Here is a 221,151-nt window from a genome sequence, read left to right as displayed (position 1 = left end):
GGGTTCCCCCGTTCCCCGCAGGGTTTCCCCATTTTCTGCAGGGTTTCCCCGTTCCCCTCAGGGTTCCCCAATTCCCCTCAGGGTTCCCCCATTTTCCTCAGGGTTCCCCCATTCCAGGCAGGGTTCCCCCATTTTCCTCAGGGTTCCCCCATTTTTCTCAGGGTTCCCCCGTTCCCCTCAGGGTTCCCCCATTTTCCTCAGGGTTCCCCAATTCCCCTCAGGGTTCCCCCGTTCCCCTCAGGGTTCCCCGTCCCCCTCGCTGCCCGTGGACGGTCGTTGTCGCGGGCCCCGCGGAGGGGAGGACGCGTCGCCCCTCCAGGCGGTTCGGCCTCCCCGCGGCCTCCTCCTCCTCTCGGCTCCCTCGAGCCTCCCCGCGGAGGCTGCACCCCCGGGCGCCCCTCGCTCGGCTCCCCGCGACGCTCCCAGCCCGGCCGGGCCCTTCCCACGGGTCACGAGCAGCCGAACGGCCTCCCCGGGGCCGGGGGCTCCGGTTCCTCCTTCCGGTCCTGCCCGGCCTCCGCTGGCACCAAGTGTCGCACCAGGCCGGGCCGCAAGGGAGAATGGGGCAAACGGGGCTGCTGCAGAGCGGACGCGGCGCCGCGGCCCCAGAATGAGGCCATTTCAGAGGGTTTTGGTCACAAACGCGGCCGGGCTCTGGAGCTGACCCAAGACCAGCTGCTCTCGGCTCTCTCCGGTCCTGAAATCCAGACGAGGCCACTTAGCCGGCCAGGAATCCCTCGTGGCGGGATGGATCCGCAGCGATCCCGGTGCACGTGAGTCACAACCTTTATTCCCAGCTTTTCCCTCCCCCCGGAATCAGCCCGTTGGGTCGGTGGGGGCTATGTACAGAGCGGGGGGCAGCGCCGGTGCGGAGCGGCGCCGCGCTCCTCACAGCACCAGCGACGTGTAGCCCACGGGCACCAGCCCCGTGGCGCCCGCGCGGCCGCAGCGGATCCAGTCCTCGTCCACGGTGCAGAGCAGCTGCAGGACGTCGCCCTTGCGGAAGCTCAGCTGGCCGGCGCCGGCGCCCACGTGGTCGCACAGCGCCCGCACGGCCCTGCGGCACCCGGTGAGCGGCCGCGGCCCCGCGAGGAGCCGCCGGGACCCCCGGCCGCGTTTCCCGCCCCCGAGCGGCACCTGGGCGCCCGCAGCGGCTCCCCCGACGGCTCCTGGGGCGCGCGGCTCCTCTCCGGCGCCTTCGCGACGGCAGCCAGGACGGCCACGCGCGGGGACAGCCAGCTCGAGGGCCTCCTGCCACACGGGGGGACGCGGGATACCCCCTGTGCGCCAACGCGGGACGCAGCGCGCGCCGGGCGGCCGCGACGAGGCCGCGGCCCCGGGGACGGAGCCCTCACTGAGGGGCAGGGTCCCCTGGGGCAGCCCCCTCACCTGGACCTGGAGTCGGGGCTGAGCGCGAAGCCTCTGGCCGCGGGGCAGGAGGCTCCGAAGAGCCGGCCCAGCCAGGGGCCCTTCTCGGGGCCGGCGGCAGAGCCGGGCAGAGCCGGGGCCGCCTCCGCGCGAGGCTCCGGGGAGGCCGGCGGCGGCCGCTCGCCCTGGGCCTCGATGGCGGCGGCGGCCGCGGCCGGCGGGTCGGGGCTGCCGGGACGGGGGGCTGCGCTCGGCAGCGGCCGCAGCTCCGTCCCCGCCGGGTCCCGCTGGGGGATCCCGGCCCCGCTCGGGGCGGCCCCGCGCCGGGAGCCCCCGCTCAGCTGCTGCCACCAGGCGCCGAGGCCTCCTCCCGGTGTCGTCCCCGCGGCCTCGGCGGGGGCCTCCGCGCCCAGCAAGGAGCGGCCCAGCCGGTCCCCCCAGCGCCGCACGTGCTGCAGCGTCTGCTGCAGGGCCGGCACCGCCGGGGCGCCCTCCGCGGCGGCCGCCACCGTCCCCTCGGGGGGACCGGGACGGGCGTCAGGCCCCGGCGGGACCCCCGGCCCTCCGTGGCGGGGCCGGGCAGGGGGCAGCGCGGCGCCCGGCGGCGGTTGCGGGGCCGCGGGCCGCACGTCCACGGAGAGGTGGTGGTGCTCGAAGAGCAGGTCCAGGCGGAAGGTGAGCACCGAGAGCGGCTGCAGCAGCAGCAGCAGCTCCTCCGCCAGCTGCGGCTGCGGGCCCTGGCTCAGCGCGAAGAAGGCCGAGGGGAAGTAGAGCGCCGAGACCACCCCTGGGAGACGGGACGCGACGTGACGCCCGGGGCGGCCTCGGGGGCTGCTACCGGCATCACCGCAGAGCCGGGGGCACCTCCTCGTCCCGCTCCATGGGGACGAAACCACCCTCGGCTCTGCGCGAGGAGAGGCCGAGCAGCCCCGGGGCCTCACCTGGGCTCTTGTGCAGGTGGGAGAGCCACAGCTCCAGCTGCTTGGTGCTGCAGGAGGCAGAGGGAGCCCCGTTGGAGCGGGCAGGCTCCATCCCCGCTTCCCGCCGCGGCGCCGGCGCGACACTCACTTGAGCAGCCCCAGGACGAAGGCGTGGAAGCGCTGCCGGGCGCTGCAGAGCGGCGCCAGCCGCGCCACGCGGCAGCACAGCGCGTGCAGCGCGCGCGAGCCGGGGCCTGCGGGACACGGGGCCGTCAGGGCCCCCGCGTGGCCCCGCGGCCGCCGCCGCCACAACACCCACCTGGCTTCACCGAGGCCTCCACCACGCTCCAGGGCGACGTCCTGCGCTGGCCCGTGATGACGTCCTTCTGGAAGGGCTTGAGCCCGTCCTCCACCAAGGCGCAGAGCGCGGGGCACAGCGTGTGCAGCAGCAGGTAGCCCACGTCCGGGCTGAGCCAGCTGTCCCCAAGCTGCGTCTGGGACACGGGAGGGAGAGGGCGGGCAGCACCCAGGGCCATGTGGGCCGGGGGCCGCGGCGGCTCCACGGAGCGGGAGGAGGCTCCGGAGGCTGCCAGCACTGCCGGGAAGCGGAACTATACTGCGTCCAATGCCTGCTGCACCCGCCCTGTGCCCGCTGCATCCACTGCAACGACCCTGCACCCACTGCAGCTGCTGCACCCCTGTGCCCACTGCACCTACTGCATCTGCTGCACCCACCCTTGTGCCTGCTGCATCTGCTGCACCCACTGCAATGACTCTGCACCCACTGCAGCTGCTGCACCCACCCTGTACCCACTGCAGCTGCTGTACCCCTGTGCCCATTGCACCTACTGCATCTGCTGCGCCCACGGCACCGACCTTGTGCCCGCTGCATCTGTTGCACCCACTGCAATGAGCCTGCACCCACTGCAGCTGCTGCACCCCTGTGCCCACTGCACCTACTGCATCTGCTGCACCCACCTTGTGCCCATGGCACCCACCTTGAGCCCGCTGCAATGACCTTGCACCCAGTGCAGCTGCTGCACCCGTGTGCCCATTGCACCTGCTGTACCCACCCTGCGCCCATGGCACCCACGGTGCCTCCTGCACCCAGCGCGCTCCCTGCACCCGCCGTGCGCTCACCTTCTGCACCAGGTTGCGGGCGGCGCTGAAATGGGCCACGACGCGGTCCACGGAGACGCTGACGGCCACGAGCAGGGCTGGGGGGAGCGCGGGGTCAGCCCCGTCCCCGCACACGGGGCCACCCCGACCGCTGCACCCGGGGGGACGTTTTGGGGCGGAACGGGCGGACTTGCCTCTCTTGCGCCCCGCATCGAGGCCCGACGGCTCCGCCGCGGCCGCGGGCAGCCCCGAGGCGCCGGTGAGGGGCGGCGCCGGAAGCCGCGGCGGGAGCGCGGAGGGGGCGGCGGGTCCCGGGCCCGGGCCGAGGCCCGGGGCCTCGCGGGCCTCGCCCATGGGGACGCGGGGGCGAAGGGCGGCGCGGGGCGGGCGGAGCCGCCGCCCTCGGGCCCGCCCCGGGGGAGGGGGGAGCAAAACGGGAAAAACGAAGCGAGAAGAAAAAGCGAAACCCGGCGAACGGGGCGGCGGCCCGGGAGCCCCGTCCGGGATGTCCCGTCCCCGCGGTCCCGGGGCGACCGGGCCCGGCGGCTCCCGCGGCCGCCGCGGCCCAGAGCCCGGCCCGCCCGGTGCGGCCCTCACCCTCCTTGCAGGTCCCGTCGCCTCTCGCCACCTTCCCTGGCGCCGGGGGGGCCCTTCCCGGGTCCCCCGTCTTGTCGCAGAGGGGCCCGGGCGCCTCGGGGACCCCCTCGCCGTCCCCCGGCTCCCCCTCGGCGATGGGCTGCAGCCCCGGCCGCGATTTCCGTCTCTTGGGCGGGTGGTTTTCCACGGGCGCCGGCGGCGCGGGCGGCATCCGGACGGCCCCTTCCAAGGGGGCAGGCGGCTGCGGGGGCTCCCTGGGCTCCGGCGGCGGCGGTGGCGGCTCGGTGGCCGCCTGGCCGCGGTGCTTGGCCCCGCCGGCGCTGCGGGAGCGCAGCTCCTTGAACGTGGTCACCTCGCGCGGCCCGCGGGCCGGCGGCCTCGCCGGCGCCTGGGGCCCCTCGGGGCTCCCGGTGCCCGGCACGAAGCGCCCGGGCGGTGGCAGCTCCGTGTCGGGCGAGAAGACGATGAGCCAGTCGCTGCGGTCGCAGCGGGCCGGCACCGGGGCCGCCGGGCGCTTGCGCTTCTGGGCCAGCTCGTGGAAGGAGGTGATGGTCTTGGCCGCGTCGCCGCGCGGCTCCAGCAGCGCCCGCCGCGGCCGCGGGGGCACCGGCGGGGGCGCGTTGCGGTTGTGGTCCCAGCGCGCGGGCAGCGTGTTGCAGTTGGGGTCCGCGGCGGCGCCGCGCGGAGGCTCCGGTGCCACGAGGGGCTTCTCGGAGCAGGAGTCAAGGGAGCTGCTGCCGACGCTGCTGCTGCTGCTGCTGCAGAGGCTGTCGGGGGGCGGCGTGGCCGGTCTGGGGGCCTCCAAGGCCTCCAGGCCAGCGTCCCCCCCGCCGCAGGGGTCCCCCTGCTCCGCCAGCAGCAGGGCCTCCTCGGCGGGCGCCGCTCCGGGATGGCTCCCCGGGAAGCCGGGCTCTTCCACCGGCGGCGCCTTGCAGTACACGGAGACCGGGGACTCATCCAGGCTGAAGTCGGAGCAGCTGCTCACGGAGGAGGAGGTGGACGGCGGGTCGCAGGGCGAAGCCGCGTCCCCCGCGGCCGGCGGGCAGGGAAGAGGCTCCTGCGGCGGCCGGTTGCGCAGCCCGTGGGCCTCGCAGCAGCGGCACTTGGTGCAGGGGCTGTTGGAGTTGGCGTCGAGGCGGCCGCCGCTGTCCCCACAGGCGCTGCAGCCCGCGGGGCTGCCCGGGCTCTCCTGCAGCTCGGGGTGCCGCGAGAGGTGCAGCCCCAGCGAGATGTGCTGCAGGTGGATGTGGTTGAGGTTGCAGAGCAGCCCCTTCGTGGGGGCCAGCATGGTGATGCTCGCCGCGAGCCCCCGCGCTCGGCACCCGCAGCGAGACGAGACAGGGCCCCGGCCTGGAGAGGACGGAGAGGAGAGGCTGAGGATGCTGCTGCTCACGGTGCAGCTGGATGCGCCAAACCCAGCCCTTCCCAGAGCTCCCGGATTCCCGCACCGCGCTCCGCTCTGCGCTGCGGGACGGGAGCAGCCGGGAGCGGCTCAAGGAGAAAACGCCCTTGAATCCTCCGCCGGGGAGGCTCCGGCCTCCAGCCGCGGCGGCAGCGCGGGCGGCTCCGGATGCGCCGCAGCCGCGGGAGCCGGGATGTCGCGGCCGGGATGTCGCGGCCGACGGCGCCGCAGCGAGAGCGGCCCCCCCCTGCCCCCCACCGCGGCCTCGGGGATCCCGGGGGCTCTGCGGCTGCCGCCCCATGGAGGGGGCTCGGCCGCCCCGCGGGGGCTCCGGGAGGGATGCAGCAACCCCCCCCTTCCTCCTCCTCCTCCTCCTCCTCCTCCCTGGCTGCACCCAGCACCCGCGGTGGCCGCCGGGGGCCAGATGTGCACCCCGTCTGCTTCGGGGGGGCTGCTGGCAGCCAGATGTGCAGGCGGCCGCCATCCCGGGGGTGCCCGCGCCCAGATGTGCCACCCGCCCCCCTCACGGGCCCGCCCGGGCCCAGATGTGCGGCCCCGCTCCAGGGGAGGGGGCTGCTCGTGGCCCGATGCGCCCCCCCCCCCCGCCCCGCTCCCCGTTCACCTCCGTGCGCGGCGGCGGCGGCGGCGGCTGCGGCGACTGCGGCTGCCGGGGGGGCGGAGCCTCGTCCCGCCCCGCCCGTGCCCCCCCCCGCCGCTCCGCACCGGCCCCCGCCCATCACGGTCCCTTGTCCCCCCCAACCCCCCCCGCGACCCGGTCCTCCCCCCCCTAAAAAACATCCTCCCCCGTCCGCCCCAAACAGCACCAAATCCTCTCCAATAAATCAATAAATTATCTTTATTGAGACACACCCCAACCAGGGCACCTGCCACCCCCAGCCCTTTGTCACCGTCCCCAGGAGGCAGAGCCGAGGGTGGCACCACCACGGGCCCCGGAGCCTCCGCTGTCCCCGCGGCCACCACAGTCCAAGCGCGGGAGCCCAGCCCCGCTGTCACTTCTGGCGCTTGTAGATCTTGCGCGCGAGGCCCAGGAAGATGTCGGCGGGGAGGCTGCGCGCGTGCTGCGCCACCAGCGCCTGCAGCCGCGCGTAGCTCCGCTCCTCGTACTCCTGGAAGGCGGCCCGCATGCCCACGGCCTCGTAGAGCTCCTTCACCTTGGCCACCTTCTCCGGCTCCTTGCGCCCGTAGTTCTCCTGAGGGGAGGCCCAAGGCAGGAAGGGTGAAGAGCAGCGCCCAGGGGCGCCCCCGGCCCCGCTCGCTGCTGCTCCGGGAGCGGTGACGTTACCTCCAGGATCCGCCTCTGCTCCGGCGTCACGCGCCGCAGACACTCCACCACCAGCCAGCTGCACTTGTTGTCCTGGATGTCGGTGCCGACCTTCCCCGTCACCTCGGGGTCCCCAAAGCAGTCCAGGTAATCGTCCTGGGCGGGAGCAGAGCGGCTTCAGGCCCAGGAAGGAGCTGGGGCACCGAGGGGACAGGGCGGCAGCTCCTACCTGCACCTGGAAGAACTCGCCCATCTCCAGCAGGATGGCTTTGGCGTTGGCGTGTTCCTCCTCGCTGTCAATACCAGCCTGGAGGAGGAGGGAAGGAACCAAACCCTCCTGGGGCGTTTGTCACCCCCGCCGCAGTGTCCCCAGCTGCCGCCGCTGTCCGCACGACTCACCATGTACATGGCAGCGGCCACCGGCAGGTAGAAGGAGTAGAAGGCCGTCTTGTACTTCACGATGGCCTTGTACCTGTGGCAGAGGCACCCGGCCCGTCACGGAGCCCTGGCCACCCTCCCCGCGGTGACACGGAGGGAGATGAGGACAAGGAGCCACCCCCAAAGCAGCTCCCGGCTGCGCGGGGAGAACAGCCCTCCTGGAAGCCTCTCCCGGAGGCCACGGGAGCCCAAACGGGGCCGGAGCCCCCCGGCTCTCACCTCTGCTCGCTGAAGCGGCTCAGATCCACCCGGTTGACGGGAGCCGTGATGAGGTCCAGGGCCTGCCCGAGCTCCGTCTGGTAGGCGGTCTGGGGAGGAAAGACTTACGGATTTATCCTCGCCCTTGCGTCCCCTGGAAAAAGAAACCCCAAGAGCCTCCTGGAAACGCCAAGCCAGGCTCCGCTCCAAGGAGCATTTTTTGGCAGGCTGCCCCCAAAGTTAAGGGCAGAGCGGGGATTCGGTGACCAGGAGGGGAGCGGCACCAGGCGCAGACACGTGTGCGGGGAGGGGGCACAGAGGGGCTGCCCACCTGCAAGAAGAGCTCCAGCAGGTGCAGGTAGTAGGGCTGCTGCCCGCAGTACTTCTTGAGCAGCCGGTAGACGGTCGACTCGAGCAGGAAGGCGTCGTTGACGGCGTCCAGCCCGATGCCGTCCTGCACGGCGCGGAGGGAGCCGCGTGGGCACCGCGCGCCCGGCACGGCGGCGCCCGCCCGCCCCGGCGCCCCCCGCTCACCTTCTTGTACCAGCAGGGCTGGCCCCGGCGCGTCAGGGACGAGTCCATGATGTCATCGGCCACCAGGAAAAAGGCCTGGAGCTGCAGGAAGGGCCGTCAGGGGGGAGAGGGGGCCTTCCCGCCCCACAAACGACCCTCACACCCCCCTAGAGCCCCCCCATCTCCTCCCAGACCCCCCATCTTACCCCTAGATCCCCCCACAGACCCCCCATCTCCCCCCAGGACCCTCCACCCCCCAGACACCCCCCACATCTCCCCTCAGGGCCCCCATCTGCCCCCAGGGCAGATCTCATCTGCCTCATCTGCCTCATCTCCCCCCGACACCCCCATTCCCCCCCAGACCCCCCATCTTCCCCCAGGACCCTCCCACCCCCCCAGACACCCCCGTTCCCCCCAGACCCCCCATCTTCCCCCAGGACCCCCCCACCCCCCAGACACCCCCCGCTCCCCCCCTCGGGGTCCCCCTCTCCCCTCAAGACCCCCCCTCTCCCCGCGGGTCCCTCCCTCCCTCCCTCCCGCCGCGGGCTCTCACCAGCTCCACGCACCAGCCCACGGCCATGGCGCAGCGCAGGCTCTCGTCGTCGCGGCCCCGCGGCCCCGCCAGCTCCCGGAACGCGGCGAGCAGGGCCAGGCCGCGGTTGTTCTTGCCGCCCGGCGCGTTGTAGCGCAGCACCTGCCGGCGCGAGGCGCGCTTAGCGCGGCCCCACGCGCGCCGCCGCCGCCCCACGCGCGCCGCGCTCACCTCCTCCAGCCGCTCCACGGCATCGCCCACCTCCGCGTGGCCGCGCTCGCCCGTCAGGTCGCGCACGACCTGCGGGAAGAAGCCCACGAAGGCCGCGCGCTCCGCGTCCCCGGCCGCGCTCATGGCCGCGCCCACGGCGCCGCGGCGGCGCGGCCCTTTTGAGGCGGCCCCGCGGGAGGCGGCGGCGCGGGGCATGCTGGGACACGTAGTTCGCGGACGCCGCGCGGCCCCCGCGAGCCGCCGCGCGCGGACTACAAGTCCCGGCGTGCTCCGCGCGGGAGGGCGGTGGGAGGGAGGGGCGGGGCGGGGCCGCCGCCGGCCTGCGCTCATTGGCCCGCTCCATCGTATGAGGATGGGCCCAAGGGGGGCGGGCCAGTGAGAGGGCGAGGGGGGCGGGGCTCGGCTTTGCGATTGGTGGAGAGGGAGGCTGGGGCGAGCGCGCGCGCGTGGGCGGCCCGGGGAAGGGCGCGCGTGGAGGACGCGCGCGTGGGTTGCAGCGCGCGGCGAAGGGTGCAGGCGTGGGGTGTGCAGCGGTGCAGCGCACGGTGCTCGCGTGCGGTGCAGGGTGCAATGCAGGGTGCAGGGTGCATGCGTGGGGTGCAGGGTGCAATGTAGAGTGCATGCGTGGGATGCCGGAATGCAGTGCACGGTGCATGCGTGGGGTGCAGCGTGCATGCGTGGGGTGCAGCTGCAGGCATGCAGCGCAGCTGTGGGCCGCGGAATGCGGGTCGGAGCTCGGCCGCGCTGGATGTTGCCTGCTCCAAGCGCTCCGGCGCGGAGGTGTCGGGAGCCGGGCGCTCCCAGCGCTGCCCCTCTCCTGGGCGCTGCCCCGCTGATTGGCAATCTGCGCCTGAGCCGCCCTAAGCCCTTAATCGCCGCTAACCCCGGTTTAATCAATCCCAGCCTCGCTGCCGCCCAATCCCCCGGCAGCCGGCGCTGCAGGACGGCGCTTTCCCACAGGATGCTCCGGGCCGGGTGACTTTCCCACCCTGTGGATGGGCCAGCTCAACATCCAGCTCCGTCACGGCCTCCCGGCTGCTGCGCCGGCTGCTCCGGGACAGCATTCCCGCTGTTCTGGATGTGTTCGGTGTTCCCACTGCTGCTCCCACGCAGCATTCCAGCTTCCCTGGGCACGGTGCTGCTGCTGCCAGTGCTGGGCGTTAATTCCCGCTGCTCGGCCCACGCGGATCAGTGGGGTCGGATCACGTCTCCGGCCAGTCGCAAGACCCGTGCAGTGGAACCAGATTCCCAAGGAAAAGCTCTTCCCGCCTCGGCAGCCTCGGAGCGGCTGGTGCCGCAGCTGGGCCCGGAGCCGCCAGCACGGCAGGATGCCGGGGGGCACCTGCTCCGGGCGGTGTAATCTGGAATAATCAAATTAGAGAGAAAGCGCTAATGAGCTCCCATCGCATCATGTGTCATGGAGCCTAATTCCCGCTGGAGCCGCATTCCCATGGGCAGTGGGGCAGCCCCAGGCCCTGGTGTCTGCGGTGCCGAGGGCCAACCAAGGCCTGGAGCGGGACGGGACCCCGGAGCGGGACCGGGATCCTGCCACCCGCCCGGGCACGGTGGCCTGAGCGCCCCGGCCCGCCCTGCGCGTCATGACCTTCCCTTTAATCTATTTAATGCCTAAAGTCCCCTGCAATCAAGCCACATCCGAGGCTCCCTCCATCCCCCCAAGTTAATGAAGCGAAGGGGAAAACGATGGAGATTAAACATTAATCTCCCCGAGGGCCCAAGGCAGGAGGGGGGGTTTGGGACAGGGACCTGTCACCAGCAGCGCTGGGAAGGGAGAGAAGCAAGCACCCCAGCCCAGCTCCGGATCGCTCTTTATTATTGAAACCCATTATGTACAACGACCAAAAAAATAATAATCATCATAATAATAATTAATAAATAAATTAAAAAACGCTTTTAAACTCTCTGCAATATGAAAACTACAAGCTCTGTACATCAAGTGCAAGAGTAGGGGGGATCGTGGTCCTTGCGGAGCGGCGCCGGAGCCGGGATGCGGCCGAGGAGCCGCCGGGCCCCGGCGGGACGGGGCCGCGTTGGCGTCGGCGCCAGGAGGCAGCGCCGGCCGCTCGCTCGCGGTGCCGCCGGGAGCGGGGAAGCTTGCGCAGCGCGGCGGGACGGGGAGGGGGGCACGGACGGACACGCTACTCTAACCGGGAACGCGGTGGGGCCCAAAGCGACACCGTAAGCGGAGCTCGGCTGAGCCACGACGCACACACACGCGGCGGCGAACTACTGGCTCCGGCAGCGCCGGGAGCAGCTCCCGGCTCGGCGCCCTCCGGCTCCATCCCGGCCGCAGCCGGGGCTTTTCCCGGGCGGCCCCCGGCGGCCGCTCACATGTTGGCCGGGAGCTTGGGCTTCCCGGGCTCCGGCTCGGGGCTGAAGGCGACGGAGCCCTTGCGGGAGGCCGGCTGGCGGGGGGCGGCCGGGCCGCCCGCGCGGCTCCCCGGGCCCGGAGGCAGCTGGGGCGGGCGGGAGGCCCCCGCGCCCGGCTTGGCCACGAGTCCGGCCACCGACGGGGAGGAGCGGCGCGCCAGGTTGCCGGCCGAGCGGCGGCCGCGCTGCAGGGAGCCGCCGTCCGCCGGCGGCGCCGCCTTATGGGGCAGCAAGGAGGGCTGCGAGGCCGAGAGCAGGCGGCCGTCGTGGCTGAGCCGCCCGCCCGGCAGCCCCGGGACGCTGCGGTGCTTGGCCAGCCCCTGCGGGTGCAGCAGCAGGGACACGTGGGAGCCGCTGGCCCGGGACAGGCTGTAGTGGAGCGTTCTCCCCGGCGGCAGCGCCGGCTCCGAGCCGGGCGACGGGGCCGCCGGCGGCTGCGGCAGCGGCGAGGCGGAGAGGGAGGCGCCGCGGGAGCCGGCGAGCGGCGCCTGGGAGCCGGGCGCAGGGTCCCCCCGGGGCGCCGCGCGCGGCGGCTGCGCCCGGGCCGCGCCGGGCTCCGCGGGCAGCAGCGGGGAGGACGGCGACGCCGCCGCCGGCGTCTGCAGGTGGGACTGCGGCCCCGAGACGGAGCCCACGGACGGGGGCCGGGACGAGCCGGCCAGGCTGGGCTGGGAGCGGCGCGAGGGCCGCGGCAGCAGCGCGGCCTCGGGCGAGAGCGGGCTGCCCACGGAGGAGGGCGGCAGGAAGATGTGGGCCTGCAGGCTGTGCTGGTGCGTCAGCGCGATGGCCACGTTGGTGGTGGCGGCGGCCGTCTGCAGGGGCGCGTGCACCAGCGGCTCCCAGATGACCGGCTTGCCGCTCAGCTCCCGGCCCACGGCCACGTGCTGCAGGTCCTGGATGCTGTGGGCCACGTCCTGGTCGTGCTTCACGATCTGCTGGATCATCTCGGTGTTGATGGAGCCCGTGCTGTGCTCGGCGCGCTTGCGCAGCAGGATGGAGTTCTTCTTCCCTGGGGGAGAGGCCATGGGGCAGGGTGAGCACGGGCCACCAAACGCCCCATCGGTTTAGCCAAGGAGCATCCCAGCTCCTTGTCCTGCCCATCCCGTCCCCGATCCCGCAGGGCCAGCCAAGCCGGGGCGCCCCTCACCTATGCGGTCCAGGCGGTCCATGGCGACGGTCTCGAAGGCGCGCCGCATCATGGGGTACTCCTCGAGCACCTCGTTGAAGTTGTCCACCGAGAGCGAGTACAGGCGGCAGTAGGTGTCCGCCCGCACGCTGGCCGTGCGCCGGCCCCGCGTCAGCAGGCAGATTTCTGGGGGACACCAAGGCGGGCGTCAGCGTCGCGGGGCCCCCCGGGAGGGCCGTCCCCTTCCAGCCGCTCTCCGCACCCCCGGCCTCACCCCCGAAGTAGGAGCCGTCGGACAGCTTGGTCTCCTTGTTGCCCTTGGTGAGGATGCTGACCACGCCGTGCTGGATGAAGTACATCTTCTTGCCCACGGTGCCCTCGCGGATGATGAAGTCGCCGGGCTGGAAGACCTCGAAGCGCAGCTTGGTCAGCATGGCCGTCACGAAGTTGGGGTCTGCATTGGCGAACAGGGGCATGTTGGCCACCAGGTTGCGGCAGTTGAAGTTGATGATCTCCTGCGGGACGAGGCGGCGGTGAGCGGAGACGCAGCCGCAGCGCCGCGGCGAGCGCGGCCCCCCGGCGCCGCCGCTACCTCCTTGAGCGGCTCGCTGAGCTCGCCCAGGATGTTCTCCTCGTCGAACATCTTGCCCTGGTAGCGGTGCTCGTAGTACTCGTGGATGCGCTGGCGCGTGTCCCCGGGCAGCTTGTGGAAGGACATGTACTGCTCCACCTGCTTGTACTGCGGGAGGACACGGAGCGGCGCGGGGCCGGTCGGAGCGCGCCCGGGACAACCCCAGCGCCCGCGGGGCACCGGCCCCTCCGGCCCCGCTGACCTTCTCCTGGTACTGGCGCCGCGACGAGTCCAGCGACTGGATGAGGGCGGTGGCGTGGCCGATGAACATGGCGTAGCAGGTGGCGCCCACGATCATGCTGAGCATGGTGAGCCACACGTCGGTCATGCCCTCGGGCGCCTGCTGCCCGTAGCCGATGCACAGCATGTGGCTCATGGCCTTGAACAGCGCGTGCGAGTACTGCCTGCCCCACGAGTCGTTCTGCAGAGGAGGCAACCGAGACCCTGCCCAGCCGCCCCGGGCGGCCCGGGGGGGACGGCGCGTCCGCCGCGGGGGACGCCCGCAGCCCGGCCCCGCGGGACGCAGCGGCCGCGGCGCCGCCGGGACTCACCACCATGCGGTTGATGGAGACCCAGCAGTCGTCGGGGAAGTCCTGCAGCATGGGCACCAGGAACTGCAGGCAGCCGTCCCAGTGGCACAGCAGCAGCATCATGCCGATGAGGTTGAAGATGCGCACCACGGCGCTCGCCAGGTCGTACGTCATGTGGAAGATCTGCGGGAGCGGAGCTGCAGCGAGCGGCTCCGCGGGGGTCCACAGGGATCCCCAGGGATCCCCGCGGCTCTGTGGGCTCCCCACGGCTCAGCAGGGATCCACACGGTTCCATGGGCTCCCCACGGCTCCGCAGGGATCCCTGTGGCTCCGTGGGCTCCCCACGCTCCGCAGGGAACCCCACGGCTCAATGGGCTCCCCATGCTCCGCAGGGGTCCGCGCGGCTCCGCAGGGATCCCTGCAGTTCTGTGGGCTCCCCACACTCCACATGAATCCCCGCGGCTCCGTGGGCTCCCCATGCTCTGCAGGGCTCCCCCCGGCTCCATGGGCTCCCCCCGGCTCCATGGGCTCCCCCCGGCTCCATGGGCTCCCCACGCTCCACAGGGATCCCTGCAGTTCCAAGGGCTCCCCGCAGTTCCGTGGGCTCCCCAAGCTCCGCAGGGCTCCCCGTGGCTCCATGGGCTCCCCGCAGCTCCATGGGCTCCCCGCGCTCCGCAGGGCTCCCCACGGCTCCATGGGCTCCCCACGCTCCGCAGGGCTCCCCGTGGCTCCATGGGCTCCCCGCGGCTCCATGGGCTCCCTGTGGCTCCATGGGCTCCCCACGCTCCGCAGGGCTCCCCGCGGCTCCATGGGCTCCCTGTGGCTCCATGGGCTCCCCACGCTCCGCAGGGCTCCCCGCGGCTCCGTGGGCTCCCCGCAGCTCCATGGGCTCCCCACGCTCCGCAGGGCTCCCCGTGGCTCCATGGGCTCCCCACGCTCCGCAGAGCTCCCTGTGGCTCCATGGGCTCCCCGTGGCTCCATGGGCTCCCCGCAGCTCCATGGGCTCCCCGCGCTCCGCAGGGCTCCCCGCGGCTCCATGGGCTCCCCGCGCTCCGCAGGGCTCCCCGCGGCTCCGCGCGCTCCGCGGCTCCTCACCTCCTCCCACTGGTGGATGTAGCGGATGAGGCGCGAGAGGCGCAGCAGGCGCAGCAGGCTGAGGATCTTGGTGAAGCGCACGATGCGCAGCGCCCGCGCCGTCTTGTACACGTCCGAGTCCACCTGCGTCTCCAGGTCGACGATGAGGAAGATGTAGTCCACGGGGATGGAGGAGATGAAGTCCACCAGGAACCAGCTCTTCAGGTACTTCATCTTGATGGTGTGAGGGTCCAGGATGATTTCCGTGTTGTCCTCCACCACGATGCCGGTCCGGAAGTTCAGCACCAGGTCGGCCAGGAAGAAAGTGTCGGAGAGGACGTTGAAGACGATCCAGGGCGGCGTGTTCTCGTCCTTGAAGAAGGTGATGCCCACGGGCAGGATGATGAGGTTGCCCACCATGAGCAGCAGCATGATGAGGTCCCAGTAGAACCTGCAGGGCGAGAAGGGCCCGGAGCGTCGGGACGCGCCGACGCCGCCGGGATGGGGCCGCGGAGCCGCTCCGGAGCGCCGGGAGCCGCGGGATGCCGGGGCCCTGCTCCACGCCGCACCCCCCGGCCGGGCTTAGCGGGATTGGGGATTTAGCCGCGGGCGGTTACGCAAGCCGAGGGACCGGGGAGGAGGGGAACCGGGACAACCGGGCACGGTGGGGAACGGGGAACCGGGAACCGGGACCGGGGCGGGGGGGACCGCAGGGGCTCCCGGACGGCGCGGGCGGGCGGCGCTCAGCACCGGGGACAGCGGCGGGGGCCGCCGGGGGGCGCTGCGCCGCGGGGCCGCCGGTGCCGCCGGTGCCGCCGGTGCCACCTGAAGTCGCTGTAGGGATGGATGATCCAGAACCCGGCCGACTGCACGCGCCGCTGCTCGATCTCCACCGCCTTGTGGCTGCCGAACATGCGCAGCGAGAACTTGTTCACGGCGGGCTGCAGCAGCGCGCCCAGCTGCCGCCGCACGAACGCGCCGGCCGCCGCCGCCGCCTCGTCGCCCTCCGCCGCGATCGCCTCGGCCGCGCCGTCCGCCAGCCCCGGCGCCTCCCGCCGCGCCTCGGCCGCCATCGCGCTGCCCCCGCGCGCCCTCGCGCCCGCCTGTTGCGGCGGCGGCGGCGGCCCCGGGGCGGCACCGGCGGCGCCCGGCGGCACCGCGCCCCCGGGAGCCCCGCCCACCGCCGCCCGGGGGGCGGGGCCCCGCGCGGGCGGGGCGGGGCGGGGCCGCCGCGCGCGCGCATGCGCCGCGCGTGACGCACTGCGTGCGTGGTGCGTGCGTGCGCGGCGCCGCGGCGGGGGCGGGCGGGCGCGCGCGCGCGGGGCCTGGCCGGGACCCGGATCGGCGGCGCGGGGCGCGGCGGAGCGGCGCGGGGCAGAGCGGGGCCGCCGGGGCCCCCGGCCGCCATCACGGACTTCCTGTGGGACAAGCGCACCGGGCTGGCGGCGAGGACGGTGCGGCGCGCGGCGGCGCGGGGCGGGGCGGGGTAGGCCGCGGCCTCCGCGCCACCGGCCATGGCGGGGGGGGGGAGCGCGGCGCCGCCGCCGCCGCCCCGGCGGGCCCCCGCCCCGGGGGGGCCCCGCACGCGGCTCCCGGGGCCTCGGTTCCCCTCGGCGGCCCCGAGCGGGCCTCGCTCCGCGGCCGCCCTCCCCGTTACCGGCGGCGGTTTTGCCGCCTCCCGGTGCAGCGCGTCCCCGCGAGCCGAGCCCGGGCCCTCCCGCCGCCTCCTCCCCCCTCTCCCGGGCGCCCGGAGGGAGGGAGCCGGGCGCGCCCGCGGCGCCGGTGGCGGCCGGTGACGGGCGCCGCTCCCGCAGATGCCCCACTCGCGGCGGTACCGCTCGTCGGAGCGCAGCAGCCGCGGCAGCTACCACGAGCGCTACAGGGGCCGCAAGCACAAGCGGCGGCGGACGCGCTCCCGGTCGAGCAGCAGCGAGCGCGACCGCCGGCACCGGCGCGAGGACAGTTACCACGTCCGCTCGCGGAGGTGAGTGCCCGGGGGGCCCCGCGCGCCGCGGCCCGCGGCTCCCCGGCCCCGTCCGTGAGCGGCCGCCGCCGCCTGCCGCCCTCCCGCAGCTACGACGACCACTCGGCCGACAGGAGGGCCTACGACCGGCGCTACTGTGACAGCTACCGGCGCAACGAGTACAGCCGCGAGCGCGGGGACGCCTACTACGAGCCCGAGTACCGCCACTCGTACGAGTACCGCCGCTCCCGGGACCGCGAGGGCAGCTACCGCAGCTGCAAGAGCAGCCGGCGTAAGCACAGGCGGAGACGGCGCCGCAGCCGGTCCTTTAGCCGCTCCTCGTCGGTGAGTACCCGTGTGCTGGGCCGCCCCGTAACCTTTCTCTCGCAGGGGGCAGCTGGTGAGTAGAAACCTCCCTTCCTATGGCGCGCGCGGCGCCGGGAGCGGTTCCCGGCGGTCGTCCCGGCACCGCCGGAGGGCAGGCGGCCCCGGGCCCGGTGCGTGTCCGCGCGGCGACGGGAGGGCCCGCGTGCCCCCCGGGGCAGGACGCCCCGCGCGGTCCGTGTCTGCGTCAGGGCCGGCTCCTCCCGGCCGGGCCGCGGTGCAGCCGCCGCCACCTTCCTCTTCGCGCTCGCGTGCGGTTCCGGCCCCGCGCGGTCCTGGGCTCTGCGCGGAGCGCTCCGTGTCGTCCGCTCCGTCCGGAGCGGGGCCGGGATGGGGGATGAGGTCCCGAGGCCGCTGCCCGCTGCCTCGTGGGGCGCTGAGGTGGCAGCGAAGGCAGGAGTTTGCTCTTCTCTGGCATAAATCTCTTACCTGACTCATCTCACGCTGTTCCCTGTTGGGCCTCTGCTTCTCTCCTGGAAGTCGCCCTTCCAGGAGCAGCTTCTTTGGGGGAGGGCTGAGAAAGGAAGGTCGCGGCTGCCCCCGGGCAGCCCCCTGCCAGCTCTCTCTGCTTCTGGATGGATCCTTGTGCCAAGAGTCGCTTCCGAAATCTCTCAGTCCGTCTCTTCCCGCGAGCGCTGGGGCTGGGGAAGCCGGAGCAGGCGGCTGCGGGAGCGGGGGGAGCCCGGCCCTCGGGAAGGGCTCCCCGCTCCGGAGCGGAGCCCGGCGGGCGCCCGCGCGGCCGCCCTTCCTCCCCGAGCCCCGTTAGGAGCAGAGCAGCTCGGCCCCGTTCCGGCCCTGTTCTGGCCATCTCGCTCACACTGGTTCGGGTGGGGCTGTTTGTAGGTTTTTATTTTTCTTTTATTTTTCTTTTTTTTGTTTCTTTTTTTTTTCTTTTTTTGCTACAACGAAAAGCAAACTGTTTTTTTTCTTTCCTGAGCTAGTGTGTTGTATCTTGACATGTTCCCTTGCAATATCCCTATCGTTATATATTCCTCTGTGCCGTATGAATTGGCTGGGAATCTCCTCCTGCAACCCCTCCTCAAACAACCATGTGAATTTCCAAACCACCCCATGCGTGACGCTGGCTGCTGCGCTGGTTTGAAAATGTGATTGGTGAATGCTGAATTCCCGGGCTGCCTGGGCCAGCAGCGGAGTCGACAGAGCAGCAGAAGGGCCAAGAGTGTGGAGGACGACGACGAGGGGCATCTGATCTATCGCGTCGGCGACTGGCTACAAGAAAGATGTACAGCCAAATCGTAACATAATTTAGCTCTCTAGTTAAGCTCCCATCGCAGTCGCAGATCTGTCTTATCTTTCTGTTCCATTTTATTTTCATTGTTTATTAAAGAGAAGCCCTCTCCTTTTCCTGCCCCTTTTGTTAAAGCTCCGTTTATATTTTGCATTGTTACGGAGGCGGCAGGGACGTAGGGCAGCTGCCTTGCGCAGCCGGTGTCGGCGCCCGCTGCCCCGCTCTCCCGAGCCGGGCGCGGGGCGGGCGCTGCCCCCGCTGCATCCGCCTCGTGCTCGCGCTGCGCCCAGGTCGCGCGCGGCCGCTCACGGGCCTCTCTCTTGCTCTCTTCCCTCCCAGACGAGATAATTAGCACCTTAGGGGAAGGCACGTTCGGCAGAGTGGTGCAGTGCGTCGACCACCGCAGGTACCCGCTCGCGCGGAGGAGAAGGAACGGCGCGGCGCGAAGCCCCATTTTCTTGTTTAACGGGGAACGTGGGTGGAAGCGACTCTGCTGCCCGCCCCGCCTGCTCATCCTGTGCTCCCTTCTGCGTCTGCGCAGGGGTGGTGCGCGCGTTGCCCTGAAAATCATCAAAAACGTGGAGAAGTACAAAGAGGCTGCGCGCCTGGAGATCAACGTGCTGGAGAAGATCAACGAGAAGGATCCCGAGAACAAGAAGTGAGTCCGTCTGGGGACGGCGCGGGGAGGAAGGGGCTCCCGGGACGGTGCTGCGTCCTGCGTGGTCGGGCTGGCCCGTGCTCGCTCCGGAGGTTGCCCCGTGGCTGGGAGCGAAGCGGGGAAGCCCAGGCCTGGCGCGGGGCGGACGGCGCCCGGCGTGCGGCTCTGCCCCTCACGGGAGTTTCTCTCTCAGCCTCTGCGTGCGGATGTTTGACTGGTTTGACTACCACGGCCACATGTGCATCTCCTTCGAGCTGCTGGGGCTCAGCACCTTCGATTTCCTCAAGGACAACAACTACCTGCCTTACCCCATCCACCAAGTGCGGCACATGGCCTTCCAGGTGTGCCAGGCTGTGAAGTGTAAGTGTCCTCCGCTCCTCCGTGACCTCCGCGCGGCTCCCGGAGCGAGCCCTCGTCCCGGACCCGATGGCCCCGTTCCTGATGCTCCTGTCCGAGCCTGTGGGGCTGCAGGGTGCCAGCGGGAGCCGAGGGAGCGGGGCCGGGTGTGCGGGCCGTGACGCTGCCTCCTCCTGCCTCCTCAGTTCTGCATGACAACAAACTCACGCACACTGACCTCAAGCCGGAGAACATCCTCTTTGTGAACTCGGACTACGAGCTCACCTACAACCTGGAGAAGGTAACGAAACCTCCTGCTTTTCGGAGCCTTGGGTTGCCTGGGGCCCTGAGCTCGGCGCGGGTGGAGGTGGGAGGTGGCCCTTGGCGCCGCGGGTTGGAACAGTGACATCCCGGCTGGTTTGGCGTCTCCCCGTGCCAGCTGAGCTCTGGAGACCTCAGGGTGACAGTGCGGGTGGCGCTGGGGAGCAGCTGCCAGCCCCAAAGGTGCCCTCCAAAGCAGAGCCCTCCTGTGTCCCCTTGGCTAAGCCCGCCCGGTGACAGTCCCCAGTAACTGATACCCCTTCCCTCTCCAAGAAGCGGGACGAGCGGAGCGTGAAGAGCACGGCCATCCGAGTGGTGGACTTTGGCAGTGCCACGTTTGATCACGAGCATCACAGCACGATCGTCTCTACCAGGCATTACCGGGCCCCCGAAGTCATACTGGGTAGGTGCCGCGGGCTGCTGTTTGCCCCGAGGCGTCGGGCACGGCCTGGGGGTTGGGAGCATTTGCCCCGTGTCACTCGGTGTCCTGGGCACACGCTGGGGTGGGAAGGGCCTTACGGGAAGGGGCTCCCCAGTGGCGTTTTGTGGGAGTGCCAACGACCTGTAAGTGGGAGCCTTGGCCTGGCTGGGCTGTGCGCTGCCCCAGCAGGAGGGGAGAGCTTCCCTTAGCTGCTCGTTTGCTTTGTGCAAGGGGGAGGACGCGGGGCTCCGGGGCGGTAACTGATCTGTCCTTTCAAACGCCCTTGTCTTGCAGAGCTTGGCTGGAGCCAGCCCTGCGACGTGTGGAGCATCGGCTGCATCATCTTTGAGTATTATGTGGGTTTCACCCTGTTCCAGGTGAGAACCGGGGGCTGCGTGGCCACCTCACAGCTGCTGGAAGAGGAATCCCGGCTGTCTCCAGCCAGGAGCCCCGGAGATCCCTCCATCACTGCAGTTTGGTAGTGATGCCCCAGCTGGCCAGGAAGGGATCCCGAAACGGGGGAGAACCCGGGGCTGCAGAGGAAAACTACGGAAACCTGTTCCATGCCCCTCCTCTACCTTTATTTCCCTCAGACACATGACAACCGGGAGCACTTGGCCATGATGGAGAGGATCTTGGGGCCAATTCCTTCTCGGATGATCCGGAAGACGAGGTGAGCAAGGCCAGGGGCGCACTGCAGGCTCCACGGCTCTTTCCAGCTTTTCCCACTGGAAACAGTGGTTCTCTTTGGAGGGCTCAAGCTTGGAAGCAGCCTCTAGAGTCACCCAGGCTACCACGGAGCGGGGCTGTCGCCCCAGGCTGCTCCGTGCTCCTTTCTGCTGTAACCTGTTGCCACCTCTCCCTTCCGCTGGCAGGAAACAGAAGTATTTCTACCACGGCCGCCTGGACTGGGACGAGAACACGTCTGCGGGCCGCTACGTCAGGGAGAACTGCAAGCCGCTGCGGGTACGCGGGGCAGGCCGGGGCGCTGCGGCTTTCGGCACCAGCCCCGGTTTTCAGCTTCGCGTGGGCTGTGGAGGTTCAGAGCGGGGTTTCCAGGGCTCTGGTGTGAAGTGGGAAGGTGGCAGCAGCCTGAGCTCAGTGCGAAGGGCGGGAGGAGGTTTGGGAAGGGGGGCAGTGTGTGAAAAGGGGTTCAGTGCTCCTTGCAGTGCCCCCCGGTCCAGGTTTAGGACCAGCAGGGCCCAGGGAGCACACGGTGGCCTTCACCCTGAGCTGTCCCTCCGTGTCCCGCAGAGATACCTCACCTCGGAGGCCGAGGACCATCACCGCCTCTTCGACCTCATCGAGTGCATGCTGGAGTACGAGCCGTCCAAGCGCATCCCCCTGGCCGAGGCCCTCAAGCACCCCTTCTTCGACATGCTGGAGATGGAACCAAGCACAAAAATGTGGGACTCTAGCCGAGACATCAGCCGGTGACGCCACAGGTGCCAGCCTGCCCTCAGATTCTAGCCCCCGTGGAGGCCTGTGTGATTTCTATTCAGACACTTGGTGCTTTTTTTTTTCTTTTTTTTTTTTTTTCCTTTTTTCTTTTTTTATATATATATATATACACACACACACATAAAAGAACTCCCTGGACATGTTTGTAAAGCTGTTAATATGTGAGATACTGTAAATAGCCCATATTCTATATCGGCCTGTGAGCACCAAAGGCCCAAGCTCTGCTGTTGCTGCTGCCCTGCTCCCCGGCGCGTGGCCGTGCTGTAAATACCTCTGTTCACGTGTTGCTTTGTCTCTGGTTCGCTCCTGCCGCCGCCGCCTCGGTGTAAATACTCCAGGACTCGGCTCTCTGTAGCTTCTCTGTTTCCTTGTAAGTTATGAAACTGGTGGGACTGCATGGGAATTATTTTTTGGATCAATGTCATAGCCCATCCCCACACCAGAGTTTTATAAGAATTTTGTACAGTCTTTGTGAAAAATAAATATGAAGTGAATAAACCTTTGGTGTGCGGCTGGCCTGGCAGGAGGCTGTTTCAGCCTCCTCGCTGGGCTCCTTGCCCAAGGCCCTCAGCGTGACGGAGCGCTGCACCCGGCTGCTCCAGGTCCCTTGGGAAGGGGAGGCCGCGCGGTGCTTTCCTTGGCCACGCACGGGGAGGTGCAGGAAGCTGCTGCTTCCCGGCCCCTCGCTAGCACGACCTGCTCTGTCCGCCTGTGCCCGTCCTGCTGTGCCTTCTCAGAGCTGCTCCTGGCTCCCAGCGCTGCAGCTGGCTCTGGGATGAAGCCGGGGCAAGCAGGTTTTGCTGTAGGCAGAGGTGGGAAGATGCTGAACGGGCAGCGTGTCCAGCTGGTGGCAAAGGAAGAGCAGGGGGCCGTGTCGCTGCCCGCAGGACGAGGGCGGCTCTGGGAAGCCGAGGGCCGGGCGTCTGCATCAGCTCCGAGGAACGTCTGGAGTCAGCGGCCAAACAGGCTCTTCCAGCGCCCCGGAACGGCCGCCTGCAGCTTTGAGCTCCTGCCAGGCGCGATGCCGCGGCCACGGCCCTGCTGCGGACGCTGTTCCCGGCGGATCGGCCCAGGAACGGGCCGCGTTCCTGGGAGCGTCGCGCTGCGGCCGGCGGGAAGTCTCCTTGGGGCCGGGACGTGCGCGGAGCAGCTTAGCGCCTCGCGCCCGCACCATCTGCTCGCCGCTGTCCTCGTCCCTGGGGATGAAGGACAGGAGCAGCTTCACCTGGGCGGGGGTGAGACCCCGAGGGGTGACATTGAGTCATTTTCATGTGCTTATGATCCATAAAGAGCTTAGGCTGGGAGCTTTAATCCGCCCGATTGCTCGGGCGGGCAGCGCCGGCCGCGTGGCTCCGAGGAAGGCGCCGCGGCCCCATGAGCGGGAGCAGAGGGAAGAGCAGCTGCCATCAGCCCCCGGGTGAGTAGGTTGAGCAAATAACTCGCCTGCGGCCACCCCTTGGGCTTTACAAGGCAAAACAGAAAGCTGGTATCCAAAATCTGCAATAACAGCTTTGGAGCACCCGGCCGCGAGCGCCGCTCGAGGTGCCAGCTGGCTCCGCTGCAGCGGAAGGGAGTAAACTCGGGTGTGCGACATCGTAAGTCTCTATTCAGGGCTAAGGAAGGATTTTCTCTGAGAGAAGCAGGGAGAGAGAAACCTGCCGTGTGGTTCTGGGGATGCTGAGGAATTGCCTCTCGGGGTGGGGGCAGCGAGTGTCCACGTGCAGCTGGGAGCAGGCGGAATCAGCTAAATCTGGGATTCCTGTAAATAACGGGGCAGGAGACGCAAAAAAAAAAAAAAACACCTCCCCGGGCTGCTTCTTGGGCCGTGAATTCCCCCCCGAGCAGAGGCACAGCAATCCCTGCAGCGCCCCAGGGGTAGCAGGGGCAGCATTTGACTCCCACGGCTGCTTCTGTGGCCGCCTTGTCTGCGTCAGGGCCTCTGCGAGCCCAACGTGCCCGTTCCCAGGTCCATGGAGTCGGTGCTGAAGCCGTTCCGGGAGGTCCCGCTGCAGCAGCTGCTCTGCTGCGGCTTCGCGGCCTCCCTCGAGGACACGGCCTGTCCCGAGCGGGGCGCGGGGCAGCAGCCGCAGGGGCAGAGGAGCCTGGAGGAGCAGTAAGAGCCGCTGCAGCCGCCGCGAGAGCCAGGGGAGCCCGGAGCCCCGCTCCGAGCGCCCGCCGCCCTGTCCAGGCAGCGACGGGACGAGCTCTACGCCGCGAGGAAAGCCGAGCGCGCCGAGCTGCGGAGCCGCCTGCGGGAGAAGTACCGGCTGCCGGCGGTGAGGGCCGGCGGCGGCGGGAGGCTTCTCCCGGCAAGGACGGGGCTGCGGTGCTCATCCGCCCACGGTTCCCTCCACAGAACCAAGTCGACCGGCAGCAGCTGGCGGCCTTCAAGGGCAGGGCGGGAGCAGCCTCGCGCTCCGCGCGGTGACGCGGCCGCTGCGGCCCCGGTACCGCGCGGCGCTCGCAGGGGGCGGCGGCGGGGCCTAGGCCGCACCGGGCCGCGTTGCCATGGGAACGAGCTCCCGGCTTGCACCGCGCGCTCGGGGTGGGGAGGGAGGGCGGGGCGGGAGAGGCGGGGCCTGTACGTGACGTCAGCCCGGGCCACGTGCGCGCGTCACGTGCCCGCCCTCCCCGCGCGCGCGTGCGCACAGCACCCCCTGCGGCGGGGGGCTTCCCTTGCGCCGGGGGGTCCGCCCGTGACGTCGGGGCGGCGACCAATCGGCGGCGACGCGGCGCCGGCGCCGGCCAATCGGCGGCGACGCGGCGCCAGCGGCGACCAATCGGCGACGGCGCGGCAGCAGCGGCGACCAATTGGCGGCGGCGCGGCGGCGGCGGCGGAGCGGCGCCGCCATGGCCGAGCCCGGTAACCCGTTCCAGGTGCGCGGCGGCGGCGCAGCCTAGTCTGGCCCGGTCGGTCCTGGTCTGCTCCGTGTCCCGGTTCCTGTTCCTGTCCCTGTCTCGGTCCCTGTCTCGTTTTGTTCCCGGTTTCGGTTCTGTCCCCGTTCCCGCTTCAGCTCCCGCCGTCTCCCCCGCAGGACCCGGCCGTGGCGCAGCACCGGGCCGGCCCCGAGTATGCGACGCTGGATGTGTACAACCCCTTCGAGAGCCCCGGGGTAAGGCGGCGGCGGCACCGGGCAGCGGCACCGGGCAGCGGGTGCCGGCGCAGCCCCTCAGCGCCGCTTCCCCCCGCAGCCGGACCCGCCGCCGTACCAGCCGCCCGCGGCCGCCGCGCCACCCGCGTGGAGGCCGAGCCCCAGCGAGCCCAAGAACTACGGCTCCTACGGCACGCAGGTACCGGGGGCGGCGGGCGGGCGCGCGGCGCCGCGGCGGGCCCCGGCTCACGGCACCGCGCCGCAGGCCTCGGCGGCGGCCGCCACGGCCGAGCTGCTGCGGCGCCAGGAGGAGCTGAACCGCAAGGCCGAGGAGCTGGAGCGGCGCGAGCGGGAGCTGCAGAACGCCGCGCTCGGCAGCGGCGCCGGTGAGCGCCGGGGCGCGGGGACGGTGCGGCGGGGGCGGCCGCGGATCCGGCTCCCGCTCAGCGCGCTCTGCTCCGCAGCGAGGCCCAACAACTGGCCGCCGCTGCCGTCCTTCTGCCCCGTGAAGCCCTGCTTCTACCAGGACATCCCCGTGGAGATCCCGCCCGACTTCCAGCGCACCGTGACCACCATGTACTACCTGTGGATGGGTGAGCGCCGGCGCGGGCGCCGCGGCGGGCCCCGGTGCGCCCGGCACGGCGCCTGATGCCGCCGCCCGCAGCCAGCACCATCGCCCTCATCCTCAACTTCCTCGCCTCGCTGGCCTGGTTCTGCGTGGAGCCCTCGTCCGGCTCCGGCTTCGGCCTCTCCATCCTCTGGGCTCTGCTCTACACCCCCTGCTCCTTCGTGTGCTGGTACCGGCCCATGTACAAAGCCTTCAGGTGGGCGCCGGGGGGACCTGGGAGCCCCCTCTGTGGCCGGGGCTGCACAAGCCCCTGTGCCGGGGCGCCAGGAGGGCTCTGGCACCGTCGTCTCCGGCAGAGCTGGCCTGACCGTCCCTCCTCTTCCTCCCAGGAGCGACAGTTCCTTCAACTTCTTTGTCTTCTTCTTCGTCTTCTTTGCCCAGAACGTCGTGTACGTGCTGGAGGCCATCGGCATCCCCAACTGGGGCTTCAGGTAGGAGCCGGCCCCGGGCCCGCGGGCGCCGCGGGGGGACGGGAGGCGGCTCCGGGCGTCACCGCCTCTCGTGCCGCAGCGGGTGGATAGTGACCCTCATCGCGCTGCGCAAGAACACGGCCGTGGCCATCCTCATGATCCTCGTGTCCCTGTTCTTCACGGCCGTGGCCGTGCTGGGCGTCATCATGCTGAAAAAGGTGAGGGCGGCGGCGGCAGCGCCGGCAGGACGGGGCCGCGGCGGAGCCCTGACCGCCGCTCCCGCAGATCCACTCCCTGTACCGCCGCACGGGCGCCAGCTTCCAGAAGGCGCAGGAGGAGTTCGCGGCCGGCGTCTTCTCCAACCAGGCGGTGCGCACGGCGGCGGCCAACGCGGCCGCGGGCGCCGCCACCGGCGCCTTCCGCGCGCCCTAGGCCGGGGCGGCCCCGCGTCGCACTTCGCCCGCGGCCCCGGCGGCCCCTCGGCCTCGTCCCGGACGCGGCCGCTGCTCCCGGCCCTGCCCGGGGGTCCCGGAGCCGGCGGGAAGGGGCTCGGAGCGGCCGAGCTCCGGCACGGAGCAGCGGGAGCCTCCTCGGGTCTGTTACAGGGGCGGGAGCAGCGGCTGCTCTTCCCCATGGATCCCGCGTGCCCCCGGCGCTGCCCTGTGTCCCGCTCACTCCCGCGGCGCCCAGGGCTCGCGCGTCTCCTGGAAGCTTTCGCTCTCGTGTCCCTTGCGGCAGGGCCGGCTCCTCCGCCGGGACGTTGTTCCTGTCCCCCGCGGGGCTTGCTCCGGAGGGGCCGGGATGCACCCGCTCCGGCTCTCCTGCTGCTCCCGCTGCAGCGCTGGGACCGGGTGCTCCCGTGTCCCCCGGGCGCTGCAGCCCTGTCCTGCACTGGGTCCCCCTTGTCCCCCCACCCCCTGCTGTGCCAACCGCGACGGCGGCTTCACTTTTTATTTAAGGAATAAAGGAAACTGTGTCCGGCTACACGGCTGCTGCTGGGCCGGGGGGGTGGCGCTGGTTCCGATGGGGCGGTTGGTGCTGGTTCCGGTGGGGATGGCGGTGCCGGCGCCGGGGGTTGGTGCTGGCATGGGGGGGTCGGTGCTGGTTCCAGTGCTGGTGCGGAGGTTGGTGCCGGTTCAGGGATGTTGGTGCCGGTTCTGGTGTGGAAGTTGGTGCCGGTTCAGGGATGTTGGTGCCGGTTCTGGTGCGGGGCTTGGGGCAGGTTCGGGGATGTCGGTGCCGGTGCAGAGGGTCGGTGCTGGTTGGGGGTTGTTGATGCCGGTTCCGGTGCTGGTGTAGGGAGGTCGGTGTCGGTTCCAGTGGGGACATTGGTGCCGGTTCATGGGTCGGTGCTGGTGTGGGGAACTCGTTGCCGGTGGGGGGGAGTTGGTGTCGGTTCGGGGATGTTGGTGCCGGTGCAGAGGGTTGGTGGCGGTTGGGGGTTGTTGATGCCGGTTGTGGTGCTGGTGTAGGGAGGTCGGTGTCGGTTCCAGTGGGGATGTCGGTGCTGGGGAAGGGGTCGGTGCCGGTTCGGGGATGTCGGTGCCAGTTTGGGGATGTCGGTGCCGGGGAAGGGGTCGGTGCCGGTTCGCGGATGCCGGTGCCGGTTCCGGTGCCGGCCGGACTACAGCTCCCGTCGTGCCGCGCAGGGGCGGGCGCGGCCCGCGGCTCCCGCGGGGCTGCGGGCGGCCCGGCCCCCCCGGTCCCCCCCCCGGCCCTGCCCTGCGCTGCCGCAGCCGCCGCCGCCTCCCGCTGGGCTCCCCCGCGGCGGGGGGGCGCGATGCGGCGCGAGGCGCCGGTGAGGGGCGGCGGGCGCCGGCGGGCGATGCCGGCGGCTCCCGCGGAGCGGCCGCTCTCGCCTCCTCCCCGCGCCGCCCCGGTGCCGCCGGCGGGGATGGCCGGGGCGCTGCGGGCTCCGCTGCCGCCGCCGCCTCCCGCCTCGGCGGGCTGAGGTCCCCGCGGGGAGCGGGGCCGGGGGCGGCGGCGCGATGCCCCCCCCGGCCGGCGCCCTCAGCCGCCCGCGCCGCCGGGGCGACCGGCGGCGGCTGCTGCTGGCGCTCGGCTTCGCGCAAGCCGCCCTGGGCGTCCTCGTGGTCACCTTCAGCCTGGTGGCCGCCGCCGCGACGCCCGCCGCCACCATCCGCCGCTCGTGCCCGTCCTGGGCCGGCTTCTCGGTGAGCGGGGCCGGGGGGGGCTCCGCGGCGGCGGGAGGGGGGCGCGCGCAGGGCGGGGGCGGCCCCGGGGGAGCCGCCGGGCGCGGGGCCCGCGGCCCCTGAATCAGCAGTTTCCCGCGCGCTGGCGCCGTCGGGGCCCGGGCACCGGGCGGGCAGCGGCGCCGCGGGGGTCCCCGGTCCCGCGCACCGGGCGGGCGGCAGCTCCAGCCGTTCCCGCGTCCGTCCCCGCAGCTGGCGCTCTCGGGCATCGTGGGCATCGTCTCGTGCAAGCGGCCCTTCACGCTCGTGGTACGTACGCGGGGGGCGGCGGGCGGCGCCGCGCGGCCCGGGGGCTCCCGGCCCTGCCGAGCTGGCGGCCGCCCTCCCGCCTGGCCCAGGTCGCCTTCTTCGCGCTGCTGTCGGCGCTGGGCGTCGCGCTGAGCCTGGCGGGCGCCGTCCTGTCGTGCCGCAGCGCCCGGCTCGTGGCGTCGCTGGAGGCCTGCGAGAGGGTGAGCGCAGGGGACGGCGGCACCGGGGGGGTCCCCGCGGGCGCCGCCGACGCCGCCGCTCGCCCGCAGGAGCACGACGCCTGCGTGTGCTGCCGGGCCCGGCCCGCGGCCGCCTCCTGCGGCGGCCAGAGCGAGACGCTGGCCCTGTTCGCGCAGCCCGACTGCCGCGGCCTCCGCGCGGCGCTCAAGGTGGGCGCCGCGTCCCCCCGCCGCGTCCCCGCGTCCGCCCGGCGCCGCTCACGGCTCCGCTCCCCAGGACCTGCTGTTCAGCGTCTGCGGCTTGACCGTCTGCTCCAGCGTGGCCTGCGCGCTCTCCGCCGCCGTCTGCTGCCTGCACGTCTTCGCCCCGCGCGGCGCCCACGGGGTGGGGGACGGCGCCCGCGGGGGCGGCGGGGGGGACGCGGCGCGCGGGGCCGCTGCTGAGCTCGCCGCGTCCCGCAGCCGCTGCCGCAGCGCTCGGGCTCGTCCGAGTGCGCCTGGCCGCCCGGCGCGCCGCTGCCCGCCGAGGAGCCCGACGAGTTCGTGCCGCCCGTGCCGCCGCCGCCCTACTACCCGCCCGAGTACACGTGCAGCTCCGAGACCGACGCGCAGAGGTACCGGCCGGGCCGGCAGGGGGACGGCGCCGCCGCTGCGGGCCCTGACGCTGCCGTCCCCGCTTGCAGCATCACCTACGACGGCTCCATGGACAGCCCCGGGCTGCTCTACCCCAGCGACTTCCCCCCGTCCTACGAGACCGTCATGGGGCTGCGGGGTGACAGCCAGGTAGGACGCAGCGGGGACGCCTGCCGGGGCGAGCGGTGACAGCGCCGCCGTCCCCCCTGCGCCGTCACCGTCCCCGCGGCGCCCCGCAGGCCACGCTGTTCGAGCTGCAGCCGTCGGCCGCGTGGCGGGCGGCCGCCCTGCGCGACAGCGGCTCCCTGGGCCCGGGCGACAGCAGCCCCTCGGAGGACTCGTGCCTGCTGGAGCCGCCGGGCGCGCTGGACTACGTGCTGTACCGCTCCATCCAGCGCAGCCGGGCCGACTACTGCCTGAGCGTGGACTGCGTGCGCTGCAGCCACCACCCGCGCAGCCCCCCGCTGGCCGCGCGCGGCCCCTTCGAGGAGGCGCCGGCGGCGCGGGCGCGCGGCGAGCGCTCCTACTCCTGCTCCACGGCCGAGCCCGGCGGCGACGGGCGCCCCCCGGCAGCCCCGGCGCCCGGCGCCCACAGCTGCAACCGGCTGGAGGGGCTGGCGCGCGCCGCCGGGCCCTGCTTCCCCGAGGTGCGGCTCAAGGCGCCGCGCGGCCGCCCCGGCGCCCGCCCGCGCCGCAGCAGCGACTCCTCGTGCCCCTCGTCCCCGGGCTGGCGGCCGCTCGCCCGCTGGCACAGCGATCCCGGCGCGCTGGCGGCGGCGGCGGACAGGGATGCCGGTGGGTTTAGCGGCATCGGTGCATCCGCAGCATTCGAGCGGTGCCACGCGGAGGTGCCGCCGCCTGAGCCGGCCTTTTCCCGGGCAGATTTCAGGGAAGTTCTTTATACCAAAGCACTGGAGGACACCGTGTCCGACTCCTCCACAGACACAGGTCAGGAGGAGCCCGTCGGGGCTAGCACGGTGCCGGGCTTGCCGCGGTGCCCGGTGTCCCACGGGGCGGCTCCCACAGGGCCGTGCTCGGAGAGCTGGCTGCTCCGGCGGCCACCGCAGCTCCTGCGGGCCGGCTCGGCCGGGAAGAGCAAGGAAGCGGCGGGCGGGAAGGCGGCGCCGCTGCGGCTCTCCAAGACGGCAGCCCGCTCCCTGGGCGACCTCAAGGGCTGCCGCGGCACCCGCGGGCTCGTAGCCAGGTTCCTGCAGCGGCCCAAGCGCCTCGAGGCGCCCGCGCACAAGCAGGTGGGTTCCCCCTTCCCAGAGCGTCCCCTCCGTCCCCGTGTTCCCCGCGGCACCTCCGTGCTGCACTGGCCACGGTCACGGCTCGGGCACTGGAGGTGGATGCCGGGATCCTCCCTGCAAGATCCTGGAGCTGACGCTTCCACCGGGATGGGGAAAGCCGCCCTGTCGCAACGGCTTCGCCTTCGCTGTGACTCATGTTGCCGTGTGCGGGAAGGGCTCGGGCCGGGCACCGTAATGACCCTTTTCCTGCCTTCGGGGAGGGCCCCGACCCGGCTCGCGATGTCGAGATGGGGCAGCTCCATCCTCCCCTTGCAGGTGCCGCGGAGCGGGCGGCCGGGCGCCGAGGGCATCCACCTGCAGAGCTGCGGCGACCTGAGCTCCTCGTCGTCCCTGCGCCGCCTCCTGTCCGCGCGGCGCCTGGAGCACGGCCGTCCGCGCAGCCTCGGCGGCGGCGCCAAGGACAGCGCGCCCTGACCGCGCCGCGGGGCTGGTCCCCGCCGGGCCGCCCGCCCCGTCGGGCACGGTCCCCGTCTCCCCCCTCGCTATGCAACCCCTCCGGGATGGGGCGCCGTCACGGCGCCGTCGGGCCGCACCGGGACCCGGTGGCGGGCGCCTCCGCTGCTCCGACACTCGCTAGAGAACCAAATAAAGGTGTAAGCCTGCCCGCCGCGCCGTCGGGGCTGCGACCGGGGCGGGCACCGGGGCGGGCCGGGGGTGGAGCGGGGCGGGCCGGGCCGGCGGCGACGCGGGCCCCGTGGGGCCCCGCAGCGCGGATCAGCTGAGAGGTCACGTGAAGCGACGGGGCGGACCGGTGCCGGACGCCTGGGCCCCTCCCGGACGCGCGGGTCCCTCCCGCTGCCGCTGCCCGGGAAGCGCCGGCGGCGGCGGCGGGGCGCGACGCGGCGACACCCGCGCGGTGACACCAGCTACCGGCCCCGGCGCCGTGGGGCCCCGGCGGGGGCGGTGCCCGGGGGCCACCGTGGGAGGGGAGGCCGCGCGGGGCCTTAAAAGCGGCGACAGCGGCCGCGACGGCGGCGACGGCGGCGACAGCGACGGGGACGGAAGCGGGAAGTGCCTCGATCGGAGTCGCTGGGGCTGCACTGCGCGGGTCGCGGGCGACCCGAGCTGCATGAAGATGAAGATGAAGGTGAAGATGAAGGTGAAGATGCTGCTGATGCTGCTGCTGCTGCTGCCGGCCCTCGGCGCTGCAGGTGAGCGCAAGGCCGGGCCGAGGGCGCTGCCACGGGGCCATCCGTGGCCAGCGGCCGCCCGCGTCCCCCCGGCGTCGCCGCCGTCCCCCGGCGCCCGTCCCTGCAGCCCCAAGTTCTTTGGGCGCGACGCCATGGTGTGCGTGTGCAACGTGACGTACTGCGACGCGCCGGAGCCGCTGGCGCTGCCGGCACCCGGCGCCTACGTCAAGTACGAGAGCAGCAAGGCCGGGAAGCGGCTGGAGCGCAGCCAGGGCGGCTTCACCCCCCGCCTGCCCCGCGCGCCAGGTACTGCCCCGCTGTCCCCGCGCTGTCCCCTCCCGTGTCCCTCCTTGACGCTGCCTGTCCCCCCCAGAGCTGGTGCTCACGCTGGACCCAACACAGCAGTATCAGACGGTGAAGGGCTTTGGTGGCTCCGTCACCGACGCGGCCGCCATCAACATCCTCTCGCTGCCCGAGCGGGCGCAGGAGCATCTGCTCCGCTCCTACTTCTCCGAGGAAGGTGGGTGCCGGGCGCCGCGGGGGGCCGGGCCGGGCTGCCCGGGCACCGCCGGGGTGCGGAGCCTCCCCGGTGCCTCCCGTGTGCCCGGCAGGGCTGGAGTACAACCTCATCCGCGTCCCCATGGCCAGCTGCGACTTCTCCCTGCACGCCTACACCTACGACGACGTGCCCTTCGACTACGAGCTGGCCCACTTCAGCCTGCGGGACGAGGACACGAAGCTCAAGGCGAGCGGCGGAGGCGATGGGGTGGGGGACGGCAGCGGGGGGACCGCAGGGGCTCAGCCCCACGGCTGCTCCCGCCCCTCTCTCACCCAGATCCCCATCCTGCGCCGAGCCATGGCCATGGCCAAGCGGCCTCTGTCGCTCTACGCCAGCCCCTGGAGCTCCCCGACTTGGATGAAGACCAGTGAGTCCTTCGTGGGCAAGGGCACGCTCAAGGGGCAGGCGGGGGACAAGTACCACAAGACCTGGGCCAACTACTTTGTTCGGTGAGGAGTGGCTGGGGGGACGGTGCATCCCAGGGCTCTGCGGTGGTGCCGGGTGCCCGTGGCCAAGCATGGAGCAGCCAGGTGGGTCCGGAGGCGCTCAGGACTCCCTCCTCCTGCTCGCAGGTTTCTGGATGAATACGCCAAGCACAACGTGACCTTCTGGGCCGTGACAGCGGAGAACGAGCCCTCGGCTGGGCTCATCAACAACTACCCCTTCCAGTGCCTGGGCTTCACGGCCGAGCAGCAGCGGGACTTCATCGCCCGCGACCTGGGCCCCGCGTTGGCCAACAGCTCCCACCGCGACATCCGCCTCATCATCCTGGACGACAACCGGCTGCATCTGCCGCACTGGGCCAAAGTGGTGAGGGGGCGATGACGCCGGGGGGGACGTAGGCGCGTGCCTGGTGTCCGACCCTCGCGCCGCGCAGGTGCTGGAGGACGAGCAGGCGGCTCGCTACGTGCACGGCATCGGCATCCACTGGTACCTGGACTTCATCGGGCCCATCCAGGACACGGTGGTGCCCACGCACGAGCTCTTCCCCGACTACTTCATCCTGGCCACGGAGGCGTGCATCGGCTCCCACTTCTGGGAGCCCGATGTGGTGCTGGGCTCCTGGGAGCGGGGCAATCAGTACAGCCACAGCATCCTCACGGTGAGCCCACGGGCCAGGGAGCCTGCGCGGCCTTCCTCCATCACCCTGGCATCTGGGCGGACGTCTGTGCTGTCCCCTCGCAGAACCTGAACCACTTTGTGGCCGGCTGGACCGACTGGAACCTGGCGCTGGACCTGGAGGGCGGCCCCAACTGGGTCAAGAACTACGTGGACAGCCCCGTCATCGTGGACCGCGACGAGGGCATCTTCTACAAGCAGCCCATGTTCTACCACATGGGGCACTTCAGGTGGGCCGGGGGGCTCGTGCTGGGTGTCCCCAACGTGGGACGCTGCCGCCAGCTCCTGCTCCTCCCCTTGCAGCAAGTTCATCCCCGAGGGCTCGCGGCGCGTGGGGCTCGTCGCCTCCACGGAGCCCAAGGGCTGCGACCTGGAGCGCGTGGCCTTCGTGCGCCCCGACGGCGCCGCCGTCGTCGTGGTCCTCAACAGGTGAGACGTGGCGAGGCGCGGGGACGACCATGGGGATGTCGAGTGGCCACGATAGGAGAGATGGGAGCAAGAAGGGACATCGCATGGACTTCCCTGCGGTGCTGGTGGCCAAGCGGGGACGAGGGCTCCCCCGGGCTCTGCTGCGAGATCCCAGCGGGGCTGCAGGTGCCGCTGACGCGGCCCCATCGCTGCGCAGGAGCCTGCAGGACGTGAGCTTCGCGCTGGCCGACACCGCCGGCCTCATCCGCACCGTGGTGCCGGCCAACTCCATCCAGACCTACCTGTGGCGCCGGCAGTGAGGGCTCCGCGGAGGCCGGGATAGGACTGGGAGCTCCGGCGGGCGCCGCGGAGGAGCCGGCGGCGCAGCCGGCACCGCGCGCAACCCGGATGGACTCTGCTGCGCCGGGAAGGTGCCGGGGCCGCCAGGGACGGCCTGCACCCGCGGCGCCCGCAAGCTGTGAACATTTCTGCTGCGCCAATATTAAACGCTGCTTCCGACTCCATCCGCGGCTGTAAGCGAAACCCACCCCGGCTCTGTGCCTGAGCATCCCAGGGTCCGAGCATCCCCCTTCCCACTGCAGCGGGGCTCTTCCCGGGAAGCTCCCGATCCCGGCTGCTCCGGCCGCCTCCGCACCCAAGTCCCGCGTGGGCAGGAGAAAAGCCGGGGCCGCTCTGCACCGGCGTCGGCTGCCACTCAGGATCTGCCTCGAGGAGCAGGAACGACGCGTCCCGGGGCCTCCTGCGGTGCTGCCGGGCCGGGCCGAGCCGGAGCCACATCCAGGCTCTCGGTACATGCACAGTGCAGCCGGTGGGTGCAGACTTTGCTCCATATCCTCCCCGTTTTGCACTGGGATAAATGCATTGGTGGCAGGAGTGTCGCAGCAGGATCAAGCCAGGCTGGGAGCCAGCCCTGCACGTGAGCAGGGAACCTGCTGGCAGCGCTCGTGCTGATCGCGGAGCCCGGTGCCTCCTGGGCTTGCCCTGACCTCGGAACCTCCTCTGGGAGCAGGGCCAAGTTGAGCAAGAGGGCACAGGGTGCGAGTGGGCGCCGAGCGCGGCGCGCCCAGGAAGGGGGCGGCTGGCCCGGGGCCGTGGGGCGGCGATTGCAGCCGCCGTCGCAATCCCCAGCAACGGGGGCAATTCCCAGCACCGGGGCTGCAATCGCCGGCAGCGCCGGAGCCTCCCGGCCTCCGCCCCGAGGCCGCTGCCGTCCGTCCCTCCGCAAGAGGGAAGCGTTTCTCCGGGATAGCGGCCACGCTCCTGCTGTCTCCTCCTCCTGCTCTTCCCTGGCTCCACGCAGTGGCCAGGGGTGAGACCGTCCCTGTGGCCTCACGCCTGTGCACTCCTCATTCTCCGAAATCCCGGGATAAAAACCCATCCTGGGGGTGGAATTTGGTGGCACGTCCCAAGCTGGGTGGCACCTGGCCCCCGGGTCTCACTTATCCGGCTGAGCGAGAAGCTCCGCTCCCAGCCGCCCCCACGGGGATCACAGCACCGGGAGCTGGGGAAGGGACACGCGGGGCCACCGGGCGTCATCCAGAGGGGATGAAGGCGTCGAGGACCCGGTGGCCCCGGAGGGAGGAGGCGGGCAGGCGAGGAGGAGCCGTGGGGCGGCCGGCAGGAGCCTGGGCACCCCTTAAAGGCAGCCGGGAGGCGGCGGTGACGGGCACGGGCAGCCGGGGCGGTGCCACCGCGGAAGCGCCATGCGGGTCTGGATGCTGCTGCTGCTGCTGCTGCTGCTGCTGCTGCCGGTGCCGGCCCTCGGTGCCACAGGTGAGTGGGGCCGGGGGGGCCACCGCGCGGGCCCACGTGCCCGGTGCCCACCCACGTCCCTGCCACCTGTGTCCTTGTCACCCACAGGTGCCTGTCCCTGCAGCCCCAGGTACTTCGGGCGCGACGCCATGGTGTGCGTGTGCAACGCGACGTACTGCGACGCGCCGGAGCCGCCGGCGCTGCCGGCACCCGGCGCCTACGTCAAGTACGAGAGCAGCAAGGCCGGGAAGCGGCTGGAGCGCAGCCAGGGCGGCTTCACCCCCCGCCTGCCCCGCGCGCCAGGTACTGCCCCGCTGTCCCCGCGCTGTCCCCAGCGCCCCGTGCGCTCACGGTGCCCGGCGCTCGCAGGGCTCCTGCTCACGCTCAACACCTCCGAGCGCTACCAGCGCATCAAGGGCTTCGGCGGCTCCCTGTCCGACGCCGCTGCCATCAACATCCTGGCACTGTCGGCGCCGGCGCGGGAGCATCTGCTCCGCTCCTACTTCTCGGAGGAAGGTGGGTGACGGGCACGGGGACGGGGACGCCGCGGCGGACGCGCCGCTGCAGGCTCTGCCGCGCCGCAGGCATCGAGTACACCCTGCTCCGGATGCCCTTGGGCTGCAGCGACTTCTCCGAGCGCCCCTACAGCTACGCCGACGTCCCCAATGACTACGAGCTGCGGCACTTCCAGCTGGCCGAGGAGGACACAAGGATGAAGGTGAGCGTGGCCGAAGGCCCCCGCGGTGGCACTGGGTCCCGTGGTGGCTTCGCTGCCCGTGGGGCTGGTGCTGAGCGTGTCCCTGGCTGTCCCCCCCAGATCCCGCTCGTGCAGCGGGCCCTGGCCCTGAGCAAGCGGCCACTGTCGCTCTATGCCAGCCCCTGGACGGCGCCCGGCTGGCTCAAGAGCAACGGCGACGTGCGCGGCAAGGGCGCGCTCAAGGGCCAGGCGGGCGACAAGCACCACAAGACCTGGGCCAACTACTTTGTCAGGTCGGGACGGGACGCGGGGGACCCCGCGGCGGTCGGGGGTGCCCGCGCGGCGCCGCTGATGCCCACGCACTGCCCAGGTTCCTGGACGAATACGCCAAGCGCAACGTGACCTTCTGGGCGGTGACGGCGCAGAACGAGCCGCGGGGGGCGCTGCTGGCGCCCGGCCCCTTCCCCACCGTGGCCTTCACGGCCGCGCAGCAGCGCGACTTCATCGCGCGCGACCTGGGCCCGGCGCTGGCGCGCAGCGCGCACGCCACGCGCATCCTCATCCTGGACGACCAGCGCAGCCACCTGCCCGCCTGGGCCCAAGTGGTGAGCGGCGGCCAGGGCGCACGCGGGGCCGGCAGCGGCGCCGGCGCCAGCGGCCCCCTCTGCTCCCGGCAGGTCCTGGGCAACAGCAGCGCCGCGCGGCACGTGCTCGGTGTCGGCGTGCACTGGTACATGGACGCGCTGGTGCCGGCGCGCTGCACGCTCGAGGCCACGCACCGGCTCTTCCCGCGGCACTCGCTGCTCTACACCGAGGCGTGCAGCGGCTTCATCAAAGTGCACTTCCCCGTGGCGCTGGGCTGCTGGCGGCGCGGCGAGAGCTACAGCCACAGCATCCTCACGGTGCGGCCCGGCCCGGCCCGGCGCGGTGCCGCCCGCCCGCCCCGCTCAGCCCCCCGCCTGCTCCGCCGCCAGGTCCTGAACCACTTTGTGGCCGGCTGGACCGACTGGAACCTGGCGCTGGACCTGCAGGGCGGCCCCAACTGGGTCAAGAACTACGTGGACAGCCCCGTCATCGTGGACCGTGACAAGGACGTCTTCTACAAGCAGCCCATGTTCTACCACATGGGGCACTTCAGGTGAGCCGGGGGGCTCGTGCCAGGTGTCCCCAACGTGGGACGCTGCCGCCAGCTCCTGCAGCGCCTGCACCTCCCCTTGCAGCAAGTTCATCCCCGAGGGCTCGCGGCGCGTGGGGCTGGCCAGCAGCCGCCGGTGCCTGCTCTGCCACCTGGAGCACGTGGCCCTGCTGCGTCCCGACGGCACCGCCATCCTCGTGGTCCTCAACAGGCGAGCAGGGGGTTGCACAGGGCTGGGCAGGGGGGATGCACAGGATGCATGGGAGCCATGGGGCCAGGAATTGCAAGGGGTGCATGGGTCCAGGGGAGGCGGGATGCATGGGATGCATGGGGCGGAGGGGAAGCACAGATCCAGGGCGTGCATGGGTTGGATGGGATGTATAAGTCCGGGTGATGCATGGGATGCATAGGTAGGAGATGCATGGTTCCAGGGGATGTATAGAATATATAGAAGCAGGGAGTGCAGGAGATGCACAGGTCTGGAGGTGCATGGATGTGTGAGTGCACAGGATGGCAGGGGACACGCAGGGCACCCTCGGCTGGCCCGGCCTCGCCAGTCCCCTCTCGCCCCCCAGGTCTCCCCGGGACGTTCCCTTCGCCATCTCGGACCCGGCCGTGGGCTTCATCGACACCGCGGCGCCCGCTCACTCCATCCAGACCTACCTGTGGCGGCGGCAGTGAGGCTGCTGGCCGGGGCGCACTCCGTGCATGCTCCATGCGTGCTCCGTGCGCGCTCCGTGCATGCTCCATGCGTGCTCCATGCGTGCTCCGTGCGCGCTCTGTGCATGCTCCGTGCACATTCTGTGCACGCTCCGTGCATGCTCCGTTCGCGTTCCGTGCGCGCTCGCACCTGCAGCGCCAGCCCTGAATTCACTCGTCCTGTGCCCCACTGCTTCGCTGTCCTCGAGTTTTCCTTTGCTATTCGGGACCGGCATCTCGTGCCACGGCTCCTGCGGAGCCCGGCCTGGCGCTGCCTGAGCGCAGCCTTCGGAGCGGCTGCGGCACCGGGCGCTGTGGAGCCTCAGCAGTGCCAGCAGCTCCAGGGCTGTGCAAGCCAGGACTGCGGCTTGCAGGAGTGGGATGGAGAGAGGCGCAGCAGCTGCGTTGGTGGAGCCTGCGCCGGGCCAGGAGTGCGTTCAAGTGGGATTCCCACTCCGTGCTCCTCCGGACACGGCTACGCAGCCGCCTCAACCCCTGCGGCCACGTGTGGGCCTGTGGCTCATCCCCAATGGGCCCAAACCGGAGCGGGGGACGGGTGGCACAGGCACGTCCCGTGGTGCCGCGTGGAGGCGTCCGGCCGGGGGCGGTGCGGGGGTCCCGTCTGCGCCCCCGTCCCCGCGGGTGGGCTCGGGACGCACGGGCGGGCTGGGGACGCACGGGCGCGCGGCGGCCGCCCATTGGCGCGGGCGAAGCCTCCCCGGGGCGCTGGGTGCGCGGGCGGCGCCGGCCCCCGCCCCGCGCTCGACTTTCCTGCTCGGCGAGCGCCGCCGCCACCGCCCAGAGCCGGAGCCGGAGCCGTCGCACGCAGGTAGGAGCCGGCGTCGCAGCCTCCGCGCGGGGCCCCGGCTGCGCGAGGGTCCCCGGTGCCGCCATTGGGGCCATCCCGGTGGATCGGCCATCCCGGTGCAGCGCTGGGAGGGCCGGGAATCGCGGCGCTGCGGGTGCAGGTGCAGGCGGAGCGGTGGGAAGGGCAGGCGGGAGGGCGCGGGGCTGATGTGCCGCATCCCGCGCAGGGCGGCACCCCCGTTGCTCCGCACCGTCGCCGTTCCTGGCTCCCGCGGCCCGTCCCGGCGCCCCGCGCGGCTCCGGCGCCATGCGCTCCCACGGCACCATGCGATCCCGGTGTGCCGGCGTGCTGGGCTGGCTCCTGCTGCTGCAGGCGGTGCCGGCGGCAGCAGGTGAGGCCCCAGCCCGTCCTACCTACCCCATCCTGCCTGATCCATCCAACCCATCCTACCTCACCCCATCCATCCAACCCAGCCAATCCCATCCTATCCCACCCCCTCCATCACATCCTTCCCACCCCATTCATTTAGTCTCCTCCTTCCTACCCAACCACATCCACCCCATCCTATCACATCCCATCTCATCCAACTCCATCCTTTCCCATCTACCCCACCCTACCCTGTCCCATCCACCCAACCACATCCCATGCCATGGTCGCCCACCCCATCGTGCCATCCCAACCCATCCACGTCCCTCCATCCCACCCCAACTCATCCCATCCCACCCCAGCCCCTCAATACAACCCCATTGGCCTGTGGGCCCCCACGGTGCCCCCGTGTCCCCTGCTGCAGGCGGCCGCCCCTGCGACGCCCGCGACTTCGGGCACGGCTCCCCGGTGTGCGCCTGCAACGCGACGTACTGCGACGCGCCGGAGCCGCCGGCGCTGCCGGCCCCGGGCGCCTACGTCAAGTACGAGAGCACCAAGGCCGGGAAGCGGCTGGAGCGCAGCCAGGGCGGCTTCCAGCGCGACGGCCGCGTGCCAGGTACGGCCCGGGCAGCGCCGCGCGGGTCCCGGTGCCGCCGCGGCCCCGCCGCCACGGCGCTCGTGTTCCCCCCTGCAGATTTCCACCTCATCCTGGACACGGCGCGGCGCTACCAGACCGTGAAGGGGTTCGGCGGCTCCGTCACCGACTCGGCCGCCATCAACATCCTCTCGCTGTCGCGGGGCGCCCAGGAGCAGCTGCTCCGCTCCTACTTCTCCGAGGAAGGTGGGAGCCGGGACCGGTACACGGACGGGTGCCGGCGCCTGCCGCAGCGGCCCCGTCAACCCTGCGTCCTCCCCAGGCATCGAGTACAACCTGGTGCGGGTGCCCATGGCCAGCACAGACTTCTCAGTGCGACTCTACACCTACGCCGACACCGAGGGCGACTTCGAGCTCAAGAGCTTCAACCTGAGCGAGGAGGACACGCGGATGAAGGCGAGCGGGGCCGCGGGACGCGGGGGGACGGCGGCGCACGCGGCGCCCGGTGCCAGCGGCTTCTCCGCAGATCCCCATCCTGCGGGCGGCCCAGGCGGTGGCCGCGCGGCCGCTCTCGCTCTACGCCAGCCCCTGGACCTCGCCGGTGTGGATGAAGACCAACGGGGCCATGACGGGCCGCGGCACGCTCAAGGGCAGCCCCGGCGACAAGTACCACCGCACCTGGGCCAACTACTTCATCCGGTGAGGGACGGCCACGAGGGGGGACACCGGGCACGGGGTCATGCCCGGTGGCCCCGCATCCCTCATCCTCCTGTCCCATCCAGCTTCTTGGATGAATACGCCAAGCACAACGTGACCTTCTGGGCCGTGACGGCGGGCAACGAGCCCACGGCGGGCGAGATCGTCTTCTACCCCTTCCAGTGCCTGGGCTTCTCTCCCGAGCACCAGCGGGACTTCATCGCCCGCGACCTGGGCCCCGCGTTGGCCAACAGCTCCCACCGCGGCGTCCGCCTCATCATCCTGGACGACCAGCGCGTCATGCTGCCCTACTGGGCGCAGGTGGTGAGTGCTGGTGGCCCGGGTGGCCCTGCCCGGCGCCGGGGTGGCCCGTGACGCCCCTTCTCCTCGCCCAGGTGCTCCGCGACCCCGTGGCCGCCAGCTACGTGAGCGGCATTGGCATCCACTGGTACCTGGACTTCTTGGCCCCCATCGACCTCACGCTCTCCATCACCCACCACCTCTTCCCCGACTACTTCTTGCTCTCCACCGAGGCCTCCACGGGCTCCTACTTCTGGGAGCCCCGGGTGGTGCTGGGCGGCTGGGAGCGCGGCAGCAAGTACAGCCACAGCATCCTCACGGTAGGGCTCGGCGGGCCGGGGCGGCGCGGCGCCGCCGGCCACGCTCAGCGCCGCCACCGGCCCCGCAGAACCTCAACAACTACGTGACGGGCTGGACCGACTGGAACCTGGCGCTGGACCTGGAGGGCGGCCCCAACTGGAGCAAGAACTACGTGGACAGCCCCGTCATCGTGGACCGCGACAAGGACGTCTTCTACAAGCAGCCCATGTTCTACCACATGGGGCACTTCAGGTGGGTCCCCTGGTGATGGGGGGCGGCTGGGGCCAGCGGGGGGGTGACATCCCGCGTGTCCCTGCAGCAAGTTCATCCCCGAGGGCTCGCAGCGCGTGGGGCTGAGCGTGAGCAAGCGCTGCCGCGGCTGCGCCCTGGAGCACGCGGCCTTCGTGCGCCCCGACGGCGCCGTGGTCCTCGTGGTCCTCAACAGGTGGGTGCCACCGCCGCGGGGTCCTGCCGCCGCCGCGGGGTCCCCATGCCACCCCGGTGTCCCTCACCCCTTCCCCATCCCGTCCCTGCTGCAGGTCCCCCGCCGCGGTGCCCTTCGGCATCTCCGATCCCCGCGCTGGCTTCATCGAGGCGCTGGCGCCGGGAGACTCCATCCAGACCTACCTGTGGAAGCAGCGGGCGTAAAGGGGGACAGATGGGGACGCCGGGGGACAACCCCCCCCAGCACTGCCACGGGGGGACCCGCGTGAGCCGCAGGCTGAGCCGGCCGCTGCTTGTGGGGCCGTTTCCTAAAATAAACGGGTTTTCTCCAGCCCCGCCTGCGCCTCCGCCGCCTCCCCGGACGCCTGGGCCCCGCGCCTCGCGCGGGGGGGAGAGGGCGCATACCTCCGGGCTGACGTGACGCCGCGGGCGCCCGCGGGGAGGGGGGTCGGCGGGAGCGCGGCCGAACAAGCGAGCGCTGTGCGCGCCCGGCGCGCCAGCCGCCCTGGCCAGACACCGCATTTTCCACCCGGCAGCTCGTAAAAGCGGTCGGGAAACCGCAGCGCGCGGCCACCCCTTCCCCGGGGGCGACGGGACGGGGAGGGGACGCGCAGGGGACGGGCGGCCGCAGCAGGCGCCGAGCGCGGTGCAAAGCAACCGGGTTTATTGGCACGTGGCGGCGGCGGCTCCCGGGGGGCCTGCGGGGCCGCGGCGCCGCCCTTCCTCACTCGTCGTCGTCGTCGTCGTCGTCCTCGGGCAGCGCCGCGGGCCGGCGCGCCGGGGGGCCCGGGGCGCCCCGCTGCACCGAGACGATGCCGCTGAGGAACGCGTAGACCACCATGGCCCCCAGCCCCAGCAGCACCGACAGCACCTGGTTGCGCCGCTTGTGCGGGTCGTCTTCTGCGTCGCCGCCACCGCCACCGTCCGTCCTGGGGACACCGGCCGGCGGGTCGCCTGGCGGGGACAGAGCGCCGTGAGCGGGGCCGGGGGGCCGGTCCCCGCCGGGGGGGCAGCCGCTCACCTCCGTCCCAGGGGAAGTAGAGGCTGAGGATGGCGGCGCAGTGGTTGCACAGGTTCTGCAGGGACTTGAGGTGCTGCTGCAGCTTCCCGTTGGGCAGCTTGGCCTTCAGCAGCGGCGCCAGGCGGCTGAAGACGAGGGCGTCCAGCGAGGCCGGCCTGGGCGGCGAGGCGGAGGCCGTGGGCCGTGGGCCTCCACCCTCAGCCCCCCCGGCCCCAGCGCGTCCCCGACAGGGTGACATACGAGTCGCCAAAGAAGAACTTCTGGGAGCCGAGGCGCTGGGACAGGAGCGTCAGGCACTCGCGAGCATCGCGGTACAACTGCACAAGGAGGGGACAGCGCTGTCACCTACACCGAGCCCCTGACACCTCCCCATGGTTGAAGGCCGTGGTGGTGGCCAACAAGATTGTGGAGGACCTAGGCAAGAGAGCTCCGTCTGGGAGCCCACCTGGGGCTCTGGCCTCGCACGGTCCCTCCAACTCCTGGGGTGACCAGGACCCGCAGTGTCCCCCCCCTCCTGCGCCTGCTGTCACCTCCTTCTCCAGCTTCTCCTCGTCCTCCATGTAGCCGTCGCCCCAGAGGAGCTGCAGCCGCTCCAGGTGCCGCTTGTGCATGCAGTTGGGCAGGAAGAAGTTGAGTGGGAAGGGGATGGTCTCCGCGTACCATTTCCGCGTGTGCTCCACGTAGTTCTTGGCGTCCACCCAGAACGTGTGGATCTGCAGAGGGGACGAGCTGTGACGAGGCTGGCGGGGACACCGAGGACAGCGAGGAGGTGCCGGCGGGACTCACCAGCACGGGCAGCAGCTTCTCCTCCAGCAGCGACACGAAGGCCAGCGTGTCGGCGCCCTGCTGAGCTGAGAGGTCGTAGTCGGCGTTATACTTCTGCGGAGCGAAGGGCAACGGGGCACGATGGGGAACAGACCCCGGCCCTGTGCGCCGACCGCAGCCTCCCGGCGCCTTCGGAAAACCGCCGCCGGAGCCAGGTGGCGACCGCCCCGGGTCCCCGGGGAGCCGAGGGCAGGCGCGCTGGCCACGGGCCGGCGGCCGCACAAGGGAGCGGCTGTGCCCCGGCCGCCCGCGGGGCTCCTCTTTTCCCGCGGAAAGCTGGCGCCGGCGCAGCCGCTTTCCCCTGGAGCCTCCGCAGCTCGGAAGAGCCGTCTGCGGCCTCCGGGAAGCTCTGGAGATGGAGCGGGACCTGCGGCTTCCCACGGAGAAGGTGGGCTCTGCATCTCTCTGGAGGCGGCACCCCCAGGACCGCGGGCCTGCAGGGAGCCCCGGGGTGCCCTGTGGACCGCCGGGGTCCCCTCCCCTCCGCGGTGGCTTCCTGGCCCCGCAGGGCTCCCAGCCCAGCCCTACCTGCTTCCTGAGGTGGGTGATGATCTGCTGGGCTTTGGAGATGACGCCTTCGTCTCGCGTCTTCAGGGCGGGCAGGCTGCCTGCGGAGAGAGCGGGGACGAGGTCCCTCACAGCCCCTCATGCCAGTGGCCGCGGTGGGCCTGGCCCAGGAGGGATGTCACAGCCCCCAGGGCGGTAACGGTGAGGGGAGCAGGGTGGCCAATGGGACCAAGGTGCGTGTGACAGGACCAAGGTGTCCTGGGATGCAGGTGAGATGGGACAAGGGGGGCACCCCCGGGTGAGAAGGACATGCAATAGGATGAAGATGTCCACGACAGAATGAGGGACCCATGCAATGGGACGAAGGTGTCTATGACAATCCGGGGGTGCGGGCAATGGGAAGAAGGGGTCCGTGCCAGGATGGGGGACGATGTGCACAACGGCATCTGTCATGGCACAAGGACGCGCTCCAGGGTGAGGGCACGTATGGCAGGACGAAGGTGCGGGGGGGTGCATACAACAGTAGGGAGGTGTCCATGACAGGATGGAGGGGACCTACAAAGGGACAAGCACCTCTAGAGCAGGTCGGGGGCAGCTGGGGCGGGCGGGCGCGGGTCCTTACCCGACGGGCTCCTCCAGGGGTTGGCGAGGCGGTGAACCTTGAGCGGCGCCCCGGTGAAGCGCGCGTAGGTCTGCAAGAGAGGAGAGCGCTGGACGGGGCGGGACGGGGCGGGACAGCCCGGGACGGGGCGGGATGGGACGGGACGGGACACGCTGGGACACGGCGCGGGGCTGAGGACGGGCCGGGCCGGCCCCGCTGCCGCCGCCGCGCTCACCAGCACGGCCAGGCAGTCGGGATCCACCGACGGCAGCCCCCAACCGCCGGCCCAGCAGAACAGCTCCATGGGCGCCGCCATCTTCCGCCCGACCCGGAACCACACGGCGGGGCGGGACCGGCACCGGCACCGCCCCCCGAGGGAGGCGGGATCGGCGCCCGCGCGGCTCCGCTACCGGCGGCGGCAGTCGCGCCCGCCCGCTCGTCGGGGCGGCACCGGGATCCCCCCCTGCTCCTGCGGCACCTCGGCCGTGGGGGCGGCACTGGAGCCCCCCGGCCGTCGGGGCGGCACCGGCACCGTCCTGGGCGGCACCGGGATCCCCCTCTTGTCCCGCGGCGCTTCGGCCGTCGAGGCAGCGCCGGGCCCCCCTGGCCGTCGGGGCGACACCGGCACCGGGATCTCCCCGCAGCCCTCGGGGCTGCAGCGGCCGCAGCGTCCCCCGGGACCCCGTGGGCGCCTCGTCCTGTCCGTCCCGTCCCGTCCCGTCCCGTCTGCCCCCGTCGGGGCCCCGCGGCCGCCAGCGGGGATTAACGCGGCGGCCTCGCCCGGCCGCAGATGCTGCCGACGCGGCGCCGGGAGCGCGTTGCCATGGCGAGAAAAACAGGGGCGGGAGCGCGGGCTGGAAAAAATCCCCCCTCTCCGCGAGCCGGGAGAGCTCCGCGAGGAATCCTCCCCGCCGAGCCTGGCGCCGCGCCGGGGCTGCGGGAGCCGGGCCCGGCGGGCCCCGCCGCTGGAGCAGCGCGCAGCTGGAGCGGCGCGCAGCTGGAGCCGGGCCGCCGGGGTCCGGCTCGCCCCGTTGTTATGGAGCCGATGGAAACAGAGCGTCAACAGGGCTCGGCAGCCCGCGGGCCTTGGCCGCCGTTCAGCGCCGACCTGCCCCGCCGGCCGCCGGCCTTTCCCGGGCCCCTCTGGCCGCCCGGGAGCCCCGAGCCCCGTCGCCGGCACCGCCCGGCTCCCTCTCCCCGGGCGCGGATGAGCCGCGGTTTTGCTCGCGGTTGGGACCCCCTTCCCCAGAGCCCGTTCCTGCCCCGGCTCCCGTTGGCTCGGTCCCACCGAGCGCTCCGCAACGAGGCCCGCGCGGGGGCTCCGCTTGCGGCGGCAGCGGCGCATCCCGGACGCCCCGGGCAGAGCATCCCGCGCCGGGCGGCGCGTCCGGGGGACCCCCGCGCTGCCGCTGGATGCCGCAGCGCGCCCGGGGCTGCTCCAGACGGCCTGACCCCGCCGTGAACCGGCTGCTGCCAGAGCCAATTTCGGTGAGCCGGAGCCGCGCAGCGCCGGGGGGGCCCCGCGGCGGGCGCGGGGCCGGGGGGGGGGGGCCGCCGCCGTGCCCGGGATGCGCCGCCGTGATTGACGGCTCTTTGTTTCCTCCTCGGCGGCAGCGCCGGCCCCTCCCCGGCAGCGCCACCCCGCCCCGCCGCGCTCCGCTCCGCACCGGCGGCACCGGCGGCATGGGGGCACCGGGGGGCCCGGCGCTGCTGCTGCTGCTGCCGCTGCTGCTGCTGCCGGGCGCCGTCGGCGCGGCCCGCCCCGGCCTGCAAGGTAAGACGGCCCCGCGCCGCCCCGACGGGGCGCAGCGGGACGCGGCGCCAGCTCCGCTCCCGGAGGAGGCGGCGGCGCAGGGACCCCCCGCCCCGCGCTGCCCCGTGCCCGCGGGGAGCCCTGGCAGCCGCCCGGCGAACACGCGCGTTCGTGCGCGGAGCCCCCGCGGCCGCCGGCCTCGTGCGCTGCGGGGCGCCGGGGCGGGGGGCTCGGGCGGGCAGCGCGCCCGGGGCTCGGAGGCTCCCGGCGGGGCGCCCGGGCCGGGACGCTGCCCCCGGGCCCCCCCGCGACCTTCGCCGCGGGAGTTCGGGCTGGTTTTGCCGCCGGCCGCCCCGTCAGCGGCCGCGGAGCGGAGCGCGGGGCGCCGGTGCCGCCGCTGGCGGAGGCTCCGCGGCTCCCGGCCCGGCGGGGCGGCCGCTCCGCTGCCGGTCCTGGAGCGCCACCGCGCGGGAGCGGAACCGGGAGTCCGCGGGCCCCCCCGCCGGGGCTGCGGCCCTCGTGGGGTGTCCGCGGGTCAGGACGGGACCCCCGTGCTCTGCCCCGGCAGTCATTGACCTGCTCATGGTGAGCGAGGCCCGGCAGATGGGCAGCGTCGCGCACAAGCTCCGCATGGAGCTGCTGTCGGTCAACGACGTCTTCCTGCTCTCCACCTTCCGCCTGCCCCCCAAGCAAGGCGGCACGCTCTTCGGCCTCTACTCCAAGAAGGACAACACGAGGTGGCTGGAGGTGTCGGTGGTGGGCAAAATCAACAAAGGTGGGTGCCAAGCACCGTCCCGGCCGTGCTGCGCCACCCGTCCCGTGGAGGAGCCTTCACCGCCCCATCCTCCTCCTCCTTATCCGCAGTGCTGGTGCGGTACCTGCGGGAAGACAACAAGCTGCACGCGGTCAACCTGCAGCACGCGCACGTGGCCGACGGGCAGAGCCACACGGTGCTGGTGCGCCTGAGCGGGCTGCGCGGGGACATGCTCAGCATGGAGCTCTACGTGGACTGCAAGCAGATGGACTCCAGCGTGGGGCTGCCCGAGCTGTCCGAGATCCCGCTGGCCGAGGTGGAGTCCCTCGAGGTGCGCACGGGGCAGAAGGCCTTCCAGAGGATGCAGGTGAGCGTCGTGATGGAGCGGCACCGGCGGGGACGCGTGAAACCACCCACCCAGCCCCAACAGCATCTCCCGCCGCGCTGCAGGGCTTTGTGGAGTCCATGAAGCTGATCCTGGGGGGGTCCCTGAGCCGAGTCGGGGCGCTAAGCGAGTGTCCCTTCCAAGGGGACGAGTCCCTCCACAGCGCAGGTAAGGGCGCCTTGGTGCCGAGTGCGCTCCCAATGCGCTGCGTGGGGCAGCGGCGGTGACGGCTCCCTCGGGCTCTCTCCTTGCAGTGACGAGCGTGCTGGCCTCCGTGCTGGGTGAGTCCCTGCTCCCCCCAGTTGTGGCTGGGCTTGGGGACCCGCGGAGCTGGGCACCCTTTGTGGCCCGTCCCCATGGGCACCGACGTTCTGCTTCGTGCCCACGGCAGGCGAGCAGACCAAGGCGCTGGTCACTCAGCTGACGCTCTTCAACCGGGTCCTGACTGAGCTACGGGAGGACATTAGAGACCAGGTGGGAGCATCGCGTGGAGCTCGCGGCGCCGGGCAGGGCTCTGCACCGCCTCCTGCGCCCATGCGGAGGAGGGTGGTGGGACCCACACCGTGGCGTCGTGCCCGCTCTCCCGCAGGTCAAGGAGATGTCGCTGATCCGCAACACCATCATGGAGTGCCAGGTCTGCGGTGAGTGCCGGACGCGGCCGCGCGGCGCCGGCTCCTGCAGCCGCCCCGTGACCGGCCCCGCCGCCCGCAGGCTTCCACGAGCAGCGCTCGCGCTGCAACCCCAACCCCTGCTTCAGCGGCGTGGACTGCATGGAGACCTACGAGTACCCCGGGTACCGCTGCGGGCCCTGCCCTCCGGGGCTGGAGGGCAACGGGACGCACTGCGCCGACACCGACGAGGTGAGCGGGGCCGCGCGCCCGCCGCGCGCCCGCCGGCTCCGCGCGGCCTCGCTGCAGCTCTCGCCCCTCGCAGTGCGCCCACGCCGACCCCTGCTTCCCCGGCTCCAAGTGCATCAACACGGCGCCCGGCTTCCGCTGCGAGCCCTGTCCCCGCGGCTACCGCGGCAACACCGTGTCCGGCGTGGGGGCCGACTACGCGCGGGCCAGCAAGCAGGTGGGCGCCGCGCGGCCGGCGCGCGGTCCCCGCGGGCGCCGGTGGCACCGCGGCGGTGACGCTCGCTGCCCGCAGGTTTGCACCGACGTCGACGAGTGCAACGACGGGAACAACGGCGGCTGCGACCCCAACTCCATCTGCACCAACACGCTGGTGGGTAGAACTGCCCCGGCTACAGGGCAGCCTCGTTGTGGGACCCCCCCAGCCCCACGAGTGTCCCCCTGTCCCGCAGGGCTCCTACAAGTGCGGCCCCTGCAAGTCGGGCTTCGTGGGCAACCAGACGGCCGGCTGCGTCCTGCAGCGCTCCTGCAGCAGCCCCTCCGCCAGCCCCTGCGACGTCAACGGCTTCTGCGCCTTCGAGAGGAACGGGGAGATCTCCTGCGCGGTGAGCGGCGACGCCGGCAGGGCCCAGCCGCGGGGCCACCACCGTGTCCCCCCTCACCGCCCTCCGCGTCCCCATCGCACAGTGCAACGTGGGCTGGGCCGGCAACGGCAACGTGTGCGGGCGAGACACGGACCTGGACGGCTACCCCGACGAGCCGCTGCCCTGCATCGACAACAACAAGCACTGCAAGCAGGTGGGACGCGGCGGCGCGCGGGCGCCCGGCCCTGCTCCGCGCTTGTCCCCACCTGCAACGGCCTCTGCGTCCCCAGGACAACTGCCGCCTGACGCCCAACTCGGGCCAGGAGGACGCTGACAACGACGGCATCGGGGACCAGTGCGATGACGACGCTGACGGCGATGGCATCAAGAACGTGGAGGTGACGCATTGGGATGTGCCCAGGCCAGGGGACCAGTCTCTGGTGACCGCTGGGGACAGTGGTGGCTTTGGGACCTGTGTGCGGTGAGGACATGCGCCTGTCCCTGTGCAGGACAACTGCCGGCTCTTCCCCAACAAAGACCAGCAGAACTCAGACACCGACTCCTTTGGGGACGCCTGTGACAACTGCCCCAACGTGCCCAACAACGACCAGCGGGACACGGACAGCAACGGCGAGGGGGACGCCTGTGACAACGACATCGACGGGGACGGTGAGCGGCACCCGCGTGTCCCCCCGGGCCGGTGAGGCGCTGAGGTGCCCGCTGACCCTCGGTGCCGCTCGCAGGGATCCCCAACACGCTGGATAACTGCCCCAAGGTGCCCAACCCGCTGCAGACGGACCGTGACGAGGACAGCGTGGGGGACGCCTGCGACAGCTGCCCCGAGACCAGCAACCCCACGCAGGTACGGCCGTGGGGCTGCCCCCCACGGGCGCTCGCGGCGCCCGGCCCCACGCAGGGACCCCCGTGGGCAGGGTCCCCTCCCTCCACCCGCTGGCCCCGGATGCCACCGGCCTCGCTGGTCCCCTTGCTGGCTCCTGGTCACCTCCTTGTCCACCGGGACCCCCAGGTGCTTCTCCGCAGGGGAGGTGACCTCGGGCCCCGGTGTCTTCCAGACAGATGTGGACAGTGACCTGGTGGGAGACACCTGTGACACCAACGAGGACAGGTGGGAGCTGCCGCGTCTTGCTGTGATGGGGACAGACGTGGGGTCCCTTGGGGGCTCCTACCAGACGCTCAGGAGAGTGTCGTGGGGGAGACAGGCTCTTCGGGAGGTCCCCGCTCGGTGGTGGCCATCCTCACCATGTCCTCACTGCCCACAGCGACGGGGACGGGCACCAGGACACCAAGGACAACTGTGCCGAGATCCCCAACAGCTCCCAGCTGGACTCGGACAACGACGGGCTGGGGGACGAGTGCGACAACGACGACGACAACGACGGTGTCCCCGATTACACGGCGCCCGGCCCCGACAACTGCCGCCTCATCCCCAACCCCAACCAGAAGGACTCGGACGGTGAGGGCCGGGCGGGCAGGACCTCCCAGCCGTGTGACACCCGCGGCGGGTCCCCGGGTGACCGTGCGGCATCCGCCCGTGCAGGGAACGGCGTGGGTGACGTCTGCGAGGAGGACTTCGACAACGACACCGTGGCCGACCCGCTGGACGCCTGTCCCGAGAGCGCCGAGGTGACGCTCACCGACTTCCGCGCCTACCAGACGGTGATCCTGGACCCCGAGGGCGACGCGCAGATCGACCCCAACTGGGTGGTGCTCAACCAGGTGGGGGCTGCGGTGACGGGCGGCTGGGGCCACCACTGCCAGCACCGCCCGCCCTGATGTCTCCCCACCGCGCAGGGCATGGAGATTGTGCAGACCATGAACAGCGACCCGGGCCTGGCTGTGGGTAAGGGGGCTCTGTGGGGTGGTGGTGACGATGGTGATGGTGGTCATGGTGGTGAAGGTGATGGTGGTGGTGGCGACAATGTTGATAGTGTTGATGATAGTATTGGTAGTGATGAAGCTGGTGGTGATGATGATGGTGGTGGTATTGATGGTGATGATGGTGATGATGATAAAGGTGGTGGTGATGGAGATGATAATAGTGCTGATGGCATTGATGATTGGTGATAATGGTATTGATGGTGATGGTGGTGATACTGGTGCTGGTGGTATTGATGGTGACGATGATGATGGTGATGCTGATAGTGATAATGGTGGCAGCAGCACACCGAGCTCACCCTCCCGCCCCCCCTAGGCTACACGGCCTTCAACGGCGTGGACTTCGAGGGCACCTTCCACGTCAACACGGTCACCGACGACGACTACGCCGGCTTCATCTTCAGCTACCAGGACAGCGCCAGCTTCTACGTGGTCATGTGGAAGCAGACGGAGCAGACCTACTGGCAGGCCACCCCGTTCCGCGCCGTGGCCCAGCCGGGGCTGCAGCTCAAGGTGAGCGGCCACGGGGGGCCCGGGGGTGGCCCGTAGCCCTGCGGCCAACGGCAGCGCCCTCCCCGCTTCACCCCGGTGCCGCAGGCGGTGAAGTCGTCCACGGGCCCCGGCGAGCACCTGCGCAACGCGCTGTGGCACACGGGCCACACGCCGGGCCACGTGCGGCTGCTCTGGAAGGACCCGCGCAACGTGGGCTGGCGGGACAAGACGTCCTACCGCTGGCAGCTGGCGCACCGGCCCCAGGTGGGCTACATCAGGTGAGCGCGGCGTGGATGACGCCACCGTGACGCGCGTGGGGCCGCGGCGCGTTGCCCCTTTAAGGCGGCGGCGCGCCATTGTCCCCGTCGCCCCGGCAACGCGGCCCGGCGCCGTTCGCGCCATTCACATGCAAACGTGGCGCGAAGGGCGCGGGGGCCCCGTGGAGGGGGCCGAGACCGGACCCCCCCCCCGCCGCCGGGACGGCGGCGGGGGGGGGGTCCGGTCTCGGGCCCCCTCCACGGGGCCCCCCCACCCCGCCGCTCACGGGCCCCGCCGCAGGGTCCGTCTCTACGAGGGCCCGCGGCTGGTGGCCGACTCGGGCGTCATCATCGACACGACGATGCGCGGGGGCCGCCTGGGCGTCTTCTGCTTCTCGCAGGAGAACATCATCTGGTCCAACCTGCAGTACCGCTGCAACGGTGAGCGCGGGGGCCGCCGCCGCGCGGCGCGGCCGCCACCGGCCCCGGCCTCACGCCCGCTGCCCTCCCGCAGACACGGTGCCCGCCGACTTCGAGCCCTTCCGCCGGCTGCTGCTCGAAGGCCGCGAGTGAAGCGGGACCCGGCGCCGGGACCCCCCCGGCCCGGGCTGGGCGCTCGGTGCCGGAGGGCAGGACATGGTGCACCGGGCGCCGCCGCAGCCGCTCGCCTCAACTCCGGCCATAAAGTTTTGATTGTTTTCTACGCCTGCGCGCCCCATTCCTGGGCAAAAGGAGGGGAAAAAAAAAAAAAAAAGTGGGAGAAATAAGCAGGGGGTGCCCCCGCTCTGCTCCCTCCGGGCGCTCCGCGGGGCAGCCCGGTGCGGCGGGAGGCCGGGACGAGTGCAATATTGGTGGGGGTAGCGCACAACACTGCACCGCATCCCGTCCCTCCCGCCGCCCCGGAGGACGCGCGCGGGCCGCTCGCTCGGCGGGAAGTGCGGGGCGCGCGCCGGGCCCCGCGCACCACTAGCCCGTCGCCATGGCGACCGGCGCCCCGGCAACGCGGCGGAGGGCGGCCCCGCCCCGCCCGCGCGCGGCGCGGCCCCCCCCCTCTTAAAAGGGCAACGCGCGCCGACACCGCCCCCCCCATTCCCCATCCTCCGCCACACGCAGACACCGCCAGGGGGCGCCGCGGAAAGGCGGGGCGGGCGGGGGGGCTGCGGGAAGAGCGGGGGGGGGCTACGATTCGTGCCCCCCTCCCGGTCACCCCGTTGCACCGCGCAATTGCAACGCGCGGGTTTGGGGCTGCAGGTGGGGGGTGCATGGAAACGGGGGGGTGCATGGAGTTGGGGGGGCCCCCCCCGTATGCACGTGCCCCTCGGCGGCACGTGCGGGGGGGCCCGGGGCGGCGGCACCGGCTGCCGCGGGGGTGGGGCGGCCGCATCCGGGTTGGCACCGGGCGCGGGGGCCCGGCGGGGGCCCGGCGGGGCGCTGTGATTGCGGAGCGGAGCGGGGGCCCCACGTGCGTGGGCAGCGCGGGGCGGGGGGGGGGGGGACGGCCGGAGTTTATCGGAGCGCTGGGCGGCGGCGGCCGCTAATGATTAACCCGGGCCGGACCCGCCGAGCCCCTCGCGGGGCCGGGACCCCCCCCCGTGGCAGCCCGTGTTGTGGGGGGGTGGGAACAGGGTGTTCCCGTCCCGCTGGGACCATCGCTGGGCCCGGGGGGGGCTATGGACGAGCAAGAGGGGCGGGAAACGGGACGGGCAACCCCGGCCACGGGGCCCCCCGCGCGCAGCAGCGGCGGCCCCCCCGCGCCGGGCGCTGCCGCCCGGGCCGTCCCCACCTGCCCAGGTGCGCTATAAAGAGCCCGCGCGGCCGCCGCCGCCTCCTGCGCCCGTCCCCGCCGCCGCCGCCCGAGCCCCGGCCCCGCCATGCGCCTCGCGGCCCCCCCGCCGCTGCCGCTGCTGCTGCTGCTGCTGCTGGCCGGGCCCCCGGGTGAGCGGGGGGTCTGCGGGGGGCGGGGTGGCCCTGCGCCCCCCCATCCCGTCCCTGGTGCTCCGGTTCGGCCCCCCTGTGTGACACTGGCTGCTCCGTCCCCCGCAGCTGCTCGAGTCGTGGGGACGGCCCTGCTCGAGACGGAGAGCACCACGGAGACGGCGGAGACCACGACGGAGACCACGGCGGAGACCACGACGGAGAGCACGACAGAGAGCACCACCGAGAGCACCACCGAGAGCACCACCGAGAGCACCACCCCGCGCGCCAACAGCACCGCAGGGGCCCCCACGCTGCCGCCCAGCAGGTCCCCCCAGCCGCTGACACCGTCGCCGCCCTCCGGCAACGGCACCACCAACGGCACGGCCAAGAGCACCGCGGTGCCCGTCTCCGTGGGCATCTCGCTGCCCCGCGGCAACGGCACCGGCGCCAACGGCCCGGGGCCCGCGGCCCCCGGCAGCACCACGACGGCCACCAGCAGCGAGACGGCCCCGGCGCCCGCTGGCCCAACGGCACCGCGGCGGGCGCGGCGCCCACGGGCAAGGGCTCGGCGGGCGGCGCCAAGGCCACCACGGCGGTGCTGGCGGGCGGCGGCACCCCCAAGCCCAGCAAGGCGGCCGTGCCGGCCCCCGGCGCGCTGCGCCTGCTGCTCCGCGTGCCGCTCTCCTTCCGCGTCCTCAACCGCGACTTCAGCGAGCGCCTGCTCGACCCCGCGTCCCCGAGTACGGCAGCCTCAGCCAAAATGTCCTGGACATGGTGAGGCCCGGGGGGACGGCGCTACCCGCCTCTCCGCCGCTCCCTGGGCTCACTCCTTCTCTCTTGTGTCACCCCCCTGCTCTCTCGGCTACCCCCTACTGTCTTATCTTACCCTCTGCTCCCTTCTTGCCCCCCGGCTCCCGTCTCACCCCATGACTCTTGGTTCCCCCCGCTCTCTTGCCACCCCTGCTCTCTTATTCCGCCCTGCTCTCTCCTCCCTGCTCTCGTGCAGCTCAACAGCGTCTTCGCCTGCGCGGGCTGCGCCAGCCGCCAGGCCTACAGGGGCTGCAGCAGCCTGCGGTTCAGGTAGGGCTGCGGGACGGGGGCGGCGGGATGGGGGCCGCGGGGGTCCCGGGCCCGCGCTCAGCGTCCCGCCCGCAGCCAGGGCTCGGTGCTGGTGCACTCGGAGCTCATCTTCGGGCACAACAACGGCTCCATGAGCGGCGCCGGCGCCGAGAAGCAGCTGCGCGACCGCCTGGACCCCAGCGGCTTCATCATGGGGCTGCAGCTGAGCGACATCCAGAGTGAGTGGAGGGAACCGGGAGGAGTGTCACGGAGCTGGGGCGGGGGGGGGTCGCTGATGCCGATGCGGCTCCGTCGGTGCTGCAGGTGCCGACAGCTGGAGCGGGACGGAGCCGGCGGTGCCGCCTTGGGCCATCGCGCTGCTGGTGCTCGTCAGTGTCCTCGTGCTGTTCAGCATCCTTATCTTCTGCCTGCTGGTGAGCGCCGTCCCCAGCCCTGTCCACCGTCCCCGCGGCTGCTGCGCCGCGGCGCCTTCGCGCTCACCCTCCCCGTCCTCCCGCAGACAACCTGCTCCTGCCGCCGCAAGAGCCGCGGCAAACTCGACCTGTTCAGCACCAAGGACTCCTACCACCCCGCGGCCGAGTACCCCCCGTACCAGAGCCACGGGCGCTACGCGGCGCCGGGCGGCAAGCACAGCCCCTACGGCCAGGTGAGCGCCCCCCGCTCCTCCTCCTCCTCGCGGCTGCCTTCCCCATTCCCAGCCCGTTAATGGCTAACGGAGCCGCCGCTGCCCGGCCGTGTCTTTCACGCCTGGCCGGCGGTGGCAGCGCGGGCCGGGGCGGGGGCCGGGGCGGCCGCCGGGTTCCCGGCGCTGTCCAAACACCGCGGGGCCCCGGGTCAATATTGACTCGGACTTATCGCGCCGGAGGGAAGCAGGGCGGCCCTGCCCGCGCCGGGGGGCCCCGCGGCCGCTGCCGGGGCCGCTCCCCGACGCGCGGGCTCCCCGGTTTGTCCCCGCAGGTCGCGGGCAGCGCCGGCACCGGCACCTTCACCTACACCAACCCGGCCGCCGGCCCCGACAAGCCCTGAGCCCCGGGCGAGTCCGGCCCGAGCGACCCCACGGGGCTGCTGTGCCGCCCCCGCTTGTTGTTTCTTCGGTGGTGTTTTATATAAATAAATATAAATATTAATACAGAGCCGGGGCTGCAAGCGCGTTTCTCAGTAAAAGCAGCGGCGCTGGCGGCACCGGCACCTCGTGTCCCTGTCCCCCCCCCGGTTTTATGGGATTTGGGGGAAAACTCCTTTTCCGCCTCCCCCATTCGCACAGGTGGCAGCTTCGGGTGACGTCATGTCCATGAAAAAACGGGGGGAAAACCCACCAAAGGGCCCCGCACGCCCGGCCGCGGGGGCCACGTGGTGAAGCTGGGGGTGGCACCGGGTCCCCCCGCGTGGGGCCGCGCGCGGCGGGGGAGGCGCTGCCCGGGCACCCGGCCGCGCGGGGAGGACTTTTTGGCAGCTCCCTGGAGGCAGAAAACGAGGAGGAAACGAAACTTCCATAAAGAGGCGCCTGGGAGCAGCGGGCGCGGGGCCAGCGCCGCCCGCCTCCCCTCGCCCGCGGAGCCGGGGGCAAAGGCGGCCCCGCGCGCAGCCCCCCGGTGCCGGGGGGGCTTCTCCGGTGGCGGCTCCGCTGCCGACGTCGCAGGGGACAGCGGTGGCCGCGGGCCGGGCACGGCCACGTCAGCGCGGCCCCCGCGGCCCCGGGCGGCCGCTGCTCCCTCCCGCCCCGAGGCGGCCGCGCGGGCTCCGGCATCGCAGTTTATTGTAGGAAACGCCGCGAGCAGCGCGGACCCGGCCCCGACCCGCCGCTTTTCCACCCCTCGACCCTCTCTCCGGCCCGGCCCCCCCCCCCCCCGGTGCCGCCGCCCCCTCCCCGGCCGCTCCCCCCGCCCCGCGCCGCCCTCGCGCCCCCTCCCCGCACAGAGCGACCCTCACCGGGACCCCCCCGCGTCCGGCCCCGGTTCCGAGCAGAGCCCGGGACGGGGAGCGGGGGGCGCCCAGCAGCCTTCCCCCCTCCCCATCCCCAATCCAAGCCCTGGGCCGGCTCGGAGCCGGCGGCAGGGCCGGCTCAGCCACGTCCCCCGTCCCCCCTTCAGCCCCCTGGGCAAGAGCAGGGGCCGGTGCGGGGGCTGCGCGCGGCTCAGTCCAGCTTGGCCAGGCCCCCGATGGTCACTTTGCGCTCCTGCTTGTTGGCCACGAGCTCCTGCAGGTGCAGGGCCCCCCCGCCGATGAAGCAGAAGGCCGGGCACACGGGCCCGGAGCAGTCCACGCCGCACTCCCAGAGCCCGCGGAAGGACACGGCGTCGTAGAAGCTCACACGGCCCTGCTCGTAGTCCAGGCAGATGCCGATGCGCGGGCGGCAGCGGCACGGTGCAGCCGTTGGGGTCGCGGGCCGTGAGCGCCGCGCCGTGCGACAGCAGGATCTTGCCCATGCCGATGGTGAGGAAGGCGTAGGGCGGCGGCGCCTCCACCGTCGTGTCCTCCGCACCGCTGTCGTGGCCGCTGTCGGGGTCGTACCTGCGGTGGAGGACGGCGTCAGCCCCGGCGCGGACGCGGTGCCCGGGGCTCCCCGGCGCAGACACGGTGCCCAGGGCTCCCCGGCGCCGCGCCGCCCCAAACCCGCTCACCTGGGGCTCACCACGTCCTGCGGCACCTGGAACCACTCCTGCAGCTTGCTCTCCAGCCCGACGCCCACCTTGACCAGGTAGGAGCTGGGGTCCACGCAGCAGGCCCAGTAGTTCTTGCCCTGCGTGACGGCCACGTCGCCGATGACCAGGTCGACGGAGAGGTGGCAGCTGGTCATGAGGCGCTCGGCCGCGAAGAGCATGGGGACGCCGGGCACGCTGCGCACGGCGCGCTGGTCCTTGCTGATGGCCAGCCGGTCCCGGTTGAAGCCCCAGCGGTTGTCAAGGAAGAAGTTGAGGACTGCGGAGAGGAAGGGGATGGTGAGAAGGGGGAGGCGCCGGCGCGGGCGCGCGGGAGGCCGCGGCCGCTCACCTGGCGCGGGCGGCGTGTGCAGGTAGATGTCCTCGCTGTACTCGCCGAAGCCGGCCTTGTTGCAGCCCTTCACGCGCAGCACGTAGACGCTGTCGGTGTCCAGGTACTCGACGAGCGCGCTGGTGCCGCGCACCTCCTCGCGCCGCTGCCACAGCTTGAGCCCCTTGGCCTTGGCGTCCGTCTTGCGGTACTCGACCGTGTAGTGCCAGGCGGGCGGCGAGTGCTGCGGCAGCCGCCAGCACAGGAAGATCTGGTCGTAGGCGTAGGTGCGCTGCGTGTCGATGACCGGGGCCTCGGGCGCTGCGGGGAGAGCAAGGGGCGGCCGTGAGGCTGCGTCCGCGCCGGCGGGCGGGGAGGCGGCCACACGCACGGAGGGGGGACATTCCGGACGGACGCACAACCGGCAGGAGTCTAGGGGGATCTGGCTGCGGAGACTGTGTGGAGGCGCCGGAGGAGAGAGTCGGGGGGACAGCGGAGCCGGCTGCGGCGGAGCTCCGGGGACCAGACAGGCTGAGTGCAAGTCGAGGGGAGGAGAGAGAGAAAGAGAGAAGGATGGAGACAGCCGGAGAGGAGGAGGGGAGGAGGATGAGCATGGAGCGGCGCGAAGACGTCGCTGCGAACTGGAGCAGAGAGGCCGAGGTGGCAAAGGGAGAGAGAGGCTGCGAGATGAGCGCATGGGAGGACAGAAATGGGGTGAGGAGGGGACAGGAGGGAGGAGCGGCAGCAGATGGAGGGACGGGGGCGGCGGATGGGGACGGAGAAGGGGCCAGAGCCCCCAGCAGCGCGGGATGGAAGAGGATGGCGGCAGAGCGGGGATGGTGGGATGGGGCGGGAATGGGGATGGCGGGATGGGGCGGGAATGGGGATGGTGGGATGGGGCGGGAATGGGAATGGCGGGATGGGGCGGGAATGGGGATGGTGGGATGGGGCGGGAATGGGGATGGCGGGATGGGGCGGGAATGGGGATGGTGGAATGGGGCGGGAATGGAAATGGCGGGATCGGGTGGGAATGGGGATGGCGGGATGGGGCGGGAATGGGGATGGCGGGATGGGGCGGGAATGGGGATGGCGGGATCGGGTGGGAATGGGGATGGTGGAATGGGGCGGGAATGGGGATGGCGGAATGGGACAGAGAGAGCGGGGGTGGCTCTGGGGCAGGGGAGTGACTTGCCTCAGTTACTTCAGTGACGACTCAGCAGCGGCCGCAGCCTATAAACAAAGAGAGGTAGAAGCAGGTCTGAAAAGTGTCGCCAGCCGGTCCTGGCAGGGCCCACGTGGCACCTGCCCTGGGGGAAGAGCCTGCCCTGCTGGGGCGGAGGACCTGGGGCCGCCTCCGTGCGGCGCTCGCCCTGGTGGCTCCCTGCTCCCCGGCACCGGCGAGGGCCGGGCCCGGCGCACGGGTCTGCTGGGCTCTGCTGGGGCCGTCCCTGGCGGAGAGGGGAGCGGGCAGCCCCACGGGGGACACGGGCCGGGGCTGGGGGCGCGGAGCCGCTCTGCCCGCGGCGCAGGCGGTGCCAGCGCGTGCCGGCCTCCTGCTGCGTTTACCTTTGATGAAGGCCAGGTCCGTGAGCAGCTTCAGCTCCCGGCTCACGTCCAGCTGGAAGTGGCTGAAGGAGGCCGAGGCCGCGGGGCGGAAGCTCTGCAGCGAGTCCGTGGCCCGGAGCATCCTGGAGCAGAGGAGAGCAGGGGTGTGGGCAGGGGGGCACACGGGGGCCTCCCCGGACCCCCAACAACCCCATGGGCAAACGCCTCCAGCGCGGGCGCCCGTGCGGTACCTGTTGTGCAGCTGCTTGGCGGCCTGCACGAAGCAGGGCTGGTCGGTCTCCTTGAGCACCTCCTGCGCGTAGCCGACCATGCCCGAGTTCTCCAGCATGGCCTGGTGCTCCTGGATCTGGTAGTGCAGGCTGGCCAGGCGCTCCTGCTGGCACTCCTCGACGGCCTGCAGCAGGGCCGCGCGCTTCTCCTCCAGCGCGGCGCCCAGCCCGGCCATGAGCCGCGTCACCTCCTCCTTGGCCTGCGCGCCGTTGGCCTGCGGGTGCAGCGCGGTCAGCGCGGGCTCACCGCGGCGCCCGGGCCCCGCGCGCCCCGCGCCCCCCACGCACCTCCGTGCGCTTCACCGTGTCCTCCAGCTCGGCGATCTGCGCCTGCACCGCGTCCTGGCTGCTCAGGATGTACGCCAGGCTCTTGGTCAGCTTCTCCTGCGGGAGAGGACGGAGGGATGAGGCCGGCAGCTCCGTACGTGTCCCCCCGGCACGGCCACACGACCCCGTTGATGTCCCCGCGCGGCGCCTCCGGTCCCCGCGGTGTTCCCAGGGCACGTCCTTACCCTGAGGGCCTGGTAGGCGCTGAGCACCGGGGTGATCTTGTGGCTGGTATGAGTGCGGCGCACGCGGCACAGCTGGCACACCAGGCGCTGGCACGTCTTGCAGTAGTGAGTCACCTCCTCCTTGTGCTCCGGGCACGTCAGCCCCTGCGCGGACACGGGGGAGCTCAGCGGGCGAGCGGGGGGTCTCCTCCCCACATTGTCCGGAAAAAAAAAAATCCCGGAAAAGCCCCCACAAAGGAAAGAGCCAGAGGGAGAGGGCGTGCGGGCGGCTCCGTCCTCCCTACCTTGGGGCGGAAGGTGAGCGTGGGCGGCGTGGGCTCGTGCTGGGCCTTCTGCGTGCCCCAGGGGTGGTAGAGCTTGAAGCACTCGTTGCAGAAGCTCGACTTGCACTCGGTGCAGCCCTTGGTGGCCTCGAGGACGGGCGGCTTGCAGAACTGGCACATGATGGCGGCGCCCATGTCGATGCTCTGGCGGTAGCGCTCCACCACGCGCTCCAGCGTCAGGTTGCGGAAGAGGCCGCCCAGGCCGCGCTCGCCCAGCTCCACGTCGCGCTGGCACGCCGGGCACGGGAAGCTGAAGCTCTGCGGGTGCGCGGCGCCCCGCTTGCGCCCGGGGTAGGTGCCGAAGCCTGCGGGGAGCACGGGGCTCAGGCACCGCCGGTGGGGGACACACACACACAGGGGTGTCCCCCCGGCAAGCACCGCCGCGGTGGCACCGCTGTCACCCACCTGACTTGAGGAGGCGGTCGAGGCGGTCGGGCTTGGGGCCGGGGGCGGCGCGGCGGGGCAGGCGGGGGCTGCGCGTGGCGGGCGTCGAGGCGGGCGACGAGGGCTCGGAGGCGGCGTCGGCGGCCGGGTGGCCGTGGGGCGCCAGGGCCTCGGCCGCGCACACGTGGCACACGTTGTGCTGGCAGGGCAGCGCCAGCGGCTGCTTGTAGGTCTCCTTGCAGGCCGGGCACAGCAGCTCCCGCTCCATGTTCTTCATGCTGGTCTGCGCGTGGGGGCAGCGGGTGTCACTGTGGGGTGTCCCCCCCCGCCTCCCGTGTCCCCTGCCCGTCCCGGGACCCTGCGGCTCCCGCGGGGCCCTTGGAGGCCCCCGGGGCCGAGGTCGGTGTCGACCGCCCCCCCAAGGGCTGGGGGTTGCCATGGCGACAACCCCCCATCAGGCCCTGCACCCCCCTCCCCGAGGTCCTGGTGTTGCCACGGCGACAACCCTCCCCCCGGGCTCGTGCCCACCACGTTGCCATGGTGACGACCCCCTCAGGCCCAGTACCCCAACGGGGCGGGGGTTGCCCAAAGTGTTACCATGGCAACAACCCCATCAGGCCCTGTCAGCCCTGGGGGGGGCAGTGTTGCCATGGCGACCCTCCCCCCCGCAGGGTCACGGTGTTGCCCTGGCAACGCCCTTTCCCCAAACCCGGTGCCCCCCCCCCTCCCACCCCCGGCTGGGGCCGCGGCGTTGCCATGGCGACGCCGCCCCGGTGCGGCCCCCCCCCCCCCCCCCCCCCCGGTCCGGTCCGTCCCGTCCCGGCGCTCACGCTGATGCGGACGAGCGCGTCCATGATGGACGTGAAGGTCTGCAGGTCCTCGCCCTCGGCCATGGCTCCCGGCCGCGCGCCCGTGCCCGCGGCGGCGGCGCTAGCAGTGGCGGACGCCCCGGTGCGGCGCAGGGAGCGGCGGAGCCGGGGGAGGGCGGGCGGCGCCGCCGCGCATGCTCGGCGCCGCGCAGGGGCGGGGGGGAGCGGGGCGGGCGCTGCCGCCGCCCTGCGCCGCGGCTGCCCCCGGGAGCGAGGGGCGCACGGGTCCCGGTGGCGCCGGGAGCGGTAGCCGCGGCGGGAGCGGGGGGAGCACGCGGCGGAGCGGGGCCCGGCGCTGCGCCCCGCCCGGCCGCCGGGGGGCGCGCCGCGCTCGGCGGGGCTGCGGCGCCGCGGGCGGCCGCCAGGGGGACTCGGTGCTCGCGGGAGCGGCGCTGCCCGCGGGGCGGGGCGCTGCCCGCGCGCATGCGTGCTGCCGCCCGCCCGCGCCGCCGTGTCCTTGCCGGAGCGGGCCGCGCCGCGCGCATGCGCGCCCGGGACCCCCTGCGGCGGGGGGCGGGGCCTGTGCGGAGAGCGGCGCGGCCGGACGGGCTCGGCCGGGGGGACCGCGCGGGGCATCATGGGTAACGGGGGGTCCCGGTTGGGGCGCAGAGGGGAGAGGAACCGGGGGGGCGGAAACCGGGAGGGTACCATGGTAACGGGAGGCCCGCGGGACATCATGGAACGGGGTCTGGCACGGGTGTCGTGGCCATGGGCGCCGCCATTGTCATGGGGGCCACCATAGGGTACCCTAATCATGGGGGCCGCCATTGTCAAGGGAGCCCCCATGTGGTGCCTTGGTCATGGGGGCCGCCATTGTCATGAGAGCCACCATAAGGTGTTTTGGTCACAGAGGCCACCATTGTAAAGGGAGCCTCCCTAGAGTGCCCTAATTATGGGGGCCGCCATTGTCATGGGGGCTGCCATAGGGTGCCCTAATTATGGGGGCCGCCATTGTCATGGGGGCCGCCACAGGGTGCCTTGGTCATGGGGGCCGTGATCGCGGAGGCCGCCATGAGGCGCCGCGTTCCCGGGGGCGGCCGCGCTGACGGGCCGCTCTGCCGCCAGCCGTGGGCACGGGCACGTCGCTGGCGCTGTCCTCGCTGCTGTCGCTGCTGCTCTTCGCCGGCATGCAGATGTACAGCCGGCAGCTCGCCTCCACCGAGTGGCTCACCATCCAGGGCGGCCTGCTGGGCTCCGCGCTCTTCATCTTCTCCCTCACCGTATCCTTTGGGCCGGGGCCGCCGGGGAGCCCCGTGTCACCCTGGTTTCGTTGTTGCCCTTAACGCGCTCTCCAGGCCTTCAACAACCTGGAGAACTTGGTCTTCGGGAAAGGATTCCAGGCTAAGATATTCCCTGAGAGTAAGTCTGGCTGTGCTACGGGGGTGGGCAGAGAAGCTTCTCCCCTCAAAGCTCTTCGGGGTACGGAGCCGAGTCAGGGCTGCCACTCGCAGGAGTCGAGGGCCGGCTGGGTTTGTGGAGGATCCGCTTTGCGCTCCTGCGGCTGCCTCAGCACCACTCTGCAGGGTCTGAGTCCTAATCCAGGGAAACACTCTGCTGTGATGGTGCCCCCGGAGCGTTATCCCTGCTGTCAGTCACCTCTCCTGTTGCCTCCCCTGCTCCAACCCTGCTCCCGCCAGGCTCACGCTGAGGATTTGTGGCTGTCTTTGATCTCTGCTGCTTTTCCCTGCAGTTCTCACCTGCCTCTTACTGGCTCTCTTTGCCTCTGGCCTCATTCACCGAGTCTGCGTGACCACCTGGTGAGTCCGGAGCCTGCGTGCAGGGAGAGGTGACAAAGCGGCCTGGCCAGTCCCATTGTGCGGCCAGGGCTGCTGCCAGGCCAACCAGCCTCTTCATTTCCTTCCTCCCAGCCTCATCTTCTCCATGGTTGGTCTCTACTACATCAACAAGATCTCCTCCACGCTCTACCAGTCTGCAGCCCCTGTTGCTGTTCCCACCAAGGCTGTCGGGAAAGGCAGGAAGAGGAATTGATGCCCCGTGGCCCCTCTCCGGGGCAGCCCGGGCTCTGTGCCGGTCAATAAAGTGATCCCTTTGTAGCTCCCGGTCTGCGGCCCCTTCAGGTTGGGCTCGGGGTGGTCGCTCAGGGCCTGGCTCTCTGGGTGTTTTGCATCCGTGCGGTGCTGCAGAGCTGTCCCAGCTGCTCCCTGGTGCGAGCCCGGCCGCGGGGCAGCCCCGGGGCCTTTTCCCACCCTGCCGGTGCCCGAGGCGGAGGCGCCACGAGGGCTCTGGGCCGCCTGGGGACGGGGGAGCCGTCCCGGACGGGCTCCTTGGAGCTCCCTCTGCCCAAGCGGGGACAGGGGGCGCGCGCGGCAGCCCAGACAGCCCGTGATTCAGCGCCAAGGCGGGACGAGACGCGGCCGGGCTCTTCCCGGGCCCGCAAACCCCCTCTCGCGCGGCTCCGGCGGGGGAATGTGCTGACGCCGTCTGTCCGGACCTGCCGGGCCAGGAAAATCCCAGCGGGGCCGGGCACGTAGGAGCAGGCTCTGGCTGCGGGATCGGCCTGGCGAGATGCACGGGAGCTGCTCCCGCCTGGGGGGTCCCGGCGCTCCCAGCCCCCCCGCACCCGCCCCGGTGGTGACAAAACGCCCCGGTGGCCCCCGCCACACACGGGGGGGGCGGGCCTGGAGTGAGGGGGCGCGGGGGCCGGCTGGGCCATTTGGCTGCGGGACCGTGGGAGCGGGCGGGTGCCAGCCGGACGCGGAGGAAGCCGGGTGCTTCCGGCCGAGCGCGGCGCCTTCCGGCGGCACCGGGGCGGCCGTCCCGCCCGCCGGGGGGAAGGGAACGGGGCGGGGGGAGCGGGGGGAGGAGGGCGCCTCGGCGCATGCGCGTTGCCACGTGGCGCGGCGCCGCTGCGCACTACAGCTCCCGGCGGCCCCCGCGCGGCGCGGCGCGCGCTCTGACGTCACCGCGCGACGGGAGGGGGCGCACGGGCTGCGCTGCACCGAGACAGGTTGGGGGCGGGGGGGGGTCTGAGCGCCGGGGGGGCGGGACCGGGTTGGGATGTGGAGCGGAGGAGGGTCGGTACCGGGTCCCGACCCGGTCGTGCGGGGTCTAGAGCAGGGTCGGTACCGGGATCTGCTCGGGAGGGCCCGGAGGAGGGTCGGTACCGGGTTCCGACCCGGTTGTGCGGGGTCTAGAGCGGGGTCGGTACCGGGATCTGCTCGGGAGGGCCCGGAGGAGGGTTGGTACCGGGTCCCGACCCGGTCGTGCGGGGTCTAGAGGGGGGGTCGGTACCGGGATCTGCTCGGGAGGGCCCGGAGGAGGGTCGGTACCGGGTCCCGACCCGGTCGTGCGGGATCTAGAGCGGGGTCGGTACCGGGATCTGCTCGGGAGGGCCCGGAGGAGGGTCGGTACCAGGTCCCGACCCAGTCCCATGGGACCCGCAGGCGGTCGGTGGCAGCTCCCAGCCCGGTCCCGGTCCCGGGTGCCCGCACGGCCGGCGCTGCCCGTCCCCGCTGTCCCCGCAGGCCGCCATGACCAAGCTGGCGCAGTGGCTGTGGGCGCTGGCGCTGCTGGGCTCGGCCTGGGCCGCGCTGGCGCTGGCGCCGCTGCCGCCGCGGTGCCGCCTGGTGCTGCTGCCGCTGCCGCTCTACCTGCTCGTGGCCTTCGGCTGCTTCTCCCTGGCCACCGTGGGCTACCGCGTGGCCACCTTCAACGACTGCGAGGAGGCGGCCGCCGAGCTGCGGCGCCACATCGGGGCGGCCCGCGACGACCTGCGGCGCCGGGGCCTGCGCCTGTGAGGGGGACACCGGGACACGGGGACACCGGGACATGGAGCATGGGGACACCGGGACACCGGGACACCAGGACACCAGGCACAGCCCACGGCCTCCGCATACCAGCCCAGGGACCGGCTGGTTTTTAATTAGCGGCTGCGCATCCCTCTGCGAGAAGAAAGAGAGGCGGAAAGGAAAAAAACAACCGAGGAGCAGTCGGCATCGTAGGGGAGGACGGGGGTAATTAGGAGGAGCGGCTAATGAGCGGCTTCCTGGGCAACAAGCGCTGGGAACGGGGCAGGGGGCAGCTCCCGCCGCAGCCCCGTCCCGGCCGCGGTGACGCCCGCGGGGCCGTTCCCTGCGCAGGATTCCCGGGAGCCGCTTCCTTCATCCCGCATCCTCTGGGCTGCACCCGCAGCTCCCGTTTTGGCCCAGGTTGGGCATCCACCGCCTGGCTCCGTCATCTCGAGCTGCTCTTGACTGGCCACTGATGCTGCTGCCCGATAACCTCGTTAGGGATCATCGTTAATTGAGTTTGATCCGTCCCTGCTCCTCGCTACGTGCGCTCGGGGATGTTCATTGATTAGGAATTAGCCACGCGGGCGGCTTTTCCTTCCGCCTGGCAGCGGCTCCCGCAACCCCCGGCGCATCCCGCATCCCGGGACGCAGCAGCCTGGGAAGAGTCTCCGATTTATTCCAAGGCACTTGAAATCCGAACAAAGGGGGCGCAGGGGGTCCCGTGTCCCCCCCGGCTTCGGCGTCACGTGGGCAGCGGCCGGAGGGGCTTGTCCTGCCCCGGCGGGAAGCGCCAGAAGAGCCAGAAGCGCAGGAGGCTGGTGACGATGCCCGGCACGTTGGGGACCTGCGCGAGGACGGGGAGGGGGGACACGGCTGCATCCGTCTCGCTGCCTCCCCCCTTCCCGCCGCCCGCGTTGCCGGGGGAGATTTATTGGCCCGGCACCATCTCGTTAATTAAAATCAATCCCCGTCACCGCGAGCGGCGTCACGTCCCCGCGCGCGGCGCACCGTGATGTAGGGGTCGCGGAGCTGTGCGCCGTACAGCGTCCAGCTCGCCGACGCCAGGAACGTGGTCACCGTCAGCGGGAAGGACAGGCAGCGCGTGGAGCGGCTCCGCAGCACCCGGGCCTGCGGGGCGGCCGGAGCTGCAGCCCGGGCGTCCCCCCCGCCGCCGCCGCCGCGTCCCCGTCCCCGAGCCCCACGCACCAGGTCGGCCAGCGGCGACACGTACATGGCCACGGTGAAGGCGCTGCAGAAGAGGCCGAGCCGCGCGAGCCGCGCGCCCGCGTCCGCCGCCAGCAGCACCAGCGCGCCGTAGCCGGCGGCCAGCAGCGCCAGCAGCGCCAGGCTCCGCAGCAGCACCCCGCGCTGGGACACGGCGGGGGGACACGATGAGACCCCCCGAACAGCCCCCGCCGCGGCCGCCCCCGCCGCCGGCACCCACCTTGTTGGGGCTGTAGCGCAGGTAGACGAGGATGTAGAGGGTCTGCAGCGCGGCGCCCACCGCGTTCACCGCCACCAGCGTGCCGTCCCGCTTGAGGCAGCCGTAGCCCAGCCAGCTGAGGTTGCTGCGGGCACGGCGGGCGCTGGCACCGCGCCGGGGACGGACCGCGGCCCCGTTCCCCCCCTACCCCGGACCCTCCGCCCCGTACTTGGCATCGGTGGCCAGGAAGGGCAGGAACTGGATGTTCTCCACGCTCTGCGTCGCCAGCATCTGCCGCAGGTCGGAGCTGGGGGCAGCGGGGCTGCTGGGGGTCCCAGAGACCCCCCGGCCACCCACAGGGCGCAGGGCCCCCAACCTGCTCCCTGCCCCGAGCCTGATCCGCACGTTCCTCCTCTGCCGCAGGCCCCATCGCAGCCTCCACTCACCCTGCCCCTTCATTGCCCCCCACCTCAGCCTGCCCCAATGGGCTCCCCGCTGTCCCCGTAATGTCCCCCAGGCCTGCCCCATTGCACTCCCCACAGATCTGCCCCATTGCACCTACCCTGGGCCTGCCCCATTGCAGCCCCCCAGATCTGCCCCATTGCACCCCCCTCCCAGGCCTGCCCCATTGCACCCCCGGCACCTCCAGTGCCCCCCGGGCCCCCCGATGCCCTCCCCATTGCACCCCCGTCCACGATATCCCCCCTAGCTGCCCTCCCTGCCCCCAGGGCAGCCCCAGCGCCCTCCTCATTGCACCCCCCGCTGCCCCCTGCCCCATTGCAGCCCCTGCCCCCCGCTGCCCCCTCGGGCCTGCCCAACTGCACCCGCCCTCCCCCCGTACTCCCGGTTGCACCGGGGCTCCCCGGCCGCTCCCTCCCCCCGCGCCGCCGGTGCCGGCGCCGCTCCCGGAAGCGGTTCCGGGTGGGGGCGGTGCCGGTGCCGGTGCTCACAGGCCGGTGCCGAACATGGCGAGGGTGCAGACGAGGCAGGCGGCGGCGAGCAGCGGCGCCGGGGCCATCGCGCCCGGGCCCGTCCCGCGCGGGGCCCGCAGCGCGGCGGGCGGGCGGGGGCTCGGGGCGGCCGCGCCGCCGGGGGAGGGACCCGCGGCCCCGACACCGCCCCGACGGGCGGCACCGCCGCCGCGGGCAGCGCCCGGCCCGGCCCGGGGCCCGGCCCCGTCGGTGCCGGCCCCGATCGCTCCTCCCGGGATCTCCCGGCCCGGGGCCCGGCCCCGTCGGTGCCGGCCCCGATCGCTCCTCCCGGGATCTCCCGGCCCGGGGCCCGGCCCCGTCGGCGCCGGCCCGGACCGCTCCTCCCGGGATCTCCCGGCCCGGCCCTGTCGGTGCCGGCCCCGATCGCTCCTCCCGGGATCTCCCGGCCCCGCCATCCCCGGCGGGCTCCCTGGCCCCTCCATTCCCGGGCTTTCCCCCGCTCCCCCTGGAGCCCGGACCGCCCCCCAGCAGCCCCCTGCCCCCTCGTGCATCTCCCAGGTCCCGCATGGCCCCTCTCCCACATTCCTGCACTCCCAGATCCCTGTGATCCCGCAGGCCCTGGGAACCCGCCTCCCCCAGCTCCCACATGGCCCTTCCTGCAATCCCTGGGATCCCCCAGCCCTGAGGATCCCCTTTCCCCAGCATCCTCCCCCCTCCCACCATCTCCTGGCCCCAAACTCCTGCATCCCTGTGATCCCCCCACCTTAGGGCCCCCTTCCCCTGTCTGCCCTCTCTGGGCTCCCCCTCCCCACGGCGTCAGCCCTGTGTCCCCTCCCACGTCCAGGGCCCTCCCCAGCAATGAGTGCACCAGGGCTCAGCACAGGGGCGACACTCAGCCGCTGGGTTAGCCAGGGCCCTTGGGGCACCTTCCCATCCCGCTGCCCATTCCCCTTCCGCAAAGGCAGCACCCCCAGATGGGGCTTTGCTCCCCCCGTCCAGACCAAGCCCTCAGCATCAGCTCTGTTATTTATTCAAGACCATCGTATAAAAAACTCCAGTGTCAGAAAGCTGTACAAAGTGCCAGGGGGGCAAAAGGCCCCACACTGGGGGGCAAAAACAGCCCCATGCTGGGGGGGGGAACCCCCCCCCCCCAGAGCTGCCGCACAGGGGCAGCTCCCGCTGCCCCGGCCCCTCCCGGCCCGCGGCTCCGTCCTGCGCCGTGTCCCTTCCGGCGGGACACGATGCCCCACGGGGGGTGCCAGCCCCCCCGCCGCTGCCATCCAGTCCAGCTCGGGCAGCCGCGGTGCTCCCGGCGCGTCCTTAGCTGCCCAGAGTCCCCTTCCCACGGGGGGCGGCCAACACGGGCCCCGCGCCGCGCCGGGGGCTCCCGAATCCCGACGAGTCCTTGGCTTCCCAGGCCACGGGCAGCGCTCAGAGCCCCGGCGGCACCAGGAGCGGCAGCAGGAGGCTGAGCAGGGCCAGGGGGCTGGTGGCCCTCAGGGCCGCGTTGTGGCCCACGCTGCGCAGCACGTGGGCGGCCGCGTCATCTGCGGAGACGGGGAGGGAGACGGGCCTTGAGTATCGCTTCTCACCAGAAAACAGCAACAAAAACAGGATGTCCCCTCCCCTTCCCCCCCACAAGCCACCAACCTACCTGCCTGGATCCGGCCTTTCCGGGTGGCAGCCGGGAATGGCGGTGCTGGAGCTGGGGAACGAGAGCAGGGCGATGGAGCTGGATCCCGACCGGAGCACCCACACCCCGGCTGTGACTCAGCCCCGGGAAAGGCAGCGCCAAGCGCCGCTCCGGAGCCGGGAGCCGACGGATACTCACTGCCTTTGCCGGCCACCGTCACCCGGAGCTTGAGGCAGCTCTCGCCGTGGTGCCGAATGGGTTTGGCTGCAGCGGCGGGAGGACAACAGGGGGTTAGGCCAGGCAGGGGGAGCAGCCGGGGCAGGGGGACAGGGGGACACGCTCACAGATGTAGTAGTAGCTCTGGCCCTCCTCGAACTCCTTGCCCAGCGGTAACGGCGTGAAGCGCTGGAACTTCTCGGAGAACTTCTCGGGGCCGTGGGGCGCGTGGGGCTTGTCGCACTGCCAGCGCAGCTGCGCGGCGGAGCGGGGCGCGCAGGCCGCGAACTCCTCCTGCCCCACCAGGTAGAGCGCGTAGCGCTCGCCCGCCGCCCCCCCGGCCCCCTCGTAGTGGGGACAGATGATGTCCAGGTGGTCGTTGAGGTGCACGGTCACCGTGTAGTCGTCCCGTAGCAGCCTGTGGGTGAAGGGGGTTGGATACCAGCCGCGCTGCGAGTCCCCTTTGATTAGGTGGGAGGGAGGAGGCGCCCGCCTGTCTGCCCCAACCCCCTCGTGGGGGGTGCAAGAGGCCCGGGGGGTCCCAGGTTGGGGCCACCAGGACGAGCCCCCGCCGCGCTGGAGGTGCCGGAGGCGGCGGGGCCGGGTGTCCCCGTCCCTCCCCCGCCGCGGGAGGCGGCTCCCCCCCCGCGCCGGGCCAGGTCCGTGTTTGTCAACACGCTCCCCGTGCCCCGGCGCCGGGGCTGGCGCGGCGCCCGCGCCGTCGGGGAAGGAAGAGGCCCCTGGGCAGCAGCGCTGGGAAAGGAAAGGCAGGGGAAGGAAAGGAAGGGCCCCCCCGTACCGCACCTGGGCCCGGTCGCGCTCCCCCCGCAGCCCGGGCTCCGCCGCGGACTCGGCCCCGGCGCCCCGCAGCCCCGTCCCGAACAAAGGCGGCGGCGGCGGCGGCGCCGCGCTCCCCTCCCCGATGGCGCGGGCCCGGCGGGGGGGTCCCCGTGCTCACCTGGGGTTGGAGCTGTTCCAAAACACCGTGTGCCGCTCGGCGGCCGCGGCGCAGCACAGCGCGAGCAGCGGCACCGCCAGCGCCGGTACCGGCACCGCCAGCGGGCGCAGCCCCCGCGGGGGCGGCCCCGGGCCCCGCCGCCGCTCCATGCGCTCCGCGGTGCGAGCGCCGCGCTGGGCAGCGCGCCCGGGCCCGGCCTTAAGTAGCGCCGCGCCGCCCCCCCGCCGGCCCCGCCCGCCGCCCGGGCCACAACAACAGCGGGGCGGCCCCGGCGGCGGCCCCGGCGCGGGGGGGTCGGGGGTCGGTGGCACCGGGACCCGGGGCGGGCCGGGGAGCAGCGGGACCCACCGCGGGGTACAAGACGGGGGCGGAACCGGCGGCACCGGCGGCACCGGGACCCGCGGGGTGCAGCACCGGGAGCTGCACGGGGCCCTGCACTGGGCTCTACGGCAGCGAGCACCCGCTTGCCGGGCACACCGAGACCCGCGCTGGGCCGCCCTGCCCAGTGCTTGATCCGAGGTGTCCGGGGACATCCAAGGCACTGGATAAACCGGAGCTGCAAAGGTGGCGGGGCAGGGAGAGGCCGGTGGGGCCAGCACTCCCGCTGCCTCCTCCTCCTCCTCCTCCTCCTCCTGCTGCAGTTATCCATGGGCTCTGCTCCAGCCCCTGCAACCCCCCTGCTCTCGGGCTGTTCGATATTGTGAAATCGCTCCCTTCACCCCCTCCGAAGGCCGGAGCGGAGCCGGGCGCTGCCGGCTCCCGGCCTGGTTGAACGGCACGCAGTCAGCACCGCCTCGGCCGTGCTTGCACAACAACTTTCCCCTTGTTTAGCCTGTAACGATCCATCGATCGTGGGTAATGTTGCACGGGCGGATGGCGGGAGGGACACAGCGGCCCTGCACAGTGAGCGGTGCTGGTCCTGGTGCACCGAAACTGCTAGGGGGATGATGACGCTCGGCTGGGGACAGATGCAGCAGCCCCAGGCGGGTGCTGCACCGTGCACAGGGGTGACTGTGCACGGTGCCATGCTGCAAGGTGGCCCTGCACAACGCGATGCTGCCGGGTGTCCCTGTGCCGTGCAGTGCCACTAGGCATCTGTGCGCGGTGCCACGGCCGAGCTACGTGGCACCAGCTCACGCACGGGTGACATGGCCGGCCGGGGTGGGTGCTGGCTGCTGTCACCCGCTGGCAGGACAAAGGTTGGGCTGTAGCCGTGCCGTAAACACGGGCAGCCGAGCGGCAGGCGGAGGCCGGGCTCGTGACCGGCTATTTATGGCTTGTTGGCTCAGGACGCGGGGCGCAATCCAGCCCGGCCTGACGTCACCGGCCCCGGTCGCTCCGCGGCGGGAGCGAAGGCCGCGGCCGACGTGCGGCGCCGCAGGTAGCCGGGTTGGCCTGTGAGCCAGGGGTAATGGGGGGCAACCACCGGCCACCCGCTCACGCGATGCCAGGGTGCCAAGGCAGCACCGGGCAGCTCGCACCGCACGGCACGGCCTTGGCATGGCACAGGCACGGGATCGGCGCGGCAAACCCCGCATCCCGCTGCCAGCACCGGCTGCACCCCGACTCGGGATCCCGCCTGCCGGCGGCGCGGGGCTCGGCTGGAGCAGGGCCGGGAGGCGGCGGCGCGGAGGCTGCCGGGACGCGGCGCCGACCCGTCCGACGGGTTCCCCGGCTCTTCCCGCGCCCCAGACAAGCCCGGGCCGGCCGAGCCGCTCGGCGCAGCCACCGCCCCGCGCCGCAGCGGGGCCCGGCTGCCAGCGCCCGCCCGGCCATTCCCACGGCGCGTCCCGCATCCCCGGCACAGCCGGACCGCGCGCGGCCCCCGCGCAGCCCCTACCTGCAGCGCTGCCGGCCACTCGGCCCCGCAGCACCCGCTCCGGTGCGTTGGCATAGGGAGGAAGGGCACCCGGCGGCTCCATTTTTTTCCGAATCCTTTTATTTTTTATTAGAGACTAAGAGCAGAATATGAAAATCACCAGCCAAAGCACTTGGAAAAAACAAATAAAATAAAGAAAGAAAAAGATCGAGATTGTTTTGTTTTTCTTTTTTTTTTTTTTTCCCAAAAAAGTGTCTGTGCGTTTGCATAGGTCAGGTCTTCACAGAAGACGAGGAGAATCCAACACGTCCGACTATGTACAAGCCGGCCCGGGGCCGGCACCGCTGCCTATGGTACAGTATGGATATATCGATAGTCGCTCTCTGTACAGTATGTATAGATCTCTATATAGGTTATGTACAGGCGGCCCGGGCGCGGGTCGGCGCTGCAGCCGGGAGGGAGCACGGGGCCGGCGCGGGCCGAGCTAGGAGGCCAGCAGCGTCATGAGGAGGAGCGCGGCGGCCACGGCCAGCGGCAGGTGCTCCCGCTTGGGGCTGGTGCCGCTGATGCTCTTCTCCAGCTTGGGAATCTCGGGGTTGAAGTTTTCTGTGCAGGGGGAGAGGCAGGCGGTGAGGGCGGCGCGGCGGGACACGGTGCAGCGGGATGCGGTGGCACGGCGCAATGGGACTCAGTGCAGGAAGATGGGATGCAGCAGGATGCAGTGCAACGGGACGCGGTGCAGCAGGACAGGATGCAGTGGGACATGGTGCAGCGCAATGCGGTGGCGCAGTGCAAAGGGACACAGTGAAGCGGGACAGGACGCAGCGGGATGCAGCAGGACATGGTGCAATGGTCGGGCCGCGTCGGGCTGCAGCGACACTCACCCAAATCCTCGATCTTCACCTCGGGCCGCAGCGTGAGCTGGGGCAGGGTGGGCGCCAGCTTCTCCCCGGTGTGAGCTGCTGCAAAGGGAGAGAGGGGCCGGGCTGAGGCTGGCGGCAGCCCGCGGTGCAGCGCGGCGCGGCGCAGCCCCCGCCGCGGTACTCACTGGACGCGCAGCACACGAACACCTTCATCTTCAGGCAGGCCCGGCGGTGGTTGTGCGTCGGCGTGGCTGCAAGGACAGCGGCGTGGGCACCGGCACCCCCATCCCGCATTCCCATCCCGCATCGGAGCCTCCACCCGCATCCCCGTCCTGCAGAAGCACTTTCACCTGCATCCCGCATCTCCATCCTGCATAGGCGACTTCACCAGCATTCTGCATCCCCATCCCGTGTCCCTATCCCATGTAGATGCCTCCACCACCCTCCTGCATTCCCATCCTGCCTCGCCATCCCTGAAAGGTGCCTCCACCACCATCCCGCATCCCTCTCCCACACAGGTGCCTCCAGCAGCATCCTGCATGCCCATCCCGTGTCCCTATCCCACATCCCCATCCTGCATAGATGCCTCCAGCGCCACCCTATATCCCCATCACGTGTCACCATCCTGCAAAGGTAACTCTATCAGCATCCCCATCGCGCATCCCAACCCCACCCAGCTGCCCCCAGCAGCATCCCCGTCCCGCACCCACGTCCACGCACAGATGTAGTAGTACTCCTGCCCCGCGTGGAACTCGTAGCCCAGCGAGAAGGCGCTGTAGCGCTGGAACTTCTCTGAGAACTTGATGGGGCTGTGGGGCGCATGGGGCCGGTTGCACTCCCAGCGCTTGAAGCCCTGGCTGGTGTTGCAGGTGCGGTAGCCCTCCGCGTTCACCATGTAGAGCACGTACTGCTCCAGCCGGTGCTCGGCCACCGTCGCGTTGTAGTGCGGGCAGTAGATGTCCAGGTAGTCGTTGACGTTGACCTGCACGGTGTAGCCCTCCCGGCGCAGGCTGCGAGCAGAGCGGGGACGTCAGGGTCCCGGCGGGCGACAGCCGGGCATCCCCGGGGACCGCACGGGCTCTCCGGGAGGGACGCGGAGGGTATCGGAGCAATGGGCTGCGGCGAGCGCGGCCCTGCCACACGCCGCGGCTCAGTGCAGATTTCGCGCCCCGTCCTGCTAATCCCCTTAGTGCCTTAATGCTGTAAAGGGCCGCCCAGGGGGAGCCTCATTTGCATCGATTAGGAACCGCAATCCCCTCAGATCCGCTTGGGAACAGCTCCGGCGCCTTCTAATCCGCCCCCGACGGAAAGCCCAGCCGCGGGAATCCCAGCGGCCACACGCTGATTCCCGGGATGCCGCCACCGTGGGCGCTCGCTCCAGCAGCGGGGAGGCTGCGGGGAGCCGCGGCCTCCGGCGAGGCCGGGCCTCGCGCCGCGCCCCGGCCCTGCGCGCCGGCGAGGTGCCGAGGCAGCCGCCCTTGGCGCGCGCCGCGCCGCGACCTTTCATGTTGCGCCTTTGATGTGGTGGGAAAAGGAGGCGGCGCGAGCGGGGGGAAGCCAGGGATGAAACGGCCCTGAGCGTGCACGAGCGAGCGGCAACGGCGCTGCGGGACGCGGGCGCCGGGGAACGCCGCGATGCCCCGTGGGCTCCGGGCGGCAAGGCGGCGTCCCGGTGCACTGAGCCCCCTGGGATCCGGCTGCTGGACTCGCTAACGAGCCTCACTAACGAGCCCGCTCCACCGGGATGGCCCCGCGGATGCTCCGGTGCAGCAGGGCGGCCCCAGCCGGGCGTGGAGCTGTGGGATTCCCTGGTCGGGAAGAGGCCGGCGGAGGGCACAGGCCGGCGGCGCGGATGGCGGGGCCGGCGGCGCGGGCAGCGCCCCAAGGGTTAAGCGCGGCGGCGCGGGGCTGCATCGCTTCTGCACGGCTGCGTTTGTGGAGCAAACGCTGCGCCGAGGCGGCAGCGCCCGCCAGCACCCTGGCGCTGCCGGGAGGATGCTCCGCCAGATCCTGGCTCCCAGCGATCCGGCGCTCCTGGCAGCTGCACTGCTCCCGGCTGCGGCACCGCTAACGCCCGGCCCCAGAGCGCCTGGTGCACTGCAGCTGCGGGAAGGGCTGGCATGGGGCTACAGAGAGGGGATGCCCGGGGGCTCCTGGCTGTGGCAGCTTGGCAAACCCAGGCCCCATCCTGTAGCGGGTACAGAGGAAAGTGTCGCCGCTTCCCTCTTTCCATCGGCCCGGTCGCTGGCATGGCCAAGCCCCAGCCCAGCAGCACCCGGTCCACACGGCCGGCTGGGCCACCCTGCTCCTCTCCATGCCTGCCCACCCTGCTTTGCTAATGAGATCAATGAGGGTTTTGGGTTGTTTTTAATTAAACCATCAATCTGCAACCAGTGACTCCATCACTGGCTTGGATGGGAGTGGACACCAGCTCACACGGGCCGCACAGCAGCCAGGCAACTCCCACCTGGAAAGGCGTCAGCACCACCTTCGGACCCGCAGCCGGGAGCATCCCGCAGACCCAGCGACATCCCACCTGGCTCAGAGGGTCCCGGCATGTGGCATCACCATCCTGACAGAAGGACGTGGTGCCTGCTGGGCACACGGGCATCCTGGCTCCTCCGGATCCAAGGCGCCTCCAGCCCAAGACCAGTGGTGAGCGGCACGCGGCCTCCTGCACCTCCACCCCAATCCATGGATAAGGATGGGCCCTGGCACGGAGAGCAAGCACCAACCCGCTCCCCTTGCACCAGGAGCCCTGGAGGCACCAGGATGCGGTGCAATAAATCTTGGGGTCCCTGCGGCAGACAATGTCCCTGGGGACGCGGCGCGTGGCCCGGCTCTGCGGCGGGCACCCGCTCCCCGGAGAGCCGCGCACCGGGCTTGTTTATCACTCCGACTGCGCCGGGGCAGCTGGGATTTGCAGGCTGCGGCCCAGGGAGCCGAATTCTCCCCCATAATTTATCTCCTCCAGACGCTTCGCCGCGCGCCTATAATTGCGGCCGAGCTGCCGCACTGCCTAGCAATAAATATCGAAGCGCCTGGGACACGGCTCTGCCGCAGCCGCCCCCACCGCGGCGCCCGGGCCCTGAGCCGGACGCGTGCGCGGCTGCAACGCCGGTGGCCGGGCACGCGCAGGGACGACGCCGTCCCCGCTCCCCGCGAGGGTGGGATGCCCGCAGCATCCCATGGGAAACACAGCTGGCGCGGGGGTGCATCGCAATCGCCCACTCGCCTGCCGAGACCTTCGGCAATGGTGCGCGTCAGGCAGAGCCGGTGCCGGCAGCGTTGGGACATCCCAGCACGGCGAGCCGGCTGCGGCGCCTCGCCACGGCACGTCTCGCGCCCCGGGCGATTTATGGGGCCCGCGCTTCCGCCTGGAGGCACAAGCTCAATAGGGAAGGGAGGGGAGCTGCCGGGGAGCGCTGTCGCCCGCACAAAGGGGAGCGGAGCGGGGGGAGCCCGGATGCACGGATGCGGGGAGCTCCTGCACGGACGCGTGGCCGGAGATGCTCCGGCCGGGGCGCGCGTCCCCACCACACCCCAGCGAGGGGACACGATGCAGGAACATCCCGACCTCTCCGTGTCCATCCCCGTGCCCAAGGCACGTGGATCCCTGGAGCACGGTGCTGCCAGGCCCGGTGCCCGCGCTTCCCTTGCAGAGCCGCCCGTGGCGCAGGGGGCGTCGAGGGCGTCGCGGCCACGTCCTCGCCGGTGACCACCGATCGCGGGGCTCCGCGCGGCTCCGCTCGCGACGGTGTTTTGCCCGTGTCGGCTGGCACGTCGCGGCGGCGGCGCGGGCACGACGGGCCGGGCGGGGGGGCGGCGCCCGCCCCCGCACCCCCCGGCAGCGCCGCGGGGCAGGTCAGCGCCGGCCGCGCCGTCGGGGCGGGTCGCCGCGGCGCTTGCCCCGAGCCGGGGGCCACCAACGGACCGGGAAACGGGGGAGCTTTGGCGGGGGGAGAAAGGGGGACGCCACCCGCCCCGAGCTGCGCCGCCGCCGCCGCCGCCTCCACGCGAAGGGCGAGGAGCGGCGGGGCCGGGAGGCAGCGCAGCGGCACCGGGCGCGGCGGCAGCCGAGCCCCCCGCCATCCGCCCCCGCCGCCCCGGTGCGCGCACCCCGCCGCCCCCGGCGCGTCCCCCCCGCCGCCCGCGGCACTCACTGCGGGTTGGAGCTGTTCCAGTGCACGGCGTGCCGGTTGCCCAGGGCCCCCGGCGGCCCCCGGCCCAGCGGCTGCAGCGGCTGCAGCAGCAGCAGCAGCGGCAGCAGGGGCAGGAGCGCCGCGAGCCGAGCCGCCATCCCGCCACCGGCGCCGCCGCCGCCCGCCGCGCCGCCGCTCAATGGAGAAGCGGCGCCGCCGCCGCCCGCGCCCCGCGCCCCCGGCTCCGCCCCGCGCGCGCCCGCCGCCGCCCCGGCGCGCCCCCGCCGCGCGCGCGCCCGCCCCGCCGCCAGCCTCGGCGCGGGGGGAGCCGCGGGGGGCAGCGACGGGGACCCGGTGCCGGTGTCGGGTGGGAGCCCGCGGGCGGGGGGCAGCGTCCCTGCAGGTGGGAGCACCGGGATCCCAATTCTGGGCATCCTGGTGGAGGGGAGCGCTGGGGTCCTGGTGCATCCCGGCGTGTGGAAGCCCAGGGTTGGGATGCAGTGTCCCTATGGGTGGGAGCACTGGGTCATCGGTACCAGTGCAACCTCGTGGGTGGCAGTTGGGATCAGGGTGCAGCGTTCCTGCGGGCGGGAGCACCGGGATCACGGTTCCAGTGTGTTCCTGCAGGTGGGAATGCTGGGGTCCCAGTCCTGCTGCATCCCCACAGGTGGGAGCCAAGGACTGGAATGCAGCATTCCATGGGTGAGAGCACCAAGGTCCCAATCCTAGTGCAGTCCCACGGGTGGGAGCCTTGGGCTCCCAGTCCTGGTTTATCCACACAGGTGGGAGCCCAGAGCACAGTGTTCCTGTGGGTGGGAGCCCTGCGATCCCAGTCCTGGTGCATTCCGGGAGCTCTGGGATCCCCGTTCCTCCCCATGCACGGGGTCCCGCCAGGCACGTGGCTGGGGTGGGTGCTGGTGCTGCCAGCAGTTCCCAGCTCCCTATTCCAGCACTTCCTGAGCCCCTGCTGCCGGCACCGCCCCGAGGTCCCCGCGCGCTCCGTGCACGTGTGAGCTCGCGGGCAGGCGGGCACGTGCACGGCCCCCCCGCCCGTCCGGCCGCGGGGCCCAGGCGTCCGGAGCAGCAAGTCTGGCCGGCTCTCGGCCCGTCCCCGCGGACAGAGCGAGGGGGAAGGGGCTGGCAAAACCACCAGAAGCCCAAAAAAGCCGCTCTTAATTATTAACACAGGGTAGTGAAGTGAAGCAAACGCGGCATGCGGGGACGGGCCCCGGCGCCCGCGGCCTTCCCGCCGCTCCGGCCGGCCGCGCTCCCTCTGCAAGGGACGGAAAAGGCGGCTGCCGCCATGGAAACGCCTGCGCTCGGCAAGCCCATGGCAACAGCACCCACCTGCGCGAGGGGCCCCCCCGGCGCGCGGCGTTCCCGGACGGACCCCCCGGAGCGCCCCGGAGCATCCCGCGGTGCCGAGGGGGATGCCCGCGGGGGCGGTGCCTGGGCTCGTGCCCTGGAGGAGGCCGGGGGCCCCTCCAGCCTGGCCACCCCTCCCCAGTGCAGGATGTGCCCCCCCGATTTGGTCATTGCGCCCTCCCGCCCTGCTCTAATATTGAGCGGCGGCTCCTGCGACAGCCCCTCGCAACCGCAGCGCGGAGGCAGCGCTCGATAAATCATCGCGCCGGGCCGGGAAAGGGCAGCGGCGGGGACGGCAGCGGAGCAGCCACCACGCGGGGGCATGGCGGGGGGGGGGGGGGGGCGGCGATAAATAATTCATTAAATAAATAAACATGGCGGGAGAGTAAGGAGGAGGACATGAAATATTCCCCGGGCGCCGCTCCCTGCCGCCGCACGGCCGGGGAGGAGCCGGGCGGTGAGAGCACCGGGCGAGCAGGAGGGCGGGCGCCGCCGCTCGCCGCCCCCTCCCCGCCTGGCGGTCTTTAAATTTGAATGAAGGCCTCACGGATGGTCGCGTCGCGTCAGCGTCTCCAGCAGCTCCCGCTGCCAGGGAGGACCCAGCCCCGAACCCGCTTGGCACCCGGAGGGGGGTTGCGAGCGGGTTGCAACCGTGGGGTTAACGGTGGAGGAGGCTGCGGGCGGCCGCGCCGCGCGGGGCTGTCGGAGGAAATCAGCCTCCCTGAGCCGTCGCTGGCGTTGAGTCATGCGGCCCTTCCTGGCTCCGCAGTGTGCCGGCCCCGAGCTTCCCATGGGGTGCCCAGACCTGGCCGCCGGCTCGCAGGAAACCCGGCTCCTGCCCGAGGAGGTCGCACGGTGCTCACGTGCATCCGCACAGTGCCCATGGGCAACCGTGGGGTATCAGCACGCACCCAGACTGCGCTCGCTGGCATCCACGCGGTGCCCATGAGCACCCACATGGTGCCAGCTTGCACCCACATCTGGTTGGTTTGCACCCCCACTGGTACCGCCACGCACCCACATTGGTATCGCCATGTGCTCGTATTGGTACGAGCTTGCACCCACATTGCTATGAGCTTGCACCTGCATTGGTACGGCCGTGCACCCCACCGGTACCGCTGCATGGAGCCGTCGTGCACCCAGAGCCTTGCGCCAGGCAGCGCGGCGCCGCCTGAGCCCCCGCCGCTCATCCATGAGCTGCCCATTACTGGTGCCTAAGTGACGTTAATCCGATAGAGGGGTGACAGGCGGCATCAATATCCCGCTGCCGCCGTCCATAGATCACAGCACAATTAGCATCCGCTGCCGCCAGCGCCCGGCCCGGGCGGCCCCCGCTCCCTCCCCATGCAGGGATTCACAGGACGGATTCGGAGGGTGGCGGCAGGTGCCCGGGAGCAGAACCAGGGGCGTGGGGAGATTTCAGGGCCTGAAATATTTATCAGACTAGCTGCAGCGCCCGTGCTGCGCACGGTGCTTTTAATAATGCATCACCGGTAAAAGGCTCTGCAGAGCGGGGGCCTGGGCCCCGGTGCAGGTGCCCGGGCACAGCGGCACCTTGGGGTGCATGGCACGGCGCAGCGCACCGGGGGTTAACGCCGTATCGTTTGCACCGAGCCGTTATTTTTCCTAATCTTTCTCCGTGTGCGTTGCTGAGCACCGGGGGCCGAGCTGCGGCTCTGCTGCGCTGCCAGCTGGGCACGTGCCAGCCTGAGATTCCCAGGATGGACTCGGCTCCATTTAAAACCAATTAGTGTGTGTGGGGGGTGAGGATGGGGATGCTTAGAAGCAGGCAAGGGCCGCAGGTGTGAGACTTGCCCCCTGCCTGTGCCCTGCGCATCACGCTCCATGACCCTTGTCCGCAGCCTGTGCCCGTGTCCCTTGTCCCAAGCCTGTGCCCCATGCCCCATGCTCGTGCATCGTGCCCCATCCCCTTGCTCTGTGCCCCATACCTGCACCCCTGAGCCTGTGCCAGGTGCCCCATGCATGTGTCCTGTGTCCCCTTCCCTTTGCCCCATGCCTGTGGCAGCCCTGCCAGCCCTGAGCACGCAGCAGGCACCGCAGGAGCCACCAGCGGAGCCGCGGCCGCACACATGGTGCTGCTCGTCCCTGCGTGCACAACAGGACGAGTGTCCGTCAGGATTAGCGCTGCTGCACGCGCAGCGCTGGCGCCGGGCACGCCGGGGCCGCGCGTGTTGGGCGCCGCGGTGCCCGTCCCGCTGTGCAGCCTCATTGCTGTGACAGGCGCGGGCCGGGTGCGTGCGAGAGGCGGCGGGGCTGGCGCCTGCCGCGGCGCCCACTGAGCACTGGGCTCGTTTATAACCTTGGCAGAGCGTGGTGGCAGTGGGGACAAGCGCCATCACGTTGGTGACCTGCATGGGAGCCAGCACAGGGTGTCCTGGGTGCCAAGGCGTGGGATATCCGAGGTGCTGCAGCATGGTGCATCCCTGATTCCACAGCATGGAGCATCCCGGGTGCTGCTGCGTGGTGCATCCCGGGTGCGACGTCCTGGAGCACCCCGGGTTCCGCAGCAGGGTGCAAAGGCGGCTCCGGCTTCGGCAGGGCGGGAACAGCGGGAGGCCAAGGCTGGGCTCGGCTCACGCTTCTCCCCCTCTGCGGAGCCGGATCCGGCGGCCCCGTTTCCATAGTGACACGGAGCCATTTTCCCATCTCGTCTCCCGGCGGATGCTCCAGTGAAGCTCTGCCTCCCCCTCGGCTCCGGGTGGCATCGCCCGCTCCCGGCCCCACTGCTCCGTGCACGGGGGAGCACGAGCGTCTCTGGCGGGGGAACCCGCTGACTCAGCGCCACTGCATCCCCCTCCCGCTGTCCTCTGTAGGTCAGCGCAGAGCCGGACAGCAGGAGCGGCCATGGAGCGTGTGCTGCTCCATGCAGCGCCACGGCCACCGCGTCCCCCAGCTCAGTGGCACCCGGCTGGGGGGCTGCGGAGGGCTGGTGAGACAGCCAGCCGGGCTGACGGAGCCTCTTCCTCCAGGACACGGGATTTGCGCCGTGGGGCACGGAGCCGGCAATGCGATTGCGGGGCCGGGCAATGTGATTTGCAGCAGCCGCACCATCAATTAGTGGTTATGGATGGCAGAGCGCCGGGAGGCGCCGGGATCCGGCTGCCGCATGAGCCGGGTCCCCAGCCTGCCCCGCGCCGCGGTGGGGGCTGCGGGCGCCGTGGCGCTCGGCCCCTCGCTGAGCGGTTGCCCCGGCAAAGCCATAAACGGCGGCTGCGGCGCCGAGCACTGCAGCGGGTGACGGGGACGCCTGCGCCGCAGCCCTGAGCATCCTCCATCCCGGCAGCTCGGGGGCAGCGAAACCCCCCGGGCTCCACGGTCCCCTCCCCACGTGCGCGCGGGGGTGCGGGTCCCGAGGACGAGGCCATCTTGCAAACTCTCTATTGCTCGGCTCAGTCGCTACCAGGGATCAACCCCAACCCGTGCAGGGCGGGAAACGGCACGAGGAGGGGGCAGAAGGGAAGGGGGGGGCGTCTTCGCGGAAGACAGATCCGTGTCCTGGCTGGAGGACGAGGCGAGGGCCCGCTGGACGCGCTCTGTCTGCGGCAGGGCCGGCGCTCCAAGCAAGGTCCCTGCGGGAAAGGGACGGCTCAAGGGGATGTCAGATGTGGGATGGGGACATCGGCATAGGGACGGGGATGCCATGTGGGGCCACCGGCTTTGCTCACCTCCCTGCCAGCGGCTCCCGGCCCCGGCTGGGCTCCGCAGGGGTCCGGCGGGCGACTCATGGTCCCTTTGGGCAGGCAGCGGCCAGGAACATTCGCGAGCGTCCGGTATCGCGGCGGAGGAGCCGGGCGGCCGCTGGCGCCGGGCAGTCACATCCAGAGCAGGGTGAGGAGCGCCGGGGCCAGGCACGGGGCGCGGGGCCGCAGCGAGGCCGGGGCGGCCGCGCGCCCAGGGGACACCGCGTCTGCTGCCGAGATGAACCGAGGTTACAGGGGGGGCATTTCCTCCCCCAATTCAACCCCCAGCCCCATACTCACCCTCCGGCCCCCCGCGCGGCTGTGAGTTGGGAAGCTCCGTCGCCGGCTTCGGCGCTGCAAGGAAAGCCAGGGGTGTCCGTGAGAGCTGCGGAGCTGCCGCCCAGGGACCCCCTCCCGGGGCCCCCCCGCACTCACTCGTGCCCTTGCAGCAGACGGAGACCCGCAGCTTCAGGCAGCGCCCGGCGCTCTCGGGGCCGGGCACAGCTGGGCCGAGGCGGCGCGTCAGGGCGGGCCGCGCCGCGGGTGCGCTGAGCCGCCCAGGCCTCTGCGCGCCCGCCCGGGACGGCCCCGCCGGCACCGGGCACCGGCCCAGGCCTGGGCGGGCGGCGCCCCCTCCTGGCTGCCCGGCGCGTTGCACCGGGACCCCGGGGGGCGGGACGGGGCCCCCACCCCCGGGCGCGCGCACCCTCGACGCGGCCAGAGCTCCTCACACCCAGATCCCCGCTTCATCCAGAGCCCGAGGTTCCAGGATCCCGGTTCACCCCGATTCTAGGGTGCCCGGATCCTGGCGGCACCTGGGTCCTGGGTCACCCAGACCCACTAGTGCATCCTTGACCCCGTATGGCCAGAGCTCCCCATGCATCCACAGCCCAGCTGCATCCAGCTCCCAGGGCACCCAACTCCCGGGTGCACCAGACCCCAGCTCCCAGGTGCACCCAGACCCTGAGGCACCCGGATCCCGGTTCACTCAGCCTCCCAGAGCACCCCCCAGAGAACCCAGGCACCTGTATGGCCAGAGCCCCCCATGCATCCACATCCCAGGTGCACCCAAACCCTGGGGCACACAACTCCCAGGTACACCCAGACCCTGGGGCACCCAGATCCCAGGTGCACCCAGACCTCAGTGCATCCAGGCCCCAGCATGCCCAGACTCCCGGTTCCTCCAGCTCTCCGGCATGCCCGGCCTGGCCCCCGCGGCGCCCGCAGCCCCTGTTGCCCACGGCCCCTCCGGCACCAGGCACTCACAGATGTAGTAGTAGGTCTCCCCCGGCTGGAACTCAAAGCCGAGCGGGAAGGGCGAGAAGCGCTGGATCTTCTCAGAGAAGCGCACGGGCCCAAAGGGCGCGTGGGGCCGGTTGCACTCCCAGCGCTTGAAGGCGCTGGGTGTCGCGTAGCAGCCGCGATAGCCCTCGCGGTCCACCATGAAGAGCGTGAAGGTCTCAGGGCGCCCACCGGGCGCCGCTCCCTCGTAATGGGGACAGTAGATGTCCAGGTGGTCATTGATGGACACCTGCACGGCGTAGTCGTCCCGCAGGAACCTGCCGGGCGGCGGGGAGCTGGGCGCTGCTGGCCCCACGCGCTCGTGATCGCTCCGGGTCGGCAGTGCCGACAGCGGCCATGGCTGAGCAAACCCATCACACACATGGGACAGGGCTCCTGGCATTGCCCAGGCTGCTCCTGGGTTGGTTCAGGCAGGGCAAAGGGTCCCAGGGCCTTGGGACCATGCACAGGAATGTAGTGGCATCGGCACCCTCCACCCAGCCGGGTACACGGTCACCTGCTGCACTTTGGGGTGCTGTAGATAGGACCCCTGGCCCTGGGGGCACCACCATGGTTGGTGGCTAGATGCCACCAGCTTGATGCCACCCACGAGTGACTGCAAGCTGGGTGCCCATGAGGCCCCAGGTCACCCAGGGGGTCCCATTGCTTCGGTGCCACTCAGCGCTGCCCACAGGTCCCTGGTCATTGGCACCCAGGGATGCTCAGTGCCTTGATGCCCCCCAGGGGCTTGGAGACTCCCCTTTGTGGTCACCCTGGGCTGCCCAGATGCCCAGATCCCCCCAGTCAGTGTCCCTGGTTGGTGCCCTGTGGCTCATAGCCTCCGGTTGGGGCCACCCAATGCTGCCCAGTGCCCTCTGCTCTTTATCCCGGGTTGATGCCCCCCGCAGGAGCCCCCGGTCGGTGCCGGCTCGGTCCCCGTCTCACCCTGGCTGCGCCCGGCTCCGAGCCGCGCAGCTCGGCGCCCCGGACCCCCCCACCGGCCCGGCCCGGCCTCGCGGGCCCGGCGGGGACCCCGGCAGCGGGCGGCCCATGCCCAGGTCCCGAGCGGCGGCGGCGGCGGCAGCGGCGCCTCCCAGAGCTCCCGGCGGAGCGCGGCCCGGGGCGGCCGGGGGCCCCGGCGGGGCGGCCGGGGGCGGCTACCGAGGGCGGCCCCGGTGCGGCGGGCGCTACCTGGGGTTGCTGCCGTTCCAGTGGACGTCGTGGTGGCGGCCGCGCACCGGCGGCGGCGGCGGCGCCCACAGCAGCGGCGCCCAGAGCAGGAGCCCGAGCAGCGGCGCGGGGCGCATGGCTCCGCCGGCAGCGGGGCGGGGGGCGGCGGCCGGGGGCGGGGGGCCCAGCCCGGCCCGGCCCGGCCCGGCCGCGCTCCGCCCCGCCAACTTCGGGCCAATCCCCGGCGCGCCACCGCCCGGCAACTTCCCCGAGTGCCATTAACCCTTCGCGGGGCACCGGGAGAGGTACCCCCCGCAACCTGCACCGGCGCCCCCGGACCGAGTGGGCACCGGCGCCCCGGAACCGGCACCGCCGGGACCCACCCGGCACCGGCAGCCCCGAACTGACTCCCCCCCGCCACCATTGGTCATCCGGCACCCACCGAGCACTGACCCGGCACCACCGGGCAGCCACTACCTGTACCCACCGCCCTCACTAGCACTCGGTGCCGGCACCATCGCCGCCGGGGACCGGCACCGGGGACCGGCACCGGGGACCGGCACCGCCTGCCCCCCCGCCCCGTGCAGCCCGCACCAGCCCCTCCCTGGAGCTGTTTGCAAGCGGGAGCCCCCCCGCGCCCCCTCCCTCCCTTGTTCTGCCCCCGGGGGCCGTCGCCGCCGCCCCCTCCCCGCGCCCCGCCGCCCCCCGGGCCGCCCCGTCCGGGCGCTGCCGCAGCCGGGGCGCGGCGCAAGGTGCAGGCGGCTGCACAAAGGCGCTTTGTTCTCGGGCTGGGTGGGGGCACCCCAGGGTGCTGCGGCGGGCGGGCCCCCCCACGGGGCAGGGCAGCGCGGTGCGGCCAGACGGCGCCCGCCGGGACGCCTGGGCCCGCTCCCCGCCTCGCGGCGAGGTGCACGCGGGAGGGGCCCGGACGCCTGGGTCCTTTTCTCCTCCCCCCGCAGACGTGGTGAGAAACTGGGGGCGGAGGGGGGGGGGGACATACACACGACACGCGGGCTGCCCCACGCCGGGCGCTCCGTGGACTTCCCCCGCCTCGGGTGGGTCTGCGCGCGCAGTCCGTAGCTGGCGGCGGGGGGGGGGGGCGCGAGTGCTGCTGGGAGTTGTAGTTCCCCCGGGGGGGGTCGCCTCCCGGACACCTGGGCCCCGCCCGCCCCCAGGAGGCAGCGGGAGGCAGTTCAGAGACGCTTTATTAGCGCCCTGCCGCGACCCCCCCCGGCCCGGCCCTGGCTCTGACGGGGGCCCCGGCGGCTCCGTGCGGTCCCGATCCCGGTGCCCCCGCGCTAGGGCGCAGCGGGGGGGCCGGCGGGCGGCGGCGGGGCCGGCCTGGCGGAGGAGAGAGGCAGGCAGTGATGGGGGGGTGGAACAGATACCCCCAGAGCCCCCCAGCCTCGACCCTTTGCAGATCTCCCCAGCCATCCTGCTCCCAAAGACCCCCCACCCACCCGGAGCCCTGCAGACCCTACCATGGCCCCCTATGGCTGCACCCCCCGCGCCCCCCCTTAGCATCCATCTCTGCCCTCACCCCGCTGCGCCCCCCTGCAGCTGCCTGCACCCACCTGGAAGGAACCACCGCGCCGGGGGCTTGGGCAGGGGGCAGCGGGTCCGAGGGCAGCGGCCGGCGTGGCGGGGGAGGCTTTTCTGGCCCGGGAGGCTGCAGGGAAGCAGAGGCGTCAAGGGCTCCCTGGCAGGGCGCGGGGGGCTCGAGGGCCCCCTCGGCGTGGCCGTTACCTGGGTGCCGCGCAGCACCGGGTCCGCGGGCAGCGGGCGCGAGGGGGGGGGCGGCCGGGCCGCGGGGGGCGCCTGGGCGGAGAGAGTGGAGGGGGGACAGTGAGGGCGCCCCAGCAATGGGGGCGCGGATGGCCATGCAGCAGCGGGGGGGTGCGGACAGGAGCTGCCCCCCTCCTCCTCCATCCCGGGCTTTACCTGGGAGCTCCCGGGAAGAGGGTCCGGCGGGAGAGGCCGGGAAGGCGGATGGGGCCTGGAGGAGGCCAGGGCGGGTGGCTGCAGAGAGAGGGAGACGGGGACAGAGAGGGGGGCGCATGCAGCAGCCGGTGGGGCTCGTGCAAGCCATGCAGCATGCGGAGACCCCCCAAGCAGAGACCCCCCTCAGCAGCCACTGCCAGACCCCACTCAGAGAGGCACGGCCAGCAGCAGTCACAACATGCAGGGACACGGGGGTGCTACGGAGGGGGACACTAAGCCCCCTGGGCCAGGCAGGCACGGCTGAGCTGCCACGGTCCAGGCTGGCACCCGTGCTCCATGCCTGGGAAACGCAGTGCCGGAGCATCCAGAGGGATGCGGGGCGCAGGAAGGATGCTCGGAGCAGGTCCCTGGGGGCGTCTCCTCAGCAACAACATCCCTGGCACCAAACGCTGGTACCCACGGCAACGATGCCGTAACCGCAGCAACAGCACCGCCACCGGCAGCATCTCCCTGCTGGGTACCCCGGAGGGGGGACATGGCCCCCCCAAAACCCGGCGTCACCGGCCCCTCACCTTGCTGCTGTGCATGACCTGGAGCTCGGTGCCCGGAGGCCACCGTGGCGGCCGGGGCCGCTCGGGGGGGGCCCGTAGGGCTGGCGGCGGCTCCGTCTGTGTGATCCTGCAAGGAGGAGGAGGAGGAGGGATGAGGCGGCGGGCGCCACGGGGGGGGCCCACGCCAAGCCAAGCCCTGGCCCCCGTGGAAGCCCAAGAGAGAACGAACCCGGCGGCAGCGGTGAGGCCCTGCGCCCCGCGCGCGCCCGCGCTCGGCCTGCCCGCCAGGCGCTGCCCGGGGGGCGCGCGGCGCCGGGGGCTGGCGAAGCGGCACGGCTCAGGCGCAGCCCCGCGCGCGGGCTCCGGCGCTGACGTTACCGCTCCGGCCGCCTGCGCCTTCCGCACCCAGGAAGCGCACGCGGGACTCAGCACTGTGGGGAGAAGAGAGTCAGCGGCGCAGGGCGGGATGGGGGGAACCGGAGAGCGCCGGGGGCGCAGGGGGGAGCACTGGGCACAGGGACACATGCGCGCACCCGGGGTCACACGCGCACAAGCAGACGCGGGGTGCGATAGCCGCCGCAAACGCTGCCCGCGCGCTCGGGGTGCCCGCGCGCTCCTGCCACGCACGCGCTCACCTGTACTGGCACGAGGTGCCCTTGCCGAGCTGGCAGAGGCGCTTGTGGAGCCCCGCGCGGCGCAGGCAGCACAGGGCGAGCAGCAGCGCGAGCAGCAGCAGGGCGCCGAGCAGCAGGCCGGCGGGCAGCGCGCTGCCCCCTGCAAGAGAGCGGCGCGTCAGCGCCCGCCACCGCTGCCACCCGCGCACACAAAGCGCCATTGAGCCGGCGCGCTCGTCACCTGGCTCCGGCGCCGCGGGGCCACTGTCCTCGCTGCCGCCGGCGCCGGGGCTGGCGCAGCTCGGGGGGGCCCAGCCGCGCTCGCAGTGGCAGTGCCCAAGGTTGTTGCAGACCTGTTGGGGAGGGGGAACACAGAGTTCAGAGCCACCCGTTCATGGCCACCCGTCCCCGCACTGTCGCCCCGGCTCACCCCGTGCCCGTGGCACTTGCTGCGGCACTGCTCCGTGTCCAGCGCCGACGCGTCCTGGCACCGGTGCTGCAGGCACACCTTGTGGGGGGAGCTGCATCAGGACCCCGCTGCGGCGGCACCCGCAGCACCGGGTCCCCGTCCAGGCTGCACTCACCTTGCCGGGGCCGCATGCGGTGCCGGACAGCACCATGGCCGTGGCGGTGCTCACGTCATTGCCAGCGAGTGGATGGGTCCCCAAGCAGGTGCCAGGCGCCCGGTCGCTGCCACCGCGCTGACACTGTAGCCGCCCACAGCCAGCGTCCCTGCAGGGTGGCAGGGTCAGGGGCGCCATGGGGTGGCAGGGCACCCCGTGTCCCGATGCTGCCCGCTCACCCCTGGGCGCAGGCGATGTAGGAGCCATTGGGGAGCTGCCCGCAGTGCCCACGCTCGTCGCCGCGGCTGTTCAGGGTGGCCATGCAGGAGCTGGAGACGGGGCCAGCGCCTGCGGCGGGGAGCCGTGAGCCACAGAGCCACCCGCTGTGCCACCTCCCGCCCCCCGCGCGCCCCTACCTGCGCCCAGCAGCTGCTGGCACTGTCCCTCGAGCGTGGCGCAGGCCCCGGCCGCGCAGCGCGCCCGCCCGCCGCCGCAGGGCTGCCCGTCCTGCAGGAAGGTGTCGGGCGGGCAGTGCGCCGAGCGCCCGTCGCAGAACTCGGGCAGGTCGCACTCGCCCCGCGCCGCGCGGCACAGGTGCCCGGCACCGCGCAGCTGCAAGGTTGGGGGGACAGCGTCAGAACAGGTGCCACCTCGGTGCCGCCAGCGCTGGGGACAACCCGCCGTTCCCCCCGCACACCTGGCAGTCGTGGCAGCAGACGTCCCCCGTGGCGCACTGGGCTCCGGGTAGCAGCTGGCAGGAGCTGCTGTTGCAGCAGGGGTCGGCGCACTCCTGCGGGCAGGAGCTGCCGTGAGCGGCGCGCGGGCACCGGGACGGGCACCGCAGGCGCCCGGGCACGCACCAGGCGGAGGCCGCAGTCGCAGGCCTCGCTGGGCTCCACCACGCCGTTGCCGCAGAGCGGGGTCCACACCAGGCGCTGGGGCTCGGGCACGTTGGAGAGGCACCAGCCGCGGCCCTGGCGCAGGCTGCGCTCCAGGTCCTGCTGGCTGCAGTTGCTGAAGCTCAAGCCGGGCAGGAACCTGGGCAGGGGGCAGGGAGGTGACGCCAGGCTGGAGGATCCCCCCGTCCCTCTCCATCCCCGGCGCCCGCCGCGCTCACCCCGTGGGCGAGTCCATGATGCAGTTGCGGTCCTGGTAGACGCTGTGGCACTGGCAGCGGCGCCCGGCGCTGTCATGGCTCATGCCCAGGTTGTGGCCCAGCTGATGGGCCACTGTGGAGGCCACCACCAGCACGCTGACCGAGTGGTCCTGGGGACAGCGGGGGGTCAGTGCTGGGGGCTGGGGGTGGCACAGGGAAGGGAGGGTGGCACCCACCATGCTGACCCCTCCGGAGCGCTCCGGCGAGCACATGGAGGCCTGTGCCGACATGCCCACGGCCACGTCCTCGAAGCGGGAGCCCCTGCGGAGAGCGGCACCTTGGGCACCGGTGCCACACGGGGGGGACAAGGGGACACACGGGGCTGGGGGGGTGGCACACGCACGTGAGCAGCTGCGCGTTGTCGTGGGGCAGCCGGGGCAGCAGGTCCTGGTGGCGCCAGCGCAGGAAGCGCTCGAGGGCTGCGCGCCCGCTGGCGCCCACGCGCACCAGGTCCCCCTGGCTCCACACCTCCACGGCCAGCAGCGCCACGCGCACCCCCAGCGGCTGGAAGAACTGCAGGGGGTGACGTGGAGGGGGGTCAGGGACCCTCGTGTGTCACCGTGGGGTGGCAGCGGGGCGGGGGGCGCGCAGTGCCAGCTCACCGCGTCCACCTGGTTGGCGATCTCCATCGTGCGGGTGCGGACGCGCTCCAGGTTGGGGTAGTTCTGCGACTGCGGCGGGGGGCAGAACAGGGCGTCACGGCAGGGATGGAGCCCAGGGGGACAGATGGGGAGAAGGGGGGTGGCAGCAACCCTCACCGCAGCGTGGTCCACCACCATGACCAGCTCCACAAAGCGCTGCTCCTCCACTGCCCGCTTGTCCTGGAGGGGTGACCGAGCGGGTCAGGGGGTGCCGAGCGCAGGGACACAGCAGAGGGGACACGGGGACACCCACCCGCTGCTGCCGCGGCGGCTCCGTCTCCAGCTCCGCGCTGGCCGTGGGCGCCGGGCCGCAGGCGCGCGGTGCCAGCCGGCCGTGCCGGGGCAGCCGGTGTGCGACGTGCTGCCCGGGGGGGCCGCCGAGGGCCGGCTCCAGCCCGTAGCTCCTGTTCTCCGACAGCCGGAGGTGGCCGCTGTGGGAGGGTCCCCAGGGATGAGCGGGACGGCGGCGGGGGGGACACCGGGGCTGCCTGGGGGTGGCGGGGGCCGGCGCTCACCTGAGCCCAGCGCAGGCGCAGAGGGCGGCGTGCGAGCCGGGGAAGCCCCGCGCGCTCCCGCGGTAGCAGCAACGATCCTGCAGCAGGGAATGGGGTGAGGGGGGGCTCGGGCACCGCGCCGGGCACCGCGACCCCCCGCCGCGCAGCCCCTACCTGCTCGCCGGCCTCCCGTGCCACCCGCGCGCCGTCCGGCCGGTAGTAGAGCAGCGCCGCAGCGCCCAGCTCCCTGCCAGGGAGACGAGCGGCCCCCCCGCGGCTCAGCGCCCCCCACGCAGCGGCACCGGCACCGGGCTGCGCCGGGGCCACCCCCCATCCCAGCTCACCAGTTTTGTTCCAGTTCCAGCACCAGCCGCGACGCCTCCAGCTCCAGGGCCAGCAGCAGCTGGGGGGGGAACCCCCCCTGCAAAAGGCAGCCGGTCCCGTCGGAACCCCCCACCCTGGCACACACCGGAGGGGACGGGAGGGGACGCCCTGCTCCCGCCACATGGGACCTGTCCCTTCTTGCCAGCGCATTGTGCAGGGGGAAGGGGTGGGGGGGGCGTTGCGCGGAGCTGTTCCCCCCCCCGCCGTGCTTCCTGCCCGGTGCAACATGGCCGGAAACCCTGGAGAGGCTCCCAACGGCCGCGGGCCGGGCCCTTCCGCCCCGGCCACGAGGGTGCCGGGTGCCAGCTCGGCCCGCGCAGGGTGGGGACCCGGCCGGGGTGCCAGGGAAAGCGGGAGCTGTGGGGGGGCTCCGGCTGCTCCTGCCCCTTCCCACCCAGGCTGGAGGCAAATGGAGGTTCCCGATGTTCTGGGGCTGGGGTGAGCAGGGCTGAGGACGCGGTTCCAGGGGACCCACACGGCCGGGGTCTCACCTGCACAGCCTCTGCCAGGCTCAGGTTCCGGGCACCCTGAAGGACCCACGGCGTCACGTGCCAGGAAGGTCCCCGCTCCGCGTGGTGCCACGAGCTGCTGTCACCTGCACAGGGACACAGCCACTGAGTCACCAACACTGCTCCCCTCGCACTGGGGCTGCATCCAGCGAGGAGCCGGCATCTTCCTTGCTGCCTGGTCCCTCATCCTGGCAGGGGCTCCCGGCACAGGGCAAGAATGGACCTCGAGCTGGAGAGGGGAGTGGGATGCAGCAGGGAGCAGGATTCCCGCACTGCTTCCCAGCAGCTCCCAGGCTGCCCCCGGAGCATCATCCAAGCCCCGGCTGTGGAGAGGGAAGGGGGTCTGGACACAGCGCGGATGCAGCCCGGGATGCACCCGCAGCTCCGTCCCATGCGGCACCAGCTCCGGGCGCGACACCGCCTGGTCCGGCGCAACCAGCCCGGCCCAGGGCAGCGCCGCCAGGTCCGGCCCAGTTGACTCACCCCCCCCCGCCGCTCCTTCCTCCCGGCCCCGGACGCCGCCGCAGGCGCCACCAAGGGCCGGGGCGAGGCCGGAGCCGCCGGGCCTTGGCCCGCGGCGCCGACGTCCCCGGGAGAGCCGGGGCAGAGCCGCCCTCGCCGCTCCTCGCAGCCCGGGCAGCGCCGCGGCCGGACAGCGACACCGTCCCGAGCGCCGCCGCAGCCCCCGGGACCCGGGGACCCGCTGGCACCGACCGGCCCCGAGCGATGCTGCGGCCCCGTCGGGGCGGACGGACCCTGACCGGTTTGGACCGCGACTCTGCGGGAACCGGGCGGGATATTCTCCCCGGTGCTGCCGCCCCGCCCGCCCGGCCCGAGGGACCCAGGCGTCCCGGTGCCGCGCGCTCACCTGCGTCGCGTCCGCGCGTCCCGGTGCCGGCGGTGAGGAGCAGCGCCAGGGCGCAGAGCAGCGGCCGCGCCATCGCCCTCCCGCAGCCGGTACCGGGCTCGGGACCCGGCCCGCGGGCGGTGCGGGGCGCCGCGGCCCCGCGCAGGCGGCTGCCGCCGAGCTGAGCCGCCGCCGCCGCCACCGGCGCGCATCGCCCCGCCGCCGCCGCCAGCACCCGCCTCGACCCGGCCCGGCCCGGCCCGGCCCGGCCCGGGAGGAGGAACTTCCTGCCCGCCCGCCGCCGGCTCCGCCCGCCGCCGCCGCCGCTCCGCCCGCCGGGGCCGGGCCCGGGGCTGCGGCGGCGCCGGGAACCCGCAAAGAGCGGCCGGGGCCGCGGGAGCTGCCGCTGCCCCCGGGGCCGCAGGACCCCTGGTTTGGCCTCTAGGGCCATCCCCGGGGTCCCCCCAGCGCAGACACGCGGGGAGCCCCGGGCCCCACTTTGCTGCCTGCTGCAGCCCCTTGCCCGTCTTTGCCTCCCAGTGCTCCACAACCCCCCAGTTTTTGCTGTCCAGTGTCCCTGGGAGCCCCTCATCCTCACCTGACAGTGCAGCTGAGACGCCCGTGCATCCCCCCACAGTGTGTCCCCCACCGATGCACCTCACACCCCCTCGCCTGGGCCACCTCGGTCACCCTCGGTCTTTATTGGGGTGGGCGGCGCGCTCAGGCCGCGTAGGTCGCGCGCTCCTCGCTGCTCTCCTCAGAGAGGCCGCTGTCCCCGGGGCGGCAGGCCAGGCACGCGCGCCCCACGTCCCTCCAGCACGGCCCACAGTACACGGCAGCGCAGGCGGGCGCCGCGCAGAAGCGGCTCTGCGGCGTCTCGGGCTCATCGCACACCACGCAGCGCCGGCGCACGTAGCGCCGCAGCGCTGGCCAGCGCCGGCAGCACCGCTCCAGCAGCGACGTCCCCTGCAAGGGCATGGGCGCCCCGCAGCGGGAACATGTCCCCAGCCTGGCCAGGCTGCTTCCCTCTTCTCCAGGGCCCCCCAGCCCCGTGCAGTGGCTCACCAGGCCCTGGCGCTGCCGGGAACGCCGGGCCACGCGGCGCCGCTGCAGCTGGACGAAGCACTGGCGCTGGCGCAGCAGCTGGTTGTAGAGGAAGAGCACGCGCCGCTTCTCCCGCTGCGCCTGCCGTCAGCACTGGTGGCCCCGGCCAGGCACCCCCGCAGTGGGGGGACATGGGGACCGCTCACCTTGGGGAAGAAGAAGGCGGCGAGGACGCGGCGCAGGCGGTACGTGTAGACCTGCGCCACGCACAGCAGTGCCAGCAGCGCCAGGGGCAGGCAGCTGGCCAGGTAGCCCCGGGTCGTCATGGCCCGCGGCTGCGGCAGGCAGGCTGGGCACACGGGCAGAGGTGCTGAGCGCCGGGGCCACCGCACGCCGCGGCGCCCCGTGCCCGCGGCGCCCGCGCTGGCGCCTACCCTGGTTGGAGGATTGGACGTGCTGGTGGGAGGAGGTGTTGAGGGCGCCCACGGTGCTGCGCAGCAGGCGCGCCAGCAGCGACGCTCCCGTCACCCGCAGCTCCAGGTGGTGGCTGCCTGCGGGACGGGCAGCGCGCTGGGCCGGGCGCGGGGCCGGGCGCTGGGGCCGGCGCCGCCGCGGGGCCGCGCTCACTGCGGAAGGAGTACTGCACGAAGGAGTGCTCCCGCACCGCGACGAGCACCGCGACGAGCACCCAGTCCAGCCCCCAGGCCAGCAGCAGCAGCAGCAGCGGCGGGATGCAGTTCAGCAGCTCCACCACCTGCGGGGGCCGTGCTGGTGGCTGTCCCCCCGCTCCGGCTGTGTTCCACGTCCCCTTGGTGTCCCCCCTCCTCACCATGCTCTGCAGCTCCGGCGGCTGCACGGTCAGGCGGATGGGGAAGATCACGGCGGGCGCCTCTGCCCGGCGCAGCGGCAGCAGCGTCCGCTTGTCCTGCCCGGGGTGAGCGGGGTGGTCCAGCACGGTCATTGTCACCCCACCGAGACCCTCCGTGCGCCCCTTCCCACTTCACCTGCTTCCGGCGGCGGGCGTCGATCTGTCGGAAGTAGGTGGTGATGTAGACGTTGTCGAACGAGAGGTCGTGGTTGTAGCGCTTGGTGTAGGAGAAGGCCCTTTGAGGAGAGGGTGGCCAGGGTGACGAGAGGTGGGATGCAACTCCCTTTCCCAGGAACCCCGTGCCACCAATCCTGCCCGGCCCCCGCTCACGAGAGGAAGACGAGGAGGAAGGTTCCGGAGAGCAGCAGGCGGAAGAAGGAGACGGCGCGGCCCAGCTGGGCGCTATGGTGCTCCACATGGGACGTCACCGTCTCCACCAGCTCCTCCCGCGAGACATTGGCGCCCAGCAGCATGTCACGGTGAACCTCCTGGGACGGCCGGGCAGGGGTGCCGCGGGATGTGGTGGGATGTGGTGGGAGGGATGGGGTGGGTTGGGATGGGCGCCCACCTGGAAGACCAGCTGGGCGCTGAAGTCCTGGCTGAGGTTGTTGACGGACCCGTTCACCATGTCGTACATCTTCCCAAAGTTGCCCTCCACGGGGATCCTATCCCGGCACCAGCCGTGCATGACTGGGCGCAACAGAGAGGAGCTCTGAGGACCCCAGGCTGGACGGAGCCGCGGCCTCTCCAGGGCCCTGAATGCCACCCACCCTTGACGACGTGGCAGAGGAACGTGAACTTCATGGGCAGGCAGAGGAGGTGGCTGATGAAGGGCACCACAATCTGCTCCATGCACTCGTCGTGCTTCTCGTCAAACCAGTCCTGGCAGCGCTGCATGGCTGTGTCGATCACCTCTGGGAGCAGACAGGCCCTGAGCGGGAGCGCACGGCGCAAGGGCATGCACCAGCCCTCCCATGCGCTGCCCACTGCATGCACCAAGCCCCCGGCACGGCCCATCGCATGCAGCACCAACACCCTCGCTGCATGCACCATGCGTTGGCCGTTGCATGCACCCTGCAGCCCCCGCGCCGCTGCCCGCTCTCACGCTGGCAGCGCAGCTTGGTCTTGGTCTCGTAGAGCTTCTGGGTGCTCATGGCCTGTGGGGCGGCAGCGCGTGGGCGCTGCCGGAGGTCGTAGCCGGCCTCGCTGGCCACCTCCTCGTTGAGCCCCACGAAGGCCCGCGAGATGTTCTGCATCTCAGCGTTGAGCGTGCGCCCGCTTTGCTGCAGTGGCCAGGAGCAGGAGGAGGAAGGAGGAGGAAGGAGGAGGAGGAAGGGGGCCCCGGCTCAGCGCAGCCCTGTGGCGCCCCGCGGCCGCCCGCGCTGCCCCCCGGCCACCTCACCACCATGTCCTGCAGCACGGAGCGCAGCGGCGCCGTCGACACCTGCCACAGCTGCCGGCTGTGGTTGAGCTGCAGCTCCGCGGCGCAGCCCACCGCGCGCGTCACCTCCTCCAGGTTGTGCCGCACGTTGGCCACCGGCCCTGGCACGCGGCAGCGCCCGTCTCAGAGCCCCGGTCGCCCGCCGGGGCCGTGTCCGGGGCAGTACCCGTGGGGAGTCCGTACCGTTGTAGATGGCGGCGAGCGCGTAGGAGAGCACGTAGACCCGGCCCTCCTTGCCCGCCAGCTTGGGTGCCAGCAGGAGGGTGGCACAGCGGAACCGCGGGGACGTCGCCCAGCCAAGGGCGCTGGCACCTGCCGGGGCGCAGGGAGCCGCCGGTAGCACCACAGCCCCCACCAACCCCAATGTTGTCCCCCTCTGTCCCTAGCCTCACCTGCCAGCCCACAGGCCAGCGGCACCTTGTGCCGCTCTGCGATGGCCATCGGTGCCAGCAGCAGCTGGCAGAGCCCTGAAACGGCACCGTGAGCATCGCGGTGCCAGCAGCGCCCCGCGGCACCTGGCACAGGCAGCGCTCACCGATGCCCACGAGGATGCCGATGCCAGCGCCCAGCAGCATCTTGGTGCGGCGGTGCCGCTCCGGAGGGCTCCAGAGGAAGCGGCTGCAGGCGCCGGGCAGCAGCCGCCCCGCCAGGCGCTGCAGGGCTGCGGGGGCAGGTGCCGGTTGGTGACGGGGATGCAGCGCCAGGCACCGCGCTGGGCTGGGGGGGGCACAACTCACTGTTGTTGGGGGGTTTCTGTCGCTTGGGGACCTCACCAAGGGACGAGGGCTCCTGCGCGGTGCCCGTCGTTGGCTCCATGGCTGCGGTGGTGCCAGGACAGAACGGCTCATTGTGAGCCGCCCACGGCCATTCCGCACGGAGCATCCGGAGCCGTCCGGGCTGGGAGGCCTCAGGAGCCCGTCCCTCCAGCCATGGGGCCGCTGGCAGCACTGGGTCCTGCGCTGCGGGGCTGGTGGCGGCAGTTGGTGGCGCAGCCCTGTCACAGCGCGGCGCTGCGGGAGGAGCGCGCGGTGCCGGAGCTGGCGCGCAGCGTCGTCGGCTTCGCCCTGGGCATGGCCCTGGGCAGCATCTACGGTGCCCTGGTGCTGCTGGCGCAGAGCCACAACATCTGGTACTGCCTGGTGACCACGGTGAGCCTGGGCGCCGCGCTGGCGCTGGGCATGGCCTTCTCCGTCAAGGTGCGCGTCACCGTGCTGCTCACGTTGCCGCACATCTTCACCAGTAAGCACCCCCTTCCTCATCCTCATCCTCATCCTCTATGATCCCCCGACTGCCCCGGCGCCCGCTGTGCCCGCAGAGGAGGGCAAGATGCTGTTGCTGCTGCTGGCGCTGGGCATGGCGACGCAGGGGCCGTGCGCCAACGTGCTGCACAACGTGTCGCGCGTCGCCGAGGCCCTGGCGTGCGGCGCCGAGCTGGCCCTCAACCAGACGGCCGAGCGGCTGCAGCGCGCCCGCCAGCCGCTGCTCGGTGAGCGGGGGACACAGGAGGGGACCGAGGGGGTGGCTGGACCCGCCGCCACACGGTGACGGCCCCCTCGGTGACGCCCAGACGTGCTGGCGAAGATCAAGGACATCGGGCGCAAGGCCAAGGTGGTGGGCGACCGCGTGCGCAGGTTCTTCCGCTCCATCATGGACTCCGTGAGCCACGTGGGTGAGTGGGGACGGCCGAGGCCATCCCCAGCACCCGTCCTTGTCACCAGCACCCTGCCCTTGTCCCCAGCACTCTGCCCGCGTTCCCAGTCCCTTGCCCATGTCCTCATGGCCCTGCCTTTGTCCTCATCACCCGTGTCTTGTCCCCTCACCTTCTCTCAGCTCCCAAAGCCTTGTCCTCACGCCCAATGCCGTGTCTCATCCCCAAGAACCCGTCTCCTTATCCCCATGGTCCTGTCCCAGCTCTCAAACTCCAATCCATGTCCCCATAGCTCTATTCATGTCCCAATGGCCCTGTCCTTGGCCCCCAGGCCCCCTCCACAACCTCATGGTCCCCTCCACATCCCCATGGCCCTGTCCTTGTCCCCATGGCCCTGCCCTCATCCTCATGGCCCTGCCCACCTCCCCAAAACCCCATCCTCATCCCCATACCCCTGCCCACGTCCCCAAGGCCGTGCCCACGTCCCCATGTCCCCGCGGCGTCCCCAACGCGCCTGCCCACAGCGCGTGCCCTGCGCAACGTGTGGCACTGGCTGGCGAGGCTGGGCCAGCTCTGCAACCGGGAGATGGGCACCCCGCGGCGCCGCTGCCTGCGCCTCTTCGCCGAGGCGCAGGACAAGTGCGAGCGCGCCATCCCCTTCCTCTACTTCCTCTGCTACGTCATCACCGCCTTCAAGCCACTCTGCGGCCTGGCCAACGGTGCGCGGCCCCGGGGCGGCGGGACGGGCGCCGGGGGGGACGCGCTGGCGCTGACCGCGCGTTCCCTCGCAGTCGTGCTGCTCTTCTGCATCATCCCCCAGTACGTGCAGTCCTTCCTCAAGAGGCAAATCGCTGCCCGTGAGTGCCCGGGAGGGTGGCCGCGGTGCCGGCGTCGGTGGCGGTGCCGGTGACGCCGTTGGCGCCCGCCGCAGCGCTGGGCCGGGCGCTGGAGTGCGTGCGGCGCGAGTTCGAGTTCAACATGACGGCCACGCACCACTTCGCCGTGAGCCTGGAGGCCAGCAGGAGCCTGGCCGAGGTGGCCGCGGACATCATGGAGGGCGTGCGGCGGCGCCTGGAGCCCGCGCGCGAGGTGCTCGGCCTCTTCGCCCACTTCTCCACCTGCGCCACCCTCTACATGTACCTCCAGTGAGCGGCACGCGCCACGGGCAGCCCCGGTGCCACCCTGCGGCCTGTCACCCACCGTCCCCATCCCCTGCCAGGGCCCTGCGGTACCGGCACCGCTACCTGCGCGACGACACCTTCGACAACGTGTACATCACGGGGCGCTTCGCCGAGCTGGACGCGCGGCGGGCGGCGCGGGGGCAGCCCACGGCGCTGCCGCTGCGGCGCCGCGAGGCCACGCGCTACGTGCGCCCGCGCGCGCTCTGGCTCTCGCGGCAGGAGCGCCAGCGCTACGGGCTGGAGCTGGCGGCCGTGCTGCGGCACGTGCTGCTGGGGCTCGGCATCATCCTCGCCGACTACAGCGTCTTCTGGCTCCTCGACCTGCTGCAGCACGAGCTACGCGGGGAGCTGGTGGCGCAGGGTGAGGCAGCGGCGGCACCGCCGAGGGACAGGGACAGGGACGGGGATGGGGATGGGGACGGGGATGGGGATGTCCCGCTTCGATGTTGGTGCTGACCGCAGCTGCCTGCAGCGCCGTCGGTGCTGAGCATCTCCGTCAACGGCAGCGGCTACACGAGCGAGATCTTCCGTGACCTGGTCGGGGCATTCGACGCACTGCAGCAGGGCAACGTCTCGGTGCTGTCGCAGCGCTGCCGCCTGCAGCCTGTGGAGCCTGACTACCGCACCTATGTGTCCATGGGTGCGCACGGGGACGTGGGGACATGGGAACATGTGGATGGGGGTGCCCACGCCAACCCACCGCTTCCCACAGGCATCATCTACGGCGTCTGCCTCTCCATTGCGCTCGTGGGCAGCTACGTGGGGCGACTGCGGCGCACGATCTGCGCCGCCTACTACCCGCAGCGCGAGCAGGTGAGCGGCGGTGGCGGCAGTGCCGGAGCGGGGCGCTGGCCGCCAGTGCCGATGCCACGTGCGCCCGCCCAGGAGCGCATCTGCTTCCTCTACAACAGCATCCTGGCGCGGCGCGCGGGGCTGGCGGGCGCGCTGCACCGCGCGGCACGGCGGCACGCGGCCGACGGCGCCCACGCCGACCCGCTCCTGCTGCTCACCGCGCGGTAAGGCGGGCACCGGCGCAGCGCCGGGGGGTGCCCCGCGGCTGCCGCCCGCCCCGGCACGGCCCCACGGTGCGCGCAGGTTCCCGGCGCTCGGCCGGCTGGCGCAGCGGCTGGGGCTGCGCTGGAGGTGCTGTCTGGTGTGCGGCGCAGCTGGCGAGCGGGACTGCGTGGCCTGCATCACACCGGGATGCAAGGGTACCAGCAGCGCGCAAGGAATGAGCAGGGAGCGCAGGGAGCGCGCAGGAAGGGAGCGCCCTGGGAGCACGTGCGGAGCACACGGGGATGGAGCATGCGGGAAGTGCACAGAGAGCACGCAGGGAACACGCAGGGAACGTGGGAGGACGCGGGAAGTGTGCAGGGAGCACACAGGGATAGAGAATGTTGGGAGCACATGCGGAGTGCACAGGGATGGAGCATGCGGGAAGCGCACAGAGAGCACGCAGGGAACACGCAGGGAACGTGGGAGGACGCGGGAAGTGTGCAGGGAGCACACAGAGACAGAGAATGCAGGAAATGTGCAGGGAGCGTGTGGGTAGAGCGCACGGAGCGTGCGAGAAGGGCGCAGGGAGCACGCGGGGAGGTCGCTCACCGCCCCTGCGCCCCGGCAGGGCTCTACTGCAGCGAGTGCTACCGGGAGCTGGGCAGCGCCTGCTCCATCTGCATGGCCCCGCTGAGCCGGGCGCAGGCGGGCGACGAGGAGCTGTGAGCGGGCGGGCGGGCGGGCGGCGGGGCCGGTGCCGCGCGCGGTGCTGCAAGGCCGCCCTGTGCCCGCAGCGACTCGAGCGACGAGGAGGCGGCGGGGCTGTGGCTGGGCGCCGTGCGGGCGCTGCAGCGGCAGCCCCAGGCCCCGCGGCGGCTGCAGGGCCGGCAGCTGCGGCGGCAGCTGCGGGAGCTGCTGCGTGGCCGTGGCGGGGGCCGCCGGCCGCCCCCGGCGCTTGCGGCCCGGCTGCGGCGCGGGCTGCGCGAGGAGGCCAGCGCCGAGAGCGACGGCAGCAGCGGCGGCAGCCGCGAGGCCGAGGACGGCTCGAGCTCCAGGTGAGCCGCAAGCGCCGGCGGCTCTGCGGGGGGTCTGGCGGGATGTGACCCCGCTCTGTGCCGCCAGCCTGGATTTTGGCTACCAGGAGCGCGCGGAGGGCAGCGAGAGCGAGCTGGAGGAGGTGGCCGTGGAGGAGGCGCCGCGGGGGACGCCGGGGACACCGCCGCGCCGGGAGCGGGCAGAGGGCGGCCCATGAGGGTCCCCGCCGCATCCCGCTCCATGGAGCATCCCAGAGGAGCCCGCCCGTCTCCCGGTCCCCGGACGCAGCGGGCGCAGGGGGAGTCCCTGCTTCTCCGTTTATTGTCAAGCAGCCTTCTTTTAAAAAAACAAACAAACAAAATGAGACAAAATAAAACAAAACAACAAAAAATAAAACAACCAGAAATACATAAACCACCCCGAAACTGCCGGGCGGGGGCGCGGCCGCCCGCGGCCCCCGCTGGGTTTCACACCCCGCGGAGGTTCAAGTACCGAGGTCGGAGGTTTCAAGTTCACCCTAAGGCACTTTAAAAGCCACGACGGGAGCCCCCCGTCCCCGTCTTCCCCCCCAGGTCCCCATCACCCTCCCGTCACCCCGCGGCAAGGGACAGACGCGCAGAGGCCGGGCAGCAGCGGGGCGAGGGGTGGCGGAGAGTGGGGCGGGGGAATATATTACATCATCTGTCTCTTTAAATATAGATAAAACTCTTACTTTAGGCAAAATAGTGCCGTTCCCCCGGGCGGGCCGGGGGGGCGCATGTGCAAAGGGCAAAGAGGGGGCGACCGCCGGGGCCCGGGCACCCCGGGGGGGGTGGGGGGAAGCCCGCTGGAGGGGGGGTCCCGGGGGGGACTCACCCGAAATAGTGCAACCAGAGAAAGCAGCCGGGAGTGCAGGGGCGAGGGGGGGCTCGCCGGGGAAGGGGCTGCTCGCGGGGGGGGGGAAGGGGGCGGGCGCGGACCCCCCGCCCACCGCCGGGGGGGCCACGGGGACAAGCTATGTACAGCCCCCCCCCCCGCCTCCCCGACGGGGCGGCCGCGGGGCCGGAGCGGGGCGGGGGTGGGGGGGAAGCGGCGGGGCCCCCCCCGCCCCCCTTTTGTGCAAATCCGCCGCGGGGAGGAGCGGGAGTTGGAGGGGGGTAAGTTCCCCCCCCTTTGCATAATTCAGAACTGAACCGTGACGGGAAAAACAGGAACAGAAACGCCGTCGGGGAGGCGCGGCGGCGGCGCGGCCCGCCCCGGGGGGCCCAGGCGTCCTGCGGCCGCGCCCCCGGCGGGGCGGCCCCTCTACGCCGTCTCCACGGGCACGGCGCCGTCGGGCTGCGGCGGCCCGTCCTCGCCTTCGGCCTCGGCCTCGTCGTCGTCGTCGTCGGGCCGCGGCTGGGCCCAGTAGCGCACGAGCGAGAGGCGCAGCTCGTCGAGGCGCCCGTTGGGCAGCTCGAGGCCGGGCGGGCCGGCGGGCGGCGGCGGCGGCTCGTCGCGGCGGCGCCGGCGCGTCCGCACCTCCAGGCAGTTCTGGCCCTTGAGGTGCCGCTGCAGGTGGTCGTCCTTGGCGAAGGCCTTGTGGCACAGGTTGCACTCGTAGGGCCGCGCGCCCGTGTGCAGGTGCATGTGGTTCTTCAGGTCGTAGCTGTGCAGGAAGCGCGCGCTGCAGTGCTGGCACGAGTAGGGCCGCTCGCCCGTGTGCTTGCGCATGTGGATCTTCAGCTTGTCGTTCCTGCGGGGGACGCGTGTCAGTGATGCCAGCATGGGGGGGGTCTCGGTACCCTCTGGCACCAGGAGATGAGGGTGCACCGGGGGTGGCAGCACCAGGGGAATATCCCCAGGAGCACCAGGACAAGGAGACAAGGGTGCCCTGGGGGGCTGCACTAGTAGAACATCCCCAGGACCCCCAACACCAGGAGAGGAGGGTGCACTGGGTGGGGGGAGTCCCCTAGCAGCAGGACACGAGGGTGACCTGGGGGAGGCAGCACCGGGGGAGCACCCCCAGAGCAAGGAGACAAGGGTGCATCGGGTTGGAGAGCACCAAGGAAGCACCCCCAGGACAGGGGAGGAGGAGGCACCAGGTAGGGCTGCATGTGGGGAGCACCCAGCACCCCCAGGACGAGGAGATGAGATTGCACTGGGGGTGGCAACTGGGGCAGCAACCCTAGAGCTCCAGCATCAGAAGATGAGGGTGCACTGGAGGATCCTACTGGAGCACCCCAGGACCAGGAGCCACGGGTGTCCTGGGCAGGGTGGTAACCTCCTACCCAGATGGGGTGCACAGGGGATGGCTGGGGTGCACGAGCCGGGGCCACATCCCTGGGGACCGGGACAAGGACACACACACACACACTCACCGCGTGAAGCGCACGCCGCAGACCTGGCAGGCGAAGGGCTTCTCGCCGGTGTGCGTGCGCATGTGCCGCGGCAGCTTGCCGGCGCCGTGGATCACCTTGTGGCACACGGGGCACTCCTGCGGCATCTGCGAGCGGCGCTTGCGCACCAGCTTGTCGGGGCTCTCCAGTCCCGGCGCCAGCGCCTCGGGGGGCAGCGAGCCCAGGTAGGCCATGAAGTGGGGGTCAATGGGGTCCTCGTCGGAGGCTGCCTCCTCGGGCGACAGCGGCGGCTGATAGGGGAAGGCGAAGGCGTGTGGGGGCAGCTCCTCCTCTTCCTCGGGCACCTCGTAGCCCTCGCAGGCGGGCGGCAGCCCCTCGGGCACCGGCGGGGAGGACGGTGGGGGGCTGCCGCCCGCCTCGGTGACAGCGGCGACATCGGGGGGCAGCTCCTCGGTGCAGTGGTTGAGGCGCGCGCCACGAGCTTGCAGGAACTTGCGGGTCTTCTTGCTGCGGCGGGCGACGGGGCGATGCGGCGGCGGCAGCGGCACCAGGGTGCTGGCGACGTCCCCCTCGGGCAAAGCGGCGAAGGCCTCGAGGTAGCGGCGCGCGCGCTCACGGTCGCCCGCGTCGGGGCCGGGCGCCTCGCGCCCGCTGCCCTGCAGGATGTCCACGCAGGCGGCGATGACGCAGGGGATCTCGAGCAGCCGCGCGGCCTGCAGCACCTCGCCCATGTTGGCGCTGCTGATGGTGAGCGTGGCCGTGTAGGCGAAGTCCAGCAGCGCGCCCAGCGCCTCGGGCCCCACGAAGTCCAGCTCGCAGACCTCCTGCCCGGGGCCCGGCCCCGCAAAGAGCTTCTGGAAGTAGCGGCTGCAGGCGGCCAGCACGGCGCGGTGCGTGCGGTACTCGAGGCCCTGCGAGCGGATGGTGACGTCGCAGAGCAGCCCCAGGTGCCGCTGCTCGTTGAGGCTGCTCAGGAGCTCGCTGCTGTGCTCGGGGAAGGGGATGCCGATGAGGTCGTCCTCGGGGCTCGCCATGGTGCTCACCTGTGGGATGCTCATGGTGAGCGCGAGCTCGGGCCACGCGTGCGCGCGGGGTGCGCCCTGCAAGCTTGGGCCACGCGAATGCAGGGAGAACATCCCGTGAGCTCGGGCTGCGCACATGCACAGCAAGCACCCTGCGAGCTTGGGTCTGTGCGTGCATGGTGCGCGCTTTGTGAGCTTGGGCCACGAATGTGCGTGGTGAGCGCCCCGCAAGCTTGGGCTGCCCACGTGCACGGTGAGCACCTTGCGCGCTGGGGCCGCGCGGTGCCGGGGCCCTGCACGGCCCCGCTGCCTCCCCCGGCTCCCGCGCCGAGATTTGCGGCAGCCCCGGTGCAGCGGGCGCTTCCTGCGCCGGCCCCCGCGCGCCGCCAGCGCCGCCGCAGCAAAGGGGGAAATCTCGGCGCGGGAGCGCTCGGAGGCGCCGCGGTGCCGGGAAGGGGCCGCGGGGGCCGGGGGCGCGCGGGGCCCGGGCGGGCCGCGCTTCCTGCCGCCGCAGATTAGGATCAGCGCGAGCGAGCGGCTCCTGCCCCCGCTCCCGGGGGGGGCGGCCCCCTCCCTCCCTCTCTCCATCCTTCTCTCCATCCTTCCCCCCGCTGTGCCCGTGCCCGGGGCCGCTCCGCGCCCAGCCCAGCCCCGGCGGCGCGCGGGTCGTTCCCACGCTGCGGCTGGCAGCGCCCTGCGTCACCGGAGCCGCCAAGCCGCGCCGAGGCCTCCGCGCGCCCGGCTCTCCCGGCGCCCCGGGGGCCCCTCGCCCAGACGCCCGGCCGGCGCAGGGGGGGCGGGCAGGCCCAGGCGCTCTCCGGAGCTGGCGGCCCATGGGAAAGGGGAGCCGGCCCCTCCCGAGCCGCGGGCGCCCAGCCTGGCCGGGGACCCAGGCGTCCGGCGTTCGCCAGGCTGCATCGTGCAGGGAGGCTGGTGGAGGAGCAGTGCAGGAGCGTGCAGGGGGCAAGTGTGCAGGGCTGCATTAAGGGCTGGGGGCTGCAGCGAGCCGTGCTGTGCCATGCAGTGAGCCGTGCCACGCAGCGAGCTGTGCCTAGTGCTGCACCGAGCTTTGCTGTGGCCGGTGCTGCATCGAGCCATGCCCGGCACTGCACTGTGCTGGGAGCTGCATGGAGCCGTGTCACACCATGCCTGGCACTGCATGGAGCTGTGCCAGGCCCTGCGCGGGTTGCACCGAGCTGTCCTGCGCCATGCCCACCGCTGCACAGAGCTGTGCCACAACATGCTCGGCGTTGCACTGAACTGCACCATGCCACGCTCGGAGCTGCACCGCGCTCGGCACTGCAGCGCGCGGTGCCACGTCGTGCCAAGCAGCAACGCGCCGGGTCGCGCAGGAGCGACAGCGGCCACGGGCGCCGGGCCGGCTCCGCGCGGTCACTGCCGGCCATGCCAAGCCGCGGGGCGCCAGCGGCCGGGGGGGCGGGGGCCGACGTGCCCCCTCTTGCCCGGCGAGGGGCGGCGCGGCCGGCGGCCCCCGGCGCAGGGGCCCATCCCCGCGCGGCCGCTCCCTGCGCTTGGGCGCCCGCCAGCTGGGGCTGCCTCGGCAGGCGGCTGGGAAGGAGCCGCCGGCTGCGGAGCCGCCCCAGCCGCCGCCGAGCAGGCCCGACCGGCAGGGCAGGCGGCAGCCGCCCCCGAAACCGGGAGACGGGCAGCGCTGCCCCCCCCCCGGGCCACCCACCACTGTGCCCGGGTGCCTGGGTCCCTCGCGGCCCGCGGGGGCGAGCGGCTTAGGGCCGATTAAGGCATCAGGCCCCCGGGAGCCAACAGGCAGTGACAGCCCCCGATGGGATTAGGCAGGATTAGCGGCGCTGGGGGGGGATTAGGGGACCCGGGGCTGCGGGGGCACCGTGCGCCCTGCTCCAAGCGGCCCCCGCCCCGTGGCGCATCTGGGCTCGGCCCCTCTTCCTGCACCGCGATGCTGCACCCAAGGATGCTCCAGGCCCCGGTGCCATCACTGGTGTCACGGCCGGCTCGGCCACCTGCTCCTGGGGCCACGGACAAGGCGGGGGGGACGTGGGACCCCGGACGGGCGCGGGGGCCGGATGCCGGCGGAGGGCGGGAGCGAGGAGGCGGCGGCGAGGGGGGATTTTCCATCGCACCCAACCGCTGCCGTCCCCCCCGCGCATCCTCCCCGCTGGAGCGAAGTCACATGCTGAGCGGGTGCTGCCATCGAGGCGATCGCAGCGGCGATAAGGAAGCGGGGGGGCAGGTGTGAAGGTGCTGGGACCCCCGTCCCCCCGGCTCCGCGGGGCGCATGGACAAGGCCCTGTGCAGCCCCAGAGGGGCCATGGGTCCCTGCGCACGGGGGGGACTCACGCTCCAAAGTCAGCGGGTGCTTGGGGTGCAGGGCCCCCCGGATGGGGGTGGCGGGGAGAGAAGAGCCCCACAAAGGAAATGGGTTGAAAAGGGGGAAAGAGAGAAGAGCAGATAAACAGCCCCCCCCCCCCCCGCCCGCCCTGCTGCCACCCCTGGGGCTGCCACCCAGCTGCTCCAGGGCCATGGTGGCACCTGGGGACAGCGGCAGGCATGGGAGCCGTCCTGGGGATGGGTGTCCGGGTGTCCCCAGTGTCACACGCAGCCTCCAGAGCAGCCCCTGCTCTCCCCACGGCACCTCCCGCCTCCCCGGGACGCAGGTACCACCGCGGCGGCCGATGCCCCGTCCCATCCCGGCCCGGCCGCGCTCACCTGGCGCCTGTGCCCGCGTGGCCGGCGCGGGGCCCCGGGGCGTGCGGCGGTGGCGGCTCCCCCGGCTCGGCGCTGCCGCCCACGGCGCGGGTCGCACCTCCCAGCCCCACTCGCGGGACGCAGGCGCCCTGCGCACCCGGAACCGGCCCCGGGTCCCCGCCTGGGCGGGAAACTCCCGGCCCCGCACGGCGGCCCCCCCGGCGCAGGGCCCGGCTGCAGCACCCGCAGCAGCACCCGCGCAGCTCCAAGGCCCTGTTAGCCCCTCTCCTGGGTAATTGCCCCCAGCAATTAACAACTCTGTGAGCACCCAGGGCTCATGGGTGGCACCGGCACCCGCCCATGACAGGGCACAAAGGGACAAGAGCAGGGGGCCCGGTTGTCCCAACAGGGACATGGTGGGGACACGAGCCACCGTTGCCGCTGCAGAAAGGGCACGGGCGCCTCGTGCAAAGGCCGGAGCGCAGCGCGGGCACACGGCGGCTGCACCACGGGCACCGCGCGGCCGTGCCCGGCACCCCGGCAGGGGCATCCGGAGCGAGCGTGGCACCTGCCTGCCAACCCCCCCGCTTCCCGGCCTGCCCTTTGCTCCCCATAAAGGAGGGGCCCGGCGCCAGCCCCCCAGCCCAGGTGTGCCAGGTGCTAAGGGCGCAGATAAGGCGGGCGAGGCGGGCAGGGAGGGGCGGGCGCGGGCACGCAGCCCTGACTCAGGGCTCCCGCCGGTGGCCGGGCCCCGCCGGGGTGACTCACGCGCTCCCCCCACCCCGGGGCTGTTGCAACCGCCCCGCTGCCCGGCTCCCGAGCCGCGGGCATCCCGGCCGCGGTGCCCCCCGGCCCTGGCATCCCGCATCCCAGTGCGGATGCGGCCCGGCGCGAGCCCGGCCGTCACCGTGTGCCCGGCCGTGCCAAGCAGCTGCTCCATGCCAGGGGGGCACGGGCGGCTGCAGGGAGGAAGGAAGGGGTTGCCGAAACAGAGCCTGGTGGGGGAAAAGGGAAGGAAACGGGCGAGGGCAAAGCTGACATCCCCCCAGCGCTGCCGGCGCCGGGCTGCGGAGCAGGGCATGTCCCGTGCATGTCCCAGCGCCCCTGGCTGCCCCCATCCATGGGAATTGCAGGAGGCCAAATCCTGGTGGCTGTCCAGCCCTGGAGCATCCCGGGAACGGAGCCAGCGCAGCACAGGGTCAGCCCCTTCAGGGGGTCACCGGGCAAGGACAGCCCGTCCCCCCCCGCCACCCACCGAAATAGCCCGGCTTCCGCCCCCACGGCAGCTGCCCGCTGCCCACGGATGATCCCGGCGAGGCCGGGAGGGGCGGGCAGCTCTAATCCCCCCAGAGCCCCCGCCCGCGGGAAGGGCGCCCAGTCCCTCTCCGTGCAGCCACCCCTCGCCCGGCTCCAGCCCGCGGGAACCCCTGAACCGGGATGCCGGGACACGGGATGCCCCGCACTGTGCCATGTTCAAGGAGCCCCCTCTTCTCCCCATCTCCCCCACAAACATCGGAGCATCCGGCACCCGCGGAGCCGCCCCGGGGAGCCCCTACTCACCGCGCGCTGCCCATGGGCCCAGCGCGGCGCCGCGGGGAGCGCGCGGCAGCCGAGCCTGCCGGGAGAGGCCAGCGCTCGCCTGACCTACTTCTCCTTCCGCATCACCTGCTTTCATTTTCCCTCGCGCCGCTCCGGCCCCCCCAGCGCCGGCCGGGCCCCCGCCGAAGGTCACGGGCCACGGCGAGGGCCGGGGTGGCGGGTGTGTAATGAGCGGCCCGGGGCTCAGCTCTGGGGCGAATGCAGCCTGCGGGGAGCAGCCCGGCCGCTGGCCTGGCAGCCACGTTACTATGGGGAGGCATCGGCACAGGGGGAGCGGGGGCTCCTGGGGGCTCCCGTCAACAGCCCCAGTGCCGCCGGGAGAGATTTCACGGCAGTTTCATCATCTGCCGCCTGCCCCCGAAGGAGAAGCCGCAGGCGTCGGCGTGGGGGCAGCGGGCGCCCCCGAGGACCACGGTGCCAGTTCTACCCCAGAGGGCCGGGGGCCCCGGTGCCAGTGCCACGTGTGCAGCGAGGGTGCAGAGCAGCAGCTGGCAGGGCTGCACTTGCCCGGCATCACGGCGCTGCCAGCGGGCATGGCAGGGGGGGGGGCACCAGGCAGAACTCCCTGGCACCCCCCACCCATCACCCCCAGGCCAGGAGCGTCACCCGCTCACACCCACGTGTTCCCATCGGGAACCCACGGTCCGGGTGAGTCCCGCGATGCCATGGCCCCCCACCCCCCGCCTAGCCCTGCACCCTCCCCACAGCTTCCCCTTCTCCCTGCACCAAGCTCAAGTTCCCAAGCGCTCCGGCCTGGCACCCGCCAGCCCCAGCGAGCACCCGCTGCCGCCCTGCGCAGGGCTCCTGCCGCGCCGAGCCGGGAGACCGAGGCGCCAGAGACTCACGCCCGGGGGACACGGCAGCACCGGCACCGCCGGCCTCGCCGCGCTGCCCAGGGTCCGGGGTGCCAGTGCCGGGTCAAGGGCAACGCGAGCCCAACGCGGCGGCGGCGCCGCGCGGGGCGGGGGCACCCCGCCCCCTGCACAAACAGCCGTTCGGGGGCAGCCGGCTCGGGGGGAGCGGTGCCGCCAGGGCTGGGTGCGCGGGGCAGAGTCCAGCGGGACGTGGGTGCCGGCCCTCCGCGCGCCCGGGCAGCTCCCCGGCTCCGTGCCAGGGCCGCACCCGCCGCGGCCCGGCCCGCCCCCCCACCCCACCCCGGGAGGCTCCGCGGGGGCCCCGGGGCGGCCCGGGCGCCGCACAGCGCCCTCCCCGCTGCCGCGCGCTGCGGACGTGGCCCAGCGCCGCTCCCGCCGCGGCTGCCCGGCCACCGGCCCGGCCCTCCCGAGCCCCGGCGCCTCGCGGTCGCCGCGGTCCGGAGCGGCCCCCGTGCGCCCGGCCCTGAGCCGCCCCCCCTCGCCGCCGCTGCTGCCGCCGCCTGGCACCGGGCCCGCCGACGTGTCCACGTCCGCCGGGAGCGGGCGGCGAGCAGGCAACCGAGCGCCGCACCGGGGCCAGCGGCGCCGCCGCCGCTCCGGACGCACCTGCCCGCGCACCTGCGCGGAGCCGGCGCCGCCCGCGCCACTCACCGGGGCCGCGCTGCGGGCGGGCGCTGCGCCGGGGCCGCTGCCGCTCGGTGCCTCGGGGCGCCCCGTCGGGGTTGGGGGGAGGGAGCGGGGGCCGGCCGGTCGGTCCGGGTGCCGGTCGCTCGGTCGGTCGGTCGGTGCGCTCCGTCCGCCGCCGCCGCCGCTCACCTGCGCGCCGCGCTCACCTGCGCGCCCCGCCCCGCGCCGCCGCCGCCGCGCCCAGCGCGGGCCGGTCCCGGGCGCGCCCCGCCCCCCCCCGCCTTCACCTGCCGCCGCCGCCCCGCCCGCCGCCGCCCCCCCCCGCCGCCGCCGCCAGGAAGCGCCCGCCCCCCCGGCGCGCTCATTGGGCTGCACGCAGCAAGCCCGGCCTCCCATTGGTGGGGGGACCGCCCTTCACCCTGCCCCCCCCCGCCGGGCACACCCCGGGGGCGGGCAGCGGGTCCCCCCCCCCCCACGCCGCCGTTCCCTCCCCTCCGCCGGGGCGCGGGGGGCGCGCGGGGCCGGGGCCGCGCGGGGGGAGGAAGAGCTGAGTCAGCGGCGCAGGAAGGAGGTGCCGCTGGGCGGGGGGAAGAACGCGCCCCCCCCCCCCCCCCCGCGCACCGGCCCCGGGGCCGCAGGAGGAGGGACCGGGAGGGGTGGGGGAAGGGGGGGGCGGCGTCGAGCCGGCCCCGGCGGGGCGGGCGAAGGGGGAAGCGCGGCCGGGGCGGGCGGCCAGGACGCCGGGGCCCCGCGCGGCCCCGCCCGCCGCTCCCTCCCGCCCCCCCGGGGCCCGGGCTCCCCCCCCGCGGCGCGGCCCGTGCGCAGGTGCCTGGGCGGGGGCCCCGCACAACCTGTTGGGCCGGCGGCGGCTCCGGCCCGGCGCTCACCTCGCCTCACCCCGGCCCCCCCGCGCCGCCCTCCTGACTCAGAGCGGCGGCCGCTGCCCGGCGCGGCTGGAAAGTGTGAGCAGCCGCCGGGGGTGCCAGGACAAACAGCCCCGCGCAGACGTTATGTCAGCGGGCGGCGGGGGGGGCGCCCCCTCCCGGCCCCCGCCGCCCCCCGCCTCGAGGGGCCTGGCCCGGCCGCCGCCTCCCACCCGCCCAGCACTTTCGCTCCCCGTCCTTCTGTCCGTCCGTCCGCCGCTTGGCCAAGCCCTCCATCCCGCAGCTGTGCTGCTGCTTCCACCTCCACCTCACCTGCCCATCGCCTCCTTCATCCTCATCCATCTTCTTCATCCCCAGGCACTGTCCAGCTAACCCATCTACCCACCTTCATCTCCATCCACCTCCTCTCTATCCATTCATGCACTTTCCTCCACTCCATCCACCTCTTCTCCATCCCTTCATGCACCTTCCTCCGCTCCATCCACCTCCCCTCCACTTTCCTCCGCTCCATCCATGCACCCCAGCATCCTGCCAGACTCCTCACCTCCATCCTCTCAACTCTGCCATCTCCTTCCATCCATCCGCCCACCCCTCCGTGCTCCCGCTGCAGGGACTGGCGGCCGTGGGGACAGGGCCGCCATGGGGACAGGGCCCCAGGGCTCAGTGCTGGTGCGGGGGCGAAGGGGGAAACCCGCAGAAATCCCCCTGCAAGGCTCCGCCGCTGCAGCCGCTTCCCAGGCCGCCCACAACCTTCCGCTTCCCGCCTCTCCCGGACGGAACCGGGGCCGGCACCCCCGCATGCACCCTGAGGGGGAACCGGTGTCGGGAAGGGAGCGGTTGGGGGGGAAGGACCCGTCTGCCCGCACCCCTCCTAGGGCGCTCGGGGGGTCCCGGCCCCGCCGGGGCGGCCCCGCCGGCGCGGCCCGCACTCACCTCGCACCGGAGCCGGGAAGCCGCCGGGCCCGTCCAAGCCGGGCCGGCAGCGTGGCAGGAAGGCCCGGGCGGTCAGCGGCGGCCCGGCCGCCTGCAGAGGGCACTGCCGGGCCCGGCCGGGAGCCCCGGGGCGCCGCGCCGCCCCCGCCGCCGCGCCAGGGGGTCCCGCCGCACCGGGAGGCAGCGGCAGCCTTGGCGCCAAGAGGCGCCGTTTATTGGAGATACAAATAAATACCGCAGGCACGTCCCTCCCGGCGCCCCGATCCCGGAGGAGGGAGGTTGTCACGTCGGGCCCCTTTGCCGTCCCTCGGCCCCGCGGGCTGGACCTGCACGAGCCCTGCAGCGTCCCGGGCAGCCCAGCTGCTCCCACCGGCTCCGCTCTCCTGCTCCCAGGCGCATCCCAGCTGTGCTCACCTACTCCAGTGCTCATCCCGCTTGCACTATCCTGCTCTGATGCTCATCCCAGCTGCACCAACCTGCTCCAGCACTCACCCCGGCTGCTCTAACCTGCTCCCAGGCTCACCCTAGCTGCACTATCCTGCCTGGAGACTCGTCCCAGCTGCACTAATTTGTTCCCAACACTCATCCCAGCTGCACTTCCCTGCTCTGATGCTCATCCCAGCTGTGCTCACCTGCTCCACTGCTTATCCCAGTTGTGCTATCCTGCTCTGGTACTCATCCCTGCTGAACCAGCCTGCTCCAAGGCTCATCCCGCTTGCACTAACTTTTTCCCCATGCTCATCCCAGCTGTGCTCAGCTGCTCCAGTGCTGATCCTGGCTGTGTTCACCTATTCCACTGCTCATCCCAGGTGCATTATCCTGCTCAAAAGCTCATCCCAGCTGCACTATCCTGCTCCAAGGCTCATCCCAGCTGCACTATCCTGCTCCAAGGCTCACACTGGCTGCTCTAGCTTGTTCCCAGTGCTCATCCTGGCTGCTCTAACCTTCTCCAAGGCTCATTCCCAGCTGAGCTCACCTACCCCGACGCTCATCCCTGCCCTCCCTGCAGTGCCAAGGTGGGCGTCCTGCCCCTACAGGGGCCCTACCCTGCTTTTGCCTTGTTGTTTTTTTTAACCAAAATAAGATAAATTATAATAAATTTAACCATAAAAAAAGATTACATGTTGGTGCTGCAGCAGCGGGCACCCTCTCAGCGTGGCTGGGCCAGCAGGATCTCCAGCCAGCAGGGACAGGAGGTGACAAACTGGCGCGAGTAGCGGGGCCCCCAGCCCTTGGCGAAGCTGATGCGCACACTGTGCGGGTCGCAGGGGCCCTCGGCGGGCGCCGGACGCCCCGCCAGCCCCGCCGCGCGCTCGTAGTCGAACACCTTGGCCGCGTATCCCGGCAGCACCTTGCGCACGGCAGCGCCGCGGGCGCCGGGGGGGCCCAGCGTGGGCGAGTCGACGAAGATGGGGTGCTCGCTGCGGTTGTAGGCCCACACGGCGCCCGGCTCGCGGCTCAGCAGCAGCCCGCGGCCGATCTTGCGGCGGGCCCGGCGCACGGCCGCGCTGCGGTTCGCCCCGCGCAGCTGCGCCAGGCAGAAGCCGCTGCCGTGCGGCAGCTCGCCGAAGACGCTCACCGAGGCCTCGTGCACGGCGTAGAGGCGGCCCACGCGCGTCCGGTGCTCCCAGTAGGCCAGTTTGCACCAGGAGGCCTCCTTGACAGCGCTCTGTGACGGGCTGGGCTCTGGCAGTGACAGGGATGGGGACACAGCCCGGCTGATGCCACCACGCCGGCACCGCGGTGCCCATGCGCATGGAGCCAGCAGGGCAGAGCCCTGTGTATGAGCTTGGCAGACACAGCAGTTAGCTAATTAATAAACCCCAAAGCTGAGGAAAGCGTGTGTGGGGTCACTAATAGCAATTAATTCATTAATAGCCCCCAAAGTGGGGAAAGTCGGGGGGGTCCCGCGTGCGTGGGGCGCGCGGGGCTGCGAGTCACCGGGCGCCGCTGCGCGCCGGCACGTAGGCAGCCCCGGGGGGCGCGGGGCCCCCCCGGCCGGTGGCGGAAGGTGGAGGCCCGCGGCCCGTGGCCGGCAGCCAGGCGGGAGCCGCGCTTTGTGCGTCAGGGCGCATTGTGTGCGGCGCCGCGGGCAGCGCTTCCTCCGGCGGGGCGCCCGGCGCCGCCAAAAACAACAGGAGCCACCGGGCGGGCGGGGAGGGGGCCCGGCGCTGACTGAGACCCGGGGACCCCGCGGGAGCCCCTCACCCCGCGTCCCGGCGGCTCCCGCCCGCTCCTTACCGTGCTGCTCGCGCCTCGGCTCCGGCGGCTCCGGCCACGGCGGTGCCATGGAGTAGGGGGGCGGCGGGGTCTCTGCGGGGAGAGGCGGGCAGTGAGGGGGGCTGCACGTCCCCATGGGGCCCGGTGTCCCCCCGGCACTCACCGGGCGCCGCGAGGCGGCTGAAGTGGTGCGGGTTGCAGCAGAGCGCGCCGGCCTCGCCGCGGCCCCCGCCGCAGCCCAGGTGCTTGAGCTCGTGGGGCTGCCGCAGGTCAGGCCAGCGGTAGAGGCGGCAGAGCAGCACCTGGGGGGCCAGCGGGGCCTTGGCGCCGCGCGGCTCGGCGCGCGCCACGCGCACGCAGCCGGCCTCGCGCGCGCCCCGGCTCTCCACCGCCTGCGCCAGCAGCTCCAGCTCCTCGTCCTTCAGCCTCTTGAAGAGCGCGCGCACCGCCGGCTTGAGCGCGCCGTGGCCGTCGTCGGCGCCCGCCGCCGCGCACCGCTGCCGCCACAGCCGCCGCAGCAGCCCCGCGCGCCGCGAGCCGAACATGGCACCTGCGGGACGGCCCCCGGTGTCACCCCCAGGCAGGCGTCCCGAGTGGGGCAGGGGCTGCGCGTGCATGTGCTTGCACACGCATGCACCCACGTGCATGCACACCGGCGCACGCTCACCTGCGCGCTCCCGCGGGCCGGGTGGTCTCGCTCACGGCGGGCGCCGCGGCAGCGCATGGGGACGCGCTCGGCGGGCGGCCGCCACCGCTCTGTCCCCGGCGCGCGGCCGCGGGGCTTTTTCCTGCGCGGCGCCTCTCCTCTCCCCTCCCCTCGCCTGCGCGCGGCCGGACCTCCCCGTCCGGGGAACGCGCCGGGGCCGGCGCCAGCTCCGGGGGCTCGGCCGGGCCGCCGGCCCCCGCCACGCACAACAAAGCGGCGCGCGCAAAGGGGACCCTTGTCCCGCGCCGGCCGCGCTTCCTGCTCCCGACTTCCCCCCGAGATAAGGGAGGCCGCGCTGGCGCCAGGCGCTGCCGCCGCTTCCCCCCGGGCTCCGCGCCCGCCGCTCCCCGGGGGCCGGCGCTGCTGCAGCACCCGCTGCTGCTGGGGAGAGGGCTGGTCCCGGGCCCCTGGGGACGTTTTGCTCCCGCTAGGATGGATCCGGGGGACAGGAAACGGCCTGGAGCAGAGACCGAGGCGCCCTCGAAACAAGGAGCTGAGTCACGGGCAGAGAGAAACCGGCCAAGGGGCCGGGAAGCCTCCGGTGACGGCACCGCATTGGGGGCTCGCTGGCGCGGGACCCCCCTCGCTGCCAGTGCCTTTTTGCACCTGTCTTGGTGCAGCTGGAATTTTCCTGCTCGGAAAGGGAGCCTGGGGGTGGGAAGGAAGGGACACGGACGCGAGGACACGGCTGGTGCTGCCGCCTCGAGCCTGGCACGGACACACTCAGCCCATCACTTCAACCGGGTTTATTGGGGACTCCGTGCAGGGGGCAGGAGGCTTCACGCTGGGAGGATCCGTCGACTCCAGAGCATCAGGGAGGAAGGAGCCATCGCAGGAGCACAGGGAGCCCTGGGGAGGGGAGAGAGGGTTGGGGCACGAGCAGGGCCCAGCGGTGCCCGGTGCGGCGGCCGGGAGCCGCTCACTCACCCCGAGAGCGGCCGGTGCCGGCGGGGACGTCCCCGGCTGGCCCTAGTCCAGCAGCTGGCGGATGCACCAGCTGCACAGCAGGACGTAGGCGCATTCCCGCAGCGCGCGCAGGAGCCACGAGCCCAGGCGCAGCCCCAGGGAGGCCGCAGCAGCACCCGGCGCCGCCGCCGCTCGCTCCGGCCGTGCCCGCCGCGCCGCCGCGCCGCGCCGGAGCCGCATGGCCGAGTGCCGGGCGCGCGCCCCCGCGGCCGCTCCGAGCCCGCCTGGAACCTGCTCCATTCTCTGCTTTCCAAAGGCTCCCACAATAGCAGCCGCGGGGAGGGGGCAGCACGTGGCCCAGCCGGCGTCACCCCCCGTCCCTGCCCGTCCCCCCCGCCGGGGCGGCGCAGCCGGAGCGGGAGCCGCGGGTGAGAGCAGCACGTTTATTGCCGGTGCCCAGGGCGCGCTCCCCGCGGCGCCGGCGCTCACTGGCGGGACGTGCGCTCGTCCTCCTCGTTCTGCAGCTCGTGGGCCGGCCGGTAGCTCTCGCGGCCCTGCGCGTCCGTGCGGCGCAGCGCCGGGTTCCGCAGCGTGTTCTCCGTGCTCCCCAGGGACGTGTAGCTGCGGGGGGACGGGGCACGTCACGACACCCCGAGCGGCGCCCCGGGGGCTGCTCCCTCCCCAGGCCGCCCCGCGCTCACCCCTTGTCGTAGAGGATGCAGTAGGGGACGAAGAGCGTGCGCAGAAACTCCCAGATGTCCCGGTACGTCCAGTCCTGCCGGCGGGAAGGGCAGGGATGGGCGCAGAGCCAGGCGAGCGCTGCCGGCTCCCGCTGGCCCCCAGCCCAGAGCACGCGGGAGCCGCCGGTCCCTGCTGGAAGCCACCCCGGCTGCGCGGTGTCCCCAGCACAGGGACAAAACAGCGCTGGAGAGCATCGAGCCACGTCCGAAAGCACCAGACGTGACTGGAGCAGCTCTCGGTCCTGACAAGGGCGGACGAGGGGGCCGGAGCCGCCCCGGAGGGAGGCGGGATTGGGGAGAAAGCCCCCGGGAAGGGCAGGGAGCCGCGTACCAGCAGGGGGTTCACCCGCATGTACTGGGGCCAGCCGGGGTCCGTCATGCACGTGGGCGTCAGCGTGCGCGAGTAGGGGTCCGTGCGGCGCGTGCCCATCAGCACGGCCTCGAGCCGCGGCCGCTGCTCCTTGAGGCGCGCCAGGGCCTGGCGGATGGGGCCCTCCACGGTGCAGAGCTCCACGTCGTACCTGCGCAGGCCGCGCGTTGGGGCCGGCCGAGCGCCGCGGCGCCGCCGCCCCGTCCGTCCCTACCTCTGCACCGTCGCCTGGATGAACTGCTCCAGCTCGGGGAAGGGCGACACGAGGCGGATGTAGAGCACGGGCAGCTTCTCCCGCCGCTCCGGGAAGCGTCTGGAGGGAGGCGGGTGGTGCGGGATGAGCCCCGTGTGCGTGGGGAACGGGATGAGCCCCGTTGTGCGCGTGGGGCACGGGATGAGCCCCGTGTGCGTGGGGAACGCGATGCGCCCCGTGTGCGCGTGAGGAACGGGATGAGCCCCATTGTGCGCGTGGGGAACGCGATGAGCCCCGTTGTGCGCGTGGGGAACGCGATGCGCCCCGTTGTGCGCGTGGGGAACGGGATGAGCCCCGTTGTGCGCGCGGGGCACGGGATGAGCCCCGTTGTGCGCGCGGGGCACGGGATGAGCCCCGTTGTGCGCGTGGGGAACGCGATGCGCCCTGTGTGCGTGGGGAACGCGATGCGCCCTGTGTGCGTGGGGAACGGGATGAGCCCCGTTGTGTGCGCGGGGAACGGGATGAGCCCCATTGTGCGCGTGGGGAACGGGATGCGCCCCGTTGTGCGCGTGGGGAACGGGATGAGCCCCGTTGTGTGCGCGGGGAACGGGATGAGCCCCGTTGTGCGCGTGGGGAACGCGATGCGCCCCGTTGTGCGCGTGGGGAACGGGATGAGCCCCGTTGTGCGTGTGGGGAACGGGATGACCCCCGTTGTGCGCGTGGGGCACGCGATGAGCCCCGTTGTGCGCGTGAGGAACGGGATGAGCCCCGTTGTGCGCGTGGGGAACGGGATGAGCCCCGTTGTGTGCGTGGGGAACAGGATGAGCCCCGTGTGCGCGGGGAACGGGATGCGCCCCGTTGTGCGCGTGGGGAACGGGATGCGTCCCGTTGTGTGCGTGGGGAACGGGATGAGCCCCGTGTGCGTGGGGAACGCGATGAGCCCCGTTGTGCGCGTGGGGAACGGGATGAGCCCCGTTGTGCGCGTGGGGAACGCGATGAGCCCTGTTGTGTGCGTGGGGAACGGGATGAGCCCCGTTGTGTGCGCGGGGAACGCGATGCGCCCCGTTGTGCGTGGGGAACGGGATGCGCCCCGTGTGCGTGGGGAACGGGATGCGCCCCCCGTCCGGTACCTCTGCCGCGCCGCGTGGACCAAGTGCAGCAGCGCCGTGCAGTCCTTGCCGCCGTTGAAGCCCACGCAGAGCTGCTCGGGGCCGTAGCGCTCCAGAGCCTCCTCCACGGTGCGCAGCGACGCCGCGACCTTGTGCGCCAGGGCTGAGCCTGCAAGGAGAGAGCGTCGGCCCCGCTCTGTGCGCGGGAACGCGCGGAGCGGCGCGGCCCGGAGCCGAGGAACGGCCGCAGCCCGGGCGCCGGGGGAGCCGCAACCCTGCGGAGCCGGCCCGGACGCGGTACCACCGATCCCGGCGTGTCCGCGTCTCCCTGGCATGGAGGAGCTGCACGGAGCCAGCCCCCATCGGGGTGAGGGGCCCTCTTTTCCATCGGCGTGGGGCGAAACCCACCGTGGGGACAGCCTGGTGCCCCGCAAGGCCCCGAAGAGCCAGTTCCATCTCACCAGCAGGTGCTTCCCATAGGAAACTCCAGTGTTTGCTGGCCCAGGAGGAGCCAGGCCCGTCCCCAGAGCGAGCGGCAAGGTCTCGCCGTTGCCCTCGTCCCCGTGTCCCCACGTCCCCATCCCGGCAGCCCGGGTGTCACGGGAGGAGGGCTCGGAGCCCCGGTGCGCCCGTACCCGACTGGGCCAGGCCGTACACCTGGGCGGCCGCCTGCGACACGGGGTCCGTCACCACGGGCACGACGACGCCGGGCGGCAGCTTCCGCAGCAGGAAGCCGAGCGCCTCCTCCAGCTGCTCCTCCGACTCCGAGTCCAGCGTCAGCTTCACGCGGTAGTAGTTGCTCTCCCAGTCCGGGTAGGAGCCGAGGCTGACGCGGCCGCGGAAGGCGGCGGCGGCCTCGCCGAGCGCGGGCGCCAGCAGCAGCTCGTCGGCCGCCACGAACACGTCGCGGGAGCGGAAGCGCGTGCGCTCGTCGCGGAAGAGGTGCGCGAGGCCGTCGAGCGCGCGCTCCAGCAGCGCCGGGATGCCGGGGAACATGTAGACGTTGCGGACGCTGACGAGCGGGTAGGGGAAGGCGGCGCCGCCGGCGCCGTAGTGCAGGCGCGAGGAGGCCGGCACGCGGGCCAGCTTCATGGCGGGGCTCGAGGCGGCGTCGGCGGCGTCGCGGCGCACGAGCGCGGCGAGCTCGGGGTGCGGGGCGAGCGCCTCGCCGAACGCGCGCGCCACCGCCTCGAAGGTGACGTCGTCGTGCGTGGGGCCCACGCCGCCCGACGTGAGCACGAAGGTGAAGCGGGCGGCGGCGGCCGCCACCTCGGCCGCCACGGCCTCCACGTCGTCGGGCAGCACGGCCACGCGGGCCACGCGCACGCCCAGCGCCCGCAGCCGCCGGCACATGAAGAACGAGTTGGTGTCGCGGGTCTGGCCCTGCCGCGGCACCGGGGGCAGCGTCACGACCCCGGAACGGTCGTCCCCTCCCCAAGCCCCGGAACCGCCTCCGAGCCCCGTACCCCCCTCCCCAGGGTCGGTTGCGCTCCCCAAGCCCCGTTGCCCCCCGCCCCCCAAGTCCCGTTGCCCCCCGCCCCCCAACGAGTCCCGGTGCTCCCAAGCCCCGTTGCCCCCCGGGGGTCCCCGTCCCACCCCCGCGCCCAGCCCGGTTCCGCCGCGCCGGTGCCGGTGCCACCTTGAGGATCTCGTCGCCGATGACGATGATGCCGGCGGTGGCGGGGCCGCGCGGGGCCGCCATGGCGCGCAGCGCCGCGCCCGCCCGCAGCGCCCCCCGCATCCGCCCGGACCGGGGCGACCCGGCGGCCCCGGCGCCCCGCCCCCCCGCGCGGGCACCTCATTGGCCGCCCGCCGCAGGGCGGGCCCCGCCCCCGCGCTCCCGGTTGGGCCGCAGCGCTGCCCGTCACGGCACGGACTGAACCATTCGGGGGGGGGGGGGGACCCGTCCCTCCCCCCCGCGGCCGTGGGCTCGCCCGACCCATAGCGGGCGGTACCACGTGCGAGCGGCCCTGGGCCCCCCGCCCCGCACCGGGAACCGTCCAGCTACTTCCGGGACACCGGGACCCCCGCCCGGGAATACCAGGAACCCTCCAGCCCCCTCCCAGAACACGGGGACCCCACCAGGGGCCACAGGGAACCGTCCAGCTACTTCCGGGACACCGGGATCCCCGCCCGGGAATAGTGGGAACCGTCCAGCCCCCTCCCAGGAACTGCGGGAATCATCCAGTTCCTTCCCGGGACACGGGAACCCCTGCCCGGGACCACCGGGAGCCCTCCCGCCCCGTCCCGGAAGCCCCCCCAGCCCACACAAGGAGCAGAGCTGGGCAGGCCGCTCCGACACGTCCGTTTTATTGGAGCTGCAGCCGGGACGCGGGCGCCGCGGCGGGGAGAGGCCGCCCGGAGCAGGCGATGCTGCCCCGGCCCCTTCCCGCCGGCATCGCGCGGGAGCCCGAGCCCGCCCCGGCCGCGCTCCGCAGGGCCGGGCGAGGGCGGAGCGGCAGCCCGGGAGCTCCGCGCGCGGCGCCGGCGCCGTCACTTCTCCGGCTTCTTGGGCAGCGGCCGCCGGAACAGCAGGATGTGGGGCTCTGCGGGAACGGGGGCGGCTCAGGGCCGGCGGGTCCCGGCGCCCCGCCCGGCCCGGCCCGCCGCGCTCACCGGGCTCGTGGATCATGTAGTGCACCCAGCCCTGGCTCTGCTGCACGCCCAGGTTCCGCCACTCCGACTCCGACATCAGGTGCGTCCTGGGCACCAGCTTGGCGATGTCCTTGGGCAGCATCACGTGCCTGGCGCAGCGGGCGCGTCACCACCCGGCAACCGGGAGCCCCATGGGGACCCCCTTACCGGGCAGCCGGTACCGGGGGCCCCCTGGGAGCCCCCCTGCCCGGTACTGGGAGCTCCCTGGAACCCCCCTGCCCGGTACCGGGAGCTCCCTGGGAACCCCCCTGCCCGGTGCCGGGCCGCCCCCGCGCCGCGCGCCTTCCCTCCCGGCGGCCTCACCGGTACTCGAACTCCTCGTCGTCGTACTTGTCGAGTAGTAGATCTGCTTGTGCGCCATGACGGCCGGGCCGCCCTTCCCGGCAGCCCCCGCGCGCCCCGCGCCTCACGGGGCCGTTACCCGCCCCCCAGCGGCGCTTTCAAACGCCGCCGCCCCGCGCGCTCATTGGCCGGCGCGGCGGGGAGGGCGGGGCGCCGCGCGGCGGCGCGGCCGGGGATTGGGCGGCGCCCGCGCGGCCCGGCGGCGCCGCGGCGCTCCCATTGGCTCCGCGGCGCTCCCATTGGCTCGCGGCGCGGCACGTAACGGGGTGCGGCGAGGCCGCCCTGGAGGCCGCGGGGCGGAAGCGGGTGGCGGCGGCGCGGGGCCGCGGTAGCGGAAGGGAGCGGCGCGACACCCATGGTGCCCCGGTGAGCGCACGGGGGCGGCCGAGCGGGCGGGCGGGGGGTCCCGCTCCCGGCGGGGCCCCCTGGGGTCGCCTCGGCGCCGCCGTTGCAGTGAGCCCCGGGGCGGCGGGCGCTGGCGGCTCCCAGAGCGGCCTCGCTGTTTAAAGGGCCGGCGCTGCCGCGCGGGGCGCCCGGAGCGGCCCGGCCCCGCCGCGCGGAGGTGGAAACTCCCCTTCGCCCCCCGCTGCCGGCGGCGACTTCATCTCCGGGCCCATCCCGGTGCTCGGGCTCCCATCCCGCTGCTCCGCTGCCTGTCCGGTGCTCCCGTTAGCGGGAGGGGGGTTAACGGGCTCCGTGCCGAGCGGCTGCGCTCGGCCGCGCTGCCCACAGCCTCCCCGTGGCGTTTCCGTTGCAGCGGGAGCCGCGGGCCGGGCCCGTCCCGGGCTCTCGGACGAGGTCCCGCTCGTTGGCCGCGGCCTCCGGCGCCGCCTGGGCCGGGCCCCGGATCCGACGGCTACAAGGAAGTACCGGCCGCGGCCGGGAGCTGCTCCCGCTTGCGTAAACCGCTTCCCGCGGCTCCCGCCCCGGGCTCCCGCCGAGCCCGCGGCACCGGCCGCTCCCCCGAGGGCCGTTCCGGGTCCGGCCGGCGGCTCCTCCGCTCGCTGCCCCCGCGGAGCCCCTGGCTCCGGGTCGGCTCCGACGCTCCGCTCGGATGGAGCTCCGTAGCGCCGTCCCCTCTGCCCCGCGGCTCGGAGCGGGCGCCGCCGGGGCGCCGTCCCCGGCAGCCCTAACCCGCTGTTTGTCCCCCGCACCGCAGGTCCGGTGGCGCCCGCACGAGAGGGGCCGCGCGGTTCCGCGCCCGCGCCGATGGAGTACGTGGTAAGGCCGGCAGGCGCGCGGCGCCCGCGCAGGGCTCGGTGGCTTTGGTGGCGGACGGCGCCTCCCGTGCTGCGCGGCCCCGGCCTCCGCTGGCTTCTCCCTGCCCCTCTTCCGAGCGGGCTGTTCCAAGGGCCGTTCCCGGCCGGATCTGAGGCGGATTCCGTGTCCTCGGCTCCGAAGCGCCGTCCGTGCGGCCGCGGGGATGGCGGAGGCTCCGTGGGCGCCAGGCTGGCCCGCTCGCCTCGTCCCAGTCTCCCGCTTGGCTCTCGCCTTTCCTTGGAGGGGGCCCGGAGCGGAGCGCGCGGCTCCGTGCCCTGGCCTGGGGCATCCCGGCGCGAGGGGCCGTGGGGCCGGCCCCGGAGCGCCCTACGCAGGGCAGGACGAGTTTTGTTTTGGGATGCGCTTCCCAGCGTGGGAAGGCAGGGGCATCCTGCTCGGCTCCCTCGTGCCGGCAGCCACGTTCCCTCCATCCCTCCGCCCGGGGCACTCGCTGAGTCCTGGCCCCAGGGCCCGAAGCCGCCACGTCGCTCCGAGCGCCGGGAGGAGCCGGCTGCTCCTGGGAGCTCCCTGGGGTGGCTGTTCCAGCCGCTCTGCTCCCTGCTGTGCTGGGGGGACGGAGCCGATCCCGGGGGCTCCCCGAGCCCCTCGTTTCCCCTCGGGAGCTTTTGTCTTTGCTGGGGGTGGGGGGTGCGTGCAGCTCCCTGCCCTCCGCGTCGGGAAGGGGTTAATCCCGACCCGGGCATTCCCGGCCGTGTCCTGGACGGAGAAGCGCGGGCAGGGAAACAGCCTTTGTCGGCCGAGGAGGAGGAGGGGCGGCCCGGTGCGGGGCAGGGAAGGGCCGAGGTTTCCTGTCGCCTTGGGGACAGAGGGGACGTGGGGAGGGGGTGGCGCTTCCGCCCCCTTCCCGGCCGGGACCGGCTCGTTCCTCGGGGCCGGCCCGCGGGGCCGCCGCTTCCTGCCTCCGGCTGCCGCTTCCTGCGTTTCCTCGCGGAGCGGCCGCGGGCCGAGGTGGGACCCGCGCACGGGACAGGGGGGACGTGCGGGAAGTGGCCGGGACGGAGCCGCCGCAGCCCCCGGGGCTGTTCCCGGTGCTGGCCCGGCCCCCGCGTCCCCGTGTCCGTGCGGCTCGGCCGGGAAGGCTCCTTCCCTGCGGGCCCGGAGGAGTCGGGAGCCGCGGGGCGGAGGTTGGGGCCGGGCTGGGCCCCGCCGGTGCCGTCCCGCCGGCGGCCGCGTGCTCCCGCCTCCGGCTCGCGCCTTCCCCGGGCTCCGGCCGGTGGCTCCGCCTGTGGCCCTGGCTTTTCCGCTCCGGATGGGTCCCCACCCCTGGGCGGGAGCCCCTGCTGCGGCGGGAGCCGGGCCGTGAGTCAGCACGGCGGGATGCGGGAAGCGGCGCCCGCCGGAGCCGCCGCGGCGCCCGGGGGCTCCTCCGCGCCCGGGGATTCTCCTCCTCCTCCGCGTGGGATTTGCGCTCCCGAGGGATCCACGCCGGAGCCGGGCAGCGTCGCTGCCCCGCGGTGACACGTGGCGCCGCGGAGGGACCGGCCGGGCTCGGCCGCGCGCGGCGACCGCCTCCTCTCCCGACCCCGCTCCGAGCCCTGGCGAGCGTGGAGCCGGTGGGATTTGTTGCCGTCCGCTCCTGGGAGCGTCCGTGGACCCGTTTCCTGCGTTGAGTGGGCCGGGATCACTCTGCATCCAGCCGCGTCCGCGTGGTCTGGGTCCGGTGCCGCGCGCCATGCCCGGCGCGGAGCCGGCGCGGTGCTGCGGGCTGCACGCTCCGGCGTCGTAGGGAGCAGGCGGCTCCTCCGCTCCGATCCCGGCCATGGATCTGCTGCACAAGGGCAAATACAGCCCCCTGCGCGACGAGGCTGCGCCGGCGCGGGAGGAGGCGCCGGCGCAGGGCAGCCCCCCGGCACTCGGCTCCTGCCTGCCCCGGAGGGCCCCCCTGCAGCTCCCCGGCTCAGCGGCGCCCGTGCCCCTGTGTCCCCAGGATATGAACAAGCTGAGCTGCGGCAAGAAGACCCGCGTGGAGGGCGGCCAGCTCGGCGGCGATGAGTGGACCCGGCACGGCAGCTTCGTCAACAAGCCCACGCGTGGCTGGCTGCACCCCGACGACAAGGTCATGGGCCCCGGCGTCTCCTACCACGTGCGGGTGAGTGCGGGAGGCTCCGGGAGTGCCCGGTGCCGCCAGGGGGGCTGGTTTTCCGTGGAAAAGCAGCTCTGCTCTGAACCGGCGCCTCACGGGGCGGGCGCGGCGGGTGGAGGGCGACGCGGCGGTTCCCGCGGGGCCGGTGCCGCTGCGGGCGCTGACGGCCCCGCTCGCTCCCGCAGTACATGGGCTGTGTCGAGGTGCTCCAGTCCATGAGGGCTTTGGATTTCAACACCAGGACCCAGGTCACCAGGTGAGGCCGGTGCCCGCGGGCTGCATCCCTGCCCGGCTCGGGGCTGCACGGGGCTTGAAGCGGCACCGGGGAGGAAGCAGCCCTGGGGATTGATGGCCTGTGGCCGGGCAGGAGACGCTCCTGGGCCCCACCAAATACTCACGGCCGCGCTCCTGCCCGCTCCGGCGCGCTGCCGGGCGGGCTCCCGTCATCCCGGCTGTTTCGCTCTGTTCCGCGCTGGTCCCCGTGTCCTCGCCCCGAGCAGGGTCCCGGGGGCGGTTCGGGAAGGCCCACGCGGTGCTGTGCTCCCGCAGGGAGGCTATCGGCCTGGTGTGCGAGGCGGTGCCCGGAGCCAAGGGAGCCGTGCGGAGGAGGAAGGTGAGGCCGGGGGCAGCCTGCGGCCCAGGGCCCGTCCCTGGCTCGCAGGCGCCTGGGCTGGTCGCTACGGGAGCGGGTTGAAACCTCCCGCCGGGAGCTTGGCCGGAGAGGAGGGCCGGACCCCACCGGGCCCTGGGGCGGGCGCGGGGCTCGGGGGGAGCCTCTTCCCAGCGCTGCCGTCTGCCCCCAGCCCTGCGGCCGCTCCCTCAACTCCATTCTGGGCAAGAGCAACCTGAAGTTCGCCGGCATGCCCATCACCTTGACCATCTCCACCAGCAGCCTCAACCTCATGGCCTCTGACTGCAAGCAGGTGAGCGCGGGCACGGGCCGGGCCTGGTCCTGGCGCCGCCGGCGGTGCCCCCGGCCTCGCTGAGGGCTCCTGGCTGCGCCCGACGCTGCTGCTGCCTTGCAGATCATCGCCAACCACCACATGCAGTCCATCTCCTTCGCCTCCGGGGGGGACCCGGTGAGTCCGCGGGGTCCCTGCCCCACGCCAGCGGTCGCTGCTGTCCCCTTTGGGCCCTTGCCTTGCTCCGCGACATTCTGGTGCTGGTTCGGCCCTTCCCGGCGCTGTAGGAGGCTCCAATTCCGCGCCAGCCGTCGGGCCCCAACAGCGGGTTGGCGAGGGCTGCGTGGGGCTGCCCGGTCCTCTCCCGGGCTCAGCGGCCACCTCTTGCCCACAGGACACGGCCGAATACGTCGCTTACGTTGCCAAAGACCCCGTGAACCAGCGAGGTGAGGCCGAGCACCGCGCGCGGCACCGGGCCGGGCAGCGGGTGGCTCTCGGCGGCAGCTCGCGCTGCGGCACCGCTGCCATCGCGCTGCCTCCGCAGCCTGTCACATCCTGGAGTGCCCCGAGGGGCTGGCGCAGGACGTCATCAGCACCATCGGGCAGGCCTTCGAGCTGCGCTTCAAGCAGTACCTCAAGAACCCCCCCAAGCTGGTGACGCCCCATGACAGGTCAGAGCCAGGGGCACGGCCGAGGCCACGGGTGTCTGGAGAGGGAGGGAGGCGGGAAGCAGGATGGTGGCGGGAAGCGGGATGCTCACCCGTGCTGTGCCCCCGCCAGGATGGCCGGCTTTGACGGCTCTGCGTGGGACGAGGAAGAGGAGGAGGCGGCCCCGGATCACCAGTACTACAACGACTTCCCCGGCAAGGAGCCGCCGCTGGGCGGCGTGGTGGACATGCGGCTGCGCGAGGGGGCCGCGCAGCCCCCCGCTCACCTGGGGGCCACCCTGGTAAGAGCCAGGCACGATGGCCTCGGCCGCCCTGCTCGGTCGGGCCGGCATCGCTATCGGAGCAGGGCGCGGGAATGCCACCGTGTCCCCCCGGACACTGCTCGCTCACCGCCCCGCTTTCCGCAGCCCGTGGGCCAGGTGTCCGCAGGGGAATTGGACCCGCGGAAGCAGCTCGGTGCTGCCCAAGGTACCGTAAGGGGGTCAGGTGCCATGGGCAGGTGGGACAGGGCTCCGCACGGGGGGTCCCTGCTGCCCCCGGCCCCGCTCACGGCAGTGCCCGCTCCCAGCGCCCCGGGAGAAGCTTCCCGCTGCAGCCGGTGCCTCCGGCCGCGCCGACCTCTTCGACGACCCATCCTACGTGAACGTGCAGAACGTGGACAAGACGCGGCAAATGCCGGCGCCCGCCACGCCGCCCGCCGCCAACGGCAGCGCCCAGAGAGACCTCTTCGACATGAGTGGGTGTCGTGGCCGCTGCCGGGGGCTGCCTTGGCCCGGTGCAAAGCAGGTGACGGCCCCTCTCCCCCTGCCTCTGCAGAGCCCTTCGAGGACGCCCTGCGCGCGCCGCCCGCGGCGCTGCCCCCCGCGCAGGTGGTGGCCTCCATGGAGGAGCAGCTGCGGCGGGAGCCCTGGTACCACGGCAAGATGAGCCGCAAGGAGGCCGAGAAGCTGCTCAAGCTCAACGGGGACTTCCTGGTGCGGGAGAGCACCACGACGCCCGGGCAGTACGTGCTGACCGGCCTGCAGGGCGGGCAGCCCAAGCACCTGCTGCTCGTGGATCCCGAGGGAGTGGTGAGTGGCCCGGAGCCCCCGGCGCCGGCCTCGGGCTGAGGAGGAGGAGGAGGGTCGCGCGCCCGGGCGCTCCTCTGGGGACGGTGCTGGGGGCGTTCGGGGGGCAGGAGAGGGGCCGGGGAGCACGGAGGGCTGCGGGGAGCGGGGGCCGCTCCGGCGCCTCGTGAGCGGCCGCGTGCCCGCGCAGGTGCGCACCAAGGACCACCGCTTCGAGAGCGTCAGCCACCTCATCAGCTACCACATGGACAATCAGCTGCCCATCATCTCGGCGGGCAGCGAGCTCTGCCTGCAGCAGCCCGTGGAGCGGCGGCCCTGAGCGCTGCCGCGCGGCGCTCGGACTCTTCTCTGCCGGGAGGCGCCCGGGACGGAGCGCGGACGGAGCATCCCGGGGCCACGGGAGCCTCCGGGGCCAGCGGAGGGTGGCGGGGCCGGGCACTGTGCGCTGCCCCCGCCAACGTACCCGGTCACTTTACGTGTTAACTCTGTGCCTTGACCCTGCAGGTCCAATGTACTTATGCAACGGCGCCGGGGCGGGGCGGGGGAGGCGGGAGCGCTGCCGGTAGCCCCGGGCCCCAGCCGGTAGCCCCCCCTGCCCCGCCCCCGCATCCCCGTTGTTGTAGCCCGAAGCCAAAGCGTAGCCGCCCTGCCCCGGGCACTGCTGTACCAAAGGAACGGGCGGTCGCCATTAAAGTTGGTATTTCTCTACTCGCTGCCTCATCTGCTGCGGCCGCTGCCGCCGGGCCCCCCCGGCTCCGCCGCTCCCGTTCGTGGTTCCGCCCCCTTCGTGCACCCCCGCCCCGGGGCGCTGCGTGGTTCCTCCCGCCATTCCCCCCCGCCCAAGCCGGACTTGGTTTGTCCCGCTCGCCTCGCTGCGATTGGCTCGGGCCTCGGCTGTGGGCCACGCCCCCATTTGGCCACGCCCACATCCACAGTGACCACGCCCCTCTCGCCCGCCTGGCCCCGCCCCGCCATCGCCCCCTGTCGGTTCCGCCCGGCGGGATCCGGTTCCGGCGGCGCGGGGGAGGAGCCGGGCCGGGCCGGGCCATGGCGGCGCGGCCGCTCTGAGCGGGCCATGGCGGCCGCGCACGCCGAGAAGCTGGAGGGAGCCGTGACGGCGCCGCCGCCCCCGCCGGGGCCGCCGCACCCCGCGGGCAGCGCCGCCGCCGGGCCCGGCCGGAAGCAGGGCAAGGCGGGTGAGTAGCGGGCCCGGCGGCGCGGGGGGGCCGGGCCGCCCGGGCTCACGCGGCCGCGCTCCCCCGCCAGGTCTGCAGATGAAGAGCCCCGAGAAGAAGCGGCGCAAGTCGAACACGCAGGTGGGTGCGGGGCGGCGCGCGGCGGCGCCCGGGGCTCGCGCCGCGGCGCTCACGGCGCCGCCGTGTCCCCGCAGGGCCCGGCCTACTCGCACCTCTCGGAGTTCGCGCCGCCGCCCACGCCCATGGTCGATCACCTGGTGGCCTCCAACCCCTTCGAGGACGATTTCGGCGCCCCCAAGGCCGGCCCGGCGGCCGCCCCCTTCCTGGGGGGCCCCGGGCCCCCGTTTGGCGGCGGCGGCGGCGGCTTCCGCCTGCAGGGCGGCCCCCCCATGGCCCCGCAGGTGCCGCCGGGCTACGGGGGCCCCCAGGCGCTGCGGCGGCAGCCGCCCCCCCCGCCGCCGCCCCCCTTCGCGCCGGGACAGATGGGCCCGGCCTTCGGGCTGCCCCCGCAGGCCCCGCCGGGCTACGGGCAGCCGGGCGCCATGGGCTTCGCGGCGCAGCCCTTCGGGCAGCCGCTGGCGCAGAACTTCAGCCCCCCGGCCGGGCAGCTGCTGCAGGGCCCCGGTTTCGCGCCCATCATCTCGCCCACCATGGGGCAGCCGCCCCCGCCGCCGCCCCCTCCCCGCGGCGACGCGGGGCCGCCGCTCAGCGCCGCGGCGGGGGCGGCCGCCGCCATGGCCCCCCGCTTCGGCCAGCCCGGCGGCCTCTTCGGACAATCGGCGCTGCAGCGCGGCGGCCCCGGCGGGCCCCCCCTGGCCCCCACCGCCAGCCCCTTCGCCGGGGCCGAGCCCGGCTTCGCGCCCGGCGCCGACGAGACCGCCAAGAGCCTGGGCGCCCCGGGCGGCGCGTTCGGCGCCGAGCCGCACTCGGGCTCCCCCGCCGCCGTCAACGGCGCCCAGCCCGGCTTCGCGCCCCCGCGGCGGCGGCACCCCCGACACCAACAGCCTCCCGGCCACCGGTAAAACCGCCGGCGCCTCCGGGCACCAGCCGCCGCCGGGGCTCGTGTACCCGTGCGGCGCCTGCCGCAACGAGGTCAATGACGACCAGGACGCCATCCTGTGCGAGGCATCGTGCCAGAAGTGGTTCCACCGCGAGTGCACGGGCATGACAGAGAGCGCCTACGGGCTGCTCACCACCGAGGCCTCGGCCGTGTGGGCCTGCGACTACTGCCTCAAGACCAAGGAGATCCAGTCCGTGTACGTGCGCGAGGGCCTGGGCCAGCTCGTGGCGGCCAACGAGGGCTGAGGGGCCCCACGAGGCCCCCCTGGCCCCTGTCGCCGCTGCCACCCCCTGAGTGACACGGAGCCGCCTTGGACAGTGACTTCCAGGGCTCTTCCTGGGTTCTGGTTCTGCTCCAGACCCGGTGGCGGCCAGGGGGGCCGCTCCGGCGAAACCCGGGACTGCTGTGATGTGGAGCTGCCCACTCTGCCTCTCCCAGAGCTGCCGCCAGCCACAATCCCGGGATCTCCGTGCTGGGATCGGAGCCGGGAGCTTCCCCCAGCGGCAGGGAGGCCTCCCCATACCCCCCCAGCTGCGCGGCTGTGGTTCTCCCCTCCCGTTTTGTATCGCGTCCCGGTGCTCCGTCCCCCCGCGCCCTTCCCGTTTCCAGGGGCGGTAACGGGACTTAGTTCTAAGTCGTTATAAAATGCTGAAAGGCGCCGCGTCCCTGTGTGCCTGCGGGGGCGGGGCCTCGCGAGGGGGCGGGGCCTCGCGAGGGGGCGTGGTCGGGGCGGGGCCGCGAGGGGGTGTGGTCTCAAGTGAGAGGGGCGTGGCCCATGCGAGCGCCCGCTGCCCTCCGCCGCGCGCCGCCATTGGCTGTGCGGGTCACGTGCGCGGACGCGCCTCGGGGGCGGGGGGGAGCGAGTTGCGGACTTGGGGCTACAAAGTTGCCGCGGGGCCCGGGACGTGACGTCACCGCGGTCCCCCGGTCCGGTTCGGTCTGGCCGCAGCAGCGCCAGGTACCGGCCCCCCCTCCCCCGGGGCTCCCTCGCCGCCGGTTCCTCCCCGTCCTGGGGCCGCGGGGCTCCCGGTCCCCCCTCCTCCCGCCGTCGGTAGAGCGGAGTCCCCAGCTCCGGGGCGGGGCGGGGGGTCGTATCGGGGCCTCTTAACGGGGGAGAGAGGGGTCACCGGGGCCCGTCCGTCCCGTCTGCGACCACCTGTGCGCCGCGTCACCGCCCGCTAAAAATACCCGGGGACAACGGGCGTCATGGCGCGAGGAGGGAGGCGCGGGGCCTCCGCCGCCCCGGGGGGGCCGGGCCGAGCCCCGCCGCGGCTGCGCCCCCCGCGCCGTGCGGGACGGACGAGCCGCGGGTCGCCCCCGCGCAGGAGCCGCCATGGCCGGGAAGCGGGACGCGGACGGCGGCTGGGTGCTCGCGGGCCCCGAGGTGAGCGCGGAGCCGCGGCCGCCCCCGCCGGGCGCGGGCCCCCCCCCAACCGGGGCACAGTCACCGCCGTCCTGCGCTCCCAGGCTTCGCCCGTCGAGACCGTGGGGCCGGAGCGGGACGAGGAGCCCGAGGGGCCGCAGGAGCCCGAGGAGTTGAGTGCCCGGGACGCGGCGTCGCCGTCGGGGCAGGATGCAGCCCCCGCCGCCCCCGTGGACAGGCCTGCCGAGGTGAGCGGGGGGCCGGGGCTGGGGGCCGGCTGGGCCGCAGGGAGCCCCCCCGTGTCCGTCTGTCCCAGGGCTCGGAGGAGGGTCCGGAGCCTGCGGAGCAGGAGGCAGCGCCTGCCCTTGACGGCGCCTCCCCGGCCACCTGCGCCCCGGAGGAGCCCCCAGCGGAGCCAGGCCCGGCCGTCCCCAGAACAGGTCAGTCCTTTGCGGGGACAGACGGAGTCAGACGGGGGCTCAGACGGAGCCGGGACTCCGGGGGGACGGCCCTGCAGCTCCCGGTCCCCCCGCAGCGCCCCTGGCTGAGGAAGGCAGTGGCACCAGCAGCGACGACGACCTCGAGGGGCTCCGGCGGCGGCAGTGCCAGGAGCCCCGGCCAGCGCCTGCCCCCTCGGCACCTGCCCCGCGCTGGGGGACACCCCGGGATGCGGGTGACGAGGAGGGGGCCAGCGGCAGCAAGTACCTGCTGGGCGCCCTGGCCCTGGTGGCCGTGGGGCTGCTGCTCGTCTCTGGTGAGCAGGGGGTCCCGGGGGGTGGGTTCGGGGGTCCTGACACCTCCCTCATCGGCTCTTCCTCCTAGGTGGCATCTATGACCCAGCAGAGGGTGAGTTGGGGGGTCCGGGGTCTGGTCTGCTTCCTCGCCTGTGCACGGTGCAGCCCGTGGCAGGGAGGTGGCCACATGTCCCTGGTCCTTGCCAGGTCCCGCAGAGAGCGTGGTGACCCGGGATGCGGCAGAAGGGGAGCAGGAGCCTCCAGTGCCCACGGATGTCACAGTAAGCAGGGACTCAATGGAGCAAAGCAACCAAAGGCGGGGTAGGAAGTGTTCTCATCGCAGTCCCCCCACAGGAGCCGCCACCATCAGAGACCGAGACCCCTCCAAGCCTGCAGTCCATGAGCCTCCTCCTGGACCGGCTGGCCAAGGAAAACCAGGACATCCGGCTCATGCAGGCGCAGCTGCAGGTGGGTGTCCCTCCCCGACGCACCGCCCACCCCGTTCGGTGTCTGCAGTGCTCCGGTGTCCCCAGCGCTCCCGGGCCCCGTTGTCCCGGCAGGCGCACAAGGAGGAGCTGCAGACGCTGCTGCGGCGCAGCGAGGACGAGGCGGCAGCTGCGGGCGCCCAGCACCGGAGCCTGGCGGCCGAGAACGAGCGGCTGCGCGCGGCGCTGGAGCAGGAGGCGGCCGCGCTCCGCGCCGCCCGCGCCGACCTGCAGCGCCTGCGCGCTGGCCCGCAGGCCGAGCAGCCCCCCGGCGCAGAGCCCGCGGCGGCTCCAGCCTCGCTGACCGCAGCGCGGCAGGAGCTGGCGGGCGCCCTGGAGCGAGCCCGGGCCTCCGGGGACCTCGAGAGGCTCCTGGAGGAGCTGGGCAGCCTGGAGCGGCGGCTGGAGCAGGTGGAGGTGGCCGAGCCCTCCCCTGCACCCTGGAAGAAGCCGTTCAAAGCGGACAGGAAGGAGAGCAAGCGGCTCAAGCGGCACGATGCTGCGGAGAAGAGGGAGCAGGGCAAGGCCCACGGGCACAGCAAGGAGCCCCGGCCACCACGGGAGCACAAGGCCTGGCCCAAGGCCTCTCCCCGGCCTGGCCAGCGGGAGCTGCCCCCGCTGAGCCGCTACCGGGCACCGCCGGGCTGCTCTGGGGTGGCCGACTGTGCCCGCAAGGAGGGGATGGAGCCCGTGCAGCGGGCGCAGTTCCTGCAGCTGCTGCAGGGCTTCATGGAGCGCCTGGGCTGGGGGGGGCACTTCGTGGGGGTGGCTGCCCGCCTGGACGGTGCCTTCGGGCCTGATGGCACCTTCGCCCACGACCGCCTGCGCTTCGTGGACTTCGTGGACGACGCGGAGGAGCTGCTGGAGGACCTGGCACGGCGCGAGGGGGGTGACGAGGAGGCGGCCGACGGCTTTGAGGAGTTTGTGCTGCAGCACGTGGCCGGCAACGGCGGGTGAGACGATGGGGGAGGGATGGGGGTGCACAGGGCTGGTTCCTGGCTCCTGGATGCCCCTCACTGTCCTTCTCATCTCCCAGCTTTGCCAAGAAGGAGCATCCCAGGAAGGGCCCCCAGCAGCACAGAGGGGGCCGCCCCACGTGGGGCCATGAGAGTCATTCGCGGGGATAGAGGCGCAAAGGCCACACGGGGGCACCCAGCCCCCTTGTACCCGTCTGTCTAATGCACTGTGTCCTGCCTGGGAGGGGGGACTCGACGGGAGTCCCCGCACAGCCCCGGGCCACCCTGCACCCTGTGTGATGCTGCACTGCCGTAGATGCAATAAAGTCACTGCTGGCCAAGGCCGGGGCTGGTGCTGCTGCATGGGGGCCTGGCGGGGGGGCGGGTTAGGGACATGCGGGGCGTTAGGGACATGCGGTGGAGGGTGGGGTGGGAAGGAGGGGTCGAGGCTGGGGGGAGTCCTGGGGTCGGGCGGCAGCCGCCGCCCCTCGTGTCGTCCCCGCCGCCCCGCGTGTCGTCCCCGCCGCCCCGCGTGTCCCCGCCCGGGCCGCCCCGCGTGTCGTCCCCGCCCGGGCCGCCCCGTCGGGGCGCGCTGCCCCCCGCGCCGCCCTGCAGGGGGCGCCGTGGCGCGGGCGGTGCCGCGCGGGGGGCGGAGCTAGTGTCTCCGCTTGGCCACGCCCCCCGCGGGCCGCACCACGGCGCTCAGCGCGCGGGGGCCGCGCCCTCCCTTGGCCACGCCCTCCCTTGGCCACGCCCCCCCCGGGCCGTACCACGGCGGCGACCGCGCAGGGGGGGCCCATGGCGGCGGCGCCGCGGGTCGTGCTGCTGCTCAGCGGCAAGAGGAAGTCGGGGAAGGACTTCGTGGCCGAGGAGATCCAGAGCCGGTACCGGGGCTGGGCCGGGCTGGGCCTGCGCGGGGCGACTGCGCCGAGACGGGGGGAACTGCATCGGTTCAGGGAGGACTGGGTTGATGTGGGAGGGAATCGGATCAGTCCTGGGTGGAACTGGGCTGATATGGAGGAAACTGGGTTGGTACTGAGTGGAACTGGGCTCATACAGGGGGAAATGGGCTTGTTCGGAGGGGAACAGAGGGGATATGGGGGAAACTGGGTTGGCACTGGGTGAAACTGGGGTGACATGGGGGGAACTGGGCTGATACTGGGGAGAACTGGGCAGGGGTTGGGCAGAACGGGGCTGGTTCTGGGGGAAGCTGGACCAGTACTGGGGAACTGGGCTGCTACGGAGGGACCTGTTCCTGGGGGGCTGGTTCTGGCACTGGGGGAGCTGCATCTGGCCGGGGGGCGCCTGGTCTGTCTTGGGAGATTGGGGCCGTTCCCAACTCCGGAGGAGGACCAGGAGAAGCCCTTTGGTCCTGGGCGGCCGCGGGACGCGGTGCTGACCCGGCGGCGTTCCTGCAGCCTGGGCCCCGACGTGTGCACCATCCTGCGCCTCTCCGCGCCGCTCAAGGAGCAGTACGCCAAGGTACCACAGCCCGCGACACCCTGCGCCGTGACACCCTGCGCCGCGACACCCTGCGCCGCAACACCCTGCACCACAACACCCTGCGCCGCGACACCCGCTCACCCGCAGTGCCCTCCCGCAGGAGCACGGCCTCGACTTCCAGCGCCTCCTGGACGCCAGCGCCTACAAGGAGACCTACAGGCAGGACATGATCCGCTGGGGCGAGGAGAAGCGCGGTGCCGACCCCGGCTTCTTCTGCAGGATCGTAGTGGAGGGGGCGGCGCAGCCCGTGTGGGTGAGCGGGGCCGGGGCCAGCCGGGGGGTCCTGCGCGCGGAGCGGCCGCTCACGGGCACCGGCCGCAGGTGGTGAGCGACACGCGGCGCCTCTCCGACGTCGAGTGGTTCCGCGACGTCTACGGCGACGCGGTGCAGACCGTGCGCGTGGTGGCCACGGAGGAGACGAGGAAGAGGAGGAACTGGGTCTTCGTCGTGGGTGAGTTGTCGCCTCAGGGGCTCCCCACACCGCGACCTGGGCTCCTCGGAGCTCACCGGTTGCTCCGCTCCTCGCCAGGGGTGGATGACACTGAGTCCGAGTGCGGCCTGGACCAAGGGGTGGCCTTCGACTGGGTCATCACCAACGACGGGGACGAGCTGTCCCTGGATGGGCAGTTGGAGACGCTGCTGCAGAGCGTGCGCGGGCACCTCTAGCTGCCGGCGAGCCCGGCCCCCGCGACAAGGACCAAAGAGGGCCTGGGGGGCGGCGGGGGGCCCAGCCGCCACCAACAGCTGTTTGCAGGGGATTAATCCTTCCGTGGGCGTCTCGCAGGCGCCTCCGTTGCCCCTCGGCCGTGCCTGGACCCCCTGCCCCGCGCAGGCTGGACACACGGACGTGCCTTATCGCAGCGTGGTGCCCATGCGCTGCCTCCTGGCTCCCCCGAGACCTCAACGGGGCCTCCCCTACCCCCGATGGCTCCGGGGCGGCGGGTGGAGGAGAGACAGCGGCACTGCTGGAAGGTGCTGCCGCTGGGTGACCATCCGCCACGGCTGCCTGCCATCCCTGCGGGACAAAGCTGCCCCCGGAATAAAGCTGGGCTGCCCAGAGCCCTTCCTGCACCGCATGCGCTGCTCCTTGCCTCGGGTGGGGGGCGGCTTCGTGGCCAGAGGGAGCGGGTGGGTTGGGTCAGTCCCAGCCTCCTGGACCCCGTCCCTGTCCCCGTTGTGGCCTCCCCAGCTGGACCATCCGTGAGCAGGGTTAAATCCCGCGCCTGGCCCCGACAGCTGGATCCGTCTGCTGGGGGGGAGGGTAAAAGGCTTCCAGGGGCTGCTCCCTGCGGATTAGCTGCTTCCGAAGCAGAAGGCTCCTGTCCTAATACCTGGGCACTCGGCCCTGGCAGCAGCTGGACAGGAGCACGGGGGTGGGGGGAGGACGCGCTTGGGGGGCAGCTCAAGGTGACAGGGGGCGGGAGGAGGGGGAGGCTCCGGTCCTGGGGCAGCTCCGTGCACCCGTGCGGAGCATCGGCCAGGGCGGGATGGGGGGGTGCTCCCCCCCCCCAGCCTTTGCTTGCGGTCAGGAGGCATCAAGGAGGCTGGGAGGGGGCGGGGGGAGACTTATGTGCCAGGAGCCTCCCTGGGGGGAGCGAGGGCGGCAGGAGGACGTCGGGGGTGCCCAGGTCCCCCCGTGGGGCGGCTCAGCCTCCTCCGCATCCCTGGGGGCCGGCGCGGCGGCTGCTTCCCCCCCCCGCACCCCGCCCCGTCGTCACGGCCGCGGGAACCCCGGGCCCCGACGGCGCGGGGAGGGGGGGGTCGGGCCCGGCGGGAACGAGAGGGGTTCCCCCCCCCCCCCATCCCCTAGGGGCGGCGCCGCCGTCGGGGCCCGATGTCGGCGGGACTACAAGTCCCGAGCGGCGCGGGGCCGGGGGCGCGGAGCGGGGCGGGGAATGATGTCAGCCTGCGGGGAGCCCCGGCGCGGCGCGGCCAATGGCGGGGCCGGGCGGGCGGCGGGGCCGGGCCAGCGGCGGCGGCGGGGGCGGCGGCGGCGGCGGCGAGCGCGCAGCGCCGGAGGGACGCGGCGCCCATTCATGAGCAGCCGCGCGCCCGCCGCCCCGGGGCCGCCGCCGGGGCCGGGGCCGCCGCCGCCGCCGCCGGGGCCCGGGGCCGCCGCCGCCGCCGCGGGGCAGGTGCGCGGCAGGCGCTGAGGCGCCGCCGCCGCCATGGACACGTCGGGGCACTTGCACGACTCGGGCGTGGGGGACCTGGAGGAGGACGCGCGCTGCCCCTGCCCGTCGTCGGGGGACGAGCGGGCGGCGGCGCCGGGCGCGCTGCTCCAGCGCAGCCTGTTGCACTCGTCGCCCGGGTCGCTGCGGGCCCCTCCTCCTCCCGCCGCCCCCGCCGCCCTCCACCCTTCCTCCCGCCACGGCAGCCAGCTCAACCTCAGCGACCACTTGGGCGGCCACTCGCCCGGCTCGGTGCCCGGCGGCGGCGGCGGCGGCAAACACCGGCAGCCCAGCCCGCTGGTGCACCGGCGCGACAGCAACCCCTTCACCGAGATCGCCATGAGCTCCTGCAAGTACAGCGGGGGGGTCATGAAGCCCCTGAGCCGCCTAAGTGCCTCTCGGAGGAACCTCATCGAGGCGGAGCCCGAGGCGCAGCCGCTGCAGCTCTTTGGTGCTGGCAGCCCCCCCGAGATCGTGGTCTCGCGCGAGGACAACCACGCGCCGGCCACACGGCCCGCCACCCGCCGCGCCGAGCGCCCGCACGCCCGCCCGGCGCCCGCCACCTTCGCCAAGGCGCCCAAGCGCAAGGCGCAGAACATCGGCTACCGCCTGGGTCACCGCCGCGCGCTCTTCGAGAAGCGCAAGCGCCTCAGCGACTACGCGCTCATCTTCGGCATGTTCGGCATCGTCGTCATGGTCATCGAGACCGAGCTCTCCTGGGGGCTCTACTCCAAGGTAGCCGCAATGGGGCCTCGGTCGCGGGTGCGGAGATGGGACCCCGGGGTGGTGTTGGCACTGGTCAGGGTCTAATGGGGCCGTTTGCGCCAGCAGGTGCCCGGTGGGGCCTTTTGCACCAGGCAGGGTCCAATGGGGCCATTTGTACCCATCGAGATCCTGGGGGACTGCTTGCACCAGTGGGTGCCCGACGGGAGCCATATGCACCAGCAGGCACCCAATGGGACCGTTTGCATCGGGCAGGGTCCAGCAGGGCCCTTTGCACCAGTTAGACTCCAGCGGGGCCGTTTGCACAGGTTGGGCTTTGCCAGGGCCACCCGGGGCGCCCAGTGGGGCTGTTTGCACCCATCGGGGTCCGCTTGGGGCGGTTTGCACCTGTGGGAGCCCAATGGGAGCCATTCATGACCCTCAGGGTCCAGCACGGCCGGTTGCGCCCATCGGGGCCGGCTGCCACCGGCTGTTTGCTCTGGCTGACGTGGGCCAGGCCAGGCCGAGCTGCCACCGCGGTCAGTGGCCGAGGGGACAGGGAGTTTGCACCCACTGCCGCCCCACGGTGCAGGGCCGGCCAGCAAGACTGGCGCGAGGCCTCGCGTGCTGGTGAGCGCTGGACGGGGCAGGCGGCCACGAGGGCCGGGGCTCCTCAGCGGGCGGCGAAGGCCGTCCTCCTCCTCCTCCCCAGCCCCTTCTCCAGCTGCTTTTTTTTTTTTTTTTTTTTTTCTTTCCTGGGTGCCTTTTATTTATAATTCTCCCCCCACACAGCCCTGCCAGCGCCCGCTCCCCGCTTGGCAGCGAGATGAATAACTCTTTGTGTCGACATCTGTCAGGTTATTTATACCACCGCAGCGAGGGCACCGCAATGGGCGCCCGCGGGCGGCGCGGGGCTCCCGGGCTGCTGGAGGGGCGCCCGCGAGGGCGACGCTGGGGCGGGCAGCGGAGGAGGAAGAGGAGGAGGGATGTGCCCGTGACGCCCCCGTGATGGTGCCCGTGTGGGGATGCTCCAGGATGCTGCCCTGCTTGGCACCCGCTGCCGCCCCGTCCCCAGTGGTACCCGGGCTCCTCTGCTGGGATGGGAGCTGCAAAAGCAACAGGGTGCCCGGCCCCAAACATCCCACAGCAGCGCTGCCAGGCGGGATACGGCTGTGCCCGAGGATCCCCCGCTGCCACGCTCGGCATCTCGTGCCGGGGGCCTCCGGGGAGCGGGGCGGCTCCGCTCGGGTCCCTGCGCTGTTGTTCGGGAGCGTGGGAGCCGCCGGCGGCTCTTCCTGCCCGGCCCCTGCGGAGCCGGCGCTGGCAGCGGCACGGCGGGTGTGCAGCCGCCCTGGCCGGCACCGGCAGCCCCTCGGTCCGCTCCGGCTCCCCCCCTTTCCCGAAACACCGACCAGCTAAAAATACCCAGTGCTGGGAGCAGCAGCACCGTGGGCCGGCGCGATGGGGCCCGTGGCCTTGGCACGAGCCGCGCGTCTCTCAGCAGCGGCTCTTTCCCGTCGGCACAGCCGGGCGGTGGTGCCAAGTCGCGGGAACAATGCGGCTCGCGGTCCCCCCCGCTGCCGCCTCCCCTTGCTGAGGTTTTCCCTGCTCTGTTGCTAACTGCCCCTGCCGGCAGGGAAAGCACCCTAGGAAGGATGCGGAGACGCGTGATGAGCTACAGCTGGGGCAGGAATGTGTCGTGAGCGCGTGGGGTCTCAGCACGGAGGTTATGGGGTGGGGAAAGCCCTGTGGAGCATGCCAGGTGCCAGTGCCATGTCCCACCGGAGCAGGAATCCGGGTGGATCAGGGTGATGGAGAGCAGCAGGGATTCACCGGCCATGGGGATGGGTCCGAGCGCCAGCCCTTGGGGTGAATCCCACCCTTCCCATCGGGAGCCTGGGAGCGCCGGCCTCAGTCACCAGTGAACCAGGGCCTGCTTTAATTTCCCTAGCGCTAATTAACAGGAGGATCTAATTAGAGCAGCCATTAGGGTGCCACCATATCAGGCTAATGATGGTGCAGACGGATTGCCGGAGCCACTAGGCCCAGCCGGGGGGGCGGCTGGGATCTCGCAGGGCGGGATGGGATTAGCAAGGTGATTTTGGGGGGGAAAGTGGGATGGCTCCGGCCCCGCTGATGCCGTCTGGCTCTTTCCCTTGCAGGACTCCATGTTCTCCCTGGCCCTGAAATGCCTTATCAGCCTCTCCACGGTCATCCTGCTGGGGCTCATCGTCGCCTACCACACGCGCGAGGTGCAGGTGGGTCCCGCGGCAGCCGGGAGCTGGGAGAAACGGCCGGGAAAAGCCGAGTTTCCTCCCCGGGCGCAGGGCCAGGCGGCCGCTTCCGAGCGGCGGGGCCAGGAAGCCCGTGGGCCGCACGGTGCCCGCAGCAGCGCCGAGCTCTGCCCCTTGCTCCGTTCCAAGCAAATATTTGAGCAGCGCCGGCTTCGGCTTCAATAATATTTACCCCCGGGGCGGGGGGCTGCCGCTTGGCACCCCCCGTTCCGCCCGGCTTCCTCCACTTGTTGCTCTTGGGTGGCCCATGCCGGGGCCGCCCTCGCCCGGCGCCTCCTGCTCCAGCCGGCGCTGGGGACGGCGGTGTCCCCACGGTGCTCCCGCTCCGGGCCCTCGCTGGCCGTGCGCCGTGCCGGCCGCATGGCTTATTTCACGTTATTTCTTGGCAGCGGTATCAAATATCTCCCTCTGCCTGCTCTGTCGCCCTCGCAATGGGTGCCCAGAGCGAGCGCCCGCATTTTGGGGCCCATCCTGTCCCTTCAGCACCCGCGATGCCCCCTGGCATCACCCTTCCCGCTCCGTGTCGCTGACTCCTCGGCCGCCGAGGGAAGCGGATTGCTGTGGCTCTGCTCATCCCAAGCAAATCCGAGCCAGCTCTTTATCGCTCTATTATCTTCTAGGTGCTTCTAAAGGGATTGGGGATAATCTGCTTCGGGATCTTTGCCGGCTTGGGAGCAGGGCTGGCGGAGCCGCAAATCCGCTGGTGGGCGGAGGAGGCTGCGTCCCTGCTCCGGAGGCTCCGGGAGAGCCGTGTCCCCGTCCCCTGGGCTGCCTCGACGTCCTCTTCCCCGTGGCACCAGTGGGATGATCCCGAGCGGGGCCTGGCTGTGTTGGCACAGAACATGCTGTACCGGCCCATCGCGGCTGTGTTTACAGGCCGCCAGCACCCGTGACGCGGGTGACGCAGCCCAGGGCCCCTGCGTGCGCTGGGAGCTGCCAGTCCGGAGCTGCCGCCGGGATCCCGGCTCCCGGCCCCGCGCCTCCTCCGTGCCGGGATCCCCGTCCCGCACCCTCCTCGCCATGGGAGCCGCTCCGGGGATGCCTGGGATGCGGAGAGGCCTCCTCGGGTACCGCCGGCCTCTCGGAGGCGGTTTCCATGGAAACCCGGAGCAGCGCTCCGGAGCCGCTCTGGAAGAGCCGATGAAGGGGAAGCGGAGCTGGGCGCCCGTGGGGCCGGGGCTGTTGCAGAGCCCCTGGCGCAGGCAGGAGTTTTTCTGGCTTTTTTTTTTTTTTTTCCGCCTGCTACTTTATTTTTAACACCTTTTTCCAGGAAGCGCCATCCGGAGCTTGCTTGATGCCTGCGGAGCTCCCGTGACGGCTCCGAGCGTTGCTTATAAACGTTGCTTATAAACAGTGGCTTAAACAAAGCGGTGCAAAGGAGCCGTGCTTCCCGGCCCGCCGGAGCCGGATCCGGCCGCTCCCGGGATCCCGCGGGACACCCGGCTGGCGGCGGCGCCCGAGGCGGCAGTCTCGGGGCCCCGGTGGCACGCGGCCGGCTGCCGTCTCGCGGGCTGGCTCCGGAGCGGCTCTTCCCGGGAGCGCTGCCAGCTGGTGCCGCGCTGCCGCCCGCCCCCGGCCGCGGCCGGGAGAACCCGGGGAGTTCCCAGCCCCGAGCACGAGGACGGGGGGGTGGCTCTGTGCTTGGCTCTCGGTTGTGCCTTGTCCCGGCTGAGCCGGGGCTGCCGCAACACCCGCAGCTGCTCTTGTTGCTGGCAGCATCCCGGCATTCCGTGGTCCTGGCATTGCCTGGCCGCGTCTGGGGAGGAGATGGAGCAGCCGCTCCTCGTGCACGTGCCCTTTCCCACCGTACCCCACGTGGACCGGCGGAGCCGTTTGCTCCTCGTTCCCCTGTCGCTGGCTGCCGCCCCGTGCCGGCGGCCGCTCCGTGACCGTGCGCTCCCGCCTCCCGGCAGCTCTTCGTGATCGACAACGGGGCCGACGACTGGCGCATCGCCATGACGTACGAGCGCATCCTCTACATCAGCCTGGAGATGCTGGTCTGCGCCATCCACCCCATCCCCGGCGAGTACAAGTTCTTCTGGACGGCCCGCCTGGCCTTCTCGTACACGCCGTCGCGCGCGGAGGCGGACGTGGACATCATCCTGTCCATCCCCATGTTCCTGCGCCTCTACCTGATTGCTCGTGTGATGCTGCTGCACAGCAAGCTCTTCACGGACGCCTCATCCCGCAGCATCGGGGCGCTCAACAAGATCAACTTCAACACGCGCTTTGTCATGAAGACCCTCATGACCATCTGCCCCGGCACCGTGCTGCTCGTCTTCAGCATCTCCCTCTGGATCATCGCTGCCTGGACCGTGCGGGTGTGCGAGAGGTGAGAGGGGCAGCGCTCCGGGCGGGATTCAGGTGCTCGGGTCACAGGATGCTGCTCTGGGGATGCAACCCCTGGCTCTGCTCCGGGCGGGATTCAGGATGCTCGGGTCGCAGGATGCTGCTTTGGGGATGCAACCCCTGGCTCTGCTCCGGGCGGGATTCAGGTGCTTGGGTCGCAGGATGCTGCTCTGGGGATGCAACCCCTGGCTCTGCTCCGGGCGGGATTCAGGTGCTCGGGTCGCAGGATGCCGGCTCGGGGCCGCGCGCCTGGCCCCGCTCCCCGCCGCCAGCGAGTGCCATGACAACCCCGCATCCTGCAGCATCCCGCTGGGAGCGGTGCGCCCGCGCCGGGGTTGCCGTGGTGACGGGGCCCTCTGGGATGCCGGCGGCGCCCCCGGGAAGGCGCCCGGGAAGGCGCCCGCGCCTCCTGCCTGGGTGCAGGGAGCCACTCGAGAAAACAATCGCACCTCGTTATGCGTTTCAAGTGGATTATCTAAATCGCATTAAATCCCTCTAAGTTGTTGCAGCTGCCTGTAGAAACAAGGCACGAGGGGGTTTCACCGCCCAGGCTCCATCGTGCTCCGGCACTTGTGCATCCTCGCCCGGGAATGCAACGGGATGGGAGGAGCTTGGAGCACTAGGGCCTCGCGCTTGGGGTGCGCGAGGTTTTACGGGGTGTGTTTGGGTGCCCGTGGCTCCTAGGGACTCCTTGGGAGACGTGACGAGGGCTGCACATGGCTTCATGGCATCGAGGACGTTTCCTCCGTGCCTCCCGATGGGCCGAGGGGCTCCCAGGGGATCCTCCTGCCTGGGGAGGCTCCGACTCACAAATGCAGTGTCATTAATTGCTAATGAGAAATAGGGACGAAGGCTGCGGAGCCGCCACAGATCCCAGGCTGTGAGCGGCCACCGCTCTGGTGTGTCCCCAGGGCTGCTCTGTGCAGGGTCCCAGGGAGCTGCGGATGCCGGGAGGGATCAGGGATGTGGGAGGGATGCACAGACCTCGGAGGGTGCAGGAGCCTGGCGGGGCGCACAGATCCCGGAGAGCTGCACGGAGCAGGGGATGCCCGTCCTGGGGGGATGCCCGTCCTGGGGGGATGCCCGTCCTGGGGGGATGCCCGTCCCAGGGGAATTTCCATCCTCCCCCCCATCCCCGTGCAGCCCCTCAGCCCCCCCCACCAGCCGCTCGCTTTGGGGGGGGCAGGGGGGGCTGCAGCTCTCCGAAAGGCAGCGCGTTGCCAGGCAACCCCGGCACCGCCGTGCACGTGGGCGCCCACGCGCCCCCCGGCACCGCCACGCGCCCCCCGGCACCGCCGGGCCCCGGCGAGACGCTCGGGGCGGAAATCGGCGCCGGGGTCCAAGCGGTTGCATCAGCCCTTGGCGTGTGGGGCCGACTCCTCTTCCTCTGGCTGCTCCGGCTCCTCTTCACAAGCTCCTGCTGCTCCAGGCAGCTCTTGGCAAAGGAAACCTGGGTCTCCAGCCACTCCGGCGCTCCCGGCTCCCCCAGGCAGCTCGAGGGCTCCGGCAGCCCCTGGGGACGTGCACATGAAATGGGGATGGACACGTGTGGGGAGCAGGGAGCACCTGTGGGATGCTGGGGTCTTTTGGGTCTCCCATCTTTTGGGAGTCCAACCCCGCCATTTTCACCCCAAACCACGCGTTTCTGCCCCAAACGCAGCATTTCTGACCACATTCTCCCAAGGAGCATGCATTCTGCAGCTCCCGGTATTTGCTGGGAATGGGGGAATTCAGGATAAATCCCGGCTGCTTCGCAGAGCTGGAGTTGGGAAGCTTGGCCGGATCAATTTGCAGGGAATTGCCAAGAAAGCTCCATCTGGTTCCCGTCCACAGATGCCGTGAGGGGGCGAAGGCGCCTCCGGCCCCAGCTGGGCTGTCCGGCCGGCCAGGAGCCGCCGACCCCGTCAGGGCAGGAAGCGCCGGCGGATTTTGCCGCCAGCCCCTTCCAAAAGCACCGGGGAAGGTCGGCACGGATCCCACGGGAACAGCGAGTCCCGCTGACTCCTGCGTCCCCACTCCGCTCCTTCACAGGTACCATGACCAGCAGGACGTGACCAGCAACTTCCTGGGCGCCATGTGGCTCATCTCCATCACCTTCCTCTCCATCGGCTACGGCGACATGGTGCCGCACACGTACTGCGGCAAGGGCGTCTGCCTGCTCACCGGCATCATGGTAAGGGCCGCGCTGGCCGCCGCGGCGCCGCCGGCGCTCCCCGCGTGACACCCCTCGTCCTCGCTGTCCCCCGCGCAGGGCGCCGGCTGCACCGCCTTGGTGGTGGCCGTGGTGGCCCGCAAGCTGGAGCTCACCAAGGCCGAGAAGCACGTGCACAACTTCATGATGGACACGCAGCTCACCAAGCGGGTAAGGCTGCGAGGCCTTCTTCCCCATCGTCATCTTCCTTTTCTTTCCCTTCCCTCTCCATTTCCTCCTCCTCTTCCCTCTCCGTTTCCTCCTCCCTGGGGATGCGGATCTGGGGGCCCATGAATGGCAAAGCTGCAGCCTGAGCCCCATTCCCACACGCTCCCGCTCGCTCCCGTGCCAGGCTGGCTGGAAACTCCCGGCTGGCACCGACCGTTCCCCCAAATCCCTGCGTCCTGGGGGCTGTCCTGGAGCGGGAAAGCGACCCGCAGGTGCTGCTCTTCCACTGCAGATCAAGAACGCGGCAGCCAATGTGCTCCGGGAGACGTGGCTCATCTACAAGCACACCAAGCTGCTCAAGAAGATCGACCACGCCAAGGTGCGCAAGCACCAGCGCAAGTTCCTGCAAGCCATCCACCAGTGAGTGATGCCGTGGTGGGAGGGAGCCCCGGGAAGCTTGTTTTCCCTTCCCTGGAATCAGCCATCCCGGGATGCCGGCTCCCGGCGCTGCTAGGGGCCAGGGCTATGTCCCCATGGCCGCCCTCATGCTTCTCCACAGGCTGCGGAGCGTGAAGATGGAGCAGAGGAAGCTCAGCGACCAGGCCAACACGCTGGTCGACCTCTCCAAGGCAAGTGCTCGCAAATGGCTCTCTTGGCTTGCAAGGGCCGAGCGGACCTGGCTGACCGCAAAATGCACCGGCCCTCCCGGATATCCACTGGGAAGAGGTGCTGGGGATTGCGGAGGAGGAGGGGGAAGCATGGAGCGAGCTGGGAGCGAGGGGCCTGCGAGGTTCCGCGCTGGCCGTGCGGGAGCCTCCAGCCGAGGATCCTCACGCCGGAGCAGCACATTCCTGGCAGCCCCTTCCCTCGGCATATCCTGCACAGAGCCGGTTTCCATCAACGTCGGGGCGTGCGGACGCCCCCGGGCTGTGGCGCGGGGGTCAAGCCCCTCCTCGCCCCCATCCCACGAGCGCGACGGGAGACGGCCCAGATCCGGCCCCGTGTCGCAAGCGGAGCCGTCGCTGCCGCTTGCCTGCTCTGGCCCCAGAAAGGCACCCGGTGGGGAGGGGTCGTCGCAAGCGCCCGGCGCTCACCCTCCCGCCGCCCCATTTCGTTTTGCAGATGCAGAATGTCATGTACGACCTCATCACGGAGCTCAACGACCGCAGCGAGGACCTGGAGAAGCAGCTGGGCAGCCTGGAGGCCAAGCTGGAGCAGCTGAGCGCCAGCTTCAACGCGCTGCCCCTGCTCGTGGGCGACCTGCTGCGGCAGCAGCAGCAGCGGCTGCTGGGCGCCCTGCTCGAGGCGCGGGGGGGCAGCGGCCCCGCGGGGCCCCCCCAGACGCCGCTGTCCGAGAGCCCCCTCGGCGTCAGCTCCACGTCCTTCCCCACCCCGTACACCAGCTCCAGCAGCTGCTAGGGAGGCCTGGGGAGCCCCGCGGGCACCGGCGCCCGCGCGCGGAGGGCACGGGGAGCCCCGCGGCCCCGGACGGGCGTTCGGCAGCGGCCAGGCCGCGGCGGTGCCGCCGGAGCAGCCGCGGAGGAAGCGGAGGGGAGGCCGAGCACCACCGGGGGACAGACGTCCACGCTCAATCTCAGGTCTTCACTTTGAAAAACACACACACACACAAAAAAAAAAATGTGGAAAAAAACGACCCCGCGAGTCGGAAGCACTGATGCAACGGAGATGGCAGAGGGAGACATTTCCACTGTGTGGAGCCCCGGTGGGTACTGCCAGCCCCAGAGCTGCCCTCACCTCTGTGCCCGCAGGGCCACTTCGTGCTCTGGCTCCTTGCCCAGGTATGAGCCCGTCCAGCCACCAGTGGCCTCACGGGGCAGGGGCTGCAGCACCGGGCGCCTTTTCCCGTCAGGCAGAGCGTGTCACCCTCTTCTTCCTCATCCTCCGTGTCCCCATCCTGCCTGGAGCCCGGAGCGCGGAAAGGTGCCGAAAGCTCTGAGTGTGGGTGCACGCGCCGGTGCCGCCCTGCACGGGGCTGGCGAGGAGCAGGAGAGGGCAAGCGGCCAAGGGCTGGATCCCCCTGGGACGCTTCATCCGTTTGAAATGAGACCCCTTGTCCACGCTGGAGTGTTGCGCCGGGACCCGCTGCTCCTGCTTCTCCCTGCCCGGTGCTTCCTGCTGCCAGAGGCTCCAGCAATGTCTTCACACTTTGGGGATGGAGTTTGCTGCTTTTGGCACAAACTCCGTGGAGGGCAGCGAGCTACAAGTATTTTTGAAACAAACGAAGCCGCCGTGCTGCTTGTCCTGTGTCGCCCGGCACTGTTGGCACTTGTATGCAAAGTCACTGTGCTCCTTCAGCCATCCTGCCATCTTCTCCTCTTTAACTCGTTTGCTTCCACAAAAAAACATTGGATTTTGGGGGCTTGGAGGCAGGGCTGGCTCAGCCTCCCACACGGGAATTTCCATGTACGACTCCACTTACTGCCTACAGCCAGAGTTTTGCTCTTTGTGCCCTGAACCAGGAGCTATAGAGCAAAGGAGCAGCAGGAATATCCCCGCCAGAGGTTTCTCTTCCTGCCACCGCCTCGGCGGCAACCCAAAGCCTCCTCTTCGCCTTGCTGCTGCGCCCTGTGTGCCTACAGATCCCCCGGCACTGCGCTGGGAAGGGGCTCCCACTGTGCTCTGCCAGGAGTTTGCAAGCACGGAAAGGAGGGAATGGTCTCAGTGCTAAGGACGAGCATAGGATGCAAGTGCCTCGTGCATGAGCTGTGTTGGCGCCCGAGGAGCGATCCCAGCAGCAGGGACTTGCTTGCCAGCTCATACTTGGCCCTGCTCGCTTGAACTGGAGTGGGACTGGCCGTCTGCATGGAGCTGGGGAACGCAATGGGGTGGCGAGTGCTTTGAGATCGCAGCCCTGTTCTTGGGCACAGCGTCTGGTTCCCAGTGCTGCTGCTGGAGGGGTCAGTGTCGGAGTCCCCGCCGGTCTGAGCAGACATCGCGCTGGCTGCGGTGCTGCTCGTCCAGGCCCATCCCGTCCCATCCTGCCGCATGGGCCACGGTCCTTGCAGCACCTGCACCCTGCAGCCCCCGCGCTGCAAACCCTCCACCCCCCGGCCCTGCTCCTTCAGCCTTGCAGGCTGTGCCCTGCGCCCCCGGGCGGCACCGGTTCCCCCGGGCTCCTGGTGTCGCGCTGCCCCCAGGCCGTGCTCGCCCCACGCTCCTTGCACCCCTCGCGCGCTCCTGTCCCCTCGCACCCCCCTGGCACCCCCGTCGCTGCCGTCGTTCAGCACCGCGGACAGCAGCCGCCGCGGGCGGCCCCGGCCCGGCCCGGCCCGACCCGCTGCGGACGCGGCTCCCGCTCCGGCTCCTCCCGCGGGAGCGGAGGAAAAGCACAAGAGCAACCGTCAAGTGCAGAATTAGGAGCCCGCGGGGCCAAGCGACCCTTGCCCGGGTTGGGCAACAGGAGGAAAGGGGAAAGAAGCCAACGGCATCTCCGTTGCTGCAGCCTGAGGGATGGATTCACCCCCAAGCCCCTACGGGACCCGTCTCACTACCGCCAGGCTCGGTTTTGGCGTAGCCTCAATTTTTGTTCCACCAACCTCTTCCCCACGCTGCCTGCAAGGAAACGTCCTACAAGCAGAAAACCAGAAAAATTAAAAAAAAAAAAAAGGAAAAAAAAAAAAAGAAAGAAAAAAAAGCAACGTCCTCTCTGCAAACTCACAGAACTGGGGTGTTTCCACCCAGACTCAGACCAGTGAGCCTCTCACTGTGGGTTTGCATCTTGCCTCTGTACTGCTCGCTTCTTTTTTTAATAATAGGGGAAAGCATAATAGTTTATTTTAACTATGAAATATATTGCTATATTATAAAGGATATTGTAACTTTCAATTATGTTTTTGTATCAAACTGAGCTTGGCAGCAGGCAGCGATGCCAGCCTGCTGCCAAAATGCCTGTTTCTGAGTACAGGCACTGCTCCACGGGAGGACTGAGACAAGGGTTAGCAGACGGGAGTCTTTGAAATTCATCAGGAAAGACTCTGAACGCTCCCAATCCTTTAATTTCTTGGGTATTGATTTATGTTACCTGGAAGCTGCCTTTAACGGGTCTAAAGTTGGTGCATCCTGGTGCATTGGCCTCTCGCTATGAATGGTGCCCTCCCCCCGTCCCCAGGGCCACAACAAGCCCCTGAAAGCCATCTGCTCCCTGGGCACCTCCATTAGACGGCAGTGGGATCCGGCTCCCCGGCTGCCAGTTCCAGGAGCCCTGAAATTGCTGCTCAGCAAACATTTTCCCACTGGGCTGGTGGCTTTAGGGGAAGCAGCAGTGCCAGTGGGGCTCCTTCTTGCCCCAACGTGGCTTGCAGGGACTTTGGTAAGGAATAATCCACTGTGCTACAGTTAGAACCACAGCGGGCTCTGGATAGGACTCCCTCATCCTAGAAAAGTGGGTGCCAGCACAGGATCAATTCCTGCTGCTCCCTTCAGCAGCAGCATGAGAGCCTCATCCATACGGGAATGGTGATCGCCGCTGCCACCAGCAACGCGCGGCAGTGGGTGCCCCTCAGCAGAGCTCTGCCCGCGGCCCCGGGAGCTGCTCAGTCCCGCCGGGATTGCTGTGCCCGGGATGGAGAAGGGAAGCTGCCTCCGGAGGGCTCCGCTCTGGCAGCAGCTCCCCTGGAGCATCCCAAGGGCTCAGGAGCCGCAAGGGGCTGTTGCAAGGGGACGAAAAGCTGCTCTCCAACACCAGCCGATCCCATGGGATGAGCCGCCTCCCTGCCAGGAGCTCTCCCTGGCGCTGCTCCCGGCTGATGCTCCCGGTGCTCCGCTTCTCCCCAAGTGTTCTTCCCATCGGGGTCCCCACAGATGGCACCGCATGGCAGGGAGGGAGCAGGAATGTGGCCATAACCCCCGCCCTGTACCCAGAAACAGGCATGTTTTAAACTATGGCTTTAACCTGTTCACTGTAAAAAGTGCCTTGGACTTTAATCGGAGAGGTCGGTATCTCGGAGTATTTACCCATGCGGGTGTGTAAGTACGCAAGCGACCGTGTCCAGTTACACACTCACAAGTCTATGGTATCCGCGTACGTATATAAACGCTTCAGACCCTCACTGTGCCGGTCTCCGCAGCTCTGTTCTTCCAACGGGAGCGTCGGGGCCGGGGCCGGGGGTTTGCTGAGTGGTGGCCAAATGGCATGGCCCAAACGCCATAGGGAAAGCGGGTGCATCAGGCCCAGCCTCCGTGTGCACTGATGGAAAAGCTGGCTGGATTGCAGAAGGATAAAAGATGAGATGCCGATGAGGACATGCTGGCGACGAGAAGGGAAGGTCAGGACTTTCCCGCTCGGTGCAGGGTGCTGCAGAAGGAGGATAATGTCCGGGCCTTGGCACTGGGTAAACCTGCGCCTGCCTTATCCCGCCGCAGGGCCCAGAGGAGGTGCCTGCTCCAAACCTTGCACTGAGCACGTTGGGTTTTACATTAATTAAAGTGGAATCAATTAGACAGCAAGATATTTGACCACCTGGTACCTCTGACTATTTTTTCCCCTCCTCCTTCTCCTTCTTTTCCTCAATGTGCTGCCTCCAGGGAGGGCAGGGAACAAACAAGCCGCGTCGCAGCTTCTCACTTGCTTTTAGATTAAAAAAAAAGAAATATGTTTTGGGAGGAAAATGAATACGGGGTGAGCGATGAAAGCCGGGCCCGTCCCTGCGAGCAGCGTCTGCTGCGGGATGATTAATTGCTGAAAAAGTCAGTGCTCTAAACGCGCTCCAGGAGGGCCTTGCCGGGTCCCGCACAGTGTTTATGGCTGCAATAAGAATATTTGGGGATGCGGGGCGTTTCCGACGGGCCCTCCGGCCGCCCCTCGCCGGGGAGGGAGGGAGGGAGGAGATCGGAGCCGCAGCCCGGGTCGATGCCGCCCCCGCGCGGGGAGCGGGCGGCCCCGGGCGGGAGGCGGCGCCGCTTCGGTCGCCACCGGGGCGGCCGCCGGTTCGCGGTGTCGCGACTCGTGTTCCCCTAGAAACCGCTCGGGAATGCAGCCCGTTTTCCATAGGGGAGGCGGGAATGAGCAAGGGCAGATCACTGGCGGGGCGGGGGAGGTATGTGTTGGTGGCCCCGGGTTGCAGATCGCGACTTTAAACATGAGCCCGATTCGGTGACACCGCGTTAGGGCTGCGGATTGGGGGCGCGGCCGCTGCGGAGCGAAATGACGCGCTTTTTTCCCCCAAAAAGCTGCTTTTTGCGGCCCTCCCAGCAGTGCCGTCGCCCGGGCCGGGGCTCGCTGCCCCCGCCTCCACCCCCCGGGAACGGGTTGTCGGCGGCTGCGGCGCGGGGGGAGCCCGCGCTGCCGCAAACCGCCCCTTGCGACGGCGCCGTCGGGGCCCGGGAGCGCGCGCGGGGCGCATGCGCGGGGCGCATGGGCGGGCACGGCGCGGGCGCTACCCTTCTCAAAGATGGCCGCCGGCGCGCTCCTCAGGGAGGAGTGGTGCGCACGCGCTGTGTCATCATCAGGCTGCGCCGGGGGCGGGCCGGGCCGGGAGCCGCGGCCCGGTGGGTAAGGAGGGGGCCCGGGGCGGCGGGTCCGGGACCGGCGGGGCCCGGCCCGGCCCGGCCGGAGCGGGCGGGGGAGCCCCGGAGCGGCGGGGGGCGGGCGGGCGCGGGGCGGGTCACCCCGGCGGCCGCGCTGGCCCGCGGGGTCTCCTGCGCGTGGCTCCGAGCCCGGTACCGCCGGTCGGTACCGGAGCTGGCGTCCAGGCCGCCCCCCGCTCCCCTCAGCGGGGGTTTCCCGGCCCGCCCGCCCGCAGGCGGAGCCTCCGCCGGGCCCCGCGAGAAGCGAAACGGAAACTGCGCTGGCAGCCATCTTGCCGGGCCCCCACCCCCGCGCCCCGTTTTGGGGCTGAGTCGGTAATTTGGGCGCCCCCGACGTAAGCGCGGCCTTGAGGCCTCCCTGCTCCTGCCTCGGTTCCTGCCTTTTTTTTTTTTCCCCGTTTAAGCGCCCGTTCTGCCCCCTCGGTCGCTCTCGGCAGCTGGGCGAAGTTCCGCTCATGCTCCCGGTTCATGCCCGTCCCCTGGAGAGGGGAAGGGCAGAACACGAGGGCGGAGGGGTCGGATGCACCTTGATGTCCCCGCTGTTGCTGGAAGGCTGGAATATCCCCTCAGCTGTTTGCTTGCTTGCTTTTTAAGAAGAAAATTAACTTATTAAACTAGTATATTAACCATCGGGGCTCCGAGGGCCACGCCGCGGGCAGCGGTGCGAGAGGAGTCAGATTTACTGTCCCGAAAGGGCTCTCGTGTCGTTACTGCTCAGAGGCATATCCGATTTCTCTTTATCACCTTACATCCCTCGCTGTGGAGGCTTTATAGGTCATGCGCTGCTGTCCAGGGAGGAGAGGGCAACTGAGCTTCCAGGGGCTGGATCTGAGGCGTCTCCAGCCGCCTGGATTGTGCGGGTAGGCTCTGAATTCCTGTTTTCCCTCCCTAGCAGGCCTGGCCTCGGGAGCTGAGTGAAGAGCGGCGGTGGTGCCAGCGGCCGGTTCATCCTCGCTCCCCGTCAGGGCGCTATGAGCAGAGGCACCGGCCGAGGAAGAGGTTCCTGCCCTGGCCGTTCGAGACGCAGCTGCCCCAGCGCCAGCCAAGGCGGTTTTACCCGTCCTCTGCCCCGCCAGGGAACCGGCAGGGAGGCCTTTCTAAGCCAGCAGCGGCAGCTCCCGGCGGGCCAGGTCAGTGAAACTCCCCTCTGTCTCCCTTGGGGACAGAGGCAGCCGTACGAGCCGCGTGCCGCCGGCTCCCAAGCAGCGGCCCCGGCTCCTCCCGAGAGGTGGCAAGTCAGCCCCAGCCATCCGGGATGGCCTAAATCCTCCGGCAAGAGCCAGGGTGCCAAAAGTGCCCTGCGTTTCTGCGCTCCTCAGCCCAGCGCCGAGAGCTCGGAAGGGCCCTCCGACAGCATCAGGCTGAATCTCCAGAGATTGTCCTTGGCCAGGCAAAGCTGCGAGCAGGAAATTCTGGCTGTTTTCAGGCAGCTTGGGCAGGGGAAGACTTGTACCGTGTATGAACTCGCACGTAAGCTTAAAACTCAGAAGAAGGAAGTCAACCGTGCTCTGTATAAACTGCTCAGGGAGGGCAAGCTGCACAAAGGCGAGGAGACGCCACCGCTGTGGATGATTCCCTGCCCTGCTGCAGAGAGAGAAGGAAGCCTCCCTGACCACAGGGTTTGTCACACAGATCCTCCCTTTGAGGTCAAGGAAGAAAGCTGGGCAGGTGCCTCCAGAAACGTTCCCACAATGGCCGAGACTAAGGAGAAAATCTGCAACTATTTGTTCAGTGTGGCAGAGACGACGGCGCTCAACATTGCCAAAAACATCGGGTTTTCAAGGGCCAGAGACGTCAATGCCTTTCTCAGTGCTCTGGAAAAGCTGGGAGATGTCCGCAAACAGAACACGAGCCCCCCGCAGTGGTCTCTCACAACCAGGAAACGCGAGCGGATGCAGATGAGGTTGAAGGCCAGCGCGGCTGCAAGGACAGCGGGTCCCGCGGCCGAGTTGACCTTTCCATCCCGTCTCTTCCTCCGGAACCTCCGGAGAGGACGGTCGCTTGGCCAGCAGCAACGACATCAGAAGAAGGAAGAAGAGAAAACGGGCAGTGGTCATTGGGGCAAACAGATGAGGGCGATGCCAGCAACACGGAAGCAGCCGTGCCTGACAGCAAGCCTGAATTCACCAGTTTCATTAACTACAATAACTCTGACAACAGCAAGTGGGCCACGGATGACATCCCGGATAACCTGAACTCTATCAACCAGAAACCTGATGGGTCAGGGGGTGTCGTGAACGCTCCCTCCTTCCGCAGTTACGTCTCCCAGGTTGAAGCTGCTCTGCACTGCACAACTATAGGGAAGCTGATTGCTTGTCAGGAGAAGAACCCGGTGAGCGGCCTCACCGAGTATTCCCAGTACACCTACCAGCACTGCGAGTTCACCATGCTGGAGCAGAGCGGGCCCCTCCATGAACCACGGTAAGGACAAGAGCTTTCCGAGCTGTCTCTTGGCTCCAACTGCTCTGCCCTCCGTTTACTTCATCCACTCAACCTTGTCTCAAAGGGACCTGCTCGTTAATGTTTGCTCTGTTTTGGAATAATTCTGGGAATTGTGTGATTGTGTGTGTGTATGGGTTTTTCTTTTCTTTTTTTTTTTTCTCTCTTCTTTTTTTTGCCTGTTTGCTTGCAGCTCCTTTTTGACTCTAGGAATTGCTGCTGTGAGGAATGGGATAAAAATAAAATGCCAGGTCAGCTGCTGGAGACAGTGTCCCGAGGAGAGAGGTTGTGCAGACGCTGCTCTGTCTGTGCAGGAATGGTTGGTTCCTCACGGCAACTTTGTGTGTGTGGCCTCGTTTGCAGGGCTAAAACTTAACCCTGCGCAGCCTGGATTTGGCTGCGCCCCACGCCATGTCTCGTGACACATGTGGGTCTCTGGAGGCATCCTGCCTCCCTGTGCCAAACTGTGGCTGTTTCCAAGCACCAGTGAGACAGGGAAAAGCACCATATGTGCTGCAGTGGAATACGTCAATAGATCCGCTAGACAGGAAAATTGGCCTAATTTCTAAAGGCAGAGTCCCAGGCTTTTCTTGTAAGGAGAGATCAAAATGGTTTTAGCCCCAGCAATCCATCCCCAGATGTAGTTGGATTCACTTTCTTTGGAAGTAGTTTTTTCCCCGCGTGGGGCTGGAAGAGAAGCTACTGCTTTTAGAGTTCACCAGGAGCTTGGGAGAGACGAAGGAGGTTGACATGAGGCAGCACCGCTCTGGAACGGTGCGAGTGTCCCGGGAAGCTCCCAAGCACTTCTGGATAGTTGGAGAAAACACTGACTCAGACTGACCAGGTGCAGGTGGAACAGCACAGGCTGCAGGAGCGCAAACTTCTGAGCTTCCTTCATCCCCATGCAGGAGACGGGACCAAACTGTGCTTTGCGTTTGGCCATGGCACGTCCTGGCTTGCTGTCAGCACAACTCGTTAGTTAGGAGCTAAATCTGTAGCTGCTGAGTCTGTTTTGAGCAGGTGTGAAATATGGCCAAGACGCGGAGCTTTCAGGGCATCTTTTGATGTTTTGTCCTTCGTGCCCGGCGTGACCTGGGTTTGTTTTCGTGCCTGGTTGTTAGCTGCTGCTTCTCACTTGAAGTCCAAGGACAGCGTTAGCTGCTTGCTCCGAGCAGATCCTGCTCTTTAACCTGTCTCGGTCCCTCTCTTCTTTCAAAGGTTTAAGTTCCAGGCCGTGATCAATGGGCGCCGATTCCCACCAGCAGAAGCAAGTAGCAAAAAACAGGCTAAGCAGGAGGCAGCTGCTAACGCTATGAAGGTCCTGATGAATGAAGCAGAGGATGGAAAATCCAGTAGAATTAAATGTGAAGAGCTGCTTCCCCCGGACAATTCTGCGTCAGAACTGGTAAGTCTTGTGCTATTTATTTCTGTGCTTGCTCAACTGGAGTTGAGTCTCAACTTGGATTTGTTCATCTTTTTGTTGTAGCCTTCGAACCCAGAGCCGGCGTCGCCATCTGTGCCAGCTCAGCTGAACCTGCCTCCTGGGAAGAACCCTGTCAACGTAATAATGGAATATGGGCAAAAATCAGGGAACACAATTGAATTCCAGCTGCTCTCTCAGGAAGGTCCTCCGCATTATCCTAAGTACGGCAAATTGTTGTAAACTTTGGGGAGAATGGAAGCCCTTTCTTTAACAGCCTCTCTTTACCACACTGTTTGCATTCCTGTACCTGGTGCTGACCTAGCTGATGGGTTTTTTTTTTAGCCAGAAAATCTAGACGCGGCTTCTTCAGCATCTTGGTCTCCCGAGAGGGATCAAAAACAGTGCCCTTTCTCGGAGAGGGAGGATGCTCTTCCTCCTACAAAACCAGGACCAGGTTCTAGTCCCAACCCGATAGGTCTGACTGAAATTTTGCAGTGTTCAGGACCATCCTGGTAGCTTTAAATTAGAGAAAACCCAGAAGGGTCCAACTTCAACTGAGAGAAGGTGATAATAAACAGCCTGAGGCATCTGTGCTTACCATTCTTCATGTGCTGTAATGTCCTGTCAGGTTCAGCTTCTGCGTGAAAATGGGTGACCAGGTTTTCCCTGCTGTGGTAGGCACCAGCAAGAAGGGAGCGAAGCAGATGGCAGCAGAAGTTGCTGTGAAGATACTTTCTGGAGAGCCTGGGCCACATGTCTTGCCTGAACAGGTACAGAGAGCTTTTCTTTGAGCCACACACATTGTTCTTTCTCTCTTTATTTTGCATTCTCTTGGATATGACCCAACATCATGTGCTGCTTAGTATTTAACAGCCTTCTGCTGTCTAACTCTGCTTTAGCCTGCCAAGGAATTCCACGGTGAGCAGTCCGTGGAGAATTGTGGAGCACCAATCACCCCTCCAGATGAATCCAGGGCAGCGAAAGCCAAGGGCGTTGGGGAGCTCGTCAAATACCTTAATGTCAATCCTGTCAGTGGCCTGCTGGAATATGCCCGCGCCAACGGGTTTGCTGCAGAGTTCAAACTCATTGACCAGTCAGGACCTCCCCATGACCCAAAGTAAGTAGCTGCCTTTTGTTTGTTTGCTTTGTCCTGAAAAAAGGGTAGGTTCATGCAGAAAATGCAAAACTCCTGATGCGGTTAGAGGTGGACGCAGGCTGCTGCTTCTGTCGAACCTTATGTTCAGATGATAGTGAACTATCCTCAGTGAGAGAGTTTAAAAAACAGACTGAAAACCGTACATTTACAAATTTCTCATTGGTACAATGCTCCTTCTGTAGGTTCATCTATCAGGCGAAGCTGGGAGGACGTTGGTTCCCTGCTGTAACCGCACACAACAAAAAGCAGGGCAAGCAGGAGGCGGCCGATGCAGCGCTCCGCATCCTCATCGGGGAAACGGAGAAGGCCAAGCGCATGGAAGGGGTGGCCATCACAGAGGTAAATCCTCTTCCTGTGGATCTGGGACTGCTTTTGTATCCCTTGCTGTTCTGTGCCCATCAGCCCAGCAGAAACATGTCTCCAAGATGGAGCTGTGACATCGTTGTTCTCTAGCGGTGTCAGTACGCTGCTGCTTTCCTGAAATGGGCTAGGTGTTTTCTCAGGGGTACTTTTGTACTTTTCCCTCCTGCTGGCGACTGCTTTTGGGCTAATTTATCTTCAAATTTATCCGTGACCTCTTGGAATCTGCTCCTGTGCTGAAGCAGGAACACGCTCTCTTTTCTTCTGTGACTCTCCTTTCCAGGTTCCCTGGTAGAGCTTTAAAAATTCTCTGTCAACTTAAGAAAAAGCGCATCAGATAAGAGCAAAGTGCTGGTGCTGGCAGGATGGCAGCGCCAAATCTGTACTGCTTTAAATCACACTTGGAGTTCTGTGATCCCTTAAAAGCTGTGATCCAGGCTGCACAGCTGAGCACGGCAGCTGTGGCTCTAAATAGCAGAGCCATGGGGAGGAGGTGTCAGTCAGAGTGATGCTGGGAGAGGCGAGTGCCCATTTGGGATGGGAGCAGCTTTGCTGTCTCCTCCCAGCCAGCCGGGGAGAGAATTTCTCCGAAGCTGGTAGCAGATTCTTGGGATGAGCCTCAGGGAAACGGGCTGGTTTTGTTGGGGTTTGCAATGGGGCTTCCCCACAGCGCTCCCAGGAGTCCCTCCCTCAGCCCGCTTAGCCCGTCACCAGGGTGGTGATGATGTCCCTAGAGCAGAACTTCAACCATCCAACGGGATTTTCCCCGGAAATACCCGAAGGAAAGGCCCTTGACCCCCGCGCTGGCAGCAGAGCGTGTGCGTTCGGCCTCGGCCTGCGGCGCTGTCCCGCAGCCCGTGCGCTGCGTCCGCTGCAGCCGTGTCCGTCCCTCCCGCAGCTCCCGGTGAGCGGCAGCACCCTGCACGACCAGCTGGCCATGCTGAGCCACCAGCGCCTCAACGCCCTGACCGCCCGCGTCCCGCACAGCCTGCCCGGCCGCAAGATCCTGGCCGCCGTCATCCTGCGCCGCGGGAGCGAGGGCCTGGGAGCCGTGGTCAGCATCGGAACGGGTACGGCAGCTCCTTCCAGCCCGGGTTGCCCGCTCGCTTTCCTGCTCGATCCCCACTCGGCTCTGACCAGAAGTGGCTGTTCACAGGGTTCACCTGGAGTCACAAGGGATTTAGCTGTAGAGAGAACCAAGTGAAAATGCCTTCAGCCACACTGCTCTTCATCTGTGCTCGTGTCGCCACACTCCGGGCTGTGCAGCAGGGCATGGGTCCCTCCTTGTGTTGTATAGTACAGGGTCTCCTGCTTTCTCTCAGCTTTATGTGCCTTAACACCCTTCTTAAATAGCTGCTGCTGCTTCCCCATGGGGCAGTGGGGTGAAAAGCTCTTGGAAGGCACGTTGCCCTGTGGCAGTTTAGATCTCTGCTGAGCCTGTAGTCGTGTATGTTCTTTGTCCCTTTAGTTTTCTAACTGCCTGGATAAGGCTAATCTAGGAGTCAGGGTGCTGCTTAGGAATCAGAAAAGTAAAACTTGAGGTAAGCCGAGACCCTGCCTCTCTTGGTGGGCTACGTGTTGGCATTATGTGATGCTTGCCTTGTTTTCCAGGCAACCGATGCGTGAAGGGAGAAGAGCTGAGCTTGAAAGGGGAAACGGTGAACGACTGCCATGCAGAAATCATTGCTCGAAGAGGCTTTGTGAGGTGAGATGAGCGGGAGAGTCGGCTGCAAGAGGTGCTGTCCTTGCATACTGAGCCGTTCGGAGGGAGCGTCACTGTGATGGGCGTCTGTGCTCCTCTCGCCCTGCTGTTTAGCCATGTGTTGTTAAATAGAAGGATGTTCTTTCTGATAAGAAAGGGTTGTGCCTGAATGGTGCTTGAATTAGTACTGAGTTGGAGACTCGCCAAGAGCCCAAGGGCCACGTTTAATGTACTTAAAATAAAGCATCCTGCAGAAGCGGCTTGGCCGGCGTGCAGAGCTCTGCTCCAGCGTCAGAACAGCCCTCTCCGAGCCAAGGTACAGCACGGCCTGATGAGCTGGGAGATCTGCAGGCCAAACCCCCTCCTCGGCCTTCTGGATCTGGGTGCGGATGTCATGCACTTAGCGCAGACGTGTTGATAAGTGAGAAATCCTTTCTCATCACCTGGGAAGGATTTTCCTGAACTAGACCACGTTGTTATCACTTTTTTGCACATTTAGCATAGCACTTTATTTCGCTTTGGTTAAAAAATCAGTTGTAATTGGATTAACTTTACTATTGTGCCCGTTTGTCCAGTTTCCAACAGCAAAGCCAGGTGCTCTCTTACAGCCTTTGCTGCTGTCCTGCTCCCTCTGCGAGGGTTTGAGGGCAGGCCCATAGCAAGCTCCAGCTTCAGAGAACTGCAGTCTTGCTTGCAGCTGTCTTGGCCCTAAGTCCTGACAGAGCTAGCAGAGTCCCTCTGAGATAGCAGAGCTTGGAGAAGAGGGAGGTCTTCATCTCGCAGGGTGACCCCTTGCTTGACTCCCTGCAACACTGAAGTTTTCCTGTAGTCCTTGACAGCATGTTGGAAGCCTTAAGGGTTTTCTTTTCCCCAGTATCTGAAGAAAAAGCAGCCATAAAAGACCCAGTCATTGTAACCAGATCGTGGGGTTGTGCTAATGATACCATCTCCTTCTGCTGCCCCGGGACTGTTTACTCTTACTGCAAACTTGGTGCTGACCAAAGACGCTGGGGTCGCAACCTTGGGGTCCTCTTCACACCCAGCCCAGACGGGAATGGGCAGCAGCCGGGCAGGCTCCTTGCTGTCTGCGGCCAGCGCCTCCCTCTGCTCACCAGACACAAGACTTATTTTCTGTTCCCTTTTGGGTTTTGTTACCAATAAATAATGCTATTTATTGGCTTCCAAGTAGTTGTAGCTGGGACTCCAGGCCATGTGCCAGGACCAAGAGCTCCTGACTGTGCAGCGAGGGCAGCACCTGGGGCTCTGCCTGTCACAGCTGAGACTGTGCTTGGTTTGAGGTGCCCCTCCTCTGAGCAACAAAGCAGCCTTTTGCATTGGTATTTCAGGTTTCTGTATAGCGAGCTGATGAAGTACAACCCCTGCAGTCCTTCCTCTGTAGAAGAGAGTATTTTTGAGCCAGCAGGAGAGAAGAGACTCCGAATCAAGAGCAATGTCACCTTTCATCTCTATATCAGGTTTGCGGGGGCTTGTGTCAGTGCTGCAGATGGAAGTGGGCTGCACAGTGCACCCCACTCTTGGGCACTAGGGTGTTTTGTTTGTCTTTCTTGCTGACCCGGGGAGGTTTGTTTTCTAGCACAGCACCTTGTGGCGATGGGGCACTTTTTGACAAATCCTGCAGCGACCAGGCAAGCACCGCAGGGAAAACCCAGCACCAGCCTCTGTTTGAGAACGCCAAGCAGGGCAAGCTGCGCACGAAGGTGGAGAACGGTTAGTGCACCCGCTCCCTGCCCGGGCCTTCCCCCTTCCTATGTGGTACTGAAATGATCCCGGAACCTGGTGCCTGGACTGACCCCAGAGGCCGTTCTGTGTCCATTCTGTCCTGAAGGCGTGCGGGCTGTTTCTTGTGCCCTGGATGATGGTGTTTGGGGATTTGTTTTGCACCTGATTCTACAGAAAAGCTTTCTTTCCCTCTCATGCAGGGGAAGGTACCATTCCTGTGGAATCGAGTGACATTGTGCCAACGTGGGATGGCATCCAGCACGGGGAGAGGTTGCGCACCATGTCCTGCAGTGACAAAATCTTACGCTGGAACGTCCTGGGCTTGCAAGGGGCGTTGCTGTCGCACTTCATCGAGCCCGTTTATCTCAGCTCTGTTACGCTCGGTACGAGAGCCGCAGTCTGTCCTGGGCTGGATTAGCTGCCCTGCTCCTTAGGATAGGGCTGTAGTAACAAATAACCTCCCTCCTGCAGGAATAGCAGAGCCGCTCATTTGTGGAGGCTGTAGGAGTGGGCCTGTAATGTTGCTCTTGGTAGAGCTGTGCTCTTTGAAGCAAAGCGAGGGTCTGGATTTCATGCAGTGGATGGAGTGGGTGTTTTTTGCAAGGCTCTTGGTTTTAGGAGGCGCATCTGATCTAGTGATCTAGACAAAAATTGCCTGTGTGTGTCTTGGGTGATAAATGTGAAAGACAAAACTAACAGATAGCAGTGGGAAAGTTGCTGTTTGTTCCACGTGAAAAGGGCTGCAGTTCTGTGGTGCCGTCCTGCCCGTTGCTGGGGCAGCACAGGGCAGGTTTGTTCCTAATGCCCTCATGTCTCTCCCCAGGTTACTTGTACAGTCAGGGGCACCTGACACGGGCGATCTGCTGTCGCGTGGCGAGGGCCGGGACGGCGCTGGCGGCCAAGCTGCGGCCTCCGTATCGCATTAACCACCCCGAGGTACCGCGGCCTTGGCGCCCCATCGTGTTTCCGTCCCCTCTGCCAGCTCTGGCGCGGGGCCCGCGCTCCGCGGGGCGTTCGGCAGCGGTGTCGCCTTGCACACACCGTGTCAGCGGGGTTGGAAGGTGAACGGCCGGTAAACCTGCCGTGTCCCTCATCCCTCGGGAGCTGCGACAGCAGCTCGGTGACCCAGGCTGCCCTTGTGCCCCCTTGGCCTTCAGCTCAGTACTTGATTTCAGAAGGTGAGAGCCAGGCGCTCGGTGCTCTCGGGCGTCTGGGCTGAGCACAACTGTTGTCTGCAAGGGATGGAAACTCCCCCAGCTTCACCTTTCCCAAATAAAATGGGGCCTGCAGGGACTGCTTCTCCCAAGGCACAGCCGCAGGGGCTGTGGTGCTGTTGGCGATCAAGGGGCTGGGAAAACGAGCCGCTAGCCTTGGCCAAGGCCACGGGCCAGGCGGCAAGAAAAAACCCTCTTCTCCCTGCTGCAGGTTGGCAGAGTCAGCGTGTACGACTCTGCCAGGCAGACGGGCAAGACCAAGGAGTCTTCGGTGAATTGGTGCCTTGCTGATGAAAGCAAAGTGGAAATCTTGGATGGCACAAAAGGAAAAATAGAGGGGTAAGGAGAGCTTTTGCTGGCGCTGCTCTTTCCCATGACGGGGTCAGTTCTGAAGCTGCTAAAATGTTCTGTACTGTGGCAGCAGCTTGTGCATGGAGAGGGCTGGAGAGAGCAATTCTTGACTCAAGTGGGCGCTCTTGGAGCAAAATGAAGTGTTTCTGCAGCAGAGCCCACGAAGCCGAGAAAGATCTCGCAGGCGCCTGACTGCAGCGCTGTTTGCTGCGTCCCCTGCTCCTCTCTGCTGCTTTTCATGTCTTGCCTCTCCAGGCTTTTCTCACTGCCTTTGTCTCACTCCTCAGCCCCAAGTTGGAGGTGTCTCGTGTGTCCAAGAGGGAAATGTTCGCCCTGTTCCAGCAGCTCTGTGCCAAGAACGCCCGCGCGGAGCTGCGGAAGCTCTGTGTGTATGCGGAGGCCAAGGAGGCGGCCGCAGCCTACCAGGAAGCCAAGCGCTGCTTCTTCCAGGCGCTCAGCGAGCTGGGCTACGGCAGCTGGATCCGCAAGCCCCAGGAGGAAGACAATTTCTCGTGTTCGACTGCGTAGCGCGGCCCCCGTGCATGGGGAGCGGGCGCGTGCGCATCCTCTTCCCACCGTTCCCCAATGGAGGCAGGAGGAGGCAGCAGTTTTTCCCTGCGGGAGCACCCCCAGCCCCTGATGCTGGAGCAGTTACAGGGAGAGCCCAGCGTTTTCTTTTTTAAAACTTGTGTGAAAATTATTTTGTCTCCTTTTTTAAAGCTCGAGCAGGCTCAGTTGCCTCTTGCTTTTACGTTCTCTCCCTCCCTTTTAAAGAAGGCCCAAAGAAGCAGAGGGGGCTCCGGGACTGCAACCTCAGCCCCTTTGGACAGTGCCCGGCAGCTCCCTCGGGCAGGTTTTGGTGCAGACTCTCTGATGCGAGAGCCCTGGGGCTCCTTGTGCATCTTTCCCCGTTGTCTGGGACCCGGGACTGCGCATCCCTGCTCTGCCAGCAGGACCAGCCTCACATTCCACCTTGATTAAAAAAATTTCCGTGTTATTAGATGGCTCTGGCCCAGGCTCTGTTTTAATTTCTGTGCCGCGAAAGGAGGGTCCCTGCCCGGGAGAGGGGGAGTTTCCTGGATGCTGCAGAGTTATTTGCTAAATGCAGCCCTGAACCCGGCCCCTTCTCCTTTACTTAGGCGGGTGGAGGGGAAGGGGGGACCTTAGTGCGGAGCAGCCGGTGCCACGGGACCGGCCGCAGGGCAGGGGCTGCGTCCCCCGGCCCCCTGCGTCTGGGTTTAATGCACAAGTGGCCACGGGGATTGCTGGATCACGACCTCCCCCGGGGCCAGGGCTGCCCCCCGCTCCCTCCCCAGCTGCTGTGCAGGGTCAGGGTGTTTATGGAAAACCCCCGCTGCGGAGCCGCCCCGGTGCTGCCGCGGGGCCGGAGCCGCTGCCGTTCCGAGGGGCCCTCGCTGGGACTTGGGAAGAGCGACCGGGCGCCTGGTCCCAGCGCTGCCGCCGCCGCCTCCCTGCGGATGAGCGGCCTGGGACAAGGGAAGGAGCCCGGGGAGGCCGCCCGCCTTCCCTGGCGATTCCGCTCTTCCCGGGCCCCTTCCTCCCCCGCAGGCAGCCGGAGCCCCCCTGCTCGTGCGCGAGGGGATTGAATGAGCCCGGCGGGACACGGTCGCCTCCAGGGTGATGTTTATTGGGGTGCAGGGGCTGCGGCCGCCCGGCGCCTCCCCCGTAGCCTCCGCAAAGGGCCCTGCGGCCGGAGCTGGCGCCGGGGGCTACTTGGCGGTGGGGGTGCCCGGGCCCAGCTGCAGCAGGGAGTTGGTGGCGTAGTTCTGGAAGAGCGGCTGCAGGAACATGCCCACGGTGCCGAAGACGCACACGAAGACAAAGATCCACAGGAAGAGGCGGTCGATGACCATGGCCACGTACTTCCAGTCCTCGCTGACCTGCGCGGGGCCCGAGACGGAGGCTCGAGGTCGGGGCGCGGGGCCCCGACGCGCCGGGCTCTGCCGCGAGCAGCCGCCCTGGCGCCCTCCCCGCTCCGCGCGCCCCGACTCACGCTCTGGTCGTCGTCCTCGCTGCGCATGTGGTCGGCGATGAAGCGCACGCCGTCCACCGCCTCCTCCAGGCCGCAGCAGCAGCAGCGGGAGCCCGCGGGCGCCGCCGGCCCCTGCCGCTCGCGGAAGCCGTTGAGGCCTCCGCGCGCCTTGGGCTCGGCGTAGCCGGCACCCGCGCGCAGCAGGAGGCTGGCGGCGGCGGCGCGTTCCTGCGCGTGCCGGCGCTGGCGCAGGCGCTGGCGGGCGCAGTTCTGCCGCGGCTGCTTCATGAAGAGCAGCGCCGGGAGCTTGCGCAGGAAGAGGGTGCGCACCCAGGGCGGCATGGTGTGCGTGGTGGGCGAGCGGTGGTGCACGTTGAGGACGCACACGCTCGTCACGATGGAGAAGGTCACCAGCACCATGGTGAACATGAGGTACTTGCCCACGAGCGGCACGTCCAGCGAGGTGGGCGGCACGATCTTGGAGATGAGCAGCAGGAAGACGGTGAGGGCCAGCAGCACGGAGATGCAGAGCGTCATCTTCTCGCCGCAGTCGGACGGGAGGTAGAAGACGAGGATGGCCAGGGAGGTGATGAGGATGCAGGGGATGATGAGGTTGATGGTGTAGAAGAGCGGCTTGCGGCGGATGATGAAGTCATACGTGATGTCCACGTAGGTGGAGTCGTCAGGGTTCTCGTTGCGCCGCCCCGGCAGCGCCACGATGTCCCACTCACCGCTGGGCGTGAAGTCGTCCAGACTGGCCACGTCACTCTTGAGCACCAGGTCGATCTCGGTGCGGTCGTAGGTCCAGGAACGGAACTTCATGGTGCAGTTCTGCTGGTCGAAGGGGAAGTGCTTCACCTCGATCTTGCAGGCGCTCTTGTAGATGGCCGGTGGCAGCCAGAAGATGCTGCCGTCGTACGAGATGACCGCATTGGAGTAGAAGGACACCTCGTACATGCCGTCGGCGCTGGGGTGGAGGGAGGCACCGTGAGCGGAGGCTGCGCAGCCCCGGCCCCAGCCCCGCTGCTGGCGGCACCTACTTGTTGTAGAGCACCACGTCGGGCAGCCAGATGTGCTTGGAGGGCAGTCGCACCTTCCTCATGTTGTCGAAGTCCTCGGGCCTCCAGGTGAGGCGATAATCCTCCCACTCCTGCGTGAGCCACACGTTGGTCGTCATGATCTGCTCGCGCTCGTGCTGCGGGGAGAGCGGCGGCCCCTGAGCGGCCGGTGGCGGCGGCGGGGAGGGCGCGGGGGCGGGCAGCAGAGCCCTGGGGCGCTCACCACGCTGATGAGCTGCGCCAGCGACACCATGAGCTGCACGGTGACCAGCTCGGAGCCGTTGGTGGCCGGGCGGATGAGCTTGTTGTAGCGGGCCGGGTCCAGCAGGTACTCGACCAGCCGCTCCTCCGTGTCCGTGGCCAGGCCCCCTGCGGCACCAGGAAGGTGAGACCCCCCCCCCCATCCCCGGAGAACCGGGAAGGGGGAAAAGCCGGGAAGAGCAGGATAGGGGGTGGGGGGGCAGGTCCCCCCGGTACCGGCACTGGTTCCGGGTGAGAGGAGGGGAGCGGCAGCCGCTTGTGGAGGGGATCGGGCCGGTACTGGTACCGGGGGGGGGGGAGCGGTACCGGGGCGAGCAGATGGGAGCAGCGGCCGGTTGTGGAGGGGACCGGCCGGTACCGGGGCGGGGCGGGATACCGGGGAGGAGCCGCCGCGGTCCCGGCAGAGCGGCCGGGCCGCTCCTCCTCGCCCCCCCCCCCCCCCCGCGGTCCCGGCGGATCCCGCTCAACAGGCGCAGCCCCGGGACCCCCCCGCCGCCCCCCGCCGGTGCTGCGGCCCCCCGGCCCCACTCACGGGCGAGCGCGGCGAGCAGGCAGAGGACGCGGAGCGGCGCCATCGGGGCGGCCCGCGCCGGGGCCGGGCGCTGTCCCCGGTGCTGCCCGCGCTCTCCGCGGTGCTGGCGGCGGCGGCCCGGGCGGGGCGGCCCCGGCGGGAGGCGGTGCCGGGCGCTGCGCCGGGGCCGCCCCGCTCCGCTCCGCCGCCCTCCGCGCCGCCTTCACCGGGCCGCCCCCCCGCACTCGCCCCCTCCTGGTCACCGGCACCGGGGGAAGCGGCGCTTCGGGGACGGGGGGGGGCAGCCCCGCGGCTGGGGATCCGCTCGGGGAGCGAGGGGACCCGGGGGGGCTCCGGTCACGCACAGCGGCGACGCCCCCCGCACACGGACGGTGCGAGGGGGAGCCGGGAGCGGGGGCTCCTGCGGGAACGTGTCTGTCTGTGTTCCCGGGGCTCCCGCTATTCCCGGGATTCCTACAGCTCCTGGTGCTCCGGTACTCCCGGTGCTCCGGACATTCCCGGTATTCCCGGTGCTCTCGGTACTCCCAGCGCTGCTGGGGCCGCTCTCCGGGGGTGCGGAGCCCCCGGGCGTCCCCCTCCCTCCCCCAGGTTCCGCCGCTTCATGCGGGTGTCGCAGCCCGGGGCGGGCGGTACCGGCGGGGGCTCCGTCCCCGGGACCCCCCCGGGCCTCTGCCCCCCCCCCGGTCCCGGGACCCCGCGCCCCGCCTCGGGCTGGGTCCCCCAGGCCCCGCCCCCGGCGCCCCTCACAGGCCCCGCCCCTCTTTCCCCGCCCAGGAAGCCGGGCACCAGCGTCCGACCAGGCTTCACTTCCGGGGCGCCACGAGCGGAGCGCAGGAAAAGGTGCGTCACTTCCCTCGCGGTCCGGCCCCGCCCCGCCCACGGCAGAAAACGGGGGGCAGCGGTTTCCGGCGCCGCGCCGGCACCGCCCCCTTCCCCTGGTGACGGGGAGGGGTCACTTCCGGAGAGCGGGGCCCGTCGCGGCCGCCATCTTGGGCCGGCTCCGGGGGGCGGCGGCGGCGGCGGGGCCCGGGGCCGGCGGCGGAGCGGGTCCCTCCATGGGAGGATGCAGCGGGCGGGGGCGGAGGAGGCGGCGGGGGCGCAGGCGGCGGCGGGGCCCGGGCGGAGCGGGGCCGGCGTGGCGGCGGCCCCCGCCGGGCGGCTCCTGAGGCGGGAGCTGCGGCTGCTCGAGTCCATCTTCCACCGGGGCCACGAGCGGTTCCGCATCGGCAGCGCCTGCCCCGACGAGATCAGCTGCGAGTTCGTGCCGGGCGCCGCCGGGGCCCGCGCGGGCGGATCGGCCTCCCGGCCGCCGCCGCCGGGGCCCGTCCGCATCCACTGCAACATCACGGTGAGGCCTGCACCGGGGCGCGCCGGGCCGGCGGGGCCGCCTCGCTGCCGCGGGGAGCGACCCCGGGCGACGGGACCTCCCCGCCCCCCAGCCCCGGGGCCGCGGCCGCCCCGTCCCGCCGCTCCCGTTCTGCCGGGGAGGGCGGAGGGGCCGGCAGCGGGGCCCGGGCCTGCGGCGCCCAGGAAGCCCTTCCCAGAGCGGGGCTCGGGGGAAACGGCCCCCGGGCTCCGCCGCGAGCGGGAGGCGGCGCCGGGGCCCTCGAGCCGCCTCCCCGGCGGTGCCGGCCGGGCCCTGCCGCAGCTCTCGGTGACGCGAGAGGCCGCGGGGCAGCCCGCGGTGCCCGGGCGCTGCCGCCTCCCGCCCGTCCCCGGTGCCCGGGGTCAGCGCGCGGGGGGGCCGAGGTGCTTCCCAGCGGTTCTAGCGCCGCCTTCTCCCCCTCCTCAGGAGTCTTATCCAGCCGTTCCCCCGATATGGTCTGTGGAGTCGGATGATCCGAACCTGGCAGCTATCCTGGAGAGGCTGGTGGAGGTCAAGAAAGGAAACACGCTGGTGAGGGCGGCGCGTGGGGAAGGGGCCTGCTGCGCTCGAAGCTGAATTCCCGCTCTGCTCATCGACTGCGCGGGCCGTGGGGAGGCTCCTGCTGGTGCCGAGAGCTTGGGGGGACTGGAATGAGCGGCTCCCGCTCGGGTTTGCACGTGCTCTTCCTTGCTGCCGGGGGTGATTTTCCCGGGGTGCTCCCTGCTGCTGCTGTGTAGGAAGGAGGCTTTCCCAGCTGCGCGGGAAGGAGGGCCCTGGCGTTCGGCTCCGCACGTGGCACCTCTGTGTCTCTGTGACCCTGCTCTCTCTTTTGGGCAGCTTCTGCAGCACCTGAAGCGAATAATCTCAGACCTGTGCAAGCTCTACAACCTTCCCCAACATCCAGATGTTGAAATGTTGGACCAGCCTCTGCCGGCGGAACAGGTGAGTGACCTGGCACGGTTTTTGCTGGGAAGGCTGAGGCCCCCTTGACCACCTCCCCACGTGGGAAGGCGCCTGCAGTAGGTCTTGTGGTGGACGTGCCCGGAAAGAGCTTGGGTTTTGCTCTTTCGCTTGGTTCTGCCTGTAAATCCCCATTTGTGCCCATTTCGTGAGGAGGAAGGGGAAGCCGAGGGCCCCCCGGCCCCGCTGCAGCGGCAGCAGCGAGGTGTCATGGGGCACCCGCTGCCAGGACGTGGCGCTCGGCTGGCACCCGCCCCGGAGCTCTGCCCCGGGCTGACGGCGCAACCTGCTTCTGTCCTCACAGAGCGCCCAGGAGGAAGTGTCCTCTGACGAGGAAGATGAGGAGATGCCAGAGGTGAGCGCCTCTTCACGTGTGCGCGAGTACGCGGGACAGCTGAGCACGGGGCTCTCGCTGGGAGATGTCCCATCAAAGGTGCTGTGAGACACACCTGGAAGTAACTTTTGGAGTCCAAATGTGGAAAAAATGTCATTTGGGTCAAAAGCTGGAGCGTTTCCAGCACTTTTCCTGCTGGGATCGCAGGTGGCTGCTGGCCTCAGACGCAGGTGAGAGTGAGGCATTAACGCCCAGGGCTGCAGCAGCTAGGAGCCTCCAAGCTGCGGAATGGGAGCTAGGAGTGGGGCCTGGTGGCCTGTCCCGGCTTGTGCCACTCTTCCCTGTCGTCCGAGACTCCCTCGTGAGCGATCCCCTTTCCTGGGCGTGCAGAGCAGCGTTGCCGCGGCTGGCAGGGAAATCCTGCCATGAAAACCTGCCCCCTGCGCAGGGGGACGGGATCGCTCGGCACACGAACGAGCAGCAGGAAAGCAGGAGGCAGCCGCGCTTCCCCTAGGCCGAGCGCTGTGACGCCGCCAGGCCCCGCCGCTTCGGTTTGCGCTTCAGAGCCCCCCGGAGCGGGCGGCAGCGTCTCGAGTCTCCGAGGTGGCGCTGGCGCTGCGGGGCGCGAGGCGCCTTGCCCTAGCTGGGAGCGCCGCGGAGCCGCGTGCTCGCACGCCGCGGGTGCTGCAGTTTCAGCACGCTTCGTGGTTTGCTCAATCAAGGCCGGGCTTTGCAAGGCTCCTCGGGGAAGATCTGGAGGCCTAAACTGATCCCGCATCTAACCTCGTGTTTCTGCGGAGCTGCTGCTTTGGGGAGGATCTGCGGCGTGCAAGTCCTTGTGCTTCCAAGGGCCGGAACGCGGATCCGAGCGGCTCCTAGTGAAAAGCTGCCCGCGAGGGAGCCGAGTTCCCCCCGCCGCTGTCCCGCAGCCGGCAGGATCGCTGGGAGCAGAAGCTGCTCGTGCGGCCGCATGTGCTGGGCCGCATTGAGGAGCGGGGCAGCTGCCTCTGCCCTGGCACAGAGATGGGTTAATCCTCTCGAGGGATGTTCTAGGAGGTTCTGTTTCCCTGTGCGAAGGTCTAGAAATGCCCGAGCCCTTCCCGAAGTGCCACCTGCGCGGAATGGCAGTGGCCACCCTGCGGGAGCCGCGGCCCCTTGCAGGCAGGTTGCGGGTAGCCGGCCGCGCTGGCGGCCCGTGGCCCTCCGCAGTGACGCCAGCCACGCGCAGCAGGACGCGGCCCTGCAGCGGCCGCTCCGTGGATGCAGCGCGGGCGGCGTCGGCAGCGTGCGGAGACGCGGGGCCCTGCGTTGTGTGCAGTCTGCGCAGGGCCACTGGATAATGACAAGCAGCAAGACGCTTGTTTGCTGGATTCTGTGCTGCCAAAGAGCTTAAATAGCAGCCTGGTTTAAAGCTGAGAGGGAAACGTGCCCCTCTCGTGCAAAGTTTGTAGGCAGGGCTGAAGGGCCCCTGTGCCTGGAATTCCTTACTTATAGGACTGAGTTTTTCTCCAGCATGTCCAGACAACCTCCTCGCGTGGAGCCCTTGCATCTTCTCCTCCATCGCAGTGTTTGTGCCTCGTAGTTGGGGTCAAGACTGAGCTCCTGTGTGCAGAGCTTGGGCCCTGCGGCTCCTCGGAGCAGGGAGGATCCCGTCCCGTCCCACTAGCTCTCTTTTCCCTTTCCCAGGACAGTGAGGACCTGGATCACTATGAGATGAAAGAGGAAGAGCCAGCAGATGGAAAAAAGACAGAGGATGAAGGCATTGGGAAGGAAAACCTCGCCATTTTAGAGAAAATAAAAAAGAACCAGAGGCAAGATTACTTAAATGTACGTGTCACCTGGAGGGCCGGAGGGCTGGGGAAGCAGAGGGACCCAGGGAAGTGATGGAGCCCGCTAGCCCTCTAGCAGAGGGGCAGTTACCTGTCACAGGTACTGCAGAGGCCACGGGGCTGGGGTGGCTGCTTCGGGGAAGGCCCTGAGCTGCCCCTGGGGCTCCTGGAAGCGCCGGGTTTGGGCGAGCTCCGGAGGGCGCCTGGCTGGGCCCTGCGCCGTGGAGATGCCCCTGCTCCCGCTCTGAGGCCCTCGGGGGAGCCCGTTTGCCCGAATGAGAGGGCAAAAGGAGAAGCGGAGAGAAGGGGGGGCGCAGCGAGCTCTGCTCCGCAGGCCGGGCGCTCGCAGCAGGGTTTCTAGCCCAGGCTGGAGCCGCCCGTAGCAGCAGCCCTGGCGTGGGCCAAGTAACGATGCGGTCGCCCTCCTCGTCCCTCCTAGGGTGCAGTGTCTGGGTCTGTGCAGGCCACCGACCGGTTAATGAAGGAGCTCAGGGATATTTACCGATCACCAAGTTTCAAAGGCGGTGAGTATGGAAGGGGCTGCCTCAGCTCAGGGTTTTGCTCCTCCTTCAAACTGGGACCTAATGGGCTCCCGAGCTGAATTGTTCCCTTGTGCTTAGCTGCTTCGTGGGGAGGAGCATCTGGGGCCTTAGGTAGTTGTGGCTCGATCGAGGGTATTGAGCAAACCTCCATGTCTAACGTGGCTCCTGCTCCTTGCCTAAGCGCCAGAATTCAAGGAGCAGTCAGAATTGCTGCTTGCAGGATGGCCCTTCTAGACAAGGCCTCCTTCTTGGGCTGGGCCTGTTCCCGTTGACGCTGCAGAGTGGAGCAGACCGCTGGAACCCTGGGGGCGAGCGCAGGCCGGCGCGGGGCCCCCGTGCTCACAGCCCCTCTGTGCTCTGCAGGGTACTACGCGGTGGAGCTGGTGAACGACAGCCTCTACGATTGGAACGTCAAGCTCTTGAAGTAGGTGGTGGCGCTGGGCACCTCGCGACTGCTGGGGATCGTGGTGGTGGGACCAGAACATCCCTGCGAGCCGGGGGGACGCGGCCAGGCCAGGGGAGCATCTTAGCTGAGCCTTTTTTAGCCCCGTGGGCAGCCTACCCGCTGTCTCCCCACAAGAAAGGAGGTGGTTTTTCCAGAGGAATGAGGTACTCGTGGGGCTCTGCAAGTCTGTCTGCTGTTCCTAGAGACCTGGAAGAGGTGCATGAGACAGAGCCCCGACTTTGCCACCCTCCAGCCACCAGTGCTGCCTGCTCCTTGGGCCAGGCGGGCTTTATTTTTAAGCTGGCGGCACGTGCAGGGTGTGCTGGTCCTCTCCGCAAACCGGGAACAGAATGGTGACAGCGCAGGCTGTCCCTGCCCTCTGGGTGTGACGAGGGCCACGTGCCGGCGGCGGGCGCAGGTACGGAACCGCGCAGGGCCGCTGGCCGCGGGGCTGCCGAGCGCGTGCGACGGAGCCGCGTGCGACGGAGCCGCGTGCACGGCCCGCGCCCACCGCCCTTCCTTGCCAGGGTTGACGAGGACAGCGCTTTGCACAACGATCTGCAGATCCTCAGAGAGAAGGAGGGGACAGATTTCATCCTCCTCAACTTCTCCTTTAAAGTAAGGCTCCGGCGCCAGCCTGGCCCGGCACTCGCCTGTCTGGGCAGGTTGGGAGAGGAGATGGTTCTCACTGGCTTTGTTTCCTTTCTCTCCTTGCAGGATAATTTTCCTTTCGACCCGCCGTTCGTGAGGGTCGTGTCCCCTGTGCTCTCGGGGGGGTAAGTGTCCGTCGAGCTGCCTGCCCCTTCCAGGTGATGCCTGTGGTAACTCCTCAGGCTGGCCCGAGGTTCGGGAGGGCTGCGCGGGGCTGTGACCGCGCGGCCAGGGGGCTGCGACAGGGCCCGGCCCCGTGGTGACAGGGACGCCTCTCCCGTGCAGCGCCGCCTGCCATGGCAGCTGCTTGTGGGGAGGGAGGAGGGACGGGAAGCAGAACCCCGTGGTGGGGAGGGATTGAGAAGGGCGGCAGAACGGGAGCTGCGGGAAGGCGCCCGGCCGGGTCCTGCAGCAGCACGGGATGGTTTGACCCAAGCCCTGTGGAGCAGGGGTGGGAAAGCCAGTGTCACCCTAACGTGGCCTCTTCCCTCCCTGAGGTATGTCCTGGGTGGCGGTGCCATCTGCATGGAGCTGCTTACAAAGCAGGTGGGTACCGGGCGCTGCCCTGCGGACACCCGGAGGGATCCGGGTGGCAGCTGCGCTCCCTCGGGCTCCCCGTTCCTGCCGTTTGGGGCCAGCTGGCGGCAGGACCTGCCCCTGCCTCCACTCGTGTCCCCTCCCGGCCAGCCCCGCGGTGCTGCCGCCCTCACCGCGCTGGCCCCGTCCCGCAGGGCTGGAGCAGCGCGTACTCCATCGAGTCGGTGATCATGCAGATCAGCGCCACGCTCGTGAAGGGGAAGGCGAGGGTGCAATTCGGAGCCAACAAGGTAGGAGCAGCCGCAGCAGTGTGACCGTGGGGCTGTGTGTGGGTGTTCGGCGGCAGGAGAACCCCACACTAGGGCTGCTTTTCCTGACCGTATCCCAAGGAGTTTTGCTTGGGACGGGCAGCGCCTGGGAGCGCCGCTCACCATCAGCCCGGCTTCCCTTGCAGAACCAGTACAGCCTCACAAGAGCCCAGCAGTCCTACAAGTCCCTGGTGCAGATCCATGAGAAAAACGGTAAGGCCTGAGGGAGCGTCCGCGGTGCTGGGGCTCCGCGCGGCCCCGGCCCTCACGGCTCTGGGCCCCTTCCAGGCTGGTACACGCCGCCCAAGGAGGACGGCTAGCGCCGTGCCCAGGCGCTGCAGCACCGGCTCCGTCCTCTTCTGAATGCTCCACTTGGATCCTGAGATGCCTCTCTGACTCTCTCCGGGATGTAATAGCTCTGCCTGTTGCAGGAATAACGGCTGTTATAAACTCTAAAGAAACTGGTTAAGCAGTTGGACTGACCTAAAACACTCGCTGGACCCTTGCTAGCAGGCATTCTTATTAAAACAAACTTTTGAGCCTCTTGTATCGCTGGAAACTTTCAACTCTACTCCAGTCTAGAGCATCCTCCTTATCTATGCTATGGATTTAATTTATTTTCTTATTTCATGTACACTGCTTTTTTTTGTTACAGTGTATGATGGATGTGTATGGAAAATGTATCTTTGGAGAAAAATTACAGTTTGTTAATTTGAAGATGCTGGTGTGACTAATTTGTGTTCTGAGCTGTTGCTGGGTGGAATTCTACCCCTCGTGCAGCAGTGTGCAGCCAAGTGCTCGGCCGTGGCCCTGCCATGCGGCGTCTTCAACGTGGCCCCGGGGACAGCGCATGGAGCGCAGGGCCTGGCCAGGGGCAGAAGAGCAGCCGGCCCCGTGTGGCCCCTTCTGTGTTCTCCCCGGCCAGCGTGCAACCAGCTCCACTTTGCTGCAGGTGGGATCCATGTGCGGGTCCGGAGCCGCTGGCATCCTGCATGCCCTGTGCTTGGCGTGCTGGGATCCAAGTTGAGTTTTGCAGTTTCTCGAACTTTTGGTGCCAAGTCCTAGGCTCTAGGGCATCGCTGACTCATTTGCCATCAAATCCAGCCATTGCTCTTAATTTATTGTATTTAAATAAAAGTTATTAGGAAATCAAAGGGCCTCAGAAGAAGCCCCTTATCTCCCTGAGCAGCTGTTGTGCTCATTAGCCTTCGCCCGCTTTCAGACGCGGACTAGAAAGGTGCTGGGTGAGGGGATTATTGAGGGCCACTGGCTGTGGGGGCAGCTTCAGCCTCGGAGGAAGACGCGGGCAGGGTCTGGCTGAAGGGCTGGGGAAACGAGGGCAGCTCCCGGCTCTGTCGCAAGGACAAGGGAGCAGCTCGGGAGCGGAGCCGGGGGCGCCAGCTCCCTGCTGGAGGCCACAGCAGCCCTCATGCTTCCCCTCTAGCTGCTTTCCCATTGGATCTACTGGGCCCGAGGTGTTCCAGGCATCGGGAAGGGAACAGCAGCAGTGGGATCTTTATTCAAGTGTAGCTTTCCTTGCTCCTTCCCCCTGCTCCAGAGGAGGCCGGGACCTCCAGCAGTGCAAACGCAGCCTGGCCTCCCCCGGAGTAGATCAGTAACTGCCACACCGGGGCCGCCAGCGCTTTCTGCTTCTGACTAATGTGCCCAGATAGGGTTAAACATTAACCTGGGCAGGGGCCGCTGCCCCGAGTCCCAGTTGGCAGCTGGGGCTAATGGTGGAGCTGCCCCTGGGCCTGGGGTGGGATCGTCACAGACCCCCCCATCCTAGGGGGACCCTCTCCTGCTCCCTTTCCCCTAATGCCCAGGCCAGCGCTGGCATCACCCGGCCGTGGGATCACGTGTCCCTGCAGGTGCCCCCGCTTTGGCGTTTGGGTGCCAGTCACCAGCACCCCGGCTTCGCAGCCACCTTGCTTTGGCTCCTGGGAGAACAAGTCCTGGGCACCACCTGGTGCCCCCTGTGACCAGCCCCGTGTGGCTCTGGCTGCGGCTGTGCCCGGTGCTCCGGCACCACGTGCCCCAGATCTGCAACCTGCTTCCCGCAGCTGCGCCAAGCTGGGGCTCAGCCAGGGGGCCTCACGTCGAAGCCCCCTTTTCCGTGCACCGTCCATCCCTGTGGGACCCCCGGGCAGCCCTGCACACTGCGCTGGGGCGGGGGGAGGTCTGGAGACCCTCACACCGCCACCCGTCCTGTGCCTGCACCCGGGGTGGGGGCTGGAGACCCCTGAGCCTCGAGGCGAACCGGAAAGGTCCCGGTGCCGGCGGAGCTCGGGAGGGGGCCGGAGCGAGCGCGGCCGGGGCCGCCCTATCGGGCCGGGAGCGGGGCCGGGGCGCCGCCCGGAGCCGGGACCGGTGCGACGCCCGCCGGGCCGGTGCCGCCGCGTCCCCGGGGGCCGCGCCGCCCCCTCCGGATCTGGGCGGGGAGCGGCGGCCCCGCCGCCCCGTCTAGCCCCGGCCAGCCCTGTCCGGCCCCGCTCCCCTCGGCTCCGCTCGGCTCCGCGCCGCCGCCGCCGCCGCATGGGGCCCCCCGGGCCGGCCTGAGCAGCCCCCGCCCGCCCCGCAGCCGGGCCCCGCCGAAGACCCGCGACGGCAACGGCCACCGGGCCCGGCCCCCCCGGCCGCCCGCCCCAGGGCAGAGCCCCCGCGCCGCCGGAGCCGGGACCCCCCCGGACTGGAGCCGCCGCAGCTCAGGACGCCTGGAAGCCGCCGCGCCGTGGGACAAGGACGCCAGGGCCCCCTCGGGCCAAGGTCTTTCGGGGAGACGCCGCTGCCGCCCTGCACTGACGGAGCCGACGAAGCCGACGGCAGAGCGGGACCCTCCAGAGAGCCCTCCTCCCCGCCACCCGGTTTCACGGAGGCGAAGGACCTGGGATCGACCCCCTGGCTCGTCTGGGGCAAAGGACTCTTGGAGAGACTCCCCCCCCCCCCAGCCGGGGGGGGCGGACGAGCCGGGCCTGCCCCGCGCCAGGGGCGAAGGAGCCGGGGCCCCTCCGGACCCTCGGCAGCCAAGGACGCCTGGAGACCCCCCCCCAGACCCTCCCAACGACGGGGTGGGCAGCAGCCCCGGGCTCCCCCCGGCGCCCCGGCAGCCCCGGGCTGGCCCCCGGCCCCCGGCGTCCCCGCTCCCCCTGCCCACCGGGGCCGGGGGGGGCCGCGGCGCGGCTGAGCTGGCCCTGAGGCGCCGGGCGGGGGCCCCTGCCCCATGGCGGCCAAGTGGTTCAAGGAGTTCCCGGGCAGCCTGAAGCCGGCGGCGGAGCGGGGCCGGCCGGGCAGCGCGGCCCGCAAGGGCCCCGGCGAGGTGGCCGCGGGGGGGGCCCCGCCGGGCAAAAGCCGCAAGAACTCGGTGGCGGCGGCGGCGGAGCCGGGGGGCGGCCGGGGGACGGCGGGCGGCGGGCGGCTCTCCCGGGACAACCTGCAGGGGCTGCTGCAAGCGGCGGCCGGGAGGATGCGCAAGAACTCGCGGGCCGACGGGCCCTCCCCCGAGTCCCCCAGCAAAGGAGCCGCCGCCACCGGCGCCTACATCAACCGCCTCATCAAGGTGGACGCCCAGGAGAAGAATGGAAAGGGCTACGGGCCACCCGGCGCGGAGCCCGACAAGGGCAGGAGCCCTAAGGCCGAGACGGTAACGGGGTGGCAGTTGGAGGCAGGAGCAGGGGGTGGTGGAACCGGGTGCCAAGGGCTGCCATGGCACCATAGCACCCTGCTGCCCCAGCAGAGGGTGAGACGGCAAAACAGGAGGGTTATAGAGCTTTTTTTAATTAGTATTATTATATTATTTCTGTGACTCCCTCACCCCGGGTAGGTCATCATCGTGGAGGACTACGCGGACCCCTATGATGCCAAGCGCACCAAGGGGCAGCGGGAGGCCGAGCGCCTGGGCGAGAACGATGGCTACATGGAGCCCTACGACGCCCAGCAGATGATCACAGGTGTGTGTGTGTTTGGGGGGGGGGGTCCCCTCCTTGCGGGGGGTGTCCCAGGGTGCAGGGGGAGGAGCAGACATGGCAGAGGGGGCCCTGTCCCGCTGCTGCAGCCGCCCAGCTGGAGGGAATAACAGGAAGCCAGGCGGCCGGATGCTGGAAAGAAAAGATTTGCTGCTGATGGGGTTTTTCCGCATGGGGCTGTTTGTGCGTGGGGTGGGGTGGGAGCCGAGGGGGGGGGATACTGCTGGGCACCCCCCCTCAAAGGGGATACCCCCCCCCCCTCCCCCCGCATGACACTGTCACCCACCCCGGCAGAAATTCGCCGCCGCGGCTCCAAGGACCCGCTGGTGAAGGCCCTGCTGCTGCTGGATGGCCCCAGCGAGGCTGCTGAGAAGGCGGAGGCCGCCAAGCGCCCCATGCCCAAGGAAGCCCCCAAGGGTCCCCAGCTCTACGACACCCCCTATGAGGGGGGCGAGGGACGGCTGCCCTGGGACGACGAACGGCCCCCAGCCGAGTATGAGCAGCCCTGGGAGTGGAAGAAGGAGCAGATCGTGAAGGCGCTGGCGGGTAAAGGGCAGCCAGGGCGGGGGGAGGTTGGTGGGGGGTGGGCAGCAGGGGGTGATGCTGTGTGGGTCTGTCCTCCCGCCACCCAGTGCAATTTGAGGGCTCGGAGTGGCCCAAGGAGGAGGTGCCGGCGCCAGGGCGGCAGCACCTGCGGCAGAAGAGCTGGAGCGCCAAGATGCTGAAGACAGCAGAGGCCAGCGAGGGCGAGCGCGTGGACCCGGCCGTGGCGCTGGAGAAGCAGCCGTGAGTGGAGAGCAGCGATGGGGATACGGCCATGGGGGGGGTGCCGAGCACGGCTGAGCCCTCCCCGTCCTCTCGGCTCCGTGCAGCTGGTACCACGGGGCCATCACGCGGGCAGAGGCGGAGAGCCGCCTGCAGCAGTGCCGCGAGGCCGGCTACCTGGTGCGCAGCAGCGAGAGCGGCAGCGGCAAGTACTCCATCGCGCTCAAGTGAGTCTGTGGAGGGGGAGCCACCCGCCTGGGGGGGGTTCCTGCCGCGCAGGGGAGCTGCTCTTTTTGGGGGGTGGGTGTGGAGGAGAGCACGGTGCCCCCACCCCGGAGCGGGAGGGGGCCCAGGCGTCCTGCGGCAGCCGCATTGTCGGCAGCGCCGGCGGCGTTTCCTTCCTGAGGAAGCGGAGCCCCCGGAGCCGAAACAATCGGAGCTGGGAGCTGGGAACAAATAAAGAGGGAGGAGCCGGGGGAGCGCGGGGGGACGCCCCCGCAGCACCGGGTCCTGCTGACGCCGCCACCCCCGCAGGACCAGCCAGGGCTGCGTGCACATCATTGTGGCGCAGACCAAGGACAACAAGTTCACGCTGAGCCAGGCGAGCGGCGTCTTCGGCAGCGTGCCCGAGGTCGTGCACCACTACTCCACCGCCAAGCTGCCCTTCAAGGGTGCCGAGCACATGGCGCTGCTCTACCCGGTGCGCTGCAAGCTGCACTAGCCTCCCCTCTGCCCCGGCCCCCTTGCCACCGCCGTCGCGGGGATTCAATAAAGGTGTTGGCTGCGAAGGGTGCAGGACGTGCTGCGTTTTGAGGGGGGTGCTCCTTTAGTGGCGGGGAGAGATAGGAGTAAGTGTGCAGGATGCTCACACTGCAAGTGGGTGCTGTGCTGTGCATGGAGCATCCTGAACTAGGGTGCTGAGCACCCCGGGCCATGCACTGAGCACCCTGCATGAAAGTGCTGGGCTGTGCACTGAGCCCCTTGTACACACGGCCTCCAAGGATGCAGCCCTTGCCAGGCCCTGGGCACTCACGGCTACAGCCGGGTGTTGCCAGCAGGATGAGGCCCTCTGAGTACAGGAAAAACACCCAGTGGAAGCCGATCTGGTCCCTGGCAAGCTACCGGGCAGAACTAGACATGTGCCAAGCTGGGGATCCTGCACCCATATGGCAGCCATGAGGACCCTGCACCACCCCATGGGTGACAAAGCCCCGCGGGAGGCAGGGGGACAGGCGAGGCGGGTTCAGTGCCAGGCGGGAGGGCGGAAGCGGGTGCCCCATGCTGGCCCCCGCGGGTGCCCCACGCACATCTGCATCCTGCTGCTTTTTATAGTGCCGGGGCGGCCCCACGGGCAGCGCGTGGCCCCGAGGGGCACCCGCCACCCCCCGCCTGTGGTTTCCTGCAGCTGCAGCCTCCTGGGCTGTTACACAACATAGGGCAAGGTTGGGGGGGGGGGGGCGGCCCGGGAGCCCCCATCTCACCGCACGAGCAGCACCTTGAGGCGCCCTTAAAAATAAAATGTTTATTGGGGTGGTGGTGGTGGGGGGGGCACTGCCCCACGGGGGGCCATGGGTGTCCCGGCGGTGCCCCCCGCCGTCCCAGTGTGCCTGGACTATTGGCTTGAGGGGATGAAGTAGTCGGGGTTGGCAACATGGAAGGGCCCCGGGGCAGGAGGACTGGGGGGGGCCAGGGGCAGCAGCACGTGCTGCACCACAGCACCCGCCTTGGTCCCCCCACGGCGCCGCCGCCACCTCTGCCGGTACCTGCAGGACGGAGGGTGTCAGAGTCCCACTGTGACACCCCCCCATCCCTGCCCCCCTTGCCCGGCTCTCACCGCACCACGATGGCCACGAAGAGGCCGATGCCCAGGGCAAGGCTGGCGCCGGCCGCGGGCGCTGCAAAGTGGGCGGCCACAGCCTCTGGAGCCTCCCTGCCAGCAGGGGAGGCTGCAGCCTCGAAGAGCTCGGGGGGCAGCGTGACCCCATGGGCAGCGTCCTCCTCCAGGAGCTGCAGCAGGGAGGGGGTGCTGGGACTGAGCGGGGGGGCACCAGGGCACTGCCCCCCGGCCCTCCCCATCCTACCTGCGAGGGCGCTGCATCTGCTGCCACGTCTGCGGGATCTGGGGGTAGGAGGGTGCATGAGGCCGCAGTGGCCACCCCCCTCCCCCCCGCCCCAGCTTGGCACCCGTCCCCCGCCTCGTGGTACCTATCCAGGGGGTACCGGCCACCTCGCGGCTCCACTCACTCCAGGCACCGTGGCCAAACTCCTCACGCGCCCGAACCTGCACGAGGTGCCGGGTGCCCCGCCAGGCGTCAGCAATCTCCAGCCATGTCTCTGTCACCTGGTCCACCTGCAATAGGCACAGTGGCAGCGGCAGCGGCGGCGCCCGGGGGCCGGGACGGTGGCGCGGGACTCACCTGCGTGAAGGCGGGTGCGGGCTCGGGGCGGTAGCGCACCTGGAAGTGCAGCCAGTAGAAGCGGGGGTCCCAGGAGGCCGGGTAGGCCCAGGCCACGCGCAGGCGCCGCGGGTGCCGCTCCAGCGGCAGCACCGTTACGTTGCGCGGCGGCTCTGGCTGCACTGTGGGCGACAGCACATGGGGCGGTGGCACTGGGCGTCCCAGCCACACTGCGGGGCAGGGTGGGACAGCGCGGGCCCTGGTGGCACTTACAGACACCACTGAGTGTGATGACAGTGGTGGCGGCAGCGGCGGCACCGGCCCTGTCCCGCACACACACGGACACCGCCAGCGGCTCGTGCTCATCCGTGCCGGTGGGCACCCGCAGTCGGCATGTGAATTTCCCGCTTCTGCTGAAGTAGCGGCACCGCTGCTCTGTGCTGTTGGCCACCGCAAAGCTGCAGGTGGGAGGAGGGGGGGGCTCAGCCAGGGCTGGGATGCACCAACCCCCCCCCACCCCAGCCCTGATCTGATGGGATCCCCCAGAGCGTCCCCAACCCCCATGTCCCCGCTCACCGGCGCTTCACCCAGAGCGTCGCCCTTGTGCTGGGGACTGGTGGCACCCGCGGCCGCCACTCGCACAGGACGTCACGGTCGTGGCTGCGCCGGCGGCAGGCAACACGCGGCACCTCGGGAGGCTCTGTGGGGCATGGAGGTTTGGGGGGGGGTGACAGCCACCCTGCTAAGCCCTCCCCCCCACCCCCCTCCCCACGGCACCACAGTGCCAGGACTCACCTTGCACGAGCAGGTGCAGGGTGCGCAGCGGGCGCCCACCAGCGCTGCAGCGGTAGCGCCCGGTGTCGTCCCTCTGCAGCGCCTGCAGCTTGAGCGGCTCCCCCAGCACGAGCTGCCGGCCCCGCCGCGTCTCCAGCTCCCAGGACACGGTGTCATTCAGCGCCTCTCCGGCCCGGCAGCTCAGCGTCACGTTGGCGCCCGGGCGCCCCAGCACCGTGTCCAGCGGGAGGCCTGGGGGGAGGCGTCAGAAGCAGCCTGGCCGAGGTGCTCCCGGGCTCGGCTCGCCCCGGGCGCTGACGCGGAAGGAGCGTCGGCTCCAGCCTCTTGCTGTGGCCGAGCCGCCGGCGTGGGGCAGCGGGCGCTCGTGTGGGGACAGGCCCCACAGCACGGCGGGGGTGGAGTGGCAGGGGGCAAAGGGTTAAGTGCTGAGGCTTCCCGGACGGACGGACATGGGACAGGCCACTCTCCCACTCTTGGGACGGCTGCAAAGGTCAAGGGCCCGGCAGGAGCTGCCGCTGCGCTCCGGCTGCCAGGAACAGCCCCCGTGCCTGCCCGGGCTCTCAGGGACCTGCTAATCCCGGCTCACGTCAGCACAGGGGCCATCGGCCCCGGGAGACAGCGGCTCTGGGAGCGGAGCAGCCCCAGGGGACCCGGGCTGGGCCCTGGGTGCAGTGGGGCCGGGTGGGAGGCCCCGAGAGGGAGGCCCCGGGGAGGGAGGCGCCCTCCTCCTACCAGGCCTGGCTCGGCCCCAGCCCGGGCGTGCGGCCGGGAACAGGTCACGGAAGGTCGGGAAGAGACTCGTTCCTGGCCCAGGAAAGGGGGACGCGGGGAGCCCCCGCCCCCTGCCTAGCCCGGGACCGGGAGAGGGCCCAGCCGTCCTGGATTGGGGTATCCGGGCGGCGCTCGCAGCCCCGCGGAGAAACCGCGGCTGCCGCGTGGGAACCGCGTTCAGCACCGGCTCCGTCGGGCTTGTCCCAAACGGGCCCCGAGGAGCACCCCGCGCCCCCGCCCGGGACCTCCTCTCCCCCCCACTTCTCCCCGGCCCCCCACGACGTTTCCCACGGCCCCAGCGCCCCCCGCCCGGGAAGGGCCGCACGTGTCTCCGCCGCCTCCGGGTCCCCGCGGCCCCCGCACTCACCCGCGGGCGCGCAGGGCGGCCCGGGCAGCGCGGCGGTGGCGGCGGCAACGAGCAGCAGCACCGGGAGCCCGCGCGGCAGCCCTGGCAGCGGCGGCGGCCCCGGCGGCGGCCCCGGCGGCCGAGCCATGCGCCCGGGGCGAGCCGCGGCCGGGCCCCGCGCACGGGAACATTTGCGGAACCGCCCGGCGCAGCCGGTGCCCCGCGGTTGTGAAACCGACGGGGCGGGACCGCGGTCGCGGCACGTGCGTCCGGGCGGCCCCGCGCGGCCCTGGCCCGGCCCGGCCCGGCCCGCCGCCCCCGCGCCGGACCTCTCACCGTGTCCTCGGGGGCTGCCCCTTCCCCCCTTTTCTCACGCCCAGGCGCTGCCCGCTCCCAATCCAATCCTATTCCAATGCCGTTGAGGATTGGCTCCCCGGAGGCAACCGGCCCCGGAGCCCCCGGCACCGGGAAAGGAGGGACGAGGCAGAGGCTGCTTCGAAAGGCGTTTTTATAAAAAGCTGCTCGGTTCTCTCTGTACCCATAAAACAATACAATTCTGCAAGTGTAGAAACATAATAAATTATATGTAAGGCTCCTTGTCATCGTCCCCCTGCCGCCCCAGCTCTGAAAGAGCGGTGGGGGGGAGGATCCCCCAACACCGCAAAAATAGACTCACGCATCCCCCAGCCAGACCTGCTGTGGGCCCGATTCCTCTTTGGTACAAAGGGCAGAGCAGGCCCAGGCCCCTCTGGAGCCCCCGTTTTGCCCCCCCCCCGTATTGGAGAAGGAAGCAGAGCCAGGCAGGTTGTGCAAGACCCCGGCTGAGGGGGCTCAAGTCCCATGGGAAGCAGGAAGGCACCAGGGGACACACGGGACCATTTCCTCTTTCACACCCAGCATGACCCAGGGGGCCGAATCCTGCTCCTGTCTCGGGGCGGGGGGGGTGGGAGGCGGGCAGCTACAGCCCCTCCAGCCCTGCACACAACAGAGGAGCTCGTGCAATAGGGAAGCTTTTTCTTCCTTTTTTTTGTTGCCTTTTTTCTGTTTCTTTTTGTTTTTATATATATATATATATATTCATACAAAAAAAATTAAAAAAAAGAAGACACATGAGTGGTGGCCACGGGGTCGGCCACGGTGGGCCATCCGGAGCCCCCCGCATGGCTCTGGCATAATACATTCGCGTGCGGCTTGGGGCGGGGGGGGTGAATACTGAGAAACAAGTGTCCTTGGGGAGGGGGACGGCAGCGCCTCCGGCACAATGAGACAGGTAGTGGGTTTTGGTGGCACGACGCAGGGCCGGGTGCCCGCGGCAAAGTTCAGCCCCCTCGGGGGGTGTCCCCTGTCGCCCCCTGCCACTGCCTTCACACCTTGAGGGTCCCATCGGCAAGGGGGCTGCCGGCGGTGCCCTCGGCTCCCTTCTTCTTGCGCAGGGTGTCGATCCAAGCGGAGCCGGGGCGTGCGGCGAAGCCGGCCAGGGCCAGGGAGCTGAGGCGCATGTTCTTGCCGGACATTATGAGCTCGCCGAAGCCCTCCTGGTGCGCGAAGGCGTAGCCGGATCGGCGCGAGCCGCCGCGGCCGCCCCGCTGCAGGCACCGCTGCTGCCCCTTCTGCTTCTTGCGCACCAGCTGCGTGTATCGCACCTGGAGGGGGCGAGAAGGGGCGACGGGAATTACAACCCAATCGCCCCCCCCCAACTTGCCCCATTTCACCCCCCCCCCCCCGAATTGCCCCCACATCGCCCTTGCAGCAGCTCCCACCGTGTCTGAGAGCTGCGGCTTGAGGTCCAGCTTGAGGAAGCGGAAGGCAACCACCGGCATGATGCAGACCACAGTGGTGAGGGCGATGGTGAGCCACACGGCCGGCTGCGCCAGCGTGTTCTGCGCCGAGGCTGGGGGGAGCGGTGTGAGCAGCGCCCTGCAGGACCCCCCGCCCACCTGCGGGATCTCCCGGCGCTCACCCACAAAGCGGAACTGGTTAGGAAACATGTGGAAGAGGCCGTCGCTGTGCATGGCAAAGAGGATGGCGAAGTAGGCAGCCAGGCTGCCCCAGATGAAGAAGTGGTTGATGGCTGTCCAGAAGCCAGTGTCCAGCCCGATCTGGCGGGGGAGGAAGAGGAAGAGGAGGAGGAGGAAGGGGACCAAGGGAGCCACGAGAGCACAGCTGGCCATGGAGCTCCCTGGCCCACCACAGTCCCTACCTGCACGCTGACTACGATGACCAGGGAGGTGGCCACGGTGACGGCGAAGGACTGGTAGTCAGCTAGCTGGGCCCCGTCGTCCCGCGTGGCGTCAGCAAAGACGCCGTAGGGGATAAAGAACATGAGCACCGAGGTGTAGATGCCCTGGGCGATGCAGATGAAGAACTCGCGCTTGTTGAAGAGCAGGTTCAGCTGCCCCGGCTCATAGAGCTTGGGGTACTCCATGCTCCGCTGCTCCGGCACATCCTGGGGCAGGGACACACGAGGTCGGGATGCAGCCGGCTCAGGCCAAGGGAGGTCCCTAGGAGCAATGCGGCAGCTCTGAGCCCCTACCTGGTCGAAGATGCCCATGGCCAGCACCGGCAGTGAGGTGTACACGATGTTGTAGAGTGTGATGAAGTACTGGTCATAGACGGTCTGCGCGGGGGGCAGCACTCAGCAGGGGCCACCACCTGGCAGCCCCTGTGGCACCAGCCCAGGGACCAGCCAGGCTCAACCCACCAAATCCAGCGGGATTTGGGAAGCTTCCCTGGTCAGCGTGGCCTTGGAGGTGGGGGACGTGCCGCACCTGTGCTGAGAAGCCGCAGAAGAAGCCGAACCAGAAGTGGACCATGGTGAAGGCAAAGTTCTTGTAGAAGAAATAGCAGAGGAACTTGCACATGCGCAGGTAGGACCAGCGGCCGTGCACGAGCAGGAGGCGCTGCAGGAACTTGAACTGCGAGAAGGAGTAGTCGGAGGCCAGCACTGCCTGGATGCCCTCCTGCCCGCTGATGCCCACGCCGATGTGGGCAGCTGCAGAGGGGAGAGATGCACCGGGTCAGCGTGACCAACGAAGGGACAGGGACACCTCCTGGCCCTGCAGGTGCAGAGGAGCAAGGATGGAGAGTGTAGACAGCTCTGGGATGGAGCAAGGCTGGGCACCAAGACTCACTCTTGATCATGCTGACGTCGTTGGCGCCGTCGCCGATGGCCAGGGTCACGGCCTTCTTGTACTTCTTGACCAGCTCCACGACCTGGGCCTTCTGCAGGGGCGTCACACGGCAGCAGATGACGGCCTTGCAGGCACACGCTGTCTCCAGGAACTCCACCTCCATGTCAGCCTCCAGTGCGTGCGCCTGCAAGGAAGAGGACACGGGCAGCGGGGCCACATCTGCCACGGACCGTCCCCAGCCCTGCGTGGCTGCCCCGGGCCCCTACCAAGCTGTGCCCATTGATGACCAGGGCATATTCGCCGGCGATCGCTTCCAGCACCGACGTGAGCTTGGAGGAGGAGAGCTTCTCCTGGTAAAAGCCGTTGCCCACCGAGCGCGAAGTGTCCAGCATTTTCTCCCGGGCTTTCCTGCAAAGGAGGAGAAGGAAGAGGAAGCTCAGGGGCCTTCGACCCAGGTCCCGGGGGTTACGCAGCACTGCGGGGTGAGTCCTCAGCGTGGCCCTCACCTGAGCTCCTCCCGCACCTCCAGCACGGTGTGCCCGGTGACCACGAATACCTCTGTCATGTCGTCTGTCAGCATCTTGCAGGAGTAGCCGATGTTCACGGCTGTCTCTGGCACATGAGAAGACGGTGCTGAGCAGGGCAGCCCCAGGAGGGTGGAGGGGCCAGGTCCAACCCACCCGTCCCCTTCCTTCCAGCTCACCCTGCTTGTCCCCCGTGAGCACCCAGATCTTGATGTTGGCCAGCGTGAGGATGGCGATGGTTTCCGGCACCCCCTGCTGCAGCTTGTCCTCGATGGCGGTGGCTCCCAGCAGCTGGGGACGGGCAGGGGGGCGGTGAGCAGGGGGCAGCCCCCGGCCACCCCCTGCCAGCCGGCCCCACGTACCAGCATGTCGCGCTCCACCTCGTCGTAGAGGCGGGCCAGGCGGTCCTCGCGGGCCTCGGCAGTGCCGCGCGCCTGGCGCAGCCGCTCCGACCACTCCACGTAGTAGCCCTCCTCCAGGTCCCTGTAGGCCAGCAGCAGCGTGCGCAGCCCCTCGCCCGCGTACTCCTGCAGTGGACAGCGCTGTGTGGGGGCCGGGCCCCCAGGGCATCCCCCATGCCTCCCACCCCAGGCTTCATTCCAACAGCCCCAACGCACATTGAGGTGGTCGGCGGTGACGGCGCTCAGCTCCCGCTCGCCGGGGCCCAGGCGCTCCAGCAGGATCGTGTCGGCCCCTTTGCAGTACAGTCGGATCCGGCCCTCGGGGCTGCGCACTGCGGGGGTGCACGAGCCGCCTGGCACCCCGATGCCCTCCCTGCCTCCGTGTCCCTGCGCACACCGGGGCCTCACCGATGACCGACATGCGCTTGCGGAGGTTGTTGAAGTCGAGGATGGCCAGCAGCTGGTAGGTGACGGCGCGGCCGAGTTCCTGCACAGTCACCGTGTGGGGTGTGCGGGCGCGGAAGACGAAGCCGAAGTTCCTGGCGGCCGTCACCAGTGCCCCCTCGTCCGGGGACTGCGCCTTGTAGAGGAGCTCGCCTGGGAAGGACACGTGGGGCTTGCAGCGGGCAGGTGGCACCGGTCCCCGTCAGCCCCGCGCTGCCCTCGCACCCACCTGGGCTCTTCTCCTCAGACATGACGGTGTGGCAGAGTGCGAGCAGCCGGAAGAACTCGTGCACATGGGGCTGGCCCAGCCGCACGGCCTCCAGCAGCCCCACGTCCCAGAACTGGAAGTGTGGGTCGGCCAGCGGGTTGAAGGAGAAGTCCACGGGCTCCGGGCGCTGCAATGGGGACGAGATGGGGCACTGGGGCGCGTAGTGGCCCCCAACCCACGTGGGAACCCCCAGGCCCCCTTACCTCGCCCAGCTCCACCTTGTGCCCCAGCACATCCTGCGCGTCACCTACAGGGCAGGACACGGGTCAAGCAGAGCCGGGAACGCAGGCGGCCGCGAGAGGCCACCGCAGCCGCGCCGGCGCTCACCATAGCTGCGCCCGTTGACGGAGCACTTGCTGAACACCATGATGTTCTGCGTGAGGGTGCCGGTCTTGTCGGAGAAGATGTACTCGACCTGGCCAAGCTCCTCGTTGAGCGTGGTGGTGCGCGCCTCGGCTGCCGTGCGCCGCGCCGCGCAGTACATCTTCTTGTCCCAGTTGATGAAGTAGCTGTGGCCCAGCCGGATCACCTCCACGCTGCGCCACCACGCGGGCCGTGAGCCGCCCGCGGGCGCCCTCGGACCCCCCGTCCCGCCCGCACGGTCCCGAGCCCCCTGCCTGACCCCCGGGCGGCAGGCGAGGAGCTAGCGGAGGAAGGGGGTGGCACGCTCTTACCTCGGGGCTAAGGGTGACAGAACCCATGCTGGGGAACGAAAAGAGAGAGAAATTAAAAGAGAGAGAGAAGGGGGTGGTGCGGAGCTGGGAGCAGAGCCAGAGCAGCAGCAAACAGCCGGGGCGGTAGCCGAGCAGACACAGCTGGACAGAAGGACAGACCCCCCCAACCTGAGCCGCGGGGTCTCATCCGCTCCCATCCAGCCCCACGTCTCTGGTCCCATCCCCAGTGGGACCCCCGCTATGGCTGGTGCCCATCTTGGTCCCCCCTTCCCCCATGGCCGTGCCCTACCTCACGTAGAGCGAGATGGGCACCACCGTGTTGAGGATGATGATGTAGGACCAGAAGGAGAGGAAGCCGGAGAAGAAGGCACTGTGCACACCCTCGTCCCAGGGCAGGTACACCTGGAAGCAGACGCCCACCTCGTGCTCCCAGATGGCGTTGCCGATGGCCAGGATGACACCCATACACACCAGGAAGCCAAAGATCTGCAGCGGGGATGTGGGGGCGTCAATGGGGACCTGCGTGTCCCACCCCAGTGCTGCCCCTGCCGCGGCGTACCCAGAGCACCAGCGTGTTCATCAGCCGGTCGATGCTCGTCCGCTTGAACTTGGTGCGGCCGCTGTTCTGCATGAGCTTGGTGTCGGGGCCTGGCCGGGGGACATGGGTCAGGGGGGGGCTTGTGCCACCACAGTGCCACCGCTGCCCCCTGCCCACCTGCAAAGATGACGAGGCCGAAGCACCACTCGGTGTTGCGCAGGACGCAGCCCCGCAGCAGCATGTTTTGGTTGCTCAGCGGGTACTTGTTCTCCTTCCAGTAGAGCATCCCCCCAAACTTGTCCAGCTTGTTGTTGGGGGGCTCACAGATCACCTCGCCTGTGTGCAGTGCACACAGCGGCTGGGACGGGCCTCCTGCCGCTCCCTCCTGCTACCCCTGCCCACCTTGTTCCAGCCCCAGGTCCCCTCGATCCACAGCCAGCTCCCCTAGATCCATCCTTGGCCATTCAGCCCCATGCCCAGCCCAATGGTCAGGTGCCCAGGTTCCCCAGATCCACTCCTGGCCACCCCAGCTTCATCCTCAGGTTCCCTAGATCTGTGGCTGGGTCTCTCAGATCCATCCCTGGCCACCCAGCTCCACCTGGGACCTGGTTCAGGCCATGGGACCACAACAGGGATGGCCCCGGTCTCTCCGGGAGCAGAGCCGGTTCCAGGGCAGCTGACAGAGGAGGAGCCCCTCGAGCCCCTCCAGCTTCGGCTACTCACCGTTGAATCGGGCCAGCTTGCTGGTGTCACCCAGCTCTGAGGTGACAGGGATGGCCTGGCGCACCTTCGTGTTGGTCTCCCTGCAGGTAGAGAGGTCCACAGGAGTCAGACCCGCCTGGCAGTCCCCCAGGTCCCTCCCCGAGCACAGTGGGCCCTACTCACCCGTCCAGCTCCGCCGTCTCGACATAGCACAAGCCATGGGGCTCGCTGCTGCACAGGAGGAGGAGGTCAGCCTGCTGGGAAAGAGGCCGAAGGCTGAGCAGGCTCTGGGGCCCCCTGTGTCCCCTCTTCCCCTGGCCCGAAGCCCCATCCTCTGTGGGGCCATCACCCACCGCCACAAACTGGTTGTTCTCCAGCTTGATGATGTCCCCGACGCGGACGTTCATCCACTGCTCCTGCTGGAGGCTGCGTGGGGGGCGGTGCAGCAGCGTCACAGGGTGGGAGCGGGCACCGTCACCCTGCCCTCGGCATGGGGAGGGTCCCCTCAGTGTCCCCTGCTCCCAGCCCTGTGACACTCACACTCCGCCGAGCAGCACCTGAGACTGCCGGTTGTTCACCTGGTTGTCACTCTTATGGCGGAACTGGGCGCGGAGCAGGGAGACGGTGGCATCATGGGCGGGAAACAGCCCCACATCTGCCCATCCATCCATCCTCCCACCAAACTCCTCTGCCCCCAGCCCCATCGCAGCGGCGGGGGGCACACTCACGTAGTCGTCGGTGGCATCCTTGACGGCCGTGATGGTCAACACGAGGACCAAAGGCACGATGGTGGTGAACCAGGAAAGTGAGGAGATCTGTGGGATGAGCTAGGGGGGCAGCAGCAGGGTCAAGGGGGGTCCTGGGGCAGACTCGGGTCGCCCAGGCCCCCCGGCACCCACCTGCAGGATGAGGAGGAAGAGGAAGTAAGTGTTGGCCACCTCCTGGAACTGCTCGAAGAGGTTGACGGGCAGGAAGGTGACCACGTTGTACTTGGAGGTCTTGATGCAGTTGCTCTGGGGAGGGAGGGTGCAGGGTCCATGGGGGGGTCCCCATGACAGCCCTGGGGATGGGGAGGCGGGGACGGGGACACAGGCCACACTCACCGCGTACTGGAACTTCTCGTTGTAGTCCCGCGCGTTGGCTCGCACCCGCCTCTCCTCCTCTGCTACAGCGCCATGAGTGCCCTGGCGCCGGCTCGGGGGCTGCCCCATGGCGCCCCGACCCCCACAGCCCCTCCTCGGGCCCCCGCCTGCCCCCCGGTGGCCCCAAGCTCCGTCCCTACCCCCTGCAGTCCCCGGAGTACCTCCCTGTCCCTCGAGGCCTCCTCAGGGCCCCCCCCAGCCTTCACCTGCCCCCCAGCAGCCCCCAACCCTGTCCTCCCTACCCCTCACCCCCCAACTGCTCCTGCCCCCCAGCCCTGTCCCTGTCCCCCATGGACAGGGGCTGGGCACTGCTGCCCTCCAGCCCTGCCCCCCAGCCCCCAATGCTGCCCGCGCCTCCCCCTCTCTGTGTCCCCATCCCTGTGTCCCCATCCCTGCGTCCCCCTCCCTGCGTCCCCCTCCCTGTGTCCCCCTCTCTGTGTCCCCATCCCTGCGTCCCCATCGCTGTGACCCCCCTCCCTGTGTCCCCCTCTCTGTGTCCCCATCCCTGCGTCCCCCTCCCTGTGTCCCCATCCCTGTGTCCCCCTCCCTGTGACCCCCTCCCTGTGTCCCCCTCCCTGCGTCCCCATCCCTGTGTCCCCCTCCCTGCGTCCCCATCCCTGTGTCCCCCTCCCTGTGTCCCCCTCCCTGCGTCCCCATCCCTGTGTCCCCATCCCTGCGTCCCCATCCCTATGTCCCCTTCCCTGCGTCCCCATCCCTATGTCCCCCTCCCTGTGTCCCCATCCCTGTGTCCCCCTCCCTGTGTCCCCATCTCTGTGTCCTCCTCTCCCCCGGCCCCGTCGCCGCCCCGCCCGCCTCCCGGTGCCGCTGCAGCCACCCCGTCCGCGCAGGCCCGGCCGCCCGCCGGACTCTGCGGCGGCCCCGGCCCCGCTCCGCTCCCCGGTGCCCCCGGCCCCCCCGCCCCGCTCCCCGGTGCCCCCGGGCCCCCGCCCCGAGGGCGCGGACCCGCCGAGCCCCCCCTTTCCCGCCCCGCTCGGTTCTCCTCCCCCTCCCCCGTTCCGGTCGCCCCCCCAACCTGGGGCCCGGCGGGCGCCGCACGGTTCCATGGCCCCCGGCGCGGCCCATGGGCGGCCCTGCGCAGCCACCGGGGCCCGGGGCGCCGCCGCCGCCGCCGCCTCCGCGCCCCGGCCCGGTCCGCGCCGCCGCCGCCACGGTCCGCGGGCGGCGGCGGAAGTGATGCCGGGGCGGGGGGGGGAACCGGCCGCGCCGCCGCCACCGGGAGGCGCCGGAGCGCTGCACGGGCCGCCCCGACGGGACGGGGAGGAGCGAGAGGGGAGCGCGCGGAGGGGCCGGGGCGGCGGGGAGCGGCCCCAGGAGGCTGCGGGCGCAGGGAGCGCCCCCGGGGTCCCATGGGCGCAGGGAGCACCCCCAGGGGAGCTCGTGAGCGCTGGGAGCATCCGCAGGGGAGCTCGTGAGCGCTGGGAGCCAGGCGCACCCGGAGGGTCCCCTGGGCGAAGCCCGTGACCAAGGGGCCGCGCTGAAGCCCCAGCTGGACAGACCCCACTGCCCTCCCCAGCGCTGGCTCCGCTTGCGGTGCACCTGGACACCAAGGCCACGGACATGAGTCCTCCTCAGGCTCCTTTAGTGGGGCCACCAGGACAGACAGGACCCCTCAGTCACGGGGGCCATGACATGTCGGTCTCCGTGCCATGGGGTGACCTGGCGGCATCGGGATGGCCGCGCTCTCCTCCAGTGGCCGCTGCGGGGCCACGCAGAGCTCGTAAAGGGCCAGGCCCGCAACATCGGGTGGCAGCGGGGCCACCACGGGCACCTGCTCCAGGAAGGCGCCGCGCAGAGGTGCCCGGCCAGTACGCGGCCAAGGTGGAGGCCGTTTCCCTGGGCCCAGCACAGCCGGGTGCCATTGCCATAGGCCTGGATAGCATCTGCAGAGGCCGTGTGGAGCTGACGAGAGGCCCAGGCCACCCTGACGTGGCCCGCGGGGTCCCGGAGGTGCAGGGAGCATCCGGGGGGGGTCCCATGGGTGCACGGAGCATCTGGGGGGTCCCATGAGTACCAGGAGTATCCAAAGGGGTTCTGGGGGCGCATGGAGCATCCAGGGGGTGCCACGGGTGCAGGGAGTGTCCCAGGACACACTGTCCCGTGCTGAGCACCCTCCCCACCACGCTGGCCTTGTGGGCGCTGCGAGGGGGCTGCGGAGACGCTGGCCATAACGGGGACACCGCCGGCTACATACATGGCCACGAGGGCCAGCGTGCCGGAGGTGAGGGCTGTGAGGAAGCCGCCCTTGGTGCCACGGCTGGGGACGGGCTGCACAGAGCCACCCAGCGCGTGACCCCTCTGCAGGCCCCTCATCTCGCCGGGGGCAACGAGCTGCAGCCAGTGCCTCTTGCGGTGCCTCTTCCAGGCGCGCTCTGTGGTCCCGCCGAGCGCGGCGCGCGCAGGTGGCCCCGCGGGGACCCCACGGGGACGGGTCTGCTGGGCAACAGATGCTCGCGGGTGCGGTTTCGATGACGAGGCCGTGCCAGGGCGTGGGAGGCCCCTTGAGCATGATGATGGTGGCGGTGGCAGGGGACACCCGGCTCCGCGCAGCGGCTGCTTTTCGCGCCACTGTGACAGGGGCCAAGGGGGAGTCCAGGCAAGTGGCCACAGACCCCCTGGCACAAGGAGACCCCCGCCCAGTCCCGCTGCTCCCGCTTGTGAGGAGCACGAGGACGGCGAGCGGCTCGGCCAGGCGCCCGCGGATGGCACGGGTGGCAACACAGACCTTACACCCACCGCAGGAGGCACCAGGGCTGCAGGATGGGTTTCGCCCCACAAGATCCCACTCTTCCCAGCTGCTACCGAGACGGCCTTGGAGAAGCTCCTGGGGAAGCAGCAGCATGGAGGGAATGACGGCCCCTTCGGAGAGGGGCGCGCGGCCCAAGGAGCCCCAGAGGTGCCCACTAGCATAAATAGACTTTATTGCTCTGCAGCCGCCGCGGCGGGGGTGGCAGCAGCCCCTCCCCAGGGCGCCCGGCCGCAGCGCCGCTGCTGGGAGAGGCGGCTACCAGCTGGAGAACCAGTGCCCGAAGAGGCGGCCCAGGACGGACGAGGCGTCTCCGGGGAGCTTGTGGCGCTGCCACCCGCTGAACAGCCCCCCTGGGGACAGCGAGGGCCGCTCAGGGGGGGCTGAGCGGGGCCACCCGCCCTGTGGGCGCCCCCTGCACTCACAGTCGTCCGTGTCGAGCAGCTGCTCCCGGCAGCCGCTGGCGCCGCCATCCCCGGCGCCCCCCCGGCGCGTCACCGTGGTCTCCCGGCGGCCCTGGCTGTCCTGCACGGTGCGACGTTCCTCCACCGCCTGTGCAGGGCAGCGCTGCTGGCGTCAGGCGGCCGCGGGTGTTGTCAGGCGGCCGCGGGTGTTGCCGAGTGGCCGCGGGGGACACTCACCCCGTCGGGGAGGGTGACGGTGGTGACGGAGACGCTACAGAAGTAGCCGCGGGGCTCGGCGCCGCTGTCGCCGTGCGGCGGGTGCAGGACGCTGCCCAGCCCCCCCGCGGACACGGCAGCGTCCAGGTCTGCGGGGACACGGAGCCGTCGCAGGGAACACGACGGGGACACCCCCCCCCCCGCTTCGCTGCCGCCACCGACCTCGGTCCCGGCGGGGGCCGCGCGGCCCCTCCGGCTGCTTCAAGAGGGAGTCGCGCAGCGAGCGGCCCGCGCCGGGCGGGGGGGGCCCCGCGGGGGCCTGGGCGCCGCCGCCCGCCCGCGGCTCCGTCCCCGCCAGGGCGCCCAGCAGCCCCGCGAGCCCCGCGGCGCCTCCGCCGCCATCTTCCTCCTCCTCCTCGTCGCCCTCGTCCCAGAGCGCGGGGCCGAGCAGCGGGTCCCGCGGCCTGCGGGGGGCAGCGTCAGCGCGGGCCGCGCTCCGCGCGCCCGGGGCGGGGGGCGCCGGGGCCGCCGCTACCTGCGCGCGCCCGGGAAGCCGAAGAAGCCGCGGAAAAGGTCGTGGAAGCTCATGGCGCTGCCGCCGCCAAGCGCCGCCAAGCGTCGCGAAAGCCGTAAAACACGGAGGGAAAAAGGCACAAAAAAAAAAAAAAAAAAATAGGGCGGGAGGGGGCTCCCGGGGCTCAGCCTCCCCCCGCGACAACAAGACGGGTTTGGGGTGAAAGAGAAACTGCAGATGGCAGCGGGGGGGGTCTTGCTTCTCCTCAGGAAAGAGCCCCGGGGAGAGGGGGCTGAAGGGAGCCCTGGAGCGGAAAAACAGGAGGGAAAAAAAAGCCCCCGGCCTCGAGCCCCCAAAACAGCGGCGGGTGCAGGGGGCGAGAGGAGCTGCGCCACGGCAGCCCCAGGAAAATAACAGCAAAAGATGGTGGAAAGTAGGGGGGACTCCTCCAACCCACCCCCGAAGGAAATAAGAGGCGAGAACGGCAGTGGGGTTTTCGTTTTTATATACAAGACACATTTATCCATTAAATTTAGAACACGGTACAAAAAAAAAATCAAAAAAAAAAAACACTTCAACTAATTCATCTTACACTGCTGTTCATACCAATTACTGAGCTTATCTCCTAATAGTAGGGGGGTTTGCTGTAGGCGGCTCGCGGCTTCCACTCCTTTGGATCCGAGAGGGTTAAGGGCAGCAGGAGGTATTTGGGGGGAGGAAAGAGGGGGAGAAAGGAGTAAAAACCAAAAAAAAAAAAGGCCCCTACGGCAAACGATTCAGAGTCTGAATGCAGAGAGAGAAAAGGAGAAAAAAAAAAAAGAAAGAAAAGAAAAAAATTACAAATTCTATATTACATACAACAGGAAAGGTGGCTGAGAACAGGCGCCGCAGAGCCGCCGTCGGGCCATGCTGCCCGGCCCGGCCACGGGGCCAGCGCTGCCCGAGGACTCCTTCGGCGTCGGCTGCGCTGGGATTTTTCCTCTCTTCGGAAGCGAGCGGGGCGTGCGGGGGGCTCAGTTGGCTCCCCAGCTGTAGCTGTTGTAGGCAGACTTGTTGGCCTGGGATTTCTGGGGGATGGAGCTGCCTTGGCTGCGCTGGCCAGAGCCGCTCTGCAGGGAGGGGACGAGGCGGGCACAAAAGAGAAAAAAGGGGAGAGCACAAGGTTAGGGCGAGGGCCCCACGCGCCGGGGCGCCAGGGCAGGGCGAGCGCGGGGCCGTGTGTCTGTGCGCGGCTGTGTGTGCTGCTCGTCCTCACTGCGGGCCTCTCTCCTCGCCTGGCCAGGGCGCGGCGGGACGCGGACCGGGGGCTACGTGAGCCTGGGGGGCCTTAGGGGCAGGGAGAGACCCCCGGGCAAGTGCAAGGCGTGAGCAGAGAGGTTCATTACCTGGTCTTCCTGCTGGCGTTGGCAGCACAGTATCATCTGCAAATATGGAAGCTGTTGCAGTACCAGGATATGTAAAAATAAAGGGACAAACTATGACAATAGAAATCCACGGTTAGACCTGAAAGCTACGGCGGGCTTGTGGCAGGTCACCCCTTTCCTGCTGGCTTTCCTGTGGCATCCCACAGCATGGGGCGGGCAGGACGCGCCGAGGGGCACGACCCAGCAGCACCGGGGCCATGCCGAGCCCCCCCCAGCCGCGTGCACCCCGGGCCTTCCTCACCTGCGTCTCTTTATATAGAGGCCCTGTGTGTATGTGCAGGTGTGAGCATGTGCGTGTCCGTGCGTGTCACCGCGTGTCCGCTGTGGGGGCGTGAGGGAGGGAGGGAGGGAGGGGGGCCAGGGGAGCGAGAGCCCTAGGAAAGACCCAGCAAGGGCCTGGGAGGCAGGCGGGGGGGGGGGGCGCTTACCTGCCCGTCCTGCTGCAGGTGGTGGTGGAGGATCTGCGAGTGGGGCTGCTGATGCGGGGCCAGGATGTGCATGAAGGGCGTGGGGGGGTAGGCGGCAGCTGTCGCGGGGTTGATGGGGCCCCCGCTGCCCAGCGCCGAAGGCAAGTTGAAGGAGGCCGCCGGGGTTCCAGTGTGAAATCCCTGCTTCTCGAAGGACTGCTGGCGAGGGGACACCGAGGTGGCGTGAGGGCCGGGCGCCAGGGCCGCCCTCCTCTGCCGCTTCCCGACACCGGCTGCCCCTTCCCGGTGCTACGAGTGGTGGCCCGGGCAGAGGAGCCGCAGGGTGTGGAGGACGAAGCCATCTCTACCCACGACCCTCCCCATCCCGCGGGGGTTCAGAACAGCATCACGCTGGGAAAGCCGACACTTTTGCTCTGTATCCCCCCTGCTTTGCTGCTCCGAGGGAAAGGAGCCTCCTGGCCCACGCAGGCTGCACTAGAGCCGCGTTTCTGCTCCCCCGAAAGCGACATCTTCCCAAGAGCACCCAAGTGACACTAACCTGAGTTTTGGAGTAGACGGAGCCCGAGATGTCTGGCACTCCTGTGTTACTGGATGTCACAGATACACCTGGCGGGGAGGAAATACGGAAGGAGCTATGACGAAATTGGCACCAGCCTCCAGGAGCTACTGCCAAGAACACCAGCAAAGAGCTCTAAGGGCTGGCAGAGCGGTGAGGTTTGGGGACGGCGATCTTCCGAGCGCAGAGTGGGACAGGGCTAAGTCTCAATGTGCCTGTGTGCGTGCGGGGGTTCCCTCGGTCTGGACAGCGGCACTGACACCTACAGAAACAGGCGCACGCGCCTGCTGCCACCCAGCGAAACACACTTTCTCAGAAAAGAGAGAAAGCAGCGACTGAGAGGAGCCAAGGTGATGTAGCGGGCAGGCAAGGACACAACCCCCAGTCAGCGGGAGCACAAAGAGCTCAAGGGCTCCTTGGCCTCGAGTCAGGGAATTCCATGCCAAGGTGACTCAGCACCGTGGGCTAGCACGGCCGCTGTGGACACAGGCCCTGTTCCCGCTCTGGCGCAGATGAGAGCCTCAGCAGGCGCTTGAGGGCTGCAGAGTGTTGCCATGAGAGAGATTTGAAAGACTTGGTGCTTGGTGTCTCTGCAAGATGATTAATGTAACTGATTACAGAGTGCAGAATCTTTGTGAAGAGAAAAAGAAGTCCTCAAAGGGTCCAATGTAGTGAAAAGGCACGACAGGAACCTAAAGGCTGGAAGCAGGACCTAAAGGCAGGCCCTTTATAAAAATCAGCAGAAATATTAACCAAAAATCCCCAATACCAAGAGAAGTGGCAGGTTCACTGCTTTGGCATCTCTGAATTAAGACACTTTGCTAGAAAACATGTGCCTGCCCAGCGAGCCACACAGTCATCAAATAAGTTCCCAGACTCGAATATGGAATGATTTTTTTTTTTTTATCTATACATTACATACAGGCAGTCAAAGATGCAATTATGTGGCAATTTCTTGTTCTAAACTCTGTGACTCTCTAAACTGTGACACAAATGTCCAAGGCCTCAGCCCTCCAACTGGGCTTCTCCAAGGGTGTGAAGCGCTCTGCACTCCTCCAATCTATATCCTGCTAAGGCAGGGCAGGCCTGGGCCTTCTCGAGGAGAATCAAGCAACATGGAACTCGTTTTCCCCTGCAATCCATTCTGGATGCTGCTGGAGGTACTAAGGGAACTATCCCCTCATCCTGTCAGGGAGACGGAGCAAGCCCTGCCAGTGCCGAGGAGAGCCGCGCTCTGCCAGGCTTCTTACCGGTGCTGTATCCGTGCGAGCCGTAGCCGCTGGGCTGCTGGAAGGGGGTTGCTGATGCGTTGACGCTGACATTCACACCGTGCTGCTTGGAAGAGGTAGGAGCCACCTAAGGGGTGGAGAGGGGCGCAGTGAGAAGAGCCCTGGCTGCACGGCTCTGCCGAGCCGGCTCCCGGCAGCGCGGCCCGCGAACACTCACAGGGAACACGGCGGGCCCGTACTGGAAGGTGCTGGGGAGCCCTGGTACCCCTGTGTAGTAGGGCAGACTGGTGTAGCTGTAGCCGGGCGGCAGGGCCGGATTCAGGAACGTCTGCTGCGTCGTGTGGTGGGTCTGCGTCTGGCTCTGCTGCGGCTGGGCCAACGTCGTGGCGGGAGCGGGCGAGGAGGCATCGCCTCGGCCAAACTTGGTTAAGTCACCTGGGACGCATGAGGAAAAGGGAGACTGGAGGACACGCACACCATGCACTTGGCCTTGCTCTATCTTAGCCTAGAGGAGCTGCAGCTTCCAACAAGCAGCAGCAGAACCCATCCCTTCCCCGGTCACCAAGGACCGCTCTTCTTGCTGTCTCATCCTCAGATCCCTGCACGCAAGTGCCACGTAGGTGCTGCCCAGAGCAGTTCTTAGCTGCTTCCCCATGCTGCACATCCCTGCACCACTGCTGCACCGCGAGCAGAGGTGACGCTGCAGGAGGGAGGAAAGGCACAGCACTCGCTGCAGCGCTGCCCACCGAGCCCTCACCCAGCAGGAGACAAACCGGCTGGGGGCACGAGGACGGACCAGCTGCTCCAGCGCTGCCCAAACCATCTCAGCACATCCACAGCGACCCCAAGAACAACTCGTACCAAAGCCAGACCAGAGGCAACAGCCTGGGGGCTCTGTGCAACCGCCAACAGCTCCCCAGGGAAGATAATGGTCCAACAGAAGATACATGAATGGCCTCTTTCTTATCAGGCTGCTCACACCTCCCTCCTCTTTGCATTGTGGCACCAAATCAAATGCTCCACAGAGGCCCAGGAGCCCTCAGGGAACACTCGAGGCTTCGCTTCCCCCATCCTCAGCAGCGCCCGGGCACTGTGTGCGCCTGGGGGAGCCTCCTGCTCCTCTTTACGGGCAGCCACTCGCTCTTTCACTCCGACACACTCCCTGTTCAGAGCCCGCACAGCAATGCAGTGAATTCCTCGCTGCTGCTCCAGCTGGCAGGCGACTCCAGGGCTGCTGCAAGCATTAATTATCACCCAAGTTACCTTGGCACGCTATGTACGCAACGGGCCGCTGTGTATGCGGCCCTCCTGAGCCTGGGCTTTCAGCCTCAGCACGCTGTGCGAGGGCTTTTGTGCTACTGAGTTCCCACTGAGGTGAGGAAAAAGCAATGCTGGAAAAGCAGCAAACCACAAACTGCAACAGCTCCTGAAGTGCAGGAAAGCTCAGAGCAGCTGCTTCTCACAGCTTTCAGTGCTTCCCTCTGTGAATCAGCAGCTGGGAGGCACCAACCAGAGTCAATAAGAGCAGACACCCACCGGCCTTTTAAATCAAATTTGACAAAAATTTTCAACGGCCTGCTTGCTTTAACCATGAGACTGCTGCACTTTCAAAAACTTAATTTATCCAGATATTCAGCACAGTTTTTACATTTTTACTTAATGCAGAGCAGTGCTCACTGCTTACCTCCCATCTCACCCAGACCTGACAGGCAGTGCCAGTTTTCTGCCTCATGCATTTTTCCCATTCTTCCTCAATTCCTTCCCCACTGCTGCAGTAACTCCTACTTGTCCGCATCTTTCTGGCAACATGCCTAGGCATGACCAGGCGGATCTAAGAGGAGGCAAGAACTTCATGTCTGAGAAAAGTCCTAAGGACTAAACCAAGCACAGAAAGTTGCTGCAGACACTTCCACATGTAATCAAGTCAACCCTTGTCCCCTACCAGAGTATGGATTGCTGCTCAGGCTGCCATCTCTTCCAGTCAGTGGGGTGGTGGGTGTAGGGAATGGGATGCTGTAGTAATCCTGAGGGACAAAAACGTAAGAACAAATTCCATAAGCTCTATCCACGCATGTCAAGGTGGATCTTTTAGAAAACAAATTTTCCTGGGATGTTGGAGTATTGCAGTTCAATCAGTCACATCAAGGCTGACGAGAGCTTGCAGCAAACTCCAGATTGTTGTTGCATGCACCATCCCCCTCATGTGGCTATCAGAAGAACCAGACAAGGTCTACTGGTGTGCGGGCCTGAAACTGCCCGACCTTCCCCAGCACATCACAGCACAGGGGACATACGTCACCCTCCTAAATAAAAACCAGTTCTAAGAGTGTTTAGTCTCTCTCAAGGATAGAGACAAAAATGTGCAAGGACCCATCAGAGCAGCGTCACACACCCCAGCTTTGCTGCATGGGCTCACATGTTCCCTGGCTCCACCATCGACGCTGTTGCCTGAACAGCTGGTGCTCCTAATTCCCAAGTGCAAAGGAGCAACTGATGGACTCCGCACTGTTGCTGAAGCAGCGTATTCCTTTTAGCACCCCATTCTGCCAGCTCTTCAGGACTACCTCCCAGCCAGATATGCCTCAACACCCAAAGCACGTGGCTCAAGGCAGCTGCTAGGACTAGCAGACGCAGAGTGTCTATGTTCATCTCCAGTACTTACCAATGGGAATCTCGTCTGGAGCATTTGCAAGTCATCGTATCCATACACCTGTGGCTAGAAAAAGAGCGGGAGCTGAGGTTAGGAACACAGACTATGAATATTCAGGTCACGTCACGCAGCCCAAGACTTTGAGGCAGTTGCCTCCCTTGCTCTGGCCACGCTGCTGATGCAGCTCAGCACTGCTGCATGGGCCATGACCACAGGCTGCTGCTCCCCAGGTTGGGAGGGTCACACAAAAGGGACAAGCCAAGCCGTGCTCTGGAGAGCAGCATTACAGACATTTATCCCCATGGGAACAGGAACTTCTCATGTTCTATGGCAGGACATCCAAACTCTTCATGCAGGGCAGCCCTACTGAGCTAGCAAAACATTTCTCTTATAAGGTCTAATCGTGTTGAATCTGCTCAACTGCGCCTGGTGCCACTTCGTTTTTTCTGGCACATTCCATCTCTCCCTCCGAGGTCCAGACAGGGCCTGGAGGATCCGGGGACATGCCGCACCCCTGCAAATGGCCGGCAGCCGCCCCACTCACCGGATAGGCATGTAGTAACCCTGGAGCCATGATGTATGGATTAGGCAACAACGGTGGCACTCCAGGAGGGAGATTGGGAGGGGCTTTTCCTGAAGGGAAGGAAAATTTCACCGTGAAACAAACTTTCCCTGAGGCCCCACATCCTCCTCCTGCTTAGCAGGACCCAGGAAAGTACCTGATGTTGTTGCAACTGAGCTGCGAGTTGAGGCTGTCACCGTGGAGTTGCTGCTGAGGCTGAGGCCCAGGCTGCTGACGCTGCTGAGGCTGGAGGAGACGCTCACGGCTGGCGGGGCAGCTGCCACCGAGCTGGAGGAGGTGGAGAAAGTGCTAGCAGAAGAATGGAGGCTCGCTTCACTCTCCACACTTGTGTGCTAGGGAAGGAGGAGAAGAGATTCGGAGATGAGGCCGACGGGACCTCTCGAAGATGACTGCAAAACATGACTCCATCCGCGCCCGGACATTCCTCAGAGCCTGCTAGGAGCTCGGCTGCTGCAGGCTACAAAGAAACCTACTTTGCATCTGGCTGAAGTCCAAAGTCCTGAGAGCAGCCAACCCTAATGCTTGCAAGCCACTCACGCTGCTTTGTCCCAACATGCCTGTCTGCTGCGAGAAGCAGGTGGGAAGATTCATCGTGCTGCTGAGGCCAACAGCTCAGGACTCCGCACTCCGGGAGCCTCCACCGGGAATGCCCTTGGTGACACTCCACCAGTGTGACCTGACATCTGGCTGCAACTCTGCCTTTTCTGTCGCACTTTTCTCTCAGCAGGTACCACGAGCTAGAAAGAAGCTATTTCTAAGTCTGAAACAGGCTGCATGCCAGAAAGTCTCAGGCCAGCAGTGTGCACACCCATATTTTGAAGCAACCCTCCCTCCTCTCTGCACACCAAGTCCCCTGTGACACCCCCGGCCTGAGCAGGGCTCTTGAGTGTGACAGAAAGCACTCGCTAACCAGCAGCCAGGCCATTCCTGCCACTATTGCCTTCTGCAGCTCCCTGCCAGCTGCAAGTCCAGGCTCCAAGGGCAGCCCCAGACCTCTGGGCTGAGTGAGAACACGGGGGTACACAGCGCTAGAGACACCCAGACCCACCAGGAGAGTTGAAGTCGACGTTCGCCCGGAGGATGTGGATGAGGACAGGCTGTTCTGTTGGGTGGGTAACGTACTGTGGAAGAGGGCAAAAAACAGTGTCACTCCCCAGCGCAGGAGGCTGCCCGGAGCAGCGGGCAGGAGCCGGGCCCACCTGCTGAGCGGCGCTGCGGTGCTGCTGGGCAGCTCTTCGCTGTGGCTCAGGCTGCCCAGGGCTGCCGAGTGTTGGCTGCCCGTGCTCAGCAGGGAGGACGCAGATACCCCGTCACTCAAAGGCGCGATATTGGGAGCAGAGGGGGATTCGGATTTCACCGCAGGGCCTGCAGCACCTGTGAACAAAGTCTGGGGTTAGGGGCAACCACTGGCAGCTCTCGGAGGGCAATTCAGGAGTACAGAGCTGCAAAAGTACAGCCAGAGGAGGTGGGGGGTGTGGAGCTTCCCTCACCGCTGCCAACCAGACAGCTGTGACGGTGCCACTACGCTCTGCACCCCAGTTCACAGCCACCAGCACCACAGGGCCATTGGTTTGGCAAAGAACTTCAAAATCTGTGAAGGAGATGCCTTTCACAGACAAAATCCCAGCAGAGTCATCAGGGAGATGATACTAAAGCAACTCATCATGGATCTCACAATCTATTAGCAGAAAGCTGATCATTTCCAAGGAAGCAAACCAAGTTAGCGGCAGCAGCCAGGCAGGCAGGAAAAGGACTTGCCATCAGCACAGCTGAAGCTTTTCACCCAAAGCAAAGAGAAAGGAGCACAAGAGACTCGGCAGAGCCTCTGCCTCCGCAGACACTCACCTTCAACGGCCTGTGTGTTTTGTAATGGCGTGGGTTGTACAGAACTGAAACCATTCTAAGAGAGGAAAAAAAAACATTGGACATTGCAGCTGCTCCTTTTCAGACGCACACTTCTCAAATCCATCCCGTGCTGCCTCCCAAATCATGAAACGGGCATGCTGTCAACAAGCACCAGGTGGCACCTGGTGCCAGGCTCAACTACCCAATGCCACAGGTGCCCCTCAACTGGAAAAAAGCCTCACTGCTGCTGGGAGTCAGACTGGCCCCACATCCTGAGCCCGAGCTTATTAGTCAGGACTGATGCTACTGGAACTATCTCTAGCACTGAACGTTTGTCAAGTGTGCAAGGCTCAAAACCCTAAGACAAAATCCTTGGCCTCAATGTCACTCTGCAGCATGGTTATTACACAGTGCCTGAAAATATGGCCTGCAGTCCACTGAATCCCTGTTTACATGTGAGGAAGTGGCAAATGGCTCTGGTATCAGTCGGAGGAGAGCTCTCAGGCGCCCACAAACCACCTCGTGACACTGGAGGATCACAGAAAACAATAGAATCCCCCCACTTTCCTCACTTGTCCATGGCAGGGCTTCACATGCTACATTTAATCAGAACCAACACTAAGCAAAGCCATTTTCTTACCTTGGCCTGGGTCAGATCTTTCTGGGGTGAGGAAGAGATGGAATTTGGATACCGCCTCGTTTGTGTGGATCTCTGTTCGTACAGTGGTCCCTGAGCGCTGTTCTGGGAGGTAAACGTTGCTGTCTGTATCGTGCCACTCTGGTAACCAGACTCCTGGCTTTGACTGGACGAAATTGTGGATGAAGATTCACTACAAAAGAGGGGGGGAAAAAAGGGGGGCGTTTTCACTTTTCCCAAAGCAGCAAAGCCCAGAAGCGGCTCCCAGGGAGGAAGAGCAGTCGTGCTGGGGATTCTCCTTCAGCAATTTCAACAAAATGGTTTAACTGCACCAGGAAATATTTGCTTTCTGTACAAGCGCCACAGGTCGAGCAGTCACAGATCTGCCTGAATGAGTCCACTGGCAACTTAGGCTTTGCTCTTGCATACAACTGTCCCCCCTTTATGACCACGGGCACAGTCAGAAAGGGTCTACTGGTATGCGACAGCACTACTGCCTTCCAAAGCTACTGCTAAGGAAGGAGCCTATCCCAGTTATGTGCTCCCTCGCAGTCTGCAGCAGAGGGAAGCAGCCCGGCCACCACGGATCCTGCTCCCAGGTCCCCGTTCCTGGTGCTCACCTCGCAGTGCTAGTGTACAGGCTGCTCTGAGATTGACTAACAGCGGCACTCGTTGTGGGCGTCGATTCGTACTCCGAAAGAACAGGCTCCGAACCAAACTGTAATGCCCCGAACTGCAGGTTTAGCCCTGAGATATCTGCTGAGCCAGGCATTTCCACTGCAAGAGCAGGAATCTGCAACGGAGGGAAAACGCACAAGGTCAGCCTCTCCAGAGCGGCGCAGGAGGAAAACCCACTTCAAACACGGGCAGACCGAATCAGGCAGAGAATTCAGCACAGACACAGGTAGGCTCTTTGATGTCAGGCTGGAACATGCATCTTACCCCGCTGCAGAGGAGCCCAAAGTCCTCAAACAGCCCAAGCTTCTCAAAAATAACCTAAGCATCCTCATTTCCCACACGAGGGTAGTTACAGGCTTTGCACCTTCTGAACTATGCTGTCTCTGCTCAGCTCAGGAGCACAGGCTTTTCTTGCTCATATCCACAAACCCCAGTGCTAATCTCAGAAAAGCCAAGTGCAGCCTCTCCCCTTGCCAGCTCGGAGGGAGCTTGCCATCACTCTAACGCACACTCAGTGCCTCCTTCCCCTCAATCTGCACCTTTGATGTTAATGACGCTTTTTTCTTTTGCTGCTTCAGCTTCTGCTGTGCTGGCTGGGGACTGGACGACTGGTTGTCTGATGACCCTGGGGACATCTGGGGAATGGGATTGGTTTTGCTGGGCAGCGGCGAGGAAGGGGGGGCCGGCGCCGTCGTGGAGGCCGTCACCACAGGCTGCTTCTCCTGCATAAACACTTCTATCATGGTGGAAGTTGACGTGAAGGCCTGACGCTTGGCGAAGGGACTGTGCACAGAAGAGTCTGTTGGGTTTTTGAGATCTACCAGAGGAGAGAGTCATCAGGATTTTTCCCTTCTCTTAAAATTTAAGCAAGCACTAAAATTTTCAAGTATCAAGAAAAACAATTCACACCATGCCTTCTCCTGGTGCCTGTTAAAAATCAGACCTTGGGAAACAGAATTCCCAACCCGCATGTGTCACTGAACAGTTCAGTGTCCCACCAAAGTAAACTGATGCTTCTACAGAGTAGCGAACCGCAGCATCTCACTCCCAACCTTGTGCTCCAGCTGCCCCCACAAGCCTTTTAATCCCTTCTCCTGTCAGCTCTTTCTATCATCTCCACAGGGCAAAGCGAGCTTGGACACAGGCAGTTCTTTCTCCTCCTCCTCCTCACTTCCGGAGCTCACTTGCCCCTCTGTTGGGAACCACAGCACTTCTCACCATACTGCACGAGAGCCGAGGGCTGCGCTGCAGATCCCATGTCCCAGGAGGAGGCCGGGGCGCTCCCAGCAGGCTGGCTGTGCTGGGCAGCCAGCTGAGCCAGAGCCTGCGCCGTCTTGAACTGCTCCAGGAACTGCGACCCCGTGGTACTGCTGCCTTTGGACTCCCCGACGTCTCCAAAGCCTTTCCCCAACATGCTCACCTGCAATTTTGGCAACGAAAGAGCAACGTCAGTAGCTCCATTGGATTGGAGCTCAGTTCTGCACTTAGAAACACACTCTAACTTTCATGCTGGATGAGAAGTTTGTCAAGGAAGTTAACACAAAGGACCTTTAAAGAGATTTGCGCACATCCCATCAGCTCATATTGACTTTTCAGCAATTAAGATGGTTTAAAAAACCCTTCCTCAACTATGTTACCATTAAGCACACATTTCTTTTGCTCAAGTTGTACCAAAAAGCATCTGTCCAGTTCTGTGTACATCTGTGTCGCAGAGTCAATACCTCTTTTCTCCATCCTTCAGTATGGAGCATTTTACTCCATACCAAACTCCAAACCAGTTCCACTTCTCACAAACTATGGGATTTTCAAGCCTCTGGACTGCAAAAGCTTGTGCTCTTCTCCACACAGGTAAGACGTACATGTTACAAGTGCCACAGGGACAACAGGGGAATTATACCAATTACCTCTAATTAAATAATGAGTCCCAGACTCAAAAACCATTCAAGAGGAGGACTATGCCACAAGCAGCAGAGCAGGTGGCAGAACCCCATTTCTTATGTTGTCCAAACAGTGAGCAAGGACGTAACAGGAACCCACACTTCAAAAGTCGTCACGCCAGCAGCGAGCGGCGTTTTCCTTACCATGCTGTGGTGAGAGAAGGTGTTCCCGGAGGCCGGCTGGGATAGAGCACTCTGCTTGGAATTGCTGAACACCAGCGGCTGCGCCAGGGAAGGAGCCTGGGAAGACTCCAGGTTTGTTGACTCGCTCTCCATGGAAGAGGGTGTCTTTCCCAGCAGCACTGCAAGATCAATCCTGGAGAAAGAGGGCGAACACGCAGCGGTTAACGCAGGCACTGGCACATTCCTCGCTTTCACCACAGCACTGCCCTACCTCCAGCTTCTGCCTTAGGGACCCTCAGGAATCTGGGGGCACTGTCACAACTGCCACTAGCAACCTCAGAAGAACAAGGACCGACCAAGATCCTACAGGGTAGCACATTTACACTCACAGAAAGTGTATTTTAATGCAGAAAACTGCTCCAAACTTGCTTCGCAAAAAAATCATAAGAACTAGTGGCAAAGCCTAGAATAAAATTCAGATCCAGTATTTAAATCCATATTGGTTTTCTCACAACTCCTGCATTTTACCTAACTGACAAGGCTTAGTGGGGGGAGGTGACTTTTGTGTCACTTTCGCCAGGCAAACAGTATCTCCCCAGGCTGTCACCTTTGTCCAGCTGTGATTGTCACATTCTCTGCAGGCAGAGGCACTGAAGACACATTGGAGGCAGTGAAGATCTTCGTCTCAGAAAGCTGCAAGACAAAACAAGGGAAAAGAATCCAAAAGTGTGTTAGGATATCAACTGCAGCGCACAGTGTTGGTGCTGGAGACAAACAGCCCAGAAGGATTCAAGAAACAGAGTTCAGGTTTAAAAGCTAGTTGCTGTGGGAGCAGTTATTTCATTTGTTTCTTCTCTGCCAAGTGCACAAATCATCTGCCAGTCTTCAAAAAAAACCCTTCCACTAATTTCTAGTGGTTCACAAATCCACCAGGGCTGTGGGGACCTTCCAGCTATGCCAGATGAGATGCTTCAAAGCCAGGGTAGGCAGCACTGATCTGCACAACCCCTCATGAGCAGGTGAAAACATTGCTGGAGAAGTCAAAAACAAAAAGCTTCAGACTGATATTTGAGCTTCCAACGAGCCCGTTATCACCGAAGTGATTTGACTGGAAACAAACAGATCCAGTTAAACTGCAGAGGGGAAAACAATGCGTATCAAAAGGAACCAAGGGGAGATTTAACAACCACCTGTGATTTAACCAAGAACACATTTGATTCCAAACTCAGGAGCTGCCAAGCAACTGTACTGCAACAGCAAAAACAAACCAGCGACGACTGAAACCCATCCAGCTTGGAGGAACCTCAGAGCACCCTGCCCTGCAGGAGAAGCTAATGGGGACAGAAACCCTCTCCTAGCTACACACGCACGAGCAGGTCAGTCCCCGCTGGCCGGCGCGTGGCGGAGGCGGCTTTAGAGAGTACTTACATCTTCATTCCAGTCCTCCGTTCCCCATTCTTCTGTCGCTGCCCTCCACGCACCTGCAAAGATAACAAGAGCGAGAGAAATTATTTGCGTGTCAAAAATTACAAAAAAAAAAAAAAAAAAAAAAAGAGTCAGGGAAGCACTGGGGAGTTTGCAAGCAGCTGAGTGGAGTTTTATTTGCCAGTCAGACAAGTGGAAGCAGCAGCCCAAGCGCAACCTCACTGCAACCAGGCATCCTACATGAAGCAGGATCTAAAAAGAAAACTGATAGGATCAACCAATCTGGGAATTTCTGGGCCCAATTTCAGACATGCACAAAGCTTAAAATATCAGTAAGAAATGCACAAGATTTTCAGCCACATCCTATCACAGTGCAATTTGTAGGATAACAAGATTTACTTTAAAAAAGGTTTTTGTCTGACCATGTCTTCTTCGACAAGCTCGGTCACTCACTTGCACCCCAATTTAACCTCCGTACGTGGAATTTTCCAAGCTGACTACAAGTCTCACAAGACAACTTCAAATTTGGGGTGGGAAGAGAGCAGGAATTTTACATCCAAAGATTTCCAGCACAAAAACAGCTCACTGTTTTTCATTTCAGCCCATACAAAGCAAAAAAAAAAACCCTGAAGCTGTAGCCATTTGCAAGGAGAGGACAAGTTGGCCCCCTTATTAGCTGAAAGCCTTTTACTGCGTAAGAAAGGCCTGTGTGGGCAATGACAGAATTTTGGACTCTTACGGAAGAGACACGATCAGAGTCTCTGGAATTTTGGGTGGAAAAACACAGCTGGACTTCCCGGAAGGACGTGCTGTTTTCAACATATGTCTGAGGCTTAAAAAGCCGGTTTCACCCTTTCTTACAATTGCCTGTGCCGCACAGCAGCAACAGGAAGGCTCCTTTCCAGGCTCTCACGGACCAGAAGATGCCACCAGCGCCGTCCCTCCGCAGAGGGAGGACACGGCACCTGGAGGCACTTTGGGCAGAGGGGAGAGGGAAGCCGGACGTTTCCTGCAAGGGGAGTCCATGCTCCGAGGAATGGGGGCACCCGGCTCCACTCCAGCTTGGCTCATTTAAGTAGACTTGTGGAAACAAGAAAGCAAAGCAGCGAGGAAAGCAGAAGAAAACCCTGCAGATGAAGAGCAGCCATCAACAGGGCTCTCCCTATGCTTCCTGCGCTCCTTGCACATGGACAGATCTCCCCCCAAAACCAGCCTGGCATCCGCAAAAGGGGGAAAAAAACAAAATTGCAAGTGTGGCCAAAGCACAATGGAGAACGGCCCTGCGGGCACAGGACCGCTAGGGCTGCTGATAAGCAGTGGCTGAAGTCAAAATGTCCACAATCTCCCAAGATACATTCAAGGTGTCAGCATTAGTAGAAGCACAGTCAGAGCAAACGTCAAATATCCATTAAAACGAGCAAGTTAAGAGAGAGAAGAACGACATATCCACAGATATTTCTTTCTTTCCTTTTTTTTTTTTTTTTTTTTTTTTTTAAAAAAAAAGCCATGAAGTAAAGGTATCCGGGGCAGTTAGTGCACCTGGATATATCGTACCAGGAGCAGTGTCAAATTTTCGGGGATAATTTGACCCCTCACCCCCAATGAAATCAAGTCCTGAAACAAAAAAACAGAAGAAACAGACAAGCAGTGAAATTTTGACTGAGTGAAAGCAAGCTTCATTGCCCCCATGTCCATCAGTCACATTGTACCTGTGGATACTGTTAAAGAGGTGCTCAAGGCTACTAAAATGGAAACACAACGACCATGCATGGCACTGAATGGGATAAACCATGGGTGCACTGCAGCACCAGAGCTAACTCAGGTAGCTCCATCAAAAAAGAAAAGTCTTCGTTTCACCCCAGCTGGTACTTACGCTGCTTTAGGTTTCTGCAGAACTCGGACACATCCGCGAGCCCATATGGAATAACCTCCCAGCACACGGAGCTCGTGCATTCCCGTCCCCTTTTCCTCCACTAATAGCCCCGCTGCCCTTAACCAACACATCTACACTAATCATCCCATGTTTGAAGGACTCCATTTTTCAGAATTATCAATAAGCTCTCCACTTTCTGAAGAACAAAGCCTGTACTGTCAGTGCACAGTAAAAGGGATTATTGCTTCAAAGTATTTGCAAGCTAGACGTAAAAATTCTTCTGTTAGGTTATTGGCTCTTCACAGATTTACAAGCTGAGGACAAGCAAGCACAATATTTCATTTCTCTCTTCTTCCAAAGCAAAGTTTGTCATCGTATGCAAGAAATAAGAGAAATGGCTTACTGCAACATTAGGGTATGGTTGGAAATGCTTCTGAGAACCAAAACTTGGCATTTACTTGAATCTCAAGAGAATAGGCCAGTGGAAATGGTGACACAAGATTACTCCAGGGAGAAGGAAAAAAAAGAAAAACCCCACCCAAACACTTCAAAACACACAACTGGAAATCTTCTGATTAGAGATTCTCCCATGTCACACTGCCCAATTATTGCACCACAAAAATCTCAAGTTTGCTTGTATAACTGTGTGTGTACTTAGACAATGAAACAATTCCACAATGTACCATTTTTCCAGTGCAAGAAAATGTGCAAGAGGAGATTAACGCTCATAGACAGCCCAGTGACCACGAGGTTTCTGGGCCAGAGGAGCAACGACCAGGCTTCTTTTCTGCCAGCTTTCTGTAGGTCTCATCTCCAAGCAGGCTGAGCAAGACCACCAGGAAAGCAAGGAGAACATTCCCACTACCCCAAGGATCAAGGCAACATTTTGAAAGAATAAACAAGAGCAGGAAGATCCCTTACTTGTGCCATCGTCTGGCTCAAAGCTGCCAGTGTTGTTCCACGTGTTGTTGTTGCTATTCCCGTAGTTCTCATCCGTGCCGGCTGTCTCAGCATAGTCAGCTGGGTTGAAGGTTCTGTAACACGAACATGGGGAAGGGCATTTTTAAGTCTCTCCTCCCAAGCAACTGATTTCATTCAGACCAGGACAGAGTGAGAAGATTCCCTGAAGACAGAGCCCTCCTTCAGTAAAGGGAAGGGGCAGCTACACCAGCAATCTCAAATTTAAGTTAGCAGGATGCAGCTTTTTCTTTTTTCTTTTTTTTTTTTTTTTTGTTTAACTCCCAATGAAATCTCAAAGCAAAGAATGTTACCCAAGCACCAAAATTTGATATATTTTTTTTGGCTGTGTATTTTGTCAGTGAAACTTACCCCATGCCTTGGGCAGAAAATCTTCCTCCCCGCCTTCCAGAGCCACCTGTAACACACACACACGGACCACTGAGCACCTGGTTGCTCTGTGTCACTGGAAAAAGAAACGTGAGAACAATATATGCAGCTCTGATATCCAGAATATGAAAGTGTCAAGGATCTTCCTGAGCTGATGAGATTTCCAGCATCATCTTTATAAGGATGCAAATGACCTCAGCTGGCTGGTAGTGCAATTAATGATGCTTGATCCCAGACTCTGATTAGGTTTCCAGCTGTCACAAAGTGTAAATATTAGAATCCTGGTTTTCTGATTTGTGTAGTGAGTGTCCTCAGCAGCAATTCCTGAGCAGTACAGGTCTTGGGGAAAATGAATTTCTGAGTACGTAAAAGCCAAAATAGGTGTTCTGCACCGAAACGATGCTGGGAGGCACGAGCGCAGGGAATGGTGGATATGGATTCTGCTGCTACTCAGCAATCTGACCACCTGCCAGACAACCACCTTAGTTTTTAATCTCCAACCTAATCCTTGGCCTGCCACCCCTCCGACCTCAAAGCCCACAGGTACCTCGGCCTCGGCCACGACCCCGTCTTCCTCTTTCCGTGCCTCTTCCAGAGGATCCTCCAGTCTTACCACCATCCAGCCCATTCTCCTGGCCCCGAACTGAAAGACAGAAGGATGCAAAGACAGCTTGAGGATTGATCCCGCTTTGGCAAGGCTATAATGCCAAACCTCGAGCTCTACAACATGGCAGTTGTGCAGGAGACAAGGCTGCCCAACATTTCTGCAACTGATTTTGTTACAGATGGTGTTACGGAATGCATCGCGCAGGGAACTCCCTCAGACGGGAGGGCACTAGATGGGCCTCTACACACACGCACGAGGGTGACTCTCCTTAGCACCATTTGCCTGCCCGAGCAGCTTTACTGCTAGTCTTTGTGCAGGGCACTGAGCGCTCGCGTGCACCGTGGCTGTCAGGGGGGCTACTCAAGGGCAGGTCCGTACACTCTCTTCCGCGGCTGGCACCTCGCCCCCGCCTCGGCGGCCCACCACGTCGTCTGCTGAAATCCCGATCCCTCTCCCGGGTTTCTTTGTTTTCTTCACTGGGTTCTGTCTGTCCGCTGTCCTTCTGTCCTGAGACACCCTTCTTCTTCCCAACCATTTCCCAGGAATGCTGAAGGGTGGCAAAAGGGAAAGTTGTTAATCACAGTTTGATCAGTACTAGGTGCAGAAGACATTCATACTTAAACACTCTATGAAATATAATGAGGGACTCCGGGGAAAAAACTGTTTCCAGACTGAATTTATTAGAAAACCTCTTCCGCCTGCACACACCTACTATAGTTTCCTCCTTTAAGGAAAGTTTTTTTACAGCTGTCCTGCAGACAGTTTGAAGGAAGAGGAGCTGGGCCATTCTGCAATGATCTATTCCACCTCCGAGATCGGAGCGGACACGACCCTCGTTGTTGTTTGAGGCGCAGATAAGCTTTGCCTTTGGTAGTGGAAACAAAACTACCTTTCACATAAGGCACTGTTGTGGGGAGCTCTCGGTTTGACTCAGGTAAATGCTCTGCAGTCAGCATTTAAGAACAAGCTATTGTCTCAAAAACAAAAAGGTTCTTCCAAAATAGCTCCAAGGATTATTCCAGTCCACTCTACCACAGGATTTCAAGGAAGCATTTGCGCTACATGCCAGAAAAGAGAGGATTAGAGAATTGCTAAATATATATATGTGTGTGTGTGTGTGTTTGTGCGCACGTGTGGACTGCAAATGAAAGAAAGGGAATACCCCACTTTGGGGTAAAATTGGCATCTGTTTAGACTTCAGTTTCAGAGTAGAAATTCCAAGCTTAGTTTGAATAAGATGGGCCAGTGGCAGAAGGAGCAAGAGCAACAGTTTCCCTGGACTTTCCCTGGAAAAGGAGCATGGGGTCGGCATCGGCCAGCTGGGCACACAGCGCTTGAAAGCAGCCTGGAGATGACAGGGGTGGTTTATCTCCCTGCTCCAGGGGCAGAACCCTCTCCTCGAACATACTGATCACAGGGAGAAAATTAACTCAGAATTTATCCAATGGGCAGCTTTAAGGGAGCCCAGGTTCGGATGTGCAAAGCTAAGAGCTTCTCTAGCTCACGGCCACGGGACGGCATCGCTCTGTTTATGGTAGTCTTCAGTTGTTTCACACTTACCAAACCAACGCTACTTACTGTTAGAACAATCAAAAAGTAGTCACAAGTCATTGACAAACACCTGAAAACATAACTTGTGGACAAGTAAACAGCTGGTTTTGCATGGCAACATGCAGAGATAGTAACAATAAACCCTTTCAGGCACAAGTGGCCTTTCCAACCAAAGACTTTTAGAGTCTCTCTCCATAGGTAGCTGGCTCAGAAAGAAATTTAGAAAAACATTTACTTTGAATACTGTAATGTTAAGTCAAATCTAACTAAACATTAAGACGACAGCAGCTCCCTTATTGCTTGAAATATGGTAAATTACAAGCACCTATCTGGGCAGGTTAGTTGTTGCCGTTAATACGGGGTATTTGAGCCACCATTGTGTTTCAGATTGTGTTTCTTATCACACAATCCGTTTTCACGGGATTGCTGTAAAGTTCAACGCAGGCCAGGAGCAGCTCCGAGACCTTTGAGCAGTTCCAGCGCAGATGCCAGCCACGCTCTGAGCTGCAGGTACCGACTGAGGTTCCCCCCAGCACTAGCACTGTGGGCCAGGCAAGCTGCAGGTCCTGGGAGGGCTTTGCTCTGCCAGCACCATTTCTGTTCCTGCAAAGCTTCTGCTGCAGCTGCATCCCACCCTGCTGGACCTTCCAGCTGCTTGGATAAAGGAGCTGCTGCTCCTGCAGCTCCATCTGCATTTGCACGAGTCAGCAGAGGCCTCCTCGGAGGGGTCAGTCACTTCACCCTTGCAGCAGGGTGAAGGTTTGTGCACAAGCAATTACTGCAAAACAGACCCTCTGCACTGTGCCAAAGCACTGGGATATATACAGAAGAGAAACAGATGATTTATTGTATTTTCTCCTCTTCTTTTGGGCCTGTTAACAACAGTAATATTTTGTGCAAAAACACAAGCACCAACATTAAAAAGCCAGGACACAGCTGCGCTTTACACACTGCTTGTGTACCCAGCAGGTCATTTTGGCTCTCCTCGTCTACATTATTGTAGGTTCTCCTGCATTACTGTAGGTCTCATCTCCAAAGAGGCAGTGTCATTGAATTGGGCCTCAAAAGATTTACAGGACCCAATCCTACCGTGTCCGGATTGCCCTCCAGCAGCACGTTGATGGCTCTGTTAACATCCCCGTTGCAATCGTGCAGAGCAATCACACACTCATCTTGGTTCTTGCCTGTGATGTCAATCAGCTGTAGGGGAGAACATGATGATACAGTCAACACCTTCCAAACCAAGGAAGCACCAGATCTCTTGGAAGGCTGTCAAATTTAATCCCAAACCAGAAATCCTATAAAGAAACACCAAGGTTTGCCAGTCTCCCTACCGGCTCCAGCTTAATTATGCCCTAGAATGAAGGCTTGATCCACAGAGCTGAGGAGTTTGAGTTCCTGTGTTTCATCACAGCCGAATCTACAACCTCCTCAGCTCAGAAGGCCCGCAGACCCTCCACCCCAGGAAACACAGGTGGTGGCAGCAGCCTCTTTCCCTCCCACCGCCTTCCCCAGCATTAACTGCACCTTTGCCACTGCTCCCGCCCTCGCAGCACCCTTCGCCCGCTTTCCAGACTCACTTGTTTCACCTTCTCCTCAAAGTCAGCATCGTTGTGGTCCGAAATCATCTGTGCAAGTCGAATCTGTTCTGCAGTGGCCTAAGGGGATTGCAGGCAAAAGAGAAAAGGGAGCACAGTTAGAGCAGCATGTTTCAAACCAACCTTCCTCCAAAGGCCATGCAGCTTCTCCAAAAGCGCTGGAATCAAAATGACGAAGAAAGAGGTGCGAATGTGGGGCAGAAAGGGGAAATCTTCAGGAAGAAAATCAGACAGAAGAGGAGCAAGCGGGAGACAGCCAGAAGCAGAGAAACACCTCTGGGCAGCCCCTCTGTAATGGATGAGCCAAAATAACCCGATTTCTTTTCCCATTTTGAGGGGGACCTCAACACCACGGCCAACTCCACACGCAGCCGTTCACATTTATTAAAACGTGCAGAGAACAGCCAAGGAGAAGTAAATAAAAAAATTTCAGGCCCGGCTCCCCGCTCGGAGGCCCCAGTGCAGAATCCATGGCCATTTCCACGGATGCTCCCCTTACCTGTGGCCGCTGCTTGTGCTGTGTCTGGCTCTGTGTCTGTGTCTGCTCCCAGCTCCCCCGGGCTCGGTTAGTGCCCACCGATGTCATCATTTACAGTATATACAAATAACAGTATTTACAAGGTAGAACTCTGCAGTGGGGCAGGGGAGAAGAGAGAACAGACTGTTAGAAACCCAAACAAAAGGCAGCACCAAGCGGAGTTTTCCAAAGCCAACATCACTGCCCTGGCTCGTGCTCCTCACCTAGGCAGCCCCAATGGCTGGGACCTACAGGCAGAGGCACTTTGTCGTAAGGGTTTAATGATTCCCTGCTAAAAAACACAAGCCAGCGTGTGAACTGGCAGGAACTTGCCACGAAAGGGGCCCTAAGAGGCTTGAGCAATGAGCTGCAGCAAGGAATGCTGCAAAAAGCCCCAAGGAAACTCTGCTTGGGAAGTAAAACATCTCAACGCCCAAAGCTCCTGGCGGTGTTTCCGACTGCTCTTCTCTCTGCTCTCCTTCCTCCTTCAGCTGCAAAGTGGGACAGGGGAGGCAAAAACACTCTAGCAACGGAGTCTGTGGGATGCTGTGAGACCCAGTGCTCAGCTGTCCATGTGGGAAGACTTGTTGCTGATCTCAATTATTAACCAGATCTAGAAATAATAAATTTACTCTAGAATTCTCCAAACTGAGTGGAAGTGCTATGAAAATTGAGCAGTTCACAGCAAAAAAACAAAGAAACAAACAAACAAAAACTAGTACTGTTTTTATGCAACTGTCTTGATGCAAAAGAAAAAAATCCTAAGAGTTCAGGACACAGAAATTCCAGCACTGAGAGTTAAAGTGGGACTGACAGCAAATGATCTTACCCTGCCTAGGGATCTCTTGGGAATAAGAAATGCCAGGTCTGCTGGCAGCACCAGGAAGGCCTTGGCTTTTAGGGGCCTCTGGGAGCTAAGTAACTACAAAGGCACCATGTTACTGTTTTGTTAACAGGGCAAAACCACCTTGTGAGCACAACAGCCAGGATGCGGCCCTGACTTTTGCCTATGAAGATCAACGTTGTAGCACAGAGCAAGATCCAGGGTGCTGGGAGAGGGGCTGAAAAGCAGCTTTAGCAAAAAGCCCCCAAAGAAAGAGGGAAGCTGCTTCTCACAGGGCGCGAGCAGAGGGGTGCGTGCAGCCGCAGGGACCCTCCGCCTCTCTGCTCCGATGCTCACCGCGCTTGCTGCTGCAGCACCCATTGGAAATCCGAACGCGAGAGAGCAAAGGCAGCTGCTCCTACAGCTCTCCGCAAAGCCCCAGAAGCTTCTCCTCAAGGTTGCCCAAGCCTCGGGGTAGTTTAAACAAAGTTTTCTGGTTACACATCTTGAAATTCTTGCTCCTTTGCAAGCAATCTGCGCTACCTGCCTGTTCCATAAGAGCATCCCAGGTGCCATATCAAAGATGCGAGGAAGAGCACCAAGGCTGAGGGCAAAAAGCCTCTTGGGACCCGCGCTAGCTCCGCGATTCTTCCCCCTCGCTTTATCCTTGCTCCCCGCCGCTGTCGCCCTTCCAGCCCAAAGCACTTCCCACACAAACATGTTGGCTATTAACCCGAGGTGGCAGCAAGAGCGCAGGCCCGGAGGGAAGCGACGCTGCATGTTTGCAGCAGCTTAACCTGCAGTTTCAATGGGACGCAGTTCCATCAGCCTGACGTCCCCAACCTTTGTGCGGTGGCTAGGCACTGTCCAACAGCTGCCTCATCCTGCTCCTGCCCCAGATGCGTTTTTGTGACAATTAAGTCATTTTGTTTTTCTTTAAACACGTAAAAACACAACAGGTAGCTCCTAACGTTGATGTAAGTCAGGCCCTGATCCTACAGAGGCCTTTGGAGAAGCCCACGAGTCTCTCAGAGACAGGGACCTGAGTGTCATGACCCAGTCCTTAACCCTGCGACTCGTGATGCAGCTCACGGGCAGGATCTACGTGGAAAGATCGTTCATTCCAGCACCTGAACTGCCTCTGCACAGGTAGAAGAACAATCTCATTTTAACAGCTGCTTCAAGTCAGTACTTATCAAAGCCAGGTTACACAAATCCTTGAGAAAACAAAGCAAAGAAAATACACAGAGGCATAATAAAAACAGCAATTCTAGAGAGCCAAAAACAATTCTTGAAGGAAATATGCTAGAGAGAGAACGTTGCACCCAGGTGACTTTTAAATTTCAGGACCACAACAAAGCAATGCGTTGACACGCGATTTGGGGAAAAACGATAAATCTTGTAGCTACGGGTGACGAGACTTTTGCTTCCGAGAAGCCACGAGCAAATTCAATGCGATTCCACAGAGCCCTCTTTGCCTTTCCATCTACAATCGCTATCCACTCTGCGCTTCATAGGCGGGAGAGTTCCTCGTCTACGCAAAACATGGAGGCTTTAGAAAAAGAAGTAATACAGAAAGGTAACAAAACTGTTAGTTTTATTAGGAGTTTCAGGAGTTACAGTTTCAGAGCAGCGCTCCACCAATCACATTTACTGCGTCCAGCTCTTGCCGGGCGATGCCGGCCTGTTTCCCTTATCTCTCTGAGGAAGGAGACCAGGATTCTCACCCCTCCAACCAAAGCCGCATTGGCACCTGCAAAAGTCCCCCAAGATTCACGCGTGAGGAGGGCAGTGGGGGACACGGAGCACCCACTCCAGCGGGACAGGCCACATGTCGGGACGCAGGAGCAAGGGGCGGCTGCGAATTCCCGTCCATGCCGGACGGCGATAAAGCTTTTGGGGGGTGTTTTTTAATTTTGTTTACCCGAGCACTCCGAGATAAGCGGTTCAGCCCCAAACAGGCTGCGTTTTGGGGCCGCCCCCCCGCGCTGCGGGCGCGCCGGGAAGGGGCCGCGGGCGCCGCCGGGGCCCGCAGCTCCCCTGGCGGGCGGCGCGGGGGGGAAGTTTCCGCGCTCGGAGAACAATACGGCGGGACGGGCCCGGGAAGGACGGAGGGGCGGGGGGAGGAAGAGCCGCATCGTGGCGCCCGTCGCGCCGCTTCCGCCCTCATGGCCGCGGCCGCCATTGCCCTCCCCGCCCGCCCCGCGCCGCCCCTCACCTGCAGCGGCCGCGCGCGCTACGCCAGCCCCCGGCTTCGGCCCGGCCCACTAGGCCGCGGCCGCCCCGCCGCCCTCGCGGGGCCGCGCGGCGAGCCCTGGCGCGGGGAGGGGGACCGCGCGGCGGGGACCGGCCCCAGGGAAGGGCGGAACGGGGAGCGGGAAGGCGGGGGGGATTAACGGGCCCGCGCGCAGCCTCCCGGCGCCGCCGCGCAACCAACTTTACCTGAGTCTCCACCACAGTGACAACCACCCGGCGGCGCCCGCCCCCATCACGTGACGCGCGGGGCGGGGCCGCGCCGGCTTCACTCCGCCGCCGCCACGTGACCGGCCCCCCGCGGCGCGGCGTGACGTCACGCATGCTTCCCTCCCCCGGCCCCGCGCATCTGCGCAGGCGCGCGGCACCGCCCCGCCCCGCCCCGCCCCGCCGTCACGTGCACCGCGCGCGGGGCGGCCCCGGCGGGCGCCATGTTGTGGGGCCGCGGGCGGGGCGGGCATGGCGGCCTCCGGCAGCAACTGGCTCTCGGGCGTCAACGTGGTGCTCGTGATGGCCTACGGAAGCCTGGTGAGCGCCGCCGCCCCGCGGCCAGGCGCACGGCGCCCCTGAGGCTCAACCTGGCGCGTCCGTGCGGTTCCTGTGGGGCTGGCCCTGGGGAGTTCCTGGGCTACTGGGGGGTCAGTTCTGCGGCGGTTTTGGGGCTGCTGTGAGGCCAGGCCCGGGACTGCCGTGGGGCTGGGCTCGGGTGTCCGAGGGGCCCCTGTTGACCCGGACTCGGGTTGTTGTGGGGCTGGGCCATGGTGCCCATACGGTCCCACATGAGGCTGGGCTCAGCCCATCCGTGGGGCTGCACCCAGCGAGTCTCGGGGGCTGCCGTGGGGGTGGGCTCGGGTGTCCATGGGGTCTCTGGTGCATCGGGGCCGGAGTCCCTGGCATCGGCGGGTTTGGGGGGTCCAGGGGAAGCTTGGTGCCAGCGTCAGGGTGTCTGTGGGACTGGGGAGGTGGTGGCTGTCTCACAGGTCCCTGGTGCCCTGCGGCGCTGAGCACCTGCCCTGCTCTGCTGCCCTAGGTCTTCGTGCTGCTCTTCATCTTTGTGAAACGGCAGATCATGCGCTTCGCCATGAAGTCCCGCCGTGGCCCTCACGTGCCCGTGGGGCAGCACGCACCCAAGGTGGGTGGGCACGCAGCCCCATGGCGGGATGCAGCTCCCTGAGCCCACAGAGCTGCCCGCACCGTCTGCCCAGGGGTGCCCCAAAAGGGGGGCTCACACTGTGGGGTGCAGGTTTCCCCCTCGCAGATTCCAGAGTGCCCCCAGGACTCGGCTGCTCTCCTGTAAGAAAGGGAGCAAGGGCTCTGTATGAGTTTCTTTGCTCAGGACCTGAAGGAGGAGATCGACACACGGCTGTCAAGGGTGCAGGACATCAAATACGAGCCCCGGCTGCTCGCTGAGGATGACAGCAGGTTCCTGCAGCTGGAGACGCCAGGTAGCGTCTCCCACCCGCGCTGCCGGCTCACAGCCCCGGAGCCCGCCCAGCGCTCGGCGCCCGCAGCTCCGTGCCCCATTGGCTTTTGTGTTGGCTCCTCACGGCTTGGGCTGGCACGAGGGGGTCTCCGCGCTCTGCCCTGTGCATCCCCCCTGCTTGGCGCCCCACTGTGCCGAGCTCGGCTAGCTCGCAGCTTGTGCCTTGTCTCCTCCAGGCTGCTATAACTACCTGTACAGGATGAAGGCGCTGGATGCAATCAGGACATCGGGTAGGACCGGGGCGGCAGGATGGAGAGCGTGGGGAAAACAAGGGCTCAGTGTGGGGACCAGCAGGCGTTTGCTGCTTCTTTTGGGTCTTTTTCAGAAATACCATTTCACACAGAGGGCAGATACCCCAAGTCTTTAATAGGAAGGAACTTCTGTGCCTACCTGCTGGAGCTGCGCAACTCCAGCGCCTCCTTCAAAGGCGTCCGCAAAGCCTTGATCGACGCGTTGCTGGACGGCTACGAGAGCGCCCGTTACGGCACCGGGGTGGGTGCCGGCCTGGCCCCGCAGCAGCGCCCGGGAGCTCCACGGCGCGCGGCAGCACTCGGGTAGCGCCAGGCCCCAGTTCCTGGAGTCTTTTCTGCTTGTGCCTAGGTCTTTGGGAAGCCGGAATATCTGAAGTATCAGGATGCTTTGAACGAGCTAGCGAACATGTAAGTGTCCGAGCTGGCGGGGGGTTGGTTTTGGGGGCTGCTGCTGCTCGGGCAGTCTGTCCTTCCAGGTGTGCTTGACCCATAAGTGCCTGGCTGCTGCTGGTGGCTCTTTGGGGCTGGTCACCAGCTGGGTCAGTGTCCACGTTCCCGCTAACGTGGCTACTTTGAGATGGGTGGCTTCCCAGACCTACGGGAAACCAGCCTGGAGTTCCAAAACTGTGGCGAGAACCATGTCCTGAGGGCAGTTTTGCCTCGCACTGGACAGACCGACCCTCTGACAGAGGTGCCGCCGCCTCCTGCTCCAATAACGTCCCTCTCTCGGCAGGACCAAGGCGCGGGGAGGCAGCAGCCAGAGGCAGCACCAGTCGGCAGCCAAGGACCTCACTCTGTCCCCTGAAGTTTCCAACCCTGCCACCATCCAGGTCACCTACCTGCCTTCCAGCCAGAAGAGCAAACGTGCCAAACACTTCCTGGAGCTGAAGAGCTTCAAGGACAACTACAACACGCTGGAGAGCACCCTGTGAGGCGCTCGGCTGCCGCAGAGCCCCTCCATGCGCGCTGTGTCCGCGGGCAGCACCGGGAGGAAGCAGCCACCCTCCCGCCTCTCCCGCTGCGCCGTGTTGGCTGCTGGAGCCTGTCTTGCCTGGGGGCCTTTCCGAAGCGCCAGGCTGGCCCGCGGAGCCCGGAGGGCAGCAGCCGCCTGCGTCACGGGCTCCTCCTGTCCTTGAGGCCAGCAGCTCCCCGGAGCCCTGTCCCTGCCTGATAGACTGATTGGCTTTAGCTGGGACACGGTCCCAGGCAGCGCTCTCTTCCGCCTGGCCTGTGCTCCCTGGTGGCTGGCGGGGGCCACGTCTGTCCGTCCGTGTCACCCATGCGGTTCTGGGGAGCCACTGGCTGGTCCTTCCTGCAGGGCCAACGTTCCTGTTTCCCATGGGCTGGCGGCACCGTCGCTGCTCTTGGCTGCCTGCGCTCGGCCTGGGCTGGTGCCAGGGATCCCAAATCGGTGTAAATAGTTTGGGGGCTGCTGGCCGAGCTGCCCCCAGGGCTGCGGATTCTCCCCTCTCCCAGCACCAGCTATTTGGGGACGTCAGGGGCAGGCAAACACCAGCTTTGCTGTCCTATCTGCCGCCTGCCCCTGTCACCAGCACCCGCTTGGCCGGTCACCCCCCACCTGAGGCTGCGGGTGGCAGTGGGGACAGCCCAGTCCCATGGGGAAACTCACAGCCCCCAGCTTGAAGTCTGTGGTGCCCACGTGGCCCTGGCCAGGGGCCCCTCTACCCTTTTTAATGGCTGTTTAATAAAATGACGGTTCCCTGAGGTGGCTGTGTGAGCTGCGCGGGCCCCTCACCGTGGCGCCCGGCTGCGTCTTTGTCCGCCATGGTGGCGGTGACACTGTCCGACAGTCTGTGCTTCTTCCTCCCCTGCTCTCCCTCTACCTCAACATCCTTCCCTAGTTCATTCACCTGCTCCCGGTCTCCATTCCCCAACCCCCCTACCGCTGGCTCCAAGCTTCTTCCTACCCCACTCCCCATCTCCCTTTGCCCTTTTCCCTGGATCGTGGTCTGGATAACTACTAGAGGGACCAGGACAAGCATCTGCAGTGCCGTGGAGAGGACTGGGGGAAGAGGAGGGTGCCCCCTCTTGGTCTGGGCAGAGCACGGTGGAATGTGGTGCAGAAGCACCTGAGCCTGGCTGAGGCTGGAGACCAGGCTGTGCCCTTGGCTCGTTGCGTGACCACCTGTAAGTCACAAGCAAGGGCCAGTCGCAGACCTGCGTTGACCCCCAAAACACGGCCGTGTGGCAGGTGAATATTCCCTGCATGGATGTGTGTAGCGTCCAGCTTGACCACAAGGAGAGGTGTCCAGATAGAATTTCCTTCCTCTAGCTCCTCTCTGGACTTTGCAGGCTGGTGCAGGGATGTCTGTTGTCCAGACTCTTCCCTCCAGCCAAAAAAGAGAAGGCAACAACCCTAGTGAGCCATGCGCCTTATTGAAGGAAGGGCAGGTGAATCGCAGAACAGTTAAGGTTGGAAGGGACCTCTAGAGATCAGCTAGTCCAACCCCCTGCTTCAGCAGGGACACCCGGAGCAGGGGCACAGGGTGGCGTCCAGGTGGGTTTGAAGATCTCCAGAGCAGGAGCCTCCACAGCCTCTCTGGGCAGCCTGTGCCAGGGCTCTGGCACCCTCACACCAAAGAAGTTCTTCCTCATATGGAGATTAAACTTCCTATGTTTCAGCTTACACCCACCACCCTTTGTCCTGTCACCGGCCACCATGGAGAAGAGCCTGGCCCCATCTTCCCTACAGTCACCCCTCAGGTACTTGCACATGTTGATCAAATCTCCTCTCAGTCTTCTCCAGGCTCAACAGGCCCCACTCGCTCAGTCTTCCCTCACACGATGGCTGCTCCAGTCCATCATCTTCGTGGCCCTGCGCTGGCCCCTCTCTAGCAGCTCCAGGTCCCTCTTGTCCTGGGGAGCCCAGAGCTGCCCCCGATGCTCCAGGTGCCTCCCCAGGGCTGAGCAGAGGGGCAGGATCCCTCCCTCGCCCGCTGCTAATGCTCCTCCTGCTGCAGCCAGGAGCCCATTGGCCTTCTTGGCCAGCAGCGCACAGTGGTGAGTCATGGTTAACTTGTCAGCCAGGACTCCCAAATCCCTCTCATGAAGCTCATTCCACAGCCACTACAACAGCAGAGACTTGTACTGAGAAACTCTTCAAACAAGGAAGCCACCAAGAGGCCTGGAGGATCCCAATGAGGTGTCACACTCAGGGGAGTGGGACCAGGGAGAGCAACAGTCCTGGATCCCTCTAAACCAAAGTGTGTCACATGAAGCTCTCATCAACCTGGGTTCTAGTCAGCAGGGAGGAAAAGACACCCAGAGGGTGATTTCTCCCAGCCTTCTTTGACACCTGATTTAGGAGCCATGAAACTGTTCTCCAGAAGGGACCTCCAGAAAAGAGCAGGAAAGCTGTAGCAGGACATTGGGGCTGTGTGAAGGAAGTAAATGAAGATATGTTCGTCCAAGGCAAGGGCATAAAAGAATAACTTGCAAAAATTCTACCCTAATTTTTAAACCACCAAACCAGGTCTGGTTTTTGCCTGCAATGTCCCCCTGCAGAGAAGCTCAAGAGCAACAGGACCTGGTGGAGAGGTGTGTGGGTGAGCAGTAGGGTTTCCCTTGCAGCCCCCCGGGGGC

The 221,151-nt window shown here is 68.4% G+C and overlaps 39 protein-coding genes and 1 non-coding gene across 64 annotated transcripts; 19 read left to right on the top strand and 21 right to left on the bottom strand.

The window, feature by feature from the left end:
* Nucleotides 1–888: 888 nt before the first annotated feature.
* Nucleotides 889–5,292, bottom strand: RUSC1 (RUN and SH3 domain containing 1). The gene is made up of 8 exons (XM_088535438.1): nucleotides 4,005–5,292; nucleotides 3,429–3,505; nucleotides 2,608–2,782; nucleotides 2,437–2,542; nucleotides 2,310–2,356; nucleotides 1,390–2,155; nucleotides 1,138–1,251; nucleotides 889–1,057 (listed from the first exon to the last, which is right to left on the bottom strand). Exons 1-8 carry the CDS (start codon nucleotides 5,290–5,292, stop codon nucleotides 889–891), a joined length of 2,742 nt encoding a protein of 913 aa, XP_088391564.1.
* A 1,124-nt stretch (nucleotides 5,293–6,416) lies between these two features.
* FDPS (farnesyl diphosphate synthase) lies at nucleotides 6,417–8,743 on the bottom strand. Of its 2 annotated transcripts, none has more exons than XM_088535557.1 (9): nucleotides 8,601–8,743; nucleotides 8,391–8,549; nucleotides 7,859–7,939; nucleotides 7,656–7,778; nucleotides 7,346–7,434; nucleotides 7,088–7,160; nucleotides 6,918–6,995; nucleotides 6,710–6,844; nucleotides 6,417–6,617 (listed from the first exon to the last, which is right to left on the bottom strand). In XM_088535557.1, the coding sequence occupies exons 1-9, from the start codon at nucleotides 8,721–8,723 to the stop codon at nucleotides 6,417–6,419; spliced, it is 1,062 nt and encodes a 353-aa protein (XP_088391683.1). In that variant the 5' UTR covers nucleotides 8,724–8,743. The 2 variants fall into 2 exon arrangements, with proteins under 2 accessions (XP_088391683.1, XP_088391684.1); XM_088535558.1 differs by having other exon boundaries at nucleotides 8,391–8,531.
* Nucleotides 8,744–10,945: 2,202 nt separating this feature from the next.
* HCN3 (hyperpolarization activated cyclic nucleotide gated potassium channel 3) lies at nucleotides 10,946–15,356 on the bottom strand. The gene is made up of 8 exons (XM_088535548.1): nucleotides 15,175–15,356; nucleotides 14,371–14,800; nucleotides 13,297–13,458; nucleotides 12,948–13,166; nucleotides 12,707–12,853; nucleotides 12,389–12,629; nucleotides 12,136–12,300; nucleotides 10,946–11,997 (listed from the first exon to the last, which is right to left on the bottom strand). The coding sequence occupies exons 1-8, from the start codon at nucleotides 15,261–15,263 to the stop codon at nucleotides 10,946–10,948; spliced, it is 2,505 nt and encodes an 834-aa protein (XP_088391674.1). The 5' UTR covers nucleotides 15,264–15,356.
* Nucleotides 15,357–15,655: 299 nt separating this feature from the next.
* On the top strand, nucleotides 15,656–25,707 carry LOC104575498 (dual specificity protein kinase CLK2). Of its 3 annotated transcripts, XM_088535552.1 has the most exons (20): nucleotides 15,656–15,803; nucleotides 16,164–16,333; nucleotides 16,423–16,657; nucleotides 17,843–17,939; nucleotides 18,285–18,351; nucleotides 18,487–18,603; nucleotides 18,797–18,963; nucleotides 19,146–19,240; nucleotides 19,534–19,663; nucleotides 19,976–20,058; nucleotides 20,275–20,354; nucleotides 20,557–20,647; nucleotides 24,178–24,255; nucleotides 24,317–24,433; nucleotides 24,500–24,620; nucleotides 24,699–24,827; nucleotides 24,899–25,058; nucleotides 25,192–25,293; nucleotides 25,373–25,490; nucleotides 25,558–25,707. In XM_088535552.1, the coding sequence occupies exons 2-20, from the start codon at nucleotides 16,164–16,166 to the stop codon at nucleotides 25,702–25,704; spliced, it is 2,304 nt and encodes a 767-aa protein (XP_088391678.1). In that variant the 5' UTR covers nucleotides 15,656–15,803; the 3' UTR covers nucleotides 25,705–25,707. The 3 variants fall into 3 exon arrangements, with proteins under 3 accessions (XP_088391678.1, XP_088391677.1, XP_088391676.1); XM_088535551.1 differs by lacking the exons at nucleotides 24,178–24,255; nucleotides 24,317–24,433; nucleotides 24,500–24,620; ... (3 more) ...; nucleotides 25,373–25,490; nucleotides 25,558–25,707 and adding an exon at nucleotides 20,936–21,493 and having other exon boundaries at nucleotides 15,658–15,803; nucleotides 17,846–17,939; XM_088535550.1 differs by lacking the exons at nucleotides 24,178–24,255; nucleotides 24,317–24,433; nucleotides 24,500–24,620; ... (3 more) ...; nucleotides 25,373–25,490; nucleotides 25,558–25,707 and adding an exon at nucleotides 20,936–21,493 and having other exon boundaries at nucleotides 15,658–15,803.
* A 1,553-nt stretch (nucleotides 25,708–27,260) lies between these two features.
* On the top strand, nucleotides 27,261–30,270 carry ENTREP3 (endosomal transmembrane epsin interactor 3). Its single transcript, XM_088535437.1, has 11 exons — nucleotides 27,261–27,446; nucleotides 27,678–27,734; nucleotides 27,824–27,934; nucleotides 28,004–28,123; nucleotides 28,191–28,298; nucleotides 28,376–28,527; nucleotides 28,597–28,696; nucleotides 28,786–29,341; nucleotides 29,429–29,494; nucleotides 29,573–29,796; nucleotides 30,112–30,270. The coding sequence occupies exons 1-11, from the start codon at nucleotides 27,261–27,263 to the stop codon at nucleotides 30,268–30,270; spliced, it is 1,839 nt and encodes a 612-aa protein (XP_088391563.1).
* Nucleotides 30,271–30,356: 86 nt separating this feature from the next.
* On the top strand, nucleotides 30,357–33,401 carry LOC104571868 (lysosomal acid glucosylceramidase). Its single transcript, XM_088535436.1, has 10 exons — nucleotides 30,357–30,487; nucleotides 30,670–31,292; nucleotides 31,360–31,506; nucleotides 31,598–31,731; nucleotides 31,822–31,994; nucleotides 32,118–32,355; nucleotides 32,423–32,647; nucleotides 32,731–32,894; nucleotides 32,968–33,093; nucleotides 33,290–33,401. The coding sequence occupies exons 1-10, from the start codon at nucleotides 30,357–30,359 to the stop codon at nucleotides 33,390–33,392; spliced, it is 2,064 nt and encodes a 687-aa protein (XP_088391562.1). The 3' UTR covers nucleotides 33,393–33,401.
* Nucleotides 33,402–34,796: 1,395 nt separating this feature from the next.
* On the top strand, nucleotides 34,797–37,358 carry GBA1 (glucosylceramidase beta 1). Its single transcript, XM_088535553.1, has 10 exons — nucleotides 34,797–34,866; nucleotides 34,954–35,148; nucleotides 35,215–35,361; nucleotides 35,430–35,563; nucleotides 35,663–35,835; nucleotides 35,913–36,147; nucleotides 36,220–36,444; nucleotides 36,517–36,680; nucleotides 36,763–36,888; nucleotides 37,253–37,358. The coding sequence occupies exons 1-10, from the start codon at nucleotides 34,797–34,799 to the stop codon at nucleotides 37,356–37,358; spliced, it is 1,575 nt and encodes a 524-aa protein (XP_088391679.1).
* Nucleotides 37,359–38,490: 1,132 nt separating this feature from the next.
* LOC148592177 (lysosomal acid glucosylceramidase-like) lies at nucleotides 38,491–41,107 on the top strand. The gene is made up of 10 exons (XM_088535435.1): nucleotides 38,491–38,519; nucleotides 38,913–39,166; nucleotides 39,245–39,391; nucleotides 39,468–39,601; nucleotides 39,672–39,844; nucleotides 39,928–40,165; nucleotides 40,237–40,461; nucleotides 40,530–40,693; nucleotides 40,761–40,886; nucleotides 40,981–41,107. Exons 1-10 carry the CDS (start codon nucleotides 38,491–38,493, stop codon nucleotides 41,087–41,089), a joined length of 1,599 nt encoding a protein of 532 aa, XP_088391561.1. The 3' UTR covers nucleotides 41,090–41,107.
* Nucleotides 41,108–41,577: 470 nt separating this feature from the next.
* On the bottom strand, nucleotides 41,578–44,199 carry MTX1 (metaxin 1). 3 transcript variants are annotated; one of them, XM_088535560.1, is made up of 8 exons: nucleotides 44,075–44,199; nucleotides 43,861–43,930; nucleotides 43,260–43,339; nucleotides 42,693–42,785; nucleotides 42,437–42,619; nucleotides 42,147–42,223; nucleotides 41,907–42,061; nucleotides 41,578–41,839 (listed from the first exon to the last, which is right to left on the bottom strand). In XM_088535560.1, the coding sequence occupies exons 1-8, from the start codon at nucleotides 44,153–44,155 to the stop codon at nucleotides 41,610–41,612; spliced, it is 969 nt and encodes a 322-aa protein (XP_088391686.1). In that variant the 5' UTR covers nucleotides 44,156–44,199; the 3' UTR covers nucleotides 41,578–41,609. The 3 variants fall into 3 exon arrangements, with proteins under 3 accessions (XP_088391686.1, XP_088391687.1, XP_088391688.1); XM_088535561.1 differs by having other exon boundaries at nucleotides 42,693–42,752; XM_088535562.1 differs by having other exon boundaries at nucleotides 42,693–42,749.
* A 1,300-nt stretch (nucleotides 44,200–45,499) lies between these two features.
* Nucleotides 45,500–51,403, top strand: THBS3 (thrombospondin 3). The gene is made up of 23 exons (XM_088535572.1): nucleotides 45,500–45,613; nucleotides 46,161–46,367; nucleotides 46,457–46,713; nucleotides 46,797–46,899; nucleotides 46,986–47,012; nucleotides 47,123–47,205; nucleotides 47,321–47,372; nucleotides 47,443–47,591; nucleotides 47,665–47,805; nucleotides 47,881–47,958; nucleotides 48,038–48,190; nucleotides 48,273–48,383; nucleotides 48,460–48,567; nucleotides 48,679–48,838; nucleotides 48,913–49,031; nucleotides 49,243–49,295; nucleotides 49,450–49,643; nucleotides 49,728–49,906; nucleotides 49,982–50,030; nucleotides 50,382–50,578; nucleotides 50,663–50,835; nucleotides 51,116–51,255; nucleotides 51,329–51,403. Exons 1-23 carry the CDS (start codon nucleotides 45,523–45,525, stop codon nucleotides 51,385–51,387), a joined length of 2,883 nt encoding a protein of 960 aa, XP_088391698.1. The 5' UTR covers nucleotides 45,500–45,522; the 3' UTR covers nucleotides 51,388–51,403.
* A 1,081-nt stretch (nucleotides 51,404–52,484) lies between these two features.
* MUC1 (mucin 1, cell surface associated) lies at nucleotides 52,485–54,843 on the top strand. Its single transcript, XM_088535434.1, has 8 exons — nucleotides 52,485–52,605; nucleotides 52,858–53,141; nucleotides 53,210–53,476; nucleotides 53,738–53,811; nucleotides 53,887–54,029; nucleotides 54,115–54,224; nucleotides 54,311–54,457; nucleotides 54,769–54,843. Exons 1-8 carry the CDS (start codon nucleotides 52,485–52,487, stop codon nucleotides 54,835–54,837), a joined length of 1,215 nt encoding a protein of 404 aa, XP_088391560.1. The 3' UTR covers nucleotides 54,838–54,843.
* A 1,101-nt stretch (nucleotides 54,844–55,944) lies between these two features.
* TRIM46 (tripartite motif containing 46) lies at nucleotides 55,945–60,806 on the bottom strand. The gene is given in 11 exon segments (XM_088535549.1): nucleotides 55,945–56,161; nucleotides 56,163–56,322; nucleotides 56,433–56,730; nucleotides 56,803–57,102; nucleotides 58,348–58,469; nucleotides 58,578–58,831; nucleotides 58,905–59,000; nucleotides 59,129–59,272; nucleotides 59,413–59,756; nucleotides 59,857–60,118; nucleotides 60,666–60,806. Coding segments are annotated over 11 exon segments (2,259 nt in total). The 5' UTR covers nucleotides 60,729–60,806; the 3' UTR covers nucleotide 55,945.
* Nucleotides 60,807–61,161: 355 nt separating this feature from the next.
* Nucleotides 61,162–62,760, top strand: KRTCAP2 (keratinocyte associated protein 2). The gene is made up of 5 exons (XM_088535566.1): nucleotides 61,162–61,285; nucleotides 61,770–61,924; nucleotides 62,000–62,063; nucleotides 62,395–62,461; nucleotides 62,573–62,760. Exons 1-5 carry the CDS (start codon nucleotides 61,282–61,284, stop codon nucleotides 62,691–62,693), a joined length of 411 nt encoding a protein of 136 aa, XP_088391692.1. The 5' UTR covers nucleotides 61,162–61,281; the 3' UTR covers nucleotides 62,694–62,760.
* Nucleotides 62,761–64,192: 1,432 nt separating this feature from the next.
* DPM3 (dolichyl-phosphate mannosyltransferase subunit 3, regulatory) lies at nucleotides 64,193–64,479 on the top strand. Its single transcript, XM_088535567.1, has one exon. It carries the CDS (start codon nucleotides 64,196–64,198, stop codon nucleotides 64,460–64,462), a length of 267 nt encoding a protein of 88 aa, XP_088391693.1. The 5' UTR covers nucleotides 64,193–64,195; the 3' UTR covers nucleotides 64,463–64,479.
* A 627-nt stretch (nucleotides 64,480–65,106) lies between these two features.
* On the bottom strand, nucleotides 65,107–66,915 carry SLC50A1 (solute carrier family 50 member 1). The gene is made up of 6 exons (XM_088535564.1): nucleotides 66,830–66,915; nucleotides 66,109–66,186; nucleotides 65,901–66,024; nucleotides 65,663–65,824; nucleotides 65,465–65,584; nucleotides 65,107–65,300 (listed from the first exon to the last, which is right to left on the bottom strand). Exons 1-6 carry the CDS (start codon nucleotides 66,895–66,897, stop codon nucleotides 65,199–65,201), a joined length of 654 nt encoding a protein of 217 aa, XP_088391690.1. The 5' UTR covers nucleotides 66,898–66,915; the 3' UTR covers nucleotides 65,107–65,198.
* A 1,317-nt stretch (nucleotides 66,916–68,232) lies between these two features.
* On the bottom strand, nucleotides 68,233–69,767 carry EFNA1 (ephrin A1). The gene is made up of 5 exons (XM_088535433.1): nucleotides 69,619–69,767; nucleotides 68,789–69,078; nucleotides 68,643–68,708; nucleotides 68,466–68,516; nucleotides 68,233–68,358 (listed from the first exon to the last, which is right to left on the bottom strand). The coding sequence occupies exons 1-5, from the start codon at nucleotides 69,765–69,767 to the stop codon at nucleotides 68,243–68,245; spliced, it is 672 nt and encodes a 223-aa protein (XP_088391559.1). The 3' UTR covers nucleotides 68,233–68,242.
* Nucleotides 69,768–71,901: 2,134 nt separating this feature from the next.
* Nucleotides 71,902–76,630, bottom strand: EFNA3 (ephrin A3). The gene is made up of 5 exons (XM_088535569.1): nucleotides 76,464–76,630; nucleotides 73,021–73,310; nucleotides 72,486–72,551; nucleotides 72,322–72,399; nucleotides 71,902–72,043 (listed from the first exon to the last, which is right to left on the bottom strand). The coding sequence occupies exons 1-5, from the start codon at nucleotides 76,598–76,600 to the stop codon at nucleotides 71,922–71,924; spliced, it is 693 nt and encodes a 230-aa protein (XP_088391695.1). The 5' UTR covers nucleotides 76,601–76,630; the 3' UTR covers nucleotides 71,902–71,921.
* Nucleotides 76,631–81,545: 4,915 nt separating this feature from the next.
* EFNA4 (ephrin A4) lies at nucleotides 81,546–84,121 on the bottom strand. 2 transcript variants are annotated; one of them, XM_088535501.1, is made up of 5 exons: nucleotides 83,981–84,121; nucleotides 82,775–83,067; nucleotides 81,944–82,012; nucleotides 81,809–81,862; nucleotides 81,546–81,738 (listed from the first exon to the last, which is right to left on the bottom strand). In XM_088535501.1, exons 1-5 carry the CDS (start codon nucleotides 84,094–84,096, stop codon nucleotides 81,641–81,643), a joined length of 630 nt encoding a protein of 209 aa, XP_088391627.1. In that variant the 5' UTR covers nucleotides 84,097–84,121; the 3' UTR covers nucleotides 81,546–81,640. The 2 variants fall into 2 exon arrangements, with proteins under 2 accessions (XP_088391627.1, XP_088391628.1); XM_088535502.1 differs by having other exon boundaries at nucleotides 81,546–81,735.
* A 1,136-nt stretch (nucleotides 84,122–85,257) lies between these two features.
* Nucleotides 85,258–91,839, bottom strand: ADAM15 (ADAM metallopeptidase domain 15). Its single transcript, XM_088535431.1, has 24 exons — nucleotides 91,681–91,839; nucleotides 90,795–90,898; nucleotides 90,264–90,340; nucleotides 90,094–90,166; nucleotides 89,941–90,017; nucleotides 89,679–89,856; nucleotides 89,543–89,605; nucleotides 89,387–89,455; nucleotides 89,128–89,297; nucleotides 88,961–89,045; nucleotides 88,746–88,894; nucleotides 88,489–88,666; nucleotides 88,326–88,418; nucleotides 88,045–88,240; nucleotides 87,868–87,976; nucleotides 87,650–87,797; nucleotides 87,496–87,573; nucleotides 87,307–87,418; nucleotides 87,087–87,225; nucleotides 86,473–86,578; nucleotides 85,901–85,978; nucleotides 85,706–85,777; nucleotides 85,534–85,628; nucleotides 85,258–85,300 (listed from the first exon to the last, which is right to left on the bottom strand). Exons 1-24 carry the CDS (start codon nucleotides 91,751–91,753, stop codon nucleotides 85,258–85,260), a joined length of 2,565 nt encoding a protein of 854 aa, XP_088391557.1. The 5' UTR covers nucleotides 91,754–91,839.
* Nucleotides 91,840–92,379: 540 nt separating this feature from the next.
* Nucleotides 92,380–95,828, bottom strand: DCST1 (DC-STAMP domain containing 1). Its single transcript, XM_088535430.1, has 16 exons — nucleotides 95,750–95,828; nucleotides 95,548–95,673; nucleotides 95,405–95,479; nucleotides 95,196–95,324; nucleotides 94,974–95,113; nucleotides 94,677–94,854; nucleotides 94,342–94,485; nucleotides 94,140–94,261; nucleotides 93,902–94,059; nucleotides 93,708–93,807; nucleotides 93,533–93,628; nucleotides 93,331–93,457; nucleotides 93,138–93,254; nucleotides 92,910–93,052; nucleotides 92,725–92,838; nucleotides 92,380–92,625 (listed from the first exon to the last, which is right to left on the bottom strand). Exons 1-16 carry the CDS (start codon nucleotides 95,826–95,828, stop codon nucleotides 92,380–92,382), a joined length of 2,094 nt encoding a protein of 697 aa, XP_088391556.1.
* A 113-nt stretch (nucleotides 95,829–95,941) lies between these two features.
* Nucleotides 95,942–100,089, top strand: DCST2 (DC-STAMP domain containing 2). Its single transcript, XM_088535429.1, has 14 exons — nucleotides 95,942–96,251; nucleotides 96,328–96,498; nucleotides 96,580–96,681; nucleotides 97,185–97,379; nucleotides 97,452–97,517; nucleotides 97,592–97,805; nucleotides 97,880–98,202; nucleotides 98,314–98,481; nucleotides 98,554–98,654; nucleotides 98,727–98,857; nucleotides 98,937–99,052; nucleotides 99,466–99,559; nucleotides 99,632–99,892; nucleotides 99,960–100,089. Exons 1-14 carry the CDS (start codon nucleotides 95,942–95,944, stop codon nucleotides 100,087–100,089), a joined length of 2,382 nt encoding a protein of 793 aa, XP_088391555.1.
* A 1,067-nt stretch (nucleotides 100,090–101,156) lies between these two features.
* ZBTB7B (zinc finger and BTB domain containing 7B) lies at nucleotides 101,157–110,858 on the bottom strand. Of its 2 annotated transcripts, none has more exons than XM_088535317.1 (3): nucleotides 110,813–110,858; nucleotides 102,212–103,233; nucleotides 101,157–101,586 (listed from the first exon to the last, which is right to left on the bottom strand). In XM_088535317.1, the coding sequence occupies exons 2-3, from the start codon at nucleotides 103,222–103,224 to the stop codon at nucleotides 101,157–101,159; spliced, it is 1,443 nt and encodes a 480-aa protein (XP_088391443.1). In that variant the 5' UTR covers nucleotides 103,225–103,233; nucleotides 110,813–110,858. The 2 variants fall into 2 exon arrangements, with proteins under 2 accessions (XP_088391443.1, XP_088391441.1); XM_088535315.1 differs by lacking the exon at nucleotides 110,813–110,858 and adding an exon at nucleotides 109,020–109,040.
* A 1,104-nt stretch (nucleotides 110,859–111,962) lies between these two features.
* Nucleotides 111,963–113,707, bottom strand: LOC148592169 (SMAD family member 6-like). The gene is made up of 4 exons (XM_088535309.1): nucleotides 113,700–113,707; nucleotides 113,196–113,582; nucleotides 113,054–113,125; nucleotides 111,963–112,498 (listed from the first exon to the last, which is right to left on the bottom strand). Exons 2-4 carry the CDS (start codon nucleotides 113,575–113,577, stop codon nucleotides 111,963–111,965), a joined length of 990 nt encoding a protein of 329 aa, XP_088391435.1. The 5' UTR covers nucleotides 113,578–113,582; nucleotides 113,700–113,707.
* A 1,422-nt stretch (nucleotides 113,708–115,129) lies between these two features.
* On the bottom strand, nucleotides 115,130–118,814 carry FLAD1 (flavin adenine dinucleotide synthetase 1). Its single transcript, XM_088535575.1, has 7 exons — nucleotides 118,696–118,814; nucleotides 117,692–118,439; nucleotides 117,078–117,225; nucleotides 115,969–116,067; nucleotides 115,716–115,905; nucleotides 115,346–115,419; nucleotides 115,130–115,265 (listed from the first exon to the last, which is right to left on the bottom strand). Exons 1-7 carry the CDS (start codon nucleotides 118,795–118,797, stop codon nucleotides 115,130–115,132), a joined length of 1,497 nt encoding a protein of 498 aa, XP_088391701.1. The 5' UTR covers nucleotides 118,798–118,814.
* A 717-nt stretch (nucleotides 118,815–119,531) lies between these two features.
* On the bottom strand, nucleotides 119,532–120,072 carry CKS1B (CDC28 protein kinase regulatory subunit 1B). The gene is given in 4 exon segments (XM_088535319.1): nucleotides 119,532–119,602; nucleotides 119,673–119,800; nucleotides 120,015–120,048; nucleotides 120,051–120,072. Coding segments are annotated over 4 exon segments (237 nt in total). The 3' UTR covers nucleotides 119,532–119,549.
* A 324-nt stretch (nucleotides 120,073–120,396) lies between these two features.
* Nucleotides 120,397–126,404, top strand: SHC1 (SHC adaptor protein 1). 2 transcript variants are annotated; one of them, XM_088535542.1, is made up of 13 exons: nucleotides 120,397–120,419; nucleotides 123,262–123,423; nucleotides 123,603–123,673; nucleotides 123,967–124,030; nucleotides 124,221–124,340; nucleotides 124,443–124,496; nucleotides 124,714–124,765; nucleotides 124,864–124,990; nucleotides 125,100–125,268; nucleotides 125,395–125,455; nucleotides 125,556–125,723; nucleotides 125,804–126,057; nucleotides 126,245–126,404. In XM_088535542.1, exons 2-13 carry the CDS (start codon nucleotides 123,265–123,267, stop codon nucleotides 126,371–126,373), a joined length of 1,428 nt encoding a protein of 475 aa, XP_088391668.1. In that variant the 5' UTR covers nucleotides 120,397–120,419; nucleotides 123,262–123,264; the 3' UTR covers nucleotides 126,374–126,404. The 2 variants fall into 2 exon arrangements, with proteins under 2 accessions (XP_088391668.1, XP_088391667.1); XM_088535541.1 differs by lacking the exon at nucleotides 120,397–120,419 and adding an exon at nucleotides 121,230–121,274.
* A 644-nt stretch (nucleotides 126,405–127,048) lies between these two features.
* Nucleotides 127,049–128,568, top strand: PYGO2 (pygopus family PHD finger 2). The gene is given in 4 exon segments (XM_088535304.1): nucleotides 127,049–127,250; nucleotides 127,321–127,370; nucleotides 127,445–128,226; nucleotides 128,228–128,568. Coding segments are annotated over 4 exon segments (1,281 nt in total). The 5' UTR covers nucleotides 127,049–127,129; the 3' UTR covers nucleotides 128,556–128,568.
* A 608-nt stretch (nucleotides 128,569–129,176) lies between these two features.
* On the top strand, nucleotides 129,177–132,019 carry PBXIP1 (PBX homeobox interacting protein 1). The gene is made up of 10 exons (XM_088535428.1): nucleotides 129,177–129,247; nucleotides 129,639–129,694; nucleotides 129,778–129,921; nucleotides 129,990–130,113; nucleotides 130,209–130,427; nucleotides 130,496–130,519; nucleotides 130,615–130,663; nucleotides 130,737–130,875; nucleotides 130,968–131,845; nucleotides 131,929–132,019. The coding sequence occupies exons 2-10, from the start codon at nucleotides 129,644–129,646 to the stop codon at nucleotides 132,017–132,019; spliced, it is 1,719 nt and encodes a 572-aa protein (XP_088391554.1). The 5' UTR covers nucleotides 129,177–129,247; nucleotides 129,639–129,643.
* Nucleotides 132,020–132,610: 591 nt separating this feature from the next.
* Nucleotides 132,611–134,052, top strand: PMVK (phosphomevalonate kinase). Its single transcript, XM_088535312.1, has 5 exons — nucleotides 132,611–132,732; nucleotides 133,267–133,330; nucleotides 133,452–133,604; nucleotides 133,673–133,802; nucleotides 133,881–134,052. Exons 1-5 carry the CDS (start codon nucleotides 132,647–132,649, stop codon nucleotides 134,015–134,017), a joined length of 570 nt encoding a protein of 189 aa, XP_088391438.1. The 5' UTR covers nucleotides 132,611–132,646; the 3' UTR covers nucleotides 134,018–134,052.
* A 1,460-nt stretch (nucleotides 134,053–135,512) lies between these two features.
* Nucleotides 135,513–144,645, top strand: KCNN3 (potassium calcium-activated channel subfamily N member 3). Its single transcript, XM_088535314.1, has 8 exons — nucleotides 135,513–136,257; nucleotides 138,387–138,482; nucleotides 140,432–140,850; nucleotides 142,899–143,040; nucleotides 143,119–143,229; nucleotides 143,519–143,646; nucleotides 143,786–143,855; nucleotides 144,349–144,645. The coding sequence occupies exons 1-8, from the start codon at nucleotides 135,520–135,522 to the stop codon at nucleotides 144,643–144,645; spliced, it is 2,001 nt and encodes a 666-aa protein (XP_088391440.1). The 5' UTR covers nucleotides 135,513–135,519.
* Nucleotides 144,646–150,743: 6,098 nt separating this feature from the next.
* Nucleotides 150,744–160,688, top strand: ADAR (adenosine deaminase RNA specific). Its single transcript, XM_088535313.1, is given in 15 exon segments — nucleotides 150,744–151,731; nucleotides 151,734–152,193; nucleotides 153,430–153,616; nucleotides 153,698–153,855; nucleotides 154,263–154,404; nucleotides 154,543–154,751; nucleotides 154,973–155,129; nucleotides 156,049–156,220; nucleotides 156,762–156,855; nucleotides 158,199–158,327; nucleotides 158,447–158,580; nucleotides 158,793–158,975; nucleotides 159,416–159,528; nucleotides 160,018–160,145; nucleotides 160,445–160,688. Coding segments are annotated over 15 exon segments (3,495 nt in total). The 3' UTR covers nucleotides 160,686–160,688.
* Nucleotides 160,689–161,864: 1,176 nt separating this feature from the next.
* Nucleotides 161,865–164,064, bottom strand: CHRNB2 (cholinergic receptor nicotinic beta 2 subunit). The gene is made up of 5 exons (XM_088535498.1): nucleotides 164,002–164,064; nucleotides 163,432–163,577; nucleotides 163,191–163,345; nucleotides 162,172–163,117; nucleotides 161,865–162,058 (listed from the first exon to the last, which is right to left on the bottom strand). Exons 1-5 carry the CDS (start codon nucleotides 164,042–164,044, stop codon nucleotides 161,888–161,890), a joined length of 1,461 nt encoding a protein of 486 aa, XP_088391624.1. The 5' UTR covers nucleotides 164,045–164,064; the 3' UTR covers nucleotides 161,865–161,887.
* Nucleotides 164,065–164,953: 889 nt separating this feature from the next.
* Nucleotides 164,954–171,295, top strand: UBE2Q1 (ubiquitin conjugating enzyme E2 Q1). 2 transcript variants are annotated; one of them, XM_088535500.1, is made up of 13 exons: nucleotides 164,957–165,349; nucleotides 165,794–165,898; nucleotides 166,205–166,309; nucleotides 166,632–166,682; nucleotides 168,348–168,488; nucleotides 168,930–169,014; nucleotides 169,396–169,456; nucleotides 170,005–170,095; nucleotides 170,195–170,253; nucleotides 170,626–170,674; nucleotides 170,860–170,955; nucleotides 171,120–171,186; nucleotides 171,262–171,295. In XM_088535500.1, exons 1-13 carry the CDS (start codon nucleotides 165,065–165,067, stop codon nucleotides 171,291–171,293), a joined length of 1,227 nt encoding a protein of 408 aa, XP_088391626.1. In that variant the 5' UTR covers nucleotides 164,957–165,064; the 3' UTR covers nucleotides 171,294–171,295. The 2 variants fall into 2 exon arrangements, with proteins under 2 accessions (XP_088391625.1, XP_088391626.1); XM_088535499.1 differs by lacking the exons at nucleotides 170,005–170,095; nucleotides 170,195–170,253; nucleotides 170,626–170,674; ... (1 more) ...; nucleotides 171,120–171,186; nucleotides 171,262–171,295 and adding an exon at nucleotides 169,681–169,875 and having other exon boundaries at nucleotides 164,954–165,349.
* Nucleotides 171,296–174,107: 2,812 nt separating this feature from the next.
* Nucleotides 174,108–176,437, top strand: SHE (Src homology 2 domain containing E). The gene is made up of 6 exons (XM_088535547.1): nucleotides 174,108–174,613; nucleotides 174,794–174,920; nucleotides 175,230–175,481; nucleotides 175,568–175,721; nucleotides 175,808–175,927; nucleotides 176,235–176,437. Exons 1-6 carry the CDS (start codon nucleotides 174,194–174,196, stop codon nucleotides 176,419–176,421), a joined length of 1,260 nt encoding a protein of 419 aa, XP_088391673.1. The 5' UTR covers nucleotides 174,108–174,193; the 3' UTR covers nucleotides 176,422–176,437.
* An 875-nt stretch (nucleotides 176,438–177,312) lies between these two features.
* IL6R (interleukin 6 receptor) lies at nucleotides 177,313–179,129 on the bottom strand (the record flags this gene model as incomplete). Its single annotated transcript, XM_088535427.1, has 8 exons — nucleotides 177,313–177,463; nucleotides 177,535–177,707; nucleotides 177,782–177,819; nucleotides 177,885–178,050; nucleotides 178,118–178,278; nucleotides 178,370–178,554; nucleotides 178,673–178,796; nucleotides 178,892–179,129. Coding segments are annotated over 8 exons (1,236 nt in total), but the record flags the coding sequence as incomplete, so codon positions are not given.
* Nucleotides 179,130–181,372: 2,243 nt separating this feature from the next.
* ATP8B2 (ATPase phospholipid transporting 8B2) lies at nucleotides 181,373–187,901 on the bottom strand. The gene is made up of 26 exons (XM_088535426.1): nucleotides 187,794–187,901; nucleotides 187,590–187,703; nucleotides 187,419–187,517; nucleotides 187,231–187,292; nucleotides 187,044–187,116; nucleotides 186,874–186,944; nucleotides 186,712–186,791; nucleotides 186,166–186,324; nucleotides 186,010–186,098; nucleotides 185,740–185,936; nucleotides 185,104–185,312; nucleotides 184,980–185,023; nucleotides 184,738–184,903; nucleotides 184,473–184,661; nucleotides 184,281–184,396; nucleotides 184,026–184,190; nucleotides 183,843–183,954; nucleotides 183,646–183,751; nucleotides 183,406–183,547; nucleotides 183,140–183,323; nucleotides 182,777–183,000; nucleotides 182,542–182,625; nucleotides 182,209–182,454; nucleotides 181,969–182,107; nucleotides 181,769–181,899; nucleotides 181,373–181,651 (listed from the first exon to the last, which is right to left on the bottom strand). The coding sequence occupies exons 1-26, from the start codon at nucleotides 187,899–187,901 to the stop codon at nucleotides 181,373–181,375; spliced, it is 3,588 nt and encodes a 1,195-aa protein (XP_088391552.1).
* Nucleotides 187,902–190,854: 2,953 nt separating this feature from the next.
* HAX1 (HCLS1 associated protein X-1) lies at nucleotides 190,855–191,806 on the bottom strand. Its single transcript, XM_088535425.1, has 6 exons — nucleotides 191,752–191,806; nucleotides 191,616–191,680; nucleotides 191,439–191,585; nucleotides 191,238–191,365; nucleotides 191,016–191,148; nucleotides 190,855–190,949 (listed from the first exon to the last, which is right to left on the bottom strand). The coding sequence occupies exons 1-6, from the start codon at nucleotides 191,802–191,804 to the stop codon at nucleotides 190,855–190,857; spliced, it is 621 nt and encodes a 206-aa protein (XP_088391551.1). The 5' UTR covers nucleotides 191,805–191,806.
* Nucleotides 191,807–192,680: 874 nt separating this feature from the next.
* Nucleotides 192,681–216,074, bottom strand: UBAP2L (ubiquitin associated protein 2 like). Of its 15 annotated transcripts, none has more exons than XM_088535283.1 (29): nucleotides 216,004–216,074; nucleotides 212,721–212,850; nucleotides 212,204–212,281; nucleotides 211,713–211,823; nucleotides 209,451–209,619; nucleotides 209,013–209,108; nucleotides 208,448–208,493; nucleotides 208,040–208,152; nucleotides 206,785–206,859; nucleotides 205,249–205,301; nucleotides 204,428–204,513; nucleotides 203,842–204,013; nucleotides 202,979–203,180; nucleotides 202,300–202,577; nucleotides 201,703–201,875; nucleotides 201,086–201,275; nucleotides 200,446–200,500; nucleotides 199,800–199,974; nucleotides 199,649–199,721; nucleotides 198,737–198,932; nucleotides 198,562–198,650; nucleotides 198,030–198,083; nucleotides 197,310–197,391; nucleotides 195,585–195,802; nucleotides 195,389–195,494; nucleotides 194,121–194,188; nucleotides 193,583–193,780; nucleotides 193,116–193,166; nucleotides 192,681–192,839 (listed from the first exon to the last, which is right to left on the bottom strand). In XM_088535283.1, exons 2-29 carry the CDS (start codon nucleotides 212,808–212,810, stop codon nucleotides 192,744–192,746), a joined length of 3,393 nt encoding a protein of 1,130 aa, XP_088391409.1. In that variant the 5' UTR covers nucleotides 212,811–212,850; nucleotides 216,004–216,074; the 3' UTR covers nucleotides 192,681–192,743. The 15 variants fall into 15 exon arrangements, with proteins under 15 accessions (XP_088391409.1, XP_088391414.1, XP_088391410.1 ...); XM_088535288.1 differs by having other exon boundaries at nucleotides 193,116–193,151; XM_088535284.1 differs by having other exon boundaries at nucleotides 193,583–193,777.
* LOC148592159 (small nucleolar RNA SNORA58) lies at nucleotides 197,476–197,611 on the bottom strand. The gene has a single exon (XR_015913959.1). It is a non-coding gene; the product is annotated as a small nucleolar RNA SNORA58 (small nucleolar RNA).
* Nucleotides 216,075–216,211: 137 nt separating the features above from the next.
* On the top strand, nucleotides 216,212–218,488 carry LTAP1 (lipid transport auxiliary protein 1). Of its 2 annotated transcripts, XM_088535527.1 has the most exons (7): nucleotides 216,212–216,342; nucleotides 216,845–216,946; nucleotides 217,151–217,259; nucleotides 217,474–217,527; nucleotides 217,623–217,789; nucleotides 217,898–217,956; nucleotides 218,282–218,488. In XM_088535527.1, the coding sequence occupies exons 1-7, from the start codon at nucleotides 216,274–216,276 to the stop codon at nucleotides 218,478–218,480; spliced, it is 759 nt and encodes a 252-aa protein (XP_088391653.1). In that variant the 5' UTR covers nucleotides 216,212–216,273; the 3' UTR covers nucleotides 218,481–218,488. The 2 variants fall into 2 exon arrangements, with proteins under 2 accessions (XP_088391653.1, XP_088391654.1); XM_088535528.1 differs by lacking the exon at nucleotides 216,845–216,946.
* Nucleotides 218,489–221,151: the final 2,663 nt, after the last annotated feature.

This window comes from Tinamus guttatus, unplaced genomic scaffold (assembly GCF_059628265.1).
Source record: "Tinamus guttatus ecotype Peru unplaced genomic scaffold, ASM5962826v1 Tinamus_guttatus_pri_ptg000629l, whole genome shotgun sequence".
In the NCBI taxonomy this organism is placed as follows: Eukaryota; Metazoa; Chordata; class Aves; order Tinamiformes; family Tinamidae; genus Tinamus; species Tinamus guttatus.
Note: the sequence above shows the minus strand (reverse complement) of the source record. Positions and strands in the feature narration are given on the sequence as shown.

Bases quoted from the DNA above. Each gene is read 5' to 3' on its own strand.
- RUSC1 (XM_088535438.1), bottom strand. From the start codon at position 5,292: ATGCTGGCCCCCACGAAGGGGCTGCTCTGCAACCTCAACCACATCCAC. The intron at 1,252-1,389 runs GTGAGGGGGCTG...CCCGTGTGGCAG, and splicing joins AGCCCCGACTCCAGGTCCAG to GAGGCCCTCGAGCTGGCTGT. The intron at 1,058-1,137 runs GTGCCGCTCGGG...CGGGTGCCGCAG, and splicing joins GAGCCGCTGCGGGCGCCCAG to GGCCGTGCGGGCGCTGTGCG.
- FDPS (XM_088535557.1), bottom strand. From the start codon at position 8,723: ATGAGCGCGGCCGGGGACGCGGAGCGCGCGGCCTTCGTGGGCTTCTTC. The intron at 6,845-6,917 runs GTAGGAGCTGCC...GCTCCCGCCCAG, and splicing joins GCGAGTTCTTCCAGGTGCAG to GACGATTACCTGGACTGCTT. The intron at 6,618-6,709 runs GTAACGTCACCG...GCCTCCCCTCAG, and splicing joins AGCAGAGGCGGATCCTGGAG to GAGAACTACGGGCGCAAGGA.
- HCN3 (XM_088535548.1), bottom strand. From the start codon at position 15,263: ATGTTCGGCAGCCACAAGGCGGTGGAGATCGAGCAGCGGCGCGTGCAG. The intron at 14,801-15,174 runs GTGGCACCGGCG...CTCGCCCTGCAG, and splicing joins CATCCCTACAGCGACTTCAG to GTTCTACTGGGACCTCATCA. The intron at 13,167-13,296 runs GTGAGTCCCGGC...CCTCCTCTGCAG, and splicing joins TCTCCATCAACCGCATGGTG to AACGACTCGTGGGGCAGGCA.
- LOC104575498 (XM_088535552.1), top strand. From the start codon at position 16,164: ATGCCCCACTCGCGGCGGTACCGCTCGTCGGAGCGCAGCAGCCGCGGC. The intron at 19,664-19,975 runs GTAGGTGCCGCG...CTTGTCTTGCAG, and splicing joins GGCCCCCGAAGTCATACTGG to AGCTTGGCTGGAGCCAGCCC. The intron at 24,828-24,898 runs GTGAGCGCCGGC...CGCCGCCCGCAG, and splicing joins CATGTACTACCTGTGGATGG to CCAGCACCATCGCCCTCATC.
- ENTREP3 (XM_088535437.1), top strand. From the start codon at position 27,261: ATGCCCCCCCCGGCCGGCGCCCTCAGCCGCCCGCGCCGCCGGGGCGAC. The intron at 27,935-28,003 runs GTGAGCGCAGGG...GCTCGCCCGCAG, and splicing joins CGCTGGAGGCCTGCGAGAGG to GAGCACGACGCCTGCGTGTG. The intron at 29,342-29,428 runs GTGGGTTTAGCG...TTTCCCGGGCAG, and splicing joins GGCGGCGGACAGGGATGCCG to ATTTCAGGGAAGTTCTTTAT.
- LOC104571868 (XM_088535436.1), top strand. From the start codon at position 30,357: ATGGGGCGCCGTCACGGCGCCGTCGGGCCGCACCGGGACCCGGTGGCG. The intron at 31,995-32,117 runs GTGAGGAGTGGC...TCCTGCTCGCAG, and splicing joins TGGGCCAACTACTTTGTTCG to GTTTCTGGATGAATACGCCA. The intron at 33,094-33,289 runs GTGAGACGTGGC...ATCGCTGCGCAG, and splicing joins GTCGTCGTGGTCCTCAACAG to GAGCCTGCAGGACGTGAGCT.
- GBA1 (XM_088535553.1), top strand. From the start codon at position 34,797: ATGCGGGTCTGGATGCTGCTGCTGCTGCTGCTGCTGCTGCTGCTGCCG. The intron at 35,149-35,214 runs GTACTGCCCCGC...CGGCGCTCGCAG, and splicing joins CCGCCTGCCCCGCGCGCCAG to GGCTCCTGCTCACGCTCAAC. The intron at 36,445-36,516 runs GTGCGGCCCGGC...CTCCGCCGCCAG, and splicing joins ACAGCCACAGCATCCTCACG to GTCCTGAACCACTTTGTGGC.
- LOC148592177 (XM_088535435.1), top strand. From the start codon at position 38,491: ATGCGCTCCCACGGCACCATGCGATCCCG. The intron at 39,392-39,467 runs GTGGGAGCCGGG...CGTCCTCCCCAG, and splicing joins CTCCTACTTCTCCGAGGAAG to GCATCGAGTACAACCTGGTG. The intron at 40,694-40,760 runs GTGGGTCCCCTG...GTGTCCCTGCAG, and splicing joins TACCACATGGGGCACTTCAG to CAAGTTCATCCCCGAGGGCT.
- MTX1 (XM_088535560.1), bottom strand. From the start codon at position 44,155: ATGGCGGCGCCCATGGAGCTGTTCTGCTGGGCCGGCGGTTGGGGGCTG. The intron at 42,786-43,259 runs GTAGGGCTGGGC...TTCGCTCCGCAG, and splicing joins TCACCCACCTCAGGAAGCAG to AAGTATAACGCCGACTACGA. The intron at 42,620-42,692 runs GTGAGTCCCGCC...TCCCCTCTGCAG, and splicing joins AGAAGCTGCTGCCCGTGCTG to ATCCACACGTTCTGGGTGGA.
- THBS3 (XM_088535572.1), top strand. From the start codon at position 45,523: ATGGGGGCACCGGGGGGCCCGGCGCTGCTGCTGCTGCTGCCGCTGCTG. The intron at 47,013-47,122 runs GTGAGTCCCTGC...TGCCCACGGCAG, and splicing joins CGTGCTGGCCTCCGTGCTGG to GCGAGCAGACCAAGGCGCTG. The intron at 51,256-51,328 runs GTGAGCGCGGGG...GCCCTCCCGCAG, and splicing joins CCTGCAGTACCGCTGCAACG to ACACGGTGCCCGCCGACTTC.
- MUC1 (XM_088535434.1), top strand. From the start codon at position 52,485: ATGGACGAGCAAGAGGGGCGGGAAACGGGACGGGCAACCCCGGCCACG. The intron at 53,142-53,209 runs GTGGGCATCTCG...GGCCCCCGGCAG, and splicing joins GCACCGCGGTGCCCGTCTCC to CACCACGACGGCCACCAGCA. The intron at 54,458-54,768 runs GTGAGCGCCCCC...TTGTCCCCGCAG, and splicing joins AGCACAGCCCCTACGGCCAG to GTCGCGGGCAGCGCCGGCAC.
- KRTCAP2 (XM_088535566.1), top strand. The intron at 61,925-61,999 runs GTATCCTTTGGG...CGCGCTCTCCAG, and splicing joins TCTTCATCTTCTCCCTCACC to GCCTTCAACAACCTGGAGAA. The intron at 62,462-62,572 runs GTGAGTCCGGAG...CCTTCCTCCCAG, and splicing joins CGAGTCTGCGTGACCACCTG to CCTCATCTTCTCCATGGTTG.
- DPM3 (XM_088535567.1), top strand. From the start codon at position 64,196: ATGACCAAGCTGGCGCAGTGGCTGTGGGCGCTGGCGCTGCTGGGCTCG.
- SLC50A1 (XM_088535564.1), bottom strand. From the start codon at position 66,897: ATGGCCCCGGCGCCGCTGCTCGCCGCCGCCTGCCTCGTCTGCACCCTC. The intron at 66,025-66,108 runs GTACGGGGCGGA...CCGTGCCCGCAG, and splicing joins TTCCTGGCCACCGATGCCAA to CAACCTCAGCTGGCTGGGCT. The intron at 65,301-65,464 runs GTGCGCCGCGCG...GTCCTCGCGCAG, and splicing joins TCCGCGACCCCTACATCACG to GTCCCCAACGTGCCGGGCAT.
- EFNA1 (XM_088535433.1), bottom strand. From the start codon at position 69,767: ATGGAGCGGCGGCGGGGCCCGGGGCCGCCCCCGCGGGGGCTGCGCCCG. The intron at 69,079-69,618 runs GTGAGCACGGGG...CTTCACCCACAG, and splicing joins TGGAACAGCTCCAACCCCAG to GCTGCTACGGGACGACTACA. The intron at 68,517-68,642 runs GTGAGTATCCGT...CTCGTTCCCCAG, and splicing joins GACGGTGGCCGGCAAAGGCA to CTCCAGCACCGCCATTCCCG.
- EFNA3 (XM_088535569.1), bottom strand. From the start codon at position 76,600: ATGGCGGCTCGGCTCGCGGCGCTCCTGCCCCTGCTGCCGCTGCTGCTG. The intron at 73,311-76,463 runs GTGAGTGCCGCG...CTCTGCTCGCAG, and splicing joins TGGAACAGCTCCAACCCGCA to CCTGCGCCGGGAGGGCTACA. The intron at 72,044-72,321 runs GTGAGTGTCGCT...CCCCCTGCACAG, and splicing joins GGTGAAGATCGAGGATTTGG to AAAACTTCAACCCCGAGATT.
- EFNA4 (XM_088535501.1), bottom strand. From the start codon at position 84,096: ATGCGCCCCGCGCCGCTGCTCGGGCTCCTGCTCTGGGCGCCGCTGCTG. The intron at 83,068-83,980 runs GTAGCGCCCGCC...GCCGCCCGGCAG, and splicing joins TGGAACGGCAGCAACCCCAG to GTTCCTGCGGGACGACTACG. The intron at 82,013-82,774 runs GTGAGTGCCTGG...GCCTCGGCCCAG, and splicing joins GGAGACCTACTACTACATCT to CTGTGCCCGGCCCCGAGAGC.
- ADAM15 (XM_088535431.1), bottom strand. From the start codon at position 91,753: ATGGCGCGGCCGCTGCTCTGCGCCCTGGCGCTGCTCCTCACCGCCGGC. The intron at 88,667-88,745 runs GTGAGCGCGGCG...CCCCCTGCCCAG, and splicing joins ATCATGGACTCGCCCACGGG to GTTCCTGCCCGGCTTGAGCT. The intron at 85,778-85,900 runs GTAAAGCCCGGG...CTCTCCGCCCAG, and splicing joins CTCTTCCCGGGAGCTCCCAG to GCGCCCCCCGCGGCCCGGCC.
- DCST1 (XM_088535430.1), bottom strand. From the start codon at position 95,828: ATGGAGCCAACGACGGGCACCGCGCAGGAGCCCTCGTCCCTTGGTGAG. The intron at 95,674-95,749 runs GTGAGTTGTGCC...CTGCCCCCGCAG, and splicing joins ACAGAAACCCCCCAACAACA to CCCTGCAGCGCCTGGCGGGG. The intron at 93,053-93,137 runs GTAGGCGCCAGC...CCGTGTGCCCAG, and splicing joins CGTCCAATCCTCCAACCAGG to CCTGCCTGCCGCAGCCGCGG.
- DCST2 (XM_088535429.1), top strand. From the start codon at position 95,942: ATGGGGCCGCTGGCAGCACTGGGTCCTGCGCTGCGGGGCTGGTGGCGG. The intron at 98,655-98,726 runs GTGAGCGGCGGT...GCGCCCGCCCAG, and splicing joins ACTACCCGCAGCGCGAGCAG to GAGCGCATCTGCTTCCTCTA. The intron at 99,560-99,631 runs GTGAGCGGGCGG...CTGTGCCCGCAG, and splicing joins CAGGCGGGCGACGAGGAGCT to CGACTCGAGCGACGAGGAGG.
- ZBTB7B (XM_088535317.1), bottom strand. From the start codon at position 103,224: ATGGCGAGCCCCGAGGACGACCTCATCGGCATCCCCTTCCCCGAGCAC. The intron at 101,587-102,211 runs GTGAGTGTGTGT...CGTCCCCCGCAG, and splicing joins TGCGGCGTGCGCTTCACGCG to GAACGACAAGCTGAAGATCC.
- LOC148592169 (XM_088535309.1), bottom strand. From the start codon at position 113,577: ATGTTCGGCTCGCGGCGCGCGGGGCTGCTGCGGCGGCTGTGGCGGCAG. The intron at 113,126-113,195 runs GTGAGTGCCGGG...CTCTCCCCGCAG, and splicing joins CAGCCGCCTCGCGGCGCCCG to AGACCCCGCCGCCCCCCTAC. The intron at 112,499-113,053 runs GTAAGGAGCGGG...TGTCACTGCCAG, and splicing joins GCCGAGGCGCGAGCAGCACG to AGCCCAGCCCGTCACAGAGC.
- FLAD1 (XM_088535575.1), bottom strand. From the start codon at position 118,797: ATGCGGGGGGCGCTGCGGGCGGGCGCGGCGCTGCGCGCCATGGCGGCC. The intron at 118,440-118,695 runs GTGGCACCGGCA...GTGCCGCGGCAG, and splicing joins TCGGCGACGAGATCCTCAAG to GGCCAGACCCGCGACACCAA. The intron at 115,420-115,715 runs GTACGCGGCTCC...TCCCGCCGGCAG, and splicing joins TGCGGGTGAACCCCCTGCTG to GACTGGACGTACCGGGACAT.
- SHC1 (XM_088535541.1), top strand. The intron at 123,674-123,966 runs GTGAGGCCGGTG...GTGCTCCCGCAG, and splicing joins ACCAGGACCCAGGTCACCAG to GGAGGCTATCGGCCTGGTGT. The intron at 125,456-125,555 runs GTACCGTAAGGG...GCCCGCTCCCAG, and splicing joins GCAGCTCGGTGCTGCCCAAG to CGCCCCGGGAGAAGCTTCCC.
- PBXIP1 (XM_088535428.1), top strand. From the start codon at position 129,644: ATGGCCGGGAAGCGGGACGCGGACGGCGGCTGGGTGCTCGCGGGCCCC. The intron at 130,664-130,736 runs GCCTCCAGTGCC...CGGGGTAGGAAG, and splicing joins GCGGCAGAAGGGGAGCAGGA to TGTTCTCATCGCAGTCCCCC. The intron at 131,846-131,928 runs GTGAGACGATGG...CTCATCTCCCAG, and splicing joins CACGTGGCCGGCAACGGCGG to CTTTGCCAAGAAGGAGCATC.
- PMVK (XM_088535312.1), top strand. From the start codon at position 132,647: ATGGCGGCGGCGCCGCGGGTCGTGCTGCTGCTCAGCGGCAAGAGGAAG. The intron at 133,331-133,451 runs GTACCACAGCCC...GCCCTCCCGCAG, and splicing joins TCAAGGAGCAGTACGCCAAG to GAGCACGGCCTCGACTTCCA. The intron at 133,803-133,880 runs GTGAGTTGTCGC...GCTCCTCGCCAG, and splicing joins GAACTGGGTCTTCGTCGTGG to GGGTGGATGACACTGAGTCC.
- KCNN3 (XM_088535314.1), top strand. From the start codon at position 135,520: ATGGACACGTCGGGGCACTTGCACGACTCGGGCGTGGGGGACCTGGAG. The intron at 143,230-143,518 runs GTAAGGCTGCGA...CTTCCACTGCAG, and splicing joins ACACGCAGCTCACCAAGCGG to ATCAAGAACGCGGCAGCCAA. The intron at 143,856-144,348 runs GCAAGTGCTCGC...TTCGTTTTGCAG, and splicing joins CGCTGGTCGACCTCTCCAAG to ATGCAGAATGTCATGTACGA.
- CHRNB2 (XM_088535498.1), bottom strand. From the start codon at position 164,044: ATGGCGCCGCTCCGCGTCCTCTGCCTGCTCGCCGCGCTCGCCC. The intron at 163,346-163,431 runs GTGAGCGCCCCA...CTCTCCCCGCAG, and splicing joins TGGCGCAGCTCATCAGCGTG to CACGAGCGCGAGCAGATCAT. The intron at 163,118-163,190 runs GTAGGTGCCGCC...CCTCCACCCCAG, and splicing joins GACGTGGTGCTCTACAACAA to CGCCGACGGCATGTACGAGG.
- UBE2Q1 (XM_088535500.1), top strand. From the start codon at position 165,065: ATGCAGCGGGCGGGGGCGGAGGAGGCGGCGGGGGCGCAGGCGGCGGCG. The intron at 170,254-170,625 runs GTAAGTGTCCGT...TCCCTCCCTGAG, and splicing joins TCCCCTGTGCTCTCGGGGGG to GTATGTCCTGGGTGGCGGTG. The intron at 171,187-171,261 runs GTAAGGCCTGAG...GGCCCCTTCCAG, and splicing joins GCAGATCCATGAGAAAAACG to GCTGGTACACGCCGCCCAAG.
- SHE (XM_088535547.1), top strand. From the start codon at position 174,194: ATGGCGGCCAAGTGGTTCAAGGAGTTCCCGGGCAGCCTGAAGCCGGCG. The intron at 174,614-174,793 runs GTAACGGGGTGG...CACCCCGGGTAG, and splicing joins GGAGCCCTAAGGCCGAGACG to GTCATCATCGTGGAGGACTA. The intron at 175,482-175,567 runs GTAAAGGGCAGC...CCCGCCACCCAG, and splicing joins GATCGTGAAGGCGCTGGCGG to TGCAATTTGAGGGCTCGGAG.
- ATP8B2 (XM_088535426.1), bottom strand. From the start codon at position 187,901: ATGGGGCAGCCCCCGAGCCGGCGCCAGGGCACTCATGGCGCTGTAGCA. The intron at 184,191-184,280 runs GTGCGTTGGGGC...TGTCCACTGCAG, and splicing joins TCACCGCCGACCACCTCAAT to GAGTACGCGGGCGAGGGGCT. The intron at 183,752-183,842 runs GTGAGCTGGAAG...CTCATGTGCCAG, and splicing joins GCTCACGGGGGACAAGCAGG to AGACAGCCGTGAACATCGGC.
- HAX1 (XM_088535425.1), bottom strand. From the start codon at position 191,804: ATGAGCTTCCACGACCTTTTCCGCGGCTTCTTCGGCTTCCCGGGCGCG. The intron at 191,681-191,751 runs GTAGCGGCGGCC...TGCCCCCCGCAG, and splicing joins GGCTTCCCGGGCGCGCGCAG to GCCGCGGGACCCGCTGCTCG. The intron at 190,950-191,015 runs GCAGGGGGCGCC...CGCTGTCCCCAG, and splicing joins CGACACGGACGACTGTGAGT to GGGGGCTGTTCAGCGGGTGG.
- UBAP2L (XM_088535298.1), bottom strand. From the start codon at position 212,810: ATGATGACATCGGTGGGCACTAACCGAGCCCGGGGGAGCTGGGAGCAG. The intron at 208,494-209,012 runs GTACCTGTGGGC...TGTGTGTTACAG, and splicing joins GGGTCGTGGCCGAGGCCGAG to GTGGCTCTGGAAGGCGGGGA. The intron at 204,514-205,248 runs GTAAGTACTCTC...TTTGTCTTGCAG, and splicing joins CGGAGGACTGGAATGAAGAT to CTTTCTGAGACGAAGATCTT.
- LTAP1 (XM_088535527.1), top strand. From the start codon at position 216,274: ATGGCGGCCTCCGGCAGCAACTGGCTCTCGGGCGTCAACGTGGTGCTC. The intron at 217,790-217,897 runs GTGGGTGCCGGC...GCTTGTGCCTAG, and splicing joins GCGCCCGTTACGGCACCGGG to GTCTTTGGGAAGCCGGAATA. The intron at 217,957-218,281 runs GTAAGTGTCCGA...CTCTCTCGGCAG, and splicing joins TTGAACGAGCTAGCGAACAT to GACCAAGGCGCGGGGAGGCA.